This window comes from Rhopilema esculentum, chromosome 10, assembly GCF_057945365.1.
Source record: "Rhopilema esculentum isolate cy_ngs chromosome 10, ASM5794536v1, whole genome shotgun sequence".
NCBI lineage: Eukaryota > Metazoa > Cnidaria > Scyphozoa > Rhizostomeae > Rhizostomatidae > Rhopilema > Rhopilema esculentum.
This window is the reverse complement of record NC_142824.1, coordinates 12,085,883-12,344,959: the sequence shown is the minus strand read 5'-3', so window position 1 is coordinate 12,344,959 and position 259,077 is coordinate 12,085,883. Positions and strand designations below refer to the sequence as shown.

General features: G+C 35.9%; 17 protein-coding genes across 22 annotated transcripts; 10 read left to right on the top strand and 7 right to left on the bottom strand.

Annotated features, from left to right (window-relative positions):
- The first annotated feature begins 5,207 nt into the window (after positions 1-5,207).
- On the top strand, positions 5,208-24,742 carry LOC135689375 (bromodomain adjacent to zinc finger domain protein 1A). 2 transcript variants are annotated; one of them, XM_065206581.2, is made up of 19 exons: positions 5,208-5,604; positions 5,757-6,032; positions 7,510-7,788; positions 8,704-8,806; positions 9,291-9,549; positions 9,947-10,161; positions 10,336-10,431; positions 11,529-11,667; positions 13,064-13,402; positions 14,112-14,331; positions 15,305-15,484; positions 16,576-16,999; positions 17,759-18,781; positions 19,102-19,507; positions 19,973-20,242; positions 21,386-21,604; positions 21,982-22,119; positions 22,727-22,908; positions 23,374-24,742. In XM_065206581.2, the coding sequence occupies exons 1-19, from the start codon at positions 5,492-5,494 to the stop codon at positions 23,602-23,604; spliced, it is 5,112 nt and encodes a 1,703-aa protein (XP_065062653.2). In that variant the 5' UTR covers positions 5,208-5,491; the 3' UTR covers positions 23,605-24,742. The 2 variants fall into 2 exon arrangements, with proteins under 2 accessions (XP_065062653.2, XP_065062645.2); XM_065206573.2 differs by having other exon boundaries at positions 5,210-5,604; positions 19,973-20,248.
- Positions 24,743-29,631: 4,889 nt separating this feature from the next.
- LOC135688181 (mitogen-activated protein kinase kinase kinase 9) lies at positions 29,632-49,738 on the top strand. The gene is made up of 9 exons (XM_065204921.2): positions 29,632-30,788; positions 36,188-36,368; positions 40,003-40,151; positions 41,874-42,049; positions 42,657-42,803; positions 43,225-43,300; positions 44,662-44,793; positions 45,526-45,723; positions 46,833-49,738. The coding sequence occupies exons 1-9, from the start codon at positions 30,137-30,139 to the stop codon at positions 47,735-47,737; spliced, it is 2,616 nt and encodes an 871-aa protein (XP_065060993.1). The 5' UTR covers positions 29,632-30,136; the 3' UTR covers positions 47,738-49,738.
- A 2,484-nt stretch (positions 49,739-52,222) lies between these two features.
- LOC135687146 (protein sidekick-1) lies at positions 52,223-80,062 on the bottom strand. The gene is made up of 23 exons (XM_065203642.2): positions 79,900-80,062; positions 77,132-77,248; positions 75,637-75,964; positions 74,359-74,522; positions 73,169-73,478; positions 70,679-70,848; positions 67,053-67,385; positions 65,071-65,376; positions 64,036-64,329; positions 63,136-63,429; positions 61,805-62,107; positions 61,163-61,480; positions 60,630-60,736; positions 59,502-59,727; positions 58,868-59,224; positions 57,946-58,251; positions 57,137-57,612; positions 56,189-56,283; positions 55,711-55,870; positions 54,587-54,650; positions 54,154-54,422; positions 53,582-53,729; positions 52,223-53,347 (listed from the first exon to the last, which is right to left on the bottom strand). The coding sequence occupies exons 2-23, from the start codon at positions 77,205-77,207 to the stop codon at positions 52,983-52,985; spliced, it is 5,469 nt and encodes a 1,822-aa protein (XP_065059714.2). The 5' UTR covers positions 77,208-77,248; positions 79,900-80,062; the 3' UTR covers positions 52,223-52,982.
- Positions 80,063-80,755: 693 nt separating this feature from the next.
- LOC135687156 (uncharacterized) lies at positions 80,756-106,214 on the bottom strand. The gene is made up of 23 exons (XM_089110462.1): positions 106,102-106,214; positions 103,936-104,038; positions 103,428-103,755; positions 102,209-102,372; positions 101,043-101,352; positions 100,372-100,544; positions 99,228-99,554; positions 97,665-97,958; positions 96,736-97,026; positions 95,567-95,860; positions 94,619-94,918; positions 93,235-93,555; positions 92,628-92,734; positions 90,599-90,824; positions 89,600-89,956; positions 88,962-89,264; positions 87,711-88,192; positions 87,243-87,337; positions 86,437-86,608; positions 83,771-83,834; positions 82,904-83,172; positions 81,982-82,129; positions 80,756-81,302 (listed from the first exon to the last, which is right to left on the bottom strand). The coding sequence occupies exons 2-23, from the start codon at positions 104,006-104,008 to the stop codon at positions 80,986-80,988; spliced, it is 5,415 nt and encodes a 1,804-aa protein (XP_088966588.1). The 5' UTR covers positions 104,009-104,038; positions 106,102-106,214; the 3' UTR covers positions 80,756-80,985.
- LOC135687166 (uncharacterized) lies at positions 106,102-124,646 on the bottom strand. Of its 3 annotated transcripts, XM_065203666.2 has the most exons (11): positions 124,435-124,646; positions 123,339-123,493; positions 122,886-123,004; positions 120,062-120,154; positions 119,050-119,377; positions 118,556-118,719; positions 117,927-118,236; positions 117,183-117,358; positions 115,484-115,807; positions 115,027-115,320; positions 106,102-113,797 (listed from the first exon to the last, which is right to left on the bottom strand). In XM_065203666.2, the coding sequence occupies exons 3-11, from the start codon at positions 122,935-122,937 to the stop codon at positions 113,505-113,507; spliced, it is 2,034 nt and encodes a 677-aa protein (XP_065059738.2). In that variant the 5' UTR covers positions 122,938-123,004; positions 123,339-123,493; positions 124,435-124,646; the 3' UTR covers positions 106,102-113,504. The 3 variants fall into 3 exon arrangements, with proteins under 3 accessions (XP_065059738.2, XP_088966590.1, XP_088966589.1); XM_089110464.1 differs by lacking the exon at positions 122,886-123,004 and having other exon boundaries at positions 124,435-124,643; XM_089110463.1 differs by lacking the exon at positions 124,435-124,646 and having other exon boundaries at positions 123,339-123,500.
- A 5,137-nt stretch (positions 124,647-129,783) lies between these two features.
- Positions 129,784-134,352, top strand: LOC135683928 (ATP synthase subunit s, mitochondrial). Its single transcript, XM_065199335.2, has 5 exons — positions 129,784-130,388; positions 132,377-132,415; positions 132,673-132,845; positions 133,252-133,402; positions 133,615-134,352. Exons 1-5 carry the CDS (start codon positions 130,261-130,263, stop codon positions 133,715-133,717), a joined length of 594 nt encoding a protein of 197 aa, XP_065055407.1. The 5' UTR covers positions 129,784-130,260; the 3' UTR covers positions 133,718-134,352.
- On the bottom strand, positions 133,896-146,414 carry LOC135683919 (putative RNA/DNA demethylase ALKBH6). Its single transcript, XM_065199323.2, has 8 exons — positions 146,276-146,414; positions 144,161-144,229; positions 143,169-143,229; positions 140,804-140,823; positions 140,337-140,363; positions 139,614-139,718; positions 137,630-137,761; positions 133,896-134,862 (listed from the first exon to the last, which is right to left on the bottom strand). The coding sequence occupies exons 1-8, from the start codon at positions 146,303-146,305 to the stop codon at positions 134,596-134,598; spliced, it is 711 nt and encodes a 236-aa protein (XP_065055395.1). The 5' UTR covers positions 146,306-146,414; the 3' UTR covers positions 133,896-134,595.
- Positions 137,657-159,479, top strand: LOC135683899 (sodium- and chloride-dependent creatine transporter 1). The gene is made up of 14 exons (XM_089110592.1): positions 137,657-137,798; positions 148,506-148,668; positions 150,253-150,387; positions 150,984-151,209; positions 151,499-151,631; positions 152,242-152,376; positions 152,710-152,813; positions 153,947-154,077; positions 155,016-155,128; positions 155,606-155,737; positions 156,351-156,450; positions 157,305-157,405; positions 158,146-158,316; positions 158,880-159,479. Exons 2-14 carry the CDS (start codon positions 148,506-148,508, stop codon positions 158,958-158,960), a joined length of 1,725 nt encoding a protein of 574 aa, XP_088966718.1. The 5' UTR covers positions 137,657-137,798; the 3' UTR covers positions 158,961-159,479.
- Positions 159,480-163,318: 3,839 nt separating this feature from the next.
- On the top strand, positions 163,319-182,928 carry LOC135683888 (sodium- and chloride-dependent creatine transporter 1). Of its 2 annotated transcripts, none has more exons than XM_065199269.2 (13): positions 163,319-164,582; positions 170,296-170,430; positions 171,022-171,253; positions 172,539-172,671; positions 173,568-173,702; positions 175,876-175,979; positions 176,456-176,586; positions 177,117-177,229; positions 177,669-177,800; positions 178,783-178,882; positions 179,430-179,530; positions 180,229-180,399; positions 181,464-182,928. In XM_065199269.2, the coding sequence occupies exons 1-13, from the start codon at positions 164,393-164,395 to the stop codon at positions 181,569-181,571; spliced, it is 1,785 nt and encodes a 594-aa protein (XP_065055341.1). In that variant the 5' UTR covers positions 163,319-164,392; the 3' UTR covers positions 181,572-182,928. The 2 variants fall into 2 exon arrangements, with proteins under 2 accessions (XP_065055341.1, XP_065055348.1); XM_065199276.2 differs by lacking the exon at positions 163,319-164,582 and adding an exon at positions 166,635-168,750.
- A 7,208-nt stretch (positions 182,929-190,136) lies between these two features.
- LOC135683905 (thymus-specific serine protease) lies at positions 190,137-200,420 on the bottom strand. Its single transcript, XM_065199298.2, has 10 exons — positions 200,000-200,420; positions 198,639-198,768; positions 197,748-197,871; positions 196,080-196,157; positions 195,443-195,490; positions 194,574-194,840; positions 193,766-193,910; positions 192,705-192,887; positions 192,044-192,189; positions 190,137-190,880 (listed from the first exon to the last, which is right to left on the bottom strand). The coding sequence occupies exons 1-10, from the start codon at positions 200,403-200,405 to the stop codon at positions 190,845-190,847; spliced, it is 1,563 nt and encodes a 520-aa protein (XP_065055370.2). The 5' UTR covers positions 200,406-200,420; the 3' UTR covers positions 190,137-190,844.
- A 1,258-nt stretch (positions 200,421-201,678) lies between these two features.
- LOC135683913 (cardiolipin synthase (CMP-forming)) lies at positions 201,679-208,995 on the bottom strand. The gene is made up of 7 exons (XM_065199311.2): positions 208,459-208,995; positions 206,671-206,808; positions 206,159-206,288; positions 204,981-205,066; positions 204,751-204,819; positions 203,389-203,480; positions 201,679-201,828 (listed from the first exon to the last, which is right to left on the bottom strand). Exons 1-7 carry the CDS (start codon positions 208,807-208,809, stop codon positions 201,747-201,749), a joined length of 948 nt encoding a protein of 315 aa, XP_065055383.2. The 5' UTR covers positions 208,810-208,995; the 3' UTR covers positions 201,679-201,746.
- A 35-nt stretch (positions 208,996-209,030) lies between these two features.
- Positions 209,031-212,798, top strand: LOC135683936 (uncharacterized). 2 transcript variants are annotated; one of them, XM_065199347.2, is made up of 5 exons: positions 209,031-209,233; positions 210,440-210,534; positions 211,563-211,626; positions 212,076-212,135; positions 212,586-212,798. In XM_065199347.2, the coding sequence occupies exons 1-5, from the start codon at positions 209,128-209,130 to the stop codon at positions 212,636-212,638; spliced, it is 378 nt and encodes a 125-aa protein (XP_065055419.2). In that variant the 5' UTR covers positions 209,031-209,127; the 3' UTR covers positions 212,639-212,798. The 2 variants fall into 2 exon arrangements, with proteins under 2 accessions (XP_065055419.2, XP_065055426.2); XM_065199354.2 differs by lacking the exon at positions 209,031-209,233 and adding an exon at positions 209,247-209,716.
- Positions 212,799-219,563: 6,765 nt separating this feature from the next.
- On the top strand, positions 219,564-225,841 carry LOC148959297 (uncharacterized). The gene is made up of 2 exons (XM_089110597.1): positions 219,564-219,761; positions 223,055-225,841. Exon 2 carries the CDS (start codon positions 223,183-223,185, stop codon positions 223,660-223,662), a length of 480 nt encoding a protein of 159 aa, XP_088966723.1. The 5' UTR covers positions 219,564-219,761; positions 223,055-223,182; the 3' UTR covers positions 223,663-225,841.
- A 143-nt stretch (positions 225,842-225,984) lies between these two features.
- On the bottom strand, positions 225,985-243,673 carry LOC135688857 (dihydroxyacetone phosphate acyltransferase). The gene is made up of 15 exons (XM_065205896.2): positions 243,218-243,673; positions 242,086-242,262; positions 240,997-241,126; positions 240,561-240,764; positions 239,824-239,975; positions 239,194-239,324; positions 238,911-239,068; positions 238,049-238,123; positions 236,928-237,212; positions 235,870-235,952; positions 234,977-235,129; positions 234,059-234,158; positions 233,175-233,268; positions 226,821-226,888; positions 225,985-226,134 (listed from the first exon to the last, which is right to left on the bottom strand). Exons 1-15 carry the CDS (start codon positions 243,392-243,394, stop codon positions 226,058-226,060), a joined length of 2,064 nt encoding a protein of 687 aa, XP_065061968.2. The 5' UTR covers positions 243,395-243,673; the 3' UTR covers positions 225,985-226,057.
- LOC135688870 (substance-K receptor-like) lies at positions 229,276-233,320 on the top strand. The gene has a single exon (XM_065205920.2). It carries the CDS (start codon positions 231,654-231,656, stop codon positions 232,665-232,667), a length of 1,014 nt encoding a protein of 337 aa, XP_065061992.2. The 5' UTR covers positions 229,276-231,653; the 3' UTR covers positions 232,668-233,320.
- Positions 243,674-245,546: 1,873 nt separating the features above from the next.
- LOC135690267 (ADP-dependent glucokinase) lies at positions 245,547-251,287 on the top strand. Its single transcript, XM_065207781.2, has 2 exons — positions 245,547-245,920; positions 247,950-251,287. The coding sequence occupies exons 1-2, from the start codon at positions 245,592-245,594 to the stop codon at positions 249,028-249,030; spliced, it is 1,410 nt and encodes a 469-aa protein (XP_065063853.2). The 5' UTR covers positions 245,547-245,591; the 3' UTR covers positions 249,031-251,287.
- A 563-nt stretch (positions 251,288-251,850) lies between these two features.
- On the top strand, positions 251,851-257,737 carry LOC135693827 (ADP-dependent glucokinase). The gene is made up of 2 exons (XM_065212411.2): positions 251,851-252,213; positions 255,477-257,737. The coding sequence occupies exons 1-2, from the start codon at positions 251,885-251,887 to the stop codon at positions 256,546-256,548; spliced, it is 1,401 nt and encodes a 466-aa protein (XP_065068483.2). The 5' UTR covers positions 251,851-251,884; the 3' UTR covers positions 256,549-257,737.
- Positions 257,738-259,077: the final 1,340 nt, after the last annotated feature.

Below are 259,077 nucleotides of genomic sequence, written 5' to 3'. Positions count from 1 at the left end.
CCTAATTACAAGACAAATCCTAACATGAAAGGGGCATTGTTTCGCAAATGATAAAACTCAGCGTGACTTCAGCTGTATTACAACGGCAATTATGCATTTTTTCCCCAAGCACCCCCGATCCGCGGTGTCTGATACATAATATCAAACAGTTGCCTTTCTGGGTATGTCTGATTTTAGCAACACCTTAGACTGTCGACTTAATCAGATGTTAATTTCATTGTGTTGTATCTGAAATGACGATTCGGTCTCATTTGGAGGTGCACACTCTTTAGAAAAAGATACGTCTGAACTGGCAGTTTTAAACTAAACCCAATGTGGCATGCGTTTTGGTATAATTTTTGTATGCGAACATGGAACAGCAACAGTAGCATATGGGACGCGTGCGCATTTCACTATCACGATCTTTGTTATTAGGTGGGAACGTCAAAGCTGTGTATGGCATCAAATGTTTACATTCCCAGGTTTTGTATCATTCCGGTGTCAATTTTCATAAAAGTTTTACGTTGGAATGGCTCAAATATATTTATACCTTTGTACGTTGTCGTCTAGGACCATCGCGCTTTGCCCTTACACATAGTTGACTGCCGCCGTGGCTTGGGTCTTGTAAACTATAGTCCCCTCAAAACATTAACCATGTCAGATGAGGCACAGGATTGGGCAATGTTAAAGAACATTGATTATAAGATGTTTCATACCAACCACCTGACAATTTCCACCGTTTTTCCCTTCAGACCAATTGCAGACAATTCATAATTTGTTGATGCATCAAGCCTTTCCATGATAGTCTGCTTTCGAACTCTATAATTGCCAAAAAACAAATTGATTTGTTCAGCTTGGACTTTCCTATTAGTCTCGTTCAAGTATTGCAAATAAAATGTAGTGCAAGGCATATTTTAAGAATTTTCCACTGGTGGGGCATTTGAAAAAAGGGCATATAGATAAAGTCAGAATTTACAGATAAACAGGCTTTCAAAAATATTCTAGGGGAATCGCCGATAGAAGCAGCAGTTCCAGGAAAAAATGAATTGAGATTTGAAACCTTTTTAATGAAGATTTCATCCACCAATATCTCAAATAAAGTAAAAAGTAAAAAAGTAACCGAATCAAAAGGGCACTTAAGTGGTGGGGCAAACATGTTCCACTGGTGGGGCAATGAAAGGAGCTGGTGGGGAATTTCCCCACCACTTTATATGTTAAAAAATGCCCTGTTGTAGTGTAAACTCACAACTCTGTGATGACCTATTTCGTAGGACACTTTGTAAGCGATTTTTATTAGTCATTCCAAAAAGGAAGTTTTCAACAACGCATCTTAGAATTTGTGCTTTGTTGTTTCCCCAATATATACTGTGGTATAGGTGTAGCATTCTTAAGGGCTGTCGAAAGCGGGGGCCGGGGAGGGGGGTTAGAGCCCCCCAATAATTGTCGTGAGTCGTGAGTCGTGTTCCACCTATACAGCTGGGACTTTTTCAATCAAAGACTCTTGACATTGGCATAATGTTTACAAAATTCTCTGTGCAAGTGAGTATTAAATGGCTGTGTCAGTATGGTTTTTACGAAATTTTTGGTTTTACGAAAGAACGGCGTTTTTAAATGGGCTGGCTCTAAGAGTTTGATTGTCCGCTTAGCCTTGATACTCCATGGTTGCAGATGGGCAAAATGGTCTTGTTCTATTGATGGGCAAAATAGTCAGTATCTTATAAGACACCGTTGGTTTTTGAAGTTTATTGTCGTAGTCTGTAAAAAAAATTTCCCGTTATTAATAGTAGCAGGTTGAGTCTAGCTTACAAGGCCATTTTGGCAAAGCAGAAACAGTAGGGAAGAAAGCTTTCTTTGTAGTGCTTCTGGACCAAGCATTTAGGAGCGCAGGAAGGCGAATGGATGTCAGTTGTATTTTAGTTTCCTTTAGCAACCAACATGGAATAGCAGATCAACCAGTTGGGAACACTGATGTGGGAAACACGGGGTTCCTTTCTACAAGTTAGGTATACTCTCTGAAATTTGTCATTTGGGCACTGAATTGCACAACAAGGGGCTATATTGACAGCCAGCTGTATAGGTGGAATATTCAGATTCTTCTATTTTTTGAATTTCTACCCTAATGGAAATTAATACCACATTGAGAATGGCTAAACCAGTCATCAATTATCTACAAGATTCTATAATTTTTCTTTGGATTGAATATCTAAGAGCACTGCTTGCCCCCTCCGCCCCTTCTGGATGAGGGTAGGAGGGGCAGCTGCGCCCCCTGGGTACTCATACCATTTGGGTACTCATGCCATTAATATTTGTATTCAGAAAGGAAAAGGGCTAGTAAATTTTCGATTTGTATATTGATTCGTTCGGATAAATAAGTTGTGCAGGAAACTGGGCGGCCAGTGCAAAAGTCGGACCAAGATTGTCTGAAGGCAGCAAATTGTATTTATTGATGATGATTGAACCTGCGAAATGTCTAAGTCTCTCGATTCTGCAAGAGTCAGTAAACTGAGGTCCACTGAGAAAAAAAAAATATCACGAAATTTTACAAGCAAAGTAAAATGGGAAGGGAGGGTTGGAAGAAGTACGCAAAGTTTATGACAAGACGTGGTCCAGCATTTGAAGCCAACAATAACAACTACATAATGCACAATAATACTTTTTTGCAAATGATGATGCATCTCAAGCGTGGAAATGCATCCTTGCCACGTGGAATTTTCCGAGTAAACCCCTGTGTCCTAGCAATGTAACTTCTAGTTGATACATTTCCGTAGTTTCAGCCGGTCTATAGCTCTCGGTGTAATTGCTTGTTCCTGCTAAAGTATTTGATATAATTGGCCTGTATGTTTTTTTGGAATCTGCCGTCGGCGTTAGCTTGGCCATAACTCATCAAATCTTTGATATGTTTAGCTGATATTCCCACTTTCAGATATATCACATGGTTTTTCAAATCATCCAGTCAAAGTGTTTATCGTTACTTGTGTCTTCTCTCGCGTCCTGGTTGCTTCTCTAGAGTACTACTTTTACGATCCCCTTTGTTTCACCTTCCCGTATTTACAGTTATTTTTTCGCCCGTAATCATATACTGAAAATGACTCTAGCTAGAATCGAAACGTCTAATTTAATTTAATATAATGGATTTGTCTATTTCACGGTACAACAAGGAGTAGTCTAAAACCCGATTTTGTTGAGATGTGACTCATATTAACCTATGTATGAACATGAACATTTACCATTATGAAACATTATCCTTTCAGTGGTGCCTAGTTCTCTGACCGCGCACCACGTTTTTAGTTAGTTCGATTGGCAAGATGGCGGATGTTGTTATGTTAACATTTGTTTGTGTTGAATGCGTTATGTTACCAATAATCCAATGAGTTTTCTCTTAGTTTACCTCCGACATGAGTAGAGATTTAACAAATTTGTCTATTTATCGGATTGTCATGATGTAGCAAAAAGTTGTCGAATGTTTAAAACATTATGTCTTTTTTCTTTGTCGTGGTACTTATAATTAATCCAGTCAAAATAATAAAAACACGTCACACATCAATATATTCTTACGACGTCACACTTAATAGAGATCTCGAGGTCATCCTTGATTGATTGGTTGATGTTTTGACTTGAATCTCATCAAAATTGATGTTTGATCGTGTAGAAAGATCTTTATATATTGTAATTACCTCAAATTGTTCTCAAAAAGTATTTCGATGAGAAAGGTTAGTTTGGTCTATAAATGACATTTGTCAATCACTTGATTTTCTTTGGTTGTTCTTCTTTAGCCCTGTCAGTTTGAATAATTTCGAACAAAATGTTTTCATTATCCCATTAGTGTTTTAGCCTGTGCTCCAACACAGGCTAGAATTCTGGATCTAGCTCGTGCGAAGTGGATTTCCGAAATATTTCTTTGCAATTCACAAAAAAGCAAATCATTTGTTTTAATATATTTTAGGTCATTTGCGTTGCGTGACGGATTTTGTATCTATTGCTTTCAAGTCACAAAGGCATTCTAAGTATGTTCCTGTGTTCCCTTGTTTCTAAACTCTTGTTAAAATCTTACTTTTGCTACCCTCGTCATGAATACTTAAATCTGAGACTTAGGATTATTCTTCTGCAACTTGGTTTGCAAATCATTTATCTTAACCAAATAATTGCAAACTACTACTATCAAAAATTTTCTTCGCTTTTTTTTCTTTTCTTTTCTTTTCTTTTCTAGGTCTCTTTTTCAGTTTTTCTTATTCCCTTTTTGCTTCTCCTTCTTCTCTTGCAGTTCAACACACCTTGATTCGTTTCTTGGGTCGTGTAAATTACAGTATCAATATACACGTATTTTTTATAAGAAACTAAGGTCCGGTGCTGGTAGGCAGTTTCTTAAATTTTCTGGTCATTTTGCTACAAAAAGATTTTTACATGTTTCTTAAATTCCTTAGGTTATGAATTTTTTAAACGTGCTTCCAAGGTCAAGTGAATAGATCACTCACTTTCAGATATAAACTAACAAAGTGATCAAGGAGTTTTGTTTCCCTAGAATTATTAACTTTGTTGAGATCTGACAACAGTTAAGCTCATTGAACTTCATCAATGTCAAGTTGAAGGCAAAACAAATTTTTAAATGGAAACTTCTTGAGTGTGCAATTTACTGAGAATGAATGCAAACTGCATGTCGATTGTAGTGTTGCAATGTACAGTGATGTTTAATGTCAAGACTGTTTCTAGTATCAACTCGGAAAATTAAAACTGCAAATTATAAAAGTTTTTTAACTTTTTTCAATTTGGGTAGGGTTGTTTCTTAACTTTCGAAAAATTGAGCCTACTGTTTCTTATAACCTGTTTCTTGTAAAAAAATGAGTGTAGTATTCTTTTTCTGTAGATAACGAATAAAATTAAATTGTATTGAATATCTTTTTTTAGTTCTTTATCTTTTTCCTTTAAAGACGAATGTCAAGCTTCTTTACAGCCTTGTGCTCTTTCGCGTCACTCCCGCAAGTTTTTGAATTTCTCCAAAGAAGCTCCTTATTCCGTATTCCAACATTTGAGCGGCGAAATTGCGGAACTTGAGCATAAATATTTCTTATTTGAAGATAGCACGGAGTATAAACGAGTGATAATGGCTTGAAGTAAGCAGAAACTTGTATACTTAAGTCACTATCCAATTCTTTCACTCACTGACTTTCACTATATTGCGCGTGTTAAAGTTTCGAAATTTCTAAGGAACGAAAAAGAGGTCTCGAATGCATCCTCCTGCAGTCAGCCAATCACGATCCTGCCTCCATCCAATCATGAACAATAACTGCACGATGGAACAAGTCCTCGACGCGCGCTTTTTTAGTTTTACATAAAAGTTTAGCGTCTGTAAGTTGCTTAGATTTAGATGTCTTATTGATAAATTTAGCTTCTTCTTGGGTTGAAAAAGCAAAGTTAGTTACAAAGTAGAAATTAGCGCTTGGTGCTGCAATTTCCTGCTCAATGCCGAGTTTGAGTCATTCTGGATGCCAAATAATATAAAGTCAAGCCATCCAAAATGCCGTTACTGAGGGGAAAACCATTTCGTCCCAAGATTCAACCAAATGGTCTAAAAGAAGAAGACGAAGTATATTTTTTCGAGCTAACTGACGAAGTGTTTACTGACTACGAGTAAGTGTGTTGTTTTGTCATTTCTCCTACAACCGCATGAATTATGTTCTTTAGGCCCACCGGCCTAGTTGTGGTAACCGTCTATCCTTCTGTGCTAATTTTACCGGAAAGCAGGCATTTTCGTTCAATTGAAGAATATTTTTCCTTTCCAGTGAATTTTTTGAAAGAGTAATTTTGTGCAACAGTCTCCTTTGGACATGCGAAGGCACGGGTCGAAGTGGCCTTACATACAAAGAGGCCACAGAATCAGAGGAAAGTGTCCGAAAGGCATTGGAAGCTGTCCCTGATGCGACAAAGAGAGCTGTGCTGCTTTTAGTTCATCAAACAAAGCGAAGTCGTATCGGAGATCTTTGTGACGAGATTATGGATTACCTCAAAAAACGTTACCAGGAAGGGGAAATCGTGGAAGTAAAAGTCAAGGACCAATGGTAAGTTGTTACAATAACTGCTAAATACACATTCTGGTATCAGAAATGTTTAATGGATGAGTTCAGTGAACAGACAAACATGGCTGCCAATCACTTATAAGTCCAGGCACTAGACCCAGTCCTTGCTTTCAGCAAACTTGAGCTACTATGACTGACTTGTTTGTTTCAAATACTTTTTCCATAGTTAAGATTTATACATCATTGACAGTCATAATTTCACAAAAATACTACAATTTGTAGACATTTTTACAGAAATGTGTTCAGCACTGTCATATCCAGTGTTACCATTTGAAATATAAATTACCCCCTTCAACAAAACATTAAAGCTCTTCCTGCCTGTTTGAAATAGTTTGAAGAAGACAACAAAGGGGTTTCTTGATTTTAAGAGAAGGATAACCATGTTATATTGTAATATTGCCATCTCTGGGCAGTTTGTTCACAATGATGACACTCAGAAATAAAGTTTGCAAAGTAACATTTCAAATCCCATCTCTTGCATGCCCTAATGAATTGTATTAATAACTTTCGAGCAACAAATTGTGTCCTGAGTTTATGATATTTTGTCATTTCTAGCAAATTTAATGTAAAAGAAACAAATTTTTTGAAGTTAACTTTCACTAGAGGGGCCAGCAGTGTAAAGAAGTTTTCCTTTTACCCCATGTAGAACCCTATTGTGGCAAACATTTTGATGAGGCTGTTTTCTTTATGTACTTTGGTTCAATGTATTTGTTGCAATCTAAAGGTTTATCGATATAACCAGTTTAAGCTGTTTTTGTTCTTTTATTTAGCAAAAAAGTATACTTTCAATATTTTTAAATGACATCATCCTTGTGGTTTTCTCTCTGATTCAAGTGACATTTCTTTTTTGAAGCTTCTGTTTTTTCCTTCACCAAAGTAATTCCACCCAGATCCCAAAAGTTTGGGTTTTGAATTTAGAAAATTATTTCCCTCCCTATACATCTTAATTTGGCCTTCCTCTTGATGTTTTTTGTTTCATTTACATCTTTCAGAATCTTTTTACTCCAGTTTTTATGCGTTTCTAAACTGGTATAACTACACTTTTATAGGAAACTTGGTAAGAGCAAGAAACTCTCCCAGCTTGATAGAAAAATATCTTACAAAAACATTAATAACCTCCAAACAGGGAGTTTTATGCTGTATTTTCCTTATTTTGATGTGTTACCTTTCTGTTCAATAATTAGAAATCTTTACAAAATGAAATAAGTTTTAAGTATCTTCAATTTCCAACTCAAAAATTTTTTTTAATTAATTTTCTGTTACATTTAAGTTTGAGACAAAGGTTTTGATATCAAGAGGTTTTTTTGCCTAGAATAAAGGATTATTTTACTTATGAATCTTCCTAAATCAGTGCCTTTAAAGCCAGCACAATATCCAGTTTTGAAAAAAGATAACAACAAAATCCTTCTTGCTTCTTTATGAAATTGGTGTTTTCTTGAGCTTTTAACTTTTATTCCAGGAAAAGGGCCAAGATCGAGAAAGTCCATGCAACAAGTTCTGAAAATAAATTAGATGGAACTCCAAAGAAGCTAGTTGATGAAGCTTCTCCTAACAAGCAAGAGAATGATACTGGTGTATTGACACCAAAAAAGAAGACACCAAAGAAAGGAGGCAATGATCCCCAAGGCTTAGCATTATCACCAAAGAAAAATCTTGCAGATGAATTTGTATATGAAGTGAAGCCAAGCAAATCAGAGGCTTCATCAGATGTACTGCAATGTAAAGGAAAAGAAATGAGGTTATTATTGAATCTTATCTTTTCACGTAGTAAGTAGAAACTAACAAATGAAGAAAGTTTTTGATATGATGAAAAAAATTAAATAGCTTACTAGTTTATAAGTAGCCAATAATAGTTGTTAAAAGCATCAAGTCATTGTAAATAAACAGACCCTGTAGAGGGTTTCTTGATTTCTGCATGATGGCTGTAGTTTCTTGTGATATTGGCATCCGTTGTTGACATCTTGCTATTGACTGAAGCTGTTTTGTTAATCAGTATTGTGCAGCTTCATGTGATCAGTCTCAGGTCCACCAATAGCGCTGCAGCACAAAAATCATGACTCTGTGTATTTGGGTATACCTTCTTCTTTTACCATGACTCAGTGTCTTTAAATTTAGATTTCTTCATTCAAATTATGACAAGTAAATTCTGTTATAACATTGTGATTTGTGCAGATTTATTTGTGAAGAGTATGTTGCCAAAGGTTGGCAGGCATAGGCAGATTGAATCTTTAGCATGTACAAAAAGGTAAACTTTTAACAAAATAGGAGGTGATAATGAATGCTGTTTCCATAGAAGAGAAGCTGCAAACACATACTACTGAGTTTTAATGTCCAGTATCCCGAATCCCTGTAAGTCATATATCTATTTGTTATACATGAATACTCCAACCATAAGCCATTTTATTTTTTACACTAGCCCTCCTAGGAAGCCCGCTTCGCTGGCACCATGTGGCCCTAAGGTGGAATGTTTAGATTAGCCTCGGGTTAACCTCTATTTCAAAAATGAGGAGAGGGCCAGACCTCTAATACCTTCAGGGCTTCTGTTCATGTTTTTGCTAGAATCAGAGTAGCAATGTTTGTGCCTCAAAATGTACATGCCTGGAAATGATTTTATGCTGCTTATGCTATTTCTAATTAAACCTTGGTACTTTAGGAGATGCAGAGGAGTCTTAACAAGAGACATCATCAGACTTCTGCTAAGGCAAACTTGCAAGAGAACAACAGCCTTGTCTGAAAGTGGTTACTGGATAGTTGAGGTGAGTGTGATGTAGCACACATAATGAAAATGAAGGGATTTCGCCAGAAAATGAGGCATTTGAAGGGTTTTGAGGCCCCCCCAAACATTTGCATTTTAAGACTCAGAAGATGACATTCAGCTTATAATAATGTATTTTATCGTTTCAAGTATATATATTTCTAGTGTATTAGGTTGTTTCTATATAGTGGAGTCCTGGTTTTATAAACCCTGTTTAGTCTAACAAGTCCAAAATTATGCTATAAACACAATTCCCTTGTCTAACCACACAATATATATATTGGAAAAGCTTTTCTTGTTAAAATATGCTTCTCCTCTTAAATTTTATCATGATGGAAATCTGGCAAAATATAGAGAAATTGTAAAATTTTCCTGGAAATGGTATTAATTAATCCTCAAAAATGACACTATTTTTGTAAGCACACTGCATGTGGTTATTTATTGTGCTGTGGCACTAAGTGCTCTTTCTTATCATCTCGTTTTAGCCTGACTTTGTTGCCAAATATGCCCTTGGAGCAGCCCATATATCGGGACCTCTCTCTGCAGAAACACCACTAAAACTGAAAAACAAAAGGAAAAGGTCTTCTGGCAAGTTTAACAGTAATGATGATAATTTGACACCTTCAAAGAAGCGGAAATCGTCTGATTCAAATTTGGCGTCATCTTCAGAGGGCAAGAAATCAAAAATACCAAAAGGGAATGTGAATCAGTCTGATTCAGGGGCAAAAAAGCAGAGGAAAAGTTGTAAGTGATCATTTGCTCTTAAACTTCCATAATTCGTCTAATTGGTAATTGGAATTTCCCCTTATGACTACCAGTGTTGAAGGGAACTTTTTATGAGTAAAAGATAGAGATATTTGCAACTAACTAACTGTATTTATATTCTATCTAGTATTATCCTGGTATCTATGTGAAGTTATTTGTTGAAATATTTTCAGTTTCCATCAATGTTTTTTAAAGAATAACTGCCAAAATGAGACCTCCAAACCTTGTAAATGTTTGATGATTCTGCCTAAAGGTTTTTTTTACGTATTTGAAGCAAAAGATGTTTGTTTTTGGTCAAGATTTCATCTATCTACTTTAATGAGTTATCAGTCACATCACAAACGATGTTCTTAGTTTCTCCTTGATTTATTGACAGTGAGTACAGAACAGAAAGAAGAACAATTAAGAGAGAAACTGAAAAATATGACACCTGCAAAGAAAAAGAAATTCTTGGAAAAACAGAAGCTGAAGGAGCAAGCTCAGAAAGAGAAAATAAAGCAGAAAAAATTAGTGGAAAAGGAAAAGGAAAAGGAAAGATTGAAAAAGGAAAAGGAGGAGGAAAAACAAAAAAGGAAGTTTGAAAGAGAAAAGGTGAAATTTATATTGTTTTTCAAGTCAACTTGTTTGTTTATCTTGGCCAATTTATCAGCAATAAAGAAAGAGATTTCTGTTTAAAGCATCTGCTGTGCCCCTCAATACTGATTAGGTTTTTTCTATAACGTGTTTAGAGAAATCAAAACATTATCATATGCTTAATCTTTTCAGGAGAGAGAACGCACAACAGAAATAAGGAAGCTAGAAACCGAATTCCTGAGGGAGTGGACGAGGGTCAGGGATGATCTATTATTGGAAGATCTGAAAGTATGTATATTTTATTTGCTGTATCAACAAGTGGAGGTATTTATAGAAGGTTGTGTTTTCCTTTGCTTACTCTAAAAAGAAGGTCCTATGTTTTCTTTGCTTACTCCAAAGGGAAGGCCGTGTGTTTCCTTTGTCTAAAAGGAAGGTCCTTTGTTGCTTTGCTTACTCCAAGGGAAGACCGTGTTTCCTTTGCTTACCAAAGAAGGATGGTTTTGTGCTTCCTTTGCCTACTCCAAAGGGAAGGTTCTTTGTTTCTTTGCTTACTCAAAAGGGAAGGTCCTATGTTATCTTCGCTTACTCAAAAGGGAAGGTCCTTTGTTATCTTCGCTTACTCAAAAGGGAAGGTCCTTTGTTTCTTTGCTTACTCTAAAAGGAAGGTTGCATGCATCCTTTGCTTCCTGCAAAGGGAAGGTCGTGTGTATCCTTTGACTAATGGTAAGGTCCTTTGTTTCTTTGCTAACTTCAAAAGGAAGGTTGCGTGCTTCCTTTGCTTACTCGAAAGGGAAGGCCGTGTGTATCTTTTGACTAATGGTAAGGTCCTTTGTTTCTTTGCTAACTTCAAAAGGAAGGTTGCGTGCTTCCTTTGCTTACTCGAAAGGGAAGGCCGTGTGTTTCCTTTGTGTAAAGGGAAGGTCTTTTGTTTCTTTGCTTACTCCAACGGGAAGACTGTATTTCCCTTGCTTATTCCAAGGGTGAGGTCCTACGCTTTACTGCTTACTCCAAAGGGAAAGCCGTGTGTATCCTTTGCTTACTCCAAAAAGAAAAGGTCCTATGTTTCCACCGCTGTACCAAAAGATTCCTTCTATGTCCTTTGGTGCCTCTAAGGTTGAATATTTTTTTTAGTTTATACTCTTGGCGATGTCTAGAGGTTGCTTTTCTTGCAACTTTCATTGTTGTTTAAGATTTTCTAATATTTTAATTTTTTTATACTTGCGATCCTCAGAATAAGAGACTATTCGATTTAATGTCTTGACTATCGAAGAACATTGTCTTTAAATTAATATTTATTTGAAAATGTATGGACGCGTTGTATTTATGTTTGCTTATGTTTGCTTATGTTTGCTTATTGCTGCAACTATGATTACATTTCAATGCAGGATCTGCCCGAGCCTCAAGGCTTAGCAACAAAGATGCAGGGTGATTTGTTTGGTGATGCACTGATGGTTGTCGAGTTTCTAAATATATTTGGCGCATTCTACGATATCAAAGACTCGTTTCAACAAGATATAACATATGGTGCGTAGTTTGGTATTATTAGTTTTTTCTTCTCATTTCAGCGCATATCCAACATCATCAATCGCCATCAATCATAACCATGAGTAATCAGAAATCGCCATCACAAATTAGATATGCAAAACTTGCATAGGAAATTTTCAAATGTCATGGGAAGTTGTAATAGAATAGGTCCCAGGCCCCCTGAGTAACGCCTAGCGACGTCATATACACATGTGTTGTAAAGAGATTGAGTAACTTTCTGTATGAATGTCTCATGTTTGCCTTGGCCTTTCACCTCGATATATACGAATATTATAGAAGGTGCTCATTGTCTTCTTTTTTGAGACGAAGCTGTTAGTGAATTGTTTGGGGATAGCTTCTAATGGAGGATGTCCTCTGAAGGGGGAATTACTTGAATTTTATTATCAAGCACTGGCTTGTTTATTTAGATAACATTTTTCACATAATATGGTCACAACGGTAATGTAAAGTGGATCTTATGGCTATAACTTGATGAACTACAGCAAAAGAAAAATGATTTGTGAATTTCATTATTTTGTTTGTAGTTTAATTTTATCCTCAATTACATTAATGCCGTGCCATTAAACGGACAGAAGAGTTTAAACTGAAATTTTTTTGTTTATATTTATAAATATAATCAAAATATTTCTAGAATTTCAGCAAGTTTACTCTAGATCTCGAGCTGTTCAATGCAGAAATTTTCGATAAAAAAAATTTTCTATTTTACATTATATTTTTCTATCATCAGATAAAACTCCTTCCAAGTATAGAATACTTTACAAGTATAGAATACTTTTGAAAATCTTAAGAAAAATATCTTCTTTTCTTAACACAAACAGTCTATTTTGCATTTAACAAAACGCCCAGCTATTTTGTCACTTTTGCTCATACAGTTTTCTCTTTACCCTTTAGATTGTAAATAACTCTACTTTATCAAAGACCGCCGAGAGCCAGGCCGAAAAATGCTTGAACCTGTTCCTACCCATAACAATAGACCTAAAATGCGTTTGATATGGATTTAAAATGCATAAAATTTTCTTTATTAAATTTTAATTTGTATTCATAAAGCTTTTTTATCATTCCTAATATAGATATGTTTTGTAATTGCCATGTCATATTTTTTCAGTCCAGTGGCAATCGCCCCCTTGCCCCCTCGCCCCCTTGCCCCCTCGCCCCCTTACCCCTATCTTGCCGGGCCTGGCGTTGTCATTTTCTTCTGAATGATATTGGCAGGAGAATGTTTCTCATGAATGCTTCGGTTGCTCTTACAACAAGCTTTGTCCTTAAATAGCTACGTTAAGAAGGTCGTTTGCTTTGGAAACAAAGCATTACCCTCAGCTAATATCAACCAATGGTTGGTTAATTTAGTGACTAAATTGTACCTGTTCTAATGCAGGCTTTGTGGAAGCTGCCCTTCACGAGCACGACGCTGAGGGATCTTTCTATGATATCGTTAAGTTCCTCTTGCAAACATTCTTCACGATTTCTAAGGAAGAAAACGAAGAGGATGTGAATGACGACGACTCAACGAACGGAACTAACACTCCAGATGAGCCTGAAATGGAACTGGAACAGTACCAGGAACACGAACACGGACACGTATCTTCAAATGCCACTGCTGCCGCTGCCTGGTCGATGCTGCATCAAGGGATGGCTCTAGACGAGTTGACTATAGATCCGTTCACCCTAACTGAAGTACTTCGCTTGCACATACTTTCTTCAGGAGTGAAAATTGGTATGTCTCTGTCTCTATGCCTTTAATTGCTCCATAATACCTCTTTGAAAAGCTGACTCCCGTTCTTTCTTGAACCGGAAAAAGAGGATCCGCCCTGATTTCTATTCAATTTAACTTTCATCACGAATCTTTAATTCCGTTTATTATGCTAGGCGAAATCTTCAAATGTTGTAGTTTCTTTGCCATTATGTTCAAATTATCTTTGTTAAGGATATTTTTTTCGCTGGTACAAATGAAAATCAAATATTTCAAAGAAGAGGGACAAGAATTCAGAATTGATGCTTAATGTTGAGTTATTTTTTGACAGCAGAAAATAAGAATCATCATGTTAAGGCCTTTGTAACGAAATTTGTCAGTGACTAGCACTTCTCAATTGACAATGTTTTGAATCCAATAGAAATATGTTTCATCTTCTTGGCTTACTATACTGAGGATGTAAATTAAAATTCACCCCCACTTTGTACAACGCCCCCACTTTTTACTACATCGCCACTTTTTACTCCACCCCCACTTGTTATTACACCCCTACTTTTTACTGTACATCCCCACTTTTTACTCCATCCCCACTTTTTACTCCACCCCAAATTGTTATTACACCCCTACTTTTTACTGTATATATCCCCACTTTTTTCGTCCATTTATGGCAAACCTCTATCTGTCAATAAATATTCGGCCATTCACTGTTATTTTTTACACCTTTTGTAATTAGGAGGGAATAGAAACATGTGGCAAACGAAAGAAGGATTTCAGTTCAGTGACGACCCTTGCGTAGATTTTCGACATAAGGAGAAATCGATTCTCACTACGCTGCACACAAATTGTCTGTACGACCTGCCTATCCAGGACAAGCTTAAAATCCTTTGCGTTCTCTGCAATCAAATTTTGACTTTGACAACAACAAGAGACTATATCGAAGACTCCTTTGAAAAGTAAGTATTTTATGCACCTGCAACTACATTTAAAGAAATTTTGTCATGATAAAAGGAGTGGGTATACCCAAATGCGCCAAGTCAAGATTTTCTTGCTACAATGCTATTGGTGGACCTGACACTGATCACGTGAACTCATCTTGTACTAATTCACAAAACCCAAAACATTCCGTCAATAGCAAGTTGTCAACAACAGAAACTAATACCACTAATAATGTTTACTACTCTGGTACTAACGATGTTTTTAAAAGGAGCCAGTTCATGGCTGCTTTAATTAATAAAATTTTAATTAATACAATTTTCCTTCCTACGACCGGACCAAAATCATGCATAATTTTCCTGCAAAGAAGGGAAGGATACTAATAACCTCCTAACTGATAAGAATATTAACAAAAGAATGCAGGTGAAAATGTACAAATGCAGATCAAATGAGGGTAGTTATCTTGGATGATGGGGGCAAGAATGAAAACAAACAACATTAAAAACCCCAAGAAGACATTTTTTGCCAAAAGCATAAGAGAAAATTTGTTTTGAAAAGCTAAATTCACCATGATATGCAATAAACAGCAGGGGCCTTGGGTGCATCAACAAAGACTATTAAGCCAGATGAAAAACTGTTAATTTTTATCAAACAAGAATTAGTGAAAACATTTTCAAGGGTTCACAGGTAGAGCAACCATTTCAACCTGTACAAGACACATAAACTTAAGAAAAGCTGCTTTGGTCTTCATGTTTCTACATTTAACGAACATGAAAGAAACAAATGTGCATTTTGCAAAAGGGTATATTTTTAGAAAAGTTTTCTGAAGAAACTTAGTCATGAAAGATTTCTGTGACCACCCGGTCGCATAGTCGGGTGGGTTTTCATACCCTGATGCCCCCGTTCTCGAAATTAACAAGCCACTGTATATTCAGTTTCCTTTTTTAAATTCTAAACTTTTCCTTTGATAAGAAGTTCTTTTTTTAATTCGAGGGTAAAAGAATTGAAGAAGAAGCTCAGAGAGTTGCAAAATGCAGAACAAAAAAGACGAAAACTTGATTCAGCTGGACGATGGAGAAGGAAAATGGAAGAGAGTGCAAGAAAAAAAGAAGAACAGGAGAAAAAGAAGAAAGAGAAAGAAGCCAGGGAAAACGAATCTAAAGCCGATCAAGGGTTAGTTTATCTACTGATATCTTTTAATCACTTATGTTTGTGTGTGGTGTGTAAGAAACTCTTTAGTTTTCACTTAATGATCATGGTAACTAAAATTGTTTTGTTTTCAAGACGAGGTATGCAAACGAAGTGAAGTTATAGATCGATGTTATGATAAATTTGATGGAAATGAAATTGATATTAAAGGCGAGCTACACGATTCTCCTTTTTTACTTCTTCGGCGTCAGTTTGAAAGACCGGCAAAGAGAGGGATAAACCTCCGTACCGCGTTTGCGGAGGTACTTTATCTGATATTATTTTGCAGTAGTGTTTTTCATTAAAATTGAGCACCAATAATTTCCATCGATCTACAACGGTCCGGTTCGTTCTATTAAATTACCAGCAATTTAAATATCTAAAATAGCTTAAATCTGGTAATTTTATGAAAGAGTTTTCTTCCCACAAGTACACAAGTCATGATCTTCGCACAAGAAACATTCTCTATATTTCCAAAGTTAAAACTAACATTTTTGAAACGAAGCTTCTTGGGCCCCAAGATCCGAATATCCTTTCTGATGTGAGAAAATCATCCACAGATGTACATTTATTTCAATCTCTAGTCAACCACTGGTTATGTGGAAACATATACGCTTGCTCCGCCTGCAATCAAAAGATGCGATATCGCATTTGCTACTATTGCTTTGTATCCATACTGTTGTAACACTAACGTCAAAAGGTTTTTAATAATTATTATTTTTGTATATGTTATATATAGGCTGTAAAACTTATGTTGTATCTCGTTCAAGTATGTTAAAAAAAGACATGTCATGAAGGATGTACCAAAGCATAAGTAAAAAAGATGTCAAGTTTTCTGCTCGCAGCCTTAAATCATTCAGTGTCGCTATCCTATGCCAATTTGCTTCTGGGTAGACAGACAGTCCAAGTAATTGGTTGAGCCCCGGCTTGAATCCGAGACCTTCTCTGCATTGCAATCAATTGCTCTAGCTTCTGAAACACCCCGTCTCTTATATCTATATTAAAACAGATAATCATCCTATGAAATACTGTATGTTATAACTGAGCTCACTCTTCGATTTATTTTTCGATTTTAGAACAAGCCCCGCTCCTACAACTTCCAACAAGAAACGTGGGAGAAAATCGAAGTCCGAGGAAGGTAAAATTAATGCAACTGAAAACAAACAACAGGATAACAAAATTGACCAAGATCTTGATATGTCTACGGGTATAGAAGGAAAGAAGGATGATCAACCGGAAGAAGAAAAGGAAGAAGAGCACAGAAAGCGGGAAGAATTCAAAAGACAAGAAAAGGAGTTACTTGAAGAGATCTCTAAATATTCTTCAATTCGGTCAGTGGCACCGCTCGGTCTTGACCGCATTTACAATCGTTATTGGTCTTTCAGACATGTTGATGGCTTGTTTGTAGAAGCTGATGAAAAAGCGAAACAGCTAGCAGAGAATGTTGGTGACAAGTTTGATGAAAACGAGTATGATTGTAGCGAAGATTCCCAGACGAAGGTATGCTGAGATCCATATGATTTTCCAACTAGCAAATTTTCCAACTGAGTTCTAATTGGCAAATTTTCCCATCGCCCTGTCCTTTGCCAGGGTGTATTTGGTAACAGCTGAGAGAACGTTTTTTACCTGGGTAATTTTCCACGCCCTTTTTTATTACCAAACCCGCAATCTTGTTCATCTATTCATTCGAATAGATGAGAGTTGTGTTTTAATTGTTGCAGATATCAGCATAAACCTATTTGATTTGCTTCTGATATTTTATTTGGGAATTTCCAAAAACCGTGTTTTCTTGAGCCTTAAAGGTGGCATCACATCATTAGGCAGAGCGCACCAAGCAAGCGATTTTTACCAGTAAACCTGCATTGTCTTCTAAATATCTTGGTATGCTTGAAATGTCTATAAAGTGTCAGTAACATTCCCTCTTCGCCTTCAAAGAATGCTATTTTTATCGTGTTATTGCTTCCTTTCCTATCGTTATGAAAGTTATTTCTGCAATAAATATCATTTTTGGGTGAAGTGTTGATTGATCCGTTTTACCGGCAGCTTTTATTTTTAACAGGATATTTTCACTACAAGGGCGTTTGTAAGACTTTTGGCATTGATTATGGATTGACATAGCTTTATATCTTGCCCCTTTAAGTCACCATCTCACATTTTATTCCCTGCCCAATATGTCTGTATAGATTTGTGCAATTGCTCAGCATTTCTTAGCTGTTTTGGTCGAATCTTTCTGCATTGATTATTTGCATTATTCCAAAGGGCATCGACGACGACTTTGCCGAGACAAAGCAGGACTCTGAGAGCAGAACAGTATTCCCTAAAGTGTCGCTTAATGAAATCATAAAACTGAAAAACGACGGAAAACCTTTTTGTGATACTTTGTTTAAAAAATATCGATGTAAAATGGATGACCAAAGACGTAAGTTGATTCCTCATAGTAAAGTCATTAGTACTGTAATAGAAAATGTCAGGAAGGGGATGGATCCACACGTTTACGCGAAGAAATGTCGCTACCCATGGTCTGCGTATGGAGCAACAAACGAAATTGACCACTTGATTGACAGTTTAAGCCCAAGGGGACGACGCGAATTCAGACTGAAAGGAAAATTGGACAAAATCTCGGAGAAACTTGGAATGGCTATTGGCAACTGTACGCTCTTGACATCAGTTAAGGAAGAGGATCATGGGAAGACTCGGCAATCAAAACAGGAAATCGACAAGTCATTGTTTAAGAGTATGGAGGATTTCTTAGAAGCAAATCTACGTGATCAGCTGCTTGAATTTGAAGAGAGACTTTGGCTAGCCAGTTTAGGGATTATTAAGGTCGATGATAGGGAAAAGTGGCGAGAACAAGTTGGAAGCAGAATTAACGAATTATTGTCTGGCTGTGTGGAAAACGATGATTGCGGAAGGAAGATTATCACTGAGGGAGACATTGACAATGCGGTGGAACATAAGGAGCCTTTACAGTTTTCAGAAGATGCAGAAATGAGACCGGCTGAAAATGGTCAATCGCCCAAGGAGGACTTTCCAGATAAAGACAAGATGGAAGTCGATGAAGGTCCAAATACCAACACCAAACTGGATGATTCCTTAGGCAGTGAGATTGGCTTGGATTCTACCCCTGTCGTATTGCAAGACTCTGCATTTAAGAGCCTAACTTTGAAGTTTATTGAAAAGAACAATCCAAACAAGGAAAGCTCAAGATGCAGTACCCCCGTCAGTATTTCCACTCCAATGATCAATCCAAGAGTTAAGACGTTGGCTACTGCATTATATCAGGTGGGTTCATGTCACCGGAATCGATTTAGATATTGTTGCTTTTACCAATTTGTGCGGGCCATATTCCTACTCATTGTGTGATATCTATCCTATAATTTAAGTATATATTGAAATTGTAGTTCAAGCATTATTAGTATTTTTTGTTGAAGGTTTTTCAATTTATGGAGCACAATCAAATTATATAAATATTGTACAAACGTAGCTTATAATGATACCTTTACTTCGCTTTGATAGTCGCAATGGCTCCGTTAAGCTTCATTGTTGTTTTTCCCATCTCATTAATCACGTCTCCTTTCTTCTTGTTCTGCAAACCTCGGTAGATTGAAAGAGGAATTGATCCAAAATACCTGAAGCCTCCTCTTGGTGAAGACGAAGAGACAAAACGTGAAAGAATCCGAGAAATGATCGAAGCTGCGCACGCGGATGGAACTGAGAAGACGGACAAGCCAAAACGTGACGACAAAAAGAAAGCTCCTAGCACCAAAGCTGATTTGAACGGAACGGACCATGTGTCAGAGGCTGATGATGATAAAAAGAGTGTTACGTCGAATGCGCCGTCTGAGGAGTTGTTGAGGAAAGAGATAACGAGTTTGGAAAGATGGGAAGCTTCTTTGAATGCTGCAACCAACTTTTCGCAACTATTTATTCATCTGAATACACTAGACAGATCGGTTATGTGGAATAAATCGGTGTTGAACGCAAGATGCAGAATATGCCGAAAGAAAGGTATTGTTGTTGATACTGATGCTTATGAGTATTTTCATCTTGTAATTGTAAAAAAAAATTATAGAACACTCGTGATCTCATTACCTTATTTTCTCGTTTAAAATTTATTGATAAGTGTGCTGTACTGTCAGTTATATGCTTGCTTTATGGTTTTGTCAGGTCATGATATGAATATATAATATGTATATATAAATATGTATTGATATTATTTATTATCAATTGTAGTTAATAATTCTGATGCTATAAATCTAAATATCAGCCTCCCTTTATAGTAGATTCTAAATAAATCTAAATATCAGCCTCGCTAACCTCGATTTGTAACTCAAATGCATATCTCCTTATGACTGACTTCAAAATTTCCTGAAATTACAAGAAAAACAGAAATAAATTACAGCATCATGCAATATTTTAAGCTCTTGTATCTGGCTATTCAGGGCGAAATTGAATCGTGTCAATTTTCCATAGGTGACGCCGAGAAGATGCTGTTGTGCGATGGCTGTGATCGTGGCTTCCATATGTATTGCTTGAAGCCTCCTGTCAAGAAAATTCCTGAAGGAGATTGGTTTTGCACGGACTGCAGGCCAAAAGAACCAAAGCGGATGCAGCGAAGTAGAAGGAGACCAACAAAGCTGGAAGAATTTGTTGATGATATTGAAGAAGATGCAGCAACAGAACAGACTGATGAAGTCGAAGATGCTATTGAAAGTGATGAGGAAGAAGATGACGAAGAATCAGGTGAAGGTTTGTTTTTTCACTTTTTTTTCAGATGTTGATGCAAGCTCGTGCCGCTGAGATTTTCTATTAAGATGTTAGGAATTTGCTGAAATATTCAGTTAACGATACAATTAGCAGTCACATATATTGTTTGATAACCGTTTGAAGACACCAAGCAAAAATTCTTAATGTAATGCAAAGAGTTACAAAGTAAGATGGAAAATAATCAATAGTTCCACTATTATCGAATTTACTCTCTACCAAAATTAGAAAAGGTGGATGCTCCTTAAATGTCATTCTTCTGGGGTCTATCCCAACGAGCTGAATTCTTAAATTGGATCTTCAGCTATGAGTTTATTGGGAAATGTTATCTTTGTGTAATTGGAGAAAAGGAATGCTAAAATGTACTTGCAAAATTGAGAAAAATGTAATGCAACAAATTTCTCAAAACTACACAATAAGTGTGCATATTTTGCACTCTAGTATAGTGAAACATTTGAAAAACTTTGAGGGATTTAAGGGTGGATACTACATCTCTAGGCATTTTTCCCGAAATAACCTTATCAAAAGACTTGTTAATAGATCATTCTTTATTAAATTATGTCCGTTGCTGCATAGCATAGGTTAAAAATCTTTTATTAGCTGAGCGACGTAAATTCTCCATACCGCATTGACAAATAAGAATTCAAGAATCTGACAACAGACGTGCCACACAGATAGATTTAGGCCTATTTTGCACTATTTTGCACCAAAGCTAAACGTGTGAAATCTGTTTAAAGATAATCTAAATTTGTTTTGAAAAGCTGATTCTTTGATAAATTAAAAAGCTGCCGTTCTACTCAGTAAAAAGTTTCCGCGATCGTTAGTTACGAAGGCTTGAAATTATCTCTTCTAAACCCTTCTACTGATTAGGGGTGGGGGAGTAAAAAAAATCACAGTTTTTAAACTTTCAAAATTGTTTTCACTAGAGTCTCTTGAATTTCTTAAAAGCTCCTTAATATCTGTACTGACGACTGGAGTTATGTTATGAAATTCGGCCTCCTATTTGGATAATGATTCGACTCAAAATACAATATTCACGCTTGGCAACCAATAGGAAAGAATACAACCTATTCAGTTGCTCTGAATCATTCATCTGAATCATTGAAAATATTTTCGTTGCAGAAGATGAGCCGGCTGACGAGCATGAAGATCATTGTGCTGTCTGTGAGGAGCATGGAGACTTGCTTTGTTGTGACAGCTGCTCCCGTGCATTCCATTTGAACTGTGTATACCCCCCAATTCGAAAGGTACCGCGAGGAGACTGGTCTTGTCAAGTATGTACTGGTGCTGAGTTGGATCTATCGAAAGCCAGGAGGGTCACTACTAAAGAGCGTCAGAGAGGTGAGCATTTGCTCAGACTTGACTGGACTCATTCATACATACATTTTGAGATCGTCCTTTGGTAATACGTAGCAGGCTCTGAAGTCCCCACTCCACATTTTTCTGTTAAATTTTCTCGTAGAATAAAGCACGTTTTAATTGCATCGTATTTATTAAACAAAACGTCTGTTGGTATGGGTGCTCAGTTAAGGTTTTTTCACAATTTTATTAACCCAAGTCTAGACATCTAGGAAGTGAGAATCTTGTCACCTATCACATTCTAAAATTCCTGCCATCTAGGAATATATCTGTTAGTATCTTCCACTGGTAATATCTTCTGTGACATCTACCTTCGAATATTTCTTTTGCAACTTTTAATTTGGCCACTAATTTCGTAGAAAAACTGAAAAAGCTAGAGTCTAAAGGCAATGATTCAAAAACGAAGAAATCTACTCGAGGACCAAGCGAAAAAAAACGATATTCTTCACCAGGACCGGCGAGAAGTCGTAGACAACGCGAATCTTCTGGAAAACAAGGTTAGCATTCAAGCAGCATGTTGTTAACTCTCCGGTTAAGCTCGTATCTTAGATTGTTTACAATTTAGCGATGTGCTTATTCAGGGGGGGGGGGCTGACTAGTTGTTAATTATTCCTCCTTAGCCCAAGCAGCAAAAAGACAATAGTTTCTTGGGAAATCAGTTCGATCTAGGCTTTTTAAAAAAGAAAATCGTTGGGTCCCCTACTCAAGGTCAATATAATTGTTAATTTCTTTGTCATTATCACATCTATCTAAAATAGGTGAACGCTCGCTCTAGAAAAACAGTATTTTATAGTGTCATTTTATTTCTGTAACTATATCTTGTTCAGAATTTTGAATGTTTCCATTCGCCTCTCTCAATTAAGACTTGTCCTGTATGATAACAGAAATTTTCATTTCCTAGCCAAAGTATGAAACAATTCTGCAGGCAAATGTTGCACAAATTGTATACTCATTAGCTCAGCGAACATTTTGGTAGTGACTGCTTTTATATGTTCGTTTTTTAGTCCTTCTGGCTTTGGTGCGCTTCAATTAACAACATGCGGTGAGGCTTCTTTGCTAAAGGATCGTGTTTCAGAAATGATATTGTTTTTTTTTTAATTTTAGAAAACGGTAGTCGACCTGGTGCCGGTTCGAGAAGATCAATTGGGGATCCGACGGCAAACAGCAGTAGAAGAAAATCAGAAAATTTTGGAAGATACGAGCGAAGACTTTGCTCTAAATTAGTGGAAGAGCTCTTGGCAGCAGATGATGCAGAACCGTTCTTATTGCCAGTCGATACAAAAGTGGTAAGATCTAGCATCAGATTTTTATATAGATTTAAAGGTTTCTCAACCTGCTAACTATGCCAAAACTCCACAGTGAGCCTCTGGTACCGTAAATGTTCATTTTATAGATGTAACGTATTTTGCAGATACCTATTCGAATGCATCAACACCAAAGCATTGCATTTTCAAATAGGCCATTAATATTGTCACTTCTTATACAATAAAAAGATACCACAATTTTTTCATTTTTCAACCACAATTTCAATTCTATTTCCAAAAAGCCCTCCCATCTCGCGGGGAAAATATTCCCGAGGCTAAGTGCCCGCGTGGTACACTTTGAATTGATTAATACCTGGAGAAATTTTCAGCAAAATTGACCCCGCTTACATGTAACTATGGAACATTTTAGTGTTATACCAAGCCTTCTTAAAGTTGATACCTTTGTAAAATTTGCTCCTCTGTAACACTCAAACACTTCTATTTTAGGTTCCAGATTACCTTGATTTCATTGATCACCCTATGGATCTGAGTACCGTGAAACAGAACCTCAACAATGGATCCTATGGCTCTCTGCAACAGTTCCTCGATGACGTCAGACTAATGTTCAGCAATTGTGAAACGTACAATCCGCCTCGGTCAGGGGTTGCACGCGCTGGGTCTCGTTTATCAATTTATTTTGAACAGAGGCTGTGTGAATTAGAACTTGTTGAAGTGTAATTTACAAAATTGTGCCTCTTTTCTGTTGTCAGTGTAATTTTCTTTTTTGGTCAAGTTTAATAGCCACGGCGTTCATCCGTTACTTAGAAAATTATGTTTCATTTGTGAATCACCAGAGATCTTCCTTATTTTGTTTCGTGCTTAAATTTTGTGCCATTACTAGGGTTTCAAATCATATCAATAATTTCCTCAAAAGGATTATCTTCCCTTTCTGATGTTGCAAAAGATATAACATCCACACAATTCTCAGAAATTGATTTTTGTAGAATCCCATTAATTTACGGGAATTTTTGTGAACAAAATGTGTTGTTTGTATTCGTATTGTCAGTGGTTTTTTATTAGGTTAATGCCCAAAACAACGCTAGGTTATAAAGTAGAGTTATAAAGGTTATAACTGCTTCTTATTGTTACCTATTTCAAACTCCAATTTTCTCTTGCGTACGACGCAATAAAGGTAACAGGCGACTTATGTCACAGCAGATATGTGCCTAGCTTTTTTAAATAATGTTCCTGCTTCCCTTGCATGCTTCTCCCATCCCATAGGTTTACACTGCAACATGCCACAGGTCAAATTAATTTCTCACGACTCTCCCGAATAGCACACGATCACAACTACCCTGTCCCAAATAATACACAATCACCCCCCCTCTCCCCTTAAAAAAATATTAGTGCATGATCACAACACTACACAAAGCTTATGAAAACGCCCTCAAATAGGAGAAGATCAGAGCCCCCTTAAAAGCTATCAGCATTTACCAACAATAATTTACGGTTACCCAAGATTCAATGATTCCGTTACACCCAACATGCCAGGTCTGATATTTCAATTTACACTTTGCTTTTTCTCCAAACGTGTTTCGTTGGCACTTATTTTTTGTCTGGATGAGCTAATTATGGGACAGTGAGTTTGTGGTATAATGAGAAATATAATATTAATACGAAAATGATCTGTTTTCTTTTCGAAATGTTTTATCAAATTATATCAGTTTCATGTTAAAACGGTTTGCAGTTAGAAATGCAATTTGTTAGAAATGCAATTAATTAAATCGATATTCATAAATAGCTGGTGCTATCCTGGATGCAAAATCATTTTCTTATGAATTTACAAATCTGTTGAAACAATGATGTGACAGTTTTACATTTTGTCTCTTTTTCATTCTTCTCTTAGACTTACTTCATGAACCTCTGTTTCACTACTGCCTCAATTTATGTACGCTACAACAGGCTCTATACCCTTAACTGATAGTTGCAAACCTTAATGATCTCTTCTGTTTACAAAGTAATAGATTTTATCTTTATATAACACTAGGCAGTTCTTTGAATAATGGTAAGAAATGACTTTGCTTAGAAACAACGCAATTTTATTTTCTTTTCCATCAGCATACTCCCTCAATCTAGCCCTTAAATCTTTAGTTGGATTGCAGACATCAAAAACCGCAATATTCCTCCCCACTTTAAAAATTCCCGAACATCGTACAAGAGGCTTAGTTTGATGCCTTTCGCTTTGGTTGCAAGCGTTCTAATAGGAATCGGCCATTTGGAAAAATATACCTTGCACCTTTTTAGTCCACAAGAAATTATCCAGTTAAAGACAACTTTGCCCCATCACCCTATAATTGGGGGATTAAAAAAATACCGAATGCATTGCAGTTTGAATTTTAATCAACTTTATTTAAGTTTCGAGTAACTTCTGTGGAAATCTTCAAGATTCAAGCATGCATTATATGCACATGTATCCGCGAAAAGTTTATAATATATGCTAAACATATCTACCCACGAAAAATGAAGCTTGCTTAAGTGATTTGGAGGTTAATAGTAATTTTTCTCGGGTGTGAAACCGTTTTCTGCATGCAGATTCACTAAATTTATTCATGATAGCATATTTTCTTACTAGATGAGTAATCACATTTGATCTGTTAAGCCCAGGGGTGTAGTGCTAGGGGGGCTGAGCAATGAGCTGACAGAAGACAATCCCTCAAAAATAATGCAATCCACGACGGCTTATTAATTTTAGATCTCCCATCTTATAGATTGATTTTGTTTACTGCACCACTCCCTCCCCCCCCCCCCTATTAATGTATGGCTTTTTTCACCCAAAATCAAACACAAAATAATTGGAAAAATTTGTATTTGTATTCTGTATTTGTTGCTACCTAGCATCCGAAGGTAGTTTTTAAGGACACTGAGAAGCTATGCTAATCGAGCAGTGTCCTGGTCCTTCCTCTCGATGTGACCACACCTCGTAATTCCTACGCCTGAAATTAAATAAATGGAAATAAAGCCATTTAAGGTTAGTTTAGCTTTATCCTCTACTGAACTCTGCAGTGACTGTAAGTAAAAAACGCCAATGTGATATAATTAGAAAAAATGACTACGTCGATATGCCCAAACATATTCGGATGTGCTTTCTTTTGACTGGACAGGAGAAAGATCGAAGTTGTTCTTCAAAGAAAAAAGTGCTTTCTTTACTTCATGTTCAAGTAGTTGATTTTTTATAGAAGAAGAGACGCTTATAGCATCAGCTTGTCTGGTTACCTAGGGGCTTTTTAGACCAAACGGGATCTCGTTGATACAAATTATTAATAGAAGAGGTTATTAATTTGCCTAATTAATTTAAGGCAAGACCCCTTTGAACGTGTTATTCTTCCCTTCGTGAATAGAAAAAGGTGCTAGTCTACATTGCAGATGGTGTTATAAAAAACAGAAAATGCTAGCAACAGTGCCAGTGTGAAAAAAGGGGTTAGGGTATAGCACAAGTGCTAATTTGTGCGTTCTTCATATACAAGAAAAACATCATACCCTTTCTGTATTACAAAGGCCAAAACCGATGTATTTTAATAATTCTATACTGTTTTGACCTATTCTTACACAGTAGATGTTTCAAATTAAGTCGCCATATTGACGAAAATGGGGGACCCCTTCTAAGTGCCGTCACCTGAAGTTGTGTTTACTTTTTACATACATAAGCAAATCAGGGTTAATCGGCTATATATACAATATATACAAAAAATCATGAAGGCTATCGCATTGACAAAACAAGGGACTACAGCTATCATTTCGTCCATTTACATTATTCAATTCAGAACTGGCTATTACCGCACAATAGGCATGGGCATTGAATTCACTAAAAACCGTTCACCGCAGACTTTTTCAATACAAAAATACCGCAGATTATCGAATTACCAACAAAGAAAAAGACAAATACCGCAATACCGTCAACCCCGAAGACCCCCTCCCCTCCCCCTATAATTCGATCACCACGACGTCCAAATGTAACAGCATTGATTCAGCTGGGAAATGCTACCTTGGGAAAAGTCTTTATGATACCTGTTCATCGGCTGTGGCTGGGACAATTGAACTATTTGTGGGTTTTTTTTAATATTTTTCATCTTTACACTAAGAACTTTCCTTATTTAGAATTTTGTATCCTTTGGATTAGGACTACATTACCGACTGCATTTATTTTTAGGTTCAAAGCTCAAGAGATTTATCTCACTGTAGCCACGTTTTTGTTTGCCAGTGTAGCGGGATCTCGACTGCAGGGACTTTCAATCCAGTGAAAGTAGGAAACAAAGAGCATAGTGGCACAAATTATACAGCAAAAAGCATGAAATTAAGAACAAATGAATAATAAAATCGTGATTCTGCTATTAAAAAGGTGTTTATTTGTGTCATCTTTTTCTTTGTATTCTGACTTCTGAATCTTTAGTCTTTCTGAGTCTTTTAAGTAAAAGATTAAAAGTACATTCGACGAGCGTGTATTGTGCTAGTTTGTTTCATTTCAAAAACGCAATGAGCGGATTATTTAAAAAAACAAACATTCTTCTGTGTGTTTATATTAATAAGATATAAGAAATCTTTTTAGACTCGAAAATTTATAACAATATTGAGGCTAGGGAAAATTTATATATCTTTATAATGAAAATTTATAGTGCTTTTCCTTTATTTTGGACTTTCTCGAGGAGTAATATTGATAATGAGAGTTATATTGACATATAACAATAAATTTTAAATGGAATTTAGTTTTATTGCTGGTCTGAGTATTAAAGTAAATTTATGTTCATTTTACATTTTATGATTGAAAGGAATTAATTGACATTGAGCACAAAATAGCCATAGTTGGGAGGTGAATATATTTCAGACAGTGCGAATCCATATGTATTCCAGCTATAGAATAAAATATATTTTTCTCTAAATTCAAACTAGAATTTTTCTCGATAAAAAGGTAGATTACAAGAAGATTTAGTATGCATAACAATTTTTTTATTATTTGTTATTTTATCTTTATTACCTAGATGTTACAATGCTTGGTATTATATTATTATTTTACCTAACCTTATCGAAATCATTTATTAACAATAATCCATAAGCTGAGCCATTTTTTGTAAATTTTACGAACTTATGCTTTAAGGTATTTCAGCTAAAGCGCAGTACTGAAAATTCCTCAGCTGTCAGCAAAAATTGAGTAGTTAAATTTTCTAAGCAAATCTTAAAGTTTTCTTCATGTTTCTATGAAATAAAGCTAGGGTGAAATACAATATAGGACTACAAAGATGTCAGATAAAGATGACATGTAAAAATGAAAGGAGGTGACGTTGATAGAGTTTGTCAGGGTGTCAAATGTAAGAAAATATCAGATTTGAAGGATTTGTAGTCGTCATATGCATAATCGAAGTTCAATTTCCATCCAATAATGTAATGCGTGCATTCAAAGATTTAGAATTTAACTTTCGTAGCCTATCCGAGTACTTCTTTGCTTATACAGCACGTTCTTACAAGAAATGTATGTAACTTATTAACTTACCCGTGTGATCCAAAGTTAGACACGACTACTCATAAAAATTTGATATGATCATCATTCGGTGGCAAAATTTCAAGCAAATTTCCACTTTTAAATAACCATTATTCTCCTAAATGGAAAATTTCGTCATCTTTGAGCCTGCAAGGAGGCAGACCATGTTTTACTTAAGAGATTGGCTTCCACGTCGAAACCCGAACTTTCACTTCTCAGAAAAAGAACCGGAACTAGTTTCTGTACCAAAAGCATACAGATGACCAAAAGCTAGCCATCAGTAGCATAGAAGAGATAGCAGGACACCACACTAGGGATTGTTCATTGAAAACAAAGAAATATTATGATTTTGGAGGGGCACAAGCACACGAGCCCCCTAAGAACAACTGCAGTTACGATGCTGCTTATGATAGCTCATTGAAAAGTCTTCTGTTCGATTAAGATCCACACCCAAACAACAAACTATCAATCTTCAGCTAGAAACAGAAAGGGGGTTTACAATTAAAATAATTTAGTCATGTTGCTTCAGGGCCTCTGACGAAGTGGGGCCTGGGGCCATAGCCCCCCTTCTTTCGCAAAACTTTAGAGCTTTTTTCAAAATCTTCAGTTATGATTGTGAAGTTTCCCTTGGCCCACCCACTTTCCAACATGCGTCGGAGCCCATGCGTTCTCAATATAAACTCGTCGTTCAGCATTCATAACAAGCTATAAGGTAAATTGCCAATGGAAGAAGGGGTGTTTGAAAAAATCAAAGGTTAGGGTTTATCTTTTTCAAATCTGTAGCAAAGATAATACCAGAAAATTTCACCTTCCCAGTAAACCCTCTACAATGTTTATGCAAGAAGCTAGCAGAGATTTATTGCTAGAAGTTTCGGTCCTTTTTGAAATGCCAGAATATTGTGAAAAGTCCCATTTCCTTGCTTCTCCCCACAAAATCTATTTACTTAATGTGAGAATGGCAACCTGAAAAGCCTTTTGCTACTTTGGCCTCCCGCCCGTCCGCCAATTTTCAAAATTGCGTCAGATCTCATTTCGTGCATTGTGTTAATAAAAAATCATGCAAGCAACCTTTGTAAACTGATTGAAGGGATTTTATCAAGTATGCATTTCAAAATTTTGGTATCCTTGAAAAGTTTATTTATTACCATGGCAAGCGTAGGATTCCGAACTGCAATGATCACATGATAACCTGGCTTGTTTCCAGACCCCCAAAAATTTGTTTTTTTCTCTTTACAATTGAAGCATGAAAATTGCGATTTAGGCCACTATGGTTGATGCTCGAAGAAATCGAAAGTCAACCAGGAACTTCTCAAACAGGGATGATTGCCTGTAGTCTGGAAAACATAAAATGTTGCTGTAAAGCGTAAAATGATTAATCGTATCAGCAGTGTAAAAACAGATCATCTCATTCTGGAAAGAGAGTGCTTTGCCTCACGCGTGAGTTGTTTGGTTTCATGTAGCAGTTTCTAGCTTGTTGAGTGGGAGGGCGGACTCTTGGCCTCGTTAGTTCCCGTACATAGATCATCAAGCAACAACACCGTTTAGTCTGTTAGATGCGGAACTTATTTTATTAGCCTTGGCGAAACCTACTTTTGTATAACGCTCACTTGAGGGATGCTAAAAGATGACAACAAGTGTTTGTTGAAACCACACAGTTGATGTTGAATTTACCCTGTCGCCTGAATATATAAGCTCAACTGATGTTGTTCAAGTAGCTGTCCATCAACTGTTATTAACAACATGACCGAACAAACTGCTCATGAATTTTACTCGGTGATTTATACTTATGAAGCAAAGGAAGAAGATGAGATCAGTCTAGAGGTTGGGGAGCTTGTAGAAGTGTTGTCGAAGGATCGCGAGGTCAGCGGAGACGAAGGTTGGTGGGTAGGCCGTCTACGCGGCACCGTTGGAGTCTTCCCAGCAAACTATGTTGTCTATGACGGGAACAAAAAGAGCGGCATCGATCCTATCGAAATCGAGGAAATAGAGTTTGAAGAATTAAATTTGAAGAAACTAATTGGGGTCGGAGCTTTCGGTCGTGTTTACAGCGCTTTGTGGAGGCAAAAAGAAGTCGCGGTGAAAATTGCCCGAATCGATCCAGGAGATGAACCCCAAAATGTTATCAATTGCATGGAAAGTGAAGCGGGGATATTTTCATTTGTTTCGCATCAAAATATTGTAGAATTGCTGGCAGTTTGTAGGAAATTACCCAATATGTGTTTGGTTATGGAGTATGCAAGAGGTGGAGCTTTAAACCGGGTTTTAGCGAATCATAAAAATCTCTCACCTCGGTGTGTTTTGGACTGGGCCTTGCAGCTAGCAAGAGGCATGAACTATCTTCACAATGAAGCTCTTATGACGATTATCCACAGAGATTTAAAATCAAGCAACAGTAAGTAAAACTTTTGTTGTATTTTGAGACAGCAGGCAATAACTCTAGAGGTTAAAGCCCGATATTTGTTTTGTTTCGCATTACTTAAGAGTCGCAAATTATTTGCATCGCAAATTAGGAGACACCAGGAAGAAAAATACCAGGGAAGTATTCCGAATCATATCACGCCCACCCGAACCCCCATTTTTACTCTTTCTTTTCTGACCCTTCTCATAGTATCAGTTGTTAGTTAACAGCTCTTTTCCCGTATGGTTTATAACCATTTGTAACCGTTAGTGTACAATCTTTCTTCTTCTAAAAAATTGTGCAATCGCTAACTCAACCTGCTCGACTATGCACCTCAAGTGCGATACCCGCAATGTTGTCGGTACCGGTCAAATTTATTGTGTTGCCAGTATATACAATAAACTTTGTTTTTTCATGAAACACTCCTTTTCTCCATCTTTTTGTAAAGAAATATTAAAGAACTACATTTACACATAACGAATAATTATTGACCAACAGCAATATAAAGTTATGCTCATTTCTATTTAACTATTTACCATTGACCCATATTATCAGTACCTATTATCTTCATGGGAACTTCAATTTTGTTTACAACAATTCTAGATTTTTACCCACAAAACTATAATATAGATTATCAGATTTGCTTTGATGGTTTTATCTCAAGTCATGGTTATGATAAGATAGGCATGTTCAGTAGGATTCCTGGTGATTTTGAGAGAAGGAATTTTTCCAGCCATCTCAAATTTCACTGCCAAATGTTGGTTTATTTTCTTTATACAATAGCAGACACCAGTGGCATCACCAGTTTGAAAAAATTGGGGTGGACAAAATCAAATTTTCTTGGCCACATCCTTCAGACTCTTAGAAAAACCATTTTAGTATTTTTTATCCATTTTTAAATTTTTGGACAAGCAACTTTCTCAAGCAGCATTCTTTGAAATGGTGGCTTTTTTGCCAGTGCAAAAATCAAAATAAATCTGATCAGCCGAATTACCCCCGAAATATTTTTCAATGGATTTTGAGAAATTAGAAAATCAACTTCAGGGAAAACTAGGGTGGATATGTCCACCCCAATTCACCCCATGGAGACACCACTGGCAGACACTCTGGCAAACAGAGACATCCTGGAATAGTGCAGAGTAAACATCTACTTTTGTTACATCATTGGGAAGGCTTTTCATCAATCCTATTGATCAGAGATCTGCAACAAAGAAATTACCTTGTCAACACTGCTACTGTAAAATTTCAAATCAAATATTGTATTGTTTTCAAAGGACAGTTTTCTTGTAAGGATTAACTAGTCAATGGTTCAAGATGTTTGCAGTACACATCACTTTCCATTTAAAGAAATTCCTAAAAGTTTTCTTCAGTAAAGCAATATTAAACATGTACTTCACTTTTAGTCATTTCACTTAGAGTCACATAACAAGTTAGAGTTACATAAAATATATACCCAAAAATCCAGAACTGTTCAATTTAGCATCATTTACAATCAGACTTAGCTTCTTTTCACAGATTAGCAAGTAACATTTGGTGTGACAAAATTTCATGGATTAAAATCCATTAAAATTATAGTATTAAAATTAAAATCCATAAAAAAGTACCATTAAAATGAGAAAAAGGCCCTAAATTGTTCCACCTAAAATATATGTATAATATATATATAAGATAGGTTTGTATAATGTCAGTGTGTAGAGGGGACAGTTCTAATCAAGCTTTAGCCATCATTAGGCAACTGATTTCATACAAATTATATTTGATAAACCATATGTATATATTTCTGTTCATGCATTGTAACACTGTCAGAAAAATCTAAAATAATATGTATATACAACGTTTAAAACTGTTATACAACAGTCTCATTATGTAAGTGGATTTATGACAAATATATATATATATACATTACAATTCTATCCAGCAGCAAGTTATAGTTAGAATACAAAAGTTACACCACATTGATGTAATTGTTAGAGTTACAATACAATTCCTAAAAAATAACCATATTTATTAGTGAAGCAGAAATTTAATGCTTGCTAAAAATGGTTTTTACTGCTTGCTTGAATATGGTATTGAGTGGCTAGAAGTTCAATTTATAGAGTACAGCATATTCAGATGCTTTTTTGCCAATTTTTTCAGTTCTAATTCACAGCTTTTCAAGTTTAGCAAGCTCTGCTGTTCAAAGTGAGCAAGCTCTGCTGTTCTTATAGCTTTTTTAAATCAATAATTTATTTAGAAAAGCTGTTCCAATGTACAGTTCATTTATTTCGTTTGTGCAATACCTGATGGGTAACCAGATAGCTTTTTCAGAATTTCTGTAGCATTATCTATTCAACTTCATTTTTAAATAAGTCTCTTGTTGGTACATGTTGGATTCTCTGAAGCTTTTTAATGGTCATACCAACAAGTACAAATAATATTGCATTTCCATAGTTAGTATGTGGTTTTTCGAAAACATGAACAAAGCAGAGTTATGTATAGCTGTTAGAGCTAGTTTTACAAGCATTGCTGACACGATCTTTCATGAATAAGTGTTTATACTGCTCCCCCCTAAAATTGCAACAAAATGAAGTAGACAAATCTGTCAATATTTATCCAGTAGTTTGTTGTGTATTTTGCTTGACAGTTTGGAAAGAATGGTTTCACGATAAGCATCTGAAATGGCTTCTTTTTGTGATATCTTCCACAACTGTATCTTGAAATGGGATCAACAAGCAGAAATTTAATGCATTAAACTAAAGTGCTTTTGTCTGACATTCTTGATGTGCTTAGAGTAGAAAGTATTTTTTAATAACAATATGTGAATAGAAATCTGTGCCAAGATGTAGTTAAAATGTTAGGAAAATTGTTGCAGTTTGAGGTTTTATTGCTGATTGTCATCAGCAACCTTGGGTCATAATTAAGTTTAAATTAAAACTTAAACTTACATTTTAAGATACTATTTTTCTTAGATTCTGAGTGATTCTACACAGATTAGATTTTACGTAGATTTAGCATCATTTTACATATTTTAAGTTACAATTTTTCAAAATTCTTGTATTGAATCATATTCTTATAACATCTTATATTTAATCTTAAACTTGAAACATTTTTGTAGAAGTTATGTAATGGGCCTTTGAGTCCTGAGGATAAACAGTGCAATATAAATACCTTTTTATTAAGTATTATATATCATATTATTATAGTATTATATAAGGAAATTTTTTGGAGCAAATTAATGAAAAGTCACCAGCATAGTTTCAAATTATTTTTAAAATGATAGGCCAATCTGCAAATTACATTGAAAAGGCCTGAGATCTTAAAGAATATATATAAAATGGGATTTTCATTCCTGTAGACCTGTGAAGTGGGACATTGGGTCTATAGGAATCAAGGCAGGTGTTCTTGAATGACATGTTATGGACCTTTCCATGGCCTCCAAACGAGCCCATTATTTCCCCACTATGGTGAAATGTAAAAAATAATTGCTTTTATGCAGGTATTGTTATTGTAATTATTTTATTTAGGTATATATTTTATTTAGGTATTGTTTTTATAAAGAAAACCAATCCTCAAATGGGTATTTATTTCAATTGAAGTTACTGTGAAAATGTGAAGTTATGTATCAGGTTTAGTAACGCAGTTTTGCAAGGGCACAAGAAAGGACCTTTGATTATCACTCTAGAACCTTTAGAGAATGATAAACAAATTGCTCAAAACTTAATATTCGTTTCCATAAATTTTCTCCAATTTGGGCCCACAAAAGATATTTCCATTCTGATGTCCTTTGTCTCCATGGACTTCACTTCCCCCTGTCAACAAGACATCCTTATTTAATTGATGTTGATGATTATTTTCAAGATTCATTTGTAATGATATTTTATATTTTTTTCATAACATTATAATAATAACAATGATTTGGAATTGTCTACAGCAGATCAACCATATACAAGTTACCTTTAATTGAAAATGATAATCAGTTATCAACGTATTTGATAATACGAATTGAATAATTCATATACTTTTTAACTAATTGCGCCCTTAGCCATCGATGTTTTTAATCTCTTAAGCCCATAACTGTTCTCTGGTGTTCATCTGCTCATTAATAGTGTCTTAAAGAGCTCTGCTCATCGGAGAGTCGTACGAAATAAGCGAGAAAGCATTTGTGTAATGCTGTCATGCTGATAAAATGCTTTCCAGGCAAAAGCTTTTTTAAAAGCCACGTTAAGGTGACAATAACTAAAAGTGACAACAAATTAGCTTCATGATTTTTCATTTCTTTGGAAGTGGGGGATTTCATCCTACGCCAAATGCTATTTCAGCCTCAAGTCATTTGCTGCCTACACAACCCTCTCTTAATTTACCTGTGTCATAGTTGTCCTTGTTCCTTTTGTTGTAGAAGACAGAAGTATCAAACAGAATTTCGCCGTCTTTGTGTCCGAGTTCAGAGACTGTAGCAATGTTATCACTGTTTTCAAATTCCGTTAATAGGCCTTTTATAAGATTTCCCCTTCATTTGAAATAAAGAATTTGAACTTTCACATGGCCAAATGGCCTTTTCCCGCTACAATAGACTTTGTGCCCACTCGTTTTCCTTTTAATTTGGATGCGGTTAAAGATCAACCAGTTTTCGTCATGTCTGGAAGATATTTTTCCAAGTAAATTGTAAGTAGGTTATTTTGTCGATAACCGAACCATGTTCTGTTTTAATTGCAGCAAAGCACTGGAAAGGAATCATGCATAGTATTGATATTTTAAAACTTTAGTGAAACATAAACCCCATCATGAAAGATCTATCATTAATACCAATGTTTTTACATTCTTACATTAATTTAGTGGCTCAGCCCCAAATTTTTCTTAACTTGTTCTTTTTTAAGAAAATTGTTGGGCTTGTGTTCTTATAAAAAGTGTGCAGTGTTTATAGCAATGTTGCATGTCTGTTGTCGTATGAAATTCATAAATGCAGGTATTTAGGGGTTTCGCGATACTCTGCCCCTTAATGTGATTTCTGTTTTATGAAAAAGTAAACCGAATACAGAGTAAAGCCGTATCAAGCACCATTTTAATAACAGTGCTTTAGTTCTACAGCAAAAACATTAAAAACAGCCATAGAATATTCGAATAAGCTGTAACGTCTGATCCAAGGCACTTCACCCTTTTCTCTAAGTCTCCCAGCTTTGGGGAAGATGATCATCTTGTTTACAATTTTTATGTTCGTAATTAGAAAATCTATTTGATTGTTGCAAATAGCGTACAACACAAACAAAAGGATTTCTAAGGATTTTCTGATAAAACAGTAGGATTTCCACAAAAGGTGTACCAGATTTTTATAGAGCATTTTGCCCCTCGAACGTATTTACGTTTTATGTTCAATTTTTGATATTGCTTTTGACGAACTTTTTATTTTCTCCTCTTAGTATTACTAAGCAAAAGCGTTGACGAGGGACATTATCTGGGAAACGTTTTGAAGATCACAGATTTCGGTCTAGCCAGAAAGTCGGACCATACAACGAAAATGAGTACCGCGGGAACCTATCCCTGGATGGCGCCTGAAGTGATCCGAAACTCGCTTTTCTCGCAGTCAAGCGATGTATGGAGGTATGTGTTTTTACATTCGCCATTCTACACTTTTTATCAGCCGAAATCGGATAGGAAAGTAAAATTAAGCTCATGTTATACACTCGAGGAGTTTCTGACTTGATTAACGAGTAACAGGTCACCCAGGCTCAGGGAACGCTCTCCTGCCAATGTGACATCCAGCAAAACATGTTACCTATCCGGGTTCGCCATGTCCGCCTTTTCATCTTTTCAATTTATACTGCAAAGTCTTTGTTTAAAGTTATAGTGATTGTCCAGGCATTTATTTGAGCGGTTTGGTTGTTTTGCAACGATTTTCCTTTCTTGTTGACTTGATTATCACACCACATTGTTTTTTCCGCCCTTTAAAGCAGATAACGTTTTGCAAAAATTCACTTTTTAAGAAATGCTCGTTTTATAGGGATTTTTACAAAAATCGATAATTGAGGAAGTCTAAACTCGTAGGGAGTGTATTTAATTTAAGGGGGGGGGGCAACTAGGGGCAGTTGCCACTCCCTCGACGAATTGAAGCAAGTATGGCGCCCCTTTTTTGGAAAATGTGCGCCCCTTTTGAAGAATGAGAATCAGGTGAAAAAGTTTCTGAGACCAATAGGTTCTTCAAGAATTGCTTCAAGAATTACTTCAAAGTGATGTTGTTTATTCCGAAAATGGATCTGAAATTGTTGTATACAGCGTTCTCTCGTCATCAATTTTTGAAAATTTTCAGCGCCCCCACTACCAACTTCCCCTCCTTCAAGTTTGCTCTGGATCTACCCCTGGATTACCGTTTGGTATTACCGTACATTGGAATAAATTCGGAACAATAAAAAACGATTTTACTAGTAACGGAGGACCTTTTTAGTCTATTGAAAAAGGTTTTAATACGTGGTTGGTTTTCATTCTGCAAACTCACTGACTCTTACCGAGGTCAAGGTGAGATTAAACAAGACCATGGATGAGGTGCTCCATCTGACAGAAAGTTGCATCAGATAAATTTTTTAACTATGATTTATAAAAAATTCAAAGAAAAGTATGATTTCCTTCCAGCAACGGTGTCCGCTTTATATTACATTGCATGTCAAGTTTGGAGACCAATCTGCAGATGTTTTAAGAGCTGTATCTGTACTGTAATAAGCCGCATAATGATCATTAAGCGGTTGTTAATTATTACCATTATTATTAATTATTATAATTCATTTCTGATCTCAGTGTGAATAGACTTTGAAGTTCTTAATAGGAGGACTGGCAACAAAAGAATTTGGTATCAAGAACAAAATTTCACAAATTTATAGACTTTGAATATAACATTTTGAAAAGAGCAGTCGATTATAATTAAATCCAGAATAACAGGAGAGTTATGACCACAAGTTTAATGAAGTTTATGGCCCAGTATCTTTAGTTTCCTCGAGATTTTGCCATAGTCCAAACGTTTGACGGAGACTTAACGTGAACAATTTTGGCATTTACGTTTTCCTGCAAGACGTAATGTGGGATGGCATTCCATGATTGAGTTTAGAATATTGCGCAAGGAAGAAGGCAGCTTACGGAGTTCCTATGCAGTAGCTGGTGTTGATTTGCTAGGAAAAATAATTTCCAGAATTGTAGACCAGGACGTCGCCAGTGTATTTTCGGAAATCAAACAAGCCGCATCAACAAGAACATTGCGGTATCCAAATAGTGGCTTTTTTAAGACTGAAACTACTGAACTATGTTTAGATTTTGAATATGGTAGAACGTGGGCTAAAAACCGCATTAATATCGGTGTATCGCTGCCAAAGCCACTGAGCTTTCTCGTGGTTTATTAACTGTAACGCCTGGCTATTGACTTTGGCTTTCTTCCCGGTTGAAGCGCCGCCTTCTATAGTCACAATTAAAAAAGCACCCAGAAACCTCCCTGTCTTCCCTGTTCTATTTTCCTTAGTTTTGAAAACATGGTTAAGTTGGGGCGTGGCAATGAAAATTTTTTTTGCTGCCACAGTCCTTGCTAGTGCTCTTTGAATACATGATTGTTTTCTGTGTTTGGTCTCAAATCTTTCATACGCTTCGGAACGAAGAGATGCTCTCGAGATTCTCTGTTTCATTATCTATATGTAAATGCTTCCTAGGATTTAATTTTTTTAGTAATGTCTTCAAAATGCCATTATAGATTTTTTATGACGAATTAATCACATAGTGCGCTTTGTTAGTAGCATCGTGCGATTGTGTTATGTTACACGATACGAAATGAAGGTAGATACGTCATTAGTAATCGGACAATCACCATTCTTCATTTCTCCTCCAATTAACCAGTGGATTGAATTCGTTATTTTCGTCAAAATCTTCTGATATCCTTAATGAATTTTCGCGTTTCGTGGTCTTCTTTAACAAATTTTGGGCATGTCCAAATTATTTGTCTGTTCAAGTCCTTTTTCTTTAGGCCTTCGGATGTCTATGTTTTCCATCGTTTTGACGTAGAAACCAAAAGCAGTTACAACTATTGGAGTTTTCCACAGAATATTTGTGGCTGTAATGTTTGGGGTTTCACGGACCGAAAGGCGTCAATCAGGATGAGCGAATACAGCCTTCTTGATTGTGTTTTGCTAGAACAATAGGTTGTTCTGTCTAGTCAGTTTTTTAAGGTTGTGATTACTGAATGGCACCATTAGGCGTCGCTTTGGTCATTCTTTGAGCTATATCCAAACCATAATATAGACTGTGCTCAAACCACCGGTTCATGAAGACCCTCATTGCTGGTATTCTGTATCAGATAGCCTTTTCTCGAGGTAGTCGCCAAGAAGCATCGTTAGCACAGACAATAGAAGAAACGTTAGCACAGACAATAGAAGAAATGCTGTTAGGATAGAAGGACAATACACCAATTCGACTTACGGCCTCGTTTTGAAAATTTCTCCTAACCTAATTATACGACTTTTTAAAGCTCAAATTTAGTTTTATCACCATAATTTTAGGCCGGATACAATATTTCATATTGTTTGTGCTTGTATTTTAGATTTTACGGAGAAATGAAGTTTGAAAACTTGTAAGGGATTTGACCGCAAAAATCATTCGGGGGGAAACTTTACCCCTCTAGTCGCAAATCACGGTCAAATCCCTTATAAAATTTTTATCTTTTTGTTGTCATAAAATCAATATCGTGAGCAATACCATAGTGAAAACTTCAAAGTATACTAAAATCATTGCTCGCAATCCGAATCTGAGGTCAAAAATTTTGTACAAAATAATTTGAAGAATTTTTCAAAATGAGGCCGTAAGTCGAATTGGTCTATTGTGTGTCAGGCTCTCACCTTTACCAAATAAAATAGAGCTGTTTTGTTATAGATTGAGATTCATAACAATTGAAAACCGCAAATAATATTGAAGACAAGAGCAACAGTACCAGCAGCCATGGCCTTAGTTAAATTGTCTAACACACACATATATATATAATTTTAGAAAATTAGAGTGCCAACGCTTGGCACTGAAAGCTTCTAGGTTTTTTAAAAATTTAATCGATAATAATGGCGCCTTGATAATAATGTATCGATCACACCAAAGTGGATTTCTCTCTCATGGGGGAGGGTGGGGGTGGGGGTTGCCCAAAAAAGATCCCTGAGCTTAACCAATCCCATTTCTGCTCTATTCTGATCTTTCAACCTTCCCTTGTATTTTCTTCTAGTTATGGAGTTGTGCTGTGGGAACTACTGACAGGTCAAGTTCCTTACCATGGCATCGAGAATCTTGCAATTGCATATGGAGTCGCTATGAACAAGCTCACATTGCCCGTTCCATCCACGTGCCCTCATGGATTTGCCGTCATTATGGAAGGTAAGAACAATCTACATCATACGTAGAAACAAACTAGAGGGCACTAATTTTCAGTGTCTTATGTTAGCTGCGAGGATTTCGCCTAGCTTCGGGCCTACCCATTCAAGTGATACTTAGAAAGAGCCATGTATTGGACGCCAGTTTTGAATTTGGGGTCTTACTCGATCAACCGCTACTATCTTGAATAAGTGTTTAAGAAATGGCTTCACCTTATGCTATTTTGACAGTCCTAAGATCAATCTTCTCTGGTGAAAAGGTTGTTATCCTTGATCTTTGGAAAATTAAAATTGAAATTGAGTCATTATGTCTTTGCAGAATAGTGCAAGATTGTATATTCATTCTTTAGTGAGCACAATATCTGGAAAAATGGGGCCTGATCGTGGTTAAAATGTACGCACCCTACTGCAGGAAAATGCCCCCAATATTTGATGCAGAGTTTCATTTCAATTATGATTGTTAAGATTAACACCTCCTTCTAAAATGCTGGCCTCTTGATGGTCGAAGCAAATGTGCAGACGTTTTCTTAAATGATAATTAAAAACTGAAAAGAAATGTTATTAATTAATAATTGTTGTCTGCTATTAATTATACATAAATTAGGGTTAATATCGCGTTTATTTAACTTGAATGTAGAGGTAGTCATAAAAATGCTAATTGATGGAAGTATAAATGTTATTCCTGAACGTGGGTAGCTGATTTTCAATTAAATAGAACATATATAGTTGGAGGGCCCGTTAGAATTTTCAGGGTTTTCGAAATGTGTAGAGAGTGATCGTAGTGTTGCACTGAACCCAACAGTTTGTTTTAACTATGTGCTGATTTTAAAAGGACATTGGGGAATCTTGTTGCATATTATTACTCTTGAGCGAGGAATTTAGAATTGAAAGTTGATCTAAAGCAGCTGTTTTTTGTGTATCACCCATCGCTTTGTTATTGTTGAGCTTAGGTAGCCAACCAACCTCACCAACACTAACCCTAAAGCGTTTTTAACTCACATCTCTAGATACTTGAATATAATAAAATGTATTCAACAGTCTTTTTTTACTGTTATGTAATAAATATTCCCTTTTAACAACAGTAAGGCTTTTATTAAAATGAGTTGTTATCTGGGCCCACAAGTTTTCGCTCAATAACAAATCTCATAAAAAATTCTGCCGCATGTCGTCAATGGACCTTGGTTCAAATAAAAAGTGTTTACAAAGCGAGCGGTTTCCTCGGCCGACAAGCAATTGCGTTGTATAGTTTGGCCTTCTTAAATATTGATAAGCCTAATGTTGTTCATATCGATCCAGCTGTCCTCATCTATGCATTTCATAGTTTTTGTTAACTCGCTCCGTTTAATTTTAAATGAAGCCTTCTTATTGTCTATCTCAACATCCCACAGAGCGCCACCGCATATTAATTCAACGGCCTAACAAAAGCCTTGTAGCGAATCGCATGAAGTTCACCTTTGAGGTCACAATGTGATATATTGTCTACTCTACGCTTGTATTCGTTTGTACCTTAAAAGAAAACGTTAAAATTCCTTAACTGATATTAGGTCAGGAGAATACAAAATCGTGATGAAAAGGATCTGTGACGCTCGAAAATATTCTCTTTCTCACTGTTTTGTCGATTTGATTGAAAAATTTATACTTCTGCGCCTTGATGTCACGAGTAATACAACAAATTCAATTCCTTTTAAATCTCTCCAATGAATTTAGCGTTAACTTTCATTTTTAGATTGTTGGAAGTCTGATGCTCATGAGAGGCCGCTGTTTCCACACATTTTGGGCAGCCTGGAGAAGATCGCCGGTTCTGATTTCCCAGCTACTGCTGCTGACTCATTTAAGTCTTTGCAAGAATCTTGGAAAGCAGAAATTGAGCGCATATTTGAAGAGCTTAAAGAAAGAGAGAAGGTTTTTAACTTTTGCAAATGTCTAAATTTTCTGCTCTGTTCGGGCTTCCTAGAAGTTTCTTTTATTTTTGCATGAACCTTGTAAAACAAGTATAACCCAACATTTGAATTAAGACTTTAGATTTGCTAAGATCCCGGTCACACTCTTACAGTAAAAGAAATCGATAACCATAAACTTAAACATACCAAAAAGTCAAGAAAATTGATAATTTTTCTGATAATTTTCTTGTGGTAGTAAAATTTCAATTGGCTTTGGAAAAAGCAAAGATTTTGAAATATACTGAAGCTTTTCGTCTGACACCCCTTAGAGTATAAAATGTCAGAACGTAGATCGAAAAATTTACATAAAAGCTATTTTCAAAGCCATTCGTAAGTTTTCTCTTTGGTATTGTGTCGATCATGAATCCGAAACGGTTTCTTGTTAAAAGCTTGATCTACTTTTCTAATTCGATCTACTTCTTTTACTTAATCCACTTCTTTTCTGAATCCACCTCTTTTACTCGGTAATTCTTTTCATTTCTCTCAATGAATGACTTTTACTGCCACCGGCTTTATTCGGAATCGATGTTTCAAACCTGTTGCACATACTCCCATTTACCATATTTTAGGAGTTGTCAAGTCGCGAAGAAGAGCTTGTTCGTATTGAGAGTGACCAAAAGAAACAGCTGGCGACATTACAGAAAAGGGAAGAGGAGCTGAATCAACGAGAACGCATGCTTTTGGAGAGGGAAATCTTTTTAGTCGTTCAGGCAACCGTAAGTTTATATTATCCAAAGATATAACATAGCATCCAAATTTACATGAAAATAGTTTTTGGTTTTCGTGATGTCGTCACTTAATATTTTCACAAACTATGTGAATTGTCATTCCACAAGGCAACTAAAAAATTGCAGTGAAGCTATACATACTTGTTCTGGTGAGGAATTCTTAGTTTTTTGCTGCTTCTATTATTCGCATTTTTGAGTAATCTAACAATATTTTCAGCTTGAAATCTAAAACCATGCGCTCTTCAGTGAAAATTTTCAGTCAAAGGGATGTTTTAGCTGGTTGTCCTTTCTTTCGATATTCAACGTGGGACAAGGGTTAGTTTATAGAAAATATTGATCTTCATCTTTTGTGATACTACCAAGGGTCTGCAGAGCTGTAAGCCTGTCCTTCCCAATTTTTCTTAATCAGGAGATGAAGAAACCTTTGCCAAAGAAGAGAAGGCGACTGTTTAAATATTCCAAAACCAGTATAAGTGGACCAACAGGTTAGTTTGATACCATACGTTCCTTTGTTGTGTCTTGACCTTCAAGCAATTGAAGCATACACAATATGGTTATTACGTAGACACAATGTGTTTTTTTTGCTCCTTAATTTTTTTTGCAACCGAAATGAAGCAAAAGAAGTTTCTCTTTAACTGTCAGCTAAATATTTCCGATTATAAGAGTTGAGGTCGGTTCTACAATCCCTACAAAAGTCTTGAAACATTAACATCAGTTTTCCAGAGCAAATTCAGCCATTCGCTTTTTTCCTCGGGAAATTGCCTGTTGTATAAGACGACGTAGGAAATTATGAAATACGACTCTAAAAAAGCAATATTTAAGAAAGAAATAAAAACATAAAAGGCCAATTGCGCGGTGTTCCGAGTAATTTTGGCAGAGATTGTAGTTAGGTACTTTTTATCCACAATCTGCGATACATACCTAAACACATGACGAAGAGCATTCCTATTGAAGGAGTACAACCTTAAACCCCCGTTCAGAGTTAGATTGAATGCCTTTGCCAAACAGAATTATGATCATTGAACTGGGAGAGAAAGGGGGGGGGGGGGGGGTTTCAATATAAAGTCTTACCCATTTTTGAGATGTCGGATTTTTTGTTCTGTAGGAAACTCGTACGATTATGATCCAATTTACTTATTAACCCGATATCAAACATTTTTTATTGTCCTGTGGCTAAGTTTTTCAAGTGTTTTGCCAGGAAATACCTTCCATATTGAGAAAGGGGAATGATTTTGGCTTGATAAAAAGATATTTAGTTTGTTGCTTAACCATCAGCATTCTGGATTCTGTAGTAATTTAACTGATGTTGAAAGATTTTGCCATTATTATAACCAGTATCCAGGAAAGTTGGCCACGACTACATCGAATATCTTTGAGAATAGAAGATCTACAATCACTGCCACAATTACGTGGAACACCCAACACTTTGCACCGTGCTTTTCTATTTTTCATTTGTTTCCCCGAAAACTACTACTTCCGCCCCCCTTTCCCCCAAAACAATTGTTGAAAGTAAAGAAAAATAACAAACAAGCCTCAAGAAAGAGCATACTCCAAAACCCCCTTCTTTTTTATAGTAGATCAACATTGTTCCTTAGGGGGAGAGGGGGTGGCTGAATTTGCCTTTGAAAACCTACGTCAGTGTTCCAAGACTTTCGGCAGTGATTGTACGTCATAGCACCTAGAATAGGCCTTGTCTTTGTTGTTTTTAGGAAAGTTTAGCAATTTTTGATATTGAGACACGAAAGGGTGAACGCTCTTCTGTACCCTGATTATGAGGGGATTTCTAGAAGAGAACGTAAATGAAATATCTAATTGCAGGAAATGATGACTTTCATCCTATTGGCAGGTTTCAAGCATCGCTACACAGTAACAAGCACTCCGACGGACGAGAAGAATGACCATAAAGGAGGTAGTGTCTTTAATGGCAACCAAAATCCTCCAAAGTCACCAGGAACAAGCAGATTGCGATTGTTATCACGTGCGTTGTTTCTATTTTGATTATCGTAAGAACTACATGGCCTGCTAATTTTTCATTTATAACCCAATATCTACAACATTGTTTTGGAGTTTAACGATTAAGCTGATAGGGATTGCATCTAATGAAAAAGAACAATGTTGAGTGAATTGATTTCTATCGTAACTAACTTGTTAAGTCAATAACATCCAAACATCGTTTGAAAGGGAAGGGTTGAGGTGGGGGGGGGGGGGGGAGAGAATTGTAGAGTTGCCATTGACAAACTTGTTGATACAAGTGATTTACCCAAGACTTTCACAAGCATTTTAACATTTGGTAAATGGCGAGATAGTTTTGAAATTCAGCGCGAACAGAGAGATGAATTATTCTTTGCAATTTCGGTTTTAAAAATTGCGCTTTTTAGATTTTTAATGCGATGTGTGTGGAATTCCCTTTGAAAATGGAGACCAACACGGAAAATATTAAGTTATAACAGTTAAGTTTAACTTTTCTTTATACTCTGGCTGCCCTTAAGTATATTTCTGATTAAATGTTTAGAATAGGTACGTGCCTGAAGTTTACATTGCATTTTCCGGGTAGCAGCTTAGAGCCGTCCTGCACTTAATACCCAATGCCGGTACTTCTCAGTACGAGCGGCATGTGTTCGTCTCTGTTTATACGGTATCTTGCGTTGTGATCTTCATTGGGTCAAGTTTGAATATGCATGCTTTATGACACTTGTTTGTTACCTTTTAGTTAATGCTGCAAATGACCAGGCGCTAAAGACCGCCGCTGGTAAGAAAGGTCGGACTTGGGGTCCGAGTTCGGTACACCAGAAGGACAAAGAAAGGAGGCGCACCAAAAACCGGTCGCGAATCTATTCGGATAATAATGGCAGGGCTTCGTCATTTCCAAATCTTGGTGTTCTGGATCGAACTTTGATCGATGCGTCAAGTACGTAAAAATCTTCTTTCCCTTCAATGTTGCTTTAGAACTGAATCTTTTTCTCAGTACATGCTTGTTTGTTTCAGATTAACAAGCCACACAAGTATTGAAATTTTGTTATCTCATAGTATCAAGTATTTATAACACGAGGGAGGGAAGCATGAACCAAAGAACTTTCAAATAAGAATACTTTTTGGATCCAAAACTTCATATTTTGTTAGAATCAAAACAGTTTTGTCAAAAGTGATTCAGGCTGATGGGAAAGTTAGGATGATGAGTAAATTTTGAGAAGAGAAGATCTCTTTGTTGCAAACTCTGCTGTATCATGGAGAATAACAGCTGCAAATAAAATTTATGTATCTTCTCTGTGTAAATGAATTTTTTTGTAATTGGAAGTTTGAAAATGTGTATTTAGCAGCACAGTTCTAGCTTCCTGTACTTTAGCATTCAAGCTTTACGTTTCATGCTTCAAAAACTCAACATCGATTGCAATTTAACAAAAACACGACGCCGTATATAACCGCTTATGGTTTCAACTTACCTAGTTTAAGTGTACATTTTCTCAACCAAGCTGCAATTTTACTGTCTTTTTCATTAAGGTTTGTTTTAAAACAGATTTTTAGAGCATGTATAAGCAGAGTTCTAGTTAATGTCTTCTCTCGTCACATAAAATCGTAATATCTAGAAGTATATACCTTTTCCCAAAAACAAAAGTCCACAAATCTTGAAATCATAACACATCTTTAAAATTTTGATTGAAAGTTAAAAGACGACCAAAATCGTAATATTTAATTCAATTAGCAGTTTTGAAGCGTTTTTATTTAGAATTGAACCGGTCGCAGTATTTGTGACGTAAACAGGTTTAAAATTAAAATGGGATGCTTCCTATGTGGCAGGTATCTAGCCCAGTTAATCGCTTTGAGTGTTCTTGGAAGGATATAGTACATGGCACTTCAGTTACAGACATACACCATGTCCGAAAATTGTTTTTATGTTGTCAAAGCATTGTGAATGTAGAATTTAGACAACGGACACAGATCCTACAAATGTCCGTTATATACGGCGGTCTCGATGTATTTTATGCCAACTTATTTAGATATTGTTCTTGCTTCTTTCAGTGGACAGTTTGACATCAGATCCATCATTGCAAGAGCATTCAAGTTCATATCCCGCTAAATATGCTAAATTTCGCTATCGTGCTATATGCCAAGCTGGACTTCTAATAGCGGCTGCACTTGGCATCGATTTGACGCCAGCAATGAACGAAAACCCGGATTTTCAGTTACGAAAACTCAGTCGAGGTCGCAGTCGTGATTCGTCGCTGTCCTCCATAAATTTTAACTATAAATCCCGCAAGACCTCTGCTGGAGATAAGAATAAGATATCGTTAGGTGATTCGAACTCAGGCGTTTACGGGACTTACCGTAAAAATACAGACACCGAAAATTCAAGACGAATAGTAATGTCATCTCACCCGAATCTTATTGACCTCGACGACATCTCTTCGCCATTACGGTCGTACGATATTATTTGCGATCGCGACGAGTACGACCCGTTTTCAAGTCCGTCTCAGGATAGTCGGCCAACCAGCAATTCCCGGTTGTTTCGCTATTCAAACCCGGAACTGGATTCTATTAATTGCAGCCTCTCAGGGAGTTCGCTTCAGTCTCATTCGCAGGATCTCGAAAGCAGACCAGAGCGACCAAATACACTTGACTTACATGCAGATGAAAAGAACAAGAATCTACGAAAGTTTGCAATCTCCCCCAAAATATCGAACATCGCAAGCAGCTCTGCCTTTCCCAACTCCAGTGCTAGCTCTTCGTCGCAAAGTCCTGCTTCAACGCCATCACCAAAGACAATTCTGCCCCCATCTAGACTACCCTTCTCTCCAAGTAGAAAAGCTACTTTTTTAGAGAATGAGTTGGACAGAGACGGGAGAAGACTGCCGACACCGATGGGCGAACAGGCGAGAAACGGGAAACCTTCTCAACTAGCTTCGGAAGAGCTGACGTTTTTATAAAAAGGTGATAGTTTCAAATGTTTGCCCACAATCAATAATTATTTTACAGACTTCAAATTATTGTATACCAACAGAATAATTTTTTAGATCTATGTGGCCACGTTGCTATACAGATATATTTTGTGAGAGCACTTTAGCTGATTTCGTGCTCTGTGTCACGCAAGCTATTTTCATTTCGATTTTCTTTTTAACGGGTTTATTATGCAAAGTATTTTCAGCGTATGTTTTCTCAACACAACAGTATCACGGGAATCAATATGAAACCCTAGAGCTCGAAAAATTGTAAGCCCGAATCAGGGATGTTCCCCTACAGTGTTTAATATTTGCAGTCATCTTTCTAAACGTGCGTTTAAGGAATTTTCGTTTTGGAACTCATATCTAAAGAGGTTCAGTCTAATGACAACCAGAGTAAGTCCTTAAAAAATTAAAATTCTAGTTGTAGTTGAAAAACCTTCATGATAAGTTTCGAGAGACAAATTCGTTTGCTGCTTGAATGACATCCACCTGGAAGAGATTTAAGAGTCCTTTGTGGAGGGCCCTTCTTGAAACCCCCCGATCAGTACTCCTTGAAAATCCGTTTATTGAAGAGATCCCCCTTAGCGGTCTGATATGGTACTGTTCCTAGTCAATTTTTTAACTTATCGTTATAAGGCATCTTATCGTTTTGAAATCAAAACACCACAAAGTCGCATAAGAAATTAGACCAGTTCACGCTAAACTATAGTAATCGATCATTCTTAATCGAGAAACTATAGGCAAGCTGCAATCTAATTGACGACCCCTTTTCACGTCCTGAAATACCCGCCCCACTATTTTTTAGATAAGGCCTACTTCTGAGGAGAGATAAAAAATGCATTGTAAATGTGACAGAAAAAAAAACGAAGAAAAAGACTCCAACAGCTGTTAGTTGAAACTGCAATATTTTACCGTTCTGGGCTCGTGTTTTAATCACATCGTTCCTAGCAACTTGATCCAAAAATTTTGAGACTTTAAGCAACTCTCTATCCTTAACTATTAAGACCCAGCTACGGTGAATTGATATACAAAACCTTATGTTTCTTTCCTCTGACTAGCTTCTCGGTTTAATTCAAGGCTGGCGGTTCAAGATAATCGATTCAAAGTTATCTAAAGAAGCCACCCTACGCAGTCCTATTTGAATAGTTTTATGTGGTGAATGTGAATTTCTTGTTGTGATCTCTTGTCCAGAAGGAGGATGGACCCAAAAGAGGCCAAGAGTCCGAAAATATATTTTTGAATTGACCAGTTTGCAGTTACGTAATGTTTAAAAAGGGGTATGTTTTTAGGAAACACTTAACATGGTTTTGACAGAATTTTTACATTTTGTTGGAGTGAATACCTGGGTCTTTATGGTAAGGGTCTTTATAAAAAGAGAGGAAAGTTCCATCTGTTACTCTGAAGGAACAGTGGCACTAGAGTTACAAGCTATAGAGGTTGCAACTCGTCACTGGCTGTCGAGCACTCAAGACAGTGAGAGACAATATCGCCGTTTTGATATCTTGATAGCGTAATATTTTTCCCTCGCAGCTGCATGTCATCCTTTTCCAGGTGCTACCTATTCAAACGACACTACAACTTATATGAGGTCTTGCTATGAATATCATTACGCGTGCTGTAATAAAAATATATTTTGCTCAACAGACTTTTTTAATTGCTACAACATATTACTTGCTTTTTTGCAACCAGTGCGCAAACATCTCGACGAATATTGGTTTAAATTTCGCACATAAACGTCGCAAATATTGCGTCAAATCTGCCAATTATTGGCTTAGCATTAAGGGAAAATTTCGTTTTGTCCATTTTGACGTTTTAGTTCTCATTCATTGATTATTGTTTTAAAACATATATTGTTTTTAAAATCTGTTTCTTAAGTAGTAACACAGGTATTGTAAAATCTTAAATTGTTGTAGAATCGAACTATGAAAAATGTATCAGGTATCAAAGTATAAATACCCGACAAGGTCAATGTTAAAAAGCGGAGAACCTGTTGACTCTTTGCCTCTAATCCTTTCTCACTCGTTAGATTATGTTTTAGGTACATGCTTCTTTTTTCAGTCATAAGTTTGCGACTCAAGATCTTTTCAAGATGGCAAGATATACAAACTAGACAAAGAGACACTTCCAAGTAGCTATACGTTCGGTTAAAGATTGTGAAGTTGAAGTTTATTCTTTAAAAGTACAGATGACTATCTGATTTTTGTGGCTGCTGTTGGTTCATTCACCGTAAAAGCTGGCGAAAGAGGCTTTTAAGAGAGAGAGAGAGAGAGAGAGAGAGAGAGAGAGAGAGAGAGAGAGAGAGAGAGAGAGAGAGAGAGAGAGACGGGGGGGGGGGGGGATTACTAAAAATTTACATAAAGGTAATAAAAATGGGTCTGTATTTGTTTGCAATCATGTTTCGATGATTCATGTCATGAGTTTCTCGAAATTATTGCCTCAGTATGGAGTGTTATGATTATTTATTTTTATTTCTATTATAAGACATTGTTTATAAGCAAAAAAGTCCCCTTTTTTAAAAACAAAATATACAAGCATATGAGAAATATATAAATGCAATTTAGTAAATCAAGGGAGCAGCTGATCTTTAGTCTTTAGTAAATTTCTATGCCATATTTTCCTTCTGGGTACCCAAATATCGTGTATTCAGTTTTTTTGTCAGTTGATGGTTTGTTTGTTGCTTCTCATCTATTCCGCAATATTCCTCCATGTTATCCGATGAGTGCCGTTTGCACACAGACATCCTATTTACATCTCATGGCCCTTCACAGCATTTTATTGAAACAATTATATACTTAGACCAGAATTTCATACTCACACCAATCAGGACAGATTTTACTTTAAATTTTCTTCGTCTTTTGACTTGAAGGTTAGAGAAGCCGATGCTTGGCACATTCAGTTTTCTCAATCTCAGAAAAATGTCCCAAATGTATCCCATAATTAAATCTGGCGATTAACAGTGATTTACAAACATCGCCCCATCTTGGTTTTACCAGTGCTATCATAGGTTTTTGAGCGAATCGTGCATAAACAACTTTACACATATCTTGACGGAAACAACCTCAAATCATCCACTGAGCATGAAATTTTGTATTTGTCTGGCTTTAGATTAAAGGAAATTGACAGGAGCAGTTTTCGTCGACTCAAGGCAGACGTTCAATAGAATGGATCATGCAATAGATCGTCCAAAGTACATGCTCCAAACGACTGGAATCAGTTGCGGAGTTCGGCAAGGATTCTTTTTGGGTTCACTGCTGTTTACCAAGTAATAAATGATATCACTGAAAAGATTAACAATTGAAGAATTTAACTCTATGCTGGCAATGCCGCTATATTTGCATATGACGGCGAAAGAATTGAGGAAACTCTGAACCCTGAATTTAACAATGTCGCAAAACTAACAAAACTAACGGTTTATGACTAACAAACTAGTTCATAACGTTCCTAACTTGAAGAAAATTAAAATAAAATTTGTTTGTATTTGTTTGGAACACATCAGAAACTCGCGAAAATCAGAGAAGGTTTCGCGTGATTAGTGATTCGGACTCGCACGAATATATTGGTGAAGCATGACCACGAAAGAGGATCCTGCAAAGACCCCAAAAGAAAGTATTGTCGTGAACTAACTTGCTGGCTTGTATACGACATTACATCAGCACATGGGTAAGACAGAAGCGAAATACAAGGTAATAATTTTGCCACATGTGCTACAGTTATATCATGCTTGTTATGTCAAATACACAAAAATCATGTTTTGAAGGAATCCGGAATAGAGTCCTAGTCTTTATCAATGGAAAAGGCCAAAGAGTGAAAATGCCAATTGTGAATCATGCAAGAAATAAGAAATGCATTGTGGAGGCATTTAAATGCCAAACTTGCCTGGCATCAACCACCAAGAATGTTTGAAGGCTATTTCAAGAAAATACTACCCCAGAAAGAAACTCGAGGGAATAATATAATTTTTTGCTTCCAAAAATGTGCACTGAAGCTGGCCGCAAAAAATTTCTCTTTCAGGGGTCGAAGTTGCACAACAAACTGCCCGATGCGTTAAAATGTGTTTTTATTACAAAACACCTTTTCGTAAATAGATTAACTTAGTATAACACAAGTTTTTAGCTGAAATGTTTTTGCAAGGCAAGTTTATCTTTTGCTATTAGATTTTGGCGGCCTCTTGGTCTTGTATATTTTCAATGTGCGTATTCTAAAGCTAGTTTTGCAAGGGTTTGTTCTGGTAAACAAAGTGCATGTCCTAACCATCTTAGTTGACGTTCTTCAATTTTCTTGCTCCATGGAGTTTCATTGTTTGGTTGGTGGACATCAGCATTTTTCATTAATTTTTGAATAAATTATGCTAAAGGTGTAGATTCGTAACAATTTCCTTTGAAACCTATCAATTTTATATTCAAGTGATGCATTGAAAGGAGAACAATTAGTAGTTAATTTAAAGAGACAATGCAATGAACTTGACTGTGATAAACTTTGTACTGTCTAAACTTGAATTTGTAATGTCACATCTTTAATTTACTTAAACTTTTAATGTTAACAGGAACATTAATGATAAAAGCTCCTATGCAACCTGACCAATTTTTCCTGTATAAATACAATTTATCATGAAAAATGCAACTTCAGAGAAAGATTTTTAACTTATTCTTTGAAACTACGGATAATTATTTTACTACAGGTAAATACTGAGGTCGGTTTTTCAACTTAAAATCATTAAAACCCCTCTGTTACAGTCTCAAGTTGATTTCAAATCTCTTATATTCGATCAGTATACAATTTTCTTCAACTTAGGAGGGAATTTTATGATAGTGCAACCTTTAACTTTTGCTTAAAGAATGTTTCCCGAAAAAATCTGCTTAAGTACAATATATTTGCACGGTTGTTCATGGGTACAGTTGGCTTGTACAGAAGATAATACCAAATAAATCGGTTTTTATACTTTATGATAACAAGCTGAAGAAATATTCTATTAAAGTTTGACAAATCTTGGCAGATGTAGAGTATCTGATGTATGGCACGGTTTTGTGTCTTTTTTACAAAGATAATATGTCAAACGGGTACTTATGGTCCAGGTTGGCATATAAATATTCAAACTCCTTGGTCTTTTACGAACCATTTTTGAAAGTTTTCTAAATGGATCTTGACTGAGGTTAGGATATACCCATCCAGAAGCACTACAGCCTGTTAATGAAGCTTATCTATGTGGCTTTAAGTGATGTCAATTGGTCTGTTACAGCTGCAAGTTTATTTCAGATCTCCTGTAATCGATCGGCATATCAATTTCATCGCCATCGAAGGAATCTTCGTCATAACATAATTCAAAACCACTTTCCTCTTCAGGTTGCATCTTCACTTCGTTTTTTCTTGTTACTTTAGGCAAGGTGGGATCATATAACGGTAAATCAGGATAGTATTTCAACAGCTGCTCGTATTTTCCAGCTTGCATTTTGTATAGCTTTAACCTTTCTTCTATATGCTGCGCTTCAATCTCAGCTGTCTTCGTCACAACTGATCGCTCAAAGTTGTCAATGCTCATATCAACTTCTTCAAAGAATGCCTGTGTTTCGCTTGGAGCAACATTAATTTTGGCACGACCTTAAATCGATAAAAGAAAACAGTGGAAATACAGTTTATTTGTTTACTTCATTGATATAGGCAATAGACAGAAGCACAGCCGAGAACATGAAACAATATGTTTTTAAACTGAAAAGGTTTAAGGTAGCAAGCAAGCAGTTGAAGCAATGAATATATAAGATAATTTATTGTGTTATCGTCAGACGAAGATCGTTACCTACTAACAAAACGAAGAAGCACTTTAGAGCCACTTACCTCTAGTGTAGCGTACAATCTCATAAATTATGCCAATGATAGTTAAGAGAGCAAGCGCTATGCATCCATAAAGTGTAGTATTTTCCATCAAGTCAGAATGAGGTGACGTCATGTGCTTTACTAAGTCATATTGAAAAGAGGATTCCAGCTGTAATTGAGAATTTGAAAAAAGCAAATGAGCTTATGCTTGAGACAACACTAATTGTTGTAACAGAAAAATCGAAAAGGATGCCAGCTCCTTCCATCTAGACAAAGAGCACTCATATTAGACTTAATAACTACTTTGCAAATTTGCCAACTGCAAGACTTTGGGGGCGGGGTATATGTTGTGTTGCTTTTTCAATTAGATGACTTCGTTTTTCGAGAAAAAAAAAATTTTTAATCTCAGGGACGATAAAAATGAGCACTGTATAATGAAGCAATTCGATTCCTATAGAAATATTTCAAAATTATTTGATAAATTGCGATTTCGTTGATAAATATATTTCTAAGCTAGAATGTAGATATTATATATGACTCAAAGCATCTCCTCTCATGCTTAAATGCAAGAAATAATTTATAAGGAAAAATACCTTAAAACTGGTAGTCGCTTTAGCTATCCGCTCGAATAATCGTTGCTCGTTTTCCGTTACGTACTTCTTTACGCACTTTGAAATGCGTTTTGCATCACCCGAAAGAAGAACACCATATGATGCCTTTGCGTTATGAATCGAGTCCAGGGCAATTTCTGGATGATTAAGAAACTTGCGCAAAGCATTGGCTTGAAAAGAATCCAGGAAAACTTTTGATACTCGGCCAGAAAGAAGTTGTTTTTGAACGAAGTTACCATCTGACACATTACCTGAGGGAAGGATTCGGTCATAATAAGCCAAGTAGTGTCAGACAAATCTTCAGATTTCAGTTTAGAGTACAGCCTGATTCGATGAAAACAAGACCTGGTTTTCTATATTCAATACAATAAAGCAAGATTGTCTTATCTTGAATAAAGGTACTTTGTTTCCTTACCCAAGGTGACCTTTCTGCCGAAGAGTTTAGAAGCAATCATCAGGGCTTCATTGGAGCCGAGTACCTGTAGCAAAATTACAAAGAAGTCTAAATATATGGAATTATCAATATTCCAATGTTTAGAAAACTGTACCCTGGGCACCTGACTCACTCTATGATAATAAGACTTATTTTCAATAGAGCGAGTCTTGTACCCAGGGTAAGAAAACTGAAGTTTTTATATTTCCAAAAGTGAAAAGTAACACTTGAACATATAAGGTCGCTCGCTATAGGTTCAGATCAGAGTTTACAAACAATATGCACCAGATGAGAGGGAGTAATCTATATAAGCAGAATTCTCAAACCCTATTTAAAAAACGCAAAAATGTCTTTTGTTTTGTTTATAGTTGTATGCTCTCTAACAAGAGCACATTTTGTTCTAGACCAATCAACGGGTTTGTTTACAAAATGTCATTAGCCAATCACCGGCCTCCATTTCGAGCTTGATTTTTGAATGTTTCAAACCAAAACACAGTTGCTGTGGAGAAAAACCTACCCCCATACTTTTGCCCGGGAAAAAAATTTACGTTCTTTAACCTAGAAGATTTGTCAAACTTAGTTTCTAGAGTATTTGTTTCGTACAAATCTCGGAGCCCTAAGCAGAAAGACAAACGGTGTCTAAAATATCAAAATGTGCTCTTGTTATGCTCTCTCCAAAAAGAGCAAATTGCAATGGGTAAACTCTTTCTGGATATCTTGTCATATTTCTAATCTTGAGATCATTTTTAGAGTGGAGGCGCCTTTAATGCCTATATGAAATCTATTTCATGGACAAATGCCCCAAGCACTTGGCACCTGGATACCAATATTGTGCACTCTTACTAAATAATGTTTCCCGTATGTCACCAGAAAGCATTATTTCTAAAGAGATTTAAAGACATTTGTCAATGTTTGTGACAAAATATTATTTAATATAATCATGAAAGAAAAATTCAGCATTGATTTGTATAAGCATCGATGATAATTTAAACAAAAATATAATTTGATAGGGGTTTGTTCTACATCGAAAAATTTATTGATCTCAATTTCTCTATAAGAGCAACGGATACAAACAATATATCTCAAGTAATCCCTTGAATATTCACCTTTCCATCTATCTCTATTGGTTTTGGATCATAAACAAATTCGGTACCGAAAATTGTTGATAAACTTCCAATGATCAGCGACGTTAACACCAAGCCAATTAGCATCCACGTCATAGCAATAAATCTTCCAAATTTTGTCATCAAATTAAGATCACCGTATCTATTATGAAAGTGGGTAAAAATACAAGCAAACATATTTCAGTTTGAAAATTCAAGATGATGCTCATTATCAAATGATTATAATCTGAAGTTGTATTTTATTCATAAACAATACACGCGACAAAATCCCTCCTCTGGGTCCATTGCTATTTTTGAAACTTTAAGTCTTGCTGTTATCTGAATAAATACATCCCTGACCCCTAATTCACAAATGATGGCCACAAAGGACTTTCTTCCTTCTCTGTCTAAGTCAACTAGATGAACATCGTTTCTCTGGACATGAAATAAAATAAGATTTGATATCGTAGAAGCTACACACCCAACTGTTGTCATTGTGATAAATGCCAGCCAAAGACCACTTCCAGCCCCTCTTAAGTACGTGCTTGGAAATTCGGCAGTATTGTTGCCAGACTCCTGTTTCAAATAAAAGATTTATGTTAAAGAATTTTTGGTAAATTTCTTCTACCTAATAATAGCAAATCGACTGTTATGTTATATAAATTATATATCCCGACTTTCCTTTGGCAACTAAATTATATATCCCGACTTTTCTCCATAAAGTATTGTTTAAGGAACGTAAAATGACTTTCTATCACATTAGCCAATAATAGGTGTCAGTCCCTCGCCTAAGAAACACAAAATATCACAAAATATCAGCCAGGCTCTTAGTCAAAGATTTAAACCAGAGGAATGGGTAGAAGGGATCATTTGATTAAAGGACATGAGGCATTGCTATCAGGACAATACATTGTAGACTTGAACGAGGCAGCATTTCTATTAATTCCAACAATACCGTAGGTAGATTAGAAGTATTGAGACACAATTTTTTTAGAACTGAGGAACAAAAGACATTGTTAATTGCAAAAAAATGTTTCATAAATTTTTTAGGAGGAGAGGGGCATTTTCATGATGGTTATTAGTGTTTGCAGTCAATGCTGGAACAAATAAAATAGGGTTTGTATCTTGCTGGGACAGGCTCAAGTAAAGGGAAAATCATAAGAACGCTGTTGTTAAATATTTCCATGGCTATGAATTTTTAATTTGAAGATGCATTCAGATTTTAAGAAGTACTGAAGAAGCCCATATATCTGATTACGATTCTCTTCAACGAAACGAGTAAAAAAGACAAGAGACCAACACAATTAGTTATTTTCTATTGCAAATGTTTTTAATAAATGGCATGAACTTTAACCCTTGCATTGGAAAACAGTGCGCAAGCCATGAAAATCTAGCACTCTAGCAGAAGCAGAGGCAGATTGGTACGTACCGCAGCCCAGAAGACGATCCCTGCCAGCAATGTAAGAACAAATGAAACCAATAATAGAGTGTATTGTTGCCACAAAGAATTCAGAACAATCTTTGCACCAAAATTTCCAAGAACTTTCAATGTTATCTTCTTTTTAAAAACCAAGAACGTTGTAACAGGAACAATTGGAACGTATGTATATATCTGTTTGTCTTGAATTTCCAAGAATTCGTTGTAAAACGGCAATGTTACATGAGTTCCTAAGTTGAGCGAATCCACAGCAGAGACTCGGTTGCTTTTCAATGAAGATGTGTTGGAAGCATCCCTATTCCAGTCAACTTCGGTCATTCCATGACTGCCCGAGCAATTTCCGCAACAATTGATAATTGCCTCATTGATCATATCTTGCATAACAGATTCGTTTGGAAGGTTCTTGTGTACCAGCGGTGGCAGATGTAGAATTGACGAAGATAAAATCTTAGGGCATCTGCATGTTTCTAAATTTAACAAATAAATAATTTTCATGAAAATGTGAAATTTTTTTCTTAAGAAACAGATCTTTACAAATACGAAAATCTATCTAATAAGAAATATATCTTCACAGGCAGGAAATCTGCACAGATTTCAATTTCTTTTGTAACACATAGATCTTTCGGGGTACGTATAAAAATCTTCTTTAAGAAACAGATCTTCAGGGTTATGAAATTCCTTTGTAAAAAAAGATCTTCTGGGGTATGAAATTCTTTTGTAAAAAAGATCTTCAGGGGTATGAAATTCTTTCTTAAAAACAGATCCCTACCAGTATAAAAAGGTTTTCTCAGCAATCTTACCTCCATAAACCACAGGAGATTCAGGCCCGTAACCTCCTTCTGTGAACGCAGAAACGTTGATTCCATAAATAGCGTAGGGTTGAAGATCTTCAATTTTCAATGTTTTATTCGGTGCGAAGACCAGCAATTCGCTCACATTACTTCCAGATACAGGTACATAATTCTGCTCCGAAAGCCAGTATTTTATGCGATACCCGAGGACCTCTCCATTGGCGCCAGTCTTATTGACCTCCTTCCAATTCAGCGATACCTCATAAAAGTCATACATATCTTTGAGGCTAGCAATCAATGGAGCAACAGATGGAGCTGTTAAGAAAAAATGTTTCATTTTGATACATCAGAGATCTGTTCATTAATCAATCATCGACGCCTGATCAGTCAATTCCTAAACGTATTCCACGGATAATTTACCTTTAAACGCTATCGGGAAGGATGATATACGGCAGTGAAACATTTGTTCTACGACATACCGCTAGCTAAAAACCCCCTTGATATCACAATATTTCATATTGAAATATTTTAAACATATTTTTGATGAATTCCACTGTTCACGAGAGGTTCTGTCTACTACTTGTAAGTACTATATAGACAAGAGGATCGGGAAAGTCGGGGGGGGGGGGGGTTCAGAATTTAAAGTATTATTTAATTACTCTCTTTGGGATAAAAATGCAATACAAGAGCAAACACCTATTCAAGGAAAACTCAGTAGACAGACAGACAGACAGAAGAATTTGTGACAAAAGTATTTTCCCCGCCAACCAGCAAGAGAAATGACCAGCAAGTTTAACAAGCGGGGGGTTTTTATTAGAGCAGGAGAGGGCAACTGGAAAATTTTTCAAAATTAATTAGAGGGAAATGGGCATTTATTTGGCACCTAAGTGTAGTCACCTTGAGGTTGGCTTGGCTGGTTGAATCAACTAACCTTTTTGTTTGCATGTACCATTGAGTGTAAAGGTTACACCAAGTCCTTTCGATGTATAAGCACCGACTCTGACTTGATACCAGTGATACTCTTGCAATTCTGTGATTTCAGTTTCAAATGTCGTTTCATTGACCTCTTTCATTTTCTCACCGGGCTCGGCGCCATATATCGCAAACGGGTTTACTGCCCTCGGTGATCGAGAATATTTCCGCAATGCAACGTCAATTGGTTTATAGAATATCCGGTAACCAAGGATTATACCGTTTCTAAATGATTCCGGTATCGGACTCCAGAATACTCTAATTGATTCATATGTTGATGGCCATGCTTCGACATATGTTGGAGGTGCATCAGGCTCTTGAATATTCAAAACAATAAGTCAAATGACTCGCCTTGCGGTTTAACATTGTAATTCAAAATTTGTATATTGTTGCAAATAATGTTTATTTAGCATCGAATAGATTTACTGGCTATATATAATGCTAAACCTTAACTTGATTTGTCTTTTTGAAATTTTCTTCAATCTCATTTGAGATATGATTGCGAAAATGGGGCAGAGAATAATCCTTAAAATTTCAGGCAGTCAAAGCAACAGAGTAAATGCTATGTTCAATTAGGCCTTATATATACTCACTGTCCTCATCCGTTCTCACAGTAATTTCACTTGAAAAGTTTCCTTTTCCTTTAATATTAAACATTTGAATTGATATATTGTACTGAGTGTATTTTCTTAGATTTGGAATCTTGATGATAGGATTAGTGCCATTCACTGTCAAATGGAAGATTTCATGTTCATCGCATCCCTTTGGCCTATCCTCGTGGCAGTCAAAGACATGATACTTCACTGTGTGTCCCAGAACCTAGAAATGGTAAGTCTTATACAGAGTCTAGAAAAGTTGTTAATCTTCTTCCAGACAAAAACATCCCAGAAGGCAAACCTTCCTCACAAAACAATATAAAGTGGGCGTGGCTAGGGTGTGTCAAATGAGCTTCTATTGTTTTTCGTGGTCCTTCCTCCGGTCAGTGGCCGTGCGACCGTAATGTTTTCCTGACTCTGGTCTTATACATTAACATTTTATTTAGCTAGATTAGGCACTGATGGCAGCGGTGGGATAGCCTTTGCTAACACTTTTAAAAACGGTATTTCATTTTGCAAGAATCGGGTAAGGGGCTTGAATGATTCCCTGTATTACTAAATTTGATTTTTGATATTATTGCTGTTCATATTGGATGTATTTATTAAAATCATATTGGATTATCTAACTCCGTTTTGCGGTGTCCCTTCCTATCATTTATTTCATAAATTTTCAATGCAAGATTCATAGAATCCGACGCACGGACGGACGACTTTCAGACATGCCATTGTTTGAGGTGTTCGAGTCTTTTCTTACTGTTGCTTAATTACTAGATGGCACGCAAATTATGTAGACGAAAATGCCTGGAAAAAGCTCACTATTTATGCATCACACAAAACACAGTGATCAAAAAGTTTTTGGCATGGACGTTTTTCTTCCAATCCCCTCCAAATTGAGAAGCATTTCATGAACACTACCTTCAAAAAGAAGGATCCTTGTCCCAACGTTTAAGAAAGAGCGTTTCTAAGAAATGGTTATGTCTTTTGAAAAAATAAGGGGGCATATGTGCCTATTTACCGCCATTCCGACGACCTCAACAGAGTCACATGCAAAATCAAAGCGTCTTCAGACGTAAATAGTTCAGTACTCTTGTATAAACAATAAATGATTTAAAGGCATCTAGCTACCTTTCCATTTGCATCACCATGAATTTCCTCCATAGCATCCCAATGTAAAAAGATTTCGGTAGATGTTTCACCTAACCCAGTTACATTCTTTGGATGCTCTTCAGGAACTGTAAATTGGCAAACAATAAATTAATGTTTTTAAACCTACTATAAAATTAAGTCTGATTTCTCTATAGCAATAAGTAAGTTTCCCAATTGAATTTGAGTACCATTATAAGGTTTGAAGAATATCAAATTCAACCTTCGATATCCTTCACTTTCCCCTTCCTAGTCTTATCCGGCTATGCAAACAGCATTTTGTTAGCGATTAGCAGGCAGTAATTTTAAGCAGTTAAAGAGTAACTAGTAAAGAGTAACAGAAATGAATATCGTTTTACCTCCAAGTAATTATTTTATAAGTAATGTGGCCTTGCTAATCATCGCAAAATCTTCGCTTCCCCTCTCCCTCCTATTCTCTCTTTTTTTTCTCTCTCTTTCTCTCACTTTCTCTTTCATGGTAATTCATGCTTAATGACAATAAACTTAAAACTCACTATACTCATCTGTCCAGACTGTTACATTACGACTTGAAGGCCCTTCTGCTTTGATTGTAAAAGCCGTTATTTTGAATAGATATGGAGTGTAGATTTTGAGGTCAGCGAATGTGTAGCTAAATTTATCATTTCCATCGAATCGATTTGGAATCGTTACACTTCTCCAAGATGCCTTCTTTAGTGTTTTGTCCTTTATGTACAGTCTATATCCCTCTATTATGCCAAATCTGAATGCTTCTGGGACACGCCCCCAACTCATCATAATTGCAGTATGATTGATGAAATTTCCAGTCAAGTTAACAGGGGGTCTTCCAGGAGCTACAAAAGAAATCCGTGCAACCAATCTTGACGTAGAATTGAAAAGTATGATCTAAAATCCTACTGTGATATCAAGGGAATGAAATAAACAGAGAGAAAACTTCAAACAATCATGCAGAGACAGACATCGATTTAGCAGCCTCAACCAAAACTTTTCTTTTGAAAATGAAGACTCTCCAATATTAACGGAAACAGGTCGAGTATAAATTCATTCTAATAGGCCAAATCCATTCATTCCTAGATACCATAATACAATGGAGGGGTAAACACTTTATGTACTCAGAATCTACTGCGTTTCGTATAAAGCAAGGATAACTATCTTACCGTGTGCATCTGTACGTATATCAGTGATGTTGCTGTACACTCCAATTCCAACACTGTTTATACCGGCAACTCTGACATTATACATTGTGTAGTATTCTAGGCCAGTAATATTCGTGATCCTTGTTTGCGAACTAACTGTGATACTTTTCCAGGCATCATCAGAGTCTTCTTCTGCTTTGTATATTATGTTGTAGCCAGAGATTACACCATTTTGTTCTTCAGTTGGTACCAGACCCCAGGTTACTTGTATTGCTGTTGAGCTGATATTTTTCCCGTTAATATTCACTGGAGCTGCAGTAGGTTCTGTTGAATGAGATCAACTAGCCTTAGTTTGCTTCGTCATAATTTCACTGTAGAATTGTAGTGTAGCATGTGACATTACCTGAGCGCAGATTTGCAAGCCAAGTAAAGGGAGAATCGGTGCCACGAGAAAGTCAGTTGAATGGTGAATCATAATATGTTGATGAAAAAAGTATGATATATTAGAAAGCAGCAGTCTTTGTTTCTTGGCATTTCTTATTCAGAGTTGATTTTTTATCAGTCAACCTACGTTTTTTACCATCTTATCTGGAAGAAACATTCTGCATCAAACAGTAGCTTATTAAAAAAGGGCAATCTAGCAGAGTTCTTGCAAAGACTTTCCTTTAATTCAGGAAATTTTTAACTTTTTTTAATTTTTTATTGGTCATGTAATTGAAAGTAAAAAGTAAAGTTGCTTCAAAAGCAAATATTTCTATACATAATTAAGCTTTTCTCCCGGTAATTCTCAGCATGAAAATACTGAATAAGGATCGGAAATGCGAGTCTAGAAAAACATTCAACCATTTGAAAATTGGCATTGAAAATGGGCATTGAAAATACAAACGGTTGCATTTCTACCACGCAAAAGAGTTCCGTTTTTTGAGAGTTTGACTGCTAGTGTGATTCTCAAACGCGATTCTGCTAATTGGCAATTCTTAATAGAAAACCCAGCTTGTACCAAAAACTATCACAGTGACATGATTCACGTGATGACCATGGCCCAGCCGTCGCTCAGTATAGAAAATTCTGAATCCTTCTTCATAATAACGAGTTGTAAGTTTTAACCCCTTTGACTGCAGTTGTTATAAGCTTAGCATCCTTATCCACCATTTGGTTGCGTTTTATATTGGCCTTTCTCCATCCAACATTGTTTATATATTTCCTACCTTCAAATTTTCATTCCTTATTCAAAGGTTTCATGCTCTGCAGCATGTCAGATTAAAAGCTTGAATATTATCCGAAGCTGTTTTTGTTTGAAAAACTTAGTACATAAGTTTGTTTTGTAAATATTGAGCATTAAATCAACTTACTGAATGCTAACGTTTTTTCAGTCACTTTGGAAGAGTTGACACCAAAGCCTTTTATTGTACCGCCAGCAACTTTGATATCATAATCAACATAACTTTCTAGCCCTAGCAGCAGAGCAGTTTTCTCGGAAGTAACAACCTCTTTCACTGATCCTTGACCGTCACTTCTTTTGCATGTTACTTTGTATGAGACAATGACACCATATGTTTTCGATGCCTGTATCTCTGACCAAGTGACATTAATTGAATAGCTAGAAAGTGCACGCGTTTTTACGTTGGTTGGTGGCCCTCCAGGCTCTAGAATGTAAGAGAAATATTGAGATGGCAAATATTGGGGAAAATGCGGTGAAATCCTGATTTATCTCTGAAAAAAGGCTATTCAACTTTTTCTTAAAGGCATCGTCTCCAAACTCAACGAAATTCATAACCAAATGTTATACGACTGATACTCATATACGAATCAGGTTTATCCAGGCAAATCTTGAAGGAGCATAGATGGTGCCTAGGGCTCTACAGGTCCTAGAAAATCATCTGAGGAAGACATCTAGCCCACGATCGGAGGGTCAAGAACCTCCTCGAAGAATTTCTGCTGCCACCAACTTTCTTGGAAGGAACACACTTAGCCCCTATTTACAATGGATAAGTGAAAAGGGGCAGTAACAACAGCTTCTCCCAAGGGGGTATGTGCCTGTGATTCGGTAAAAGAAATTAGGTGAATGCAAAATCTTGAATTTCGCATGGACGAGAAGAAGGTATTGTTTTTTAAAACAAATAGTTTCAATTTAGCTGTAAAGAAATGTTTCTATTTAGTGTAGCAAGGATTTTTTCTGTCTTGATGTCTACAAATTCAAGGATGTGTTAGCTCTAAGACTAACAATGTAGCTAACAATGTAACTGACTTACTGTCTTCATCTGTTCTTACACGTATCACGTTGCTCTTAGGTCCTTCTCCAATGGTTGTCGATGCAGAAACTTGAATGTAATAAAATTCCCAAATATCAAGTCCATTAATTGAGTGGAATTTTTCTGTTACAGTTTCCTTATCGGAACCTCCCATGTTCTCGTGTTTAGATATGAATATCTTATAATTGGTTATAATGCCATTTCGATCCCAATATGGTACTTCGTCCCATTCAATGTGTATACTTGATGAGCTGGTATTTCTTGCCACTATCTCCACTGGTGGTGCACTTGGATCTACAAAGAATTACAAATATAACTTGAATACAGTGTAAAATAAATGAGAAAGAGACATTCCGATTGAGAAAAGGTTCACTATAACCTCACGAGAACTAAAAAATGTATGCTCCTCATATTCGTATTCAGGTAATGGGCACAAAGACCACGTCTCGCCAAACATTTAGGACTGCAATGCAGCCATCTGAGCGGCATCTTCTTAAAAAAATTGAAATTTTAACTTTTTAAAATTTGAATTTGAAATTATAACTTTGAAATTAATTTTTGAAAAGAAGTAGTGAACATAATTTTGGATATGGAAATGTGACTCTAAAATGTAACAAGTAGATATGTACCCTGGGTGCCAGAGCCTCAGAGAGTCAAAGGATGAAGAACAGGGGAAGGAATTGCGAAGGAGAATGGAAGAGGAGAGGGGAGAGGTAGATATGGTACTTTTGATGGTTACCCGGGGGGGGGGGGGGGTAACTGCCACTTACACAGGTACGGGATGTGCCATTTTTGGGTAACTTTTTTCAAGTAGAAAATACATTTTGGGGAATCATTTTTGGTAAAATCAAACATGGTCATCAGTTTTGGGATTGATTTTTAGCATGATCTTAAATCTTTGGGTATCATTTTTAAGAGAAAAGTAAATGTTTTAATTTATTTGCAGATACTAGTATTTTCTTAATCTATGATTATTGGAGCCCCACAAAATCTGTATTAATATGGATATAAGGGAAATCGAAAAGATACACTCACTGTCCTCCTTCGTAGTGCGTTCAATTGGTTGACTGAACACTCCACTCCCCTTGCTTGTTCGTGCAGCTACAATCACCTCGTATTTTGTATACTCTTCTAAGTGTGTGGGCTTGAATTCTCTTGTCCCTTTTTCTATTATTAACGATGTCCAATTTTTTTGGAGGGGTTCTTTTACTCTGTATTTTACTTCATAACCAGTGCACAATCCGTTGAGAAGGTCAGGATCAACAAGAGCATGCCATGATACTAGTATCGACTTTGAAGAAATGACCATTGAGTATATGTTGCGAGGTGGTACTTCAGGAACTGTTAGCGAATAAGAATAAATATAACATCTCAAATATTAACATATGTGATTTCTACATGTAAAAGCAGATTTACACAGTAAAATTCAAATATATTATATATGCAGCATAAGTGTATCTTGTGTTTTCAAAAATACAAAGAGATCATTCAGATACAATGATGATGAAATTAAAAATACATTCTACTTGATTCTAAAATCTTTTTTTGCCAAAGAACTGACTCTAAAATTCTTTTTCGAGAAAGGGTTACTTTCAAGTGTTTATTTATTTTTGGTCCTTGCCATGCAGAAAATACACCATTTAAGTTTGCTGTTTTTTTATGGAGGTTATTCCAAACTTCATTGAGTGTTTATACAGCTTTTTTAGCACTGATTTAGATTTGCTACTCTACTTCCAAGCCCTGTCCACACTACACAAACTAACCCAGGTTCGCCCCAGGTTTCAGCTAACCCAGGTTAGATTTTGCAGTGTGGACACAACTAACCTGGGTTCGCCCTGGGTTCGCCCTGGGTTCGCCCTGGGTTCGCCCTGGGTTCGCCCTGGGTTCGCCCTGGGTTCGCCCTGGGTTCGCCCTGGGTTCGCCCTGGGTTCGCCCTGGGTTAGTTTACCCTGGGTTAGTTTAACCCATCTCCAGAGGTGGGTTCGACCTAGGTCTGAATTTCTAGTGTGGACACAAAACCTGGGGCAAACCTGGGTTAGTTTTTTAAAGCATGCGCATTTGAATATGTTTTCATTTTGCGCGCCGAAAAATAAAAATACGTTACATGCAAATACCAGGCAAGATATGGAAACTTGCAAAAAAGATCGTGGATCTACATGGAGCCGCGAAGAAGTTCTCAGCTTCATAAGTATCTGGAGAGACGAAAAGATTCAAGAACAGTTGGATAACTGTACAAGGAAAAAACATGTTTACGAAAAGATGGCACAGCGCCTAGAAAAAGAAAGTGGCTACGAGCGAAACTACATCCAGATAAGTGAAACAAAAACAACTAAAACAGTCTTATAAGAAAGTTAAAGACAACAACAACTTGTCAGGAAGAGGGAGGAAAACATTTGAATAAACTGTGACTTCGGCAGCTTCCATCTTGATCGTGTTTATGGAAAATTTGTTTTGTTGTCGTTGTTTTGTTGTTGTTGTAATTTAACTACGCATGCGTAGCGTCAGCTAACCTGGGTTCGCCCCGACTTTGTGTCCACATTACAAAACATGAAAATCAAGTGTGGACAAAGCAGGGTTCGCCCTAGGTTAAATTTAACCTGGAGCGAACCTGGGTTAGTTTGTGTAGTGTGGACAGGGCTCTAGTCTGGAAACAGTCAGTGTTGCCACGTGCCACAAGCCTTCAGGAATGAAAAAATGAAGATAATTAGGCCATGCCTTTTTAACTCTAAGAAAATGGCCCTTTACCAACTGAAAATTGGCATTAGGTACTGTGGGTCTTACGCAATTTCGGCATCGCAATTTGAAACCGTTTTTCTTATTGCTTGAGCTTGTATTGTAAGTTTTATGAAGATATAAAATGTCACAACTTCTAAAGGATTGGAACGCAAAAAATTTCTCCAGGTGAAACTTGTACAATCTCATTCTCACCCGCAATCTTTCACCCTCGGTTGCACTAATTTCGGGCAAATCCTCAACAGAAATTTTGCTTTACGTCGTAAAAATCGCGAGTCACTCACCATTTTCGTCTGTTCTCATTTCAGACAAAGATGTAATGATATTATACGTGTTGCTTCCATTGATTTGTCCGTAGTAATGGGCGTAGAATGAATACATTGTGTAATTCTTCAACCCAGTGAAGTTGTATTCATGAGGCAGATTGCCGGTGAACTCCCGCTTCTGCACGACGGCGCTCTCGCCAGCACTCGTTTCAAAGGCGAGAATGTCATATTTTTCGGCTGGAATCCAATAGTCGGTAGCAGGTAGAAATGGCTCTTGTGAAAGTTTTGCTGATATCACGGAGGAACTAACCATTGTCAGGGTTGGAGGAGATAGGCGATATGCTGTGTGACCTAAAAAGAAATTTTTAACACTTAAGGCTAGCTTGCGTATCTTATATTCTGATTTCATTGTAATGTATCTAATTTATCGAGTTTTTTGTTCAATGTTAAATTATTAAAAATGAAAACAAAGCATAGGGGTTAATTGCATGCAATCCTAAGATGTCGGATTTCACCGTTGGTACTGATAGATTCCGTCGGGTTTCATAATAAAATTTTTCGCATGGCAAATCACACGAGAGTCGATCCGATCCGGATCGGATTTAAAAGAGTACGGATAGGCCTTGCGTTTATACAGGAAATGGTGGCTCCGTATACTTTTGGATCCGCTATCCGAACACTTTTGGGATCGCTTTAAGAGGTGTCCCGTATGGATCCGATCTGGACCGGATCCCGTGTAAGCGTTATTTATCGAAAATGAGACAGAATATTTTTCAATCAAGGTAGTTTCAATATGTAAGCGTGGCTTTTTGCACCAGAAGATCGAACATCAAGTTGACAGACTACTGTGTTGAAGATTTATTACGAAACTTTGTCTACGAAAATTTACTCTTTTTAGCATTATCTCCCTCCATGTTCAGGTTGAACTGTGTTTTGATCACGCACGAAGTTCCAAAAATGTAATATGCGCGCCAATTTTCGAAAAGCGCATGCGTGTAACCTGTTGAACAGACGATGCGGTGATGATATGGTTTATATTCTGATTTTATAAGCTATCAGGCTTGGCAAAAAGAATACCAGCAGAACGATTACTTCACTTGCCATCTTGTCTGGAAATTGTTTGTGAGTGACGTCAGCGTTTTCGAAAAGATCCGTTTTTGCCGTCCACACATGCACATGAAAACGGTGCTTTCAAAAAGTTTCATATTTTGAACGGAAGGTGAAAACGTATAAAAATAATTGCGTTTTCAAAATATCCGTCACTGTGTGGACGGGGTCTAAGATTTTATTGAATTGTGAAAAATTGCAACTAAAGCACCGTTCAAACGATGCCGATTTTATTCCTTACAGGGCACACTGAGGCCCAGTTGATTTCTGACCGGACATTGTAATCGAGGCCCTGTTAATTTTTGACCTGATATGGTAACTGAGGCCCAGTCCCAACTCTTGCGGAATAATTTCTAACCGGACAAAGAGCGTCCATTTTTTTTAGCCGGCTTAAAAGCAGGAATGGCGCGTTTGGTCAATTGGGTCAAGGTATAAATGGACTCCAGCACAATTTATTTAATAATCACACTTTATAAGAACAATAAGGCTGGATTTGCGCAAAAATTAAAATCATCGTAAAAACGTCCCAAGCATTGTTTAAAAATTTAGAAGACAAAGCAATATATTTTTGGAGATTTCCACTCATGTCGACAAAACAGAGCCAGACGCAGTCTAGGCCGGCTGCACAGGTTTAAAAAATCCGGTCAAATCCTAAGAGCTATGTTTCTCTGTAAATCTTGAATTTTGATCTAAATTTCAATTGCAACAATGGCTGCATTTCTCCCTGACTGACTACAGTTCTTCTGTTTATATACTGAATTGAACCCTCAAAAGAGTTCGACAGAGTTTCCAGCTTCCTTATTCATCTTTTATCCCAAAGTATCTCAAAATTCAAAATTCAAATCGAGGAAATCAAGTAACCACACGAAGTGACAGTTTGGAGTATGCTATCTATGCGCAATTATCGTGTGAAATGATTGACTCGGATAGATTCATCCTCTTCATACCAATAAAGCCATTGTTTTAAAGTCTACTCATTCATAAAAAATTGGTCAGAAAATTCAAAGAGTACTTGTTTGTTGGAAGGTGAAATTATATTTTGCCTATTATTTTCCATGATACAGTGAAACTACCTCGTTTAAAATAACGTTTTGGACAGAATTTTTGGTGCCTGCAACCCGAATTTTAATACAACCTGATTTTTTCTTCAAATTGTCCAACTATCAGAGCGGTAGTGTCCCGGAAAAAACGGAAATTAACTCAGTATGTTTTGTCTTGATGCAATGCCAGCGCGGGCTGTCACACCCCCCCCCCCTCACATATACCACCCCTATTTTTTAAGATTTTATTCAAGAATATTATTCTAAATCATTGTGTTTGCCAAGAATATTTTTGTTGGGTGTTCCAGAAAATACAGCTTTTTTGGCAACGGTATTAATCTTTAGAAATGCTGATCAAATGAATTTTTATCAGAGATAATTGCACGAAGGATGTTGTAGAATTTAATTTCACTAAAGGGTTCTTATTTTACTTGAATTGTATTATTCACATGGAGACATTTACGTTCATGCTTTCATTTTTGCATAACACCTTTGTGTACTTCATTTGATGGCTTTCGGAATAATAGAGAAGAAAGTTCTGTAGTTTGGGATTTTGCCCGAAAGCTTGTCCCATGGCTCAGATGATTGTATTTAAGTGTTTGGGTGGGCTTTATCTGTGCCTGTTTGGAATGCTCTTCGAGGCTGGTCTCTCCTCCCATCCCTCACTCCCCTTTTGGTATAAAACATGGTGTTTTTCCTCGAGCACTTGTTACTTCTATTGATCTCTTAGAGGTTATGTTTCCTTTTTATCGATGGATTCCTTATCCAAATATGAAATTGAATTACAGTAATTCATCTACACTTTGTAAAGATGTTTCTATTTTTGATGTTAGATTTAATAAGAATACAACGTGAAACTGAAAATCTAAGTTGATGTCAATCAAATTGATCTTCATTGCGTCTTTTTTATTGTCCCAATCAAATTCTGGTTCATAAAAATTCAAGTTTATCTAGAAAGTTGATATCATCTTGAATGAAACTTGATAAGCATTTTTATTATAACTTGAGAGCTATGCTATGATTTAGCTTTGATTGCTTGTGATACAGTTGATTTGTATTTTGTATTTTCCCTTTAATTTTTCCCTTGCAATATATTCAAGATTCTGCTTTCAAAGTATTTGCTATACGTAACCACACATGATATTCCTTTGTCACTTTCACTTTTTAAAATGAGGTTTCTGTCGCTTTTCAAATCCATAATTCCATTCCACTGGTCTTTCATTAAATTGTAAAGTACATTTTGTGTTCTAGAAATAGCTCTTTAAGCATTTGATAGTTAAGAATACTTTAAGAAACATTCACCACTGAAAATGAGTGTGTCCTACGTCGGCTGGTAGAAGTTTCCAAAGCAAAGTGAAAACTCAAGTTTGTCTGAAACTCTTTTTCATGTAGCATTAAAATTCAAGTGGAGCCTCAGAGGCCGAAACAGAATCTACTTATCTCTGTTCATCTAATTGGAAGATTTGATGGAGGAAAGAATATTTCAAGAAAACTTACTGCCGAGGAGATTCTTCAGTTTTCCGCTCCAAGAAGAACTATAAGCATTGGACCCATGTTTATATTGGACTTGGATCCAATCGCGACCTTCGCTTTCAACTCTCGTAACTTCTACAGGATACCATGTAGAGTTAATGAAACTTCCACCATCAAAGATTGTTGGGTACTTACTATAGATAAAGGAACCATAATTAATGCTAGGTACTTTTTCTAGTCCAATGAATTAAAATTTCATTTTCTTTAATTTTTTTTATCTATGGCAACCTTTCGATCAAGGGACTGATTTACATGAAAAATTTTCAATTAACATACTAAAAGTAACTGCAATAGTGAAAATATTATAAAAATCATTTCAAATAAAATATAATTCAGCAAAAGGTATTAAGAAAGAGTAAAGTTTTATTGATTCTTCATGAACAGATACGAAATTCTCACGGCTTTCGTGAAAGTCTTAAGATTTGTCATATTTTAAGCCTGTTTAGACAAACCATTCCAAAGTTTCGTACCCTGGTAAGAGAAGCTTTTCTATCCGATGGTCGTCCTTAGCAAGGGGACGCTCTCTTTCAACTCACTTTACAAATAATCTTTGAGTAGTGGTGGGGCTAGCTTCACAAAGGTATATAGGATGCAGTTAAAGTAAATTTTTTGCCTAAGCAATTTTTTTGGAAGGTCTAAGCAATATTTTTTGCAAAATCAGACAAAGTGGCATTTTTAACGGGTCACTATAGCCTCTCGCGCCCCACATTCTGCTGATAATTATATCCAGAAAAAGACAGATTGCTGTTGTAATACCATCAGTAATAGTACAGGGCCGCCGGACGCAGGTTTGAACAGGGGGGGGGGGGGGCAAAACACATAAAAAGGGCACAAATATTTTTTCCCGAAAAATAAGTAAGTGCCAAAAATGGTACAGATTTCACGATAATTCAGACAACTAAAAACTAAAAAACTAAAAAATTGAACTAAACTAAAAAAATTATGACACGTTGGACATAATAATGATATTAATTTTCATACTTTCATATTTAAACAATTTCGTCCCCCTTGGAATTCGCACCATCCCCACTAAAACACAAATTTGTTTGACTCCATGAAATTTTTTTTAAAAGCTACAAAATTTTATGGCTAAATCATATTCACGCAATCGGCTGAAGGTACAGGCACATTCTTCACTGTCGTAGCAAATTTAATTTGCAACATTGATTCGGTTTATCTCGTCAGCCTTATGACTAAAACATGTTTTTAACTCTCCCTAAACTTGATCCCGGGGGGGGGGGGGGGTGGGGCTCAGTCTGTTGGTAAAACGTATTACATGTGAGTTCCGAGAACTTCGAAAAAAGCTAGAATTCTGGGACATAGAATCTTGAAAATTGGGTTGCATTCTTAATCGGTCAGAGGAAACAAAAAAAGGCAGGTATTTACTGATATGATGTTGCAGATAACTTTTTAGATAAATCAATGGCATATTGAAATATAACAATTTTTGCAGTACGTCTAGTCTTGTATATTGTTCTAATCCTAGATAAGAAATTTGAGTCTTTGTTAGCATGTATTCATTGCAGGGACACAACTTCTTCATTTCTTCATAAAAAAAATTGAGCACAATGTTGTGAAGCAAGCAATATGTCGCAGTTATAGTTTTACAGATGTCTGATTTTGTTAATATATATGTCAAGAACCACTAGGGATTGTTGTTGAAATCAAATTTAGTGAACTCTGCTTTTTAACTTGTCTATTCATAAGTTTAAGAAAAAGAATGGTTCTGACATGAATTGGTATCAGAAATTCCTGCTCAAGCCCTTAATATTATCAGTGAAAAAAGTTACACAATTTTGGCAAAGTCACAGAATAGGGTACATTTTACGCATCCCGGAATCAGAGGTAGGGCTCCAGTTTTTACTTTCAAGAACACACACGATATACATTGGACCAACTGACTGTGCCCGCCGGGGACTTGACCGGACCTTTCACTAATGCGTTTGTTGCTGAAGACATACTAGAGAGTTTATTAAGCCTGCTAAGGAAATTTTCTCGCGGAACTGGCAGTCTCCTTCGCAGTTGATATTGTTCATCACAGGAGCTTGCGCTTTTTGCAGCAAAACCAAGTACAATTTTCAATGAATGGTCCTCCAACAACGTCCAGCGGTATGTTATTTTACTTAGTTTCTAAAGGCAGAATATCTGGCATTGAAAAAATACACGCAATATATTTCAAAAAGGGGCATTTATTTATACTTTTTGCAAACAGGGGGGGCCTGTGCCCCCGTGGCCCCCTGGCTCCGGCGGCCCTGTAGTAGAATGGAAAGTTAAGCTTTGCTAAAGAAATAATTAACTGTAGTAGTAGTAGTAGTTTGTTTATTTTGATAGGGTATTTGTGGACAAAGGAAATAAATGCTTAAAACTGTTAAAACGTTTACAGAAAATGCAGCACATCATTTTCATGCTTTGACACGACGCCACTGAATACAAGCAGAAAGAAAGTAGACTTACATTAGGTCAGCCGTTTTAACAATCTCTGTGGTACTGCTTTTAATTATTTTTAGCTCAGCTATCTCGTTAGCATGAAATTTGAATTCGTATTGAGTATTTTCAGGAAAATTAATGTAGCCAGCAAATTTCATGGCATAGTATTCAGCCAAATCCTGATCCGGTTCGTACAATGTCGGCAGACAACAGTATGAAGAGGGGTTGTCAGGGAAACTAGCTGCGTTGTCCTTGTAGAACTCTGACATTTTCCGCGAATTATCCAAAATGATTCTGTTATATTGCTGTCCCAACAGTCCTTGCCATCTATAAAGTGCTGAAAAATTTGAAGAAGAAAAATTTAAAGTAAAAATGTTACTCTAGCAGTTCTGTGATTTTGAGAAGCGTTTGACAATTTTAAAAATGTTTGATTTCTGTTCTGTTTGAGAACTGTTTTCTTTTTTCTTCGGGAATATTGTTGCTTTCGTCATTCCTTTTTTTTAAGGATGGTAAAATAATCTACACTTTTTTCTTCTTCCTCAAAGGTCCTATGTTCATGACTATTTATGTGCGAAAACTGTTATGACTAGCCTCACGAAACACGAAATCAAACGTTATTAAGAAAAGGAATCAAGGAATCTAAAGACAGATGTATAAATAACAATGACCAAACGTAGAAATTATCACAGGTAAATCTGTCTATTAATTTGACCATTGAATCGAGGGCCATTAAAAACTTTAGCACCGTAAGGAGTAATGGCCCAACAGATTAAAGGTAAATTCAGAGTTTCAACATTATGAAAAGTTGACCACATTTTAAAATTTTCAAGACCATACTTTAAAATGCCAAGTCCATAAAGTGTGGCGAAGAACACACTAAAATAGGCACTTATGGTTGGCAACGGTGCAGCGCAACTGTTGGTTTTACAAGTCGCACCGGGTCGTCGCACTCGAGATATGCTCGGTGTATGATTCAACTCTGTCTCACTATGCCGAACCAAAGGCAAAATTAGCTTTGTGACGTGCCTTACCAACGAAGATTCACTTTGTTCGGTGGGGTGCATCACGATATGCGGTGCTGTAGAGACTAAAACAATATACTATCATGTGAAATGTGATGGCGTCATGTGACAGATGTGAAAGACGAGAGTGTAACAAAATTAATGATGTCATATTTTCAGCCCAGGGTAAAAACTACAGTACAATCAATTACTTACTCGTTGATCTCCATACAAATCTTTCATCAATCGGGTTCACTTCTGTGCCATCCGGAAACTCAACTCCAAGGGCTGCAAAGTCTTCATACTTGCCATTGCCATACATATACAGCCTGACCAAGTATCGGAATCCATTCATCAGATTCACAGGTTGAGATTTTTTTCTTAAAAAAGATTTGGGTACTTTTAAATCTTTCTACAGGATTTTTTAAAATAAGAAGTAGCTGTGACGTAGCACCAACGTTTTACAAAAGTTTGTTTGTTCACCACGTTTTCTTGAACATTTAGAAACAATCCACTAATGTTTAGTCGCAGCAGCAAAATGATAAACCAAGAAGCGGTTTACGAAGCACACAAATATCTGCACAAATATTTCATTTCACTACTGTGTACTTCATAACCACGCAAAGATTTCTAAGCATAAATTATGCATAAATTGTTTCCATAGGCATTGATTTTTAAGTACATTGTTTTTTCATAAAATGCATTACATAAGACAACAAGAGCAACGCAACATTGACTTGCCAAAAATAACATAAAAAAAGACAATACATGCAAAGTGTCAGATGGAATACTAAAAATTCCAAAAAGGTAACGAGAATTGGATTTGGAAAACAAAAGAAACTTTAACAAGTGGCAGCTTCTGCTGGAAAATTTCCTAGCATGAAAAATCGAATGTAGGCCCCTAAATGGTAAAAATAATGACATCATATAAACATATCCTATAAGAAACACATTTTCAAAGTCACTCCAAATTCCCGAAGTCAGTGTTGAAAGAAGCAATCAGAATTGAAACGAGAATGCACTCATTTTTTTCTATAAGAAACAAAGGTCAATGTTGAGTACTCCTGTTTCTCAATGTTCTGGAAATTTCAATACTCATGTTTCTTGAAAGTTTCGTAAATATCATGAATGATGCTATGAAATGTTTGTGACATTTATTGACGTCAAGAGTTCGCTTCCGTTCCGATGCTGTGTTTAGATGTTGGAAGTATATTTTTATCTCTTGTGTCTTGAGTTCTAGGCCAACAGGGCAATCATGTTCTTGGATTTTACAAAATTTCGTTGTTCTCAGTTTTATCACGATTCAATAGTTTCTAAATTTCATTGATTCGAATACTGAAGTTTCTTAATTTTTTTTGATTGTCCAGTTCTTGTTTCTTTTAGCCAGTTTCTTATATAAAAAAGTGAGTGTAGTCAACGTCGACTTTTGTTTCTTCTTAAGAAATAAAAGTTTGTATTTATAATTTAAAAAGATAATGAATGTCAAGTTATTACCTATCGTTCCAATCCAAGGTTGTTCTTTCATTCGTCGTCAATATTGTTTTGACGCCAAATGGCTTCATTTCGATCTCAAGTCTGCAATCGTTATTGCATATAACAGAAAACTTGTGATTTCCTGATTGTGGGGAAACAAAATATGCACTGAAGCGACAATGTTGGTAAGTGCCTTTTATCAGCTGGTTCTTCTCAAATTTATTCAAGTTCTCTGTGTGAGTTGGGCAGCCAGGATAATTAGGTATTTTGTCAAACTCGTTCAGTTTGTAGCCTTTAGATGTAAACATCCATCGCTCTAAAAACAGCCCACGACCTGGCTTGTAAAACCCTGAAATTGAATCATTGAAATATCAAATCAAAATTAGCATTTTATCAAAGCTCAAAATACAGAGTTACGAAAACATGCAGAGACTTTGAAAGGTTAATATCGGCTAAAAATAGATGTTTAATTGAAGGTTTTTGAATTTCTGCTATGTTGGAATTCTTTCAGTGGCATTAGATTGGTACAATCACTGCCTAAAGTATTGGAACACAAATGTCATCTTCAAAGGCAAAATCAGCCAGCCCTCTCTCAATCTAGGAATGTTTCTTTACCATAGAAGAAAGAAAGAGGAAATTGAGTCAGTTTTTTCTTGTGGCTTGTATCACTGTTGCCCCAATGCGCATGTATATAACACTTCTCATTGGTTCGGACAAATGGATAGAATCATTGCAAAAAAATGGGAACCTAGACTTGTCTTCCCCACAAGTATGATCATAATGTCTAGCACAAAACAGCTATTGTTTTCAATTATGATGCAGCAGCCAAAATGGTGAGTGTTAGCAGGGAAAGAGGCAAAAAATTAATTTTTTTTCCTAGCCACAGACGGTGTATTGGATGAATATAGCCAAATAAGTCCATGTTACATTGCATACTCAAGTGCTTATTCTCCCTTTCGTCAACAGCAAGGATGCGGGGTTGGCTTAGTGGTTAGGGTCACTGGCTACAGACCCAGGGGTCCGCGGTTCGAGTCCCTGGCATGACTAAATGCCAGCACTCTGCAATTCCAGGCGTAGGAATCAAGAGGTGTGGTCACATCGAGAGGATGGACCAGGACACCGCTCGATAAACATAGGTAGCTAGGTAGCAAACAATAAAATACAAAAGGAACCAATCAAACGTGTCAGATTGTAAGCATGTGACAAACAACAAACGTTAGGACTTGAGTAAAGCGTCCACTACAAGATTAAAACAAAAGCGTATGAAAAGAGAGTTTCAATAGATTTATAAAGATGTTACCTTTTAAATCATATACTCTATCGTAATCTCTAAATAATAAATCAAGCGTCTTATTTCAAACTATTTCAAACGATTGCTATCATGTATCAGGTAGAGTAACAGATCCTTGAGTGAAAGCACACTACGAAATGTTTGAACAAGACAATCTGTATAAATTCTATTACGTTAAATATGATATCTATCCATGAGATAGGTGATTTTGAAACTTCTACATACTTGCGGGTAAAGAAACGGAGCTGCTAACAGCTCTGATTGCTACCATAGCAACAGGAAAATACCAAAGAGCAAACATCGTCTTTTAGGCTGCTACCATCCCCTTTTCGTCCAACAGTTCTACAAAAAGATAGGTTGGCATCTAAAAACTAGCTGTTCATTATTAGATATCAAACGATTGTGTTGTTTCTCCCTATCTCGCCTTCTTTTAAATTTGCTTTGACAAATTATGCTCGACTAGTTTTTTTACATTAATCAGAAGAAAAGAATTACCGGCAAGTGATAAAATGTTTTAAAAACTAAAGGCCTTAGTTCTAAGCGACAGCGCATAAAATTTTGATAGCCTTGCTGAGCTGATTTAAATGCAGGAACCTGTCATTAATAAATAATGGCTTAGGCGATAAAAATATTTGGATGATGAAAAAAACACGAGTTATCCTTAAAGGCAATCGATTTATTCTGAAGTGGCTCAAGCCTTTTGTGAATAAACAGTTGGCCAATCAGTCGACGTGATACCCCTCACAGGCCTATTGATTGGCTAACTTTGATTGACAAATGGCTTAAGCCCCTTAAGGCTGATTTCCACTAGGCGAGTTCTTTCGCGCGAATCGAAATTCTGCCAATGTAAAGCCTGATTTCCACTAGGCGAATTCTTTCGCGCAAATCGAGTAAATAGTCGTAGCGATAGAGTAGGACCATTATCTACTTTCTGCGAATCGAATTTTTTTCGATGCGAAAATTGAGAACGTGACACCACGCATGCGCACATTGGCAAAAATTCGATTCGCGCGAAAGATTTGGCCTAGTGGAGCACGGTCCTACTCTATCGCTACGACTATTTATTCGATTCGCGCGGAAGAGTTCGCCTAGTGGAAATCAGGCTTTAAGTATTTGTCGATTGGCTTTAACTAATGATTTAAAATTATTTTTGATAATCTGAATGTTGACGCAGATGTCTGCATAAATCAAAATCCTAACTGATCTGTTTAAGAAAAAAAAGGAAAAACATAAAAAGCAAGAATGTATCCAGTAAATGAACGAGAGGCAATAATAGTGTGAAAATGTTAAAGCTTTTGTCATTTGTCATAAATTTCATTTGGCAGAATACAGAGCAAAAAGGATTATAACGAAATCTAAAAAGACTTTCAAGACAAAACAAGACAACTTTCTTATCTTTCGAAAGAATAATAATCGTATGCAAGGAGTCAAAGAGACAAAATCCCCAACATTGGTTTAGGTAAAATCCTACTTTTAAATCAGTTGTTTTCCAACAAAATGCGTCCAAACGCTTTTGTGCCATGGGTCGCTTGATGATCGCATTAAATGTGAAACTCAACGTTACAACTTAGAGTTGTCCTGCTGTATACACCAATGGGTGTGAACTGCCTATACGATATCGAGAACTGCATTATATACCCAAAGGGGATTCTCATACATATTTAGAATCGGGGTGCTAAGCCTGGGTATAAGCCGTCATCCCAAAATATTAATTTCGAGCTTTCAATTTGATCAAAAGAATAATTTTTCGTCCTGCACAAGAAAATTTGGCCACACTTTCAGAATTTTATAAATTGCCTTGTTCAAATTGGCGAGCATATACCTGGATATCCAAGAGTGCTGATGCCTTTCATTGGAAGAGAGTTTTAAACAATACACTCATTCTCGATAAGAAAACGAAGGTCGACGTGGCATCTGCAAACAGTAAGACTCGTCAATGCTTCTATTGATTTATAATACTTGTGGCATTTCTATCAAGAGATTTGAATTCAGCAAGTCGTATTGACGGATTTTAATGAAATTTTCAGAGTTCTGGCTTACTCGTTACTTAGAGCGAGCTTCTTAAAGAATGAATGTAGTTTGACTCGGATTCACATCGACTTTTGGGCATTATCAGATTCAATTATCTCCTGACTTCTTTTGATTTGAGTATCTAAGTTTCTGAAGTTTTTTGCGATTGTCTAGTTATCCTTTCTTATAGTGAGTTCCTTGTAAGAAAAACCGAGCGTAGCCGTGAACAAGCTGACCGAAAATTTGCTATGGCTCGCATGTCTGTCCTCTCAGTTCAGTAAAGTAAAACAAAGTCAAACGTGTGGTTTGCTTACTTGTTTTATATGATTATCAGTTTCAATTCAGATGCAAATATATCTTTCCTGTTTTTAAGGCTGTATCTTTAATGAAATACATACTGTTATGATCCGACAAAGATTCCGGGTACATGACCAACCAGGATACATGGCACACAATCAGAACAGCATTGTTTCTGCTTAAATGTTTTTATCCTGATGAATATCATCTTTGTACTGATTAATGCAATCCTTGCACAATTATAATGTTCTTTCTCGAGGGTTTTTTATTTTTTCATAATCTGCCTCTGTGTGACACAACAATATCTCAGAGTGGCCGGAAAGTTGAGAACCAGCTCTACAAAATCCATTCTCGCTTTACTGGACTGTTTCGAGTCAATTTGCATTGTTCCTGTTCGCCGTTTATTCTTTTGACTGTCTAATGAGGTCGCAAGACATCAGAGGAGCTCGAGTATAGTTTAAACAGAATCTATCTGTCTATAAAAAGTTAATTATTCCTCTGTGCAGTGCGATTCAAATTCACCTGTTTGACTTTCAGTGACCCGAGATATATCAGACCAGAAGTTCCGCAGGGCTGTATCTTTGACTCATTGCTTATTAAATCTCTTATAATTGCATAAAAAGTTACATCAACGTGCTACTTCAATAAAACTTAAATTTGATAGGAATTTTAAGGCTGAAACATACCTTTTACTTTCCAGTGTACCTTCCACCTTCTAATGATCCACGAAGTGTCACTGAATACCGTTTATCAAATATGCATTGGTGAATACATTGTGAGCTCTCTCGTAGTTAGTTTGAATTGTGGATTGAAACATTAATCGAGGCTTACCCACAATCTGCTAATCACCATCGATATTAGATGTTTATAAATGCCCTTAGAGGAAATTTGACCAAACACCTGCAACACCTTCAGTTGAATTGACATTGCAAGAGCTCCAATCAAAGTAGGCAAAGATGGCCATCAAGGTCAAATTAAAGACCCATAACAACAGAATTTGCAAAAGGCATACTACATTGTAGAAAAATGGAAGACATGGTCTCCACCTCCTCCCCCCTTCGTCAGAGGCCTTGCATTGTTGCCACATATAGAAAGATACTGGCGGGTCGAGAAGACCCGTTATTGTGTCTTTGTAAGAGCGCGTGAAACAGAGAAAAAATCAGTAACTAAGGGCCTGCTAAGAGTGTCAAATCATTGATTTAATTTGGTTTTACAGCTAATTCCTCGAGTATAGATTCAGTTCTCAAATAATATATACTACCAGAAGATGCTTCTGGGAGTCATACGAAAGAAATTTACATTATTGCAAAAAAAAATACACAACCTAGTGTGGAAATAATAGAAGTTCTCGAAAGCCCCGGATTTGATGGTAACATCTTTCTTGTTTTGCTCTATTCCTCGGGGGGTGGTGGGGGTTGGGATTGGGGGCTTCCTCGTATCGTTCAAAAGAGTATTTGCTAGCAGTGTAGCTTGTAGTATGTATTGTTATGTTTTAGTATAAGGTTCAAAAAACCATCTTTTTCTTATTGTTGCTTATTTTTCAGTTAACGTTTTGGTTTTGAACTAGCTACAAAGCATTTGCCTCAGCAAAATTTAGCTTAAAAACTTGATTTTTATTGTAAAAACAGCATTTATGCAGTTTATAATATTTATAATAATTTTAAGTAACAATTATATGTTATATATTTTATTTTTTAAAGTATTTTATGTTTTTTGTACATATGACAACAATTTCAATCAATTGAAATTTAGGTTACTGCATATTTAGTGAGTTAAGATATTTTATAGTCAATAGGCATATCCACTGTACTCTCATCAGAGTCATAATTGGTCTTTTCCTGATAAACAATATATGGGTTATTTTGTCCAAGGTCTTCTCTCAAGTCTTCATGAAAAATCGTTAGGTTCGGCATGATTGCCTTCAGGTCCTTCACATCCATTCGCACAAGACGCCATCTTTCCTTTGTATGTTTTTTGTCAAAAAGTTCTGCCTGCTTTGAGAGATTTTCCACCATATCATTGATCAGTTTGTCTGCTTGATGAAACAATTCCTCAACCGGCATTGGCTGCGTAGCAACTTTAGTCCGCCCTATAGAATAGAACCTTGCTCAGAGTAGTTGCTAAAAAGATGACACTCAAGCCTATTTTCAAAGGCTGCACCTTATTCTTGATAAAGTAAGATATATATCTTTCTGAAAAATGAATTTTTAAAAATTCCCTTGCTTCTGCACGACGCTTACCTAGATTAACAGTCGGTGGTAATTCCATACTTTATTAGAAATAAATGTTTTGATCATTTTGCTAAAGAAAAAACCAGCATAAAACCGTGAAGTTTTGGCGAAAAGCACAAATAAAAAACCTGGAATTTGACATAGAATCTATATCAAACCAGTATAAATATCTGATACAACTATGATAGAAATTACTGTTTCTCGGTCTGCCATCATTCAATAAATTTTCACAAGGCTGTGAAAACACCCCCCTGTGACAGCATGCCCCAACCTCCTCTACCCGACCCCAATTGGCGGAGATTTGCATGTTTTCGATGAACCAGACGGTTCTAAGCTGCTACTCCAGGTTTCACGCTAAACGCGATCATCATTAATATTCGTAATAAGATTTTCCATATAAAATGTTGCGTTAGATCAGATCATGAAATGTTATATTAGAAAAGGATTTTCGATAAAAAATCAGCAACTAATTGAACATTTAATATTGAATGACAGAGTGTAATCAATAAATATAACTAAATAATGTGAATGTCTTACCTCTTACATATCTAACTGCATCATAGATCAAACCAAGAACGACTAGAAGAAACAACAAGATTCCACCATACTTTACTAGCATTGACGTAATATCCGCATCTTTCGACAATATCACCGGAATACTTTGTTCCTCACTGACATCTTCAGACTACATTAAAAAAATTACATTACAAAACCAGCGACAAAAACAAAGCTACATAAATTAAAAAAACTACTTTTGATTATTCATAGAATCTTGAGTAACTTAGTAATATATTTTCAGATTTTAAGACATTTCCCAAAGAATTAAACAAACTGTAAGAATTGGAAGAAAGGTGCACAAAAACATAGTCTTTTTGAAGAGAAATTATTTGCGGGGGGAATGTAAAGGGGGGAACATTGTTTATATAAAGAGGGAAACAATAGCTTATTTTCAAAACAACTGAAAATCACCGGGGCTGGTGGGGCAATTGCCCCCTAGTTAGCATGTAAAAATGGTCCTTCATTAAATTTTCATATGGCTGTTATGCTTCAGATAGAAAATGTTCTGCTCTTAGTGAAAACTCACAACAGCTGTGAAATTATTTTAAATAGTGTCATGTTGGAACGATCGCCTTTCACAGCCAGAAAAACTGTTATCAAATATTTTATCTACGAAGCTAACTATATTCTATTTGCTTAGTGAAGGTTTTGCTGCTAGTGTATCCTTGCAAAACTTAGAGTTAATCGATACCTCTCCTTTCTTTGTGAAAATTCAAATTTGAAGCATTTCAATATGTCGAAAATCAACGGTTTAGAAAGATGAAACATAATTATGGGTACGAAACAGATTTCAGTCTGCTTAAAAGTCAGAAATTTAGAAAGAAATGTTTAAGCAACAGAAGAAATGTATCTCTTTGCATTGAAAAGGCCGAAGAAATATTGAAACAGGTAAAAATTCTACCTTAAATGAAACTGTATGTTTTGCAAGTTCTTTGAAGATCTTTGGTGAATTTTCTTTTACGTATCGATTCATACAAGACTTTAATCTTCGCGCCTCGGCAGCAAGAACGACTCCGTACGAGGCATCAACTGAAACCAGTTTGTCAAACATTATGTCAGGATGCTTCAGTTGCTCTTTCATAGTTCCAGCTTCAAATGCCTCGATCATCACTTTTGTCACTGCATTTGACAGCAGGGAACTTTTGACTACCTCCGGATCAGCGGTGTTTCCTAAAATGGTCGAGAAGCATATGTTAGCAATGTTTCAGGAGTTAAGGACAATAAAATAAAAAAACATTGTCGTAGAAACGGTTAAGAGATATATTTATGGATTGAGGGATATAACCACCCTTTGCCTCTGTCGTTCTTGATAGAAAAGCAACTCAGATTTGCTATTCTGATTCAAGGGAAGCATATTTTTCATGCTGCGAGATAGCGCTTATGTTTCTAAATAGGAAATAAAGGTATGGCTCTAAGCGGCCTGATGGCAGAATAAACAAACGCACATTTCTCTTTACAGCATCTATTCCCATTCAATCTGTGTTTATTTTTGCAAAAAGACCTTTTAATAATTCTCAAACTGATCTATATAAGCCTTTCTAATAGATCTCCTTGAATAAAAGGTCTCGCCCATGATGTTTGGAGAAAAAGGCTCGGTGATTTTGGAGCAGAGGGATGTTGCCTTAATCAGTGCCAATTCCTATATTTTCTCATGTTTAATTTCATTTTGTTAAAGCCTAAATTGCGCCAGTACTGCAGTAAACTTTGAAAAGACAAAATAAGACAAACAAGTTCTAGTGTTGATAACAACATAATACCTATCACTTACCAGAAACAGTTTTCTTTCTCAGTTTTGTGATGGATATCATAAGTGTTTCGTTCGATGCCATTACCTAAGGCAAAATGATTGACAAATCAATATCCATGTATTAAAAAATGCATCGGGGACTTTTACTTCAATAAAATGTTTGTTTAACCGTCAGGAAAAAAATATCTGATATGCAGGAAATAATCGTGATTCTATTGAATAATGTTTGCATTCACAAGGCTAGGAAGGACGAGAATCTGAAATATCTAAACAGTAAAAGGTTAACGGGGCCTTTATGGCAGCATACAGGGCATATATCCCTGTATCCTCCTTCGAAGCAATGTTTGTTTGGCCAGAGAGATCTTCATAGGATGCTCAAATGAGTCTAGAACATGCACTGCATTTTGTTCATTATAAGGTTCCATTTAACTGAAATATCATAAAATTTTAGCGTTTGCTAGAGATATCGCTTCTACTCGTTTAAGGTTTGGTTCAGCTTCCCATACGTGAACAAATCTTATGAATGAATAATAAGCATGATAACCCTTAGTATCGTGGCCTATCAAGTAGCCAAATAAGTTTTTGGTACCGCAAAACTTATGATTGCACGAAATACAGGAAACATAGCATACCAAAGCACTTTTCGTCTGACACTCTTCAAAGTATCAACATTGGATATGATGTGGATCGAAAGTCACGTGAGACGAAGAAAGACGCGTTTGAATGGTTATCTTGTAAAGCTTGAAAAGCCAAATTGGGAACTATTCTAAGTGGGATTATCTATTATACTACCTTTCACAATTAAGCACTGTCATAATAAGTTGCAAGTCACACATCATCAGTAAATGAATTAAATAAAATTAATAGGATGCTTGTCAATATTTTTTGTATATTTTATATTATGTAATTTCTTGCCAATATAATATTTCTTAGTAATATTTCTGACTAAACAATAGCCTTGCTCGAGCAACATTGCTTCTCCTAACTGGTATTTTGAACTTTCATAGAACGCTGGAATGATTTTAGAAAACCTTTAGAGAACGCGTTTTGACAAAACAATATTTGAAGTTGCCTAGATAATTTTGTTTGGTAGCTTATGACCCTGCATATGGTAACCAACAGGCCTACGAAAATCCAATTAGGGTGCATAATTAGTGTGCAAATTTACTTAATTGTTCAATAACTGGTATTTTTTTGGCATTCAGTAGGTGATTTGATGATTGGTCCTTTCTATAACCATGACGATTTACTAAATATTTAAAAACAGAAGCACCAGTGGCTTCTGAATCGTTTCTAATTAAATTTTAAAGAATTTTCGTGCTGTTATTGTCAACAGTATTCGTGGTGGCTTTATAAAAACAGTGACACAATATACATCAACGTTTTTGGTATTCATTTTCAAACCAGTTGTCGACCAGGTCATTTAATAAATCATATTCAACAAGAAGGTCAATATAATTTCCAGCAGGTATCTGGTTCCCGAAATCTCCAGAGACATAACAACCAAATATAATAACACAAGCAGAGAGATTAGTTTAACAATTGCCAGATGATCGCATTAAATCTTAAATTCAGAGTTGTAGCTACATTCATTTTTTTTAATAAGAAACAGGTTATAAGAAACCGTAGGCACAATTTTTCGAAAGTTAAGAAACAACCCTACCCAAATTGAAAAAAGCTAAGAAACTTTTATAATTTGCAGTTTTAATTTTCCGAGTTGACACTTGAAACAGTCTTGACATTGAACATCACTGTATATTGCAACACTACATTTGACATGCAGTTTGCATTCATTCTCAGTAAACTGCACACTCAAGAAAATTCCATTTAAAAATTTGTTTTGACTTCAACTTGACATAGAGTACCGAAGTGTGACGTCACCAAAAAGTCTATTTTTAGAATTTCTAAAATTTCGCCACATAATCTGAAAGAACGGCATAAAATATATTTTATTAGGTAAAATTAGTTGGATATGTTCCAAACTGGACGAGATATGGCAAATGAAAGATTTTCTGGCCTGGTTCATAAAGTTATGAACCAAGACCAAATTACAGAGGTTTGATGAGGCAAGAGCTTGTCCTTATGTGGCCATATCTAAGCCAATTCGTGATGCCTTCGACTAAATTTGCATACTTAGAGGTATTTCATGATGCTCTTTTAAGTTCCGGGATCAGAATTCAGAAATTCTAAAAATAGATTTTTATGACGTCATCACTTCGGTAATCTATTGATGAAGTTCACAACAGTTGTCAGATCTCAACAGAGTTAAGGCCGGTTTACACGATCATATTCAGGTCACATTTGCATCACATATTTTATGTGATCACAGAATGTGACAGAAACTTCTTGTGCTCAAATGTTATCAGGTCTCTAGGCTATAATCCTAGGCTAGTATTTATTCAAGGCCGAGCTTAGGGAACCTATGGTTGTGAATGCAGGTAGGATAAGAAAGCAACTAATTGCTGCTGAAAGACTTTGACACTGCTTCTCAAAAGCAGCAACTCGCTTAATTGACTATTATTAGCTAAAACACATCTTCGAGAACAATGAATTTTTTTCAAAAACAGTTTTCGTTAGATGCAAAAATTCAACAGGGCTTAAAACCTAAGCATTGTGTTTCATAGAAAATGATAGCTAGTGCAAAGTTTCAAGTAGCAGTCGTATTACGTGAAATGAATAGCACCGACCTTTTCGCTCTTCGACCCTGCGGATGCACTTGACGATGGCATAGTGATTGTACTTGTAGAGAGCGAGTTGATAATCTGCCCTACGATTAAGCTTGTGATTATGATCCCAGCCAGCGTCCAAACAACCGCAAATAATCTTCCTAAAATTGTCTTGGGAGCAATGTCGCCGTATCTATGAAAAACGATGACAATTTTTAGCTAAGTCCAGTGGCGGCTCCAGCCTGGGATGAGTTTGGGGCAAAAGTTGTGTCAGGGACCACGCTTTTTTAGACCACGCCCTTCTCCCCTGTTTGGAACATTTTCTTCCAGAGGAAACACCTCTTGTCTCCCGAGAAATGTCATTTAAATGTGACGATCTAAATAACGTACATTCCCCCCCCCCAAGTTTTCTTATCAGTTTTGCAAGAATCTCAAGGACCAACTCTACTCCCCCCCCCCGCCGTGGCTCCGCCACTGGCTAAGTCTACCATTATTGTGCGTAGAGTATTTTAACGTCGTATACTTCATTCGTGGCTTGGAGTCCCAGGTCTGTCATATTTCCGCAAAGATAATCTTTATATTATTAATTTTCCCATAAATTACCTCGAATATTCACATAAAAAAGTACACATTTATAGAGGAATCTAAATGTCCAGCTAACAGATCTACTCAAGCCTATTGTCCTATTTTGCCTATCTTTTATTAATCTTGTTTCAAATAGTAATATTATATTCTCATTTGCACTTCATCAAAGGTGAGGAAAAATCTTAGAATTAAAATTTCATGAACCAACCAAAGTATGTCCGAACAGAAATCTTTCTACTCACCCTGCGGTCGTCATGGTGATGAAGGCAAGCCAAATACCACTTCCGGTGCCACGAAAGAAGTCATCTGGGAATTCGTCTGCGTTATCACCTCTTTCCTGATAGGCAAAAACTTCAAAACTTGGGAAAGACAACATAAAAAGGTGAATTTCTAGCTGAGGTTTCAGCAAAAAACTCGAAGATCGCTTACTGGGTAGGGATCCCGCTACCTTGGGTACCAGAGCCGCAAAAATTAACAGCAGAAAATTATCTTTTTTGCTTCCGTCAATTTTTGCGGCTCTGGGTTCAAGGGTAGAATTCCGTCTATCTTTAGTAGAAAAAATTAGGTTTTTCTCAGTATATTGAATGAATTATCCTCCCTATAAACTGGAACTGTAGCTATACCAACCATTTCTGTCTTTGCAATACCGTGTGTGTTGGATGAGTTTTTGAATTTACTACAAAATACACTGATGAATTTTACGAACTTACCAGAAACCAGAAAACAAATCCAGCGACAATCATAAACAGGACCATTATAACCAGCACTGTGTATAGACTAAGCAGCGAATCAACCACTTTTAACGCTCCTTCATTTCCGATTTCTATTTTCGATGGCTTGCGCTTGAAAAAGACCATGCCAGACGAAGGAAGAAATTTGATATAGTCATAAAGAGTGGAACCACTTTCCGCCGCCTCTTCACTCTCTTTGAACACTGGGAGAGTTATGTGCGTGTCACTCAAAGTGGCGTCAAGTAGATAACTTTTCTTTTGCTTCATCGCAGTGTTGTTAAATGCATCGTGCACCCAATCAACGCTGCTCGGTCCCTGCCCGAACGTGCAGTTGCCACAGCACTCTTGAACAGCTTCGTCGACGTATTTCGGAATAATCCCTGCAATTGTTGTGTTGCTTTGAACAATAGGTGCAAGCTTGATCCATGCTGATTTGAAAACCTTCGGGCACCGGCAGGTCTCTAGATACAAATTGTAGAACCCGCTTATAATTGGTGTATAACGTATAGAGTTCTGAAGTGACGAAGTCATCAAAATATATCTTAAATATTTAAATATTTAAATATATCTTTAGTTCTAATATATCTAATATATCTAATATATATATCTAATATATATCAATATATATATCTAAAATATATCTAATATATCTATATATTAAGTTAAATATTTAAATATATCTTTAGAAGTTTTTTTTTTGATCAAAAAGCCTGATAGTATCACGATAAACCTCTAAATGTTCTAACTGTTTTTGAGATTGGCTGCGATATGGCCACATGAGCTATGGATCTTTCCCTATCAATTCCCTGTAATTGTGCTTCCTTTTATTACTTTATGAGCCAAGCCAAAATAGCAATAATATGTTAGTAAACTATGAAATGAACGCAATCTTTCATTGTCCTACCACATCCAATTATGAACATACTTGTCTGATTTCCATATAAGAAGCTATTTTATGGTGCTTTTTATTCTATGTTGTCAAAAGTTTTTATGTGATGCCAAATTTTAGAACTAATGATATCATTGCAATAATTCTAAATGTTTATAAGTCCATGTGTATTTTGTTAGTCACACTCTTATATGCATACGCGAAGATAATACCAAATTTGAAGCAAGCAATGGACTAACAAACGGGTGTGAATTATGATTGCTCACTAACCGAATGACATATGTCAACATATCTACTTAAAAAGCAGAAAAAAATTCAAAACAAAGCTACAAGGCCCCAACCTCCTTTTTTGTGTTCTGATGGCACTCCAATACCTCCTTCTGTGAATGCAGAAATAATCACACCGTAGGTTGTATATGGCACGAGACCTTTTATTTCCAAGCTTCGATTTGGTTCCAGGACATCGATCTGTGAAATCTTCCCCTGGAATACAGGCACATCATTTTGCTCTATAGACCAGTAAGAGATCCGGTGACCCAGTACTTCTCCTCTTGCTGCAGCATGGCTTATATTTCCCCATTTAAGGGAAATTTCATGAAATCCGTAATTGTCGAATATTTGGAAGTCAGGTGCTTCGATAGGAGCTACAAAACAATCGTTCATTTAGAACGAGATTTAGATTTTATACATCCTTTCTTAGCAGAGAATCCTTATCCTCGTAATACTTGTAATCTGTCATTATAGAGAAACGAGATTTGGCAATTGAATTTCATTTCTATCAATTTTTGCCTGTGTGATACCTCTCATAGGCAAAGTAGTATAACTTTCTGATAAAATTTGCGACAGAATTATTTTAATCCACCATGACGAAAGGATCCTCTCTTGGATACAAAAAAAACTAGTGAAGTTTGAGATTTCAAAGCTGGGGAATGATAAATTTATGATTTTTAAGTCATTTGGCAAACCAGCAAGTTTTTACCTCCTTGTTTGCAGGTTCCATTGATCGAGAATGTTACTCCAAGACCTTCTGACGTCACTGCCCCAACCCGGATCTGATACCAACTGTACTCTTTTAAATTCTCAATTTCTGTTTGAAATGTCGAAGAATTGACTTCCTTCATTTTTTCTCCCGGAAGAGCACCATACACTGCCAATGGGTTGATGGATCTCGGACTTCTTCCAGCTTTGCGAAGGGGGACGTCTAGATGCTTGTAGAAAATTCGATATCCTGTGATGACGCCGTTTCTTAAAGATTCTGGTATTGGACTCCAGTAAACAGCGATTTTGTCACTTTTTTCTGGCCATGTCTCTATCGTTTGCGGAGGAGCATCTGGCTCTTTAAATTGAAAATGACAAAACCTTAAATACAATTCTACTTCTTCTCTATTTTAAGGCAACTTTCACACTAATCGGTTTTAAATGTGTTCTGTTTTCAATTCCAAGTTCATACTTATGTTCTCTCTTCCCTTGCATTCAATTAAAACGAAAGGCTTTTACATTGCTCTACAGCATAAAAGCGATGCAGTAAAACCCTCTAAGTGTTTAGGATTCAAAACAAATTTATCTGCCGATTTCTTTTTAATCCATTCGCATTTCTTTTAAAAAGCATTTTCAAATAAGTCAATTTTTAGCGGATCAAAATGAGTGCAAAAAGGGGCATTTGAAGAGTAGAAAAACTCAACCAGTCATTATAATTCATATTTGAGCACACGATCTATACTGTATTAACAAAACTCTCAAAGATATCTTGCCCTGAAGAGACTGCTTTCTAAGGGCCTAATTAGATGGGATTTTTCACCACCGGGCTGAAAAATCTTTACTTCAGTGTCATCTTCTCCTAAATAACAAGAATTGACCGATAACAATAGAGGCAAAGCGATGATGTTGTGTGATAATAAGAATCAATGTTTAGTCCCTGATTTCAAAAGAAGAGGCTCAGATTTCAGGCCTTTGGTGAAAACTCTAATTTAAAACTCACTATCTTCTGCTGTCATGACGTAAATTGGTTGCGAAAAGTTCCCAGATCCTTTCCTATTTACTGCCTGTATGGTTATACTGTAGTTTGTAAACTTGCGCAATCCTGCTATTGATATGCGTGGCTCAGCACCATCTGTTATCAATGTAAAGACTTCACTCTCGTTGCACCCGGCCGGCCTATCCGCGTGGCAGTCAACCACATGATACCGTATTCTGTAACCAGTTATCTAGAAAATCATGTGTGTTTATAATTATGGTTTATAAACACATTAAAGTTAACCAAGTTGCCTAAATATAATTTTCAGAAAATCATGAATTTTAAGAAATTACTAATACCATCAATATGATACATAAATAAGCATTTGTTCACACATTCTCTAAAAATTTTTAAAAGTGTCCAAACAAATTTTCTTCATGCGTTTTTGTCATCGATCGCCTTCTTCTAGACATCTTTTTCTTCTTAAAGTGCCTATGGGCGAAATTTACTTTTCCAATATTTTAAAAGAAATCTATAGAATCCTTCGCACTTGTCCTTATATAAAAAAACAAAATTTCGATAAGTTAAATGGTTCTTTTTAAATTGAGTGTCAAAGTATGCATATTCTGCAGTTGCATTGCGAAATTTTATTTCCCGCTGTGACGTCACAGTGAAGAGTAGAGGCGAAACCATTTAGTCAGGCCTGTTAAGTCAGTTATTAGGTCAAATTGTGCAAATTGTGATACTAGCACGAAACTTGCAATTATGGGCAGCTTGATACGCTGAAAAAGATAGGATATGGACCCCAACTGAAGATTGCCCCCTTGTTCTAATTTCAGACTGGGGTACTTTGCCCTTTATTGACGGTAAAATCGTATATCAGTCTCACTTCGGTAGAATAGCATGAAACTTTGCATAAGGGGCAGTTTGACACGCTTAAAAAGATAGGATATGGACCCCGACTGAAAATTGCCCCCTTGTTCTATTTTTAGAGTCCGAGATATGAAAAGGAACTATATCACATCTTTGTCAGCGTATCAAACTGCCATTATATTGAGAATTTCCGTTCTCCGTTTATGGCCATTGGTAGAAATAGGGGTCTGTATCAGAGTACCCCAGTCTAAAAATAGAATTTAGGGCCAAGGTATGATTTGGTTCTATATCCAATCGTTTTTTGCATGTCAGACTGCCTTTATATTGAGAATTCCAAGTTTCTATGACCTGGCATTCTCCGTTTTTGGCCAGGGGTCTGGACCAGAGTACCCCAGTCTAAAAATAGAATTTAGGGGCATCATATGAATTGGGTTTATTTTACATCTTTTTCGGCTTGTTAAACTACCTTTATATTGTGAATTTCAACTTTCTATGAACTAGGATTCTCTGTTTATGGCCAATTGTACAATTTGGGGCTCTGGACCAGAGTACCCCAGTCTAAAAATAGAATTTAGGGGCAAATTATGAATCGGTTCTATATCACATATTTTTTGTTTAGTTAAACTGTCTTTTTATTGTGAATTTCAACTTTCTTTGGTCTAGCGTTCCCCGTTTATGACCAAAGGTACAATTGGGGGTCTTGACCGGAGTACCCAGTCTAAAAATAGATCTTATGGGAAAGATATGATTTGGGTGTGTATCACATCTTTTTCAGCGTATCAAACTTGGTGTTTTCTAAAATTTTGGTGCTTGTATCACAATTTGCACAATTCTAAAACCTATTCTGTACAACCATAGTTTCCTGATGGCTGGCGACCAGACTCATCACTGTGACGTCACAAACTGGCCTTGGTTTTCGAAAGTACTACCTAATTTCAAATTCTGATTAAACGCACTTTTGCTGGTCAAATTATGGCAATTTTGGTGTCAAACGTATCGTGGCCTTGGTCTATCTACTGATTTCAAAACTAATGAAACGAAGTTTTCAAAATCCTAGGTCTTGGTGATTTACTACAGTCTGACAAGTCTCACTTGGTGATAAACGGCAATCTAGTCTCTCTGTTAAAACTTGTGTAAATACATTATTGTACGTTTAAGCCTCTATTTGGAGGATTTTTACCTTTCCATTAGCTTGTCCATTTATTTCATCCATTGGAACCCAACTAAAACTCAATTCTGTAGATGTTTTGTTACCTTTTGATATATTTTTCGGGATTTCATCAGGCTCTGCAAGAAATAAGGTCCTACAATATCATATCATATCATATCATATCAAATCATATCATATCATATCATATCATATCATATCATATCATATCATATCATATCATATCATATCATATCATATCATATCATATCATATCATATCATATCATATCATATCATATCATATCATATCATATCATATCATATCATATCATATCATATCATATCATATCATATCATATCATATCATATCATATCATATCATATCATATCATATCATATCATATCATATCATATCATATCATATCATATCATATCATATCATATCATATCATATCATATCATATCATATCATATCATATCATATCATATCATATCATATCATATCATATCATATCATATCATATCATATATCATATCATATCATATCATATCGTATCATATTGATATCACAAATGCAATAAAATATGATATAATTAAATATAACATGATGTAATGCAGTAATTCAGGAATGCTCATACCATAGTCGTCAGTCCAGACTGTTATGTTTTCTGAGAAAGGTCCCTCTCCTCGGTAAGTGTAAGCCAAAACCTTGAAAATATAGGGAGTGTAAATTTTCAATCCTGATATTGTAATGTTGAATACAGCATCCTCAGAGCCATTATGATTTGGAACAGTACGGTTAATCCATGGCGCAGATTTGATTGTCGAATCGGAGTAGGTTAGCTTGTAACCAGTAATGATACCATGTCGATAGTCAGCAGGCACTCTCGACCAAAATATTTCTACACTCGTATGATTTACAAAGGTACCATTCAGTTTAGTAGGTGGCTTTGTTGGCCCTAGGAAAAAAGTGTCAATACATTAAAGCTTCTTTTTTACTGCTAGTCGGGAACTAAACTTGATAACCTGCAAAATGACCCCTAGTCAATTATCATTATATTTTTTTGCAAAAATAAACCAAGGACAAACCAAGAATTACATCCTTTTTAATTTGATTATTTTTTCTTCAGCTTTCCCTTTTGAACTTACATTTTTTACAGTCTTATCTTGTAAACACAGGCTAGCCAGTTACAAACTAACTATGTAAAAGAGAGGTTTGTAATTTTGGTTTATTAATTTAATTGAAACTGAAAGTTTTCATAACATTATTGACAGTTGGTGAAAAATTAGTTTTCGTTTGAACTAATGAAGATCAACTATTTACACAAGTTAAATTAATTACAATGACTAGATAAATAAAAACATTTAATTTTGGAAAAATTTCCATGTATCTACAAATTTTGCATGAGCAATTATAACCTTTCCACTCTTTGTTTGACTCCATAAAGCTAAAACTTGTTGCCAGGCTATTTATCGAGCCAGACAAAGTGTTCCAAAAGATGGCACCCCTGAAGGATGATGAATCATTCCCATATGACAATGTGTTGGTGTTCGGTAACTGTAGAAGATTTTTTGTTCTTAGGTTTTGGCTACATCTTTTCTCGGAAGATATTCCACATAAAAGATGGATTTTCCGAATTGTAGAATTCATTTATTTCCTGCATTAACTTTTTCGAATTCTTATTGTGAGTTGTGATTCGCTTCTCCAAGTTAAGATTCTAATAGACAATGTTACCAGATACTCGTGCCTAAGGAACGTTTTTATAAAACTAAATTGGTCTGGGTTCTTTTCAGATTCGCTTTTCCCCTCTGCAGCAGCGTTGCTGTGAGGTTTTATGGTCCAAGTATCCCTGTCCAAAGATCTGCTGCTTATTCTGGTTTTATTTTATTTAACTTGACTCAAATTTACAACAGCCTTTTTTAAGTTGAAGTGTTTTAATCCATTTTACATATACCAATAATAGAATATTATATAGATTAGATGAAGCAAACTTTATACTTTTTAATATAAAATACAATTACCGTATGCATCTGTTCTAATATAGACTGCAGAACTGAAAGTTCCTATGCCATGGTCAGTGACACCAGCAACTTTCACAGCGTAGTAAGTATAGTATGCCAGACCCTTGATTTCAATTCTAGTGTTAGAAGACATGACAGTTTCGGATAGCCATTCCGAATCGGAATCCTTCTTCCTGTATAATATTTTGTATTGGCCAATTATACCATTTCGACCATGTACTGGAATGACATCCCATGTGACGTATATGATAGTCGCACTAAGATACCCACCACCCAATGAAGTTGGCGGCTCTGTAGGCACTGCTCGGCATAAAAAATATTAAATGGTCAAACTTTTAAGACATAATAAATTTATAAATAGAAACATATAACTGATAAATTGCGCATAAAGAATGATCCTTAACGAGTGGTGTGAGATTCTTATATTTTTCATTTTCTTGTCTCGTGTTTTCCTTTGCAGCAAGCTGAGCGCCAGCCAGCATGCATGTTCTTTCCAATTTTCTAACTGGCTTCAGTTCCCCTGAGCAATAAATATTAGTTGCATACTTTTCCAGTGCCAAATTTTCTATGTATAACGGCAGAGCTGCTTTTCATTGAATAGAAATTTGAAACGAATAAGCCTACTTTAACACCCAGAGTGTATCAAACAGGAGATGTAGGGGATGAAGAAAGGGAGGGGAACCCTTAATTTCTCATCAGTTGGTCTAAAACGTTTTCAGCAAAATCGTCCCAAGTAGGTAAAATCGCAAAAGGATGGATAAAATAGGGAAAATATTACTTCATTTGTCGGTAAATTTTTAATTTCAATGACCATTCAACCCAAAAATTAGGGACAGGATCTATTCTTGTCCATAAGGTCAACTTACGTCACTGCTTTAATTATTGGACTTTATATTTCACAGCTACATAAAGTTGCCCACAAAGAACAATAGCTTGAACAATACCTACCGTCTCCGATTGTTCTTTCTGTTACTGTGGCTGAAAATATTCCAACTCCTTTTCCAGTGACACCTGCCACACTCATGTCATACTCTATGTATTTAGCAAGCCCCGTGAGCAATACAAACTTGTCTGTTGTGTTAGTTGTCTGCAGACTGTCAAGTTTGTCCTTTCGCTGATACTGCACAACATATAATACGATAATGCCGTTACGTAGATCAGAGTCAATGTCTGTCCATTGAACCTTGATTGAGGAGGACGACATAGCTGTTGCAATTACATTTTTTGGAGGCCCACCTGGTTCTATGATGAAACATATCAACTGTTAAATAGAAGCAAAAGTTGAATATCAAGACTTATTGAAGAAAGAATCCATTTAAAGTATTGCCCATTTCCAGATATTTACAAAGATACTAGATAGTCCCAAAGTCAGCCAAAGTAGTTCTAATCATGCCAAAATATATTATATTGATATACAGTGTACTTTCGATAATGCGGAACCCCAAATATGTGATAATTCTGCTAAATGGGGTAACATGTCAATCCTGTCTTGAACTTACTTAACAAATTTCATATGGGACTTTCGCTTTTTGGAACCAATTTTACGTTTTCTCTCAGATTAAAGCTTCATTTAGGACTTTTGGTGGTTGTACCACCGTTCAAAAATGAATACTAGATTGTAAATATTTCGAGCGAAATTCAAATGTTGTGAACACTAAGCTGTTGTTATGTCGTTACACATTTCTATTACATCCTTTTTTTTTTGCCCTATCCGCGAAACTAAGTTAAGTGAAAAATGTGTTTTATACGGATCTGAGTAAAATGAATTTCGCAGATTTAAGAAGCATATCCGCAAAAATTAGTTTCCTTAAAGGTTGTTTAAAATGTGTGTACATTGTGCGTCTTCCTATGTTTCACTTTCAGGAGATTCGCTCAACTGTGACATTCACTAATTGAAACAGATTTGTATGTACCCTATAGCTTTCTATTGATCAAATTATCCTGTACGTAACATTTAGATAAATTCTATGGTGCTCCTTCAAATTACTTACTTCCAAACAGCAAATTTAAAAAACTCATTTTTATGACGTCATTACTGTACCACTAGAATTTGAAATGTCTTCTATGAAGTATAAAACGACGAAAGACTGGCATACTGAATAAAAAAGAAAGCTTACTGTCTTCATCTGTCCTGACTTCGATGATCTCACTTTTTGCACCTTCTCCAATCGACGTTTCGGCCGATACTCTAACATCATACAATGTCCAATAGGCCAAGCCGGTTTTTTCATAGAATTTATCTGTGATCGAGACCGGGCTTTGCCAACTCCCGGAAGATTTCCTAATCTGGAATTTGTAGCCGGTGATGATTCCGTTGCGATGATCTTGAGGGACTTCACCCCATTGAACTTTTAAGCTTGTTGAGCTGGTGTTGTATCCTATGATATTGTCCGGAGCAGAGCTTGGAACTAAAAAAGGGTTTATAAGTGAACAAACGAATATTAAATGAAATAATGATAACAACATAGAATGCAGATTTATGTACATGTAAATCTTAGCAACTGGAAAGTGATCGCTTCTCACAATCTGAACTCGCAATGACCAGTATGGAAAGTAGGCTAGAGCTATACATGAAAACTCTGTTAAAGAAACATGCATAGAATATTTCAAGTTTTCAGTTTCAAATTTCCAATTTCCAGTTTCAAGTTTCCAATTTCCAGTTTCCAGTTTCCAATTTCCATTTTCCAGTTTCCGGTTTCCAGTTTCCAGTTTCTTGTTTCCAATTTACAGTTTCCAGTCTCTTGTTTCCAATTTCCAGTTTCCAATTTCTAGTTTCAGGTTCAAGGTTCAAGGTTCAAGGTTCAAGGTTCAAGGCTCAAGGTTCTGTTCTGTTCTGTTCTGATCTGTTCAGATCTGTTCTGATCTGCTTTTTGCCATTTTATGCAGCATTTATTGAAAATGCTTAAGCATACTGAATTTTTGTCTAGAAATGCGAAGCTGCATTGTTGACTTGAAGAGACAGCAAAATCAATAAATAAAAATTTGAACAATTTTTTGACGGTACAGAACTTGAAATACAAATTTGTTTAATTTTCGTGAAACTTACCATCTTCAGCCGTTCTTCTCTCAACTGCTGGACTATATAAACCAGCACCTTTGGAAGTTTTAGCGGCAACGCTAAATTCGTAAAGTGTATATTTCTTTAATGAATTGATTGTTCTGTATCGAGAGGTGCCTGTATCAAACAGCCAAGTGGAGGTCCCATTTATCTTGAACTTAACTGTGTAGCCAGTTATAATTCCGTTTCTTTTTGCATCGGAAGAGAGAGGCATCCAGGACAATTGAATGGCAGTTGACGATGCTGTTGTAGCTGAAAGACTAGGTGGGTAGTCTCCAGGTACTAGAAAATGTAACAGAAACATTAGAAAAATCTTCTCTTATCTTACATTCTACTGATCACTTAGGTATAGACCATATTAACATATTCAACTTACGGCCATGTTTCGGAAATAACTTGATTGGGTACCAAAGCCTAAACAATTGGGAAATTTGAAGAGGTAAAGTGTTTTTCTCATCAATATTCTTCTCCTGATTTCTCGGGCGTTGGCACCCAGGATACTATTTTACTGATCAACTCTTTGCCCAGGGTATGAAATTATACTTAAAGGCATTGAGTCATGATAAAATGTATTGGGTATACCCTAAGTTCTAAAATCCGCTGAGTCATGGTTTTCACGACTGCGATGCTATTGGTTGATCTGGAACTGGTCACATGAACTCACCTCGTACTGATTGACAAAACAATTTCCATCAAAAGCAAGTTGTTAACAACGGATGCAAATATCACATGAGACAGCAGCGATCACGCCGAAACCAAATGACCCCCTATAAAGAAGGCCTATTTACCATGACTCAATGCCTTTAACGAAAATATACTGCTTTTTTGAGCTCAGGTTTGGATTTACCACAATTTTTTCAGACCTGTTAAATTGTTCTTATTATTTGTGCCTGTATTGCAGATTTTATGACCATAAAAGTTTAAAAACGTATAAAAGATTGGACCGCAAAAGTCATTCTGGGTTATCCTCAGTCGTTATGCAGGGCCAAATCCCTCAAAACATTTTAACTCATTCAAAATGAGCTTTTTAATATCAAACTGAATAAACTTTCGATGTTTTAAACGAGTTGTATAGAAAATAAGGGAAACTACGGCATGCAATGTTGGAAAGTTTACGAATTTAACATTCTTCTTTCTAATATCAAAGTCCAAAGATAAAGAACTTCATTTTTTGGCATAATGCATCTTTTGAAAAGCCCGAAAAGCCAAGCTGCAAAATTAAAGAACCAGTTGTGAAAGATAAACTCTGGTTAAAAAGTTAGGTAAAATTCCGAAATAAATTATTTGCATTCTTAGCAAAACAGTTTGTTTAGCACAACAGTCTTTAATGTCTTACCACGATTGTTATTTTATTGCCATAGTTGTTTATTCCGAAAAGTTGATCTTATCCTTAGTTTTACCTTTTTTGATCATCGATGATTGTATTATCCCGAAAATTTGATATAGCTTTTCACGGCGAACTTATGAAAAAGCCAATCTAGCTGCAGTCCTGCGCTGTAGAAGATTTGATGTTAATTCAAAATATAAGGAGGCTTTCTGATAAGCACTTACCGTCTTCATCTGTGCGTGCAGTTCTCTCTGCGGATATGATGTTGTGTTCAATTGTCGATTTTATGAAACCGTAAAAATGAGCATAGAAGGTATATTCAGTATACGGTTGAAAACCAGTAACAGTTTTCTTGATGGGTAGTGTTCCACTTATTGTTAATTTAACCTTTGAAGACGGATCAGACTTTTTGTAGTAAAGAATTTCATAGGAACTTGACGCGCTCCATTGATCACCATTTGGAACAATCGGTGCAATAAGAAGCTGTGCTGATAATGCTGTTGAATTCTCCACAGATAGAATCGGACTTGGAATGTACAGAAGTGTGTCAACTTGCAAAAAAATAGAGCAGCATAAACAATAAAATGCATTTAAAGGCAAATATCTAATAAATTCAATCTTACTTGCATAATTTATAGAATTCTAAGCATATAAAAATTATTGAAGCCACTTGCGGTCAACTCTACCCTATCAGGCATCAGAATTTACTGTTAATGTAGATCAGTTTCCCAAATATGGTGTGGTTTGTGTCAATGTCTATTTCATTTGTAAGGCTAATTATTTTCTGGTCATCACTAAATTGCATAATAACATCACACTAGTCATCACATAGGTTAGATTGCTACATGACGTCACATTTCATTTTGCAGACTGCAGGCTTTCAATAAAGATAAAATTTATAGTTTCTGAATCGTTTTAATCGGTTACGAAAATTTTCAAGATACCCTCTGAAGCATGGCTGAGAATTTCAGCCTCACTGTGAGTGATGATGGATTAAGTCATATGGCAATCTAGCCTTCGATTCAGTGTCCCATATATTTCTTAAATATACTAGCTTGTGTGCTGTACAATGTAATAAAATAAAACTAGGAATTAAAGTAGAATTTTATTAGAAAAGGAAATTTTGTCATACGACATTTCGAGCATAGCCCGTTGTCAAGTGAAGATAAAAATCGATAATAGAACTAACATTGTCCCCTAAATTTCTGCCTATTTTACAAAAGTGCTTTTTTAAATTTTGTCCCGATTAAAAAATGTCCGGAAAATTTCTCTGACGCTGACGCATTAGTTAACTAATAAGAATTTTGCAACCTAGTAAATAAACGCATAAATTTATCTATGAAATTTGAAAATCAAGATTAATCTTACTTGCCAAAAGATTGGACAAAGAGCCAGTCCAATCACTTTGAAAACTTCCTGAACCCAATCTCCGTTCCACTCTTAAATAATCCTGATTACTGCCTTCAACATGGAGAATATCAAGCGGGTAGTACGCGTTTTTCACGTATTCACCAATTGAATGTGTGGCGTAACCTGTACTCCTGGGAAAAAATGGATTAATGCAACGAGTTATAACCAGCAAAAAGTATTGGGAAAACGAATAAAATCCTACAGAAAGTGAGCTTTTCCCCTTTTCATAGTTAAATGGCATGAGCAGTTATTAATGAATTCAGTCCTGCAAAATCGGAGGTGTCTCAATCAACACCGGAGCGGAAACTTTTCATACTTAGTGCCGCCATACCAAAAGGGTGCAGAAAATACTTTTTTACCAAAGGTGGTTTAGAAAACAGGAAACCCATCTCCCTCGTTCATAACAACTTCACAGTTTGGATTTGCCTTTGCAGTATGCAAACTTTGCATTGGAAATTTAAGGTAAGCAGGAAGTTCTAAACTACGAAAATAAAGATATTTTGTGCTTAACGAATAACGATGCCTCTATACTTAGAGAAATTTCTAAAATATATATATCAGCAAAATACTAGGCATGATGAATAAATGAGTATGAAAATTAGTCAATATGGATGAATCTAACAACGTACGTTTCTGAGAATATTCTCTGAACATTGTTATAGGCCTTCGTTATGTTGATAACACAGAATGAATTACACTTCGTTTTCATCTCATAACTCCCATTCTGAGCCACTTTAAAATATCCAGTGTGCCAAATTCCAGTGTTATCAGGATGGTTGTGATTTTGTGTGTCATATATAGAAGGGCGACAGTAAACTCTCGTTGGGCTATTCGGATACTTCGTTGGATTGGCATCTGCAAAACCTTGTAATGTTTTCACGCTAGGGTAAGTGATTGAATGAAAAAATTCTGCCAACAAGCCGTTGAACTTGTAAAATTCTACAAAGCAGAAAAATGAATAGTTATAGAACCTTGAAAGCATTCTAGAGAATGCAAAATGACGTTGCCGTGTTACCCTGCAGAATGTGTGTAGGAATTCTTCAGTGAGAAGGGTCAAGGTTTTAGCTAGAGATAATAGAGGGGGGATTGTTTCAGCACTGTTGGATCCTCATGAAATAAGCCCTGCCTTGATTCTAACAGACTTGCAATTTCGTCTCCACAAAAGGAATGCGAGTTTCTACATTCATGGTCTGATTTTTAATGCGATCGATTAATACTGGATGCAATACAAGAACGATCATAGGTTGTGGACGTCGAGATTTTTAGATTTAAGGGAGGCCTAAAATACAGATTTTCAAAAATTATGTTAGTCTCATCTCAATAAAAATTTGCTCAGAATATTTATTTTTTTGGCTTTATAACATCGCATAATCTATCTTTAGCTATCAATTTTTTATTTAATTCAGTCTATATTTATTTTATTAATCGATTAAGACATGTACATAACCAAATAATAGACTAGATAACTATGTCAGCTTTGAGTCAAATCACATCTTTCATTTAAAGTTTAATTGTTATAGCCTAAAAATAACAGCTAATTTTCAATGAGTTCTTAAATCCTTTTGCAAAGTTTTCAAATTCCGTTTTGATTTCCTTGGATAAGATCCTTTATAACCTTTAATACTAAAATGTTGGTGAAATACTTTCAAGATACAGGCAATCATTTCGTAAATTTTAGCGTCACTTTTTTAGAATGCTTTAAAACGATCGTGTAAAAAACGTAATTTCCTTAGATAATAACCATAGAATACTATAATGGCATTTTTATTCTTTGATGGCAAAGGTATGTACAAACCCATTGATCTTCGAAGATACCGTGTATCCAGTGGCTTGACCTCAGTTCCGTTTGGTAGCAAGACGCCAAGCTTCATGAAATATGGACCACTTGATCCATCATAGTATTTGACATCAATTTTGTATCTGAATCCTTTTATCAGTGAAAGTTCATTGGAAAGTGTCCTGTTGACAAAACAAAAATTTCAAATCAAAAAGTAAAGACTTTTGTTAAGCAGATAACATCAAGATGTAGGGGGACGGATGTAGCAACACGGATTTCCGTTTTCGTCCAATCAGATGCTTTGTTTGTTAAATTTGTTAGCCAATCAGATCCGGCCAATCTTGCTTGGTTTGATTACATTTGTCTCGTAAACACTCTTAGCTGTGGAGGGAAACCACTACTGGAATTTTGGGCCACCACGAAAACATACATTAAATAAAATCAGCGAAAAATAGAAATCTACAATGTTGATTTACAAAAGAACTACCACTGCTTTTGAGTGAACTCAACGTAATATAGCTAAAATCTTAGATTCAACTTCTCCTTTCTATCTGGTAGGGGAGGGGGGGGATGGGGCTAGGCCCATTCTATCCAGTTCTATCTTGTGGCTATTAAGAACTTGTAGTCCTAATTTGACGCCAAATTTTTTTCTGTTGGCAATTTTGGATGACAGTTATATGTGTGCACGTTCTAAAAATGCTACTATGGGGAATTTTCGAATCTCCAAATCTACATCAGAATTTTGGATGTGAGGGATATCACAATAACCTGTGTAACAAAGGTTGGCAGCATTCGTGTTCCAAGACTTTTGTAATTCTGAGCCTTTTGTAAGCTGGCATGGCAGGCAGAAACTCGAAGCCGACAGGTCATACTCCACCCATATACATTCTTACGCCACCACATACGCCAATCGCCACTGACTTACTTACTTCGCGATTTGAAATGAATATATTGCTGGAAGAGAGCAACGACATAGCTACATTTCAAAACACCTCAATCGTCCACCTAAAAGAATCTTCAATCTAATTTTCTTCTCCTCCTTTTTGAAATACTTTGCTGAGCTCCTCCAATACAATGGCATTACTATATTCCATTCATATATGCATATAACCCTTCTTTTTCCGCTCATTTCTTCTCTTCCTCAACAACTCTATCTTATCTATTGCTCTCACCCTCCATTCATTCGTTACTAAAGGTCCTAATTGTCATGACTCGGTAGTCTGTAAGAACACCATACCTGAAGGTCCATCCTATAGTTGAAGACATGGTATCTGTATGTTTGGTGGTTTCGACGATTCCAGGCTGCAGTTCAAAATCTACTTCGCATTCCCTCTTGCAGGCAAGAATCAGACGATGTGCACCAGTCAGAGGAGACACAAAGTAGGCCCTAAGCCGATAGTGCTGATATGGGTTAATTGTCGCGGCTCCCCATTCAAATTTATCCATATGCACTATGCCAGTAGGACAGTCAGGATAGCCGTATATACTGTTGAAATTATTTATAGGTGTCCCTGATGACTTTATCCAAGTATTGAGGAGAAGACCAGGCTCTGGCTTGTAGAATACTGTAAAAGAAAAATCATTACTGATCTATTGGAACTATTTGATGCTCCTAGCCTATCATCTAATTAATCTTTTTAGAGAATGAAAATATCAATGGATTGATCATCTTAATAAATTGAACTTTGAAGTCAAGTCATAGTTGAATGTAGAATAGCAAAGTACCAGTACAAGTTTAAAAATACCTGTCGGAAGAGACAGGACATTTCCCAATAAGCCAATGTAAACAAATACGAGTGATACTGAGAATGGTCCCATCTTTTTGATTTTTTGGTAACCTTTAATGTTCTGAAAAAGAAAAACAACGGTCATAACTTGTCAACTGAAAATGAAGATAATTTTCATAGCAGTAAGTCGGACGACTAACAAGTGACGATTTATACACAACAGACTCCCATATAAACAAATTGGTATTGGAAATAACTAAGTTGTTTTAGACTTTACTGTGCCATCCGGAAGACTACAAGTGTTACGACAAAATTTCTTTCTCGCGGTAAAACCCTCTCTTCGTATAAAAAAATAGCTGTGATGCAAGAACGTTATTTGATTCTCTGGATCTAGAGAGGCTTGCAAAGAGGATAGTCAGTTTCAATGTGGATGGAACATAATATCAAAATGGATTGAAGGAGTAGAGATAGAAGAGAGGATGTTTTGTAGGTAATTTAAGCTTGTGTTTCAGTTTTCAATATGTTTGAGGGATGCCATAATTAGATATGAAGAGGGTCTGTTTGGTAATTTTACTCAAGCAAACAGCTTGATTATGTACGTCATCGGAGTCAAGACCTGTAACGAAGAAACCCCATTGAAATTAGACAAGCGCCAACGAAGCATCTTTTGAGCTAGCGTTAAGAACAATATGAGAAAAAAACAGTCATGAGTGTCATCCCAGACATGATCAAAACAAATATATCTTTTAAATACAAATGATGAAAAGTACGTTAGTTTGCTATGTTTTTCTGATACTTAGTGTGGGACTCAAGTTAAATCTTTTCTAACAAGCATATGCATTGGTAAATAGCTTATACCTTAAAGGGGATCGACAGATATAAAAGTGACTTGAGCCATCTTTCAATCAATATTAGCCAATCAATGAGCGTGTGAGTGCAGTCATACTCACTGATTGGTCAATTTTTTATTGAAAGATGGCTAAAGCCCCTTCGGTATCTGTCGACTGCCTTTCACGTGAAGATATGGATCAAAATGTGTAGCATGAATTGTTTACAAAGGCGCTGTGCGGAATCCGGGATGCAAAATGAGATTCCTCAGTAAAGACGTATCGGATTCAGTGTTCAAGCGTTCACACGACCCCAAAGATGATCCGTTCCGGTCCTACATCACATTTCAATGCAGTGCAATTTCGGTCCGAACGGATTCAGCCGTTGTCTGGTCAACAGAATGCTTATCTTGTTTCAAACGTCTTCTGATACGCAATGTATCCGGTTTTTTTAAACCGGGTTCGATACCATTCAGTCACGCTAAAGATAAGATACACTATCTGGTCAAACAAAGGCTAGTCAGAAGCGTCCCTTTAGCTTACTTTTACAGCGTAAAATCATTTACATAGTTAATCCAAGTTGAAATGTTAATCCAATAATCCATGTTTAACAAGGATAGCCTAAATCAGAGACAAAAACGATTCTTTATTTCCATGCTAATAACAAAAACTCAATTACGGAGTAGCTCTTCTTTCCAGGGTTTCAGTGAATCCAGCGATCGCTGGGTTCACTCTATTTGTGAACCAGCGATCGGCGACCTCAACCCTCCAGCATACTTTTCCAAATGTTTTTATTTTCTAATGTTAAAGTGCACGAATTGATGAAAGCATTGAAAATAGAGTCTGCGGGAAAACTGAAAGCAACCAACAAGATAATTTTTGAAAATTATTTGTAAAAGATTTTGTTCAACTTTTAAAACAAAGATAGTAAAGAATTTGAAAAGAAAAATGAATTTATTTAACAGTTTTAGCTTTAGTAATCAGATGCGGTCGTCGTGCTGCTGTGATAAGAAGAGATAAAGTGTCTTGTCAATTATCGCAGCCGTGTTCTTTAAGCGCAGAATCCTCTAATCGTCATTATTGACAAAAGACTTGAACAAACCAATGTACACGAGCAAGACAACTTGCCAAGAACACATTTCAAGGAAGAATGGATCGCCTAGATGAGGCCTTAAATATGAGGAATATGAGGACACTTGGTTTACATAAAAGTCTCTTAGATAAATTCAAATGATCATTAAAATCTAAGATCTTTTTAGTTTTAAATATGCCGAAAACAATAAAGTTTGCAATGTGCAGTAAAGAACGTGTGTTTGTCACAAGATTTGATAACGAATTTATAGTGTCTCTAAATCACCTCGGTTTTGCCGTTTCACAATGTCTCTAGAACGCCTTGACGTCCCCTTGCATTCACCATCTTTGTTATCTAAGGTAGATTACTTTGTTCTTGTTATCCAAACATCAACGCCTCTTCGATATGCAATAAAAACAAAATTAATCTATATTTAACCAAAAAAGAAAATTCCAGCCAAGGTACTTCATCTTCTCATAAATTATGCAGTCAAAAAGTGGCAGGCAATTCATAAAATGTAATGCTACCAGTTAACACCTTCGTATGATAATGAATGCCCTAATTCAAACTAATGGATACTAGAAGCAGGTTAGCCTAAACAGAAGGAGAAAGCCCCCCTACTGGTTATTCTTCTGTCGCTTGAGACCGTCATTCGTTTCCAGGTGACCAGTATGAAAACATCCATTTTGAAATGATCGAGTCCTGTGAAGAGGGTTGTGCCCAGTCGATTTTCCCGTTAACCAATCAGTTGACATGCATTTGACAAAACGCTTCGGCACATGACCGCGGAAGTAAGCTGCTTGGTTGAGGATAGAGATCTATGTGTTGCGAGATCGGCAACTTCCTTCCATCAACTAAAAATTCAGCTTTATATCTATCTCAACCTTCTACTTCCAAACTAGCACTCTGGTCTCTACCACCGATTCTCATCTTCTACCTAAGCATATGACTGTCGCAAATGCTCTGTGCTCGTTCAAACCCTTCTGTAATAATTCCTTACCTCTTCATACGAGTATGAATATAAATTTAAATACATATCTCACAAATTCTGTCATCTATTTATCACTGGTCTAAAATTTAAAATAGCATTACAGTCTTTTTTCATAAGAAACTCGATATAAATTACGTGTACTGATCAATCAGAAAAAATTAAGAAATTTCTTTTGAAAAAATTGAATTTAACAGGAAACCCAGATCTCCATATTTCATTAAATGCCATCAATCAGATTGACTAATTTTAAACTGATAGAAAGAAAACATACTTCCTTCATCTCAGTACAGCATTGGTGATGTAATTGATTCACTTAATAGAAATGTCACGAGCATTCTCTGGTTGTAGCGTCGAAAACCCCACATTGCAAGGTCCTGGTGGGAAGTTTCTAAGCGTAAAAATTAAAAATAGAAATCCAATGTCAAAATCAATGACGTCATACTTAAGAAACTCTTAACAAACAACGATTATTGGAATGTCCCAAAGCGTAAAGAGACTGGAGTACTCAAATTTGATCTTTGTTTCTTGTAGCAAATGAGTGTATTTGAAACCCGAAGGAAGTTTTAGCAATCTTGCGTGGCAAACATCGTGATTATACCAAATAATAAATATGATAAGTGCACACTTCCTATTAATTTGGACTCCATACATTCGTGGACAAGTTGCATTTAAGTTGTGAAATGCATACGTGGCATTGCATAGTTTCAAACCTCTGATGAAACGTATGATAATGCAACATCTTTAACAAATGGGGCCGAAGAGTCAGTTCTTTTGGAGCATGTAACATATTCTTTCCATTAATAAACTTTGACCCTTTTGTTTGCCTGTTCACTTTACAATGCATCTGTTATCACCAGTGGCGCCAGAAGCTTCATGATGCGGCGGGGGCAGGAACCGCAGGAAGGGTACCTTGGAGGTATTGGGAATCGTCGTTTAGCCAAGACAAAGCCTGGTTGTAGGTGAAGGCCCAGTCAAGAGAAAGAGCGTAGCCCCTAGGGAAATTTTGCGTTGCTACGCCCAAAAGACTCATTTAAATCAAGGCTACAGTTAAAAAGTCATTAACGAAGTTTCTTATATCCCATCTTCAACCATCAAGGGAGGCTGGACCCAATCCTACTTGAAATAAAAAGAAAAATTTGTTTTGATGCCCATCTACATGGCTTGTTGATATAACTTCTGGGTATAACTCCTTTAAACAAACTGTTTTTTCCTTTCTTTATTCAAAGTTACTACAATCTGTACCTCAACATAAGTTTGATAAAAACAACTAACTTAAATTACCAACACTGAATATAATTGATGTTGCATGCGTATTCCATGCAAAGATCACAAGTATAATTGAACGATGAAAATTTTGAGATTGTTTCTTGAATATTTGTAAAGTGGGGGAGTACTTATTTGGTTTGGAACTGAGTTCCATATTTGGCTACATCTATATAACAAAGATTTTGAAAGCAGAAGGAACCATATCATTATATTGTTGTTACTTCTGGAGAGAGATAATTTGGCTTCAAAACGGCCTCAAAATTATGCGCAAGAAATTTCAGATTGCACCAAGGTTCCCATAAAGATCTCAAAAGAAAATCAAATCGCTCAAAAACTTAAAGAAGCTTCAAGTGCTGGCTCTTAAAAATACATGAGCATTCTAGAGCCAGAAAGACTGTTACATAAAGCATGGCTACAATGATATAGATATAATTTTCTGGCTTAGCCGTTTGCGCGTGTGACATAACCGAAAGAGGGAACCTTTTGAAATATTTTGGCGATCATGCCCATCAGATTAGCAAAAAATCCATTTCGGAACATATTTTTGCAGTCATTTCCTTGCAATCGTTTAAAAAGTTGTACAATTTTTGTTGTCTTAGTAATTGCTTTTACAAACCTGGATCCTCGAGGGCCCCCTAAACCTCAAGGCTCAAGGCCAACTTGCCACCATTTGGTGACCCTAGTTTTGATCTTGTTTTTTGGTGTTTCTAAAAGCATTTGAAAGCATTTAATCGAATAGAAAATATTTGAGATCATGGTCCAAAAATGTCACCCCTTTGCCCATTTCGTATGGCATATCAGCAATTCAAGGACATTTTTTGGTTATGCAGAGCTCATCAACATGGAAAATATTATTTTTTCTCTTGCTCGTAGGTATTGAGAGATGCTTGAAACCTAGATCTGATTAGCATTCAAAATTTTGATATGAATTAAAATTTCTCAGAAATCGATTTCGTGAAAAGGGCACTTTGCTGCCCCAATGCTGCCCCTGCACCACTAGGGCATGGGGGCAGCTACCCCATCTGCCCCTGTGGCTCTGGCACCTTTTGTTATCACCATGTATCTTGTTGCTCTCTTCTGATTGTTTGGATCCAGCTTATGACTCAAGTCTCAAGGTGCCATTGGATCATTTGCAGCAGTTTATTTGTAAAAATCATTTATCTTGGTTAAAAATACCTTGGTTAGTGTATGAATTTATGCAGCAGACCAATTGATGCATATGTCTTGACAGATAACAGATAACAGCAACTCACCTTATTTGTAAACCTGCAGCAAAATGATAGAAATTGTAGAGCATGTAATTTTGCATGGTTGAGAGAGGTTTTTAACCCAAAGAAGCAAAGGATTAAGACTGATTTCTTATATAACTTGTCAAGAATAGCAGTCTTGCCTACTTTTGTATTGAATTGCATCAAAAGATGACAAAAATGACTTGACCGATCTTCTTTATCAATCTGCTGCATGACATTCAAAGCTGTAAAACAAAGATTAAGAATAAATTAGGAAAATCTAGGATAAGCCCCTTGTTTAATAACAAAGAAAAAGCTTCCCAAACAAATGGCATGGCAACTCTACTTAAATTCAGAATTCAATGTACCTGTGAAAAAGCATTGTACATTCATACAATTTTTTCTCATATTTTTAAGAATTATAGATTGCAGGAAGGGCCAGCACAAGGGGGAAGGTGGGGGCAAATTGCAAGATTTTCAAATCAAATTAAAATCAATGTTGATGGAGCTCTGGAGGGCAACAAAACTAAATAATTATATTTATTAATAAAGATATATTTGCAAATTTACAATTGTATCTCTGGAAATTGTGTGGTCATACAGTAATGGAATGTATTATATTTTACTAAATCATAATTTATTTTGCAATAATATTGACGCAATAACAAAACCAAGCAAACATTAAAATGAGACAATAGTTTCTAATTCTAATTTAGCTAACAAATCTTTCATTCTAATGCACACTTTAAACAGATTTGAATGTTGGTGAAAGATGAAAATTCCTAAATTTTTCTAACCCTATTAAGAAAATAAATGTTCAAGCTTCAATTTATAGTTTATTTTTTAAATCTTTTCGCTTTAAAATTGATCTCTCATTTATTTTGCTGTGTAGCAATGCTGTATTTTAGATAATTTAACTCAAACAAAGGCAGATTGGGATATCTTTCCAAAAACTGTTTTATTTTACTACTAGGCCTATAAATTTTCATAGCAAGACATTTATTTGTGCATCTCTAGGTCAAGATACAACCAATCTGAAATAACTGTAAAAGCATGTGAATTTCCAAATGCAGTTTACACAGCAATGTAATGTATGTATGAAATAGAATCAACGTCACAGGCAAATAAACAAACTAGGGTTCTGACATTAGGGTTCTGACACTAGGGTTGTTGTCTTTTTTTGACATGATTAAATGAGGTAGTTTTAGCTAAATAAAGCTTTTGAATATGAAAAACGGAACAGATACTAGCCTCCTGTAAATAGAACCACACATGGCAACTTGTATATTAGACAAATCTTTCATTATGTATAGTATAAACTTATAAAGACAATTGTATCATTTATGGGTGTCTATATGAAATTGATACCTTGATTTATGCAGCCTTTCCTTTAAAAAATAGAATTACATTATGCCTTTGAAAGGTGAAATGTTGACTGTTGGGGTTCACATTTCACCAAACAAAACAAACAAAACCAAAGGGTATTCAAAAAACAATTTAGGCACATTTCAGTTATTTGATCAGCTAGCTGGAATAGGTTTAAAATTGTGCATTTTGGAACAACATTGAAATAATTGACCTCAAACATGTGCTTTATGCAAAATATATAAAGATAACTTTAGAAAAATGTGCTTCAATATATCACATTCTTAAATTGTATGTACCGGATTAAGGTGATCATTCATGATCCGATGATATTGTAATTTGCACAGTCCATTTTCCTCCTTCTAACTTTAAAACTTTGTTAGACTCCATGAAATAATGTCTACCAAAGTTATTGCTATTCTGCGACCTCACAAAGATTTAATGGTATGAAAGTAACCAACTTACCATCATTAGCCTCGATCTGATCGCTATAAAATTGGCGCGAAAAGGCGCGTATGGGCAGGCACATCAAGACTCGGGAGAGAAACCTTGGCTAAAGGGCGAGACTTGGCAATTTGCTATTTACCAATACTCAACACACTCAAAACCTTTATTATTCATGTTAATTGAAATACTTAATCTCAAGGACAGAGGCAGAGAAACAAGTAATCCGGAGCAAAATATTTTCTAAACATGGCAACAAATCTTTCTTTCCGTGCGTGGAAAACCAGTGTCAATGGTATTAATGATCTCACGGGGATCTTTCGGGTCCAATTAACATAAAACTTTCAATATTTTAGGCTTTGACTGGTCAATGACAAAAATAATCCAAGCTTATATTTAATTATCCCACCCCTTTCGATTATTTATTTTCACCCTATTATTCGATTATTAGTTCTGACCCAAACAATAGCGTTGATCACATCCCATAAGATTTAGACCATCTTTGAAGTAAATAGCCAAACGTATTTATTTTATTGAGAAACAAAGCCGTAAAATAAAATAAAAAAACCGTAAAATACTTTCCCAGCTTAGTCTTATTTACATCTTACCGATTATTTTTCTAATAATATTGTAAGTATTTATCAAAATATATGAAAATTTGTATTAAACACTTGTCATCTACTATTTTCAAACCTCAAGCTCTCGCTTTAACGGAAATGTGTCATGTTCTTTCATTTTGATATCTTGTTACATAAACAAAATTTATTCCCTATTTTGAGTGATATTTGTCTGGATCATTTGTTGTCTTGAACAATATGTTATTTCCTTGCAGAAAAATTCCTTTTACCTCGAATTTTTTTTGAAATTTCCTGCTGAAGTGTAAAAAGAAACAAGCAAAAATAATGTTACTAAAACTTTTTAAGATTGCTGATCAAACACAAAATTACGTGCAAACAATATTCATTACCATATTAAAGATCTGAATACAATGAAGGGAAATCACCCAACTCTAAAAAAATTACAATTATTTACTGAATTTTAATAATGAATTAATGACAACAGCAAACAACAGAAGAAGATATTGCTGTACTCTAGGGTGATTAGCTGTCGATAATGAAATATGACAGCCAACATAATGATAATGCTATAAATAATGATAGTGGGAAATCGCAGGTAGCCAATGATTCAAGAAATATCATAAGGAGAGTGGTTTTCCTTAAACTTAGTTGAAACTATTCAAATCCTGATGATACTTAAGAAATGGAGCTAATCCAGAATCAGAAAAAGAAGCTGATAACCAGTAATCGTATTTTCATATAATTTAGACTTTTGATACAATGAGACATTTTTGCATTGTGCTTCATTGGGTGGTTTGTTTTTAAATCTAAATGAAATCTTAAATTTATAATATTTTGGACCTTCATTGGATATCCACTGAATTCAAAATTCACTTTTCCGAATATTTTGCACTTTCCCCTGGTTGTTCGTGATAAGTAGATAAAGGGCTCCCAACCACGCAGATAAATATATGAAATGAAATATAAAAAAAATAAAGGAAGTTTAATCCATTAGACTATCCGTGAAATGCTGTAACCACTCCCCTCCCCCCCCCTTCCAAAAAATCGTTTTTCTTAATATACTATTCATGATGATTCTAGCAAATTGCAGGTAGCAAATGATTCTAGAAATGCCATGGGGAGAGTGGTTTTTTCTTAAACTCAATCAGAATTATTTTAATCTTGACAATACTCGAGAAATAGAGCTAATCCAGAAACAGAAGCAGAAAAAAAGCAGATAGCCAGTAATAATATTTTCATACATAATTGAGACTTTTGATATTATGAAAAATTTTGTATTGTGCTTCATTAGGTGGATATTTGCTATTGTGTGCTTCATCTGAATGAAATCTTAAAATTGTAGCATTTTGGACCTTGATTGGATATCCGCTATTTTGATATTTCTCTTTTTGGAATAACTTTCGCTTTCCCTTGAGTATTCATATATTTATCTGCAAGGGCTCCCTTTCATTCAGATATATGAAATGTAAATAAAATAAAGGAAGTAAACCCATTGGGGGAACAAGATAGCTTATCAATAAAATGGTGTAACCACTCTCCCACCTCCCTGACAAAATCGTTGATCATAATACAAAAGAGAACTCTTAGGGCAAGAGGTAAATTGCATTAATCTACTTCAAACATTGTCATTGCCTTTTTGAAAGACTTTAATTTATTAAACTCTTCGTTATGTGAGATATTGGTAACCTTAAAAATGAGATCATTAAAGGTCTCTTTTAAAAAGTTAAAGTCGAGGCTGTGCAGAAAGTTTGAAAAAATATAGTGATTCTTTCATGTTTTCTTCCTTAGTTTTTACACCTGTCTCTGTTTTGTTAGCTATGTTACTTCATAATACTGGGACCCCTGCGTTTGAACGAGGTTATTCAGAGATGTTTCGAGGCTGCCATCGTTGATTTCACAAATTAATCTTGCGCCTGTTTTCATTCTCTTGATATTCATAGAAGAGCATTTACATCCACTTGCCTCTTGAAAGCAGAGTCTGCACATGCTAAAACATTCCACAACCGAAGTGACGTCTGCAACTTTTGATAGATGTTTCGTCAGTGCCATGTTTGTAAATTTCATGTTGGTTGTGAAAGCAAAAGGGGTCTCTGCAACAATTTGCTGAGCTAAAACATGAAATTGCCATTTAATAGAAATGTGAAGATAGGGTAAAATAATTTAGTAGCATTAAAGAGACAAAATAACCTATTTGCATTCTGGGGAATTAAACATTTCAATTGCTAATAACAAAACTGAATAATTTTAGATGTTATATAGTTGTTAATGCACTTTGCTAAAGACTTACACTGTGCGGAGTACAAGATATATGGTAACTTCATCATCTAATTCAAGATTGACGAAAGGACAACCGTTTATACCATACACACCTCTCTAGGAAGATTAAAACTATTCGAATAACAAAATGCATAAATGTTGGAATCAAAAATTGGTTCTGTATTGTAGCACAAATTCATACGCTCAAAGATTTTTTATTACCGATCATCTCCCCATTCTTCATCCCTAAAGGAACCTGATATCTAATTAACTTAGATCAAATACTGAAATTTACTTGCTGTATCCTTCAAATCATAATCTTCAACTCATGGTTTTTATCGATTTCTAAATATCTTCAGTATTCTTATCATAGTACCAATTTCTTAAAAAAGTTGTACTTTGATAGACAATGTATAACATGAACACAAATTATGCAATTAACAGTGGAATTTTCAATATCTTTTTATGATTTTATTCATTAGCTAATAAAATTTATATAGTGCATCATCACGGACCTTTATTCATGAAAAGCGATTTCAACATCCGTGTAAGATTATTTACCGACAAATTTTGATGATCTTAATATTTGTTAGCAACTTGACTCTCATTTGAATATTTTCTTTCTTATGCATGGTCTACATTTTTACAAACAAAATTTTTTTGCGTAATTCAAACATTTCTAACTAGGTTATCACTTTTCCCGCCAAAATCCACTATGAAATACGCCTATTTGACCTTATTCATGCATCCAAGTGTTTTGTGTTGTCAAAAGGTTGACAAAAAGTGCCGCCATTTTGAGCAAGATGGTGCAATACTTTTGATACCCTAGTGTATAGTGTTTTTGTTTTGACGGGCAGCAATGAAATAACTGAAAACTTTGCAAGCATTGGTAACTTAACTTTGTCATAAATGTCAAATCTAATCATCACCAATTTCCATCATCCCTTATAGTACCCAACATTATTATTGACAATGCACAAAAGTTACAGAGAAGGAGAAGCGCCATCTGCATAGAAATAATTTTAAAGATTCAATTGATTGTCTAAAGGACTAAAGACGCAAAGGTAGAAAGGGGGCCTACCATCCTCGCCTGTCATCTCTCCAACAACAGGGCTATACACCCCAACGCCTTTTGAAGTGCTTGCCGCAACACTGAATTCGTAAACGGCGTACATCTTGAGTGAGTCAAACATTCTGTTTTGCGATGTGCCTTCAACATACAACCAGGTTTGAGATCCCCTTATCCTATACTTCACTGTGTAACCAGTAATAATTCCGTTCTTCTTTGCGTCACCTAAGAGGGCATCCCAGGTTAGCTGAACAGCGTTAGATGATTTCTTTACAGCTGTAAGATTAGGTGGATAATCTCCTGGAACTGATAAAGATAACATAATTGGATATGATTTTGAATATAGAACTAGCATTTAGAAACATTATCGAACACCTTCATTCAAAGTGAACTATGCCACAATTGACTCCGCTAAAAAAGTGCAGCGTGGAGAGACAATTTGAATAGAGAAGCCTTTATAAGCACTTACCGTCTTCATATGTTCGTACAGATTTTCTCCCGGATATGATGTTGTGTTCAATTGTTGATTTTATAAAACCGAAATAGTGAATATAAAAGCTATATTCAGTATACGGTTGAAGACCAGTAAGGGTTTTCTTGGCCGGCAGAGATCCACTGAAAGCTACTTTGACCTTTGAAGACGGATCTGACTTTTTGTGGTACAGAATTTCATAGGAATTTGAAGAGCTCCATTGATCACCTTTTGGGACACTGGGTGCAAAAAGCTGGGCTGATACTGCTGTTGAGCTCTCAACTGATAATATTGGACTTGGAATGTTGTGAAGTGTCTCCGCTATAAAAAATGGAAACAGAAAGATCTGTGATGGATGTTCACAAAGCTACACCACAATGAACTGCGATCATATACAGACCGCTTAAACGCTACACGGGACCGACTGTCAGATTTGTCCCTAAATTAATTCAGCTCCTATAGCTTTCAAACATTAAGCTCAAAAGATTTGCATCTATTTTTTTACAACGACAGTTTCAGGATACGTCTAAATATACCTAGGGTAGTAGAGGGATTAAAAAGCAAACAAAATGGAACATTATAAGTAGACCAAAAAGGAGAGTTAAGAGAGAAGGGGGCTCTTTTTCTCTCACTTTTATCAATGAGCAAATCTTTGACTTGTTTGAGCCCTAAGGGCCGTGTAAACGAAACTTTCTAAATATCTTTCCAAAATGATCTGTTTTGACTTTACTGGGAAAAAACAGGAATCAAAGTTTTTTCACTTGTACGAAATTAATCATAATTTTAGAGATACTTTCAATATCATGTGCCCTATAAACGATAGAATCGGGGACACCGCCGTACTGCCTTGCCCATTCTTTGATATGAAGAAACCGGTTCTTCTTGCTGGATTTTCTTCATTTTTGAAACTAAAGGAGCTGACCAGTCTTTCACATCAAGCTTCAAGTAAACTGTGTTGCATAGTGACAATAACGTAATAAACAATATTAACAAAAACTTAATATCTTTTTATTGAAACAGCTGGACGACTTAAATGAGATGTTTTACATGGTCGCGATATCTTCAGTCACCAACAGCTTATTCAGCCTCATAGAGCAGTTTACTCACAACAAATATTACTTCCTTTTCTCTGTTATAATATAAACAAAACGTTGTCTCGATTCAATTTGTTCTGTTTATATGCAATTATATAGACAGTAGTCTTTTACGCTCAAAAATTTACTGAAATATATATTTAAAGATGTATCTTGATTCTTGAAACTGCATCATTGATATTCTAGCGTCATTTTTTTTCAACTTCGCCTCTTTTGGCTACTGACCTTTTACGCTGGGTAGCCTAGCGAATGATTTAGTGTACAAAACTTACTGTGTGCGTTTTTTCAGCAAATTATGTTTATTATGTTAAGTGATATATGAAGGAATATCTGAAGCAGATCGAACTCCGCTACTACCAAGCAAAACACCCCTTACACAGCATTTCAGACATCAGTCAACCGTTCGCAGTTAAGATTAGCCGATTGGATACGTAACAATAGGTCTATTGTTTAGTACAACCAATAGGAAATTTAAATGGCCAGCGAAATGCATCGGGACCTAATGCATTTTGAGTTGTCTCTTAATCAAGGATATCACGGCTTTTCAGGGACGTTGCACAGCAAATCGAATAGGATCTTGAAAGAAACAAACTTTCTTTTACCTTCTAAAAGGTTAGTGAGAAGACCTGTCCAGTCTTGTTCCCACGTTGTACTTAGATCCTTTTCTCTTTTCATGCTTAAAAAATCATTGCCACTACCCTCGACGTGAACAATATCAATAGGGTAGTATCTTTTTTCCACATACTCGCCGATAGAAACTTCTGCATTGCTTTGATACCTGTAAAACAAAAGTTTTACCTCAAAAAATAAAAACACATTCTCAGGAATATAACTGGACGTGAGCTAGTTATGATAATAATAAAAAATAATAAACAATATATTTAGAGTTGGCGGAGAAAATAGCGTTTAGCTAATTAAGGCCAACTATACAAAATATACAAATTACAATTTACAAAATATATTAATTACAAAAAACCTAGATTTGGAACAAAAACTTTGCATAATTTGCAGCTACAGTCCAAAGTTTTGCAGTCCAAAGCTAAAAATTAACTCAATGGCTCTTAGCTGTTAATGACTGACGAATCAAAACAATAGCAAAAAACATATTCTTTTAACGATACTATCGAACGATATTCTTCTAAAAACATGTCAGATTTGAAAAAAAAAGAATAACTTAAGAATATATGCAGACTCAAAACGAAAATTTATCAGGAATATCGAGGCAGCCCAAAATTTTATAGTATTTTTATAAAAAAAAGTGTTTGTACTTAAAAAATGAATCCTGTGAATGAGAATTCAGTAAGAATCAGACAGTTGCGGACATAAAAAAGCATAATGAAACTTACGCGCTATCATATATCTTTGCTATTGAATTGTTAGCCATTGTAAGGTTAACTTCGCAAAATGAATCACAACTCTGGTACCACCTGTAGCTGCCATTTTGGGGCATTGAATAATACCCTGTATATCGAGCACCAAAACTATCAGGATAGTTGTCATATTTCGTGTCATAAATGGTTGATCGACAGAAATATCGCGATGGATTGTTTGGATATTTTGTCGGATTGGCATCTGCAAAACTTTGTATTGTCAATGACTTTGGCCACGTGGTATTTTCAAACATTTCTCCAAGTAATCCGTCCATTTTGTAAAATTCTACGAAGCAAAAATATTCATATCAATTCCTATTGATTGAAATAGCATTTTTCATTCACGCTTTCGCTTTCGTGTTTGGAAAAGGACGGTTTTAACGCTGGAACCCTGAGTTCTTCGTTCAATCGGGTCATCAGGCAGAAAAATAAATAAAGTAAAACAGTAATTTTCCGTGGGTACAATCCATACTTTATGTACAATAATGAAGTAGACACAGATATAGGTCCGTGATATAGGGACTCAAATTTTCCTTAAATATTTCTTTTCTAAACGTTTACAAAATTGTCCGCGCAAATTAACTTTTCAAAACAACGAAACAAACCGATTGATCGTCGAAGGTACCGTCGTTCCAGTGGCTTGATCTCTGTCCCATTTGGTAGCAATATTCCAAGCTTCATGAAACGAGGAAAGCTGCTTCCACCGGAGTACCTTGCATCGATTTTGTATCTGAATCCTTTTATCAGCGGAAGCCCATTTGAAAGTTTACTGTTGAAATAAGATTTTAGATAAATGGCTAGCAGAGATATGTGGCACAAAGCCCTGTTAAAGATATCAAAAGTTCTGTATAATGTTTGGGGGAGAAAATGACTATATGTTCATAAAAGGTATTAGCAGTTTTTCATGAAAGGTTGTTATCGATTGATATTGCTTCTAAAAACTGGGCATGTTGGGACATTTATGCAAGGTTGTCTGGTGTTATTGCCAATTCAACATTACTTTCGGTGGCTGAATGCAAGAATCAAAATGACAAAATTGTTTTGCTTATCATTTTGCTTCATCTGTTACCAAGCTATGACTATCATTGATTTATCCTACCTTTGGGACCATCCTATAGTTGTAGATGTAGTGTCTGTATGATTGACAGTTTCAACGACTCCAGGCTGCAGCACAAAGTCTACTTGGCACTCCTTCTTGCAGGCCACAATTAGACGATGTGTGCCAGACAAATGAGACACAAAGTAGGCTCTGAATCGAAAATGGTGATATTTTGAAGCAGATGCGACACCCCATTCAAAATTAGCCAAATTCCGCATACCAGTAGGACAGCCAGGGTAACCACTTATACTTTCAAAATTTTCTAAAGATTTACTGGATGAATCTATCCATGTATCAAGAAGAAGTCCAGGCTCTGGCTTGTAGAATGCTGTAAGCAAAAAACATTTAACTTTTAATTATCTAAAAAATGTATCTTTGCCTAATCTTCAAGTCTGCCATCTCGCAACATCGGCAGAACTTCAAAACCTAAATTATCTCGACAGAAATTCAAAAGAAACAGTAGCATGTGAAGAATTTTGGACAGAGCGTTGACTGTTTCTCAAATTCTGAATAAATTCGTGAATTTGTTTCATTATAAAGACGCTGATTGATCAGATTTCTAAAGAAGCATTTAATTGAATAAAGAAACAATGATGTAGAAATTACTTTATTATTCTTGTTGACACAGTTTTGAGGAACGCAAAATTTTCTTCGAGAGAGGAGGGGTACTGTACTTTTAAGGATCCACTGAATAGCACTACATTTTCTCCTTTGTTCTTACGTTCCAAAGTTTGCTCGTAAAGTCAGGTTTATAATCAAGGCTAAATAACATTTTCAATACAAATCTTAATTAATTAAATACAGATGCTTTTGCTTAAATTTTGCAACATGGAATACACTGAATATTTAGAAGAAAAGTGGCAGCAAATTTTAGTATATTCAGGCCACGGCCTTAACAAAGGGCCTACTAGGAACCAGATATCCTCATATACGCGTACATTGCTCCTCAACTACGTACATCTAACTACTTGTAGTATTTTCATGGAATAATATAAGTGCAAATTGTAGGTACCTGTTTTGAATGATACAGCACTGCCAAAGAAGGCAAAATATACAAAGGCAACTACTGCAGAATGCATTTCTAGCCTTCTATGGATTTTGGTAGCTAGAAGAGAAAACGAAAGAATATGAAAAATAAAAACAATAAATCTCAACTGAAATTTTCATATAATATTCAAATTAATATAGACATAAATATATTGCCAAGTTTTTTGCAATATTCAAAGTTGATAAGCTTTCAGACAGGACCTTTTTTAACATACTGTACTAACTAGGGGGGGGGGCAATTTTCCCTCTAGCCCAAGTGACTTTCTTTGTTTTAAACAATAGGCCATTGTCCTCCTCTTTATATAAACAAAGGCTTGCGCTTAGTTTTCCTTAGAATAGGCTATGTTTATCAAAAGAATGCAAAAACATAGCCAATGAACGCAATTTGGAAATCAAACGCAAATAATCAACAGGGAATACTGATAGGAAACCAATTATTCAATTATATCCTAAAATGATGAAATTTCTCGGTAGAACGTCACCATCGCGTTTTGTTATTGTTGAAGTGGTTTCCTTGGTAAGGATCTTCAATTACCCAGAGTCCCGAGCCACACGAATTTAAGTAGAGGGGAGGCGGATGAGGTTTTCTCTAATTTATTTATTGCTTGTAATAAAGCCTCAACTTCTTCTTAGCACGTACATAACGCACAAAGTGCAGCGTGTAATGAATTCGCTAGACGAGTGATCGCATTCTCAAACAAACGTCCCTTTGATTAACCTGTTACCAGTAGTTTAAAAATATTCATTCATTGTCTTTCAAAAATATTTGCAGGTAGCAGTACATCCAATGAGGCGCCCGGACAGGGGCGCAAATGCAAATTTTTTTTAGGGGGGGTGTTCTTTGAAGGGACCGAGTTTTCGCCACGACAGACCGATTTTTGCGATATAGATATTGTCAGGGCCGCTCTCCAGGGCCGTCGCAAGGCAGGCCTTGTTGAGGAGGGGCGTGGATAACAAATTTACCTGATTGAAATATGATTGCCTGAAATTATATAGTTGCTGTCACGAACTTCTGCATTACATTTTGTCAATTTAACTCTGTATATAATGCACAACTTTCATTTTTATATGATAATAACCGACATTCCTAATAGTTTTGTCAAATCTCTATATCGGAACGGGTAAAGGATATAGTTTCGAAAATTTTCGAATTTTGATACTTCCAGTTCCCTGGAAAATGCACTTTTTAAGCAAATTTAAGTAAAGCAGTCCTCCTAACCCTATTGAACATTCTTTCTTGCAAGCAAATTGAACAGTAGTTAGAAACAACTGGTACAATTTCGCTATGGTCTTGAAAAATACCATGTTGTCAGTTACTTCTAGGTAACAAGCAACGCTGGTTGTCAATTAAGATCACTCTTTTCATCTTAGCATGCCTTTTGAATGTTCAAAAAAATCTGGATTTCATTGTGAAGTGCAGTTTGAGAAACTTTAGGGGAAATGAAAGTAAGGCACAATTTTACCTAAAGAGGGCCTGGAATTTTAGATTTAATGCCAACAAGAATATCATTTTTAATTTAACCAACGAAGCAACTACCTTTGCTTGATCCTTTATTGATTTTATGACAGGAAGGTCTTTGAAATACCTAAAGCATTTCTTCCACCGAGCGGATTTTACTATGTGACTGCTGCTCTCGCATTCCCCTTGAAATTTGCGCATCCAACGCTGCGCATAGCACGGAAACAAGATAAAGCATGTACATGTGGCAAAAAAGTTATTGTTGTCGGTGGCAGCTAGAGTTTTTTTTCCAAAGCAGCGCTGGTTGGGACCTGACTGGACCGATTCTGTCCCCTGTCATTTTTCGGTGATTAGCCCTTCCTAGAAAATGCGCCCACTATATGCCTTACTTTACTGCAATATAGCATGGTACCAGCAGAATTGGGACCAGCTTTGGGTGTGATAGACAGAAATACTAAGCAGATGGCTAGATCGGGACCGACTTTATTGCTATCAACTTTCAACTGGGACCGGGTGGTGAAATTATTGGGGGGTGTGACATAGCAATTGAGCTACAATGATGCTTGTTTTGAATCGTGATTAAAAGTTTAGGTATTATCAAGATAGATTTACTGAAGTGGAAAGAGGAATGCATCAAAGCAAAAATTATTTGATCGTGTAACGATTTTGAGCCTAAATTAGTTGTTTCCCAAGGTTCCATGCTAAGAGAGGTCTTGATTAAATTTTTTCTACCCCCAGATAACTTTGAATTTTCCTATGTTATATTGATTTCAATTTCCCATTGAATTTTCTTGCCTTATTCGAGTCAAAAGTGCCTTATTCGTGCCCAAGATTAGTCAGACAATAAAAAAGTCTGACCATTTTTGTATCTTCCTGGTACATCCATTTTAACAGAATTCAACAGTATCACAGCCATGTTTATGTCAAATCTGTAGCTACACTGATATTGTCAACCCAAAAACGAAACTTTATCAAAAAAATCAAAACAGCAATCTTATATTAAGAAAATTCATGAAAATGTTAAGACCGTCACAGGATTAATCTATTAAGGAGCCATCTTTCTCTCGCCTCTAAACATACTGAAAGTTGCAACATTAGATTGTGTCATATTAAATCAATCTTTAATCAATATCAAATCATGCAAAGTTCCTAAAAGTAATGGATCTCAGATGAAAGAAGTCTTTGCATCTTTGCTTTTAGGTTTTAAACAGATTTCCATAATCTGTGCCCAACTCCCTACTCTAAAATTTCGTGTGCTCATGATTCTGTGATTGCAAAGGACTGAAGAGAATAGGTAGCACAGACATTTGTAGTGAAGTGGTTTAGTGACCGTAGGAATCTTGTATCCAGGTAATCCACGGTTGAACCAATCGCAGCTTCATCGTCCATGTTTTTGAACTTCAATGCAAAGCACATTTGCCCCGTCTTTTCATCAGCTTTTCATCGATTCTAGGTTACGAAAGTTGCCTTCAAATCAGGGCAGACGATAGACTAGTTAATTTTTGCTAAAATGTTTTCTGAAAATGCTTTTGTCGCAGCGAGTATTTAGTGAAATGATGTAATGGGATTCTAAAGACATACTGCCCATCACAAAAATTACATCATTGATCCACTGACATTAGTATCATCATTGACAAATAATATTCAAGTGATATCAACATTATTAAACTGCACCTTTCAAGTAATGTTTATCTTTGGATCTAAGATTTACAACGTTAAAAACAAACTGTCAAGAAATTTATCGCACATGTTTGTAAAAGGGTTCTCAATGATTTTACATTACCTCAGTTGGTCTTTTGTGGACAACCATTGTAACGACCTTCTTGCATTTCTCATCATATTTTTCTTCGATCAGCTAAAATTATTGTCTTTGTTGTCCAACCTGTTCATCCCATGTCAATAGAACCTGTTCATCCATGGTCAATAGAAAACGCTGCCCTAGAAGGCGTAAGGTATCAAATAGGCATCAAAGTTGCCACCCTCAAATGTCTTTGCGTGATACCTCTAATAATGGCAAACAAATATGAATATCAGGCAAATAGGGTACGTATCAGAGTTAAATTGAGTATTTGATTAAAAAGTGTGATACTGATTTAATTATTCTGTACAACGAATGAATATTTTTCGCCGTGAATCAAAGGACCTCGGTCTTCCCATTAAAGCCTGACAGGGGGGTCATGCTAGGGTCAAGAGAGTTAGCGCTGTAATGTTGAAAAATACCCTAAAATTGTAGTCTTTTCTAATAATAACCCCCTAATGGTAGCTCAAAAACAAAAACTATGTGATTTGATAGCATCAAGTAACAAAGATTTTCTGCAAAAGTTTGATACTAGCATCCAAATACACAAAACCGGCAATGCTTCTTCGTAAAATTCCTTTGCTATCCATTGACTGTCATAGATTCGGTGAAGATAAAATCTTGTTCATTTTTCATAATAATTCGCAATTTCAATTCATCGGTCAGATAGGAATACCCCATAAGCGAAAGCAACTACCTAAAATACACACAAGTGGTAGTGCTATTTCTATAAATTGACCATTGGTAGCCTGTTTGTCAGACCATCAAATTTGCTGGTGCTCCCTTGTCAGGTCTTAATGGGATTATTCCCCCTTGATCGAAGGCCACGCATATATTTATGTACCGAAAATCCTCTCTTAAGCCCTCATTTTAGAATAAACCCCCTTCTTCGAATATACTTCCATATCGGAATACCTTTTAGCAGATTACCCTGGGTATCTGAGGAGTGCCTTTCTCCTTCACTTCTCCGTTCGATTCCATTCATGCGCTCGAAATTTTGTGGCCCTAGTACCCAAGATATTAACAAATAAGCCCCCCCCCCTCAAATAAGCCCTTGCCCTGAAAATCCATTTGCACCTACCTTAGATGATACTGGTCTGGCTGACCGTCCAAATGGTAAGTTGAGGTAGATTGCTCCGGTGATGATGAAATTGACTTAGCAAATTTATTCCTAAACATGAAGTTTATAATCATTATCAACGTAATTTTTTAATCAATGTAACCAAAGTAACTTGGTATTTTAGCTGAGCAGCTTTAAATGTTTATGTAATACAGCTTTATTATATATATATAGTTCATAATTTAATTCTATGTCTGTGGGAAAAAGAGGCCACGGCGTCTCAAAGTTTACAAGTTCTGAGCAGAAAAGAAGAGATTTGTGACAGCAATGGTGAGTTTGGTAAGAAAACGTGGTTAAGGTACTGAGGGAAAGAGCTTCTAGAATTTTAGACATGTCTCTTGGGATAAGAGGGGGGACGAGTATCTCTGAAATCCGGGAGAATATCCTTGTAGTATCTATTAGGTAAGCAATACGAAGGCGAATGATTGCATTAGTAGTGAAATCAAAAAAGATTTGCTGAACTTCCTATTAATTTTGCTCAGAAGTGAAAAGTGTAGACTTTTTAACAAAGATTCAAGGCAAAAGTACAGATTTTACATAAAACAAAAATGGACAAATATCCATAAAAATTGTACACAAATCTCTAAAATTATACATTAAACTGGGCTAAGTCGAAATGTTATGGTATGTAGCAAAACTGTTGCAAAACATGTTAAAATCCTTGGTAAACTGTTAACTTTATTCTAATTTTGGTATTATTATTGTCAATATTATGTGACCAAAGAAATCAACTCTTAAAAAAATTATACTGAACTATTAACAAATACTTTCTGCAGAAAAAAAATTATGAAAGCCCTTTTGCTATAAAATATTTTACAAATCAATACAAATTTTATCATTTCTTGAAAAAACAATAATCTTTTCTAGACTAAAAATAAAACCTCGTAGAAAATTTCGTTGAAATGGTGTCTAAATCTTTTGACCTGCCAGAATCAAATTTACCTTTCTTTGACCAAACTAGAATGCCGTGAGATATTTTCCAGTGTGCCATGGAAAATTCTCCGGTTCCACCTAATTGGCCTGGTCAAAAATAGGACTTCTTCTTTATCTCTATTTGATTCCTATTCACAGGGGCGCAAATGAGGGGGGTGTGGGGGTCACCCCCCCCCCCCCCAATAATTTCACCACCCGGTCCCAGTTGAAAGTTGATAGCAATAAAGTCGGTCCCGATCTAGCCATCTGCTTAGTATTTCTGTCTATCACACCCAAAGCTGGTCCCAATTCTGCTGGTACCATGCTATATTGCAGTAAAGTAAGGCATATAGTGGGCGCATTTTCTAAGAAGGGCTAATCACCGAAAAATGACAGGGGACAGAATCGGTCCAGTGCGGTCCCAACCGGCGCTGCTTTGGAAGAAAAACTTTAGCTGCCACCGACAACAATAACTTTTTCGCCATATGTACATGCTTTATCTTGTTTCCGTGCTATGCGCAGCGTTGGATGCGCAAATTTCAAGGGGAATGCGAGAGCAGCAGTCACATTCCCTCAATAGTATATCAATTGGAAATTTCAGGTAAAATCTGCTCGGTGGAAGAAACGCTTTAGGTATTTCAGAGACCTTCCTGTCATAATGTCAATAAAGGATCAAGCAAAGGTAGTTGCTCCGTTGGTTGAATTAAATATGATATTCTTGTTGGCATTAAATCCAAAAATCCAGGCCCTCTTTAGGTAAAATTGTGCTTCATTTCCATTTCCCCTAAAGTTTCTTGAACTGCAATTCACAATGAAATCCAGATTTTTTTGAACATTCAAAAAGCATGCTAAGATGGAAAGAGTGATCTAAATTGACAACCAGCGTTGCTTGTTAAGTAACTGACAACATGGTATTTTCAAGACCATAGCGAAATTGTACCAGTTGTTTCTAACTGCTGTCCAATATTTTTGCAAGAAAAATTTTTCAATAGGGTTAGGAGGAATACTTTAGTTAAATTTGCTTAAAAAGTGCATTTTCCAGGGAACTGGAAGCATCAAAATTGGAAAATTTCCACCTTCGGCGGCAACCATGGTGCCGCCTCAGGTGGTTACTATATCCTTTACCCGTTCCGATATAGAGACTTGACAAAACTATTAGGAGAGTCCGTTATTATCATATAAAAATATGTGTGGCGAATTATATACAGAGTTAGATTCACAAAATATATTGCAGAGGTTCGTGACAGCAACTATATAATTTCAGGCAATCATATTTCAATTAGGTGAATTTGTTATCCCCGACAATATCTTTATCGCAAAATTCGGTCTGTCGTGGCGAAAACTCGGTCCCTTCAAAGAGCACCCCCCTAAAAAAATTTGCATTTGCGCCATTGCCTATTCAGGATACCTCGATGAGAACGATTTCATATTGTAAATATGGACCAGAGGGTTCTTCTAATAAAGTGTGCCATAGATGGAAAATGGTTAAGAAACACTATCTTGATAAGAAAGTGGTTGATAATATTCTTCAAGTAGTTTTATGTACCAAAACATAGGAAACGTACGAGCCGAAATTTTTTTTACAATTTCCAAGTTAATATTCATAGCTTGGAAAATAAAAGGAATATAAGAAACATTTTCCCAGTAGCAAACAGGCTTTAATCCAAAGCACTACTATGAATTTCATCACCATGTAAAATAAGATAGTTACTTAGCCAAATAAGATAGCTCATTAGACGTAGTACTACCAGCAGCAAGCAAATATTTTGGAATAACACTGAATACGATTATTCAAAGCTATTATTGCAAGCTGTAAGTTAATCAAGCTTGAAAATGATAATGTTTATCATTTGAACACATTTGTTTCTACCCGCGCCGTCATCAAGAATGAATAATATTGTGTCGATATTTAAATTTATTTGGCAAAGAAGCTCAGAAAATTTACTTTGTGAATTCTGTATTTTAGCATTGCTAACAGAAGAGCAAAAAAATGCTAGGAAATTTACTGCCCTTCCCCAATGTCTCAAAAACTCAAGTTTTGCTACAAGATCGACCGATCTAAGCATTTATAATAATAGTGAACGATCGAAGAGCCACACATTTTTGTGAATGGAGGGGATCACGTTCATTTACAAACTTCAAACTATCCATGTATTATTTTACAAAAGTAAGAACATTCAGGCTCAGAATCATCACATTTTTAATAATATTGTAAGAATATTTCTCAGATTGCTTGCATATTTGTGTCCCACTTTTAGTAGTTGTCAGTTTTGTGATGAAAATAATGGAGAAACACAGAACTTGTCTTTCGAAAGACGTGGTTTCAACTCGAGGGGGGCTATTTCTTCGAATGGCTAATTTTGATCCACAACTGGGTGTATATATTTCCTAGCTTATAGTTTTCATAGCCATTTTCGATCTTGGTACCTAGAAAAGATTGGTTCTTTCTTTTATTTAAAGCATATTTGCAATAATTTGCTAATATTCTGAGAGAAGAACTGTCTTGTTCTTGAGAAGGTACAGCCGATATGTCCGTTAGAAGCAAGAATTATAAAACAAAAACTTTCTTACTTCGGACACATTATGAGGACAGAGACGGTCTAGAAAAGCCATTAGTGCTCGGAATATACGAGGTAAAACGAAGGAGAGGCAGGCCAGCTGCAGGTTGGATGGATGAGGTCAAGACGGTGACGAAACCCTTGTTTAAAGATCTGTGGGAGGTCACCAGGGACCGGGACAAGTGGAGGACGAAGATCATGACCATCACCAAAAATCGGCGTCGACTTGATGGGACAAGATGATGATGATTCTGAGACATATGATTTGTTCCTGACTCAGGAGCCAAATGAAAAGTTTTTCGGGGCATTAATTTTCCCTCGTCATGGGGCTTTAATTTTCTCTTGTCATGGGGCTTTAATTCCCCCTTGTCATGAAATAAATATGAGGAAATTAGTGAATATGTTTTGAACAGGGACGGATTTTAGCAACAAGGATTGGGTGGGAGTGTTAGACATTAACTGGGCTTTGATGCCACACTCTTCAGGTCACTGGTAAATGATGAAAACGCCAATACATATCACCAAAAAATGATTTTTTACCGAGTGGAAGCAAAATTTACTGAAGGACACAGAAATATTTGGGGTGTCGTATCCCCTTCACCCCACTTCCGCTAAATCTGTCCTTGGTTGTGGGTGCATATCTTTCATTATTTTTTCAACTAAAGAAGGGGAAATCGCTCTCATCGAGGGGCGGTGGTGTAGTGGAGGGGTAACGCAACATGACGCCGTTATACTTTCTAAAATGTTTGGGTTGCAGCGTTAAACTACCTGCCCAAGCAAGAAGTGAAGTTATGCTTCTTAATGATATTAGAACTACATACCAAGCTATTTTTATTAGACCATAAAAGCAGCTTAATTTATTAGACTTGCAATACTTGTCTCGCCTAACGTCCAAGTGAATATAAAAGTTATGAAAGTTATATGACGACATCACTATTTCTTTTTGGGCATTTGATTATTTTAATTAGACATGGGAAGTTCATAGGCACCGACACAGGTTTTAAAGTTGGTGGCCATGGGAAAATTTAACACCCATAACTAAAGATTTTGAAAAAAGCACTATTGTTTTTCAAAAAAAGTGGAAGTCAGGCCCCTTGTTCCCATTCGTCGGAGGCCACGTAGTTCGGTGCTCAAAATAGAGAGCGGTAATTAATATGTTTACGTATAATATGTTAATATGTATAATAAGTCAGCTGATAATATCCGAAAATGAAATAAATTAAAAATTGACCAAAGAAATACAGCAGGATGTCAAAGATTTGTGCAATATGGTGATTCCTAGCCTGCGCCGCAGACCCAATCCTCCAAAGAGAATTGGGTCTGCGGCGCAGGCTAGGTGATTCCATGAGAAATAATCAACGTGGAAGAAAAACGTAATGGATAGAGCCATACTTGCAGTGATAACATGGTCAGAAGCGTAAATTTGCAGTGGCACAGAGAAGCATGGAGAAGCATGAACAAGCATGTGGACAAAATGATCACGGAGCAGATACCAATTTCTATGAAAAGAGGATGCAAAAGAATTTAAACGGGACGAAAATATGATCTGCAGAAAATCGCATAAATCAGTAGCACAATTTCGAAAGAAATGAAGGACTTTCAGCCTCAAGTCGCCCGAACAGCTGATGGCAATGGTGATTTTTATGAAGTATATAAATTTTGATAGTTAAATGATCAATATTGAGACATTTTTGAAAAAATTATCGAAATGGTGTTCTTGTTTTTAACTTTTGCGTTATACTTCCTAAGATTTTGGGACTACACCACACCAGGGACAGGGGCACCACTAGTGTAACCTCGCTGTGAACAGGACTGATTCAGAGGCTTGAAATATCATTCCAACGTTTGCAAGAAAACAAATTAGGACATACCTATCCACCAGTCGGCAGAGTATGGCACTTTTCGACGAGATCTCCGGTGTGCACGAGCAAAAAGCCTGGTGTGACGGTGTGCACCACAAAAATTGTCTGGTGTGCTGGTGTGCACCGACTATTTTTCCCTGTTGTGGTTAAAATTTGTGAAGTTGCATTTCACCGTAAAAATGCGTGTGAAGTATACTGTTGAAGATAGCGCAAGTTTTTATTTGTAAACTTGTCAAGTAAGATTCATGATATCTCAAATTGTTCATACACAACTGTGCTTGTTTTTATCAGCTGACATTTTCTATGGGACCACACCAAGCCACACCCATCTTAGTTGCCACACCCAAAAATACGGGTGTGAAACAGGTTTTGCACAAAAATATCTCCGGTGTGCACATGCCATACTCTGCAGACTGGCCTATCCATAAACCGTTCACCCAATATATTCGGAAAAAATGAATTTGGTGGAGAGAAATTGTCTGAAGTGTACAAAGAGGCTGGCAATCCATCTTCAAAGGAATGCAAATCAAGAGCTAAAGCAAAGAAGGCATTTTTACATGTGGATAAATGTCATGTTTAATAGGTAAGGCCTCTCAAGAAAGGGGGTAATTGCGACCATGTTGGTAGCGCTTGGGGTCAAATAGGGAACGGAACATTGGTTTTTTAGTTTTTACCTTCTATGCCTATAGAAACATTGCAAAACAATAAAGCATTTTGCAAAACATTTTGCCATGGATCTTTAATTTCCCCATTGGTTGCCCTACTTTCTAACTTTTTTCGGAGCCCCTGATTGATCTAAGAATTTAAGCCCTGGCAAAACGACTAAACATTTCTCTAAACATTTCACTCAACTTTTGTTTAGTTCAAAGTTTAGTTCAAAGTTTAGTTCAAAGTTTAGTCGTTTTGCCACCCTGTTTAGTGCTGTTTAGTCATGTTGAGCAAAGTTTGATCCTCGTCAAAAATGTTTAGCGTTGTTTAGTGTTGTTTAGCAAATGTTTAGTCATTTTACCACCAATTAAACATTTGTTGTGATGAGGCAGGCACTCTAGCTGTGGAAATCCAAAATTTTCTTCTATTTCAGTTGGTTTTCCTGTCTCTGCGTGACCCAAAAGCTTTTAAGAGACATCTGAATATCTCATTGAACGCCACAATGTCTTCTTCAACAGTCAACTTTGTTGTCAAAGTAGTAAAAAGTCTTTTATTTCCCCGCTGCTTCATCTGATTCTTATTTTTACCCACTGCTTGTGCATGCAACAAAATAAACCAAAAGCAAATTCCTATGTAAGATCTCCCACAACCCAACAGCCTCGTAGCTAGCTCGCTGTTCAAAAAAGTTGAGTGAAGTTTAGTGAAAAGTTTAGTCACGTTTTACCACCCTCGCTAAACTTCGCTCGACTAAACAAAAGTTGAGTGAAATCTTTAGTCGTTTTGCCAGGGCTTTAGTTGAAGTGAGAACATCAAGCCAGATCGAATTAGGTTCTTGCACTTAAAAGTTGGAAGATGGGGACAATATTGGAGAAGACATTCAGTTATAATTATAGATATAATTTCAATTCTCACAATGTCTTCCAAACAAGCAGTAAGATTACTTCTATTTGATTAAGTTCTTAAATACGAAAACATTCTAACCTTTTTTCAATAGTCCTGTTGCTTGTGCTAATGGGGAAGTCTCTTATACTTATTTCCTGAAACCATTCTCCTAGCAGACTTCTAGCATTCCTTATGATTTAAAAGTCCTCTGTTTTTGTATTTGTACTATTTGTTACTACCTAGCATCCAAAAGTGGGTTTAGGACACAAAGAAGCTGTGCTTATCAAGCAGTGTCCTGGTCCTTCATCCTGATGTGACCAGCACCTAGTGAGTCCTTTGCCTGGAAATACAGAGACTTGGCAACCTTTCTCAGAGTGAAATCTTGGCCATAATAGGGACTGGGTCTCCAGACCCTTGGGTCTGTAGTTTGTGAAAATATCCACTGATTGATCCACACACTTGTATATTACAGTCTTTTAGAATATTCAGGATTACAATTGTTGTAAGACAGAATGCATTTTATTTCTATCTGTAATTATATTGTCCTCCACAGTGTCACTCTCATTTAAACTTGCATTTTTTGGTATCCCACACAATAACAAATTTGTAGTTTTCCCACAATTTCTGTGTATATGGGCCTTTTAGAAGTAGAGTTCAGAACAAAAATGACTTTGTCTGAATCAATGTCTGCATCGTATTCTCACTGCTCAGTTGCTGAATATAATTGACAGTGAGCATGATTGTTAGGGGCAATAAAATTATAAATGAAAAAAAGAAGAATTGAAAGTTGCAAAGCAAGAAGAGGTGTATTCCCCGACTTTTTTTAGATGGTGCAATATACAGATTCAATTAATACCCATACTATAGTTACTAAATGTGATACACAGGTGTAATTTGAAATTCAAGAAAACTTATGAAAAACGCTTTAGAAATGTACAAAGAGATCTACAAAAAACAAGGCATTGAACATTTACTTAAATTCATTTGATAACTGGTCATATATATTATTCACACAACTATATTGATCATGCTTTTTTGTAGAAAAGACAACAAAAGAGTAAAAGAAATTGGTCCAGACAGGTATTGAAACAAGATAAATTCACTTGTTCATTAGATTGGTCTATTTTTTAAAACACTGATAAAATAGTATGATTTAAATTTAATCCTGAAAGGTGCAAGCAGAGCCAGTATTCAGGATTCTAGAGACATAGCACAAATTTTAATATATTCAAGCATTTATTTAGAGCAATTTAGATAAGCAAATTTAAATATATTCAAGCCTTTTATTATAGCACAAGATCTTTTACGGTAACAAATTGGTAACCAATTATCTTTAGAGCAGCTGCTGAGTGGATTGTTCGTAATGGAGGAAGTGTGAAGTTTGCTGGCTATGAAAAATATATTCAAGACTACAATGCTCTTCCCGTTGGATCCTTGCCCAGGAAATATCTTCTTGAAGAAATTAATGCAAGAGGCATAAGTTTGACTGACAATGGATTTGAGCATCTTGGTAGGTCTTTCTTATAAATTAGTTAAGCCTTCAAAAGATTTTTTCTTTATGAATAATAAATAGAAGCAGACATTTGTTATAATAAAACAGAAGAGGTAAATACACAATCTTAAGGAGGTTGGTTTTCATTTGAAGCTACTCAAATCTGTCAAATCTAATATCTTGAGTAACACAAGTAATTCATAGCAAACAACACGAGGCAAACTTTAGTGGAACTGGTACCACTGAGATACTATTGTAAAAAATAGGCATCTTTTGCTAGGCAGAGTCACACTCATGAAATATAATATTATTAATAGGATTTAACAAATCTCTTGGTGTCTAAATGAATGTCTTGAGATAATAAAACTAACAACAACTATACTGAAAGTTTTCAAAATGTTCTTATCATGTGCTTTTTCTCTAGTTGGACTAAAGAATCTCAGAGTTTTTGATATGAATTCTTGTTCATATATTACAAACTTGTCATTACTGACAGAAGTCTCAGAGTCACTGCAATATCTAGATGTAGGAAACTGTGAAAGTCTTGCAGACATAACACCAATTGCAAAATTAAAGTAAGTCTTATGAATATTTTAGTTTTTGTTTCTGTTGAGCAGGTATAAAAAATTTAAACTTTCTGTTATAGCTGTCTTGTATAAACACCCTTGCATATAACAGATATAATTGATATAATTAAGTATTCAAAATTTTTTTAGTTTGTTATAATTCCTGATGATTACTTTTTTATAATGTTACTGAAAAGGTATTTTTCCCTCCCTTTTGGCAGAGCACTGAAAAAGCTTATACTAACAAAGACACTTGGAAAGAACAGAGAGCTTGCTATTGATGATATCAAAAGGCAATTGCCTAACTGTGAAATTATTGAATAGTAACATAAATTGAAATCTAGTAACGGCAGTTTCCAAAGAAGCCTTACCCTTCAGAAATCAAAAGATTTGGTATGTGCAGGAAGTTTATAAAGGAAACTAGGCCTGCTGTTAGTGCTTGCTGTTTGCTTGTACAGGTTTACATGGAATTGCAAAACTGAGAATTATTTTTTTCAAGAGAAAAAATGATATCTATCATTTCTAAAAAACTCCAAATAGCAAATTTTAAGAGCTACTCACCCCACCATGAGTCAGCCATAGAAGGGCAAGAGTAATTGCTTACAAACCAACACTCTTTTCGGCAAACTTGTTGAACTCTGAAGAAACTTATTTTGAGTGAAGTTCAAGGTCGTTGGTGCAAATGGCAGCCTGCTATTATTGCAGATGATGATATGAAAAATAACATAAATATGTCATTGTGAGCTCATTAGCTTAAAGCTGCCTTGCATGCTTACCGTTCTTGGGTATTTTAATACCAATTTGAGTGCAAATATGGAGCCTGTATATGAATGCTGAAAATATCATTTAGAAATCTCTACGATGAACGCTTTTGTTGAATGTAACAATATATTCCTGTATGATTGCTTGTAAATTAATTGCTATATAATTTATTATACATTTCAATTGATACACATCAATGATCCAGTCTTCTTGCCTTATCTTCTTTCCAAACATTGAAGGTAATTGTTTAATCTTTTTTCAAACTCCTGTCTTGAAGTCGATATTGAAGCATCTTCAATGCCATTTGTTGTCTTCAAATTTAACTGAAATCTAGCCAAGAATCATACTCATTTTGCAGTAAATGAGTTTTCTCTAGTTTCTGTAAGTTGATGCTAAATTTCTAAATAATTGTTGTCAAAGATACTGCTTGAGGCAAACAATCATTTTTGTAGACCAAGCTTTAGTCTAAGGACCTTTGGGACATTTCGAATAGTTAGTGACACTCTGGTGCCTCTCTGGAGAGTTTCCCCGATGCCAAGCTGCTTTCTTGGATCAGGATTAATTACAGAAGTTGTAATTGTGTCTGTAGTTGATTCTTTGATTCCGTGCAAATAAACCTTATACATATCGTCTTTGAATATCACAAGGCTCCTCGGATGTAACAATATTGACATAATGTACCGAGATTCAAAACCACTTTCAGTCTCCTGAAAGACAAAACAGCGAAAGCACTTGTGTCAACAAAAGCCGCCGTAAATTTTGGTACAAAACTAGCAAAACGAAACATTTAAGAGAAAATGGCATAATTTGACATACGGAATCAGACGAACAACTCTAAAAACGCCCCCAAAGCTTTGTAACTACGAATAAGCTGATACTAGAATATTTGTCCACGTGAAGACATGAAAGAGCTCAGGACATGAAAGAGTCTCGATCAAAACGGTCGACACTGTTATTAGAATAATAGCAATTGCATTGTTACGGCAGCTCCGTTTAGTATACCCTGGGTGCCATCATAGTTCATAGAAATGCCCTCATTTCTATGAACTATGGTGCCAGAGCCTCAGAGAGTCAAAGGGTCAAGAACGTGGGAAAGGGATTGCGAAGGAGAACGGAAGAGGAAAACCGCAATCCCTTTCCCCCGTTTTTCACCCTTTGACTCTCTGAGGTTCTGGCATCCAGGGTACGTTTAGTAAAGCTTTGGTTCGAGTTTGGGACAGGAACCTAAAGGGTTTGCTTTGGCAACAGTTTCTCCATTTTGTGGAAGAGGCAAAATCTGTTTGGATGAGGTAACGGAAGCTTTCGGTGCTCATCAAGTGCTGCTGATCATTGGCGTAGCCGACGTCGGTTTGGGTTTGAGCAACCCCTAAGAGGTTTTCACGATACATTTCACGATGCGAAGGAGAACGGAAGAGGAAAACCGCAATCCCTTTCCCCCGTTTTTCACCCTTTGACTCTCTGAGGTTCTGGCATCCAGGGTACGTTTAGTAAAGCTTTGGTTCGAGTTTGGGACAGGAACCTAAAGGGTTTGCTTTGGCAACAGTTTCTCCATTTTGTGGAAGAGGCAAAATCTGTTTGGATGAGGTAACGGAAGCTTTCGGTGCTCATCAAGTGCTGCTGATCAGTGGCGTAGCCGACGTCGGTTTGGGTTTGAGCAACCCCTAAGAGGTTTTCACGATACAGGTTTGTTTGCATTAGTTGAAGCTAAAATTGGTTCGAGAAACAAATATTATACAGTAAACATGTTACATAAAGACACCGCAACACGAATTGCTATCAGAGTTCCAGTATGGCTTCCAGAAAGGTCATAACACTGAGCTGGTCATAACTGCTTTTACTGACAACATTCGCCATGCGATTGACCGTGGTAAAATGCCTGGAGCTGTCCTCGTAGACCTACAAAAAGCCTTTCACATGGTGGACCATAGAGTGCTCCTGCCGAAATTGCCATTCATGGGAATCGTAGGTGATGAACTAAACTGAATAGCAAATTATTTGTCAGGCCGATATCAGTATGTTCAGTGTGATGGAGCAAAATCTTATCGAGAGCTAGTCAAATATGGCGTTCCACAGGGCTCTATCCCGGGACCGCTCTTGTTTCTAATACAGATCTTGTTAAAATTGTGAAAAGCTGTAATATTCACATGTATGCCATGCTGACGACACAGTCATCTACACGTCACATAACAACACCAGTATAATTGCACAATGTCTCCAAATGGCTCAAAAAACAGGCTCATTGTCAACTTAAAGAAAGGGAAAACGAACGTTTGGCACAGCAAAACGACTCTCTTCAAAACATTCAATGCAAGTGTTTTTGAATGGAGAACTAGTAAATTTTGCTGACGGGTATAAGAACCTAGAGGTTTGGCTGGACCCAACTCTAAATATAAACGAACACCTTCAAAGAATACTAAAAAAAGCAACTGCTCCAATACAGCTGTTGTCTCGTGTGCGCGATTCATTATCGGTTTTTGCTGCCAAGGCAGTATACAATTCCTTAATTCTACCGACAATGCTATACTGCTCTACGCCAGTTGTTAAAGTTTCGAATACAATGTCAAAGAAATTTGAAAGAATACAGAATATAGTACAAAAGGCAATTTAAGGATTACAGGAAAGCAACAGCTGTAAATTAATATCGATCAAAAATCGTAAAAAGATGAAAGATGAACTTCCCAGAGAAATACGTTCCTTACAGTCTATTTGATTTTTAAATCGAAGTTAAATCGAAGAACACTTTTTTAGTAACTAGAGACTTTTTATTGTAACTAAATATAATTTATAATTGTAATCAATTTGAGTTTAGGTTTATGGTATTTTTTCTCCTTTAATTTTAACTGTGCCCTTATTGATAAATGATAACAGCCCATTATAAAGAAATGTATTATTATTATGATTAATACCGAGTTCGCAAAGATCAGTGGTTTCCTTTTAAACGATACCATTATTCAAGTTTACTGCCTGAAGTCTCAAAGGGTCAAACGTCGTTTCAAACTTCACCGTTTTTAATATATTATTTGGATAAGATGGCTTCAAAAAGAAAATGTAATGCTAGAGCCTTCAAGACAGTAGAAGAAAAACATTAAGCAGCTCTTTCCAATAAAATGCAAAGGAAATAGTTTTCATTGAACCAATCCTGACGAAGGCATTGAAGGTACGTATACGCGAAACAAAATTTCACCTTTAGCGCATAAAACAACATTATTTTTTTCTCTTTTTTTGTCACTTAGAATTTTCGACATTGCAACATTTCACTTGAAAAGTACTTGTAAAACAAAGAGAATCGAAACAGGGGAAAGTGCTGCAATACATTGTACATTGATTGCGAAAACATCCCTGGCTTTTAAACTTCTGTTGCGAACAAGTGACGTAACAGGGTTCGAATATCCAATTCGACCACATTGCATCAAACGATCTATGTTAATCTCGAGATCAAATTAAGTTAACTAACATAAAGGAGTGTAGACATACCTGATTTCCACAAATGCGGTCCGATTCACCACAAATGGTATCAGTTATTGGTCGATAGAAATCTAGAAGCGTCTGTGAGCCTAGCGAAATTGTGGTAATCGCTGGATGAAACAACGGACCATCGACGTGAGGCTAGAAACAAAAATTGCATGCTTTCTAACATAACAAGGTAAGTGGACGCAAGTTCAATTGATGTTTCTAAAAACAGGCATCGCAATATAGTTTCAAGTGTCCAACCATCTATAGCTTGCATATCGTTGTCCTCCTATCATATTTCGAACGACAAATGTCACTTTTTTGCAGGCTGAAAAATTTCCCCGGCTAACAAATAGCAAAACAAAAGAAGGCATTACTCGTTTTCATTGTCTCTGATTATGCTCAAGGAAACGCACAATGAAACGAAATCACCAAGGCACTTTTTCAGGCTTTTAATGAGTCGTAATAAAGCGTGTTGTGTGCTATAACCTTTTCTGAATCCACAAAGCAAAGGGAACAGTTTAACACTGATGTAATTGTAGATTTGATTGAACATTATTCTCTCAAATATCTTTGAAGCTGAGAGGAGCACACTTATTGGTCTATAATTCTCTTTACTAGTTGAATCTCCTTTTTTAAAAATGGGGCACACATTAGCCATTTTCATTAGAAATGGAAATGTTTTATCAGAAAGAGATCGATTGAATATTTCAGCTAGTGGTCCAGTGACAACGTCAATTGCCATTCTAAGAACTTATGGGGTGATGTTATCGGCTCATGTTGATTTTTCTTCCTCTAGGTTGTAAATTATCTCTCTTGCATCTTCGGAAGCTACATTTTCAAAGTTAAACTTAGGAAACTGAACAAACGTTTCCTTGATTTATGAAATACTACGGTGGCTTTCAAAGTATTTTAATTGATCTAATAGTGGCGAGGCTGTCCTTTCGTCATACGTCTGTTGCAAGTTATCAGATAAAGTTCGGGCTATATTGAGGCTTTCAGTAACATTTACGAAGTGATTATTTAACGTTTGTGCTACAATTTTGCTGTCAGACATGATTTTATCGTTCTTTATCAGTATGATTTCATTTGCTTTTGCATTTTTATCATTTAATAAAGGCTGGATAGTTTTTCAGAAATTTTTATTATCTTTGACGAATTTTACATCTAAATTTTTGAAATATCTTCTTTTAGTGCATCTAATTAATTCAACACATTTATTTCTGACTTTTTTGTACTTCTCCCTGTTAGAGACTGTTTTGCTTTTGTTTAACTCTCTTTTTGCCCTAGACCTCAGCATATTCTTTTTTTATATCTTTATTCATGAAAGGCGCATTATCTGCTCTCACTATTTTTCTTCGGAGGGGCATGTTTATCGAGAATAGAAATCAGTGTTCGATTGAAAACATCGTACGATACATTTTCTATAGGTATTTTAGCTAAATTAAATTGAAGATCCTCGTTAAATTGATCTGTAGAAAATGTTTTATAGCATCTGTATGAAATAGAAGTGGGTTCAGATTTTACGAATTCAGTTTTTAGTACAGTATATGTTAGTTTATGGTGGTCAGACAAACCTGTCTCACATGTACCTGTATTTATATGGCTGTATTTCTTGTTTGTTAAGATCAAGTCATAGCATTTTGGCGGGTTACTTTTGTAGAATGTTGGCTCTTTCATCAGATTATATAGATAATAGTTTTCCATAAAATTTTCTATGTTAGAAGAACTACGTTCCATATTAAAGTCCCCAGGTATTAGAATTCTTCCATAGGATTCACTACACAAAGATTGGAGGGCAGAATAAAACAGCATGTTCCGTCTAGTATTAGAAACAAAACTCGTCCCCAAAGAGAACAGCCACCTCGGTCTTGCAGATCTAAAAGTACTACTAAAACTAAAACATGCGATTCTGCTATCGGGCAGCATTTACTGGAAAACCCAGATTGTGCAAAAAACTAAACGATGTTTTACTGATGACGCATAATTAAAAGCATAGGTCACTGACCATGATGCCTTGTCCAGCTGTATACTCATTGACAAGAACGTGGTTTGGTAGCCTGCCATCGAAAAAATCGTATGATGCCACTCTATCGGTGTACTTGGTCAGCCACTGCGTAAAACAACGAGAAGGATACACGCTGGAGGTTTTAGTGTCTTTTAAGGAAAGTCAAAGAATCTAATAAAACCTCCGACAAATAAAATTTAAATTGGCCTAAATTCGCAAGATATGCGGAAATTGCTTTTGAAATCCACTGCCATACCAAACGAGGTGCTATATAGCAATATCCATTTTCGGTTATAGATGTGGCTTAGCGGTTAAGGTTCGTGACCTTCAATGGGGTTCGAGAGGTTCTCGTCCTGCCATGACCAAATTTTTACTTACGAGGGTCGCTAGCTCTTTGTAATTCTAGGCATAGTAAACACGAGGTGTGGTTACATCAGGCGGAAGGACCAAGACACTGCTCGATAGGTGCAGCTTCTCAGCATCCCTGGCAATCCGCCGTTTGTTCCTAAGGCATTTACCTATATTTGATATTCCCTCTACCCTCTTATTACCCAAAACCAAAGAACCAGTTATCTTGTAGGATTATAATGCCTGGTGTGAATATTGGTGATATGTGACATTAATTTGTAAGAAGGTGAATTACATAACCCGCTCTCAACGAGACTACTGGTGCCTCAAACTTGGCAAAGATGTAGAGAAATCTAAAAGTATTAAGCAGCATACCTGTGGCATTGCTTCTTGTACCATGCCCTACCAAAATAATGCTTATTGATTACTGTTGGTCGATCGGAAACGTAAAACTTTTTGTCTGCTTGTCAGGTTAATCAAAGGATCCAATATGATACTAGGACAAGAGGGGATGTCTTAAATCCGGCATTCATTTGCACGGTCTTCGAATTGCAAACTCAAAATTCAGTGAAAGAAAGTAAGCGAGACTTCTAAAAGTGACTATTCATCTAGTCAGTAAAAAAACTAGAGTTTACGACGCTGACAAAAGCATTAAAAAGTAAAATTCTGCAAACTCAGAGGAAAGCATTTCAAAAGGCTTTCAATTCACTTCTGTGGTTCCAATCTAATACGTGTTGATTGAAATGTGTTGAATATGATGAAAAATAATTAGATTATACTGTTGAAAAAATTTCAAGGTAGCTAAATTATGTTTAGATGATCACTAATGTCAATTGACTCACCTTTGGATGGGGAAGACCTCCTACAAATACAGTAAAAGGCATAATTTAGAATTGAAGAAACAAATGATTGAAGTCTAAAACAAAACAAAAATACAGAAAACCTACTTGTGAGAATAGAAAATGGGAAAGGGCTTTCTATTAAACTGCACACTAAACTTGACGTTACATATTCTAACAGAGGTAGTGAAACCTACAAAGAGAACTAAAAATGCTGAATCACCTAACATAATAAGGGGGCTATGCCTTTAGGTACTTACTAATGGTTGCTAATCGATGAAGCTACATACTTTTCCGAGGTAAGTTGGAAGTGGGGATGACAGGGGCAAATTAAGACTCAAAACAATATATTTTGTAAAATAGCTCTTTGTATTCCTAAATGTGTGGGAGAAATGAAATACCATACTACCTATGGGCCACGACGCAGGTTAGAAAGTGGGAGGCCAAGGGAGATTTTAACAATCATAAAAAATAATTCTTGAAAAGCTCTATTGTTTTGCAAAAAAGTGGGGGCCCCCCTTCGCAGGGCTCATTAAAAAAATTTGTGCCCGCGAACGGAAGGCTGAGTAGAAAATGTGCCTGCAAGTAAAATAGGGTGCGACATAAGATCAGATACTGATAAATTGCGAATCTGCCTTTCTACTGTTCCACTCAGTACTGTTACACCAGCTTACAGTAAGTATCGAAAATTTTGGCGAGATTTATTTTCAGTGAAGCAGGGCAACTAAAAATTAATGCCACCGAATTTTAAAATTTTAAAACGCTTGACAAATCTTGTTTTTGATTTTCCTTTTTATAATTTGAGATCCACTTTTCATCCAATACATTTTCAGTTTATGGTCTTTCTGCGTCATCAACAACAAAGACATCCAGCTCATCTTCACTTTTTCCTTTTCACCCTCTATATCCAAGAAATCAAAGGCAATGGGCTAAACTGATGCTTCTACAGACTCTTCATAATTTCTATCAATTATTTCTTTCAAACGCTCCAGCTGTTTCGATATGGACCCCTCAATTACCAACTCATGGCCGATAAGAATTTCGCCGCGTTGCGATGAAAAAGGTTGCAAACTGTAAACGCTTGCATTTGATATTTATCCATGGGGTTATAAAAACGAGATAAAAAAGAACTGTACATAGGAGCTTATGACATTATTTCCTATTCTTCAGTTCCATTCATAAGGCAGACATCAAAATGTTCGAATTTTGCAACTTTTGTGATTGGTTTCCAGATGCTCTTATGTCATCAAAAGCAAAAGTTCCTGATTAAGACATAGATAAACACTTTAGGTGCTATTTCACCTACCGACAAGCGATTTTTCCAATAAACTAAGGATTTTGTGGACCAACTGACCAACAACCACATCATAATGCATTTGAGATTTCACATTCTCTATGCCCCCGCAAGCTACGCCACTAACAGCATGTAAAACTTAACAGACAGATAATTCCTGAGAGGGATACATAACCATATATCATATATCAGGATACATATACCGAATGATCAGTACATAAGAAAAAGAATGAAATGATCCAGTTTTATCTATTGGCGATTTGGCTTACTCAAGCAGTCTTTTTGGTATAATCGAATTCATCAAATAAAGACATCTTCAGTCAAATAGGTTTTCTAATATCTTAAACGCTTCACTTTCAATTAAAGCAGGCTATAAAGGTATATTTACAAAATAATTTTTAACGTGGCTGATTGAAGTTTTATATTTTCATTTCGTTAGCAAGAGTTCTAAGATCTCGAAATTACACGGGTTTTTTCGCATTTCAAAGTTAAACAAAAAAGGTAAATAAAAGTTGATTCACAAAAGTGCCAGCAGAAATTCGGAGCATGAACTGCTCGTGCAGATCAATGAGATCTGTTCGTCGGAGGCCCTGCTACCTTAAGTGTAATGCATAGCTCAAGGCTATTTATATATGTAAGAATGGCTTTTAAACGAGGATTCAGCATAGACGTCCTGCCTGCTAGTGTTAAAAAAATTTGTGAGGCAGAAGATAAGGTGGAAAGACTATAAAGGTACCATTAACAATGATGAGACAAATGAGAATGTTTCCCTAACTAGGATGAGTAAATCCAAACAATTTTGCTGAAACTTTTAATACATATCTGAGTTTGTGAGGGTGTGAAATGGACATTAAATGGGCTTTTCTAACCAAATAACTCCCTTCCGACTTTCAAGAAACTGGGTGTAGTTTATAATCAAGGGAGGTTAAAATAGTTCATATTTATTCAAGAGGCGCTTACAAACAAGAGCCGCTTATAATCAAGAAATACAGTAAGAAAAATCGGTATTTTATTGGTGATACTGTTGATACTTGAGCATTAACAGGCGTAATGAAAAAACCGTAATGAACAAACCCCAATTTTGTAGTCTTCTACCAGACAGCTGTGTCCATTTTGGCTTTGGAGCATCATAGACCTGGCAAAGTAGAAACGTCATTCAATTCCAACTGTGATTATCTGCCTAATAAATATTGGGTGGCAATGTCAATTATTTCTAACCCCTTTTATTGCCCAGGCCCCCATTGTACCCTCTACCTACCCCCAGAAGTGCTGATAGAAAGATAGAAGTGTTCAGTCGGAAAGGCCAGTTTTCAAAATCAAGGCGTTTTTTCTTTGTTAATGATAATGCATCATTCAAAGTAAGGCTTTCTCTCATAAGGGCCCAAAGGCCCTGAAATTAAATATCAATAATTTAAAACTAGCTCTGTGTTGTTTAATATGTTTAAAACACATTTTCCACAATCTTGAACTGAGGCTGGCAAAACGACAAGGAATGATTTGGCCGTGCTGAGGTTTTGAAAGTGATGTTGCTAGAAGAACTGACTTAAATGATGTTATCAACGATTTTCCGAGAGAAAAGTAGGTTTGGAAATTAATGGGTAGCAGCTTGAAAAGAATACATCGGGGAAAGAGGGGCTCAGAAGTTGACACACTTTTGATTGCCACATGGCTAATATTTTTGCATTAATTTTTAACATCGAATTCATTACTATTTTGTATTAAATAGAACCCTTGGTCAAAGCTTGATGAGAAAAATTTAGAAAATATGAACATTTAAACTATGCTACAAAGCAGTGTATAGCATATTCTAGCCTTTAACTTCAATGCAAGGGTGTTTGCAGGAACAAAAATGGGGTGTGGCCCAAAATAGTTTTTGTACGGCGCAAAATGGGGGCCTGTCATGGTGTGGATTTTATGAAAGCTCCCCTTTGACCAATTATCATCACATTGTTTCAGAGGAAACTTGAATAGAAGTGAACTGTCAATTATCATTAGCATTGGCCTTATAGCTCAGAGCAGTAATTTTGAATATATAGATTTAGATGAACAAATGCCAGTCCATTTACCTTTTCTAGCAACAGCTTTTCCTCAGCTTCAGAGACAAAATCAGGGATATAGAAAACTTTTGGTGAAACCTATGAGAAATCAAGATGAACTTGAAATTACTATATGATAACTCTAAGTACAAAAGTGGCTGTACTGAATCATTTTATCAAAAAGTTAAAGAATTCTATGATATATTTAACTTGTGGTTGAAAGGTGGGATTGAAAGTGAAAAAGGCCATCATAAAAAAATTTGAAAGAAGCACTTACAAATTTAGAGTAACTAAGCATTGCCTGTAAATTTTGTGATCTTTTTCATTCCTGAGTATCAATCATCTATTGGCAAGGAATATGGGAGAAACAAGTTTCTTAAGGTTTCATCCAGCTCAAGCTAGAAACATGCAGATAGTTGGATTGCCAAACTCAAATTTGACAGCACATTCTTGCTTATGAGTGTTGTAGTTTGGAAATGGATCAGCTTGGCAAAGGCAAAAAACATTCCATCAAATGAACATTGATCAATGGTCTTATAAATCCTCTTTTCTGAATTAACTAATTGGTTCCTGTTAAAAGGATGGCAGCTATCTAAACAGTTTTCCATTTCATTCTTAGCAGTAACATTTTTTTATATCATTATAGTCAACAGTGAAGCAAGGGGTTTGAAGGTCCCGATTTTTTCACATCCAATGACTTTGTTCACAAACGCTTGTGTAGTTTATGCAGTATTGAATGGTCTCTGAAAATATCTTTTAATAGTTCTATGGCAATGATTGTTCCCTCTTTGGATGGTGGAAGCTCAAAACAAATGGCCAAATTTGACCTCACATGGGGTACAAATTGTCTTGCATTAAAACTGCAGTCAATCCAGTCTTTTTCTTGGTTCTTGCCTTTCATGAATTGATCAATGATCAATGGTCAAGGTTTTCATGTTTATAATGTTTCTCAAAATTGTGACAAAATGTTGGAAAAAAAGCTCAGAAACAAACTCAGCACCTCAAAAAGTCCTTTTAAAAGATAACAATTATCTTGGAATTATACTTCAATAAAATTACATGACTGACAACAATTTAAATGCACCTTATGCAGCAACCAGTTAAATGAAAACATAAAATTGGTTTGTTTAAAGGAGTCAGGTCACATAACCGTAAACAAACATTTTGTGCAGGACAGTTTGTGTTTATTTTCTTTACCAATCGTCAAAGCGGAGTGTCTGAAAAATTGGCAGACCATGAAACACTGATGTTGCCAAGTCAAAATCAATCTCAAACCATTGGCTTTCAGCAATGCTTACTGTTCTTTTACTTGGTACTTTAAGTAGTACACACACAAGATTGCCTATCATTTTTGCATTTTTAACTATATTCTAGTGTTCTTGGGCCGAAAAGACCTTTCAGGAAGCTGTCATGCTTTGCAAGCAACTAGGCTCTCCTCAAAAGAATGCCTTTTGGAATGAAAGTACCAATTAATCATTTGTTTTTACATATAAATGAATGATTTTGCAATTGTATCCAATATATAAATTTTGCTTTGAATCTTGGTCACGGTTGTCATAGAAGTCACAATGATGCAACACTTTTCAATAGGGCTTAAGATCCATCAGATATACAGGTGCCAAATCCTGTAATGACTTTTTGTTCACTATAAAACATTCTCTTTCATCAATTATTTTTCATCGTGAAATATGAAATTACATCTTTTCCCCAATAGATATTAGTCCTGATTGTCTTAAAAATACAAGTCACATTTACATTGATTGATCAAATCATGTTAAAATGTTGCAAATTGAACATGGGCTTTTTTGGATAGGGGATGCTCTCCCCTCGATTAGTCTATCTATTGAGAGAGATACTCCTTAAAAACTTCCTTCCCATACAAAATCAAATGCAACCATGTTGTTTAATTTGTAATTTTTGATTTGCTTTCTTTTAAATTCTAATTCATGGTATCACTGAAATAATTTATATCAAACTATTTTTTCATTGTAACTTGGTGTCATTTTCCTTTAAAATTTTTATTTAACGAATTTTGTTTGCCGTGGAATTTTAAAATAAAACAGAACTCGACTGAACTGACACAACCTAGGGCTCTAAAAAGGAGCTTATTTATACTAATGAGAAAACAAAGCAAGATACTCTTACCTGAGTGACCAGAAATTTATCAATTTCCATGATATAATCGTTTTGCTCAAGCTCGCTGATAACTGCTTATTGTCACTGACCAGTGCTTAAGGTGCACGAGCCATTTTGTTATTAAATACGGTTGTTGTTGTTGTTTTTTTGCTATTGTTGTTGCTGTTGATGGGTTCTTTGGAGATCACTGCCCGAAGTCTTGGAACACAAACGTCAAGTTTCGAAAGGCAAATTAAGCAATCCTCTCTCTCCCTAAGAACAGTGTCAATTTACTATAGAAAAAATAAAGCGGTTATGGAACACGCTTTTTCTTTGATACTTTTTCTACACTTTCAATATTTTTTTTGGGGGGGGGGGGAGGGGAATGAGGACGGTAGTATTCGGGAAAACAAATGAAAGATAAAAAGGCACACCGCAACGTGTTGGGTGTTCCAAATAATTTTGGCAGTGATTGTAGCAAAGTACCGTTTTTCATTTAACATTTGACAAGTTTTCCAAGTTTCTTGTTCTATGCCATTAAATTCCCATACTGTATTGAAAGAAACCCTTCCATTTTTATAGAAACACCCTCTTTTTAGCAGCGTGTAATAGATAGAGTTAAACTGAGCAGAATGGGTGTTGCTTTGCTTGCTAACCCACTGCTTTTTACTTCCAGAAAAGAACAGGCCAACATAGAAGCATGTTTTTCAAGTCGCGCAGCAATTTTAACAAGATCTCATCTTGCTGTTTGTGGCTTCAAATGCAACCTGTCCAGACCTCCTTGAACTTTTTTATGCGAATTTTGTCTTAATGCTAATTTAGCAGCTAGGTAAATGTTTGGCTTTGGAAGTAAGATCCTTCTAATCAAGATTTTTAGGCTTGGGATATCAATATTAACGACATGTATTCTAGAATCTTTTGCCATTTTCCCTGGGTCTGCAAAATATTCCCTACACTCTCTGGCTTCTGTCAACATAATTGCTGGGCAAGGAGGTTTGCTTTTGAGACTTTTTTTGCTTAGGGTCTAAAAGATTAACAAAATTTATTGTTTCTACGTGCAAAACGCTTTAGATATCTTGAGTCTACGTACGGAATAATTATACGTCTTTTTCGTGTCCACTTTTTTTGGTTCTGGCTTGGACATAGATATCATAAAATATTATTGGGGTAGAAATTGACCCGAAAATGTTTTCCTAAACTTACATAGCCTAAATAATTTTGATTAGAAAAGTTGTATATGATTAGGCTTTATTGACTTAAATAGAATGATTTAAATGTTCATATGGACTTGTCAAAAGCATTTGATAGTCTACCTCATTAACTTCAACCGGCCAAATCAAATCTTATGGCTTTGTGAAAAGCAATGTTAATTATGTATAGTTATATCTAGAAAAAAGAGTACAACGAGTAAAAATAAACTCAGATTTTAGTGATTGAATGGAAACAAAGCAAGGAGCTCTTCGATGATCAATCTTAGGCCCGTTTACATAAACAAAACTTTTCTGCATTTGAACAAAAGCAACTTATGCAACTATGCAGATGACAATACAATCTGGCTGCCAAGCACTGATGTGAATAAACTAACTGACGACTTAAAATCGGTAGCAGCTATTCTTAATAGATGGTTTTGTGAAAATTTGTTGATGCTCAAGGGTGCTAAAAGCAAGCTTATAACTTTTAAAGCCAACCGATCCAATTCAGATAAATCAAAAATTCAAATAAATGGTTCTACTGTTAAACTATTGGGAGTAACATTGAATCAACAATGTAGATCAGAAGAACATATCAAAAACTTTTATAAAGACACTAGAAAAAAAGGTTAACGCTCTAGCCAGGGTTGTTTCGTACATGAATGAATCTAAGCAAATACTTTTAATGAAAACCTCTGTTTTATCATATTTCAATTATTTTTCCTCTTATATTGCTGTTTTGTAGTAGAAAAGAATTATTTATTCATTATTTATCCATACCATGTTAAGTTTGGCTGTGATTAAACATTTAGGCTCTATGTGACTCGAAATTCAAAGATGCATTTTTGTTGCGTCATCACACAAGTTCCGTTGATACATTTGGGCTAAACCAAAAAGCTTTTTCAACAATATCAGTTAACGTATCACTTTGTAACAAGGTCATGGATTCTGGTTTTACATCAGTGAACCACTTTTCTGCAAAGGGGCGAATTGGTTTAGGGTCACCGGTTGCCGCCATAGTTGATAAGTGCAAGGGAACATGTCTTATCCTTCAATAATTTTCATTCAAGATGGAGCTCATAAAGAAAGAAGAAAATACTCAACATGAAACAAATTTAGAAGAAAGAGAACGGTGGGACCGGAAGATTGAGTTTATTTTCTCGTGCATTGGCTTCGCTGTTGGATATGGCAACTTTTGGCGCTTTCCATTTAAATGTTTTAAGAATGGAGGAGGTTAGTTTGCAATACTTCCTTTCTCTTTCTGATTATGTCTACAAACGTTCCAGACGGAACAGCAACCAAGCGCCTAATTCTTTCGTAACATTAACCTACACCCTATTGGTTCTTGATATAGCCCAAAAGTTCGCAAGCAGATTCCATTCTATCTACACATAAGTTTGTGTTGCTACCAAAAAAAGACGATAAATACCTGGTTCGGTATTCATAGTGCACCAGTTGGTTCCCTTTTCACAACTTTACGTATTTTTATAAAAAGCTAAGTTTGGGATTAGTACTCATCTTCTAATCTGTTTTGTTGGTTTTAATACTAAAGGTTTCATGAAGGTTTCTTAAATGCCAAATATAAAGAGCTACCTTAAACATAATACTTAAACATAAATCTAACACTTTATCAGTGGCATGGAGTCTTTCTTCATATTAATATAACATAACAAATATAACATAACAAACATACATAACATAACATAACACAACATAACATAACATAACACAACATAACATAACATAATATAACATAACATAACATAACATAACATAACATAACATAACATAACATAACATAACATAACATAACATAACATAACATAACATAACATAACATAACATAACATAACATAACATAACATAACATAACATAACATAACATAACATAACATAACATAACATAACATAACATAACATAACATAACATAACATAACATAACATAACATAACATTAAGCTTGATGGTGATCAGGACAATGCTTTCTTATTTCTACCGGTCATATTAGGGTTTAGTTTCTTTAAAAAAAGCATGTATCAAAAATGAACAGATAGCATGCTTCTAAAGGACAACATTATACCAGTAAAGCGCATCCACTGAATCAAATCATACACTGATGAAATTTTTAGAGGCACTGGAAAAGCCCGTATCAAAGCCCCGTCTATATAAGAATAGGTGTCTGTGTTTATGCAGCCTATAAAAAGAAGACTTCATATTTCTTTATTATTTTGCAAAAAAGGATAAAAAGGTTATATAGGCTCGGGCCTTGGCTTCATTACTTGTATCAAGGGATCTGGAGCTCAGGCTATACCTCTGCTCCAGTGGTGCCGTGGAGGGGGCTCAGGGGGGCTTGGGGGGGTGCTCAGGGGGCTTAGCCTTTCCTTTCTACTCAATTGCCTTTCCTGGAAAACAAACGTGTTGATCAGTAAAATTTGTTGAATTTTATTACATATAATTTTTATACTTGAATATCATCCCATAAAGTTCTCTGCACAAACAATCTGAAGTAAAATTTTCCATTTTCATGATAATGCCTCTTCTAAACTCAATTCCCTTAGATATAAGGTCCTGCAAGTTATTTTAACCTTGAATTTTCAATAGCTTTCCGTCTTTTCAAAGATTTTTCTAAAATCAACAATTCCAAAAAAATTCAGCACCATTTCAAGAAGTTAGAAGGTTTTCTATAGAGAGAAACTGTTAAGGGAGACTTTCATGGTGTTTTATATGAGCATTAGTCTATTTGCATCAGGACCCAAGGATTCAATTACTATCACAACAAAGTATATCCTCTTTAACATTGATCGTTTTTTATCTTAGGTGCATTTCTAGTTCCTTTTGTGATATGTCTCCTTCTTGCCGGGGTTCCACTTTTCTTTTTGGAGCTGAGTGTTGGCCAGTTTACCCAGTCTGGTCCGGTTAAAGCTTGGAAGAAAATTTGTCCGCTTTTTTCAGGTTGGATTTGTCTTTGTATAGTATCTAGTTATATTAAGGGGTGATTGTAATAAGGGGAATAGAACAAAAGGTTCCCGCCTTTAATCGATTTTTGTGATTGAACAAAATACTCTCCTGTAACCCCTCTGTCATTGCTACATTGTATGAATGCTTTGATATAGGAATACCAAAGCTTTGGCTTCCTTTAATGCTACGATGTGAAATTTTGACGGGCATATTAACATGAGCTTAATTGGAAAAGAGCTCTTTATGCCCATTATCTGTTTAATGATTCCATAGCTGACTGATTGTGTAATTTCCACAGTTTTCACCTTAAGGGCTGGATGTTTACGTCATAAGTTTTATTGACTTAGACTGGTACAACAATGGCCTTCATCGGGCACAATTTTGTGAATATTATGTCTTTTTTGAAGAAGCCATGCAAAGACCTTCCTAAGTTAGCAAACATTTAAAGATATGGAGTCTAAATCACTTTTCATGATGAAGAACGAGCTTTTTCCAGTCATTTTGTTGAAAGGCTATGTTGTAGAAACAGAATTTATGGATTGCTTCATAGACGACTTATCTAACTTTATCATTTTCTCATTCATTTTTAGGAATTGGTATCTCAATGGTCCTTGTTTCATTCTTTTGTTCAATATATTATAATGTAATTCTGGCATGGAGTTGCTATTACTTCTTTAATTCGTTCAAATCTGATATACCCTGGGTTGGATGCAACCATAATTGGAACACAAAGTACTGCTTTGACCCTTTTTCGAAGGCAAATACAAGTGTAACATTCAATGAAAGTAGACCATCACCAAGCAGAGAGTTCTTTATGTAAGTACACCATTTTAGAATTGGTATTCATTAACTACCAGAATTTACAATAAACTCTCGATAACTCGAACTTCAAAGGGACTCACTGGCGAGTGTTTGAGTTATCGGTGGCATTCTTATATGAATGTATTGGGCAAGAGAAGTTGAATATCAGTTAAACTTATTATGCAAATTTTTCACTGTTCCTCGTCTCAAATCACAGGAGTGATGTGAATGGACTTTTGCTTTAGAAGCTGTTCTTCTTTGCAGTCGTTGTTGCTCTTAACTTGCCTGTAACTCACTTCAACAGACATGATGTGTTGCAGTTGAGTAAAGGAATCGACGCTGCTGGTGTTATCAACTGGAAGCTGGCCCTATGCCTTCTCCTTTCTTGGGTTATGGTTTACTTTTGCATTTGGAAAGGCATCCGAACAACAGGGAAGTTAAGTAAACTCATTTGCTGTTCTGAAATAAACATTTTATACAGATTTACAAAGGCGTCATATTAATTGTTTAGCTTTAAGGCTCTGGTCAACACTTCTATTCTTCAAGCATCAAGCGTATCGATTTACTTTGGATAAATACCATACAGTAGTTTTAAAAGTCTTGATGTTGATTGATTCTTCCACCAACCTCATTATCTCTTTTCCGTTTAATCTACTTTATAGTTTCACAGACAAATTTCAGATATACATGTCTTCTGCAACGAAAACAAATTCCCAGTTTTGGCTGATGCTATCGCCGAGTGTTACCTAATTGACCTACATGCATGAATTTTTATAGCTTATACTTTTTACAAACAGCAAGGGGGCTATTGCAATTGCTACAGCCCTCGCTCCCCTCCTTCCATTCCCTTTCTTGCCTCCTTCTCCTTGCTTCTTTTCCCTCACTCCTATCACCTTATTTCTCTCTATTTCTCCCTTCTTCTCACTCCCTTCTCCTTGCTCTCTTTTCTTTGTTTTGCCCCTTTTTCTCCTTCCTTGCCCCTTCTCAACCCACCTCACCTTTGTAACTCTGCCCCAAACATCACTTTGTATTTCATATTTTCAACAGGTCGTGTATGTGACGGCTACGCTCCCCTATTTGATGCTTCTGGTGTTCTTTGTCAAGGGTTTGACTCTGCCCGGTTCTTTAGATGGTGTTAGGTACTATATAACACCAAAATGGCACAAACTTCTGGAAGCTGAAGTAAGAATACACTTTTTATTTACAAAGAATTTTCTTATTACTTTTTACTAACTATTTTATGACAGAAAGCAAACATCAACCAACTTATCTCTCCTATGCATAACAGTGACTCTTGTTGTAACTGAAATAGATTCTTTAGGTTTTTTCATTGCAGTTAATACCCGAGTAAAAATTCGATAGCCTTATGAAGTAGGGACGTCTAACAAACCAGGGGGTACAGTGAACAGACAACTTTTATACTCTCATAGGAAATAGAAAGGTAATAATAAGATCGATTCTATGATGATTTGAAATTTGAGTGTCAACATTATGTAATCAGGTTGTTCTTTGCAGGTATGGATAGATGCAGCGTCTCAAGTATTTTTCTCCATTACAATAGGTTTTGGAGTGATGCTAACATTTGCCAGCTACAATCCCAAAAGAAACAATGTTTGCAGGTAAAAGATTTATTTCATTAGATAAGCTAGTTTCTCTTGAATCGTTGATCCATCGGACGAAAGGTTTAAAGTAACAGTTTTTACCCTTGTGCGCCAGGGTGTAAGTTCCATTTTTTTCTTTTGTAGAGGGGAGAGGGGATTGTCACTCTGCAAAATTTGATACCGACCTGTCTTAATTGAAATCTATAAATAATGATAAATTCATAAAAACTTACCATTAAAAGGGCCATTTTCAAGAAAGCTGAGAGGAAGGGAAGATTGTAGCCTTGCCTTCGGGGACATTTTGAAAATTTTGGGGCAAAACAATCTAAAGCCCTAGCAACGACTTTTTGAATTATAATTACTTCCCTAAAGATAGAATTGAAAAATGATGTTACCGATGAAGACATTCATTGTTAAAGTACCAAAATTTGCTTACCAGAGGCCCAAAAAATATCAATTTAGATGAGTAAAGCGTTTTTGGCAGCAAAAAATTAAAATCACTTATGGCTGGTTGAACTTGGCAACTAATACAGATAATGAAAGTTTAAGGTGGCTTCAAACGAACTGTTTTGCAAAACAAAAGACAAAATCAATACACTTATACTGGATGGAATGAAATTTGCCTGACTAGGAGAAAGGAGAAAGGTTGCTACATGTTAGTCTTAAAATTATCCAAAGCTGTGATCAGACATGAATACGAACAAACATGAATTTAGAACGTTAATAAAAGAAAACCAGGCCTAATACAACGGCTAAAACAACTCGAAACTAAAACAGCATGGTAAGCAAATTATCTAAGTTTCCATTGTCCAATAAGCTTTAATACAACATAACACGTGACTACAGCAAGCCTAAGATAATAATATAAATCATATATTCTAATAGTTAGGATATGAAAATAAAGATAAAGATTTGCACCTTCCACTCACTCTGAAGACGCAGAAGATGTACTGTGACTCTTTCATGAAAAATTAGCTGAGATATTCATTCTTCTTTGCTTTTATTGAGAAGGGGTCAATTGTTTTTTTGGGGGAAAATCTATGGACCACAACGTTTGAGACTTACGTTAATAAAAATTGTTAATATAATAACTTTCTTTTTTCGGATGTATAGAAATTGAGTTCTATCAAATGTATTATATTTAATTTCAGAGATGCATTGATAATTTCCATTGCTGACGCACTCACGAGCATCTTCTCCGGTTTTGTGGTATTCCTGATTCTTGGCTACATGGCAGAGATCCAGGGCAAAGATATCACCGATCCAAGCGTAGCCACTGATGGTAAGGCACATGAATGCTCAACCCTGTCTACATTAAATGCATTTTCAAAAGAAAACGTAAAGGCAATCATTTCTTCACATTTTTACATAACAACTTCAAACGGAAGAAAATAACGAAATCATAAGTGCATGCTAAGGGAGGGTGACGGAATCAATTTCCCATTCGTTAATGTTTGATTGAAATGTTAGATCACTAGTTGGAGTATAACTGGGGGTGGAGGTAGGGGAGTCGGGCATTTTTATATAAAGCTTTGCATTTTTGTGGATTTTGCTTTAGAGTAGAATTATAGACATATTTTGCTGCCAATGTGTGCAAATACTCGGCCCCAAGAAAAGTGCACCATCATTATACACAAACGTTTACAAGCTTTAGATGTCACTGTTGCAGGCAATAATTTATAGTAGCACCAGGAGTCTGAAGACGGCAATGAAGTCTTTTGTGGGGGGGGGGCAAGAAAAAATTCAACATCCATAAAAAAATTTGAAAAAGCACTATTCTCTTGCAAAAAAGTGGGGGCATACCCGGCGGGAATACCTGGAACGAGAAAAGATCATTTTTTAAATCTAAAAGCTTTGTTCTTTTCTCAAACTGTCGCAAATTTTACTTTAAAAATGCACGTGTGAAAATGGTTTTGTCATAAAAAAAGTTATTAGACACCATTACATGTAAAATTGTCTTCTTTACACACAACAACATTATCGCCTTTCATATACCAACTCTTTTAAAAAATTGGAAAATCAAAATTCCATACCTGGTCAAATGTAGCTTTGTAACCCCTTTTTAAGAAGTGACTCCCATTTTTTGAAGACGGAATTAGATCGCCGAGCAAAAATAAGCGCTATTTAGCCCGTTTCAGATTTCACCCTATAGCCTTTCCAACTCAATCTTCGTGATATTAACAGTATTGAATTGCAAGTTATTTTTTGCACTTTACTCAGGTCCTGGGTTAGTGTTCATAGTTTATCCAGCTGCATTGGCTACACTTCCCCAGCCTCAAGTTTGGGCTGTTGTGTTCTTTCTCATGTTGATCACTTTGGGATTAGACAGCCAGGTATCAAAACGTCTTTAACTTAGTATTCACACTCATTTCTGACGCAGCAAAACACCTTTATATCCTGTGGAAAATAGTCTTACATTTTACATACTGCAAGAATTGACTGTGTCTGTGTTTTCTAGAAAACTCATCTTTAGATTGTTCACAACAGTGAAATGAGACTAAAGTTCCGTTTGTTATTCTTGGCAAGAGGTGATATGTCCTGAACATAATTGTTGGGTAGCGGGTCCGTTATGTTTTTTCAAAAATTAGTCTGTAAATAAGGCAAAATTCAGTGCCAAAAAAGTAGAAATTGATAGTGAGACAATGAAGTATGACAATAAAACATTCATATGATAGGAGAGAGATTTTCTGTGAAATTTGTATTTGCTTACATATTAAATACATTTTTTTGACAATGATTGCTAGAGATTTTTAATACAAAACTCAGGTTTAATGACAATGAAAAATACACTTGTTAGCAATATTTTTCAGTTTGGACAAGTTGAGCTGATATGTGCCAGCATTATTGAAGAATATCCGAATCGTTTTAAAAAGTACAAAGAGCTTGTCGTCCTTGTCGCTTGCCTCGTCATGTTTCTTCTTGGTCTTAGCTGCGTAACTGAGGTGAGAATATCGAGGCACTTCAACTGCCATATCAAAAAAGCAATGTTCACATATTGACAATAGTGGTGCCACAGATGGGGGCGACTGTGGGGACACGAATTTTGCATTTTGTCTAATTTCGATGAGAAAATGCTGAGGGAGGGGTAACACTTTGGCAATGTACTTTTTGGGATGAAATACAATGATTTTTGAAACTGCCTTTACGCAACCAAAGGTTAGTCATGGGCGTTCACTTCAAGAAAAATTCGTGTTACTTGTTGGTAACAGGGCATTTCTGCCGGTATAAAAGGCGTGGCCTAAAATGTTGGTTTTTCTCACCCTCCCCCCTCCCTCATTTAGTGTTTCGTGCCAACACTGCAAATCGAATTTTCATAACTTTGATGAAGATAACTTGAGAAATTTAGTTGAATCCCTATAAGTCCTATCCCGAAAAGCTTAGACGTACACTAAGTCAGACCGACTTTTATTTTCCTTTAGATTAGTTCTTTTTCAATTCTTTTAAAGCTTTATATGTAATAAAACTGTGCACAGATGTTGAAGGTGAAGGTTACATAGGCTAGGGTATGACAGTGACATGAGATGTGTTTCGATATTTTTATTTCCTTTCTCCTAGGGTGGAATGTACGTGTTCAATTTGCTTGATTCTTATGCAGCTGGAGCAACTATACTATTTCTTGGCATTACTGAAGTGGTTGTTGTTGCCTGGATTTACGGTGAGGTGTTGCCTGTTTGTTTTACAAATTGGATTTACCCCATAAGCCAGTGTGGTGAATAAAACTGATCATAAAATTGCCAAATATCCTCACGTGCTAGCTTTGATGTTTTGCAAAAAGGGGTGTATAATTAATGAAACAGTCAAGTTACCAAACATGTAATTTAGGCCTAAAACAAATCCGTCAAACCAGTGATATAACAAATATTTCCAACAGTAACTTCTTGGAAATATTTCTTTAGGGCGATGAAAGATTAAAAGTTATTTTCTTTTTCTCTCTGTATCTTTTATTTTCACATTTGCTTTCTGCGTTTATGTCTTTACAAGTAAACATCGTTTTGTAGAATTGCTCTCTTTGGTATCGTCCTTTTCATGTTAGTAGAATAGTTCGTAGTTATTGTCTTTAGTAATCTCGTTCATGTAAATTTTCATATTCAATGCAAAAAATGTATAGTTGTAAACGTCATCAGTATTAATGTATTGATACACATATCCCGCAATAATAAAACATATCAATTTTGCAGTACATTTAAGTCTACAAAACTCTATTTAACTCTATAAAACTTTTTACCTTGTGTTTTACCTGTAGCATATTTCGTATTCAACAATATAAGCTATGACTATATAAATTCATTCTAACAACTTCTTTTAAAGAGTGATCTAATCGCGAAACAGGCTTGTGAAGATAAAAAGGGTAGATTGATTTTCTGAATCTCTCAAGAAAAATTCACTTTATATATTTAACAATAAATGTAGCAGCGATATGCTATCAGAGAGTGACTGATCTAAAACAAGATAAAAACATTATATATGACACATTTTTTATCTTTTTCATCATCTGATCTATTCATTTAGGTGCTGATCGGTTCAGAAAAGACATTTCGGCGATGTCGCAGAGGCCAGTTTCTGTTCTTTGGGTATATCTTTGGAAATATGTGACACCAATCATGACTGCTGTAAGGGCATTATAGTCGAATTCGAATTCAGAACTTAAAATGTCTTTAGAAATGTTAAAGTCTTTCAAAACTTGAAAACCTGAAGATAACAATTTTCAGAGAGAGTCAGGGAAAGCAAAATGGTTGATCGTGCTAGGCTCGTTAACTTTCAAATCATTCCTATTGTGACTCTGCGATAAGACTCATAAAGCAAGCTATAACCGAATTGTTCCTTAATCTTACTTCAAGCTTCTTATTTGCCATATGCCAACCAATTTGTACCAGCACTATTTTATTTTGAATCTTATTTTATTAGAAGTTTTTATTTTGTTCTTCAAGGTTAAACAATCGAAATTTTCCAAACAATTGATAAAATATACTGTTTCGTCATCATTATACAGCTATATTGTGGCATTTTGTGTTACCAGCTATTATATTTGTGTCATTTTTCTATAAGATATTTTGTGGCCCCTCGACGGAACCAAAGTTACTGACAACCTGGACTTTAGTACATAGAAATTTGTAGTGTTGCTTCATTTAGATTGATTGTAGAATCGAGACTTTATTTTCAGGACAGGTCACCTGACAAAGCTCATTTTTTAACAAATCCGTAGATACTCAAATCAATAGCTTTGACAATATTTTCCTTATAATTTCATCATCTTGTTAGTTTTTTCACTCTTAAATCACGAATATCATATTACTTGTCACTGCAAATAATGCTCTACAATATCTTCTTGTAACATGTATTTTATCTGCAGGGTATATTCATTGCATATCTGATTCAATACAAGCCACTGACATACGAAACAACCTACGTGTATCCCGTGTGGGCTGATGCATGTGGCTGGCTTATTGTAGCTTCGATTATATTGTGTGTTCCAGTCTTCGCAATTAAACGCTGTATGAACTCATATGGCACACCTCTTATGGTAAGTCTTTAAGTACTACAAATACTATCAAAAGGTTTATGCCAAATTTCATCTATCCATAAGCTTTAATAATCAACAGCACCCCTCTCTCCCTACCCCCTCTACCCCCCTCTACCCCCCTCTACCCCCCTCTACCCCCTCTACCCCCCTCTACCCCCCTCTACCCCCTCTACCCCCCTCTACCGTTTAGATAGCTTTTCAGTGCAATTGTAAGGTATAAGAGTCCATTGTATTTTTATATGAACGTGTGATACATGCTGTTGGTAGAAGCCAATGCGATGTTTAGTAAAACATCATGAAAATTTTAAAAAAATACGCCTTCATGACTCTGTCAATGCTACGAACCCAAGTACAACAGTCAAACCTACGGATTAAAGGACATGTTAATATCTAGAAAATATTTTGGATTAAAAGCAAGCTGATAGCTTGCTTTAATACACATACATACGTTCATGCGTAAATTGCTTGCTTCAAATGTAGTCCAATTGCTGAATCTGTGGAGGAAAATTATGTTTATGTGACCTATTTACTCAGAATGATTCAAATCTAATATCTATTTGTAGAGATGTAAAGAATCAGTTTATCCAGATGACACGCTGCTATATGATGATGCAGTCGAACTTAAAGGAGTTAAGACGAAATAGAAATAGTAGAGAGATCAACAAAAGGAAGGCACGAATAAGAAAGAAGAAAACTTTTTTATCAATAATTTTTGTAACAGACATTTTTCTCTATCAGAACCGAAGCTATATTTTTGTAAAATCATTTACAGTAGTTGATCGCAAATAATGTTTGGTTGATGAAATGATTCTGTAAATCACAATCAGATTGTATTAGATTCCATATCTCTTCCGAAGAAGTTAATGTTGTTTTTTATCGTTTTCAATAATTTGCCTCATCTTTTTTAAATGAATATTAATAGATCAAAGAAAAAACTTAGTAACAGAGGTTTTATTTGTTCCGTTCGTGACTTTCTCGTGGTGTCGTCGAAGATTGAATCAAGCTGTTATGAATCAAACTACCAAAGCAAGATAACTATGTAAGGTGTCTTGTGCAACGAACATCCTTGAGGTCATCAGCAGTGTGATAGACAATCACTAAGTTAAAACCTTTGTAGTGCTATACCTAATAGAGGACTGGGTACAAGTGTCCCAGTCTAAAAACAGCTTTTGAGACATTTTTGAAGCTTGATATGTATTTTATCTTACTCAGCATATCTGATTGTGTACTTGTACCAAACTTCACGCTATTATTATAACATGCACAATTTTACTGCTCTGCGTCTGTACTATCAAGAAACTTCAGAAAGCAAGTTGTTTGACAAAACGAAAAGTTTCAACAGCCATAACATTTTGCTTATGGGTCAGATCACATTGTTCTTTTTATACCTTTTGCTCAGTTTTGCAATCTCTTTCTGATGGTATCATTAATTTTGAAAATTTTGAAATTCAAAATTTTGCTGACCGTGCATATTTCATGCTTCCGGAAACGCAACTCTGGTCATTTGTGAGAATATTTTGAAGGCTTGAAATTATCATTGGCTTTTACTCTTATGATTTAAACTTTAAAAACTTAGGTTAGGCAGGTTGCTAGATGGTTATGCAAAATTCCCTATCTATTTCGCTTTTCATGGTGGCACCACGCAGACTTTAAAGTGCAAAGCGACTCTTATCTTATCATATGAATTTCGAAAGTCCGTGCAGTTTCTGCTGAAGTCTACATCTGTCTCGTTGTCCCACCTGTAGTTTTGATTTATACAGAGCAGCAAGGGGGTATAATACTCGTTGATAAAACTCCCCCATCTCTCTCTCTCGCCTTAAGTGCAAAGCGACTCTTATCTCTTCACATGAATTTCGAAGGTCCGTGCAGTTTTAATTACAGTTTACATCTCGTTGTAGTTGTACAACCTGTAGTTTCATACAGAACAGCAAGGAGGTAAGATACTCATGGATAAGACTAAACAGGCTTTAAGTGCAAAACGACTCTTATCTCTTCATATGAACTACGAAAGTGCATGCAGTTTTTGTTAAAGTTTACATCTGGTTGTCCCACCTGTAGTTTCTTACACATGAAGTCCCATCTTGATTTTGTCCAAAAAAGTCTGAGTAGTAGAATGAAAGTAGGGTCGAAATTGCCTCTTTGAATATATTCAATTGCAAGCAATTCAAATATTAATAAAATTGTTGTCTCTTTCTTAACCCTAAGTTCTGAGAAACTATGCTATGCAATATTAGAAATCGACAGACAATGATTGTAGTTTCAGAGTTTGATACCGCTTAAAAAACTTCTTGTTGGTTAACATTTTTTCCTGGGTCCTTGTTTTCCGGTATGCCGCAAGAATGTCAGAAAGTCGTGCTTAGAGGAGGTCTTTTTATTTCATTTTAATAACCCATGAAAGAAATTAATTGTAAGAGTTTACAATTCACAATATTTTCGATCGGCAATCGCAACAAGGGGATTAGCAATTATGATCGATTGTGCGTTAAATATTGAGGCGTCCAAATTGAAACGGCTTTTTTTTATCACAATGAAACCAATACAAAAAGAATTGATCACTGTTGAGATGGAGGCAAAAAACATAACGTCATCGAGTTGCCTCCACACCCAACATTACAAATATTCCAAAACTTAACGCTATAAATACACTATAAATCCACAATACAGCACAACGGCTGGGACGTTTCAAAGAAACACAGTATTCTCTCCAATTTACGGACACTCTAAAAGGCGGACACCTCTGATCAGCGGACAAATTTTTTCCCCGATCGTTTTCTGGTCAAAGTCTCATAAAAAAACTCTCTAAAAAGCGGACACTTAACTAGCGGACACTCTAATTAACGGACAATATTTTTTGCACAAAATAGTCAATTTGGCTTTTTTTTCTTTCCGATTAGCGGACAGTACAAAAAATCTAGGAGCCAGGGAACAAAAAAAGAGGCGAATGAATATTTGTTCAAATATTTAATTCAAACACTTTGACACTTGACAATCTAGTTAGCTTTTTACAGCTTCGAGCTTCTTTACAGCCCAGTTTACTAACTTTTTTGTCCATGAAAGTGTTGTGTTACGCTCGATTTTGTCATTTTTCTTTTCTAAGTTCAACCCGATAGCCCCTAATCACCCAGATCACACCCATTACTCAGATCATTTGCTTCGACAATAACCTAAAATTTCATACGATGGGAGGGGGCTAGGTGCTTCCGACGGAGGGGCTGTAGCTCCCCCTAGCCCGAAGTGAAGATGAGCTGAATATCTAATTTGTTGATGATGAAGGAAAACCAGAAACAGAAAATTGATATGTATTGGATGTAGGGCCGTCGAATGCCACCTCGGGCTCACGAGTATTTCACAAAACTGGGCCGCCCTGAGAAAAATTTCTGTGACTATGCCCTTCAGTTTTCCGGAGAACTAATAAAAGACCCTCTTTAGGTACAACTGTTGCAAACGTTTTGAAGGGCTCATAACATAACTGTGCAAAAACATTGTATTCATGAGTCAATGACACGTGAACATCGTTAGAATCAATGCCCTTTCTCTATGATAAACTTACGGGCATTGATTATTATGAATAGCTAAAAATACGTTTCCTGCACAGTAAATAGACCTTGTAAAAATCTGATAGCAACATTGTGTAAGATTATTTTTGGCCCCATCGGAGCACAGGCCTAAAACTCTTTGCCCCTCCTAGCCCCCTCACTCTCGACGCTCCTGATTGGATTTAAAGTAAAACTCAAACAATATCAAGGAAAAAGTTTTTGCTATTTTGAAAGTCCATCGGTGTAAAGCAAAATTTTGTTAGCAATTTAAAATTTCTTAAAGAAAAAAATGTGGGTTCAAAAACATTCGGCGGGATTAATTTTCGGTTGCCCTGCTTCACCGAAAAAAAATGCCATCAAAATTTTTGATACCTAATGTTCTATGAATGAAAAGTATTTTGAACGGAAAAAACTTGAATTTTCTAACAAACATAGGTGGGTAGGGCAAAACGTGTTTTTTCATATAAATGGCACCATAGTCAATAGAAAAACTCTGGTCTAGAAGTCCTTTGTTTTATCCTTTTGTTTCGCGCGCCGACTTGAAGCCAGCCATAGGTCACGTGATCACAACGAGTGAACAAACAAATTCTGATATGGCGGATGCTGATGTTTTAGTGCCCAGACAAACCTTAAACTCAGGTTCAAAAGCACGTTAATCACATTACACTGAAAAGTCAAAAGTAAAATATTTTGTATTCATACAATTATAAGAAAGCTTTTTAAAGACGATATATCGTAAATTTGTTAGCTGAAGGATACATGGAAAAATTCAAAAAGAGCTGTCGAGGCCATTTATCCTACTAAAGTGTTTTAGATTTAGAAGCTACTAAGATTTCGATTATAAATTTAACAGCAAGAAATGGCAAATTTGAAGAAAATCAAAACAAAAACAATACAGAAGTAATAAAATAAAGTAATAAAGTAATTCCGACTGATAAATCTACTGCTTTCGGACCCAAGACAGGCTCTAGTCTAGTGTCCCAGCTTTTGACGCGCAATAAGCATTTACAACATCAGCTGGCAGTGTGCACAGCGAATAGCTTAGATTTTATATCTTTTGTTGAAGAAAAGCTAGACGAACTGTTAAACGACGAGACTTGTTCTGCCTTGGATGGTGTAGTTTCAGAGACTATAATCTGGTGAACTCAGTTGTGCAATTTGCAAAAAGCACTACAACAAGAAAAGTGGCCTAAAACGACAAACGAAGAAGGGGCACAACATCGGTGTTGCCAGTGCAGCTGGTCTATCCGCCTATTGAATATGTCAGATATTATGAGATTAGCAAAATCTTCGCAAACTTATTTCCAACATAATAGCTGCTAATATTGGGTCTGCGCACAGTCCACCGCTATCCAGAAGCCCTACCTGAAGCGATTTAGAAGCGAATCAATTTCATTTTAACGGACCCTTTTAAAAACGAATAAATGTAATGCTATGCAGTCTTATCAGACAGTAGTGATGACGAGTAGTTTTTTCTGTTTTTTTTTACGGTACGGTTGTGCAGTTTGCAAATGTTCTTAAACCAAGTTTTGCAGCCAGCTCTATAAACTTCTTTTTGTTTAAAAATTTCGGAGACAAAATGTTCAGCTTCTTCAGGAGACCACAACCGTGGCGCTAGAAAGACCATTGCCGGTGAGCTTTAAAACTTTCGATTGCTTACAATACTTGTCTGGCTAGATTGAACACGAGTTTTTGAAAAGCAAGAAACAGCCCAAATGAAATTAACCAGACTATAATTGGGTTGCTGGAGAACGGCCTGTGTCCCAAAGGCTGATAAAACCAAGAGTAGAGGAGGTATGATAACAGCTAAAAATTAGATTGAGAAAATCTTAACTCAAGCAAAGACAGGATGTCTTTCGCAGATAATCACTTTGACAACACATCCAAGATATTCTTTCGCCGTTTCGAATAAAACGTCTGCCTGGTTTGGAACTGTAAATATTGCTATCGACAAAAAACTTCTCCTCTTTTTACTCCACATTCATGGAACGTACAATTAGCTCCAGGCATGTTAATAATATAGCAAGAGCTATTTCTAGTAATATAGCATACTTGATAACTTGATGATAAGTTGAAGATATCATGTTAAACGATGCACAAATTAACTCTACCGCGCGAAAGCTGTGCACTCATTTTGATCACATGGCATCATTAAAATTAAACAGAAAGTTAGAACTATGGGCTTCCTCTCCAGGGATTTTTCTATTGACTATGATGGCACTGTTGGAAGAAATGACATTCAAGATATTGCTATGCCTCTGCAGCAACATCAATTGAGACTGGCTGGTCGCATTGTCTAATGCTTTTGTACTGTTAATCGCATTAAGGATTTTTATGAAACCAATGAATTAAAACTTCTCGCTCAGAGACCCCATTACGTGAAGAAACAATGCGATTGATTAACAATACAATTCATGGTACAGGGTTATGTAGAAACATTTCAATTCTCTTTTATTTTAATTTGACATTAATGATACAGCGGGAGGTGCCTGGTTGAAGCAAGGCGCAATACAGCAGCGAAAGTTTTCTTCAATTCAGCAATGCTCAACAAAGATGAAATGGCTGATCGGGAAGAAAGTGTCAGACTTGAGGCTGATAGCACAGTTTCCAAAGCTGATTCTCGAGAGAAATGGGATCGAAAAATTGAATTTATATTTTCTTGCATTGGTTTTGCTGTGGGATATGGAAACTTTTGGAGATTTCCTTTCAAGTGTTTCAAAAATGGTGGAGGTGAGAAAATATCACAGCTATCCACTTTGTGTACAATATATTAGGTATAATAAAGTTAAATTGTTATAGGTATAGTCTAGTTCTTAGTGTTTGCAGAAAAATTTGGAGGTCAGTGAGTGGCTTTTCACGTTTTTCCTAATTGTAAATCAGCTCACGAGAATTCAAAGGAATGTAGGGCTAGCATGGAAGGTGCATCACTGATGACTGCAGCGACCAGCCCAAAATGTTCTATCCTCCTCCATATCACTTTGATAAAAAAATCCAACGCAGTTAGTGGAGAGGCAAAAAATGGACATTTGCTGAAAAATTGCCCATAAAGTGCATGAACTTTTTTCGACGCATATATCATTTTTCTTTTCCTTCATTATCTAATACAGGGCTACCTTGAAGAAGCTTACGTCTATGTAACAGTTTTATTCAATACAGTATTCTCTCAAATTAGCGGACACCGTCGGACAAGAGCAAGGTGTCCGCTGATTGGAAGTGTCCGCCTTTTTGAAAGTTTTGCAATGTAGGTCCCAAATTTGTATTTGTATTTTAAAGGTGTAATCTATGGCGGCGTCAGGGGAGGGCTAGGGGGCTAAAGCGCCTCCGTCGGAAGCATCTAGAAAATTTTAGGTTATTGTCGGAGCAAATTGACTATTTTGTGCAAAAAATATTGTCCGTTAATCAGAGTGTCCGCTAATTAAGTGTCCGCTTTTTAGAAAGTTTTTTATGAGACTTTGACCAGAATCCGATCGGGGAAAAAAGTTGTAAGCTAATCAGAGGTGTCCGCCTTTTAGAGTGTCCGTTTATTGGAGAGAATACTGTATGCGATTTTGAACTGTAACAGTTTTATTAAAAATCATATTTGAAAAATTTATTTGAAACAGTTTTATTGAAAAATTACTTTGTTAAAGTTAAGCATACAGACATTTGACATGCTTAAGTACAGCGAATCCAAAAACAACTTAGGCCTAATCAATCAGAACATGCACGCCTGAAAGGGCTCTCTTGCTGAATAGAACTAAGTGATATAATGGCTGCTTGAAGATTTCCAATGAACAATATAGATGAAACGACCGATTTATTTATAGCCTTTGGAGGGGAGGAGCCAGTTTGCAGAAAGTCGGAAACTGTTTACATTACTTTATGCTTTTTTCTGTGCGCAGCAACCATGTAGCTGTAGGTGTCAGCTAGGGGGGGGGGGGGGAAACTCGAGCAAGAATCATACCTCAGGGGGACAGGCGTTAAAACATGAAAACAGATATATAACAAACAGATATATTTGGACAAAATCAAGGTCATGGAATTATAAATATGCCAAATTTTCGACATATCATTTGGAAAAACTGTAGCCGGAGGGGGAAAGCTGTTGTCAAAATTTTCATTGGGGGGGGGGGGCACAGCCATTTGTGGTGCAGTGGCTGTGCACCTCTTTTAGTTATGTCAAACGTCTTTAAGATCAATAATAAACTAGCGAATTAGATCAATCTTCACAGTACAGGTTAGTTGCCACGCATAAATAATCTAATATTTCTTTTTAATGTTTCACATTCTCACGAATAATTCTAGCGATTTTCCCAGGATTCACGCTTATTTTTACTACAAATCGTTGCTCTGAAACGTCCCTACATCGGGATATTGTTCGTGACATATTTGCGTTATTTGTGGTTTCATATCATCAAGTCTTCGGTCACAGTATAAGAAGAGTGAATTTTTCTTTGCCAACACTTAACCCAATCATTGCGCTTTCTGTTAATAAAAGAAGCGGAGAGGACTAATAAACCCACTTTCATTTCCACTGCATTGACCACCAAGTGTATTGTAAAATGCAAAATTGAGTTGACCCCTGCCTAGTGTCACAATGGCGCAAATTGGCTAATTTAGAAATGGCGGACGGCAATGATGAGAATTTGTAGTGGTGAACGAGCTTTTCAAGGCAGGCATTTTCCCTTTCGTTCGTCTATATTTCAATGAATGCCATGACTTCGTTGTCGCCTCACAGTTCACAGTTCCCCTCTTTCGATCTTTGCTTTATCATTTACAAAATATTTGCTGGAGAAAGAGCTGACTTGATCAATCTCATTGGGCTTGATTTGTTGGCGAACAACGACAAATATCTTAGAACAGGCAGATCTATATCCACGAAATGCTTTTACAAGTAAATCGTATTCTTCAAACTAATCCGAGAACCTTTCACAAGCATTCTTATTAAACGAACTGAACTAAATACATAATCGTGCAACATAATGGAATGGCTCCAGGGACAAATAAATGATACGCGAAGGTCTATTTAAAATCTCCGAGGTTAATAGGATTAAAAGATATATTGCCGATAAAATACAAATGTGTTACTGAATTGATAAAAAACATGAACGTCGAAGAATAAGCAAAATGAGCTTCAAAATATATTTCCTGTGTAACTTTGTTTATAGCGACCATTAAACTAAAATGCTGAGCAACACAAGCATAGAACACAAGTAAGACGTGGCGGTGCGGTCGCTGCGAGGCATGACGTGTGCTGCGGGGCAAAGCACAAAAGCGGTATTACAGAATCGTTCACCTGGATCCAACCGGGTTTGCCTTTAGACTGCATTACGACAACTTCAACCTGGGGTCAACCTAGGACCAACCCACCTCCAGAGTAGGGTAGGGTTAACCTAGGTTCAAACCGAGCTAACTACGTTTACACTACAAACAGAGGCGCAAATGCAAATTTTCAGGGCTAGATCGGGACCGACTTTATCGCTATCAAATTTCAACTGGGACTGGGTGGTGAAATTATTGGGGGATGAGACACCCCCAAACCCCCTCATTTGCGCCCCTGACTATAATATTTTTCAGGTGCAATCCAGGTTAATAGTTGTAGTATAAACAGGGCTTTGGGGACGGTCGGTGAAAAACAAAGAACCAATTGAACCCACTCTTCTTTTTCTCTCGTTGCTTTTGATCCGCATCTGAATAAAACTTCTCTGCTTACCTTTGAGCATTTTCCGACGTTTCTCTTTTGAAAAGCGCGCCAAAAAGTCGCGAACGAAAGGTGCCTCAGTGATAAGTCAGTATGATTTGTTTTACGCTTTTGCGTGTTATTTTCAAATTAAATTTGTATTTCAAATATAATGAATCGTTCCTGACGCTAGGAGTGCTGGAGAGGGGGTGCGGGGGGTCAACCGTCCCTAATGCCTTTTGAAAGGAATGGCAAAGGTGTCCAAGCTGCCCTTTTCACATAAGCATCCCTGATTCAAATTGAATTCTGACTGTACTGCCTTATTCATGACGACATTTCTCAAAACTTCTAAAGAAAAATTTCTTATGCAAAAAGTTAGCCGATTTTCAAAATCCAAACAAAATGAAGAAAGAGTTTTTGGTAGCGGGGAACCATTTTCAAACACCCTTTTTCTCAAACCCGCCGCCTTGCCCCTTGGCCCATCCGGTGCCTCTGCCTGACGCCTATTTCATACGAGATCGTGGAAATTAAAATTTATTTATCGACAATATTTGGTCTTGCTCTGCTTTCAGATTTGGAGATTTACTGTTAAAGGTAGGCCTTCGAATTTTTGCAGATCTTGTTTTTGAATTTTATGTTATTTGGAAAATTAAATAAGCGACGATCATTCTCTTTCATCTAGCATGTTGTTTAATTCTGATTAACAAGTAATACTCTGTTATAATGAATGATGAATTTTTGATAAAATGCGAATATTAATTAATTTTTCCCGCACTCACTTTTAAGACGTTTGATGAACCTTTTCAGTGACTGCGGGGTGGAGGTGTAGAAAAATCAAGATAGTTTCCACTGAGCACGTGACAACGTGCATAGTGAGTTTAAGACTCTACTATGTTAACCATTTCAGAGCAAGCGGGCCCCCACGCACCCCTCTTTTCCATTTGTAGCCTTCTCACTCTAAAAAATGTCTTCTAGGTGAGTGTAGGCCAGACGCTTGATTTCTCGATAAATAGAAACATGTAGACTTTGGTGAGAATGCTTAATTTGCCTGAATCTTCCTTCTCCTTGTTTTGAAATAAAAAATTTATTGCTAACCTGCATTCATAAATGTATTTCTTGTCATGTCATAGTGAACTGGTGATGGAAAGGTCAGTTTTCTGACCTTTATCGTGACTTATCTAGAAGTTTAAATCGATGATAACACAATGAACTTTTCAACTGACTTTAACGACTAAAGAGGTATATTAAGAATGGACTCGTAGATTACTTTCTTCGCTTACGATACGTCAAATCGCTACCTTCTATGTTTTGTAATAAATTATTCATTGATACTTGTCTTCGATGATAAGAGAGTTTTAACCTTATTAATGCATGTGGACAGCAAATTTGGACGGGGTGTGCACTCGGTTTTTTTCAGAAGTAATGATTAGTCTGAATTTACTATTTGAATAACAATCAAATTGAGGGTACTATTGGAAAATTATGAAGAGAAATCTGCCCTCCCCCCTAGGCACCCCTTGGCACCCTGGTGTGATGAGTGAAACAGAGAAAAATGGAACAAATAACATTTTCACTTACAACAGTAATGTGGAAAGGCTAGTCGGCTGGAACCAGTGCATGTTGTAAATGTAGAGGTTGCCAGTTTGCGGCTACATTGCAAATTGAAGTTTAAACGAAGGAGTCCTTGTCTTTTTCCAGAATTATATCTTTTTTTCGGTTTTATTGTGATATGTATGGATTGGTTTCTTTTACATGTTTCAAATGTCTAAAATATCTTAGACACCTTGAAATGGAAATGTTAGGCGGTGAATATTCTCTAGCACTTCCGGGGGCGTCGCCAAAAAGGGGTTTGAGGACGATTTACCTTCTCAATGCTTGTTCTATCGGTACATATTTCTTCACTTTATGGTGTAATTGTAACCTTTTTGTAACAATTGTAACGCATTGATATTTCTGTAGTAGCTGGTCCTTTAAAGTACGTAGCTAAAGTACTTGAAATTGAATTTTGAATATTTTATATAGAAACATATGAAAGCAGCATATAAAATTAAAGGTCTTATTGCCACACCCTATATGAATGAGACACGCCCTTTTGTCGTCAAAATTATAAATAGCTGTAGCGATCTATTTCCCTTCTCAGCTCTTCCCAGCCATGTCCTCAAATCTCAGTTCCTAAATATCGCTAGTTATATTTATTACCAAAGACCCAAACCCTGCTGTCATGAGGTGGTTGAGACATAGTATGTATTGTAGAGATGTCTACAATCCTGGCCAAAACTCGTGAGACTGCTTCCCAAATGCAATTGGGTTCTTATTCAACGTGACCCCCTACCCCCTATATCAATGTTGGGGTGTTTGTATGGGCTAAAATCGAATGCTGGGACATTTAGCTCTCAAACGACATTGATGTGTCCTAATTTTTCTTGGGAGCAATTGAGAATTTTCAATTCAGTGTCAAGGAGTTTTGGCCACGATTGTAGTTTACCTATTTGTGTTTATAACATTTAAAGACTCATTGCTAACAATGGGCCTTTGCGAGCGTGGGGACCATCCAAACAATGGCAGTAAACTTTTACGGACTAACCAAAATTGATTTCAGACTGTCTAAAAATGCATTTTGGGATGCTTGCGTAGCGCAATGGCTCACTGTTAGCGATGAGTCTTTAATGAAGATGTAGCATATTACTCTAGCTGCAGTTATAGTCTCCCTCTAATGGCCATTCAAAATTCTCATCTGTAATAATTAATTCGTGTCTAGTAATAATTCCTTTTCTCCAATTTTAGGGGCATTTCTGATCCCATTCATTGTGTGTCTTGTCCTTGCTGGCATACCAACATTTTTCATGGAATTGAGTGTAGGACAATATACCCAATCAGGACCTGTAAATGCATGGAAAAAGATTTGTCCTCTTGCATCGGGTATATTTTTTCAAATGAAATATCTTTGCACTACATCCTATTTTAATATGTTTACTCTTTAGTGTTTTGTAACGACAATTATTCGAAACGCTTATTTGCACCCCCGATAAATGGAACATTTGCTAAGTCGAAATGATATTGCATTGCCATTGCCTAATACATTGATATAAAAATGCTCCGGTTAACCTGAACATTCGAGCCATTTCACTGGTACCTTAGACGTTTGAGCTATCGGGAGTTTACTGTATCAATAATGGATAAGAGAATTATTTTCATTGTGAATCTGCTTGCCTTTAATGAATACATAGACTCCGCCTATAGTCACACGAAATGTTGCGTGAAAACTTTTAACAGTACACGGGCAGTACAAGGGGTGCTACTACCGTAAACTGGGCTAAATTGAATAGCTCTGAGTTGTCGTGTCTAAATTTTATGCGACTGTAAATAGTAGTGTGACTTTAAGTCGACTGACTATAAGCTTAATCGACTATAAATGTTTCTTCTTTGATAACAGAAGTTGAAACTGACACCCGCATACTAATAAATTGAATACTTGAATGTTTATTTTTCCATCTTTACAAATTTTTTCAGGGATTGGTTACTCAATGGCCATCATTTCCTTTTTCTGCTCTGTCTACTACAATGTCATTCTGGCCTGGAGCTGCTACTATTTTTTCAACTCATTCATTCCTGATATTCCATGGGTTGGTTGTGCACATGCTTGGAATAGTAAGGACTGCTATGATCCATTAAGAAAAGGAAGCAATGGCAACATGACCATCATGAATGGCAGTAGACCATCACCAAGCCGTGAATTCTTTATGTAAGATTATATATATATACACATAAATAAATTCATCCTCTAGTCAGGGCCTTTAAGTCTCAGAAGCACTGAGTTAAAGCTAAAGATGATGCCCCCTCATGCAAAGCGAGCAGGAAGCTTTTATGACCACATCCTTTAGATAGCCTAAATTACATTTCATGCAGTCGTTTCCTTGCAATCATTGAAAACATTTTCCTGTCTTTAGGCATACTTGTTCTTGAAATGGAGTCCATCCCAAGACATTAAATCTCTGGGGAAATTATTCAAACATAAACTTTCCATCTTGATAATGCACTTTCATTGTTGATTTGGATAGCACCCCCATCCCTTCCCCAATCCTTATTCTTTCTCCATGTTGGTATTAAGATTGGCCTTAATTCTTCTTTCGTACACACATCAAAGCAGCCTCTATCAGGGGTGGCGCCCAGAAGTTCAATGCATTACGATATGCTATACGCATGATTTTATGGGCACTCGTTATTGTAGTGAGACAATGGCAAGGCCGCTGAGAGGTTTGGTTAGCTTTAAGGCGAAATGAAAAACGGCAGGAAGGTTTTGGGACCATGCCCTATTGATAAGCTTAAAATAAGTTTCAGAATTTTTTTTGCAACCATTTTCTAGCAGTCTTTTATTTTGACATATTTTTGTTACGTTTGATTACTTATATTCTAAAAATTCGTCACCAAATGATGCCCTCTAGACTTCAAGTTCTTGTGGAAATTTCCCCAATTCCTCTAGGTGCCAAGATATGTTGGCGATCAAGAAGTGGCTCGAGTGCTTGAAATGATGTTTGTGACGGTTCTTAATCAAAACAATTAATAAAAAAATGAATGCAAATGTAGCAATATTATTTCATATCTGTCGATCCACGTAACTATAAATATATATATACATGAAGTCTTGTTAGAAAAATAAACCTAATTGAATTAAAAAAACCCATTTCCTTTGAAGTTAAGTCAAAAAAGGATTTATCGAGCTATTATTTCCTTGTATTTCTTCTCTTTTATTCATTTTGATATTTTGTTAAAAACTTATTTCTTGGCAGAAAAGTGGGGAGGGCTGAAGCTTTTATCCATCAACCCCTCAGCCCCAACCCCTCAGCCCCAATCCTCAGCCCCAACCCTCAGCCCCAACCTCCAGCCCTTTTTTGGCACTACCAATGTCTAGGTGTCTTTGATAGCCTAATTACATATTCTGTTAATATTGTTTTTTCAAATGATGCTAAATTTGAATTCCTATTGATAAACTTTCCAAACCATATTTATCCAATTTCTTTATCTGACAGAAACAATGTTCTGCAACTAAGCAATGGGATTGATGAAGGAGGATCAATGAACTGGATGCTTGCCCTATGTCTTTTATTTGCTTGGGTAATGGTATATTTTTGCATCTGGAAAGGCATCCGAACAACAGGCAAGGTAGGCAGTATGAAATTGTTTTAATTGTCTTGCTTCACATCGTAAATTTTAGCTTTTCACTAAATTTCCATTGAAGAAAAATTGCCACAAGGTTTTATAGCTTATTTTTGATAGTCAAACTATCTTGGAATTATCAAGATAAAATGATAAGCCAAGATTTCCCAAGAGTAGCATACACCGTTGGTTACAGCCTCAAAATAGATTCCGTTTTCTGTATAGATCTACTCATTTATGTCTCTGATTATTTATGAGAAAACATTATAGCTTCTGATAAAGGATAACGATAAATTTTGAAGTCACATGGTGTTAGTGATGTTAGAGGCGCTGACTACAGACCCAAGGGTCCGTGGTTCGAGTCCTTGGCATGACCAAGCTTTCACCCAGAGTGAGGAGAGCCACCAGCTCTCTGTAATTCCAGGCATAGGAATCACGAGGTATGGTCACATCGAGAGGAAGGGCCAGGACACTGCTCGATAAGCATAAGCTTCTCAGTGTCCTAAAATCTACCTTCGGACGCTAGGTAGAAACAAATTCAAATTAAGTAAGGACCAGCACCATGGAAGCCTGCACTCGAAGAAGACAATGAAGGCAAAGCTTCAAGACAAGGGCAAAGCAATAGTATGAGCGAAAAAATGCTCAATTTTGCGAGAGCAAGAAAAGAGGGTTAAATTCCCTCCCCCCCCTCCCCCCCTCTGGCACAGGCATCCTCGCCCAGCACACTTGTCAGTAAGCGAGACTGCAGCCCGACAACGACAGTGTCTAAAAATACATCTGGATGGCAAGTTTAGGTGATAAGAATGATGGCGACAATAGAGTCAGTTTGTCACAGAAGCATAATACACAAAATTATTTTCAAGGATTGAAACTCTGATACTTTTTATTTGTTATTCTTATAGGTGGTATATGTCACTGCAACGCTTCCATACGTGATGTTGCTGGTTTTTTTCATAAATGGGTTGCTGCTTGAAGGATCGATGGACGGAATTAGATATTATATAACCCCACAATGGGACAAACTATTAGAGCCAGGGGTAAGAAATAACAATATTTATTTAAAAGTAGCCAAAGGTTTTCGAAGACAAAATAAATTCAGCATTTTACTACTTCCCCCTTCCCTTCCAAGTAAAGTCAAGGAAAATTGAAATAGCAAAAAAATTCCGTAATGCCAATACAGAACGTTGCAAGACAAGAAGCAAATTAAAGAATTTGCTTACAGAGAAAATCCGTTGACGCCTCTCCATTGCAGTAGGCGACATTTAGGCCATTATAAATTTATAATCAATGAAGTTGTGCGTGTTGTACGTCGAAAATGAACAAAAATTCATACAATAAAAAACGACTTTGTACAAGAAATGAATATTTGTATTGACGTTTCCCCTGATGAAGAGTTATGCTCGAAACGTCGTACCAAATATTCATTTCTTGTACAAAGTCGACATTTAGGCCACTCCATTCTATGAATAATAGCATCAGCGAAATTTTCCGCAGGTCAATTCCTCGGCCCCAGCTCACCTCACCATTGTTCTCCGTATAATTGTCCAATTTAAGGTTACGGTAAACGTTTTCTGGATGAAAACATCATTTTTTCGATTTTTTCACATTCAAGTAGCCGAACTTTCAAGGCACACAATGATACCAAATTTGAAACAAACAGAAATTTTGAAAGTGGAAAAAATCCCATGTGAACGAAGGTTTCCATAATTTCTTTATCAAAACTTTTAGTTGAGGCCTGAAAATCTCTTGACCTTTTTAGCCGATTATCGTTGCTTTGCGGTTGTAGTCGCATGTCTCATTTACAATATCGCATGGCACATTCATATACCCAATGTACGGCCGTGTTTATTTAAACAGGCTTATTGATCTTAAATCTTCAAGTGACTTGACCCGGATTACACTGTGGTTTACGAGTGTATCTTGCAAGTGCGATTAGTAAAATCCCGTTTTCTCCGGACTCGAAATTCCTCTACATGCAGGTACGAAAAAGCTATTATGTACCCAAGGGACCAATCGAATGGCTCGAAAATTTGCACACGGCCAGGGCAGACGTTGGGCAAACAAAGTGTGTCTCAAAATTTTTTTATTTTCTCTGGTCCGTCTTTTATACCCAAATACAGCTGCGGGAGGGTGGAAAAATTATTTGCCAATTTTTGACAGGGTATAGTTTAAAGAAGAGGAGGAATTTAAAAAATCTGAGACATACTTTGGTAGCTTAGGACCGGCACTTCCTGCTGGTCTAAGTCAGATTTTGTTACCTCAAACGCAAGGGTACATAATAGCTTTTGAAGGTGGTACACTTTTTGACAAGTAAATTCGCATGGAAAATAACATTTAACATTATTTGCCAATAATTTTTATCTGGCTAGATACGCCATAATCTTGTGCATCGAATGATATATAGTTTATCCAGATTCCTTAAGCCGTTTGGCCTTTAGGAAGGAAAAACCAATTTTCGTGTTCAAAACGTTTACCGTAACCTTAACTAAACAACATAGAACGAAAGCAATTTAAGGCCAATGAACGATTAAAAAGTTTATGGAAATGAAGCTGGAAAGAAAATCAGGAATTTTCTATAACATTACAATCTAAAAACATAATAATCTGTATCACACTTATCCTCGGGATATTTCAAACAAATTTCAGCTCATCATAACCCTGAAATACTTTTTTATCCAAAAAAGACCCTAGAAAAACTTTCACCGACGAATATTGTAGTAATTAGAGCAAAGAGACTTTCTGAAAAACTCTTTATCGTAATGCCTCGAATAAGCACCACCCTCAAATAAGCGCCCCCTCAAAAAAACGCCCACCCTAGAGGTGAAATTATTGAATAAGCGCCCACTTGAATAAACGCCCACCCCTTGAATAAACGCCAACCTCTCGAATAAACGCCCAACCTTCAGAAACGTGTGCTAATTTGAATTATCATTATCATTATTAGCAAGAAAGAAAGAAAGTGCTTCAATTAAACCATATTCATTTTTTTAATTACTTCCAAATCTATTTTTAAATAAGCGCCCCCCTTTCGATTAAGCGCCTCCCTCGATTAAGCGCCTCCCTCGATTAAGCGCCTCCCTCGATTAAGCGCCTCCCTCGATTAAGCACCAACCCTGGAGCCCCAAAAATTAAATAAGCACCCAGGCACTAATTCGAGGCATAACGGTATTTAAGCTTTATTTTTTATTATTCGCACACTTATACCGGCAGGTCTGGATTGATGCTGCTGCGCAGGTCTATTTCTCGATAGCTATTGGTCTCGGCGTCATGCTTACGTTTGCCAGTTACAACCCAATACGCAATAACGTATACAGGTAAACACGAACCATTTCTAGTATCTAAACAAAATACCATACCATCAATAGTTCACTGGCTATTACGTTAGGTTTTAAAAAATGTTAGCTGTCCAATCTATTATAAGATAGACTGTACTAGCTAAATTTATCATCTATTGGCGTATGCATGTATTTTAGGGGCCCTTTTGGGTATGTGTCCTACTCCAATATAAATTAGGAACAGTGATGTGCCTAGACAATTCCATTTGGGGGTGGGTACGTTCAAAAAAAATAACCAAAAATATTTTTTGACCAAGTATTTTGACTTCCCCTTTTCGGGTGCTCTATTTTAGAGAAGGTTACTGCTGGTACCAACTTAATAGCAAATTATCAAGTTGAAATTCAGTTAGGAATGTTTAAAGAACAAGCTTTTCCTCCTAAGAATCATGAAACGTAAAGCATTTGTGTATTAGAATTACATCGAAATGCATAGCTGAACTTTCTACATTTTGCAGAGATGCACTACTGATAGCAACATCTGATGCGCTCACAAGCATTTTCTCAGGATTTGTAGTATTTTCCATCTTGGGATATATGGCCGCAATTCAAGGAAAGAGCATTAAAGATCCCACAATAGCAACTGATGGTAAATATTCATGTCGAATGCTTTGCAAAGTAGCCCGTATTCCTGCTTAAACCTTTCTTCATCCCCATTTGAACTGCGCTTGTTAAGTTTTTAATCTGATTATGACCAAGTTTTGTAAGTGATCAAGGAGCTTTTAAAATTTTATCATAACGTTAGATTGATGCAGCATTTGCATCTGTTGTACAGGTAACAGGCATAAATGTTTCGAAATAAAGGTATATTGTTTTTAAATGAAATAGCGACAGTTTATTGCAATGGGGCACGTATTTTACGTATTTGTAGCTATAGGTAGAATACTTTCCACTTTCCACCTACTTTTTCCTAAAATACTTAGCCTAAATTCTTTTGAAATTCTGTGTTAATTTTCTATGGGAAAGGGGTAGCTGGACAATTATTCAAGGATCAGATTCTTTTAAACGGATAGTGAAAGTTTTACATTTTTCGTGCTAGTTAAATAATTAAAACCATAGTAAGGAAATATTCTAAAATCTAAACCTATATCTTTTAAAAGGTTTCTTTAATCTTTCCAGGCCCTGGATTAGTGTTTATCGTGTATCCAGCCGCGCTTTCAACTCTTCCGCAGCCTCACATCTGGGCAGTGATATTCTTCCTCATGTTAATTACTCTTGGTCTCGATAGCCAGGTTTGTCATTAAAGAGGCTGACATTTTTATTCCTATTGCTTAATTTATTTGAATTCATGGCCATTAAGCTTGCTCTGACAAAATCATTAGAATTTTATTAAATCACTATGCAAAAGTTTAACAATTTTACGACTTATAAGCAATGTGAAATAAAAGCTTTAGAAAACTTCATTTGACTTTTTCAAAAAACATAAATATTTTCAACTTATGCAAGTGGGTTGTATTCAATTCATATGAAATCTGATAAAACATGATAGAAAGCTTATCAAAATATCTTTTTGTCCTGATCACATGGAGCTTTGAATATTTTTTATGTTCATTTTGAACTAATAGATCAAGGTTCAGACACCAATGACTTAACAGTACTAAATTGGTGTCTTATATTCAACAGGTTTCTAATCCTAGACATTCTATTGAATTCTAATGTTTTGTATTTTAGTTTGGTCAAGTTGAGCTGGTATGTGCTTGCATAATCGAAGCATACCCTAAGAAACTGCGACAGTACAAAGAACTGATTGCCTTGGCCGCCTGCGCCTTTATGTTTCTTCTTGGTCTGTCATGTGTCTCTCAAGTAAGTAAACATAATGTTGAAGAGTTAAGTTATTTTGCATATCTAGAGGGAATTCTATAACCTTTTACAAATTTTTGTCAATTACTTTCGAAGAGGCTGTGTTGAGACAAAACGCATTAGGTATATGATTTTTTCCTTTTTGCTATTTTCTTTGCATTTAGGTGTCTAACATCTCACTGTTAATGTAGCTGGACAAACCAAGCCATGATTTTCTTTTTCTGATAGTAACCTGGTACCGGGCAGCCAGATTTTCAGTTGCCAAAGGACAATGGTGTGACTTGATAGCATGATAGGCCAGGGTGCATTCCATGTTAGACCCACGCCAGAGAAATTTCAACCTATTCTAGTTGCTACGCCAAGTGTAAAACATACAAGCTTTCGATTAATCTATAGTTTGCATTGCTTTTACTGTCCATATCAATATAATCAGGCTGTCCACGTATTGTGTACAAGTACCGTTTTTGCTACGCCGATCGCGAAAATTTATTACGTACGCCAATGCGCCAAGGCTCGCAAATAGCAAAGTTCACGCCGCTACGCCGAGGAAAAAGCCAAGTCCACGCCGGAGATCTCCGGCGTAAACTACATGGAATGCACCCTGGATGATGGGCTAAATCTTAACTGTCTTGACCAAACTTTGCATTCGTAATATTTCCTAAATAGGGTATACCTTTGGATATGCAAGTTACAGTGGAATGTCAATGCTGTAACATATAAATTGGGCTAGCAAGATTATAATTTGGATTAAGTGGGCTAGACACCTCTACGATGCCTTTAGCCACTCCAATGTTGTGTTACAAGGTCCCTATTTGCTGCCAGGTGGACTGGAAAGCGTCCAAATCATATGTAATGTCAAGACTGGAATTCGCAACATTTTGTTTAGTGACACAAGTGAACTAGCCTCCATCTCCCTCCTCCCCCAAAGAAGTTATTTTGAAATATAGCTTTTTTTTAAAACTTATTTTCTTTCTTTGTTTTGTAGGGAGGAATGTATGTCTTTCATTTATTTGATTCGTATGCTGCCGGGACTTCAATCCTCTTTTTGGGAATCGTTGAAGTGATAGCAATAGCCTGGCTATACGGTAAGTACAAAGCCTGGTAAAAGTCTTGAAAAACCAACAGCAATTTTTATTCAGATTAGTCGCTTTCTTACTTCCTTTTCAAAAAATGTTGGATTATTCTCCATAGAAGTACACTATTTGAATATGATTTTGTTTTGGGGTAAGCGGATAACTTCTATAGGCGTGAATTAAGTACATCGAGAATTGACTAAAATATCTTTGGTGATCCAAGAGCTTTAAAAAAACATTGTAGCTCTATCTAGCTGCTGTCCCACCTATTGAATAAACATCGACCAATCAATTGAGCCGTGTATGTATCAGTGGAACAATCACAAGTACCCAGACAGCAAAACTTTCTGGGGATGATATGATCTTTTCTACGCGTGGTTGTACAATTGACAACGCTTTCTTCTCTTTGCATAAAGTATTAGGTGTAAGAATTCAAACAAGAGTCAATCACAACTAGCGACCGCTATTTTAATAGAATTTTATTCTTTAATTGACGAAGAGCTGTTTCATTTTTATTTCTTCTACCTTTTATTTAGTTCTTTTTCTCTCGTTTCTGCAGGTGCTGATTTATTCAAGAGCAACATTGAAGCAATGATAGGGCGCACGATATCACCAATCTGGCCGTTTCTATGGAAATATGTCACTCCAGTTTTATCATCAGTAAATGCCTTTCTTTTCAGCTTCCTACAGCATTTCATTTATCTACGTAGCTTGCTATAGCCAGTCCCCGCTTATGATGTCTTCTATCGTTTTCTAAATATCACAATTCGTCCTTTGTTGTATCATATTTTTCTGTAACTCTTCAGACTGTATTGCGATGTGGGAAGGTGAAATGCTACCCTGGGTACGAATGCTTCAAATAACCGGGGATAAAGTATTGTCGTCTTCTGCGGTGGAAAACAATATTTCTGTGACTAATTTTGAACCATAATTTTGAAAATAAGTCAGAGAGACTCTGATACCCAGGGTAGTGAATGCTTAACCTGCACACAATCGTCAATCGTGTACACCGATTTCTAGACTTTATATAAAAAGAAAAAATGATCTGCGAAAAAATCCTGAACTAATTTACGTCCCAGAAGAAAATAGCCGCGAAGTCTGATTTTCCGTGAAATAGCGACCGCATTTTTAAATTTCATTTTATTTTATAAATGTGTTCTTTTATTCGGAGTTGGCATATCGTTTTATTTCATGATTAATCTATTAATATATGGGTTACAAGACTAATGTTAAGCTTAGTCAGTGAGTGGTTATGCAATCTAATTTTTTTCTATCAAGCCTTTCGTAAAATCCTTCGTATAATTTTCTACTATCAAGCATCTTTACCAAACGACCGGTAACTTTAAGCTTTTTTCTAGGGCATCTTTGTGGCCAGTTTCATCCAGTATAGTCCATTAACCTACGAAAAGACCTACGTATACCCTGTCTGGGCTGATGTCATCGGATGGCTCATGGTTGTTTCAGCAATGTTGTTTGTGCCTGTGCTTGCAATTGGTGTTCTTTACCGTGGGAAAGGTGACATGAGAACGGTAAGATTTGTTTGTAAGAACTCTCCTTTGTGAAAAGCCTAAAGAGCTTTGTTCTTCACGGGGAGATGGCAGGGGGGCACAATTTTTCCAAGACTGGCAGGGAATGAGATGTAGTGCCAATGAGGGAACTTAGGGCACAAAAATCTCAGATTCCTTGGATTGCGGGCAAGTGGAAAAACGCTCGGATCATTCGAATTTTCGAAAAGGGACTGCCCGTTAGCTTTGATAGCGGATACAGTTTTCAACGAGCTTGATCACTTTTGGGTCGTCTCGTTAGGAAAGAGGGCAAAAGTACAATTTCAGTGTCAGTTTTCTTTGCTTCGTCTTTAATCTATGTAGCATGGAAAAACAAGAAATCGTCAGATTTGCAATAGGATTCTATGCGTGGGATTCTCTAAATTTGCAAACTGCAGATATTGCGATTCGATCTCCATCCACGCTATTGGAGACGAATTTCATTTTGAAATGGTTTGCCCCCTTTACTCTGAAGAAAGGAATAAACTGTTGGTGAAAATTGACGAGAGGTATCCCTATATAAGAAATCTTAGTCACGAGAACAGGTTTATTTGGATGGTGAGTCAAGAAGATACTGATTTGATCCAAATTCTTGCGATAATATCAAGGCGAGCATTCAAAAGCGTGAAATTTATCTGACCTTTTGAAAAAAATGTGCTGATCAGTTTGCTGACATTGTATTTTTAAGCTGTTATAATTTTTGTAGCCATTTGTAGTAATATTTTAGATGTAGCAATTCTAATTAACCATTTAGATTTACGACATTTTGTTTTGTTGTAGTAGATTGAGAGCCATTACGGCCTAAACATCTGTCATTATATATATAGCAATCTCTGCCTTTCCTGCCGAAAAATAATTAAGTTAATGTCGATTGCAAAACGGATGCAAGAAAATTGCTGAAGAGGCTTAGAACTTTTATGTTAAGATTAGTATCGTGTAAAGCTCAGTTCAGGAATCTTGAAAAGGAAAGCGAGATTTACCGCTTCAGTTTATGAAAATGGTATCGCTTACAATGTTTTGTCTACATCTGTAATTACTTTTTTTTGCAGAGATTCATGCAGTCCATACGGCCAAGCAGAAAACAACAACAAATGGTTAATGATTTATTGCTACCTAAAGAGAAAAATGACAGTATCCATTTAGAAGATCAAGTATAACTCATTTATCGAAGAAAATTGTTATCGATTTACTAATGCTTCTATTAACAATAAAATATAATCCAAATAACTCGATAACTCGATAACCAGAACCCTCGATAACTCGATTCCTCGATAATTCAAGCCAATCAATGAATCAATCAAAAACTTTATTAATGTGTCAAAAAATCTTTAGCTTACAAGCTAATTGGGGACACAACGAAAAAAGTATATAAAGTTAAATTAGAGCATAAAATATGAAATTAACTCTAATCATCTAGCCATCAATAAGTTAAACACAATCTCTCGATATTCCTCAATGAATCGTGTCCTCGATAATTCAAGCCTTCGGTAACTCAACTCTTTGATAACTCCAACCATCGATAACTTGAAGTCTTGGTAATTCAAAAAATTGATAACTGAAACAGCCGATAACTCAAGGTCTCGATGACTCAACCCCTTGATTCCCCGAACAGTTTTCACTGTACCCTTAGGAGTTAAAGCTATCAAGATTACACTGCTTTTTACTTTTCGCTAAAAATTGCCATTTGTATCCAAAATTTATGCAGGGACATTGTCACAGTTGACTGCGAAGCAGTGATTAAGAAGTGCAAGGTTTTTCCAAAAAATTTTCAAGAGAAACAATTAAGGTATGGTGAAAGAAATCTTTGAATTAGATTGGAGAATCAGCTTGCAATACTTTTTGCCATTGAAAATCATTTTTTGCCATTTAGGAGCATTTGATCGGCAAATTTCAAAACTTGTCGACAAACAAAGGCAATTGACCCCTTTTGTCGGCAACAAGTGGTGTTAAACATATAGCTTGAAGATCTGTGGCATCTTCCTACAAAATAATTAGATTTCCTTAAGGCTGCTTTCGTGTGTTAAGCATAAAGTAGCTTGATATTATGCTCATTTTTATCTATTGGTTGCCTAGTATCTTAAGGGGAATATTTTTTTCATAGCTTAAATTAAGACTTAAGACGGATAATTTGCGTAATTTTTCTGAGATACATTGTTAGAATTTCTATAACGAATAAGGGATGTAATTTTTCACACATAAACATTTCAATATCAGATAAGGTTTTACGTGTCTAATATAGAGTAATTTGCATAATTTTCTCATAATTTTGCTTTATATGAGAACAAGCTCTATCAATTTATTAGAATAAACCCTGTGTGCCACAGCCTTGGAACAGCTGTACTCTGTCGTAAAATGGAGTTTGGAATAGAGAATCAAGACCAGAATGCCCCTTCTTACTTCGCCTTAGGTTTTTACTTTACTTTTTATGAGTACCCAATGTTGTTGGCTAAAGTGACTGTAAGTAGAAATTATTAGTTCTTGTTTCAATTGTGCATGAACCTATGCTGACCTTTATACTGAGCAAATCTTATTTTCTCTGAAAAATGCATTGTGTTGAAATAACCATTACTATAAAGTGGGAAAGGGATGCACTGATGACCCGAAGAATGAGCACAGCTTTGAAGAAAGGAACTGAAGTAAAAGCAAGCATTAATTGTAGGCCATGGCCAAACCTCAATTACAGGGACCCGAAAGAAGTCTGAGATTTATTTTTATTTAACGAGCTTTGATTTAAAGAATCTCTTTTTTCTGTGATGTTATTTTTCACATTTAGAGTTTGGTTTGATAATATGAATGATTTATTTTCTGCAAAACCTAGAATCCAATTTCAGACTGAAATTTTGATGCCACTAAACCGACTATTATTTTAATCATGTTGAATTTTGCAGCTGCCTTCATTTCTAAGGATTACATGAAAGGATCGCTACTTCTCAACCACATTATTTCAACCGCTCTTTACATTACTTAAAATGCTCTTAAAAGCTCTCAATTTCCAGAAACTCAGTCACGAAGCATTAGAAGTTCAACTTAGGCCTCTTATAGGCTAGCTGTTACTAAATACACCATCATAACAATCATCCAACCAAATTTAAAAAAAGGCACTGATGCTGTTACGACTATAGGTAACAATTTCATTGTTTGTGCCCTTAAGTAACACCGTTCTAACTATTTGTAATTTGACGTTTTTTGCTCGGATGACAGATACGTAGACCTTTATAAATTGATACTCTGGAATAAGAAGATACATAAGTTCAATTAACTAGCTAATATGAGTTAACAACCCATCATCATGCGAGCTTTAAGTTTTTTATTTCTGTCCAAATCCCTGCAAAAAGTCTTACACTAAGCACTCTGTTATAAATATTTGCACAATTTTTGCACTTGCCTCTTCCGAATAATATTGTTTAAAGCCTAGGTATTGTCCGATTGGTTTTTGTCAAGTTATTGGGATATTCGGGTCTACAAGCAGCATTATTTTGGGGTTCTTGTTTACAATCAATCAAACTGACACTTCGGCAACAGAGCGTTCAAGCTTCTAAAAGCGCAGCATTGTGGGATTGCTGAGGGATTGAATGAAATTTCCTACGCCATTTTCCAAAGAAAATGGCTGTTGTATTCTTCTAGGCAGCAATGTAGACAATTGTTTGAGACTCTGTCCTTTATATTCACAGACAAAAGCCTCTGTTTTCTAATTTTTTGAATAACTGGTGAATACCTGTTGATAACGAAAGACATTGCTCAACTTTCTTTCATAGAGACTAGGTCAATAATTTTCAATTCGACGTTTATGGCAAAACACCTGCCTCGCTCAAGTACACGTCATTTGACCGTATACAGCACCTGATTATCACTGGCTTGTTTTAAGAAATTCCATCAGCATTGTATTGTCTCCTCTCTGCTCTTTGCATGGCTTATCGTTTAAATCAGACGTAGAAGAAAAATTCTGCAGGGTCATATAGCTTTAGATAGGATAAGAGCCTGTGAAAGAATGCAAGGTTTCTCAAAGTTTATGCTTGAAGGAATTTTTCGAGTGCAATTTGATTATATACTGTTTGTTTATCAAAAATCTTTTTGCTTTCGTAGAAGGTTCAGTTTTGAAAAAAATTTTTGTGCAACGCCAATATTTTGGTGTCATCTTTTTGTGTACAAAATTTTTCAAATGAGAAGAATTTTCTTAACCTTCTACCCAAAAGAACAACTTTTCCTTTCAATGTTTCAAATATAAAAATCTGGAGTGTTTTCCAAAATATTTTTAACAAGACTTTGCAACCATTTATTCAAAGGGAAGACAAACGAAGATCAAATCTAAAGATGCAAAATTTCAACACATGAAGGGGAAAGGTTTAGCATTTGGAATAAATGCGATGAATGAATTCTTGAATGGGTGAGAGATCCAAAGAGTAAATAATAAATGTATGCATGAATAAATCATGCGTGAAAAAAAAATCTTGTTTGAGGCATTAAGGGCAGCAAGCTTTATTTTATACAATCTATGAATTATTCAAATCTCCCACAACTTACGCTTCACTGCTGGGAATGCTGGACTAAATAATGCAGTGTTTAACATCCGATTTGCTATCAAAACACAAAACTCGAGCATCTTTCGAAATTCCTTCGTTTCTGTAGAAGCAGTCATTTGAGTAGTCAAAACATCGAGGAAAAAAAATTAACCATTGTTTTAAGGTTTTAATGAATAATTTTTCACCAGACAATGTATCATATGAAGATGTCTTGAAAATTCCATTGACCCAAAGGAAGAGAAGAGCATTAGATTATACTGCCCTTGAAATTTTTTTCACCTTCAATGGCATTGACAATGACCTTCCAAGTTAAGGAAAAGACAAATGAATAACAACAGTTCACCTCAAACCTATATCTAAAAAACTACAAATTAATGCTTAAAGTAAATAAATGTATATACGAAATTTACATTCAACGGATTCATAAGTGCTAAATTCCATTTAAGGCCCAGCCTATACTATTGTTTGTACCCAATGTAAAGATCTACAAAGTTTTAATAGCTACAAAATTAAACTTTTCATTCATGTCTAAATGATAAGAAAATCAACTTATTCATAAAAATTCACATTCATACACTATTAAAACGAGATGCTGGTCAAACAAAGTAAAAAAATGCAAACTGTATTAAGTTTTTATTTACAAACATAACAATTAGACTTGTCCTCCGAGGTTGTCCAAACTTAAAAGATAAATTTACTTTCTTTCCCATCAATTGCCTGTGATATTACAGGAACTAACTGAAAGATACTCATTTCGCAGTCAAAGTTGTTTAGGCGGGTTAGCGAGTCATTTCGATATACCGTGTGATAGATCGTTCTGAAGTTAGCAATGTTGGTTTGATTCAGAAGTTATTTTCATCTACAGCTGTTTCGAAAAGCCTGTTGCCATATTTGATCATGCATGTAGCTATATTGACTTGAAGACGAACTCGTAGGCATGCTTGAACTAGTGCTATCAGGTGTGCCTCTGTAGCTATTTGGTAGCGATTGCGATGACGAACAGACTCTCTGAGATCGTACAGCTTTTCTTGTTTTGATCTCAATCGGTTGCGATGTTGAAGCAGGAGAGCCCTGCGTATTGCCTTCCAAAGACGGTCTTGCACTTCGGTTTCCTGACAGCACCGGCGTATTTGGCTCACTGCTCGATTTGTTCTCCTTGAGGCGCTTCTTGCCAGAGGAGCCACGAAAGGACCATCCACTGAATAATGTGAAGATCAAACACAATTTGTTGATGAAATTCTCCATGCCTTCTGGAATTGTGACGATCTGTTTGGCAAAGATCTAGTAACTCTTACACTACCTGTTGTGATGTTTTTATTGGACTCTGGACATTTCAGACTTACTACGCGTAGTCGGTCACGTGATCTTTCATTGACCACTCAATGTTCTTTGAGAATTCTCATCATCAATAATTAATCAAAGAAACCATAAACACTCAACTTTCGCAATTGTGCCTGAATCTGCCTGATTCATTCATATCTATTCGTCGTGATTAACATTCTTTCTTCTCTATTCTTCGAAGTTGTATATCCGTTCTTTGTAAGGATGCAAATGTCTTTCGCTAAAATGGCTATAAATCTTTTTCATTTTGGTCACTAACATATGTCACTTTCATAGACAATCTTCTTTCCTTTTGTTTACAGCAGAAAACAGTATCGTATCCAGGGTGGTAAAGACAAAGGCGAGTTTAGCAAGGGGAAATTGTGGGCTCACACCAATTTTAATGGAAGAAAAGGCCTTTTTATCACAGAAATTTCAGCACAGCACAGGCAATCGTCTTTATTTATAAAGATATTCACAAAATTGCAATATTCCACTAGAAAGTTACGATCATAACATACAACCTGCTACTGGGACTGATATACCGCAAAGCAAAATGGTGTGACTTCACGCTTTTTTATAAGGAACCAATTTATAGAACGCCTACATGTTGAAAGCAGGAAAAATTAAAAAACCTTCATTTTTGAATATTTTATCATTGCAAACAGTCAAAAACTAGGAAGCCGGCTCCATTCATTAGAAGTCAAAAATCACATAAATTGTGTGTTACGAAGGTAGCTATCGAGTGTTTCTTTGTGTAATTTCAAATGTTCCTTATCCCTCTTGATTGAATTTTCATTTTTGTGTATATCACACGTTTTCTAGTCTTCTTTTTTGTTTTTCACCTTGTTTTCTAGCTATTGTTAGGAATCTAGCGACAACATTTTAATGGCACAAAATTTCATGGCATCAAATTAAGGAACTATTAAAGAACCTTTAATACTACAACTCGATCGAAAGAGGTCCAAAAATAAGGAACTTCAAGAACTATGCCTCGAGCTAGGTTTCTTTAAAATAAAAAGAATGTACTCCGAGGCCGCAATATGTAAAGGGAAATGCTACTTAGTCGGTCTCTTAGACCCTGTTTTCAGAAGAGAACTGAACCGAAATGGAACCGTTCTAAAATTGGCCCAAATAGGCTTTGCGTTTACGCGAGAACTGTCGCGTTTACAGTTTCAGTTTAGACCAAATCATTTTCAGGTTTATTGTTTCTAGCTTCTGTTTCTGTGTATTCTTGTCGAAAATAAAAATCAACAATAAGATTTTGTGATTCAATGATTTTTGCGCCGAAAACTGCGCATGTTATTCCTCCCTTGTGACAAATATATGAAATATAGAAGCAAACAAATGTACGAATATTGAAATAATTATACTTGACCTTGCAAGTTTCCGATTCCGTGAATTACTGCAAAGATATGGCTCAAAAAAGCCAAAAATACCAAAATCTGGAAAGCAAGACCAATCTTAGAGGGTTTTTGAAGAAATAACTTCAGAGATCTGAAAAAACCATGTAAAAGAGTTTCCTTTCAATAACTTTTTGCTCACATATTAAGACATCGCTCTATGTTGCTAATTTTCTTATTAACCCAATCCACATACTGTAAAGAATTAGCTTTTGCTATTTATACTTCATTCATTTAAGATTTTTCCCAATTAGGACATGCTATTTGCACTATAGTGGCAGTTTCCATATTTGGCACGCCTATTGTGCCAATCCCAGCAAAGTACCACGCCCAGTTTTTATGAAAAATGTGGATCAGTAAAAATTTCATTTTTTAGGCCCTGCTTAGATGAATCGCAACAAAATTAGCTGAAAAATGTTTTCCTCGTCAACACGCCATTATGAAATAGAGCCACGTGTCTTTTCATAAAAAGTTTCTTAATTATAACCACCAAAATCTAATTGACCATTACAACGTAAAAATGATAAATTAAACGACATAAAGTTTTTAGTAAGTAATTTTGCTTCCTAATTTATTAAGTAATTTAATAAGTAATGAGTAATATAAAAGCATATCGATGGAGGTAACTAATTAAAATTCAATTATAAATAAACAAAAAGGATAGTCTAATCAAACTCTCAGTAAAATTGTATGTATTTTTCAAGAGACATTACAACATCCTGGGTGAAATTTCGCCAGTTTCTTTTTTCAATCCAAACTTGCTTTTTGTAAACCACGTGTTTGATATCCATTAATTCAAATATTTTGACAGCCCTTGAATAAAATGTCTAGCTCCACAGGAATATAAGGAATGACTGACTTCGAGATATTGTGACTTCAAATGATTGGATAATACTTGAATAGAGCTCTGAAACATTCTGTGCCTAAAACGGCAACCGTTGAAATAAAAACAACAACTGCAACATGTAGTGCGTAGTTTATGTTCTCCATGGTAACTGTTGCCCTTGCTTAGGACAGTCTTCTTGGGTTTAACTTTAGCAGACTCGATGTGAAATTGAACCGGCAATACTCGTTGTCATCAGCCTTCTCCCATTACATTGCCGTTGCCAACATCCTGAACAAAAATGTCAGTAGCTAACCAAGAAGAACCCACAAAATTATCGCGTTTCTTTGAGCAAAAGATACTATAATAGAAACATTCCATCCAACTCCAGTCTTCTTAGATTTCAATGTCAGATTTTATCCGCATAAGAATTATTCCAGTCACAAAATTTTCTTTAGTACTCCATCCAACTGTAGCTAAATCAGAATAAGCCTTGAGGCGTTTTGTAGTCTGAAAACGTGTTGTGTGTTGATGTTAAATCAAAAGAGAGAGCAAAATCTTGTTTATGAATTGTGCTCACCCTGACAATCTTGTTTTAGTTAAATCAATCAACCTGCCCTGAAACCAACCGCAAAGAGAAAAACAATATATTTACCAGCGGCGGGCCTAAACTGTATTGAGGTGTTTCTCGTGGTCTTCTGTTATGCAGTTTCGTAAGCTGGATCGAAACTGTGAGTAATCACAGAGATTCTGTTACGTAAGGAACGCTTGGTCCATTTGGCTATTTGCTGGTCTGTTTTATAGTGCTCGATACTGTAGTGAGAGATAGAGGCACAGGGCCGCCGAGTGCGAGGCCTGGCCCTGGGGCAACCAATATGTGTGGGCCCCTTGACTGACAAAGAATATAAAGTAGATTCGAGATTATGACACTTTTTATAGATTGAATTATTATGAGCCCAAGGATGAGCCCGGGCCCAGAGCCCCGGTTACCCTCGCCTTACAGCGGTCCTGGTAATAGAGATAGGGTTGTTTATGCATTGAAGTGTGAGGTTGCAACATCGAGTTCCACGCTTAATGCGAACAACTGGCACCTCTTCAGCAAAACAAAGAACAATTATATTATCTATACTCTATACTATGTAGCTTAATTTGGAACAACATTATGCTTTTTGGTGAATATTCAAACTTGTCAGCAAATGAAGGTTGCCTCACTCACTTTGATGGCAAATAAGAGTCAACACCTCCCTGGAGCGAAAAAGCTAGCAATCGCACTGCTTACACTCTATTAATTTAAGAACAAATTAAGAACAATCCAGCTTCAAATTTTCGAAAAATTAAGAACAGTCAGCCTGAACTTAAATTTACTGGTTCTTATAAAAGAGTGTACGTGCTTCTAATAAGTAGCTCCTAATACTCTTGTAATGAAAGTATGTATACTTAGACAAAAGACCAGTTAACCTTTCAATTTTTAGGTTTTTGTGCGTCTTATCGCTTCTCATTGCTTTCTGACATTCCTGCCTACTGTTTATTGATGTCATCATCATTACGAGATTTAAAGAATCCATCAGACGGGCCATCTAGTACCTCCCTTCCCTGCCATGTATATGTTCAAACATCTTGTATATATGCCAGAGGTAAATGATAGAAACAGACAAATAAGCCAAGCCAAGGCTATACCACCAATTGCAAAATGTAACAATATTTACCAAAATTATATACGGTAGATTTCAAATAATAAGAAGCGCGTGAACGTACAACATATTGGCTAAGTGATAAAACGTGGTGATGACGTCATAAAAATAGAGTTAGAATATTTCCATTTGGAGCATATATCCTAAAAAGACAATTCTGAGCCAAATCTTACAATCGTAACCCATTTGCAAAATTAGGTTATTCACTGGCCATATCTCAGCCAATTTAGAACAGAAGTTATTGGTTTAAAAAACTTATTTCGTAGTGTTCTTTCAGGTTATGTAGCAAAATTAAAGAATTATAATTGCATGACCTCTTCAAATGGCCACTTTAATCTTCGTCAAACAAATCATGATACCTTCTAATGACATGAGAACAAATGTTAGCAGCTACAGGTGAAAAGCTCTCAAGGTCCACAGTTTTGACAATAATAGGCCATCGTGATTTTTAGGGGATCAAATTGAACAAATGGACATTAAGATAGCAAAGTAAACGTTCTGTCAGTCAGGTGAATCTTTACTTATAAACAACAAGTATTTTCATTGCCATCCCTTCGATTTCTTTTCATGTTGACATTATCATTTTCTTCAAAACTCTGATCTGCAATCATCGTCAAAGCTTAGCAAATTGCTCAAAGCTCTGATCTTGCCTCTCGTATGATTAAGGAATGAATCACTTTAACCACTCACCAACAAGCGCGTCAATCATCTATTGATATAAATGGAAATATATATTTTAAAGACATTACTTCAAAAACAAAAAGCAGCTAAATTTTCATTAACAGGTTTAAGAAAAATAATGTGAAGGGGCTTCAAATGATCTCTACACTCTTTCCTTTTTATAAGCCGAGATGACCACTGATAATCAGTATCTACATAACAAATGTATATTTGAATAAAAAGGACGGAAAAGCGGGAACACAGCATACTTGATGACCAAAAAAGGAAAGAAGAATCTCAGCACAAACCCCCCACCCCACCAAAAATCCTCTCTCCCCTTAACAAGTCTGGTTCAATGAATTCTGTGTTGACGACCTTTTATCTTTAGACTTTCCACGAATGAGCAATTCTCTATCAGTCTATTTAAGTTGGTGAATAGTTTGTACACAGCAGAAGAGAATCTTTTACACAAATGCAAGTCTATTTGGTGTTGTCATGGGTGTGGCTTCTAGACGTTGCCTACAGCACCGCCCCCCCCCCCTAACTCACTAGGACGGCATCCCTGTATCTTAGCTAACTTTCAGTTCAAGCATAGTCAATAGAAGAAGGACTTTTCTATTGACAATGGTTCAATGGATACAATTTCAGTTTGTTTCTACTATAATCATAGAAAATCTACTTGTTACATTTTTGGTTTTCTTCTTATGACCCCTTTGACCCTTGTGTAAAAAAAGGAATTTTTCTAAACTAATAAGATAACGAAACTAGAATAGAATGATACATATTTGTATTGCTTCGAAAAAGAACAGAACTGCCATATGAAGCACTGTCATTCAGTAGCTGTATTGAAAAACTACGATCAATGGCCGTAGTCAAACATTTTCTGGAAGCCTCTTTTTCAGGCAAAATCAGTCGCATTTTCAATCGCTAGCAAATAGTCTCAGTCCTGACCGTTCACTTTGTGGAAATTTAAGTAGCAATATTATATGAGAAGGAACTAAAAAGTTACGCTTTTGCAGTGAGACCAAAGAAAAACAGAACCACTCTCAAACTAGCAAGGAACCAGAGTTGCAAGTTTGGACGCAATGCTTGCCGTTTATTTTTTCGGACAAAGATCGGTTCTTTTTGCCCCATTGTGAGCCTGGTCTAACGACCAGTACAAATCCAGTATTCTCTATAGCTTTATTTACTATTCTCAACTAGCAAACTTACCTTTCTCCCACTCTTCAATGACAATGGATCATTTGGCTCTGAGGGGTTCATATTAGCGCAATGTGCCACTCCTTTCATGTATACCGCAACTTCTCCGACAGTTTGATTTTTCAAGATGCTCAGTGCATGCCAAGGGTCTATTGATCCTGTAGAAATAAAATGCCTAAAATAAGCATCATCTTTTGTTTGGCAAGCAAAATACGAAGCAAAAGACAAAAACATTGGCAGAAATGAAAGGTCCAACCATTAGATCACATTATCATAACAAAAACAGATAGATCCGTTTCGCATCATTATCTCACTTTGCAGTGTTTTGCCTACATCCTACTTACCATGTTCAGAATGGAGTAAAATATAAAATTAATTATAGTGAGGAATGTTTAATCAATCGAAGAATAACTGCGATGTGACAGGACAATTATTACCAATGGTATTGCTTTATTACTCTGTCAATGCCTATAAAAATGCATCGAAAACATTGTATAGTAGAACCGATTATAAAAGCACGAGCACAAGATTTTTCCTTAACTTTCACCTCTGTTCTTGAATTATTTCTTTGTCTTATAAAAAAACTAGCTTGATGAATGAAAAAATTTATTTTTTCCAACCCAATTGACAATATCAAACCCAATCAAAATATCAAACCCATTGAAAATCTCACCATTTGGAAAAACAATGCGACTGACTCCGAGAGACTTTCCACCATAGTATTTATTAGTACTGGTCACGCTTTGGTAAACCTGTGTAGGTGTTATGTTGTACACTGCTTGGCAAATGTTTATCATAGAATTCATTGTAATTCGTGAGGAGAATACACAACTTGTTCCTTCCTCGCAACTCTGATCTATAGTTATGATATCAAGAAAGAGATAAAATGTTATTTTCAAAAGGCTACAGAATCTACCGCCGAGATTCAAAGACCCTAAGGGCCTAAGCAATCCAAAAAAGGAGAAGGAAAGGACATGAAAAGGGGGAATAAAGCTTCCCCCCTCACCCATCTTCCCTCTCCCATCTTCCCTCTCCCCTCCCCTCGCTCCTTTCTTTAGCCCTCTTTGCCAATTGTTCTCTTCGCACATGGAGGAAGGCTGTATACGCAGAAATTCATTTCATTAGGGAGAGCCGGTCAAAACCACTTTGTACTCAAAAATATCATCTTGAAACTAAGCAAAGAAGTTAAACAAAAGCTGTCACCCAAGACTATTTATCAACAAACTATAAAACTGTTAGCAAAATACATTTAATATTGCGATATCAGTGGGAAAAACCTGAATGTGTTGTCCATGCATCCAACATGGTCAGACAAACTTATGTTCGCTCCATGACAATTATGCAGTTCATTTTTTGTTTATATCCTAAAATGTCAGACATTTTGTCAATCTGACCTCAAAACCGTTAGATTGATTCCCGGGCCTTCACTTTTTCAATTTTTTCCTTTACTTCATAAAGGGTCTTTTACATAGAGTAGCAGAACGTTACTCTCTTACGTAGCGGAACATAGCTTACATGTCTCTATTCAGCCTAAAATGTTGATCTATCTAAGATAAAATTTTTCTGGGTATGGTTCCGTAATTAAATAGTCTTAAATTTTTGATATGATTTTAGAAGATGAAAGGTTAAACTTTGAAGCTAATCAGTCAAATAGGAGGATTAAAAAATACCGTCAGATTGAGCGATAATCATAGGAACTTTCAACGGGCCAAAAAATGTTAGAAATCTACTCACAATATCCGAACTCGGTACATGTTTGATAATACCACTGCCTTGCATTTGCGTACCCGGACGGATCAACTTGGTCCCACTTCAGGCTATTGATGTAGCCTTGGTATGAGTTCCCAACGCACTTTATTTGTACTTGATCCATGTATGCCTTGATGTAAATGATAATAATTTAGCTTGTATGCTTAATAAAGTTGCAAATACTATCGGCGCCAGCAGGGGTGCTACTTGGGGGTTTAGTGTTTGGGGTGTACGATACCCCAAAAGTTAGGAATTAGCAATTTAATCGATACTTTGACATTACTTATTGCTAACTTGGTGGTCAAAAAAGAATTTTTTAGGACCTTTCTTAGGATCAAGATCGATAGAGGAGCAGGAAGCACAAGGTCAGAACTGGTAGGAACATACCTATCTGTTAACAACATTGTGAGGAAACGATAGCTGGATTATGTCATGAGCAATCGCAACAAAGAAAAAAGTAAAATATTAAAACAAGGGGTAGACCTGTAGCTTTATACCCAGTGAATTCTCTCAATTAACAATAGACGTAAATTTTTGCAATGCTAAAGAGACCCCCATTTCCTTCAAAGATTCCAAATAGCCAGGCCCACTAGTGTGCATTCACGTGCCAGATCTCATAAGAATCAGTCAGAGGTTTGCACGCCCCTACAGTAACCGATCAAACTGTCTTATCCTGACTCGGATGTGCCATATTGTCACAAACAACGAAACACACTATAACCTCTTCTCCTAAATACAAGTCTGAATGCAGGTTTGAACCATAAGTTAAAAAATATATGTAGTACATCATCACCTTGTTTACATCCATAAGACGTTCATAGGGTGTCTTGTACGTGTCAGTCATGAATCCACAAATTTTTCTGATATCCATCCAAGGGGTCTCGTCGTTATACTGTACTACATTTGTAAATACCCCTGAAAGATCTACCACGAACTGAGCTGTGTCGTTTGGGCTTGAAATATCATTACAGGAAGAAAAGTCATTCTTGAGTTTGGAGAACTGCTTGCTCTTTATGAGCGTTTCGATCGTCTCGAAGCCTTTCTTGACAGAGTCTCGACACTAAAAGCAACATAGACATAGCAAGCAATGATGAACATAGCAAAAACAGTATGCGGTTCGTTGAATGTCATATTTGCAAAGGAGTTTCTTATAGTCCAAGGTTACTGGTGATTCGCTTATACCATCCTTGCAACTTAGTGTCACGTATGACAAATTTGAATTCGATAGATATCATGAAAAGCGATTTGATGAGACTCAATATACATGAAGATGAAATCATAAAAAATTAGATCTAAGCAGACAATGGATCATAAGCCTAAGTTCAATTATTAGATTCAGTTGCAAAGTGATGACGTCACTATAATCTTTTTCAGGACTTTCTGAATTTTGACTACATACCCCGATGAAAAACAATTAAAAAACATAAATGTACATGACCAGCTTAATCTAAAACATATCCCTGACATATGGCAAGATACGTACAGCCCCTCCCCCCTTCCATTAAAATACTGTAATTTGGCCTTATTTTTTAAGTTTAGATGTATCTCACCATGTGCTTAGACGTACATTGCTCATGTTGTTAAAACTGAAAATTTTCAAAATTTTTATGAAGGCAACTCTAAAGTTTAGGTAAAGGCTATTAGATGTGGAGCTAAACATACAAGGTCTGATCCTCCAACTTCAGGAGCTGCAAGACTTGCTGCAACAACCTAAAAAACAGTAAAAAATTATTTACAGTTTCTCATTGGTACTTACACAATGGTTTATTATGAATATTAAGTTACTGGTAAAGTAATTTTATGTTATTTAGTAATTTTCGTTAGTTTTTCATTTAGTTATATATACTTACTTGTCAATATCTAATTAAATTTCAAAATCATTTTCCAGAATAGTTTTGTTACCGGTCACGAACAGAAACAAATATAAAGTAAATTTAAAATCAGAAGACCAAGAATAGTATTTTAAAATTTAAAGTCTGAAAATAACCATTTACCGGTCTGGCACAAAGTGCATGATGCCGTATAGGCAGATTTACGCTAATTGGTGTATAGAACAGGACGGTTCTAAGTTGCTACTCCGAGCTTCATCAGGAACAGTTGCTTATACATCAAGAAGCGTGATTATGTCATTTGAACAAAAATATTATTTTCCTTTTGGCGACAAGCCTATAAATAGAATAGAGATGTCTCAACCCCTCCCCAACCCCTTTTGATGATTCTCGATCTCCCTTTTTACTTTCTTTCACAATAAAAAAATGAGCCTCTTGCATTCATAAGCAGAAATCTACTGGTGCCTTACCTCCATATATTCTGGAAAATCTACTTGAGCAACCAAAGGTGCAGACGATGCCACAGAGCCATGGATTATGTCTGAAAGCTAATGACAGCGGTCATATTATGCTGATAGTCATGGTTTTTTAACGTAATTATTTTAGTACAAAATTTCTTCTTTTATGTAAAACCTGGATGGGAAAGTAAGATTCCTCCAAAAAGTGTTTTATACATGCAGTGACGTAGAAAGGAAAATTTATCGAAAGGTTGAGAAATTTAGACTTTCAGACAGAAATCTAATAAAAAATTTCATTTTTTCATACATCTGAGCATAGCTTAATTACGTTAGAGCTGAAATAGAAGATAAAATCTTATCATTTATTTAAATACAAGTGTCAAAGAACAACTTGAGGACTTTTATGGTCTTCTCTCTAGAAAAGACACTTTCAAGTGCCAAATCTTTTTTAAAAAGATTCCCATTCTAAATCAGAACAACAGAATAAATCTTTATATTCAGCTTTAAATCGTCCCTCTAAAAATGTAACACCACGTTATATCTCTAACAAGATAAGTACTTTTCCGACAAGATAGCAGTTTAGCTTTACAGGGAGGTTTTGTCCCTCTGACCTCCCTCTATCTACGTCCCTGCAGATATGCAAACCAGCTGCAAACAGAATGTTGCTTTATGCACGGTAGAATATCTTACAAACATGTTCAAATAACTAGAGCTTCATGATCTGTGACGGACGGACAAACGATACTTTCATTAGGTCTAAAAAATTAACGGATGATTCCATAACTGTCTCCTTTTGTGTCAAAAAAGAACCCACATTGAGGTGTAAATGAGTTGAAGCAAACACTTTTGGGATAAACACGTCGCCTCAGAAGGATAAAAACGTCTGCCGTGACGGACGGATTGGATAGAAAGAATTGAAAATACTAATTTCACTCCTTCAAATATTCTTTCTAAACCAACATAGTTGAGATAAATTTGAAATATTTTTACCAATTGAATATCAGTTTGAAACATAATCAAACATTTTGAACAATTATATTTCACAACATTTGGAAATTTCGATGCTGAAAGTACCGATGGATCATCGTGACGGACGGACGTGACGGACAGACTGAAAATGTCGTTTGAGATTAAAATTGTTAAAAAGCACGTTCTTCGTCATCAACATTTAGTAGAGGTGAATAATGGTCGATGTCAATTGTTTATTTGGTAGGTCAAACCCCATGTGCGCAGTTATTGGACAAGTTTCGAATTGTCCGTCCGTCATAAAATTTTTAGAAATTTTTTCCTCTCTAGTAATAGCGACAAAATATTGCTCTTTTGCACGATGATATAGTACTTCTATCACTGTTTGAAACTACCACTACCAGTAATTTGAAAAAAATTATTTTTCCGTCCATCACAATTATTTTCATACTCAGCTTTTAAATCTACTATAGAAAGAGATATATGCGCTAAAATTGAGAAATATTTGTATTTTCCATCAATTTAGTGATCAAACTCTAGGATAAGATAAATTTTCCATACTAAAGTTCTCGAATTTTTCTAAAAACGCAACGCCCCTCAACTAAAAACGGTGATATCCCCGCAGGTTTATAAAGGAATTTTTCTTCCCAATCCAGCCTTCTTATAGACGGAGAAGTGAGTTTATAGATTATATCAATGCAAATTAAAATGTACCTTTGATCTACCCCATGCAGCAAGAGCACCTGGGTATGAGCCGCCCTGTAAAATCCATCTGTTATAGCTGGTGAGTCGATACTGTCGAGTGATGTAGTTATGAAAATTTCTTAGATCCTGCAAACTGGAAAAATACCAAGCAACCATAACCGTGATGGTATTCATTTATTTACTTCTATTTTCGTTAAAATAAATAAGAGAAAATTCAGATAATCTCTATACTTTAACAGCTATAAAAATATTTCTCCACCACAGAAAATGAGCTATAAAGCGCACATGAAGCAACGAAACCTCAGACTACTTGTAGAGTGAATATTCGTGACCAGGGAAGTACAATGCCTGCCAAAAGTTCTTGGAACGCCCAGCAATTTGCCGGTTAAAATTTTTTTTCCGAAAAGAATTACTACTTTCGCTCCCTTCCCACTAGAACAGTGTTGATAATTTAGAGAAATATCATAAAAGAAGCGCAATATCAGGAACAACGTGCTTCCTGATATCCTAACCCGTTTCGTAGTAAACCAACATATTGTTCCGTGGGGGAGAGGGGGATGATTGATTTTGACCTTGGAAAATGACGTCAGTGTTCGAGGACTTTTGGTAGGCATTGTAGTTAGCGGGGGTGTAGGGGGTGTAACATCCTCCCCCAAAATCACAATTAAAATCTTTAGTTTGTAGGTAAAATTCCCTATCGGTAAGTAGACGCATAATTTTTTCTTTAGTTTAATTTTCTTCATCTGTAAATACTATTTTTCATGACCCCTTAATTGAAGGTCAAGCTACGCCGCTGTTCGTGGGAGTTACCTTACTGTGGGGAAATACCAGGTGTGGTAAGGGTATTGTCTTTTAGGCAGACTGGGGTAATTGCACTATGTTTTACAAAATGAAACTTACGCTTGTCGGCTGCTAAGGTACTTTATGTTCTCAAGTTTCATTCCATCAGTTGGCATGCTCTTTCCGTAGTACCGATGCTCCAAACCCAGCAATAATGCCTTGTATTTTTGGGCTAGCTCCACTATTTCACCTGAAATTACAAAAAGTTTAATCATCACGGCCCCACGGCCAATGGCCGGAGGAAGGTTGTAGAAACAAAGAGAAATGGAGGAAGGTAGCCAAAAATTTGGAAACTTGAGTAAGTTAGATAATTTTTAAAGCCTTTTGATTTTCAAAATACAGTCATGAAAAAAGCCAGAATAAAATTCAAAAACCTCCTGTCTTTTGGTATGAATATGTTTGCAGAACTACTTTACACTGAAATTTAGGCACTAACTTTTTATAATTTAATTATTTGAATTATACGATTTTTTTTCACCGATATAAGCATATTACTTAACATCGGTTTCTAAAAATATCTATAATTGAAAACAAGCTACAAATTTCTAGTAAAGTTTTGACAAAAAACAAAGTTACCAGGAGAGGAGATCAAGACTGGTTGTGTTCCCCATTTTCTGACCACGCCCATTTTAAACTCATCAAAATGAGGAAGGTTTTATAGTAAGATTTTCTTGGCTGGAGGAAGGTTGGAAACTTTTCTAGACTCTGGTTGACCATCGGATTCAGGAGCACAGACTTGACAGACAATATCAATGAAAAAACTTCAATTTTGGCACTTTAATCAGGCTTTTAGGAGGGGTCATTTAAAAGATGGGGCATTTTAATCAAAGTAGTACGGTATTTGTTTCGTTTCACACAAGCTTGATTGTCTCTCTGTATGCTGGCCTGAACGGATAGCAAATGATAACAAAATCATAATCTAAAGATTTTCTTTTTATCAAAGTAAAAGTGAAAAACTTAATCAATTTATATAAAAAAGGAGATGGGGGCATTTTTCATTTCTTGCATATTGACTAAAAATAAATACGCCCTTTCCAGGCACAATTTTTGAAAAAGGTTTTCAAGGATCTTTTGCAAGATTGTGCAAGGACATTACATTGATAAGTCAAAGACGTGGACTTCGGTAGGCGTTGATTTCATAAAAGTAGCTGAAAGTAGCAGCATTTGCGTTGTAAATAATTTTTCCCCTCCTCGATGCTCCCGCTAAGTAGCACTGTTTCCATCGATTTGAAGGAAACCCAGTGCAGTGCAAGGGGGTTTGGGGGCTATTGCCCCACTTTTTATCAAAAGCGTAAATAATTAAGAAATTCAGTCCATCCTTAACAATTTTTTTTAGAAAGAAGCTTGAGTAGAAGGTGCTGCTTGCTAAATTGTTACAAGGAATTCATTTATTTGAACGACAAACTAGCGAATGCTCTTACCACCAGCAAGATAGCCTGGAACAAGTTCATCTTCTCCTCCAACATAGACAAAAACTGGGCCAGTCGACGGATCCCAATACAAAGTAGAAACATAATACCTCTGGTAAAAGTATTGTGGGTTTGCTGGATTGAAATTGTCAAGCTTTTGCTGTACCCAGCCCGTCTGCACTGAACTGAGAAGTTTTGAGGCTTCTGGGTTTTCCAATATCTTTTCCATCATTTTCTTCATCCTCCGAAACTTAACAAGTTTTTCAAGAGACCAGTGCGTCGTTGATGTAAGGAGTCCATTTGCTTCAAAAGCAAGGAAAGCCAGGCCTAGGAAAAGCAGCACTCTATTAGCACGCATTTTGCCACTTCTATCGATCTCTTCCGTGTTTGAAAAGCGAAACTTATAGAAGCCAGCCATGTGTTTTCGTAAACATCACGTGGTTTAATTCTCGAGAAAGTCACGAGGTCACATGACCGATCGCATGGTCAAGAAATGCTATTCAAAATAAAAGCCTGGTTTGTCGTTTTGTTTACTTTCATTATGAAAAATTCTTGAATACCAGATTTCTAAACAAAGCTTTTGCATACAAACATGTGACTTATAACCGTAGTTCCACCAAAGATGAATAATTTTTGTCACTACACGCAAAAATGAACAATTTTATACGAACCCCAACCCTTAAAATTGGTCAAAAGTTAAGGGCAAATTACGAACATAATTTGTTCTTATGATGTAAAATGGAATTTTTGACAATGTTTTATCTTAAAAACGAGGATTTGTAAACATGTGTGGGATCCAAATTTGTCAGCAAATTAAGGTTTTCTCCTTCACTTTGTTGGCAAATGAGGCCTCCCTAAAGCGAATAAGCAATCGCACTGCTTACACCCTATTAGATTAAGAGCAAATATAAAATCCAGGCTCAGATTTTCGAAAAAAATAGAACTGTCAGCTATGAACTTAAAGTTACTGGTTCTTATAAAAAGAAAAAAGTGAATAAATATGATAGTAAATGACATTCGAGCTATCTGCCAAAACACTAGAGATTTCAAGAGATTTGCCGATGGAACAATAGGATTTCCACCATAGGAGTACGAGGTTTCCATGCCTTACGGCCAAAAATTGCTAACCATATCCTTAATATTGTTCCTTGCTGCTCGGAAAGATTCTTGTAAATGTAAAGACGTGATGGCAATGGCTTATTTGGACGATAAGGCGGATAAGCTACTAGTCCTGGTTCAATTGATAAAGAAACTCCTTGCGGCAGATTAGATGTTCTGCTTGAGTGGTCTGATAGATGTTTTGCCTTTGAAAGCTTTTACGCTGTTCCCGTAATATTTGAAAATTGTTTGTTATTTTTCTACCTAAAAAGTAGCTCTTCAGCGTTTTGGAACTAAAAAACCCTTTAAGAAACATTTAAAATTTAAATCAACAAAACTGTAAGAATTGACTAATCGTCAGCTTAGTTTTTAAAGATTTTAAACGATTTCAGGAAAATTACTGTAAGAAAGGTTCTGAAATGCATTTTAAGCAAATCTGAAGGACATTTTAGGCTAATAAAAAAGGTTTATGTTGTTGATTTTCCATTACAAAAGTTCTATGACAAAACTGAAAATTGCAAATTTCACTTACAAAATTACATCTTGCAAAACAAGCAATTTGAACAGATGAAAACACAACAAAATGATCGGGGTAGACGAATAAAAATTCAGAAAAATACTTTAAACATTGAATTATACAAAATTTTCTTTCACAATATTATCACTTTAAAACCCTAAATGTCTGACTTCCTTTGACAACATAACTCAAACCAGATAAAACTGTAGTGGCACCAACGAAGTACCTGTGAATAGAAATTGTCACTATTAAATTATTTGTCTGTTGGGAATCAAAAAGAGGCCAGGAAACACGCAAAGAAGGCCAATGAAGACATAGGAGACTGTAGTAACACACCCAACCCTCATCTTGTTTTCTGAGAAAAGTTTCATAGCTGAAAGGTATTTCTGGAAGGAGAACGAGCACCTTCAGGACACAGTCTGCAGGCTTACTGAAATACCTAGCAAGGACAGAATACATAGGAAGAAGTAAATTCTGAAAGACAATAAAATAAATGACTTGTTCTTTGAAAGTCTTGTTCCTATTCCAAAAGTGCACACTACTACCTGGTTAATATCAGTCAACTCCAACTACTCAATAAAAAGAAGATTGTGAAGCTCCCCCATTTTCAATATGGGAATGCCCATCAACGCATTTATGTCATAATTGAAAGACGGAGAAGTTATGTGTTCCTTCCACATACTGGGCCTACTTTGGAAGAAAATGAACACAGTCCACTATATCATCTACAGTCTGGTTGTATTATTTTAATAAAAAATAATGAGTTATTCTAAAGAATAACCAAAGAATAATGAATTTGGTCTTAAAACTTTACTGTGCAATTAAAGCTCCCCCTTCAAATAAGCCCCCATTCTAGAACTACAAATTGTCAATAAGCCCCCCTCTAATTAGCCCCCACTGCTACTGTAAATCCTCAAATTGCAAAAACCCCCGACCCCCAATTTGTTGATTTTTACCCTCTGAGGTTGCCTTTGGTGTTTCATTGAATTACTACCAAAAATTGATTATTACTTTTGGTAAGAATTAATTAAATGTTCATAAATAAATTTCTACTAGAATACACAAGGTCTTTTAATAATGTCTTTGCAATATCTACTATCACTTTATAAGCCCCAAGGGGCTAATTAAAGGATTTACGGTATGTCAGAACAAAATTTGAATTATAGATCCTTGTTACGTTGCTCTGTAGATCATTATTAAGTCATTCTTAACAGTAAAATATTCAAGCATTATGTTGAAATAGAATTTAAACAAGATGTCTCTTTTTGCTCCCATGCTGGTTATCAATTACCATTTACTGTTATTAACTACCATTTATTTTTTTATAGAAATGTGCTTATGTCAATAATTAGTTAACTTTAGTTTAGTCATTCTTTATGTAATGGCCCTGGGTTAGACATGATCACTTGCTTTCCAAGATATTTTTCTTGTAGTGTGGTAAAGTAAATGTATATTCATATCTCTTTAGTGCAAGATTTTATTGATATATAAAAGAAAAAAACTACAATTTATGTCATCTTGCCATTAATAAGTTCAAATTTATGCTATCTTGCCATTAATAAGTTTATTTTTAGTAAAATCCATTCCTGATAAAAATACCCCAGCTCACGTTTTTTTTCGTTTATTTAAGGCTCAAACTCTTATCACAACTTGTGATTTATAATCCTAGAGGTATTGACAAACAAACAAATAATAAATGACAAATGACAAACAAATAACAAATGACAAACAAATAAACAAAGTTAAATGATACTAAAAAGGTAATGACTAACTTATATTTACTCACAAATATGCATGAAGCCAAGAGCTTTCTGTGAATCCAAAAACAGGGGCAGACATACATAAGCCAACAAGACCCAACTGCAAAGCAGTATTTACCTAAAAGCATAAAGGTCAGAGTATGCTTTGAAAAAACCAAGACTGTGAGAAAGCTAATAGCAACAGTAATTTGATGAGACTGGTGTTTTGCATGCACTCACAATTGCATATGAATGTATTTGTTTAACTGCATTAGCTGGTAAACTGTTCTATATTGCTACACACAGTAAACAAATAAAGTCTTCATAGTGTTGCAAATTTAAATGTAATTTTTATAGAGTCAGTTTTCATGAATTGATAGATTAAGGTTCATTAACTAAAAAAAGGTTCCTTGTGACAAAATATCAGACAAATATTTTGATGAAATTTTCTTCGATTAAATTCAAAATTGGACAAAATTTGGTTACAATGAAATTTTTTGCATTTAAGACTTTTGATAATTCGCATAGAAAATCCATTATATGAAGTCTGAAATCAACTTTATGTATCCTTTCAATCTATTAAATGCCAACTTTGTCATTATTCTTATTCACATCGTCTCATAATTATCTTTATATCATCAGCATCATCATCATCATCATCGCCTGTTCTTGAACTAGCTTCATTTTTACCACCGTTCAATAAATATAGTTCTAGCTCCTCTTTGCTGCCGATCTCTAAGTTATTCAAATCTGTTTATTCATACTCAACTGTACTCTATTTCCTTCATTCGTTCAAGGTATTTACACTTGTCAACCCAAATTTTGAACATTACAGAAGGCAAAATTTTCAGACCATCTTTTCTTATTAGAGACAGTCTTATGTTTTCCAAATCTATTTCTTTTATTTATACATATACTTTTGATAGGACGCTTTTCATAAACTTTCATACCTTATTGATAAAGAGTAGAAACTCTTTGGGTAATAAAAGCATCTCTTTGGTCTGCTTTTGCATAAACTGAGAAATATATTACTGCTTTTGTTTTGATTTTCCTGAAATGTTGCTCTGTGTTAAAAAGCTGCCTAGGAGGAAAAGCCCAATTCCAATTCCAAGTCTGCACAGAGTAGTTACCTATGGGACTGAATATTAAGCAAACTTTTGTTTCCCTCTTATGATACTGATTATATCTGTGTTAAAAATCCATGACAAAATTTTGACACAACAAAATTTTGAAAAATTGCCCAAAAAATTTTTTTGACAAAGTTTATCTGACAAAAATTTATCTGACAAATTTCTTGTTGTTAATTTAGGCTTTACTGGTGCCTCAATAAGAAAGGGGTGCTACAACAACCTAGCCTCTGCTGTTATCAGAATAATGAGGCTCTAAATGACAAAAAGAATCTTTTTTACCTTGCTGATAAAAGTTGGTTTCATTTGTACCGTTGGAAGGTTCACATCAAAAAACTTTGGAAGTGTTAGCTAGCAAAGGATAGAAAATAAATAAATACCAGTTTCAAAGAAAATTTTCTAAATAAAAAAAGTTATTAACATTTCAAAGAAATAAGAAGATTCATATGAAAAAATTACATAGAGCGCCAAATAGATAAATGCTAATGAAATAAGAATATTAAATAACTTACTGGTTTTGGTACAGTGGTATACCTCAAGTATGCAACAGCTGACATAATTCCAATATCGCGTCCCACAATTAAAGCACACAAGGAAACTGTACAAATAAAGCATGCAATGAATCTCCAAGATTACATGATGTATGTAAGAATTAGCAAAAATTGAACAGATATAATGAAACTACATATTTGATTAAACAGGGAAAAATAAGTTTTGATACTTTTCAATATGATACCTTCAATGTCACTCCAATCAAGTTGTGATTAGTAAAGCATCTATAGATACAACACATATAGGCATAATAAATTTTTATTAAAGAGCTAAGGAATAGAGCATCAGCGGTTGTTTTTTAAAGGCCTGTGGGCCGAGAAGCCAGAGTTGAACCAATAATTCCAGAATTTCAATGGCAAACAATAAGTCATCTTTTTCTCAGCTTTATTATGATAAGCCACCACCCAAAAGTTTTTGCCACCCACCACTCTATTTTTGATAGGCTCTGTTGTACCAGGCCTTTTACTGAGCAAAACAAAGGTGCTCCATTCGTGGTATAAACTCCTATACAAATCTTAAAAACCAAAATATTTTGGTTAATTGAGAAAATTGTTTAAGTTTCACCAGCATTAATTTCAAACAATATTTTGCTGCAGGGCAATATTGTTTTACATTTTCAGGCGTTCATTAAATCACTCTCCATGGCTTTTTTTAGGTACACTTTAGGTGCTCATGTTGGACCGAGTGCCTTTCCAGACAAGGCCTGGTTGTACCTATGGCTGAAATGTATACACTTGAAGGGTATACCAGAAAGAGGCCATACAACCTTCCTCCTAGCCAGAATTTCAAAATTTAAGGAAGGAAGCTTCTTCTTCTCTGAAAGGTTTTGCCATTTTAAGAAAAGATGAATTGGTCTTCTTCGGCAAATAAATAAATTTACTGACATTTGGCATGATTATCAACAACAAAATTTGCCACACAAACACAATCTCTCACTGATTTCTTTACTGAATATATGATACTTCATCAGGGTCTTTTTCAATAAACCAAGTATCAGAGCAATTTCCGCTCTGCCTAATACATAGATATATATATATATATTGGTTCAAGATGGAGCCAATAATTATCTTCAATTAACATAGACTTGCTTTCCAATCGTTGCCCCATGTCTTCTATCTATACAAAATAGAAAAAATACCTGGGAGGAGGTTGACCCACGCAAGACTGATAGTTGCAATTGTCATAAGAATTTTGTCAGCAGCAGGATCAAGCATGGATCCAAATACTGAGCTTTGATGTTTGAATTTTCGTGCAATGAACCCATCAAGCTATGAGAAATTAAAAACTGAGTATTGAATTTCATGACAGGATGAGAAAATAACTTTGCATAAAAATCAGGTACACAACTTTTGGGGTTGTCCAATGTGATACTCTAAACTTGTGGGGAATAGCAATTAAAAGGCACACTATGAAAAACATGCAAAAAGTGCCTCTTGAGTAAATATTATGCTTTTTTAATGCTGTTCTATTAGCCTTTTTATGCCTTTAATTTTTAATGGCCATTTTTACATAACCCAACTATTAGGTTATTCAACAAAAACATTTCTGACTAATTTTGAATTATCATCTGAAGAACCTTCTGATGGAAGAAAATAATTTAGTTAAATGATCAGGTGCATCATGATTCATCATTATTAAGTCATCACTTACCAAATCAGTAATTCCTGCCACACCTAATAAAATAAGTGCTGTCAAATTCTCAGAGTTCAACAGAAGGTAAGAAATTGCTGGAGCAAGTGATATTCTGACCAAGCAAAGCATGTTTGGCACTGTGAAGATATTTTCCCTCTAAAACAAATAAAAATGAAAATTGCAGTCATATGTATGTGAAATTATTTGCATATGGCAAATAAACTGCTTTGGAAATTAAAAATAACAAAAGCTCCTATTATACATTGTCATTTAATACATGTCCTAAACATATCAATCTAAATATATGACTTGCAGGTTTTGTAAAAATCAGCCAAATTTTAAATAAACGACATTCCATTATTCTTTGTAAATAAATAAAATATTTTTATTGACAAAACATGAAGAAAGGAAAGATTTATTACAAAATATGTCATGTATTCTTGTATTTAATTTGAAACAGATATTTTTAGGCACTTGTGAGAAAGTCAACAGCATCTGTTTCATCACATTATATTTTCTAGCTTTCTATTTACACCTCTCCAAAGACCCCTGCAGGTTGGAAAACAAATTATATGATTTTGGCCAAGTAAGGTACAACCAACAGCACACCACCATCTAGCAAGCAATGGTATTTTAGCTTCAAGCAACCGCCCATAACTTTACAAAATAATAATATATTGACTTTATTGATATTGTGGATCAGGTGTAAGTGTCTAGCATAGCGGCAAACTCCAGCCTTGCATATCCATGTCTATAAAAACCAAGTGCAGTAATTACAACTGGGGCAGCACCCTTGTGGAAAAACACTGATCAAGGCAAAATTACATACTGTAATTCCTTTCAGATTTTTCGAAAAGTTGGCAGCACCTTCTTACTTTATAAAATGATTCAAGCTTTGTAACACACCTTTTAGACCCCTGACCTTTTTGTGTACTAGTTTGCAAAACACAAAATGCAAAACATTTGACCCAGTCAAAGCAATGCTCCGCTTCAGTATGATGTGTGCCAAAAAAAAATATCAACCAATTTCCAAGTATGCAGAGCAAGTATGATGATGGCACACCCAAGATACATGGTATCCTTAAGGGCAAACCTAACAACTAGCTTTATTCAAATTAAATCCAGAAAAATTGATAGTTCTGGTGCACCTGGAACATTTGGGTAATTGGGTAATATGACCGTTTTTGACAAGAACTTGGTTGTACCAGCAGCTCCGCACCTTAAGGTTTTACTCATTCATTTCAGCCATGTTTTGGGTGTGTACAAACCAATGTTTACCAGTCATACAAAAAGTATTTCAGTGAAAAAAACACCAGCACTATTTAAAAATTATGTGTGAAGTTCAAAAAATTTGATGTTAAGAATGACACTGACCCAAAAATGGAAACTGAGCACAACTCAGTAAGCATAGCTATTTAGCTAGGAATGACCCTGTACTGCTGTATGCCAACTGCAATATTTTGGCATGTGAGGGAATGCATTTCCAATGCAACTTAGAAAAATCAGCACAGCTGCAGGAGGAATGTGGATCTTCCCCACTGTGTGAAGACAAGCCACAATTATCAACAAAATCATAGAATTGAAATTGATGATAAAGTTATCAGTTATTCATCCTGCAGCTTTTTACTTTTTACTTTTCAAGGCGACTTGTTCCTGTGAAAGAATTAGCAGCAGAGAAACATTTACTGCACACAAAAAAAACACTCTGCAGTCTGGCCTGTATGTAAATCTACCATACCCTGCATGCAGACTGGTTAGAAAGGATACTAATTCCATACTGCAGGCCAGTGTGAAGCAAAATCATACCTTTTTGGTGTCTGTTGAAAAAACTCTTTTATTCCGTAAATAATCAATGATATGCGTGGATTTCCTGACAAGAATACCACTTTCTGGAGGTAAATAGTTTTTCTCAAATGACAGTTTATTAACTGGAACACATTGACTTGCATTTTTCCATAGTTTAATCATAGGTTTACTCGGACTAAGTTTGTTATGATAAAGTCGAAAATACGTTCTTTGGGATCTTTGTTGACCAAACTGTTGATGGTTCATAGAAATTAATCTAACATTCCTTATTTTGCTGCATGATTCGAACAAATTTTCCCTTGATAAACAGTTAATGCATGGTATCGATATCTTCAGTTTCGCTAGGCTCATTGTGTTGTTGTGATCAGAAGAAGTCTAATGACTCTTGTCTAAAACAACTTCTTCTTTCGGCAGCTCCTTTTAACCAGGAAAGCAATTTGATTTCTGAAAACAGCAGTTTTCATCCGCTTTCAACTGCTGTAGATCCCACTTGCACACTTTTTGAGCTCTTCTCCTCAACAACAACACTCCACGTGATCTTTTTTTAGTGAAGACAAGATCTCGTTTTAAAGAAAAGGCATGTAACACGAGGCTGAAATACAGAGATAGGCCCGCAGTCGAGCAAATTCTAACTCAATTTTCATTCATAAAAACGATGATAAGATAAAGATGATACTACAAACGTTTTCAAATTTGCAGCATGTGCTACGGACGATGAGAAATATTAGTAGTTCTCTATTTAGGTCTCGGAGCGTTTCCGTCTCCTCTATTTTAGGTATGCATATAATTGAAATGTCTGCCTAATCGAATGTCGTACGCTAAATAGCGGAACATTTATGATCCAGTTGATTTAGTGCTGTTCAGTGCTTTATTATTTGCCTGTTGATGATATTTTATATTATCATCGATTTAAGATTAGAAGTAACAATTTATTACTCAGGTCTTGTTGTATATATTTGACGAGGGGTACCATTTGCACGAAAGCGATGTCTCTGGCCCATCATTGCTCACTTAGATCGCAAGATGACTTTCTAAATTTGTTTTCAAGATAGATTGAATAAAGTACGTAATCGAGTAACCCTCTTGAGAGCTGGACTGCCAAGATATTTTTCAGCCCTAGGGCAAAATTAAAAGGAGCTTGATCTCAGGAGCTTGTGCATTTCAGAGATAATTAAATTGAGGCTGTGTTTGCAGGGTATGAATGAATTTGGGTGCAGCAAAAGCCCCCATATCAGGTGCAGGTGCGCCAGAGTGCAAGGTATATTTTGTGTGCAGGGAATAGTTTTCTGTCGCTTAAGCTTGCGCATGAACTAATTATGTTGCAAAATTGCAGGTTAAAATCTGTAGGATTTTATTTTCAAATAGCATTCGTAAGCAGTGAGATTGTGCATGGGATTAACTCAAAAGACGGTGCTGCATCTTTTTGGATTAATCTAAATTTGCAAAAATTTGTGGACAGGATTTGAGAATAAACCTATTATTGCCTGGGAAATGGATTCCCTGTGCATACTCAAACTTTGCAGGCTGGTAATCTTTGCAGTCGAGGTATACACTGTAACCATGCGAAATTGCTAGGTTGAAATCTTGTTTTAATTGGTAATATTCTGCAAACAAGCAAACACACTGGAAGTCTAGCAATGTGCGTAAAATTCAATGAAGTGGTGTTTTTGAAACATTTGTGAATGTATGACAAAAACTTGTGCTCAGAATTTATTGCAAAGGCTTTTGATGATATCTTATGTTCTTTTATTTTTCCTGCACTTAGATGTCAGATGTTTAATCAGTGGAATTTTCGCGTGGAACATGACCAGATAAATCATGTGTCACAATGGAAGATTCTGAATAATGTGTGGGTGGACTAAAGGAAAAAGTTGTTGCGCTGGGAAGGTGTTCCCCACACAGACCAAACTTTACAGCCTTGGTTGTAACTATTCATTCAAAGTTTTATGTAATATTTGATAGTAGAATTTTATTTTTTTAGCCATCAAAGCTTCAGAGCTTACAAAAGAGAACCTACCACCCAGGATGTCAAATGGATGTCCTATTTGTAGCAGAGGAATCACATTCTCATATAAGGTGAATCAAAATTGATCTGTTTTTATCTGGACTTCTTCCACATTAGCAACTCATATGGGATTTACTCTTTAACACATGTTTACTAATCTATTTTTGTAATTTGCTACATTTTTGCCTATTTTAATTGACAGAAAGGATTCTGGATTTCGAGGAAATTTATGCTGAAAGAGAAATTTATGCCTTGATAATCATACAAATTTTTTTCATTAAAAACCCATTGAGTGAACCTTGAAAATTGAAGTTCAGAACTTCCTAACATGGACGTATCATAAAGACCTCAAGGTTAGTTTATAGTTCAAGGAACCTATGACGATACCAAAAATTTTTTCAGTGTTTCCTTTGAAGGAGAACAGCTCTTGTTTCCACTGTGATTTTTATGCAAGCAGGAACAGCATGGTGCTAGGTAAACGTGCATTTATAGTCAGATCAGGTTGAGGGACAATGATTTCTAATAATAGTGCGGTTGCAAATGATTCTACAGTAGTATCATTTAAATGTTTGTGTAATATGAAGTTAAGCAGAACAGTATGCATTAAAAAATTTGCACCTTCTGTGCAACTCTATCAAGTTTATCATTTTTCATTTAATATTTAATATCAAGCCATTGGTTTTTCTAAATTGAAGCTGCATTCTTCTTTGCATCAAATGTGGCATAAGTCCTGCCATTTTCCAAAAAGCTTCCCAAAAAACCAATTTTACAAAGCAAGAACATTAGGAGACTTTTAAATGAAAGGCTTTTTAATTATTGCTGGTGTTTGCAAACGTTTTTTACTATAAAATTGTTACTCATTCTGTTTTTGACCAATCAATCCCTAATTGCTTGGTCTTATGAAGGCTTACAAACTTCTGAAGTTCCACAGTGAAATGTGTTATAGCGTTTTTCTTATAGCGAATATAAACTTGGAATTGCTTTTACTACCATTTTCCTAGATATCACCTAGCATAAGTTCAAACATCAAAATGTTATCTTCAACCATCAACATTGATAATTATCAAATGCCTAATAAGCAAATTAATTTGCTTTTTAGGATGTTTTATTTCTCAGCCAATTTATGACACCAGATGGAAAAATGCTCAACAGGCGTATATCAGGTTAGTTTGTAAAATGTTTCACTAATAGAGGATTTGAATAGAAGAGCAAATGCCCATAGAATAACAGAATTAATGAATCTTCCAACACACGCCAACATGAAAACAAACGTAAAACCGAATATGATGATGAACTGACAAACTAAATCATATGATTTTACCAGGCAAAAGGCCCATTTTTAGTCAGAAATCTTCTCCTGACAAGACTTATTGTCTTGTCAGGCCAGCTATATATCTGTTTGTATGTATAGATTATGAAAAATTTGGATAGTGAGGGTCTGTTGCAATTGAAATATTATTGATTTCTTGATGCCAATTGTCAGAGTCTTTTTTAATAAAGGAGACTTATAAGGAACTTCAATTCCTGTAAAAACCTATAAGTTATTTATGCAATATATATTAAACTTCATTTTTCCATGGTTTTTTGTGTACCATTTCTGTTTATTCAATAGGTGTTTGTAAAAGGCAGCAGAGAGTACTTCAAAATAAGATAAATGTTGCCAGGAGATTAGGTAACTGAATTTCCATTATTTCATTGATTCAGAAGCTAAGTTATGCTGCAAAACAATATGAGGTATTCAATGAGCAAAATAAACTGCAACTATGCGTTATCTATAGCACCAATAGCAAATCTTTTGCTTAGAGTTTTTCTGAAACTTTTACTGGAGTAGGTCTTGATACTCTTATTAACAATCCTCTTATTTTTCCAACTTCTATTGTGTATGTTTAAGCTAATTGTGTGGAATTTATAATTTCTGTGAATTGGGAATTGATGCAAGAAGGAAAAGCAACATCAAATAAAGTGAGGAACGTTATATCACAAAATACTTTGTCCAAGCATACTTTAGGTTGTTTTTTATGTAATCTTTGTATAAAACTACCCTCCATAGCCAATATAATTTCAAATAAGAAATTTGAAAAAATTCTAAAATTTATGTTGTGTTTCTCCATTTCATTATCAGGTATTATACCAAATTACACCAAAATAAAAGATGAAATTGGTTTGGATTCATAGGTCAAGCAGTGTGTTGTGAGGTCCTTCTAGCTTCGCGAAATAAGACTGTTTTAGGTCAATTGTGGACATTACCTGTAAAATGTAAATAGCTTACTTTTCAGTCTTTGATAAAACATCATGTATGCATTGGAAATGCTTGTCATTTCAGCAAAATGTTAAGCACTTGTCTTTCTGTTTGGTATTTCAAATCTTATTCTCTTTTTCAACTCATAACAATATGCAATATCTACCATGAAAAAGGTTTTTCAAATCCAGGCTCATTATATGGCCCAGGAACTTGGACTTTAAACTTTATCATTTTATAGCTAAGGAAATGATTTTCTTTACTTAGCAATCTTCAGTTTAAAAACACACTACATCCTTAAATTTTTGCTTGATGCTTACCACAAGTATGAAATCTTGCTAACGAGGAAAAGTTGACAACAGAGCTCTTTAGTGGTGACGTCACAAAAATATCATTTTAAAATTTTTCAATTTGGATCCCTTGACCTGATTGAGTACCATTAAATACCTTTAAATTTGCAAAATCAGTTAAATGTAATACGAATTGGTTGAAATTTGGTGATATGAGCACAGGCTCTTTAATTTGCTTTCCTGTTCATAACTTCATTAACAGACCCAAAATAGCAGCAGTCCGTTAGCAAACTTCAAATCTTTCATTAGCCATATCTCTCCCGATTTTCTACATGCCAACTGATCTTGCATATTTCTGGTGTTTTTCCAGCCAAACAGTCAAAATTCCAAAGTTCTAAAAAATAGATTTTTTATGACGTCACATCTAAGAACTCTATGCCTACAATCCTTGCCAAAACTGCTTGAATAAGGCAAACGAGTGCTCTTTCTACTTCTCTGGACAACTCTACTTCCTACACCGTAACCCGCCTCTCACCCCCTAAACATTGTCGATTAGAAAATGTTTGTTCTTATTTGATTGCAGGAAAACGTCGCATATCAAAAGCATGTCTATAAAGCATATACATAGAAATATTCAACATTGTTTCAGAGAAAGGGGGGATGTGTGAAAAGTTTCGGGAAGGTTTTCAAGTGTTTTGGCAAAGATTGTAGTCCAAAAAATATAGCTCTAGATTACTGTCACGGTTATTGGTAGAAAAAATAATTGTGGAGGTCAGAATGAAGAAATTGTGTCCCCATTTACTCTTGGGGGACTGGAAGCAAATCATTCATGAATACTTGACAAAATATTCCAAAATTTGAAAATGGCTTTGAATAAATCAAAAATTTTACAACATACTAAAAGCATTTTCGTCCGACACTTTTCGTCCGACACTTTTCGTCCGACACTTTTCGTCCGACACTTTTTCGTCAGAACAAGAAGGGATCACAAGAACAAGATTTAGATGTATACGTACCCAAATGTGGATCGAAAAAGGACAATCAGAAAAACACGAACACATGACCAATATAGTTGCTTAATCAGTACAGCTAGCCTATAGATAATTACCACTGGAATCCAAGAGGGAAAACGACGCAAAATCTTTTATTATGTTGCAAAATTTTTGCTTTTTCAGAAGCAATTATTATATAAAAGACCATACTTTGGCTTTTATAGACATGTAAAACTTCTTTATTTGTCAGTAGACTTCCATAATGGCAGTATTCTTTTCTCCTGCACGTAAGGTTGTGCGTTCGAAGCCAGTTGTTACCCATCTGTGGTAGTAAAAGTAAAGTTCAACTACACTCACTCACTCCTAAGGACAAGATTTCACCTTAATGTGTAGCAGCCCTTGTTAAATGTGGAAGGGTGGGGTGCAGCATTCATGGCCCGAATTGCATAATTATCTAGAAGGTTCTTCAGGGCACACCGCAACGCGACGAGAATAAACAACAACAAACACAAACATCAGTGATGGCTGATTTTTATGTTTGTTGTTGTTTATTCTCGTCGCGTTACGGTGTTCCCTATATACCACTATTTTATCGATTTTTCGCCGCAAGATTTTTTCCGGGGTCCGTCGAGCAGCCTGCTATCGTGGCCTCTCCTTTATTCGCACACGTAAACAAATCTTGTTCTGTTCAATTTTAAAGCCAGTCTTGTCTTGTACTGGCTTAGATAACAGACTGAAGATACCACGAAAAAACCATAACTTTGATCCGAACGTTAGGAATTTTGATCTATGAATTTATCCCCCCTACGGTATTGTGTACAAAGTATAAAGAAATGATCTGTTTTTTTCGTTTTATGCGATTAGGGAATCCTAATTCTTGGATATCTCTGAAAGTAGAGTTAGCTTAATATATAAGATCTAGCACTTAGATCAGGAATTTTTCATTTTCTGTAATATGCCATTGGAGATATTTCTGTTTGTGTATGGTTATCGATTTCAGAAACCAAATCCTACCTAAGAACGTTATCCAATTTGATCTTTATGTAAGATATTTCGATATATATCGTAGTTTCATAAACAACTGATTCTGCATTTCATGCTGCAAAGATCGCTTTGAAATGTCATTGATAACAAACTATGTTATATCGTCTTCAAAAATTGGTTTTAACCGAGATCATGATACTAAAGGACCATTACTTGCAGATAAGATATCTAATCCATTGAAAAATATACGGCGATGAAAGTGATAAATGAAATTTCGCGCAGAATTTTCCAACGAAACGTTGTTATCGATGATTCCTACCACTTATCCCTATCAGGGATTTTACTAAGCCTTCTCTTGTATTTGTTAATGAATTTGCCATCTGGGCTTCATCTTTGAGGTTTTGTATCAAGGGTCCCAAACTTTGAGACTTGAGAGAGAATTAGAAAATTCAAAGCTAAATTTTTCTTCAGTCTTTAACTTCTGTTTTGTCAAATATATCATCGTCAAGTTGTGTAGAATTTGTGTTGATTTGTTTATGTTTTCAGTTTAAGTTAGATAAACCTGAATACGATGGTAGATAGATCGATAAACTGCATGTTTGTTTTGCAATAATTCCGCTAATCTTTAGCGCCTTTTACCGTCTTAAGAGATACGAACAGCATAGTAAATGTCTTAACAATATTATTTTCATTGCTATAACGAGACATGTTATGTAGATTCTCCTTTTGTGTAAAAGGCAGGTTTTAGTAAATTTTCTCCGGGTTAATAAGCAACAATGGCTTAAGTCAATAAAAATCAATGAACTTAAGGACCTGGTAAAGAAATTATAAACAGCTAGATAACTTAAGATTCTTTGTGTTTGTTTTTCTCGTAAGCATTTTTCTTGTCACATGCTTCTGATTTCCTACTACGGAGGCGCGAGTACTCGTATCTAGTGTCCGAACAGTTCGGAAACTCAAGCATGTTGTTCCTGAAATCTTGGAGATTTTAATCGTCTTTAAAGACTGGCTTTGAGTCGAGTACTTAAAGAAAATAGTATTATTATTAAAATAAAGAAAGTTGAAGTGAGATTAGATGGAAACTAATACTGTTTTATTGCTAAAACCTTTTCGATAAGAAATGTTAGAAAAAATATTTTTGGAATTACTGATTTAAGGCCTATAAAGACCACCTACCTACTTCTAAATTGTCTCCCTATGGCCCTACTGTTATGATTACCTCATTTTTAAAAGAAAAATTCTTGAACTGAAAAAAGATATCACGTACTGTTCATTTTTTGTTTGCCCCTTGAAATGTTTGAACAGCAAAAGGGAGTAGACAGAGAGTATGTGACCTTTCACTATTGTTAAGCCATTTTCATTTCACCAAAATGTTATTGTTTATCCAAAAATGTGTTTTTTTAACTTTTATCTAATGCAGATTTTCTTGAGTCGTTTTTATTCAACAAAATTGAAAAGGATATAGTCGAGCATCTGTTTGTTGTAAAAGCAACGCTGCTGCTTTGAAATGATATTTAACAACGCCGTAACATTAAGCCAGCAGCTTTATCCCAAGGCAAAAACTTTTACTTCGTCTAAGAGTCGCTAAGTCCTAATCTTTAACCTTATTAGTATGCTAAGACAAGGTCACCTATGGATATTTTACCTAAAGCTCTCAGATATTTTATAAACAAACACTGCAATAACGAAAGAAATATTGAAATGCAAAGTGTTGTAAAATGGAAATTTTTTTGACGGGGGAGAAACTTTCCTGAGTGTTGGAGCCTCCATCATGATTTAGTCTCAGAAAACTAGTCGCAGAAATATTTATTTCAACAAAGATTCTCATTATTGCTACCGCAACGGTCTTAATAACTTATCTCTAGTTTCTTGAGGCTCTTGTATCCTGGAAAGGGAGAAAAAAGGCCCGATAAAGGTGAAAGCGATTGGTACTACAGTGTTGGGCGTAAGTTCTAGGCAAACAGGGCAATCATGGTCTTGGATTTTACAAAACTTCGCTGTTCTCAATTTTATTACGATTTAATAGTTTCTTAATTTTTTACTTCGAGTACTGAAGTTTCTTAATTTTTTTATGACTGTCCAGTACTCGTTTCTTATAGCCAGTTTCTTATAAAAAGAAGTGAGTGCAGGTCCAGATGAAAACAGGCGATAAGTTTTCTAACGCTGGATAGGCTCATTATTAGGCCTTTTTGTGATGCTGCATCATGCCCTATTATGACTTGATTCAGCACTGGGGAGAAATTGAAATAGCTTTAGAGACGTACAATTTGGACTTTATTTTTTTAATTCCCGAATTTGCTTTTCGCCTCCCTTCATGGGAGACGATTTACCAAATTAAAGCTAATGAAAGTGTTTTACTGGATTTGCTTTGATGGAGAAAACGAAAAGCCTACTTCACACTACAGATAATTTTCCAAACGCCATGATTTCAACCTTGGCAATAAACAGCTCATTCCATATTCACTCTATACCAGCAGATCTTTTCCAAATGAACTTCCTCCTTGGTGGACAGAGTAATTTTTCACAATGTTGAACCACAAGTTAGAATCAACACTTTTCTTGTGGTTCAGCCTTTTTTTAAAACTAACAATTTTTCAGCAAGCTTATTTGAGTAACCTATAAATATCAAACAGGAAACATATTTTTTTTCTGAAAAACTTAAAATTAAAGCTTGGCATGTCTTTACGAAAAAGAAATCTTACGAAATAACCTTGCTTTTGATTCAATGGACTTTCACTTATCTTATATTTTAGCTATCAAACGACTACTTCAGAAATGTTCAGGTTTTATCTGAAAGGCCATCAACTACTGATAACAAATTCATATCACTGGTAACAAAGCTGTGTGAAGTTATCGAATAAGAAAGCTTTGAGAAGTTATCGCTAAGATGGTAGAAATTCAAGTCACCTGTGTTTTTAATCTATAGCCCAAGGACGTTCTTGAACCGACCTAAGGTAATTAGCTGTGGCAAGATGGCTTGTTCATTCCAAATAATGGATCTGTGTCGTCTCTTAGTCGCCATTGATATTACTCTTTAGTCAAACGAGATTAACTTTCGATTTTTTCTTTAAGCTGGACAAACAAGTTGAAATGAGAACAAGGAACAACGCCCAATCCAAGAACAAATTGTTTCATCTTCACTTCTGGGTTCAAATAAAAATGTAAACATTTCATCAATTTGTTTGAACGAATAAAAGAAGTGTTTGCCATCTTGGTGTCTCGGCAAAATTGGTGTAAATTTGCACACGACAGTGCGTTTCCAGTTAAAAGGATTACTGTTCTTCTTGTATGATAAGTTTTGACCAGTGTTGGATTTAATTTTTAGGAAAATGCACAGAATTTTAGACAAACTTAACAAAGAAATGAATAATTTATTTAGTATGATATCAGGAGTCTGGAATAAAATTATATAAATCTTCTATCCAGACCTAAAATTGGGTTAAGGGATTAAATCTAAGTCAATATAATTTTTAGAAGACAAATAAATTTTCTGGATATCATGTTTGTAAGAAGAAAATGTTTGCTTCATCTGAACTGAAAATTTTTTAAGTAAGCAGCTTGGAGAAAGAACATAGTTCTTTTTTATTGAATAAAATTATAAAATATTATAGATATATTTTATTCATAAGATATTCAAGAATATGTTCAAAATAATTATCGCGTTATGAGTAGGTAAGCAAATAGGAACCATAGGACATCAAAGTTGCAAATGTGCCATTTTGATTTTTGAAGAAGGTCCTTTTGTTTTAAAATGCGTGTGCTGATGCTTTCAAGTTCTGATTTGCATTCAATTCAACGCTATAATGTCTCTTAACAATTGTAAAGTACAAAAAGTTTAAAGTATAGGATCCTAACTGAAAAGAGCAGGATCATTTAAAGAGGGCTAGGAGGACAAAAAGGCCGGGGCCAATGCTCCGATGGGGCTTGGAATAATCTTACACCATGTTACTACTAGATTGTTGCAAGATATATTTACAAAGCAGATAACATATTCTTTCAGGTCTACTTATATGGAATCAATGCCTGTAAGTTTATCACAAAGAAAAACGATTTCCACATGTCCTGAATGAAATCTTTTTAAGACTCCTTAAGAAAGATTTTTCAATAATTGTATCTAAACGATGTTTAGATATGTGACTCTAGATGTGACTCTGTGACTCTAGGGCGTTGTAAATTTTCTAAGAGGGGCTTGGGGCCGGTTTTGTAAATCATACCTGGACCTGAGCTGGTAACGACGGCTCTGACCTCAAAACATTGACGCTAAAACTCCCTCAATATCCGATCATAAACCTACATACCTTATTTCTGAGAAGCAAGTACATAAAATTCCAAAAAAATATATGAACCGTAATATGAAATGTATTTAAAAGATATGGACGCACGTCGAAACTGTTGTAAAACCCCTTTATCTTCTAAGGGAAGTTCTCTTTCAGCTACATGATATAAATCTGCTTCTTGGTCAGAAGCCCTAATCTTGAAACATTCAAACCCAGAGTAATATGGTACAACAAAGCAGTAGTCATTGCGGCCTCCCTTGCACAAATAACTTGCGAAACCCCCGTCTTCATTCAAGCAATATAGCAACTTCTTATAGATAATGCTTGCAGATGTCTCGTAGCTTCAACAGTGAAGAAGACGGACGAGCCACGTTATATTTGATTGAAGCACGTGTTGAAGCGTCTGTGATTAGCAGGGTGCCTGCCCTCAACTGCACTTAGAAAACGTTTGATATCTCGAAGCACTTTCAGTGGCGTGGAGCACCAAACTGGAATTCTGAGGCAGATCTTGAACTAGTAAGTCTGTTTTTCGTCTTCACGGCTTCAGTTACTGGAATAAGGTCCATTATAAATAACAACCTTGAGAGCATGGAAAGACATTCATGCATTTTTGAAATTCATACTTAAGCAGCTAAATGCAGGCAAGGCAAATGGAAGGCATGTCATGCCATTCTGCCAATTGGAGCATGTAGATTTCTTCGAATACTTTCTTTAGAGTTGTTTAGTTATAATTCGACCAGATTTATCTGTTTGCTTTAAAAACAAAAAAACATTTTTAAGAAACGATTCGATTCATATCAAGATACTGATTTAATCAAGTAACTGCTTAGCATAACTGGTTATCTAAACTTGCCGATTTATCATTGTATCTTTGCCTCGAATTATCATGTATATTGAATGCATCGTGTTTGCTTAATCAATAGAGAACAGAATGGCCGTTTGATCCGTCTCAACGGTCCAGAAAAACCTCCTATCAATATTCATACCATTTTGTTAATAGACGCACGCTTTGGTTTACAATCTATTTGTTAAAACCAGACGATAAAGAATTTAATAATAATTAATCTTGTGTAGCATAGACAATATCATAGGTACCTGTCACTTTTCCTTAAAGACAAGAAAACTAGACATTGTTAATTAAGGTAGCTACTTCCCAGATGAATTTTTGCTGCTATAGAGCAATCATTTTAATGATATTATAGATTGGAGAGAATCTCGTTTTATTATTGGTTAACAGCCTTCCCACCTTGTCTAGCAATGGCAGGAGGGCATGAGGCGTTTCCTTTTCAATAAATCGCGCTTGGTGTACTTTGCTCAGAATCACCTGGGTGTCAACCTATTTCAAAATAATAAGTGCTAGCTTTCGTCTCATCTGTTATTCCAGTGGCATCTACAGATATTCATTTCAGCTGCACTAGCGATGCAGGATGGTCGATGGTCTTAATATCTGTGTTTTTTTAGATTTGCAACAATGCCAAGGTATTCACAACACAATAAGATAATAAAATTTGAGCCATTCAGCTACACATGTCTTAATAATAAATCGGAATCAAGGTATTTAGGGGATATTCCAGTGAGGGTCTGTACTATCAAAGTCGCTGGGAGACTCAACAAATCTTCATTTATCAGAATTAATCACAAGAAGAGCTTGAAAATCTACAAAAAAATTAACATAGCACCTTCGAGGAAGACATTTTCAAATCTATTCGATTTTCAGCTTAAACTTCAACCAAATGTAATGTAACTCGTTTACCTTGGACGTAACGAACAAGAGTTGATGTACCCTTATCCTTATAGGTCTAGACCCTAAACTAGCACATTTCGTTTTTTTCAAAACAAACCTTAGACCAATGAATCGTATTGTAATTGCAAGAGAAAATTAACAGCTCTAGCCTTAGCTATGCAGCTAGTGAGCTAAATGTATCAGACAATATATTTTCAATATATTTACGATCCAATTGTTTGTGCTGTGATTTTTGCGAAATATAACGAAATGTCAATCATTTAGATTTATGTTGTCTAATTCCAGAAGGTATTTGTGACTTTTCTTAATCACCCAACGCCCATATGCACGTGCATCGATTATAATTATGGCGTGAATAGGTCAGTCGTCTATTTCAACACGAAATAGCTCGAACCTTATACAAGACTTGGTAGAAGGATACTGATCTACCTCGTAGATAAATTAAGTATCAAGTTTTGTAGCTTTCTTTGCTTTACATTTGAACTAATTTTACATGTTCTAGAACTTAAATTGTTCTGCTCTCTTGGTAGTGATTTTCTATTTACTAACGACACATGCTTAAGGTATTAGTCTGGGACTCATCTGAAACAGGTAAAGTAAAATTTGGAGATAATGCAGGGGATATTGAGAGTTAGCAAGCATTTCGTTTCCCGCAATCCAAGAAAATCTAGGATTAACAACTATTTCAAGAATGTTGTTAGAGAATTCTTTATCTTTGATCTTTTCAACACAAAAATGTTATTCTTGGGCTTGAACTGTAGCATTGTGGGAATAAAGCCTATAACTGAAAACATAAGCCAGAAGATGCCACGACATCTTGATATGACAGCAAAATTGGCCATGTTAGCCACGAGGAAGAATCTCTCGAAATATGATATTCATCGTTAATATTTCTAAGCCATATTGATAACCAGGCGCAAAAGAACCTGCGATAAATATCAACGTCCCGTTGAACGTTCGCTTTTTTAAACAGTTTCTTGAAGTTGCGTTGTAACCGTTGCACCGTAGTTGTTGGAACGTAGCTGTTGCGATGAAGCCGTTGCGTTGTAAACGTTGCGTTATAGCTGCAGCATTGCAGCCGTTGTTTTGTGGACGTTGCGTTTAACCGTTGAGTTGCAGTCGTTGCGTTGTAGACGTTGCCTTATAGCTGTTGCATTGTAGACCTTATAGATGTTGCGTTGTAGACCTTATAGATGTTGCGTTGTAACCGTAGCGTTGTAGTCGTTGCATTATAGCCGTTGCATTGCAGCCGTTGCATTGCAGCCGTTACATTGCGGCCGTTGCATCGTAGCTGTTGCGTTGTAGCAGCAATTAGTTTTAAATTTGGTACAATTAAAACGTTAATGGGAAAAAAAGGCCAGTCATAATGCCACACCCCTTTGTTTCTTGAAGCCCCAAATGGAATTGGACTTCTCACTTCTCCGTCATTTTTCCTAACGCGAAAAAACTCCCCTTTTTATGATATGGAATTCTCCACATCACAATTGTACGTTGTACTATTTGTACGTTGTACTGCAATGGTAACTTAAGGTTTCTTGGTAGTGAATTGGCTTTTGTTAAGTTGAAAAAATAGAAACAGGAATCTTTTACAGATCCAACCTCGAGGGGTTGTTTCCCTGGAATTCATCACAACGTCTGATAGAATACGTTTCATTTAAAGGGCTATGTTCTCTCCCGCATTCTATTTTGCATTCCGTCTTCATAGAGGACGTCTGTCTAAGCCTAAGAAAAATGCATTTCTCTTGGCGAGTTTTATTATTTATGTCAATAGTCGAGATAATATGGGCTATATCAAAAAGCACCGTATTGAAATCAAAACAAAAGTCCCAAATAAAATTCTGGAATTAAGGAAATAAGCCAAAACAGCAAGGAAATAAACATTTGCAAGTGCTGAATAGCAAAATCCGTTTTAAATTACAAAGAGTTCAGACTGCTCTATGAATGCTCTTTCAATGAAATGTTGTTTTATTCTAGACGAAGAAACACTGAATAATGAATAAGCCCCATTGAAAGTTTTTACATATACTGCAAGCAATCTGTGATGAATGCCTTTTATTTTTCGTAGTTTGCGATCCATGAAACAAGAAGTTTGAAGATATCCAGCCCAATTCATGGAAACAGTTCTAAAATGATGTATTCTTTGTAAAATAAATACAAAAAGCTCCTATCAATCTTGCTTAATAGGAGTGGAAAATGCCAAGGACACGGCCTAAATCTTTCCCAAGCGAAGAGATTTTAAGCAGCGGCTCGTCAGATAGTGGCCTGGAATCGGATACGTTGACAGTAGTTTTAACAATTGAAGCAGATGTCGCAAAGAGCCTTAAAGCCACTCATCCAAATTTCCAGTTTGGAGCGGAGCAACCCCACAGGACTCGAATGAATAATTTACAAAATGCGTTGGATTGGGTAAAAACAGAGCTCGTTGAGATGAAATTGCAGGACAAACAATTGGCAAAAACTATGATTGACCTTAGATCAAAGATACAACAAACGAAAATAGACTTTGAAAGCACTGCAAATGACTATGGATACGACTCTGATGATGGTGATGATGCCGAATGCGACAATGCAAAGGCCAAAGTGAAAACACCTACCAGTATTTTGAGTTACCAGTTTATCGGAATTAATGGCGACGACTTTGATCAGAACAAACGGGCTACGTGGGCAATTTGATTTATTCAAAGCAACAGCTGAAGTGCTTTAGAGTACAATAAGGTCATAGTCATACTTCGAGACTAGAAAAATATCATCAATAAAGGCGTAAACCTCTCCGGGCAAAAAGCGAGGGGAGTTGGGAGCTGCCGTTTCCTTCTTAAAGTTTCTTACTTTATATTCTACATCATATTTCAAAGCTACCATTTAATAAAAAATATCCCTTACAGACAGATTCACCTGACTTCATTCTTTAACAAAATAAAAAAGATATTATTAGGTTCTCTCGCTAATAAACCCTTTTAATCGTTTTTAAGATCGTTGTTATACGCTCCCTCTTCAAAATCAATGTTTAGGTTCATAAAAATTAAATATTATGGGCTAATATATGAGACAAAACTTTTTTTTGTGTGTGCTCCAGTATCAACATCTAAATTTTTCACGTTCAATATAGATCTCCTTTCTGTTTAGTTCTTTCTGCTTAAAATTTAAGCCATTTTAAATAAAAACAGTACTAGATCTTTTTTCTTCTAAAATTTGTCAGATCTATAACTTGATATGAATGTTAAAGTTGCCATATATCACTTAAAATCACGGAGCAATGCTCTACTTATGCCGAAGCAGGTCCAGTCAGGTTTTTTCTTTTTGTGGGGGGGGGGGGGTTAACGGGGCTTTAGATCTATATTTTTTCATTACTTTAGATTTCCTGTTATGAGGATCAAATTTCTGTCACTCATCATACTTATGGGCACGTTAACGTCTATGGGTCGTTGTATGACGTTATACTTCTTAAAAAATCATCATGGATGTATTCTGGATTTCCTTTAACATTAACTAATGCTGCCCTGTGGCAGTTTGTTAAGATCGTTTTCCTAATTGCTACAATCCTTGCCAAAAGTCTTGGTACACCAAGCTAAAATTTCGCATAACTTCAGTAGCATCCCCCTCTCCCCCTTGAAACAATGCTGAATAACAACAGTTTCAAAGCTTCAAATTCGTCCAATGTCAGTTTATTAGCTAGGGTAAGTAATAGGCTTTTCAGCCAACATTGTTTTTGGGGGGAGGGGGGATATTTCTGTATCTTACATCCCGAAACCTTTATTTCTTCAAAATCTTTCATTGGTCGCAGGTTGTTCCAAGGACTTTTGTCGAGGATCGTAGCTGTTTCGTTCTCAGAGCTAAAACTGATAATCCAATCTTGGCGACGTCAATTTTGAAGAGAGATCGCATTCTAGTCAAGGTTGCATTCTTAGATCTTAAAAAGGCATACATTCCTATTACAGACTCCTCTACCGTAGCAGCATAAAATTTCCAAAAAACATATTTCTTCAAAAAATACTAAATGATTCCTTTATAAGTTATCTTCAGGACTTCTAAGAAATATTATCTGGGTTTTTAAAGATAGAAAGCTATGTACACACAAATTATCCGAGCTGATCAGAAAATATTGACAAAACCCTTGTTGATAAAGGTTTATAACAAAACGAATACACCTTCTTCTCGACAAGTAATCCTTGTTCACCGATCTTCAACCACATCGTGTGCCTCATCATATAACTAGGGCGAGCAGATGTCAATCTCTGGCGTCTTTTTGTACCAAATACCAAACATCATGCATATTTTATTAGCTTACATACATTATGGTGAAAAAAGTCTCTAGAAAACCCTTCTTGGATTAAGGAGCAATTTCGTGTTTGCAAACAAAGGAAACACAACTTTATACGCAGAAAACCCATCAGCAATCAGCTTTTCGCTGTATAATCTTCAATAAAGGATCATTTTTTCTACCATTTTAACCAAGACAATAAAAAATTATTTGCATGGTAGGAATTGAAACCTGAGAAAATCTTACGAAATCTACTAGCTCGTAGCATGACGAGAAATGACTAATCTGATTTTCGCCAAATCCAAAATAAGGCTTTCGTAAAATCATAAATTGATAAAATTGATTACGAAGGGCTTAACTGGCAAAAAACTATTTTGAAAGGAAGAAATGTGGCTTTTTAATCTAGCATTTATTTCCATAGTTCACCCATTGCATGGAAACGTTAAAATTCTAACAATAACATATGATACTAAATTTAAGACATTTTTCTGGAGAAATCCTGTCCAACGTAGGCATCAAGCCAATTTCAAAACCCTCTTTAAGACAAAAGTAATCTTGACAATTTCTACTACTTTAAATATGAGGTATACAAAACAGGTTGAAAATCTTGTTACTCTTTATAATCTAATTTATACCCCTGTTACGTATACAGCATCTATCAAAAAATCTAAGTGACCCGTCTCACTGGTCAACGTTTAATATCAAATGCAACATAAAATTCACCATACGATAGCTTCTATTTAATATAGTTCAAATTAATTTTTGTCCCATCTTGCGATTTCTACCCCTATGGTTTGAATATTAGAGATTTTACAATCTTGCCTTTATTTTAATGCGTCCATCTTCCGGAGGCGATAACCAGACATTTGATAAGCCGCAAAAACCCGCTGGAAAAGATTAGAAAAAATGCACCCTTGCTAACTTTGAATAGGCGTATTGGTAAAAAAGCAGTCAAGAAAATATTTACATGTAGCTTCTAGATCTAGCATTTAGATAGCAAAAACCAACGACCTCATTTCAATTTTGCCTGAAAATATATCGGTTGAAGGATAATTAAAAACAATCAGGGATTTTTTAATAGGCTGCATAAACTGCAAATAGAAAATGGTTGAGGAATAGAATGCGGGATGAGAACCTTGAAATTAGAATGGCATTTTGGCCTTAAAAAATTTTCAACGATTCAACAAAATTTATGCGTAACTCTCCAGATGCATTTTTGCATCCAGAGGCATCACTTTTAAATTCATTCAAGACTGACCACATTCAGTTTACACTCTTTCCTTATAAATTCACTATGCCGTGATGAAGTGTGGAGATCAAGTTATCATAGGGCAAGTTACACAATGGGGTATTGTTTAGTGTTTTAATCGGCACAGCGCTCTCTAGGTTATCAATTCAAAACGTGCCAAGCCATGTCGTGAACAATTTACTTACGGGACATTTTGCCTTTGATATTAATCTTTGATTAGACTTTAAAACAGATTTCTGATTCAATAACGAAAGTTTCATCATTTATCATACATCAAAAAATGCATTAAAAAACTGAAAATCGATAGGAAAGAAAACTGCTTACCTAGAAATGAAATATATGTGTGTAGTTTTTCATGATTAATACCATTGACCCGCGTATTATGCCTCGAGCTGAAAGTAGAGTAAGAACATGATGCGTAATGTTGCAAGCAATTCACCCGATGAGAGCTATGGACCACACAAAGAAACAAGAATTGAGAAATAGTTCAAGGATTAAGGACGGGCATCTTGGTGCTTTTGCATTGCGCAAATGGCTGCTTGATTTGCGGACAGCAATCATAGTTAACACTGTCTGAATGGAATGCTAGATCAAGTTAACACATCCAATACTGTCTGGCTAAAATCTCTGATAGCTTAAATCATTATTAGCTTTTGAATGTCCTATTCAAATTCATTCTACCTTACGTTCTTAAATTAGTTTACGGTAAGTCCATCACGTGGGTGAACTACAGAAAAAAGAACAGATTTCTCTGGTCCGCTCTTGTTGGGGCACGATACCTATTTTTTCATCGTATTTACGCTGAAGCAAAAGGAACGGAACCAAATTTGACCCCGTTTACACTTGAGTAAAAAGAACTGAACTTTGATGTACAGCATGCGTAATGGAGCGACGACAACGTCTGGCATTTTTTGAAAGCCTCACTCCAACTATAGATTAAGCCGCATTATCAATCGCAACCAAAAAGTTCCGTTCCTGGCCGTTTACATTAGAGAAAAGAAGCACGATTTAGGAACGGAACCAAAGAGTTTCGCTTTTCAGCAAAACCAAAGAAAACGGAACCGTTCCCAAACTAGCACGGTACCAAGACACCTAATGTGAGCGCAAGGCCTCTCGTCGCTTTTTCAGGAGTTTTTGAGGTCTAAGTTTCCAAAAATCATGTGCAGGGGTCTAGACACAAAAGCGAGATTGACAGAAAACAAAGTTAATTTTGAAATTGAAAAGAATCAATTTTGGTGTAAGATATATTTCATACAATAAAATAGCAAGAAGGATTTTAAAATGCATTTGCCAATAACATAACGAGGGGTCATGATGTAAGTTGTCCAGACTTTCCATTTTACTACAAATTTCAGGCTAAGAATCATGACAAAAACTTAAGACACATTGCTGAGAAAAGCCACTACAGGTTTAAGTAGCCTATTCATAAAGCTAGTCATATTTCTTGATGCATGGTCCTAATAGAGATACTGAAAATGAATACAAGAAGACAGTTCTATAGATTATCTTATCAGTTCAATATTAATTGGTAGAAGAATTTACAGGGTTATGTCCACAATTGGTATATTCTGAAAATAATCAGTAGGCATATTGTAAAGCCAGTTCTTGCAATAAGTACGATAAACAGAGTCTATACTTGATTTCACTGGGACGGTTTCTCAAAGTTAACCCAGGCTCCTTTCTTCTATATGCAAGACATAAGCAATAATTTCTTTCTTACCATCATCACCATCCAACTATACAAAAACATTTAACACTGTCTTAATACTGGAATATCAATAATCAAATTATGAAAAGGATGTAAGCTGTTTGCCTTATTTGAAAGTTCCTCAAGGCTCGCTCCAGGTTTCTTTCTTTTATTAATAACACAAAAACAACACTTTTATTTCTATCACCATTACACTAAAATACAGTATTCATAAACATCAATAAACTCTTAGCATTGGAACATAGTATTATATTCCAGGTACAAATCAGAACGAAAAGGATCTTAGCCATCTGCCTTTTTAGAGAGTTCCTCAAGGCTCATTCCAGGTTCCTTTCTTCTTTATACAACATAACCGATAAGCAAAATTTTCTTTCCCATCATCATTACCACAATATAATTACGTTATGTATGAGAAATACTGTCTCGGTTTGAGCTTATACATACATAAGTCAAAGTTATTTAAACATTTAAACATTTTTACGATATTCCTTGTGATTACGATAATATCGATATTTTAGCTGAATTAACAACCTTTATCTAATTTTCCTACAAGGAGAAAAGAAAGTTAGTGATATGAAGTTTCCGCATCTTTCGAATCACCAATTCTTTCATGTATAGTCTTCAAGGTGACATCACTTCCAATAACAAAAAGTGGCGAAGCTAAAATGGATCTTTTCAACCCCATTGATCTGCCGAGTCTGCTCTTGCAAAATGTGTTCTTTAGGAAAGTTGAAAATGCCGGTCTCCCAAAGACGTACAAAAATGGATTCAACAGCGAGTTTAAGTAGGACAAATACTTTAGTAAAATTGAAACGTCATAAAAGTAAGATTTTCTTTCAATAACCTGGACATTGTCAGATGTTGAATACCAAAGGATCCACGATATGTATGGCAACCAACAGAGAACGAAGGCTAGTGTAAGCAGAGACAGACGAAAAGTTAATTTAATCTCTCTGCCATTGCTTAGAAATATGTTTTGATGCGGCAAATCATCGGCATTCCCAGCTGCGACAATAGCATTGTTTCTGTTGCGTTTCATCAACAGTCAAACAAATCTGTTGCGTTTCTTTATATCAAAGTCAAACAAAGCATAAATCCTGGGTTCAGCTCTAAAAACAAAAAGGTACATTCAGAGCCAGCGCAATTTTTTATACTTTCATCCCAACTTGTGTCACCAAAATTTGCCCAACCTTCCAGAGCTTTGATGTCAAATCTTCTTCTTCGCGTGGATATCGATGACAGGTCACTGTTCAAACATAGGAAAGTAGTCTACACGTTGCTGCACATGAGGCAAGCAGTTTTATTAGCTTGAACAAAGAACTTGCAACTAATACAAGCATTGCTAGACCAACTGAGAAAGCCAAGAAATTTCTCATTCTTTCATGGTAGAACGTTTGAAATTATGTCTAATAGACAGAATTCGGACTTACACACTGACGCCTTCCAAATTTCAACCTCTCAGACAATGTATCATTGTTATAACTGAAACCAAGAATTGCTTTATGTAGATGATTCCTTCAAAAGCCTATAGATCTTTAGCAAACTAGTTTTGTACTGCCAAAGAGGTTTTTCTGAAAGAGCAGTGCATCCAGATGCATCTTTGATTAAAGAGCTGAAACAATGCTAATGGATATTTTTAAAGTGAATCGTGAGATAAGAGCCTGGTGCGTTAAATAAACACAGCAAGCATTGTTGAAACACCAGGTGAGGGTTTTGAATTCGTGACTCTGGAAGCCTTTGAATCACTTAATTTATCATGTTTTACTTTTTTAGTTTCGCAGTTTTAAATAGTTAGTAGCTGCAAATAATTCAGATAAACTGAGTGAAAAAATCTAAGGCGATAAATAGAAAAACCAAACAAAGAGATATTTTTTGACCAAGGTAGAAAAGTCCTGCATTTATAACCTTTTTTTAAGAACTTATTTGTTATCTTAATAAACACCATGTCTTTGAAACATGAAGCAGGCTGTTTGTTATGAAATTAGTCTTATTTTAGAACGACGCCACCAGAATTAGAATGAAGATATATTTCATACACTTATGTACACAAGAAGAAAGTTTAAGAGAAAACAAGATGACTTTTCTACCAAAAAGTCAATAAGAAAATGGACAGAGGCCTATTCGAACAAATCTTAAGGATGTCAACTTTGCTTAGAAGAAAGACTTGCAATCATTGATTCTAGTAAGAAATCTATCCTAAACAAAATATTTGAACCTATTTCTGAATGCCTGATCGTCAGAATTGAATACATGATTTCCCCTTTATTAACACCAACGAGTATTGAAATTACCAATTCATCCAGGAACAACAAAATACAATTACACACCCAAAGCAAGAGAGTAGTTTTAACAGTTGCATTAGGCGTAAAACCCGGAGTGGCAACTTAGAATCGATCTGTATACAGTATTGTTTATACGGCATCAAACTCTTTATGAAAGACCGGTAAACAATTATTTTCCATTAGGTACATAAAGTGATGGATGAATGAGTGGAAGATGAGTGGAGAATACATGCGTGTAAGAATGAATGCAAGATTTGAATAATTGAAAGGGTCGGCAGATTAACGCCTCAAGTCACAAGAACATATTTCCCTTGGGATGAGAATGAAGAGCGAATACGTAACCCTATTGAACAATTCCAATTCTGTATCTAAATTGGTGCAAAGGTTCCGTTAACATTTATTTGTTCATTCCCTTTTTCTGCTTTAACCGAAACTGCCTCAATAGCTTACTTTCTAATAAGACAAATCTGGTTTGTAAAGAGAAACAAAATTTGATAGATTAATTGTAACACGTAGGAATGGTGATAAACAATGCAAATATTCACGGTGGTATTAGCAAATCACACTAGAACGAGCCGATAACAAGATTTGATAAGTGCGTTTGTGGGTGAATGTTTGCATGCTTCTTGAAAAAGTCCAGTTTTTTACCAGTTGAGCTAATAATCAAACAGAATATATAAACTGTTTATCTCGTAAAATTCAGGAATCGGTACTAAAGAGATCGAAGATATAAAATCCACCAGTAACAGGTGGGCGGTAGAAAACAGAAATGGGAATGATACTATCCGTTTGGATAAACAGTTCAAAGTTAGTGCAGCTACAAAGTTCAAAGAGGGAAAGATGAAAAGTGGTGCTAAAAGGAGAACACGGTATAATAAAAAGATAGCGACTTGATTTGGCTACGTGGCAGGTATTGAGTCAAGTACTATCAAAGATTTGTTGTCATTCGTTGTCATTGGAAAGATTCGAATGATCATTTTGACACAAAGTGAAGGCATCATCTTTGCTAAGTGTCGAAACCAACAATGGCACTGATCGTAATTCTACAATTTTATTCTCATGTTGAGTATGTCCTCTAGTAGCAGTTTTTTAATAGACGAATCGCATAAGACGATGAGAAGAAATTAGAACTGGCATACTGAATGCCTGTTAGGGCAAGCATTTGCAATGAGCAATCAAAGCAACGTGACGGCTTTTACCACATGGGAGGTTTTAACAGCTGCTACTTCAGTCATCGGCATAGTTTCCCTTCTAGCAATATTCGCAAATTCTTGCGTTCTATATGCATTTGTTACAAACAAAAAACTACAAAGGACACCTTGTAATTACTTTGCAGTCAATCTAGCCATCAGCGATATATGCATCGTTCTTGGACCAATGTCCCTTTGGCTTGTCAATGTTTGGTACAACTACGAATTCTTTGTATTCAGCGGGGATAAAATCATTCCAGACTCGGCAGAGACTTACTACTCAGCATTTTGGAACCTTCTGGACGCCACGCTGATGTGTGTTTCTGTGAGCAACTTGGCGGTTCTTTCAGTAGAGAGGTACCTTGCACTAGAGATGCCAATTTGGCATCGGACGAAGGTAACACGACGGCGGACGCAACTAGCCTGCCTATTTCCGTGGATTTTCTCGATAATAGTAATGGCGCCTTCTCTTGCAAATGAAAATAACCGCATCAAAAGGTACATACACAAGGCAGCACCAGTTCTAATATCATGCTTTGTGGTAATCACGTCGTATGCTTTGTTACTGTATGCAGTTCACGCAAAAAGGCGCCAAAAGTCTACAAAAAGTAATAGAGAAAAGCTAAGAAGGAAACGAGAGATTTTGCTAACATTTCGTTTATCTCTCCTAACTGTTGTCTTTTTGATTTGCTGGGTTCCGGTAACAATATTTTTGGTGTGGTCTGCCAGTGACAGGAACTCCCAGAGTCTAACAATCAAAACATATCTTATCCTGGCACCAACTTTAAAGCTGTTGTCTTACTTAAACTCCCTTTTCAACCCCTTTCTATACATATTCGGTAGACCAGCGTTTGCAAGAATCTTAAAAAGTAAATTGTGCTGCAAACAAACAAACATAGCTGAGCAAGCATCATCAAGTGTTTCGCATATTTCGAGGCAAAAATCGAGAAGCGCTTGCAATCTGAACATAGCAACGGAAACAAGGTTGTAGCAAATACAAAATGGTTCAGGTCTAAGAAGATATAAGCTTTTAACGATGCTATGGTTCAAAACAAACTGAACGGGAGCAAATGTGATGCGCGAATCAAGGTCTGCTTCAATTTTATCAGGAAGCATGCTCAAGTGACAAAACATTATAACAGCAGATATTCAAAAGATGCATCTTTCAGGATAATATGTTATCTGTTAATGTATTCACAACTGCTTTCCTAAAGTATCTACAATGTACACAGAGCCCAAGAGCCTCGACGCAGGTATATGATGTGGACAAAAATGGATATCAAAAATTGGACAAGCGTATCTTTCACAGAAATGAAAAGGGGGAGTTTTCAAATTTTCCAGTATATATAATTGGTGGAGCATAAGCATCACCCTTTACCCTTGAGCAGTCCCCAGTAGAAATTCGATTAACTTGATGTTATATATGAAAGATGACAGTAAACAATAATCAGACACGTTAATTAACCAAAATGGAAAAAGTTAAGTATTAAATACTCACCTATTGGCCATGATAAGGCACCCAGCTTCCATCAGACTCGTGATGGCATTTTTCAAAGTGAGCAACGACATTGCCTCGCATGACCTCAATATACCTGTCATTAAAATGTATTCAGTAGAAACTGGAGTTTGGTTATTCTAAAAAACGGGTATCATTGTATAGCATACAAACATGGTTTATGCATATCTTGTTTCAATTTTCATTTACCAACTGCTTATATATAAAAAATACAGGGAGTATATCATTTAGGGAAAAATTAGTGATTAAATAAAAATTAACAAGAATTTAGGGATATGACTTTTAGTGAATATTATATGGTAGAAATTGTGATGACTATCCTTGAATGAAGATTTAAGAATAATTTTTTAAGAAGAATAAATGTTCTATTATGAAATAATAGGGGCAAATAGTTAAACAACATGGGGGTAGTTAGGATTTCAACATTGGGGTTAGGGTTTTGGCAAACATATAGAAATTACTGTATTAATGATAACGTACAGAAGTAGCAAACAAGCATGTACAAACCAACACAGTCATGGTAGAGAAGGTTAAGAGGTAACATGAGCTCATTTTCGAAAACAGTACTTCTGCACACTGCAATTTACACACTACGGATATTGTTCCTCGATCTGCAAACGTTTTTATTTGGGGAACCTCTTGTATATTGGGGGCCCGGCCCTTTTATGCTCCCTCTATCAATCCCCCTGTTTAACAGTGGAAGAACAATGTGGTAGAGCTCAGTGTCATAGAATCAGTGTCACACAATCAGAACTGTGCAAACAGGATTGGCAATATTACTTGCAATCAAACAACTTAAAATTCGCTTATTACAAAACTCCAGTCTTTTGAATGAATAGGTCATAAAAACGAAAGCCATGACAAACCTAAGTGAAGAGATGAAGCCGCATACAGCTGAAGTTCTGAAGCCAGAGTGGATATTTCACAAGGGTACTTTGCAGCTGTGAGCATGTATTGTCCAGCAAGCTAAAGAAATCGACGACAAGCTTTAGAAATAAGGAACTTGGAACTTAGAAAGTTATTACACAACAGAAAAGGATTAGGAAACTCAAATATCCATAATTCTTTATCAAAACTAGCTTTTGCTTTGTGGCAAAAGAAAAATCTTACTCTGCACCTGCGTCGTGGTTCGAAAAATCAGTGATTTGTGATAATGCTGTCTCTTTGCATAAGTAGCATTGAAAATAGAACTGTTTTTTGGGATGGTTTTTAAGTTTATATGTTCTAACCAAATTACTGTGATTGATGTTGAAAGGACCTCTGCTCATGTAGCCATATCACAACCAACGTACAACAAATTTAACTGATTCTGCACATTAATTGGTATTTCATATAGTCCTTTTAGATTACATTGCAATGTATAATAAAAAATTATATTGATCTATTGATTACGTCATTATCAATCTGCGACAACGCTTAAGGATACTACTAGATTTGGAAGTTGGAAGAACTAATCGCCTTTTTGTTTATGCTACGTTGCTGTTAATATCTAAGAGTTCTTTCAGAAGACTATTTTTCTGTCAAACACAATATACATTATCCACATTCCAAATTTTAAATCTCGTATGACGTCATCGCTTGGTTACCCTATTGAACGGACTCAGATACTGTTCGCTAGAATAAACCACAGTTTCTCGCATAATCAGAACTTAGCCACATTGATTACCTCAACAGAAGCTTGTAAACAGCGTTTACCATTTGAACTCGAGTGTTAGCTGCAGCATTTTACTTAGCAACCTTTAAAACTTAAAAGCTTTCTTCAGATATAAAGATAAAGTTCTTACCCAGTAAGTTTCAATAAAAGGCTGCACCAATCCACCCAAAAATGCCAATAGAACCTTGTTACTTGAGCAACTCGTTACATACACCATTTCTTTCCCTATAACCGTCTCTACGCAAGAAACCCGTTTAAGAATATCTAGACTGTACTGAACCTCCTGGAAAGGAAAATAAATTGAATAACATTTTCAAGAGACAGTTTTCGTTCATGTTATCAAGCTCAGCCATCTTTAAGAAATCCATAGAACTATATAAAACTTTCCCTCAACATAGAACGATAAGGAGTGATTTGAATTTTTAAAAAATCTTGATAAATATCTTGTCACAGCAGGCGCAAATTTCGATTTTCGAGTAACTGAAAAATGGAAATAGCTATACAGTAGAACAAATCTGTAGCCCCAAGGTTACTTCATTACTTCAACAAGATCTGTATTACAGCTACTTCTGTGATATTAAACTATTCAAGCAAGGGAACCAGAAGATAAAGCTTAGAAACAATAGACTGAGTGATTAATATGTAATATCAAGTGTTAAAAATATGAATTCAATCTAACATGAAACTCATGATAATATAATCAACACCTGATAACTATAAAATAAAGACGTACTGTTTCTTTTATTTATGATTTATGACTTATGATCTAGTGTCTCTCTTTTCTAACTTGTTCTGAATATCTTTACGATATAAGATAAGCCTTTTTATAAACAGACATACATTTAGTTCCTTGAGAAATATGCCTAAGATTTTAGCCAACAGAAGTGTTTCAATATTTTATATGCTTCTAGACTATTTGCTTTCCAAATCTTCAAATTATCTTCAAGAAATAAAAATTAAACATAACAGAACAAATTTTACAAGCACTGAAGTCTATCAGTTCAAAAGTTCAAAAGAACTCACATTTTTGTCATTTGAAGTTGGATCACGCACAAATTCAGGACGGAGTATCTTTTGTAGCATTGAATAATTCTTGAGAAGTTTGCCTGGAATGCAACTTTTAGATGAATAATGAAACCAAAAATAGCAAAAACAGAAAGGTAATGTTCGCTGCATTTTCAATAGCTAAGACGTACATCAATAAAGAAGATTACCAAACTTGATTTCGATAACTACTAGCAGCAAATTGATGTATTGCTCGGATCTTTTCGGTTTGAAATTCTGAGTCACTAATTTTTTTGCAATGAAGTTTTAAGAGAATTGATAACAAACATATCAAGGTAACAAACAACGTTTATTTCAAATGTTCACAACAGTCAATATCTATCGATAAGCTGGCCGGCTCTTATCTGAAATTGATGGTACTAATTTCTGCGGTAAATTACTGATGAGCGGCAAGAGATTGGTTAAAATATTTTCATGCAATCCAAATGTATCACATGCAATCCAATGTATAGTTTCTGATCTTATTGTATAATTTCAACAACCCAGGAGAATTTTTCGCGCGTGCTTTATTTTTGGCCATCGTCATAGTTAAAGCAATAATCATGAAAATATACCTTTGATGAAGACAAAGATCAAATTAGGGTTATTATCACATATCATTTGCTGCAATTACAAGCACAGCAAGCCTATCAAAAGAGCTTGCAAATGCAAAGGTTAAGATTAACATGATAGGGGCATTATTAGAAGAGAGGGTGACTTTGGTGGGAAGGAGGCACTGAAAATATAAACAGCAGATAATAGAAAGATGGAAGGACCAAAAAGACGACAAATGGAAGCTATCAAAGAGAATATGGCAATAAATGAAGAGAGCATCCTTGACAGAATGGAGAAAAGAGATTAATCACCTGCGGTGAAACCTAAACAAGATAAGAAGAAAGTTGAGGATGATGAAGATGACGATACGATCAAAACTGTATGTTTTCGATGTAAAAATTTACTCTGTATAACATAACTCAACAAAAACATTAAAAATTGGGAAAATGAATGTCCCTTAAGATGGATGTTTGAATACTCACTGAACTCTATCTTTTCTTCAGTGTTTAATCTTCCGGCAGTAACTATACACGAAGGAACAAGCAATATATGCATCAGCTTGTTACGCTGTAAACTCAAATAAACATGGCCCATTGTATTTCTAAGCTTGTCTGTGGTTTCAAGTGCCTGGCCTAACGCTGTTCTTTTCAGTTCTGTAAATGAAACATCATACGGAAGCACTGCAACTTTTCTTTTGGCATCGTCCAGTTTAAGAACAGGCGAACAAAAATGCACAGCTTCCTCTATTAGAACTTCAGTTCGTCGATCTGAAAAAAATTCACATTATATCCAGGCAGGATACTTGAAATATTCAATAATAAATCAGAAAATCACAATTATGTCATTTTCATAACTATATTTGTAATCGATACCCACAATATTCTTATATGCTTTATAGAAGCAATGTTTGAATGCTTGCGAAAGATCAAGACTGCGTCACATCTTAAAACTAAGAACAACAAAATATGGATTTCTGGATTTTTGCAAGAGGCTGGTGACAATTTTTGACAATCAACTCTTCTTCAGACAGTTTAACCTGTGACACAAGGAATATTCTGTGACACAAGGAATATTCTGTGACACAAGGAATATTCTGAGACACAAGGAATATTCTGTGACAACAGGACTATTCTGTGACACAAGGAATATTCTGTGACACAAGGAATATTCTGTGACACATGGAATATTCTGTGACACAAGGAATATTCTGTGACAAAAGGAATATTCTGTGACAACAGGACTATTCTGTGACAGAAGGAATCTTCTGTGACACAATGAATCTTCTGTGACACAAGGAATATCCTTTGAACATGACTCCTTTCTGGTATGAAAAGTGATCCGAATGCAAAAGGAATCCGGTAAATTCTGCGCAAGGGATTAATGGAGATTTTCATCAATACCATTAGAGGTATTTTTGCCACGCTGATGCAAAGGTTTCATTTCAGACTCTTTGGCCTTTTTCATTTTAGACTCATTTTAGATTATTTCAAAATAATTGAAGAATATTTGTTTCTCTTTTCATTATTGCAAACTAATTTGACGACAGCAACTTGAAATAAAAGATCTCAAACTAATTGCAAAAACTTGAACGAAAAACGCTTACTGTTTATTCCATGCACGTGCTTTTTGAAATGCTTCAGCAAACCGCCGACAGAAGTAACAAGTATCTGCAAATCATCTGCAAACAAGAAGATTTTATTTTATCTTTGAAACAATTACATAAAAATACGGACAAGGTTATTCGATCTACCTGTGTTTGAAAGCGATTTCTGAAGTTAGCTAAGAAATGGCCATTGTCGGAACACAAAAATGACATAGGTGCAGCTATTCACATCAACAGGGGTTACAAGCAGAGGCTAGAAGTAGGTTCTATATCAAATCAGCCTTAGCAAAGAGAACATAGAAGGCCACAGGCACCAGTATTTTTATCATCACAAAACGTCATTGTTCTTGAATATTATAAGAAGAAGTGTTAAGCTTGGTTTCCGGGAAGAAAACAGTAAAAAATTTGATCGTATCCTTCAAGCCTTTTAATACTTGTTCGGGAGATGAGTCATGCCTGTCTTCTAGACATGCACTAGCCCCCGTTTCAGAGTCACATTATCACTTGAAGCCCTGGCGGGAAGTTCAAGAGTTGTGTGGTCCAAGACAGAACAGCTGTGCGAATAGTGTTTTTAATGCGCATGTGCCATGACCCTACAACGTTGATTGGTTTCGTCTCCCGAACCATAGTCAACAGGTTTTTCTATTGACTATGCCCGAACAAATACTACGAAATTATGCTACGAAATTTTCGTTGATAACGGAGCACAGAAACTGAATATGAAGATCATTATATAGAAAATTTGACAAAATGCTTTGCCAAAATGTAGAAACGTATACACGGTTTCTACGAGGAGCCACTTTTATGAGAAGAAAGAACTTCCCTCCATTTCCCTATCCCGTTTAGAAAAAGCACAACAGACCTAAGCTGTCTATGCTTTGCAGCACACCAGCGGCAACTATAGCTCTTGGAAAAATCGCCATGTTGAGCTGCTGCTGGTTGACTAAGAATTCAGAAAAAGTGCCAACAAATTGCTTTTCTTGTTTTCTGTTAACCAATGGATGCAAGTCTGCATGATGCCTAAATACGAAAAACAATATATTTGTTAAAAATTGAGCCGTAAAAATAATGATAAAAGATTTCGAGCGAATCATAAGGTGTTCAAACTTATTTCGATCACTGAAGAGCGATCATGTTGCTCATACCTTGGGAATAAGGCATACTCTGCTCTATTAATAGATCCACTGCAAAACTCCTTTAACGAGAAAACATCACCAAAGTGTATGTAAGCTGTGCCATAATCTACAGACAGGACTTTTCTTGCCTTTACTAGACCCTAAAACAATGAAGAGAGAAAAGTTGTGAAAAAGGCATAAAATGCACCAGCATAAAATACGAAAAGATTGAGATAATGGTAACTACTTTCAATCACATAAAGATGTTATCAGAGGCTTTCGTCAATCTTTCAATGCTTAACTTTAATGGTAGATGATTACAATAATCACTACGGTGTCACCGTTGTCTAATGTAGTTCCTGTTGCAAATTAAACTGCCTAACAGCTCTGCTCATTTGCTTCTGGGCTCAGAACTCATCGCCCTCAAAAATTGAGACTATAGTCTCGTGTTAACTTAACAGTTATTTCTCTTAAAGAAGATTTGGATAGAATTACAAGAAAAGAGCCTAGTAGAGAGCCCTGAGGGCAATGTACCCCAGCTAGAGCTTTGAAAATGTTTGAATTTCTGAGGGATATTTCTAAATAGATGCTAATTGACTTGGACACTTAATATGGTATTTTGTTATCAAATTAATATAAGGAGTACGAATTCTGTCTTACACTAAGTGACTCCTTTGGTTTTGGGATTCCAAGCAATTCGAAGAGATAAAGACTTTCTTCAGTGATGCATTCATAACTGATACTTATTGGGCAGAAAAGAATATCAGGAACATATCCAAGAAAGAACATTTCTGTGATCATTGACATCATACCTGGAAAAGCAAAAGCAAATTTTTTCATGGCTTTAAAGGTTAATCTTCATCCCCACAGCCATTACTGTTTTATAAAACATACAACCATTTCTAGTTTATGCTGAAAACATATTCTCTGAGAAATGTGATAAAGAAATTTAAAGAGAGCCAAACAAAAAGAGGCAGACTGGCTGGATGAAGAAGGCTTTAGTCCCCCTCCCCCAATCTAATATAATAGGTCTAGTTGTACCTATTACTTTGAGTAGTCATCAGAGCAAAGAGCAAGACAGAAACATTGTGCAACTCGTAGCGAGAATACAAACCGACTAAGTTATATAAGTGAAAGTGAGGTTAGAATAATGTGACGTGATATACAGTCCTACTACACTAAAGCATCAAAATTGTCATTTTTGGGATTTTTAAGGAAATTTTATCTTAGGCCCCCCAAAAATATAACCCAACCATACCCCTGTCATACTAGTGTTTAAAGAACCTTGATGGCTTTTTATCTATTGTTTCATATAATTAAATTTATGACATGAATTTTTTTTTATTCTTGTCCCTTCATGTGATTCATGTTGTATAATTAAAGAATCAATGTTTTACCTTTCTTTGCATGCAGGGATTTTCCTGACCGGCTCCTTGTCCCCTCCAAGAAAAATTCAATTGGCATTCTGCCATCTTTGACAAGCTGCTGTACATATTCAGTAAAAATGCTTTTGTAGAAATGATCTGTAGCAAAGGAGCGACGTAAGAAAAATGCACCACTTCCTCGCAGCAATCTGTTGACAACAGCTATATGAAGAAAATCTGCAAGGAGAAATTCAAAAACTCATAACAAAACATTTTCACAAATCATCAACAAATACATGCAAAAGAATAAACTTGACACTTGAGGCAACAAAGCTTGCTTGATATCAAAGCATAAATTAAAAAAACTGGCTTCTGCATTCAGTACCTAATATGTAATTTACAGCCAAGAACTGTTCCTAATGGTAAAATACAAACCATTAGGCAAGGCTCAAACAAAAATTACATTTACCTTGTCCGCTTGCAATGGCAGGTAGAGGCAAGTTGACTGCAAAACATACTAGTGATGTGAGAAGAAAATCAAAGTAGCTGTTATGTGATGGAACAAAAACCAAGGGAGCAAATTTTGCAGCATGTGAAAGCTGGAAAGAAGAATGATAAGATGATGATAATCAAATTGTAACATCTATGAAGTTTTCAAAACCAAAGTAGGAGCATTGTAGGATTTGTCTTAGGCCAGGCATTTAGGCATTGATGAGGGAACAAAGTAGGAGGGGACATGTAATGATGGGACAGAGAGCAAGGGAACATGGAGCTATGGGACAAAGAGCGAGGGGACAAACAGAAAGAAAACAGAGAGTGAGAGAACGTGGAGCTATGGGACAAAGAGCAAGGGGACAAACAGGAAGAAAACAGAGAGTGAGAGAACAGCGGGTCAGGGTATACAGACTGAGGGTATAGTGGGGGGAACAAAGAGTGAAGGGACAGCTAGGGGACAAAAGATGTGAAGATTAAGGGCAAGAGGATAAACAGTGGGTGGAGATAAAGCAATGGACAAAGAGTGAGGGGACAAAAAGGCCAGGAAACAGACAGCAGGGAGTTAAAGCCTAAGGGGTCAAACAGTGAGGGGAAAGAGAGTGTGAGGATAGAAAGCAAGCGGGAAAAAGAGTTTTGGGGTAGCTAGTGAGAGACAGCTAGTTTATAAAAATGAAGGGTAAAGGAACATGTACAATGGGAGGTCAGATGAAACAAGAGGGCTAGAATACCAGGGAAGGAATATTAGAGTGAAGGTACAGTAAGAAAAAGGATAGAGTTTGATCGATGGCCTGAGGCAACAGCGATGGAACAGGCACACATATTAGGGAGGCAAGTAGGCAGATTAAGACGTTTGATGGAAGAAGGGGTTTTCAGAGAGGCAGGATGCAGGGAAATAAGGCATAAGGTGGGGAGAAGAGAACAAGGTTTTTATATTCCTGCCTAATCCAGTAACAGCAGCTGTGTTCAGGATTACAAAGTATGAAAACATACTATATTAAATCTGCAAACTAAACTTCCAAAGAGTTTACAGAGCAAAAAAGAAGAATTAGAATGTCAGCCATACCTTTTCTATACCACTTTTGTTGACATAGACATTTTGAAACAGCTTATTGACAATTTTACTCAACATGAAAGACATAAATCTAATCGTCTTGAGACTGAATGTATGTGCAATTTCATCCACAATTTCTCTAGCTCTCTTTTCTAACTTTTTTCTGTCACTGCTATTATCCAAACAGGCCTAGAAGAAAGTAAATGTAAAATGAAATGGTAAGTTGTCAATGAATCGATATTGCTCATAGAGCTTTTGGAGCTTAGGCCATCATGAAAAAGAAGCATAGTGTCATGGTGGAAGCAAGAGATTCATCCTTCCATATTATCTTTATGTTCTGTCAGCTGAATTAAATCTTACATTTTTGCATAATTTTTGAATTTTTTTTATTTTTAAGGAGGTATTAGAACAAAGTTAAAGACTGGGTTCTCCATTACACAACTTTTGTCAGATATGCAAATATGTTTCAGTTTAAAGAGCTTTGTATCAAAAGAGGCTTACTATTCTGACATAAGTTGGTAATTCTTTTTATATCCTTTGATATGGCTTCTATATCTTAACCATGTAGACAGTCAATGGATGAAAAGTACGAAAAAGAAAAATAGCAACTATGTCTCCTCATCAAATCAAGTAAAAGTCTAGTGGGTGTGGTTAGAGGTGTGGTCATGGGCAGTGGCATGGTGGATACCAATCTTTTTGGCACCTTCTAGAGAACTACACCCTTGGTACAACTACATCATGGCCTGCAAACATCATTAAATAGGGGATTACCATGTTAGATTGTTCAGGGGTTTCTAGGGAGCACAGGGAGCAGAGCCCACCCTCAAAACAATTCTGCATTGATCTTGCTTTCAAAAATTCCCCTTGTCCTTAAAAGGTCTAGATAAGCTTTGAGTGCTGCATTGCCTTGAACCTGAAATGAAAACCATTGTCAAAAGGATTTGCTTTCTTAATCATTGGTTATTCACCCTTGTCTTCTGAAATTGCCCCTGGGCCCTCCTTGTTAATTGTATTAAAAATCAGCTCTGTTTATTAGGATGACACTCCTCGTCCGATAGAACGCTTCCCCTTAATTAGGATATCGTACTATCTGCTAATCTGGTTCTGTAATTCAAATATTAATTAGTGGAATGATAGAAAGTACCTTTTCAATTGCATACAAGACTCTTTCAGATGCTAGTACATTCTCTTTTATCTTGCTTTCTTCTGTCTTTGCAAACATGTATGATTCTGCGTGGTAATCTTTAAAACCCCAATTTAAGCCAGGCTTCCCAACGTACGAATCCGCCATACAATTGAAATAATCCGAAGAACATTCCATTATGTTAAATGCTTGTGAAAAAGAGGACAATTTTAAACCAGTCTAGTTGTACCAAACCAAGAAAAAGCAAGCCATCGCCTGAACATTCTTTATCCAAGCATTTTCCTTACTCGAAATTCACTCGTTAATAAACCTTTCAGATCTGTGCTTCATAACTGAGATACAATAGTGAACCTAATTGACCCCCTTCCTTTTTCGGTGCAGCATTGGAGTCGAACCACCTCATACCTATTGTTGTCTTGTCTGGATCTGCATGGCTGCATGGAAGGAAGATTTTGAAGACCTGTTAATTGTTTTCTTAGCCTCACTTTGAATTCTATTTGTCTTCAATAAGAGATCGCATTTCCCGCCAAATTTCAATTCTGCTTCACTTTTTCATTCAAAAAACAAGTAACGATGAGTTGGGTTGCCAATAGAGGACTAAAGAACTGTATATAATTTATTTTCCTATTTTTTGACAAAAGTGTGCGTCCCATTTGACATGGCTTATCAAAGTTTAAAATAATTAGGTAATTTTTACCCAAGGGTCATACCCTGATGTCACAGATTTTAGGAGCTTTTTTACAATCTCTATCGTTTGATTAATTATTAAAATAAGGCCTAAAATTTCAGACTTTCGCTTTAATGAAACCCTGAGTGTTTGCCGGGGTGAAAGATTGGCTACCTTTAATTCACCTGTGTTCATTGTTGTTTGTTCTCGTGGCTTTGCGATGTTCCATATTTTTACTCAAAAAACTATTTGTTTAAGGCAGCTTTTTTTAGTGACTTAGACCGACCTGTCAACCCCTCCAAAAATTCTGAGAAGCAGGAAAAGGGTAGAGTGCTCCATATTTTACAAAATCTGGGGAGTGATGGTGAGTTGTGGGACATAGCGTTCGTGAATTTTGTAAAATGAGTGAGTACGGCACGTTAAGACTAGAGTATCTGGTATTACGAACATGTCTCAGGGGACCTAGGATCACATCTCTGATTCCTTGAGAGCAATGTCCGTAGTACAATCTATAAAAATTGAGATATCAGCGACACAGCGCCGACGAGACAGGTCTAAACCATAGAGATAGGAATATTCCTATCTCTATGATCTAAACAGACTTTGTGAATTGGATTTTATAATTGGTCTGCTTGATTTAGGTTGATTAAACTAAACGAGAATATCTTTTCCTCACTTCTCAGTTATTGCCAGTCCATCGGTCAGGAGCTAGGCTAAAATAGTTTTTTGAAGGAGAAGATGGGTGGCAGTCAAATTAAAATGAAGAGCTCAGATGTCATTAGCAAAAAAATATACTTCTAGCGATGGAAGATATCAAACAGCAGATATGATGAAACCGTGTGGAACGCCAGCATTCATCGACTGGGGAGAGGTAGCGTCAACTCCAATGGTTTTTGGACCTATATCAGAAAGAAAGCTCCCAATCCAATGAATAAGGGTGTACGGAATAACCCACAGCTCAACCCCTCCTAATGTTTTTGGACAGTGGGTGACCATCAAAAATGTTTTATGGATTTAAGCCTTTTTTTGTGCATGTCGACTCTCTTTGCTCTGCATTTTAAGACTAACCTGACTAACCATAATCGAAGCATTTCAAAGGTATGGATCGTTTTCATATCGACTATCAATCTAGAAAGTATGTCATGAAAACTCAAAGGAATGGGAAACAATTGACCGTGAACAATGGAACGTTATGCACCCTATACTCAGGGCCATCAAGAGATTTTGGAGGCACTGCGGTAAAACTGAAAGTAGACTGTAGAGGCCCAGAAATTTTTTGTAACCAAAGACAGTACATTTCAAATTATTTCCTGCAGCCATTTTTTTGCAATCGTTTAAAGCCTTTTACTTTTTTAGGCATATGTAACTATCGCTACGTTCTATTCTTAAAGTGGATATTCATTACTTTATGAGGCAATTTGCCCCCTGCCTCATCCCTTTCGGTGTGCAAGAGGCGTTATATCGCAAAGAGTGAGAGAGGCAAAGACAACACACTCATTATATCTTGTATGCTCTTTAATTGCACTGAGAACACATTCTTTTACTGATTACTAAAGGTTTCTTATATATTATATACGTTAACACGTGAACAGAACATTTATTGATGGGCTGCACGTGAGATGGCATGTACTTTTATTCACGTGTACTACAACCGATTGTCCTCCAGGCAGCAACAGCAACTTGCCTGAGGAAATGTGATTTTGCAAGATGGCGAGTTGGGTTAACTTTTCTGCATTTCTCCCTCTGCTTCTGGCGATAATAGCCTATTTTTACATCTCGAATAAAAACAATTTAGACTTTCTACAGAGGGTTGCAAATGGGCTGCTAAAAGAGGAAAGCAGTGTCAATGTCACAAAGGACTTGAAAGTTGCTGTTGGGTTCGGATCATGTATGGACCTCATCGTCGATGGAATTCCTTTGTTAAAAAAGTTGAAGATCAAACCTCCGGCACAGCCAGCTCATCATGATTCCATTGGCAATGAGAAGGACTTGGCTGAAGTTTTTATGTATTTCATGCGGGAAGGTGCTGCTGCAGAGTACGTTATAATCATCTTTCATATATTGTCGCAACCAACACATGCGAAGCGCTAGGCCACGTAAACAAAAGCGAACTCGTGCTAACAAGTAGCTAACAGAGAAGGGACCAGGTGTTGAATTCCAAGTGAAGTGATACATTGGCAGCCTAAATAATTTTCCAAGGCCAAAATTAAGTTCCGTCCTTGAATTCGATCTAAAGGCATCCTTTACCAACATTTTTCACGACTTTAGATAGAAGGAGGGTCACTGAAGAATAATTTTCACCTGTTAACGACAGCATTGGGCCGTTTAGGGGGGATGGGGGCTCTGCTAAGTTCAGTTGAAAATTTTGAATTTTTTGAAAAAATTTGAAAGATGGTAAAATTCCATATTTGATAATGCTAAATAGTAATTTGTAGCACCTTAAGTCCTTATTCTTAAACATACTTTGTAGCAAATTGTCTGCAAAAATATATGTTGTTGACCCAAATAGTTGTCTTCAAGGTGACTGACACAGAAAATGAACTTGACCTCAAATGCAAGCATATCGAACATAAACAACTAAGACATTATCAGTTTTTTAATATTCAACACAGTTTTCGAGTTATTGAGTGTCAAAGTTAGCTGTCAAACATTTTCCAAGCACGAACGAGTTTGCTAAAGCCTTCCGCAAAGTCCTGACTTCACAAATACCATGTTCAAATCACTTGAGCAGCATGACAGTCTGGAAGGCCTTACTTTTATGATTTTGTGGAAAAACATCGATACATTAATTGAGTAGGTTTTTGGCTCCATTTCGACAACCTGATTGGAAAATATATTATAACTCCTTTGCAAATCTTTCATAATAAGATTTGCAAGAGTATCATAGTATTCAACGCATCTGAGGCCCTTCCTCTGTCTTGCAGGACCCAGTGTGTGGCAGGCCAACAAATCAAATAAAGGTAGCGATAAATAAAATGGCAGGATTTCTAATTTTCTGGAAACCTAAGTAAAATACTTTTATTTTCTAAAATACAACTGCTGTTATCGGGGCTGCCCCCCCAACAAACAAAATGTTGTATCTTGGTCTTTGATCCTGATTAACTTCAATATGTGTTGTAAAGATTTCGAATTCAAGTCACCCTTTATCAGAATATTATTTTTTCAATCACATGAAATATTTTTAGGGTTTAAGAACCTCGTACAATCGAGTCGTAATTTCAACTACCCAGCTGCTGCACCCTTGTAAGTTGGATGAGCGGATGCGTTTGCAAACCCAAAACAATGTTCGTGATTGATTTGAATGTAGAAATAACATATCAAAGTAATAGTATTTTGGATAGATTCATGATAAAATGAAAAAATTTGAACATTTGTCTGCATGATTAACTTCAGAATTGAGAATTTCTTCGAGCAGCAAAAAATGCCCATCCCTTCCAAACTTGAATTCCCTCCTATCATAACGCAGTACCAACTAGCACATATCCTTTCGTACATTTCATTAGCCTCGAATTTTCATATATCTTGGATCAAAGGCTACATAGATCTCCTCGAATAGACTGAACAAGATGAAATGAACTGTCATGATTTGCTTTCAAGGAATAAAAACATGGTGTTTGTGAGATCAAGCGCACTGGGTCACATGAAATGCAGAAAATGGTCGAGCACTCAATGATAATTTCGTGACATTTAAAGTGGAATTGCATCAAAACGGACAATCATAATTAACCGAAAACTTGAAATTAAGATTCCATGCATTGTTTTTTGCATTATACAAAAAATAGTTTTGCATGTCAGTTCACCTTTAACTGAATTGCTCATAGAGCAATCTTATTATCAAAACATGATTGACATCAAAGCAAGTTTCAAAAGTCAATAATTCAACTTTAGATGGCATTCGATGGCTTTCTTTTTGCCCAATTGTTTACTATTAATTTAATTGACCTGAAGATATCTGTTGGAGCCTCTTAACCCATTTGATAGTGTTATTCAAAAAATGTTTTTAACATGTTTCCAAAACCCATAGATATTGGCTAGCCTTGTAATGGTTTCTTTTTTACTTTGTAGGCGTTTCACTGATCCAGCCACGTTTGAAAAGATTTTAAAGACTGCCAAAACTTTGCCCAATGTTATTTGGCGAGCTGGTGGTAATGCCCCTATCATTGGCAAACGTCTATCCTTAGAAGGTGCCAGCCAAGTTTTGATAGCCTCAAATGCCAGTAGTGACTACAGATCATTTTTTCCAGATAATGTCAAATTCCTAGGTGAGGCAGATCATCAAGATGATGTGCATTTGATTCTAGAATTTAAGGTGGGAGATAAATGGGGTAGTTATATAGCCCCACGTGCAAACAGGTTTGTAATTCACAGTGATGCAAACAACCCAAAGCTTCGATACATCGAGCCATTTGGTACAGCAATCAAGTCATTCAATCCTGACCTGGTCATTGTAAGTGCATTGCAAATGCTGGACAATTATCCATTTCAAAACAATGAGAGAGATCAACGCATGCAGACATTACAAGACTTTCTTGAAAGCATCGACAATATGCCTGTGCACTTTGAGATGGCATCATTTTCAGAAAAAGCAATGATGAAGTCCCTCCTAAAATATGTGGTGCCATTTGTTACATCCATTGGCATGAATGAGCAAGAGCTGCCAAATTTAGTCAGTATGCTAAAGTATGGGGACATTGTTACCGTTTCTGATGCTAACCCAAGAACAGCCAGAGTCTTGGATTCAATGCGTGCTTTGTACTCTGAAATGCAGGAAAAAAGTCTAAGGGGATTGGAAAGAATACATGTGCATACATTAGCCTTTCAAGCAATTTTGACAAAAAAGTCTTCAAAATGGAAAAACAGCCAGGCTTGTGTGGCAAAGGCAGCACTTGTTGCCAACAGATACATTTGTAACAAAGAAGAGATTGATACATCAAAAGCAAAAATATTAATGGATGAGTCATTTGCAGCAAGTTTAGCTGAAGACAGCAAGCGCATCCCATTCAACCCAGATCATCCTGTATCATGCTGGGATGAAAGGGACTATGAAATCTGCATTGCACCAGTTTTAGTGTGCACAGAAATATATCAGACAGTTGGTGGTGGAGACAACATATCACCTGCAGGATTCCTTCTACAGCTATCCTAAGTAGATGTTTCAATACAACTCAAAATCCATGCACCTTAGGGACTTTTAATGTAGGTAATTTTGGGAAATGTGGGCTGGATAATTTTGTTAAGATGAGGGTTCATCTTTTAGCACTTAGGAAACAACTAAAGACTATGGGTATTAAATTGGATTAGCTGTATTTGTTATTGGAGGCCTAGCATGACTGTTGAAAGTTTATCTGACGATTTATCGTAATATTGATTGGTTAGATAGGGTTATAAAGTGCTCTATTTATAACCATTAACTAAAGATGTCAAACTGCAAAATAGATACCAACCTGGCAATGGTCATTAGCAATGAGTAGAACAATATTTTTTTTCTACTTTAAACTGTTTTTTAGATTGGCGTACCTCATGGAATATCCCGTAGTAAGAATTTGGTTTCAGTCTCATGCAAAGTCATGCAAATTCAATGACAGAAAGATACATCACAGTAAAACCATTTTTTATCATAGACCAATGATTTGATTTTCCTTTTGCGATCAAGATTTTACAAAAAACTATGAAAAATCAATGATTAATATATTGACACAGTTCTGATGATGACTTATTATGACACAGCATGTCGGTTTTAGCATTTCATGGTTGTGAGCATTTTGTTATGATAGAATGTTAAAAGAAATTTTGTCAAAACTGCTAAAATACATTTAAATTTCTTTTTATCATCAAGTTTTAAAGAAATTGTCAAAACTGCTAAAACAGAGACATCAATGTTTGATAACCTCCTAAAAAATTGACCCAACTTTGTCATGTTTGTGGGCATTTTTCTTCGCTAATTGTAGGTATGAAAGTAACATGTGAATCAATGATTTCCTTGTAAGAGGATTGTCCCAAAAGTAAAATGACCTTTAGTTATTGTAATTTATCTTAACAATATCAATGCTATTTTTTGTTTTACACATTTTCTTTTGGATTGCATTCAATAATCTACCTCAATCGTATATAGAAATTTAAGATTTGCCTAATCTAAAAATTTGGAAAATATAAACCAGCAAAAATTTCGAATATATCCAGCCAGGTTTAGGAAAGCTTTTTATTTGTTTTATGTTACCTTTGGAAAAAAACAGATCAGGTAAATGTTATATAAAGATTATCATTTAAACATTGTAGATTATTATTAATCTAGAAGCTATCAATGTATTTTTGTTTCTGAAAAGGGAAACTACTAAGCATATTTTCTCATAATTACGCAATGCTAAACAAGATCACAAATAATGATGTTTATAAAAAGGCTTCTTAATATTCCGGTGATGACATACCATGTCTTGGAAACAAATCGACAAAACTCTCGAACACCATAGACAAATCGCTTTTTGCAGGTGTTATGCATGTGCATAAGATGCAAAATTTTGAAAGCCAATGACCCTTCAAATACAGTGTAAATGGATTGTAAATGCTGGTTTGCCTCCGCCAAGAATGAGTTGTTTCAAATATCAATGTAGGGCCTCCGATTCTTTTCTGGGGTTTTTCAAATTCTTTTCTGGGAGTCCATATATGCCGCAGTTCTAGGATTGCTAGGGCCCATATCAGCAGGATTTTTTAGGGGCCACCAAGAATATTTCATTGTGTCCTGATGTGCCACGCCACCCCTGCCTATAATTCACCGTTATCATTAAAGTTTTAACTAATAATTCTCAGCATAAAATTCAACCCATTTACTGATCCATCTACACTTTAATATTCTTTATTATAGATAATGAAACTTGCAAATTATTTACACTTGAATTTCTTAACATTTGTTTTTAAAGCCATTAATAGACCCCTGTTTTAAGTATTTACTCCTAGCTCTTAGGTTTATAGGTTACGAACTCATCAGGCTACAAGGGGTGATCTTTTCAATTTACTTGAAGAATTCCCTGCCCTAGGGACTACAAACTGTTTTGAATGAAATTTTTGCAATACTCTTCAATTTTTTTCATATCTTTTAAAGCTTATTTTATCGACTCGTGTGGTTAATGGGTTCGTAAGTCTCTCACATCCCCTTGATTTATCATTCTGAGCCTCGACAGTTTATCATTTTATCTAAATAGTCTTATTTTCTTTGCTGTAATTCATCCTATATGCAATTTTATGATGTCCTTTGCTTTTTAAAGCTGTAGTATTGTAATTGTTAGTACATTGGACTTACTATTATGTATTTTATTGTATTTCAATTGTTTAAAATTGTATGTAGGGTGGATGAATAATTCCATGCACTGAAACAGTAATCTCAATTGCCATGGATGTTTTTCTATTTAGTCCTTTGTCGTTTTCTGCGAAATCTCTTATTTATATCTAGCAACCAATATACATGTACGTAACAGCTAATTTTTCCAAGCATGGTAATAAGAGTAAGCAAATAAAGTCACTTCTACTTCTATATAATTCTTCATAAATATGTTTTTGTTAAATAAACAATCTAATTTAATTAATTTTCTCTTATCTTAGAATTCACCATAAGCATGCTCCAAAATATACTACATTAAACAAAGTCGTAATGATTAAATTGAATGAAAGCCAAATTTAGAGGAATTTTCATAGCTTCTTGAAAAATGGTGCTCTCCCAGTAGGTAGACTAATCCAAGAAAGAATATCCCCTTAATAGGTGGAATGAAAATTCACATTTTGCTCCTGAAAACCCAGGATTTATTTCAGGTCCAACCCCAAATTTTAATTCCGCCAAAATTTGGGAAAAATGCGTAATTGACCCACCTAATCTTGTTTTGGAGCAATCATTTGCGCAAAATTACCGCAAGATTTCGCGTGTAATAAGTAGTGTTCTTGGATAAAAAAAATCGCTACCTTGATCAGTTACTGCTACGGAGGAGCCTTGTTTTGTTGAACGTGGAACCAAGATGGCTGCCTGGTACAATCTCTTTGCCTTTCTGGCGTTGGCTGGTGCTATCCTGGCATATATGATTTTGAAGCAGAATTGGGAAGCTCAGCATATGGAGAAAGTCATTAGAGGACTAGAGAAAGAGGAGAAAAGTGCTAATATTTCAAAAAAATTTCGCGCAGCAGTTGGGTTCGGATCTTGTATGGATATTTTCGTGGATGGTTTGGCAGTGTTTGAGAAACTTGGTGTGGCACCTCCTGAACATGCTGTCCATCACGAACTTATTCGAGATATGTCGTCCTTTGCTGAGACATTTGCATACTTTATGGACGAGGGTGCTGCCTCTGAGTATGTCTTGTTAAATCTGATAAAATAATAATTTTATATATTACATTTTCTGAAAGCATTTTACACATTCACATGCCACTGGCCCATTCCCTGTTTTGTTTACAGTTCACATCGATTACCAGATCAAATCTGAAATCAAATAAGACCATTACTATACGGTAATCATTTTCTGAGAATTGCTTCCGAGTAAGTTTTTGTTCCATGCGGTATTTTGAATGGAATACGGTAAGGTTATGATCATAATGAGTGATATTGCAAGCAAGCAAGATTTATTTGTTAATGCAGGTAAAGGTTCCGGTAGCTTGTAACTGAAGTTGACATGAAGCCTATGCCCCTAGACTGGTATTTTAGAATTAATACCATGGGTACTCATTTTCTGACCTCACAAGAATGGACTCCACTCCTTTCCACATCCTGCTGGAATGATCTTTCAAATATCTTTGGTGAGAAGAGCCTCTCACTAATACATTGCTGGAGTAATTTGGTGCTTTTTGAATCTTTAAGTCTGGCCCAGGGGCATGTATCCCCCAACTTTTCACAAAAGAGGTAAGGACCTTATTTGCAGTTCACAGGGGTGCCCCACATTTCCTTTACATGCCTCTCTTCAGTTTTAAATTGCTTTCTACTTCTATGTTCAAACCTGTGGTGCTCAGATCATGAGCCAAACAGATTACAAGTATTTTGTTCTGTCTATCTTCCAGGAAGGGGGTTATTTGGCTGCCCCATAATACTAGAGATAGCAAGATTTGATATCAACAGTGTTAATGATGACAACAGTATGTGAAATGAACAGACAGGGAAGAAAACTTGCCAGCCAGATTCATTCAATAACATGCCAGACTGGAAACTTTATTTCTTGCGCAGACATGTTTAAATTGAAATCTTGAGACTGCGTGCCTGAAATCATACAGTTTTAGTTATTAATAACATTAAATGTTATTTTCTAGGAATTTTTCACTAAAAAGCATTCAGATGTGCGGGTGGGCAATATATTGTGGTCCGTAACAAAGCTTCCACTCTGGATAGCATGCACAGGCAAGATCTTTCTTGGACCACCACCAAAATTTGTCAGCTGCACCTGCTTCTGAAATCTTTTTATAGTTTTACCAGTGCCAGTAATTTTAGAAAGTTTTTTAAGGTGTATTGCCAAAGAGTTTGTTATAGAGAAGCAATCTCTGCTAATCTAAAACGGGTGGTCCTAAGAATTTTCTGGATGGTACAACCTGAAGCCCCTCCTCTTCTACTGTCAATTCAGATCTTTTCCTAGACCCAGTCTGTAAAGTAGCTAACAAAAGTAGCTATCTGCAGCTAACAAATGTTTCATGAGAAATCATGCACTGGATTTGTAGCAAAGGCTTAGGAAGTTATCTTGTATTCTTTGTTTTCTTTTTATAATCAGAAATCTGAAAGCTTAAATGTGGGATATTTATGAGGAACATGACAAGATAAAAAAATATTTTGCGCAGACACTATGGCAAATTCTCAGTATTGCACAGGTGGAATGAGGGATGAAAACTAATCAGGGGGAAGACGTTCTTTACAGTCTGGCCCTGGGTCCAAGTCTCTAACACTCCAAAATTTACTGTATTGTGGACTTCCTCATACCAAAAGCAAGGAAAGCTAATTTCCTTACGACTACATAATAGGCTTTACACCAGGACTTTAAAAGTTGATGAAATATAGAAATAATGGCTCAATCTAACACTAGTGGGTCAGTCTGTAAGAAAGTCCACATCAGAGATAACATTACATGGTATACACCCTTGTGAAGAGATCATTGGTCAAACAAACCCTCCAGCACTTTTTATCGTGAGAATTTTGAATTTTTACAAAAAGCAGGCCTTTTACATTCAAATTTTTTGTGACTTTTCAATGGAGCACACAAGACAAGTTGGATAGGCATTTGAAATTATAAATCAGTACAATTTTGAAAAATATGGAAAATTAATCAATCACATATTATGTATCAAACAATTTGATATTTTTTGACCAACAGGTAATGAAAGTAAAAAAAACTAGTTCAGTAAGCAGTGTTGTCAGTACTAAATTCATATTTGAGGGGCTGCTAATTCAGTTGATTTCCATTCAGTTCTCCGTAATTAAGGAAATTGAGCACAGTTCAACAATTATTTGGGTAGGACTGTTCTCCGTAATTAAGGAAATTGAGCACAGTTCAACCATTATTTGGGTAGGAGTCACAGCCTTTGCTTCCAATGGCCTTGATTAGCACTTATTTATCTTCAATGTATTTTCACAGCATCACTGCTGTTATTCCCACACCCTTTACTACTTTTTCAACACTGTTTGGCACTTATATTTTTACTCCCTTTCTCAGCTTTCTTGCCCCTTCAAGATTTTAAATATCTTTCTAAACATCATCAAATTTTCTCAAAATTTATTTGAACTGTCATTTTTGATGAAGTTATTTTGATATAAATCTGCAAAATGTGGGTTTGTTTGGATAGTGTTACTTTAACTGAGCAACATAAAATTTCCATCTCTTTTTCTGCAATGATATAAAATAATTTTTCGAATTATCAAATAAGAAAAATGATGCATTGCGACTTGGCTGGCTCTTCAATATAAATCATGTTGATTAATTTTTTTTAATTGCTGCCTTGTAGAGTCTACTATGAGATTAAGTATGTTGCTCTAAACAGCCATGTAGCTCTCTAAAACTTTCAAATGTGAATGAATCTTGCTTTTCATTTTGCCACTTATCTCTCTCTTCTCTTAAGTTTATGAGAGAAGAGACTTGATAAATAATGAAGGAATTCAAATGTTGGTTGATTTCTTATTTCTCAAAGTTGTTGATGAGCAAAACCTGATCACAAATCTGATAGGAGTAAAGCAGTGACGTATCAAAGTTTTAGGCGTGTTATTTGATAACTAACGGCCTGACCAAAAAGGGCCCCAGTATTATTTTTATTTCCATGTTTTGAAGACTTTGCCCAAGTTCAATTCATTTTCAAAAAACTTTTGAATTATGTCTACTAAAGCTTTTGTAACTTAAGCCCCCAGCTAATGAGAAAGAAGTCTCGTTTTTACATTTTTCTATTGTGTTTGACATGCTCTACAGCATTGGATGGGACTTCTTGCTGTGCGTAACAAGGGGCCCCGTCTCAGTGTTTTTCCTTAGGGTCCAAAATGCCTCCGTTACGCTACTGAAATACAGACTGATTTTTTGAAAAATTGTTCATTTTTTGCCCTCTTGCTTGTGTTACAGCTTGCATGATTATCCAGTATTTTTCTATTTCTTTCAGAAAGTATACAAACCCACTATTCTTCAAGAAGATTTTAGAAGCTGCGAAAACAGTTTCAGGTGCACGTTGGGCTCCAGGGGGAAACGCACCTGTTATAAGTCGAAGATTATCAATAGAAGGGGCTGAAGAAATCCTAGTTGCATCAAATGCAAGTGCAAAATACAAAACATTCTTTCCGGAAAACGTTCATTTTCTTGAAGAATCTGACCACAAGGATGACATCCATATTGTTCTCGAATTTAAGCTAGGTGAAGTTTGGGGCAACTACACAGCTTCAAGAGCAAATAGATTCATCATACATAGTGACGTCAACAACCCAAAGCTACGTTACATAGAACCTTTTCAAGAAAGACTCAGAAGCTTTGGGCCTGACCTCATAATTGTCAGTGCTTTGCAAATGCTTGACAACTTTCCATTCAAAGGTGATGAGCGACAACGACGAATGGAGGTTCTTCAAAAAATGCTAGAGCCTTTGTCAGTCCCAGTGCATTTTGAAATGGCATCCTTCTCTGAAAATGCAATGTTAAAAGCATTGTTAGATTACGTCGTTCCCTATGTAACATCACTGGGCATGAATGAACAAGAACTACCAAATTTGGTCAGCATGTTGAAATACAATGAAGTTGTCAACATAGCAGATGCCAGTCCTAGAACTGCAATTATTCTTGATCTGATGCGAGAGCTTTATACTACTTTGAAAAAGAAAAGTAACAGAATCGAAAGAATCCATCTTCATACTCTAGCTTTCCAAGCAGTTATAACAAGGTTGGGTACACCCTGGAAGAACACTCGAGCGGCCATTGCAAAAGCATCATTAGTTGCCAATAGATATGTTTGCAACACTGATAATATAGATGTAAAAAAATCGAAATTGTTCATGGATGACTCTTTTGCAACAAGTGTAAAACCTGGCAGTCGTCGTATATTTTTCAAGCCTGAAAATCCAGTTTCATGTTGGCAAGAGGACGATTATGAAGTCTGCGTTGCTCCTGTTCTTGTATGCACTGATATTTATCAAACTGGGGGGGCTGGAGATAACATTTCTCCATCAGGGTTTACTCTTTCGCTGTAGGTTAGTAAAAGATTAATTGATATATATTACGGTCACTGGCTTTTTGGGCAAATGATTTTATGAGATCCCGTGTGTTGTCTGACAAATTATATTTCGGTAACTTGGTACCTTCAATCTATGGTTTATAAACACATTGAAGTTTCCAAGTTACTGAAATATAATATATATTTTATTTTATTGATGCACCATCCCTATACCTTCGTTAGCTTAATGTAATGATGATGCCCGTTGAAGAGTGGATTAACAGATGGAGAGATTGGTCAAATTATCCGTTGCCCATTGTCTTACGCTTCTCACCCCGATAAATGTTATTCAAATCTCAAGACTGGAAGAAAACAGTGTTTTATGTTTTTGCAAGTCATAAACTCTGAATTGTGCCTTTTTTTACAGTCCCAAATGATTTTGGATGTCGATTATCTCCACATCAGTGTCTTGAATGGAAAATTAGACCACGAATTGGCATTTGGAACTTATGCCCTTTGCCTATTGAAAAGAGTCATTGAGGGTTTGAACAAATTAACTAATTGATGAGAGGACGGAGAAGGGTTCCTTTTTAATGTCCCTAAAAAGAATGCGAATGGCTACAGTGTCTCTTTTTCAATACTTTAACTTTGTTTTGGGTTCATGTTCCAGTGATAATGGGGCAATAGCAATTGCTTAAATCACTCAGATTTGGGGGCAACTTCTTTCACTATATAGTCCCCAGATAGTCCTTCACTATACAGAGCCTAAAGTTGCAAAAGAAGTAAACAAAGGTAGCAGCGACAAGTGGTAGCAAAGAAGTTGCCCCTCTCGATTTACCGTTTACAGAATAAGTAGTTGTTTACGGTATAGCCTACTCACCACTCTCAAGTTTCAATGCCTGTCTCTTATCTGAATAGCAATAAAGTCAAACAATTACACTTGTTTTTATCAATGCATAAACATAAGATAACCCAAAAATATTATGTATTTACCTTAATATTTGCAAAGATATTGATTTGCAACGGGTTTACTTTTTCCGAATTTAAATCGTTTAAATGGTTTTTAGAATTGGCTTTTTAACAATGATCGTCATTGAAATATAAATTTAACAAAGATTTAAGTAGAAGTTGAAAATTAACAAAATGAATTCAACAAATTAACAAAAGCGGGAAAATTAACAAAATGAAGTCTTTATTTAAAATATCATTGATGAAATTTTATGAAACCTTGTGTTTTTCTGCTGTTTCTGTCAGAATTTGTATCAGAATTTATTGAGAATCGAAACAAGCACTGTAAGCTGGGAGTACAGTGTATATCTTCATTAGAGGTTTTTTTACATGCTGTTCTTGCTACAAAACGTTATCAAAGTATAGACTGCTACAAAAGAAGCTTAATGTCCTTTGTAGAATTCGTGGACTTATGATACAAGATAGGGTATTAGAAATTTTTGGCTGTGAAAAAGCTAGAAGATAACACCTGCAGTTTACTATTTGAAATTTCATATTAATAAAAATGAATTGTCAAGGATTAAGAAGCTTAGAGAAAACAGGGGTAGCATAATATCGTAAGAGTTTACCTCCAGGGTTGCCAGATGGGATTTACAAAAGAAAGCCAGAATTGGTAAAAAACTCTGGCTAGAAAGCCCAAATAAAAAAGTTCCCCAAAATACACTGCGTACATTTCCACGCATGTGCCTTCTAGATAATTTCCAAACTCAAACAAGAAACTGAGAAACTCCCTCCTTCAAATATTTATTTTGCCAATCGTTAGGTTAGCTGATAATATTTGACATTTGGGTTTACACTGTGTAGTACTGCTCTTTCAATTCATAATTTGTTTGTTACTTGAGGTGTTCAAGTTTAAGTTACAACAAAAGAGTGACCTTACGACTTCTGCTAGAAAAGTCCAAATTTAAGCAGTAGGCTCCTCCACTTACCCCCCTTGTTCTTTTCTTAGCACCAAAGCCTGGTTCAATTGCTGTTGCTTTGTTTTGCATTGCTTTGAATTATGGGCCATTTTTTCGGCTCCTTGGAAAGAATTGTAGATCGTTACCCCTCGAAATGTCACCACTAACAATAAAATAATTCTGCCCAAGAGTGATCATGAAGTTTATCAAACAGGGTGTTTTGCACAAAATGAGCCAAAATTAAAGGACATCTACCCAAAATAATCGATTTTCAAGTGTCACAATCAAATCCCCTGAATACTTTCTTCAAAAACTATATAACTAGAAAATATGTCAAAAACAACGTTTCAACAACCGGAAAGGTTTTTAGCACACCTCTAATTCGATTTTATGACGAGCCTCATAATATGTTTTCCAACAAAATCCCATATCCTAAGCTATTAATTCTAGATTGGATTTGTTAGCTATTTGTTACTTTTTGTTAGGTATTTGTTATTTCAATAATAAGATGTTCCTTTTTGATAATAGGATTAAGGTTTCAAATACCGATCTTTAAGTTTATTTTCATTTAACGCAAACATTTTTGTAGCGTCAAACTTCACTACTTATTGTTCTTTGAAACAAATAATGTTTTTCTACATAGTTGAAGTTTATGCATA

What these genes read in the sequence shown, in the direction of transcription:
- LOC135683888 (XM_065199269.2), top strand. Translation starts at nt 164,393, where the DNA reads ATGCTCAACAAAGATGAAATGGCTGATCGGGAAGAAAGTGTCAGACTT. An exon ending in GTCTGTCATGTGTCTCTCAA is followed by an intron (nt 177,801 to 178,782) that starts GTAAGTAAACAT and finishes TTTGTTTTGTAG; the next exon opens with GGAGGAATGTATGTCTTTCA. An exon ending in TCACTCCAGTTTTATCATCA is followed by an intron (nt 179,531 to 180,228) that starts GTAAATGCCTTT and finishes GCTTTTTTCTAG; the next exon opens with GGCATCTTTGTGGCCAGTTT.
- LOC135688181 (XM_065204921.2), top strand. Translation starts at nt 30,137, where the DNA reads ATGACCGAACAAACTGCTCATGAATTTTACTCGGTGATTTATACTTAT. An exon ending in TTTTAGTCGTTCAGGCAACC is followed by an intron (nt 42,804 to 43,224) that starts GTAAGTTTATAT and finishes TTTCTTAATCAG; the next exon opens with GAGATGAAGAAACCTTTGCC. An exon ending in CAGTATAAGTGGACCAACAG is followed by an intron (nt 43,301 to 44,661) that starts GTTAGTTTGATA and finishes TCCTATTGGCAG; the next exon opens with GTTTCAAGCATCGCTACACA.
- LOC135690267 (XM_065207781.2), top strand. Translation starts at nt 245,592, where the DNA reads ATGGCGAGTTGGGTTAACTTTTCTGCATTTCTCCCTCTGCTTCTGGCG. An exon ending in CGGGAAGGTGCTGCTGCAGA is followed by an intron (nt 245,921 to 247,949) that starts GTACGTTATAAT and finishes TTTACTTTGTAG; the next exon opens with GCGTTTCACTGATCCAGCCA.
- LOC135683919 (XM_065199323.2), bottom strand. Translation starts at nt 146,305, where the DNA reads ATGGAAATTGATAAATTTCTGGTCACTCAG. An exon ending in ATAAATTTCTGGTCACTCAG is followed by an intron (nt 144,230 to 146,275) that starts GTAAGAGTATCT and finishes GATTTCTCATAG; the next exon opens with GTTTCACCAAAAGTTTTCTA. An exon ending in TAGAAGACTACAAAATTGGG is followed by an intron (nt 140,824 to 143,168) that starts GTTTGTTCATTA and finishes CTGTATTTGTAG; the next exon opens with GAGGTCTTCCCCATCCAAAG.
- LOC135689375 (XM_065206573.2), top strand. Translation starts at nt 5,492, where the DNA reads ATGCCGTTACTGAGGGGAAAACCATTTCGTCCCAAGATTCAACCAAAT. An exon ending in TATTATTGGAAGATCTGAAA is followed by an intron (nt 10,432 to 11,528) that starts GTATGTATATTT and finishes ATTTCAATGCAG; the next exon opens with GATCTGCCCGAGCCTCAAGG. An exon ending in CGAATCTTCTGGAAAACAAG is followed by an intron (nt 22,120 to 22,726) that starts GTTAGCATTCAA and finishes TTTTAATTTTAG; the next exon opens with AAAACGGTAGTCGACCTGGT.
- LOC135683936 (XM_065199347.2), top strand. Translation starts at nt 209,128, where the DNA reads ATGATACTACAAACGTTTTCAAATTTGCAGCATGTGCTACGGACGATG. An exon ending in TTCCGTCTCCTCTATTTTAG is followed by an intron (nt 209,234 to 210,439) that starts GTATGCATATAA and finishes TTATTTTTTTAG; the next exon opens with CCATCAAAGCTTCAGAGCTT. An exon ending in GCTCAACAGGCGTATATCAG is followed by an intron (nt 211,627 to 212,075) that starts GTTAGTTTGTAA and finishes TTTATTCAATAG; the next exon opens with GTGTTTGTAAAAGGCAGCAG.
- LOC135688857 (XM_065205896.2), bottom strand. Translation starts at nt 243,394, where the DNA reads ATGGAATGTTCTTCGGATTATTTCAATTGTATGGCGGATTCGTACGTT. An exon ending in GCACGTGCATGGAATAAACA is followed by an intron (nt 237,213 to 238,048) that starts GTAAGCGTTTTT and finishes AATTTTTTTCAG; the next exon opens with ATCGACGAACTGAAGTTCTA. An exon ending in TGCCTTATCATGGCCAATAG is followed by an intron (nt 226,889 to 233,174) that starts GTGAGTATTTAA and finishes CTCTACTTTCAG; the next exon opens with CTCGAGGCATAATACGCGGG.
- LOC135683899 (XM_089110592.1), top strand. Translation starts at nt 148,506, where the DNA reads ATGGAGCTCATAAAGAAAGAAGAAAATACTCAACATGAAACAAATTTA. An exon ending in AATTTGTCCGCTTTTTTCAG is followed by an intron (nt 150,388 to 150,983) that starts GTTGGATTTGTC and finishes ATTCATTTTTAG; the next exon opens with GAATTGGTATCTCAATGGTC. An exon ending in ACAAACTTCTGGAAGCTGAA is followed by an intron (nt 152,377 to 152,709) that starts GTAAGAATACAC and finishes TGTTCTTTGCAG; the next exon opens with GTATGGATAGATGCAGCGTC.
- LOC135687166 (XM_065203666.2), bottom strand. Translation starts at nt 122,937, where the DNA reads ATGAAGCTGCGATTGGTTCAACCGTGGATTACCTGGATACAAGATTCC. An exon ending in GCAAAGATATATGATAGCGC is followed by an intron (nt 117,359 to 117,926) that starts GTAAGTTTCATT and finishes TTTGTTTTACAG; the next exon opens with GTATCAAAGCAATGCAGAAG. An exon ending in AGAGATGACAGGCGAGGATG is followed by an intron (nt 113,798 to 115,026) that starts GTAGGCCCCCTT and finishes TTCATGTTTTAG; the next exon opens with CTCAGCAAATTGTTGCAGAG.
- LOC135683905 (XM_065199298.2), bottom strand. Translation starts at nt 200,405, where the DNA reads ATGGCTGGCTTCTATAAGTTTCGCTTTTCAAACACGGAAGAGATCGAT. An exon ending in AAGTTGGAGGATCAGACCTT is followed by an intron (nt 194,841 to 195,442) that starts GTATGTTTAGCT and finishes TGTTGCTTTTAG; the next exon opens with TGTCGAGACTCTGTCAAGAA. An exon ending in GTCTTATGGATGTAAACAAG is followed by an intron (nt 193,911 to 194,573) that starts GTGATGATGTAC and finishes ATTTACATCAAG; the next exon opens with GCATACATGGATCAAGTACA.
- LOC135687156 (XM_089110462.1), bottom strand. Translation starts at nt 104,008, where the DNA reads ATGGGACCATTCTCAGTATCACTCGTATTTGTTTACATTGGCTTATTG. An exon ending in ATGGACAAGCTAATGGAAAG is followed by an intron (nt 90,825 to 92,627) that starts GTAAAAATCCTC and finishes ATGATTTTCTAG; the next exon opens with ATAACTGGTTACAGAATACG. An exon ending in GATTTGTTTTCTGGTTTCTG is followed by an intron (nt 87,338 to 87,710) that starts GTAAGTTCGTAA and finishes TTTGCCTATCAG; the next exon opens with GAAAGAGGTGATAACGCAGA.
- LOC135683913 (XM_065199311.2), bottom strand. Translation starts at nt 208,809, where the DNA reads ATGAGCCTAGCGAAACTGAAGATATCGATACCATGCATTAACTGTTTA. An exon ending in TGGCAGGAATTACTGATTTG is followed by an intron (nt 206,289 to 206,670) that starts GTAAGTGATGAC and finishes AATTTCTCATAG; the next exon opens with CTTGATGGGTTCATTGCACG. An exon ending in GTGGGTCAACCTCCTCCCAG is followed by an intron (nt 205,067 to 206,158) that starts GTATTTTTTCTA and finishes TTATTTGTACAG; the next exon opens with TTTCCTTGTGTGCTTTAATT.
- LOC135688870 (XM_065205920.2), top strand. Translation starts at nt 231,654, where the DNA reads ATGAGCAATCAAAGCAACGTGACGGCTTTTACCACATGGGAGGTTTTA.
- LOC135683928 (XM_065199335.2), top strand. Translation starts at nt 130,261, where the DNA reads ATGAATTTGGTGGAGAGAAATTGTCTGAAGTGTACAAAGAGGCTGGCA. An exon ending in ATAAATGTCATGTTTAATAG is followed by an intron (nt 130,389 to 132,376) that starts GTAAGGCCTCTC and finishes GCTTTTTTGTAG; the next exon opens with AAAAGACAACAAAAGAGTAA. An exon ending in AAAGAAATTGGTCCAGACAG is followed by an intron (nt 132,416 to 132,672) that starts GTATTGAAACAA and finishes AATTATCTTTAG; the next exon opens with AGCAGCTGCTGAGTGGATTG.
- LOC135693827 (XM_065212411.2), top strand. Translation starts at nt 251,885, where the DNA reads ATGGCTGCCTGGTACAATCTCTTTGCCTTTCTGGCGTTGGCTGGTGCT. An exon ending in GACGAGGGTGCTGCCTCTGA is followed by an intron (nt 252,214 to 255,476) that starts GTATGTCTTGTT and finishes TATTTCTTTCAG; the next exon opens with AAAGTATACAAACCCACTAT.
- LOC135687146 (XM_065203642.2), bottom strand. Translation starts at nt 77,207, where the DNA reads ATGTTTGCTCTTTGGTATTTTCCTGTTGCTATGGTAGCAATCAGAGCT. An exon ending in CTCCGTTTCTTTACCCGCAA is followed by an intron (nt 75,965 to 77,131) that starts GTATGTAGAAGT and finishes ATTCAATTTCAG; the next exon opens with GGTTTTACAAGCCAGGTCGT. An exon ending in AATGAGAACAGACGAAAATG is followed by an intron (nt 65,377 to 67,052) that starts GTGAGTGACTCG and finishes ATTCGCTAACAG; the next exon opens with TTCCTGAAGTACCACCTCGC.
- LOC148959297 (XM_089110597.1), top strand. Translation starts at nt 223,183, where the DNA reads ATGCCAAGGACACGGCCTAAATCTTTCCCAAGCGAAGAGATTTTAAGC.